Below are 243,793 nucleotides of genomic sequence, written 5' to 3' on the forward strand. Positions count from 1 at the left end.
AACTAGACCATTCTCTTACACCATACACAAATATAGACTCAAAATGGATGAAAGATCTAAATGTGAGACAGAATCCATCAAAATCCTAGAGGAGAACACAGGCAACACCCTTTTTGAACTTGGCCACAGCAACTTCTTGCAAGATACCACCGTGAAGGCAAAGGAAACAAAAGTAAAAATGAACTATTGGGACTTCATCAAGATAAAAAGCTTCTGCACAGCAAAAGAAACAAAACTAAAAGACAACCTACAGAATGGGAGAAGATATTTGCAAATGACCTCTCAGATAAAGGGCTAGTATCCAAGATCCATAAAGAACTTATTAAACTCAACACCTAAGAAACCAAAAATCCAATCATGAAATGGGCAAAAGACATCAACAGAAATTTCACAGAGGAAGACATAGACATGACTAGCAAGCACATGAGAAAATGCTCCACATCACTTGCCGTCAAGGAAATACAAATCCAAACCACAATGAGATACTATCTCACACCAGTGAGAATGGTGAAAATTAACAATGCAGGAAACCACAAATGTTGAAGAGGGTGTGGAGAAGGGCGAACCCTCTTGCACTGTTGGTGAGAGTGCGAGCTGGTGCAGCAATTCTGGAAAACTGTGTGGAGGTACCTCAAAGAGTTAAAAATAGAGCTACCCTATGACCAACAATTACACTACTGGGTATTTACCTGAAAAATATTGATGTAGTGAAATGCCGTAACACCTGCACCCCGATGTTTATAGCAGCAATGGTCACAATAGCCTAACTTTGGAAGGAGCCATGATGTCCTTTGACAGATGAATGGATAAAGAACACGTGATATATATATATATATATATATATATATATATATATATATATATGCAATGGAATGTTCCTTAGCCATCAGAAAGGACAAATATTCACCATTTGCTTTGACATGGGTGAAACTGGAGGGTATTATGCTGAGTGAAGTCAGTCAATTGGAGATCGACAATCTTCAAATAGTTTCACTCATACGGGGAATATAAAAAATAATGAAAGGGATTATAAGGGAAAGCAGAGGAACTGAGTGGAAAAATTAGAGATGGAGACAAACCATGAGAGAATCCTAACTCTGGGAAATGAACAAAGGGTTGCAGAAGGGTAAGTGGGCAGGGGGTTGGGGTAACTGGGTGACAGACACTGAGGAGGGCACTTGATAGGATGAGCACTGGGTGTTATACTATATGTTGGCAAATCGAACCTCCATAAAAACAAAGGAAAAAAAAAGAAGTAAAATAACCCCTATTTTCAGATGATACATTATATGTAGAACCTTCTAAAGACTCCACTAAAAAAAATTGTTAGAAATCACTGAGTTCAGTAAAGTTACAGCAAACAAAATCAATACGCAAAATTAAGTTTTGTAGGGCACCTCTCTGGCTCAATCCATTGAGCATCTAACTCTTGGTTTTGGTTCAGGTTATGATCTCAGTCATGGGATTGAGCTCTGTTTTGCACTTTGTTCATTGGGGAGTCTGCTTGGTGTTCTCTCTCTCTCTCTAACCCTTCCTCAAATAAATAAATAAATCTTAAATAAATAATTTGTGCTTCTATACACTAATAACAATCTACAAGTGGAACTAAGTAGACAATCCCATTTATGACTGCATCTCAAAACTAAAATACTTAGGATGGGACGCCTGGGTGGCTCAGTGGTTGGGCGCTTGCCTTGAGTTCAGGTCATGATCCCGGAATCCGGGATTGATTCCCACTTCGGGCTCCCTGCAAGGAGTCTGCTTCTCCCTCTGCCTATGTCTCTGCCTCTCTCTCTCAATCTGTGTCTCTCATGAATAAATAAATATTTAAAAATAAAATAATAAAATAAAATACTTAGGAATAAATTTAACCAAGGTGAAGGATCTGTTTACTGAAACTTTGAGACATTCTTGAAAGAAACTGAGGAAGACACAAATAAATGGAAAAATATTCTGTGCTCATGGATTAGAAGAATTAACATTAGAATAGCTATAACAATAATGGAATCTATACTAGTAACATTTGTCATATTAATAAAACAAACAATTCTAAAAATTTCTATGGAACCACAAAAGACTCCAAATAACCAAAGATCCTGACAAACAAAAAAGGAGAGACATCACACTTCCACCTTTCAAACTGTATTAAAAGCTATAGTAATCTAAACACTATGGTATTAGCACAGAAACCAATATATAAATCAATAGAACAGAATAAAGATCCCAGAAATAAACAGGACATATGGTCAATTAATTTATATCAAAGGAGCCAAGAATATACAAGAGGAAATAGCTTATCTCTTCTAAATGGTAAACTCGACAGCCATGTGTAAAAGAATGAAACTGAACCACTATCTTACACCATATACAAAAATCAATCAAGAATGAGTTGACTTCAACATAAAAACTGAAACCATAGGGACACCTGGGTGGCTCAGCAGTTGAGCCGTCTGCCTTTGGCTCAGGGCATGATCCCGGAGTCCTGGGATGGAGTCCCAGGATCAAGTCCCACATCGGGCTCCCTGCATGGAGCCTGCTTCTCCCTCTGCCTGTGTCTCTGCCTCTCTCTGTGTGTATCTCTCATGAATAAGTAAATAAAATCTTTTTTAAAAAAACCTGAAACCATAAAAATCCTAGGAGATAACATAGGGGGTAAGCCTCTTGACATCAGTTGTGGCAATATTTTGGATTTGACACCAACAGCAAAGGCACCTAAAGTAAAAATAATTAAGCAGGACTACATCAAACTAAAATCCTTCAGCACAGCAAAGTAAACATTAAAAAAGTTAAAAGGCAGGGCACTTAGGTGGCTCAGTCAGGCGACCAACTCTTGGTTTCAGGTCAGGTAAGGATCTTCCAGTTGTGGGATTGAGCCTTGTGTCAGGATGTGCTCAGTGTGGAGTCAGCTTCACATTATCCCTCTCCCTCTCATTTGCTCTCTCTGTCTTTCAAATAAATAAATAAAATCTTTTTTTAAAAGTTAAAAGGAAACCTATGGAATGGGAGAAAATATTTGCAAATCATGTATCTGATAAAGGGTTAAAATATATGAGGATCTCATTTAATTCAAGAGCAAAATACTAATAATTCAGTTTTAAAATAAGCAGAGTAATTGAATAGTCATATTTCCAAAGAAAACACAAATGTCCAACAGGTACACAAAAAGATGACCAAAAAGACTAAACATCAGAGAAATACAAACCAAAACTACATGAGATATTACTTCACACCTGTCAGAATGGCTCTCATCACACTTTTTTTGTATTTTAATTCCAATATAGCTAAAATAGTGTTACACTGGTGTCAGCTGTACAATATTCAACAATTCCATATATTACCCAGTGCTCATCATGACAAGTGCACTCCTTAAACTCAATCACCTATTTACCTCATTCCCTCACCATCTTTGCATTTGGTAACCAAAAGTTTGTTTTCTATATTTAGAGTCTGTTTCTTGGTTTCTCTCTCTTTTTTGCCTTTCCTCATTTCCTTTGTTTCTTAAATTCTACGTTTAAGTGAAATTGTATGTTATTTGTCTTTCTCTGATTTACTTCACTTAGCATTATATTCTCTAGCTCCATCAATGCTACAAATAGCAAGATTTCATTCTTTTTTATGACTGAATAATATTCTATCATATATATATACCACACCTTTATCCATTCATCCATTGATGGATACTGGGGCTGCTTCCACCATTTAGCTATTGTAAATAATACTGCAATACAAAAAGGGGTGCATTCCCCTTTGAATTAGTGTTTTTGTACTTGGGGGGAGTAAATAGTGTGATTACTAGACTATAGGGGAGTCCCATTTTTAACATTATGAGGAACCTCTATACTACTTTCCACAGTGGCTGCACCAGTTTGCATTCCCACCAACAAAGCAAGAAGTGTCCTTTTTCTCCACATCCTAGCCAATGTTTGTTATTTGCTGTGTTTTTTATTTTAGCCATTCTGACAGGTATGAGGTGATATCTTATTGTAATTTTTTGTTGTTGTTGTTGTTGTTGTTGTTGTTGTTGTTGTTGTTTTTGGTCAGGAAGGCTTATTGTAGTTTTGATTTGCATTTCCCTGATGACTAGTGATGTTGATCATCTTTTCATGTGTCTATAATCCACTTGTATGTCTTTTCTGGAGTAATCAACATAAAGTTCACATCTTATACAAAAATTAACTCAAAATGAAGCATAGAAAACTGAAAATTAAAACACAAAAGTATAAAATTTTTAGAAAAAAAATCACAGAATTCAAGGAAGACTACCTCAGCAACCTCACCTACCAGGCTGCCTCTTACATTCTATTCTTTCCACTTGAAACATCCAGTTGTAGGGTCTCCTTTTCTGGGAAGCCTTCCCTGACCTCTCCAGGGCCAGCTGTCACCTTAATACTCTGTTTCTATATCTCTGTTAACACCTATCACATTATATGCTTACATTTGTGTTATGCACCAGACTGTAAGGAACTAGAGGTCAGAGGTGTTTTGTTTTGTTCTTCTTTGTTTTTGGTTCATCTCTGTTTCCCAATTGCTTGGCACAGTGTCTGGCACAGAAAAAGCCATATACAAGAAAGGGTCCTGATTTATTTTTTTATTTTCTTATTTTTTTAAAGATTTATCTGTTTATTCATGATAGAGAGAGAGGCAGAGACACAGACAGAGGGAGAAGCAGGCTCCACGCAGGGAGCCCGATGCGGAACTCGATCCCGGGACTCCAGGATCGCGCCGCCCGCCAAAGGCAGGCGCCAAACCGCTGAGCCACCCAGGGATCCCCAAGGGTCCTGATTTAGATGACTTCTAGTGTCCTCTAGGGATCCAGCAGTCCCAGGTTAAGTTGGAGCCTGGCAGAGCATAGGCTGTAACCCCATTGCTGTTGCCGGCTGCAGCAAATTGCTCCAAGAGGGCTGGTTGAGCAACACTGGTTAAAAATACTTCAATATGTCAACTATACATCAATAAATACATTTTTTTTAAAGTGCTTTCACTGGGTCACAATGAGCTGTAAGCTGCCTCAGGGGGTGTCTTTAGGAGTCAGCACCGCAGCAGATGTCAAGACACAAATAGAGGACTACCACACTGCCCCCTTGTGACAGCTGCTTTCCCAACCAGAACCAGACCAGGACCTGCCGGCAGGACTACCTAGACTTCCACCGTGGGTGGTGAAGGGGGACCTGGGTCCATGGTGATCCCATCTTGAGATCCTGAATCATAACTGATAAGAAATACTCATTGGAAACGTGTAAGACTTCGAATATGTAAAAGAGCTGGATGATCGGGCAAGAAGCTGGCGTGGAATTAGGACCTTGACCAGTAAGAGGGGCTTCAAGATTTTATTCATTTATTCATGAGAGACACAGAGAGAGAGGCAGCGACATAGGAAGAGGGAAAAGCAAGCTCCCTGTGGGGAGCCGGATATGGGACTCCATTCCAGGACCACGGGGTCACGACCTGAGCCAAACGTAGACACTCAACTGCTGAGCCACCCAGATTTTGTGAGAGAGAGAGAGGCAGAGACGCAGACAGAGGGAGAAGCAGGCTTCAGGCAGGGAGCCCGACGTGAGACTCGATCCCGGAACTCCAGGATCATGCCCGGGGCTGAAGGCAGGTGCTAAACTGCTGAGCCACCCAGGGATTCCCCAGCAATCTTAATCCTACCTATAAATTCCACTCTTAGGCCATTATACCCTAAGAAGAACTCGCACCTATGCTCCAAAGACATGTAAATGAGTACTTATAGTAGCAAACTGCCCCAAACTGAAAATGACTCAAATGTCCATCAATAGTAGAATGGATGAATAAATTATGGCATATTCATAAAGTGGAACACTGACAGCAAAAAGAATGATCTACAAGTACACACAAAATCACATATAAATCTGAAAAACAATGTTGAATAAAGTAAATCTGAGAAAAAAATCACAGAAGATCTTCAGGATCTAATGTAGGCAATGAGTTCTTAAACTTCATATCAAAAGCACAATTCATAAAATGAAAAATTGATAATTTTGATCCCCTCAAATTTAAAAGTTTTACTCTGCATAAGACCCTGTGAGGAAGACAAAAAAGACAAGCATAGACTGGAAGAAAGTGTTTACAAAATATATATCTGACAATGTACTAATATCTAAAATATATAAAGAACTCTCAAAAGTCAACACTTAAAAATCCAAACAACCCAATTACAAAACAGGCAAAAGACATGAACAGACCATTCACAGAAGGGAATATACAAATGGCAAGTAAACACATGAAAGGATCTAGAATATTAGTCATTAGGGAAATGCACAATGAGATAACATGACACATATCAGAATGAGTAATAATAAATAGTAATAACACTAAATCTCGTGGCAAAGATGTAAAGAAATTGGACTAATCATACATTTCTGGTATGAATTACACCCACTCTATAAAATAATATGGGACTTTCTTGGGGTAGAAATCCTGGGTGACTTGTTCAGTTAAGCATCTGCCTTCTAGTCAGGTCATGGTCTGAGGTCCTGGGATGCAGCCCAGAGCTGGGCTCCCTGCTCAGCAGAGAGTCTGCTTCTCCCTCTCCCTCTGCCTCTCCTCCAACTAGTGCTCTCTCTCTCTCTCTCTCTCTCGTTCATCCTCTTTCCCTCTCTTAAATAAAATCTTTAAAAAAAAAAAAAACAGTATGAGTGGGACGTCTGGGTGGCTCAGCGGTTGAGAGTCTGCCTTTGGCTCAGGATGTGATCCCAGAGTTATAGGATCAAGTCCCACATCAGGCTCTTGCATGGAGCCTGCTTCTCCCTCTGCCTGTGTCTCTGCCTCTCTCTGTGTGTCTCTCATGAATAAATAAATAAAATAGTATGGGAGTTTCTTACAAAACTAAACACTCGCTAATATGCCCAGCACTTTGGGCACTTATCCCAGAGAAATGAAAACTTATGTCCACAATAAAAATCTGTACATGGATATGTATAACTCCTTATTTGTGAAAGCCAAAAACTAGAAATGATTCAGATGTCCTTCAACATGTAATTTTAAAAACTGTAGTATATTCATACCATGGTATACTATTTGGGGAAAAAAAGCATCAAACTATTGATTCATACAACTTTGATAGGTCTCAGGGGAATTACGCTGACTGAAAAAAAAGCCATCTGAAAAATTTACATACTGCATTATTCCATTTACGTAATGTTCTTGAAATAGCAAAAATATAGGTTAAAGAATAAATTACTAGTTATCAGGGATTAGAAAAAGAGAGAAGGAAGTTGTTGTGGGTATAAAAGTGTAGTACAAGGGATACTTGCAATGGAATATCTTAACTGTTGTTTGTCACATTAAGTTACTCGTGATAAAACACCACATAATACTATACAAATGAGTGCATGTCAAACTGGTGAAATCTGAATAATGTCAATGGATTTATCAATGTCAATTTTCTGATTGTATCTTGTACCATAGTTATGCAAAATGTTCCTTTTGTGGTAAAGTGTATAAGTTGTACATCAGAATCCACAATTATCTCAAAATTTAAAAATTTTACAAAATCAGGATGCCTGTGTGGCTCAGTGGCTGAGCATCTGCCTTCAGCTCAGGTCATGATCCTGGGGTCCTAGGATTGAGTCCCACATTGGGCTCCCTGCAGGGAGCCTATTTCTCCCTCTGCCTATGTTTCTGCCTCTCTCATGAATAAATAAATAAAATCTTTTTTAAAATGTTATAAAATCAATAAAACATAGTGAATGAACTTCAGGCTACCACCAACAGAGATAGAAACTCGAAAAGAAAGAAACTTTGGTGAGCTAAGTGATGAGTTCAGTTCAGGTATATTTTTCCTTAAGTGTTCATATTATCATTCTTCACTTATCTTCACGTATTTAGACTTTTCACCTTCCTAAATATGCAACCTAAAGATTTTGGTGTTTATGTGAGCATCTTCAAATCATTTTGCTTCATATTGTAATATATAAATGTGTCAAATCAGAGGTGCCTGGATAACTTAGTCAGTTAAGCTTCCAACTCCTGACTTCAGCTCAGGTCAGGATCTTAGAGTCATGAGATCGAGCCCCACATCAGGCTCTGCACTGGGCATGGAGCCTGCTTAAGATTCTCTCTCACTCTCTTCCTATGCCCCTCTCCACCACTTGTTTTCTCTCTCTCTCTCTCTCTCTCTCTCTCTCCCTCCCTCCCTCTCAAAAAAAAAAAAAAACAGAAGAGTATCAAAGCAACATGTTACACACTTTAAACTCAGACAATGTTATAGATCAATTCTATCCCAATTTTTTAAAAAAAATTTCTTAGAATTTGGGGTTTAGGGATCCCTGGGTGGCGCAGCGGTTTGGCGCCTGCCTTTGGCCCAGGGCGCGATCCTGGAGACCCGGGATCGAATCCTTTCTCTATAAAATTTTTCCTAGTTGCCACTCCCGGTGCATGGAGCCTGCTTCTCCCTCTGCCTATGTCTCTGCCTCTCTCTCTGTGTGACTATCATAAATAAATAAAAATTAAAAAAAAATTTTTTTTAAAATAAATAAATAAATAAAATAAAAATTTTGTGTCCATTTGCTTCGACATGGATGGACCTGGAGGGTATTATGCTGAGTGAAATCAGTCAATCGGAGAAGGACAAACATTACATGGTCTCATTCATTTGGGGAATATAAAAATTAGTGAAAGGGAATAAAGGGAAAGGAGAGAAAATGAGTGAAAATATCAATGAGGGTGACAAAACATGAGAGACATCTAACTCTGGGAAATGAACAAGGGGTAGTGTAAAGGTAGGTGGGCAGGGCGTTGGGGTGACTGGGTGATGGGCACCGAGGGGGGCACTTGGCGGGATGAGCACTGGGTGTTATGCTAAATGTTGGCAAATTGAACTCCAATAAAAAAATAAAAATAAAAATAAAAATAAAAATTTTGTGTCATTTTTATACAACAAAATGGTTTATGCACAAAACAAAATAATGAAGCTCTAAGAGAATGTACATTTTCAAGCTGCAAATGTAGTTGGAGTTGGACTATTTGGAGGAACTGGTACAGTAACTACACCAGCAACTGTACCAGCAGTAGTACCAATGCTACATGAAGTTGAAAACAAAGTTCCTGCCAAATTGGCATCATCTTGCATTGCTATTCAATGGGAGGAACCAGACTGTCATGGCTCTCCAATCACTGGATATAACACTGAATATGGAGACAGAAAAATTTTAACTGTTGAAAGAGTAACAGAGTGTCTTCTGAAAAATCTACAGCCTGATACCACATACAAGTAAATTGCTTATATCTTACTTTGGGTAGATGAAGTTTTTTGAGAATTTTGAACTAACCTACATATTTTCTTTTATATAGCCTATACATTTTTGAAAGAGAATTTTACTGTTTTAGAAAAATTTGGCGTTACTATGAGCCAGTTTCTCATTAAAAAATGTCAATACAGATTATGCAAATTCAAGATTTTGGCCTCAAAAATTTGTCTATAATAATTGGTATAATATTATAGTTAATATCCTTTCATAGGATAGGTAGGGACATAGTTTAAATGTAGAAATTTATTTCCCTTTGTAAATCCAAATTAATAGTTTAATTTTTTCTTACCACTAGAATCAGAATTCACGCTATCAATCATTATGGACTAAGCCCTTTTAGCCAATCAATAAGAACCAAAACCAAACCACTACCACTTGATCCTCCACATCTTGATTGTGTGGTCTATGGACACCAGAGCCTCAAACTCAAATGGGGTAGCTCTTCAAGCAAAAGATTACTTTATAACCTTATAAACTACAATCTGTTAATTGGAGATCGATCTGGAAGGTAAACTATCATACTATTTAATATGTATTCTAATAAAAATGTTTTTAAATTTCCTATCTTAAACCATAGTCTAAAGTGGTTTCAATGAACTGATAGATGTGAAAGCAGTACATTATCATGTTAGATATACTTCCTTTAATTCCTACTGATAATGTAGCTATTTTTGCTCTTCTAAAGGACTTCTTCCTTTATATAACACACATTAATACCAAGGAACAGAAGTTACCAAAGTACTATGAAAGACAGCAGCTTGCCATTATGATATTTACAACCTGGTTTTTTTTTCCTTTTGTGTTATACCCACCAGGCTTCAAGTTGATCTATTTAGGCTTTACTGAGGACCCAGTTTCAGGTCAGTTATAGAGAGTTACTTGTACCTAAATAACTGTTGATTAATAATATTGCTTCTTCAATCTTGATTCCCACTCCCAGATTTTCTATCATTTACCACGGACCTTGTCAGACTCACAAAGTGCAGAGACTGAGTGAATATACTCAATACAAATTTAAAATCCAAGTATGTAATGAAGCTGGTGAGGGACCACTGTCTAGTATCTGCACTTTCACCACAACCAAAACTGCACCAGCCATACTTAAAGGTAAGTATTATAAGCTAGATGATGAAGGTTTCATTAATATGAGCTCCAGTAAGTCATATATGAAATTCTGTAGTACAGTTCATTTGAAATGTTGAACAATATAATAGCAAGAGACTCTAGTACTTAATTATTGATTCAAGGTACAATTTAGAATTTAATAAGACTGCAAAAACTATAATGGTTTACTTTTTAATAAGTTTTTATTTAAACTCATTAGTTAATGTACAGTATACTATTAGTTTCGGGTGTATAATATAGTGATTCAACACTTCTATACAGCACCTAGTGCTCATCACAAGAGCACTCCTTAATCCCCATGACCTATTTAATCCATCACTCCACCTACCTTCCCTCTGGTAACCATCAGTTTGTTCTCTATATTTAAGAGTCTTTCTTCATTTATTTATTTTTATAAAGATTTTATTTATTCATGAAAGACACACAGAGAGAGAGAGAGAGAGGAAGAGACAGGCAGAGGGAGAAGCAGGCGTCCCTGTTTCTTCATTTAATTATTACTCTTTTGGAACATGTGGGTGGCTCAGCAGTTGAGCAACTGCCTTCGGCTCAGGGTGTGATCCCGGGGTCCTGGGATCAAATCCCACATCGGGCTCCCTGCATGGAGCCTGCTTCTCCCTCTGCTTATGTCTCTGCCTATGTGTGTGTGTGTGTGTGTATCTCATGAATAAATAAGTAAAATCTTTAAAAAATAATTCTCACTCTTTTTTGTTTTGTTTCTTAAATACCACATATGAGTAAAATATGGTATTTCACTTTCTCTGACTTATTTCACTTAGCATAATACTCTCTAGCTCCATTCATATCCTTGCAAATGGCAAGATGTCATTCTTTTTGTGGCTAAGTAATATTCAACTGAATATATACCACTTTATCCATTCATCAATTGATGGACATCTGGGTTGTTTTCATAATTAGGCTATTGTAGATAATGTTGCTATACACATCAGGATGCATGTATACTTTGAATGTGTATTTTTGTATTCCTTGCGCAAATACTGCAAATGCTGGATCATAATGCAGCTCTTTTTTTTTTCATTTTAAATTTTGTTAGTTGGTAAATGGATAAAGAAGATGTGGTATACATAATGGAATATAAAATATAATATTACCAGTCAATGGACATTTGGACCCTCTCCAAAGTTTGGCTATTGTTGATAATGCTGCTATAAACAGTGGGTTGCATGTACCCCCTTTGAATCTATATTTTTGTATCCTTCGGGTAAATATCTACTAGTACAATTACTGGTTTGTAGGGTAGTTCTATTTTAACTTGTTGAGGAACCTCCAAATTATTCTCCAGAGTGGTTACACCAGCTTTGATTCCTAGCAACAGTGTAAGAGTGTTCCCCTTTCTCCACATCTTCATCAACACCTATTGTTTTTTGTGTTAATTTTAGCCAATCTAAGTTGTTTCTTGTATTATTGATTTTACCCATTATGTCAAATGTGGTATGATACCTCATTGTAGTTTTGATTTGAATTTCCCTGATGATCAGTGATGTTAACAATTTTCATTTGCCTGCCTGTTGGCAATCTGTATGTCTTCTTTGAAAAAAAATGTCTACTCATATCTTCTGGCCATTTTTAATTAGATTGTTTTTATATGTTGAGTTTCATAATGTATTCATTTTAGATATTAACGCTTTATCAAATATGTCATTTGCAGATATCGTCTCCCATTCAGTAAGTTCCCTTTTAGTTTTGTTGATGGCTTCCTATATTCTGCAGTTTTTATCTTGGGACGCCTGGGTGGCTCAGCGGTTGAGCATCTGCCTTCAGGTCAGGATGTGATCCCGGAGTCTGGGGATCAAGTTGCACATTGGGCTCCGTGCATGGGGCCTGCTTTTCCCGCTGCCTGTGTCTAAGCTTCTCTCTCTCTGTGTCTCTCATGAATAAATAAGTAAAATCTTAAGAAAAAGAAGAAGAAGAAGGAGAAGGAGAAGGAGAAGGAGAAGAAGGAAAAGAGAAGAGAGAAGAGAGAAGAAAGAAGAAGAAAGAAGAAGCTTTTTATCTTGATGAAGTCTGAAGTTTCATTTGTCTCAGGACACATGTCTAGAATGAAGTTGCCACAGTTGATATCAAAGAGGATACTGCCTGCTTTTTCCTCGTGGATTTTTATAATCTACTCTCTCACAATTAGGTCTTTAAACCATTTTGAATTTAACATTTTGAATTTAATTTTGTGTATGGTATAAAAAAGTAGCCCAGTTTCATTCTTTTGCATGTTGCTGCCCAACACCATTTGTTGAAGAGACTTTTCCCACTGGATATTATTTCTTGCTTTGTCAAAGATTAATTGACCAAATTTCATTTTGTTATTGACCAATTATCATTTCTGAGTTTTCTCTTCTGTTCCATTGATCTATGTGTTTGTATTTGTGCTAGTACCATATTGTTTTGATCACTACAGCTTTGTGTAATTTCAAATCTGGGATTATGATACCTCTAGCATTGCTTTTCTTTTTCAAAATTGCTTTGGCAATTCAGGGTCTTTTGTGGTTCCATACAAATTTTATTTATTTATTATGGTTTTTGGTGCAATTATAAACGGAACTGATTCCTTAATTTCTCTTTCTCCTACTTCATTATTGGTGTATAGAAATGCAACAGATTTCTGTCAATTGATTTTGTATCCTACAACATTTCTGAATTTGTATATCAGTTCTAGGATAATTTTTTGGTGGATTATTTTGGATTTTCTATATGGAGTATCATGTCATCTGCAAACTGTAGGAGTCTGACTTTTTCCTTGTAGATTTGGATGCCTTTTATTTCTTTTTGTTGTCTGAGTGCTGAGGCTGGGAATTCCAGCACTATGTTAAATAACAATGGTGAGAGTGAACATCCTGTCTTGTTCCTGACCACAGAGGAAAAGCTCTCAGTTTTCCAGATTGAGGATATTAGCTGTGGGTTTTTCATATATAACCTTTATTATGTTGAGGTATGTTCCCTCTAAACCTTTTTTCAGGGCTTTTATCACAAATAGATGTATTTTGTCAAATGCTTCTTATACATCCATTGAAATAATCATAAGGTGCTTATCCTTTCTTTGATTAATGTGGTGTATATCACAATGACTGATTGGGGAATATTGAACCATACTTAGAACCTGGGAATAAATCCAACTTAATCGTACTGAATCATTTTTTTAATGTGTACTTAGACTCAGTTTCCTAATATTTTTTGAGAATTTTTGTATCCATGTTGATGAGGGATATTGGCCTGTAGTTTTTTTAGTGGAGTCCTTCTCTGGTTTTGGTATCAGGATACTGCTGGCTTCACAGAAGGACTATGGAAGTTTTCCTTCCTTCTCTTCTTCTTCTTCTTTTTTTTGGAATAGTTTAAGGAGTATTAACTCTTCTCTAAATGTTTGGTAGAATTCATCTGTGAAGCCATCTGGCCTAGAGGTTGTTTGTTGGGTGTTTTTTGATTACTGATTCAATTTTATTACTGGTTACTGGTCTGCTCAAGTTCTCTATTTCTTCTTCTTTCTCTTTCTGTTTCTAGGAATTTATCCATTTAGTTTATGTTTCTAGGAATTTATTCATTTCATCCAGGTTATCCAATGTGCTGGAATAGTTTTTCATAATATTGTCTTACAGTTTATATTTCAATATTGTTGGTTATTTCTCCTTTCTAGTTTGTGATTTTATGTATTTGGGTCTCTGTCTTTTCTCTTTGATAAGTCTGGATAGGATTTTATCAATTTTATTATTTTTTCAAAAAACCAGCTCCTGGTTTCATTGATGTATTCCATTATTTTTTAGACTCTATATCATTTATTTTTTATCTAAACTTTATTATTTCCTTCTTTTGGCTGTCTCTAGGCTTTGTGTGTTGTTCTTTTTCTAGGTTCTTTAGGTGTAAGGTTGGGTTGCTTATTTGCTTCTTGAGGTAGGCCTTATTGCTATATACTTTCTTCTCACCACCACTTTGCTGGATCCCAAAGGTTTTGGACCATTGTGTTTTCATTTTCATTTGTTTCCATGTATTCTTTTATTTCTTCTTTGATCTCCTGTTTGACCCTTTCTTTGTATGTAGTTTAACCTCTAAAAATTTGTGATCTTTCCAAATATTTTCTTCTGAATGACTTAAAAATACTTAACATTGTGGTCAGAAAATAAGCAGAGGATGATCTCAGTCTTTTTGTGCTTATTGAGACCTGATTTGTGACCTAGTGTCCAATCTTCTGGCTAATGTCCCATGTGGACTTAAAAAGAATGTGTGTTCTGCTGAATTAGGATGGAATGTTCTGAGTATGTCTGTTATGTCCATCTGGTCCAGTGTGTCATTCAAAGCCACTGTTTCCTTGTTGATTTTCTCCTTAAATGATCTGCCCCCTGACATACATGGGTGGTTAAAGTACCCTACGATGAATGTATTATTACCAATTCATTCTTTTTTTTTAACCAATTCATTCTTTATGTTTTCTATTGATTTGTATTTTTGGGTGATCCCATGTTAGGGGCATAAATACTTTCAATTGTTAGAATTCTGTTGGACTAAAATAGCCAAACTGTGGAAGGAGCCTCGGTGTCCATCAACAGATGAATGGATAAAGAAGATGTGGTCTATGTATACAATGGAATATTACTCAGCCATTAGAAAAAACAAATACCCACCATTTGCTTCGACATAGATGGACCTAGAGGGTATTATGCTGAGTAAAATAAGTCAATCAGAAAAGGATAAACATGATATGGTCTCATTTAATTGGGAGATAAAAAAATTAGTGAAAGGGAATAAAGGGAAAGGAGTGAAAATATCAGTGAAGGTGACAAAACATGAGAGACACCAACTCTGGGAAATAATCAAGGGGTAGTGGAAAGGGGTAGTGGAAAGGTAGTGGAACAAGGGGTGGGTGGGGGGTTGGGGTGACTGGGTGATGGGCACTGAGGGGGGCACTTGGTGGGATGAGCACTGGGTGTTATGGTATATGTTGGCAAATTGAACTCCAATTTAAAAAATTAAAAAATAAATAAAAATAAAAGTATATTAAAAAAGAATTCTGTTGGACTATCTCCTTTATTATGAAATACTTCTCTTCTTTCTTTGTATACTTTTTACTGGAGTTCAATTTGCCAACATATATCATCACACCCAGTGCACATCCTGCCGAGGTCCAGCCTCAGTGCACGTCACCAGTCACCCTAACACCTCCCTTTCCACCACCCCTTGTTTGTTTCCCAGAGTTAGGTGTCTCTCATGTTATGTCACCCTCACTGATATTTCAAACTCATTTCCTCTCCTTTCCCCTTTATTCCCTTTCCTTATTTTTTATATTCCTCAAATGAATTAGACCATATAATGTTTGTCTCTCTCCAACTGACTTACTTCACTCAGAATAATACCCTCCAGTTCCATCCACCTTGAAGCAAATGGTGGCTATTTGTCGTTTCTAATGGCTAAGAAATATTCCATTGTATACAGAGTCCACATCTTCTTTACCCATTCATCTTTCGATGGACACTGAGGCTCTTACCACAGTTTGGCTATTGTGGACATCGTTGCTATAAACATTGGGGTTCAGGTGTCCTGACATTTCACTGCATCTGTATCTTTGGGGTAAATCTCCAGCAGTGCAATTGCTGGGTTGTAGGGCAGTTCTATTTCTAACTCTTTGACGAACCTCCACACAGTTTTCCAGAATTGCTGTAACAGTTCACATTCCCACCAAAGTGCAAGAGGGTTCTCTTTTCTCCACATCCTCTCCAACATTTATGGTTTCCTGCCTTGTTAATTTTCCCCATTCTCACTGATGTGAGGTGGTATCACATTGTGGTTTTGATTTGTATTTCCCTGATGGCCAGTGATGTGGAGCATTTTCTTATGTGCTTTTTGGCCATGACTATGTCTTCTTCCGTGAAATTTCTGTTATGTCTTTTGCCCATTTCATGATTGGATTGTTTGTGTCTTTGGTGTTGAGTATAATAAGTTCTTTATAGATCTTGGAAACTAGCCCTTTATCTGATACGTCATTTGCAAATATCTTCTCCCATTCTGTAGGTTGTCTTTTAGTTTTGCTGGCTGTTTCTTTTGCTGTGCAGAAGCTTTTTATCCTGATGAAGTCCCAATAATTCATTTTTTATTTTGTTTCCCTTGCATTCATAGAAATATCTTGCAAGAAGTTGCTGTGGCCAAGTTCAAACAGGGTATTGCCTGTATTCTCCTCTAGGATTTTGATGGAATCTTGTCTCACATTTAGATCCTTCGTCCATTTTGAGTTTATCTTTGTGTATGGTGTAAGAGAATAGTCTAGTTTCATTCTTCTTCATGTGGATGTCCAATTTTCCCAGCACCATTATGAAGAGGCTGTCCCTTTTCCAGTGGATAGTCTTTCCTCCTTTCTCGAATATTAGTTGACCATAAAGTAGAGAGTCCACTTCTGGATTCTCTATTCTGTTCCATTTATCTAATGTGTCTGTTTTTGTGCCAGTACCACACTGTCTTGATGACTACAGCTTTGTAGTACAAACTGAAATTAGGCATTGTGGTGCCCCCAGCTATGGTTTTCTTTTTTAATATTCCCCTGGATATTCGGAGTCTTTTCTGATTCCATACAAAGGCTAAGATGATTTGTTCCAACTCTCTGAAGAAAGTCCATGGTATTTTGATAGGGATTGCATTAAATGTGTACATTGCCCTGGGTAGCATTGACATTTTCACAATATTAATTCTTCCAATCCATGAACATGGAATATTTTTCCATATTTTCCATCTCTTTGTATCTTCCTCAATGTCTTTCAGAAGTGTTCTGTAGTTTTTAGGGTATAGATCCTTTACCTCTTTGCATATGTATATTCCTAGGTATCTAATGCTTTTGGGTGCAATTGTAAATGGGATTGACACCTTCATTTCTCCTTCTTCAGTCTCCTTGTTAGTGTACAGAAATGCCACTGATATCTGGGCATTGATTTTGTATCCTGCCACGTTGCTAAACTGCTGTATGAGTTCTAGCAATCTTAGGGTGGAGTATTTGGAGTTTTCTCGGTACAGTATCATGTCATCTGCAAAGAGGGAGAGATTGACTTCTTCTTTGCCAATTTGAATGCCTTTTATTTCTTTTTATTGTCTGATTGCTGAGGCTAGGAGTTCTAGTACTATGTTGAATAGCAGTGGTGAGAGTGGACATCCCTGTCATGCTCCTGATCTTGGGGAAAGGCTCTCAGTGTTTCCACATTGAGAACTATATTTGCTGTGGGTGGGTTTTTTAGGAGGCTTTTAAAATGTTGAGGAATGTTCCCTCTAGCCCTACATTCTGAATAGTATTGATCAGGAATCGATGCTATAATTTGTCAAATGCTTTCTCTGCATCTATTAAGGGATTATATGGTTCTTTTTTCTTTTTTTTCTTTTTTGAATTTTATGTTAAAAGTGAAAGTTTATTTTTTAAATTTTTTAATGGAGTTCAATTTGCCAAAATATAGCATAACACACAGTGCTGATCCCACCAAGAGCCCCCCTCAGTGCCCATCGCCCAGTGGATCATACGGTTATTGTTTTCTCTTTTTTTTAATAAAATAATTTTTATTGGTGTTCAGTTTACCAACATACAGAATAGGACCCAGTGCTCATCCCGTCAAGTGTCCCCCTCAGTGCCCGTCACCCACTCCCCCCACCCCCTGCCCTCCTCCCCTTCTACCACCCCTAGTTGTTTCCCAGAGTTAGGAGTCTTTATGTTCTGTCTCCCTTTCTGATATTTCCCACACATTTCTTCTCCTTTCCCTTATATTCCCTTTCACTATTATTCATATTCCCCAAATGAATGAGAACATACACTGTTTGTCCTTCTCCTATTGACTTACTTACTTCACTCAGCATAATACCTTTCTTTTTTAAAAATAATTAATTAATTAATTAATTTAATTAATTAATTTTTTTTAATTTAAATTTTAAATTTTTTTAAAATTCCCCTGGCTATTTGGGGTCTTTTCTGATTCTACACAAATCTTAAAATAATTTGTTCTAACTCTCTGAAGAAAGTCCATGGTATTTTGATAGGGATTGCATTAAACGTGTATATTGCCCTGGGTAACATTTTCACAATATTAATTCTGCCAATCCATGAGCATGGAATATTTCTCCATCTCTTTGTGTCTTCCTCAATTTCTCTCACAAGTATTCTATAGTTTTTAGGGTATAGATCCTTTACCTCTTTGGTGAGGTTTATTCCTAGGTATCTTATGCTTTTGGGCGCAATTGTAAATGGGATTGACTCCTTAATTTCTTTTCTTCAGTCTCATTGTTAGTGTATAGAAATGCCACTGATTTCTGGGCATTGATTTTGTATCCTGCCACGATACCAAATTGCTCTGAGTTCTAGCAATCTTGGGGTGGAGGCTTTTGGGTTTTCTATGTAGAGTATCATGTCATCGGCGAAGAGGGAGAGTTTGACTTCTTCTTTGCCAATCTGAATGCCTTTTATGTCTTTTTGTTGTCTGATTGCTGAGGGTAGGACTTCCAATATTATGGTGAATAGCAGTGGTGAGAGTGGACATCCCTGTCTTGTTCCTGATCTTAGGGGAAAGGCTCCCAGTGCTTCCCCATTGAGAATGATATTTGCTGTGGGATTTTAATAGATGGCTTTTAAGATGTCGAGGAAAGTTCCCTTTATCCCTACACTCTGAAGAGTTTGATCAGGAATGGATGCTGTATTTTGTCAAATGCTTTCTCTGCATCTAATGAGAGGATCATATGGTTCTTGGTTTTTCTCTTGCTGATATGATGAATCACATTGATTGTTTTATGACTGTTGAACCAGCCTTGTGTCCCGGGGATAAATCCTACTTGGTCGTGATGAAAATTTTCTCAATGTGCTGTTGATCCTATTGGCTAGTATCTTGTGAGAATTTTTGGTCCTCTTGTTGGATAGATCCCTTAAGTATGATATAGTGTCCCTCTTCATCTCTCACTACAGTTTTTGGGGAAAATTTTAGTTTATCTGATATAAGGATGGCTACCCCTCCTTTCTTTTGAGGACCATTCGAATGGTAAATGGTTCTCCAACCTTTTATTTTCAGGTTGTAGGTGTCCTTCTGTCTAAAATGAGTCTCTTGTAGACAGCAAATAGATGGGTCCTGCTTTTTTATCCAGTCTGAAACCCTGCGCCTTTTAATGGGGTCATTAAGCCCGTTCACGTTCAGAGTTACTATTGACAGATATGAGTTTAGGGTCATCATGATATCTATTCAGTCCTTGTTTATGTGGATTGTTGCACTGAACTTCTTAAAGGTGAATTTTAAAAGTCCCCCTTAAAATTTCTTGCAGAGCTGGTTTGGAGGTCACATATTCTTTCAGTTCCTGCCTGTCTTGGAAGCTCTTTATCTCTCCTTCCATTTTGAATGAGAGCCTTGCTGAATAAAGTATTCTTGGTTGCATGTTCTTCTCATTTAGGACCCTGAATATATCCTGCCAGCCCTTTCTGGCCTGCCAGGTCTCTGTGGAGAGGTCTGCTGTTACCCTAATACTCCTCCCCATAAAAGTCAGGGATTTCTTGTCTCTTGCTGCTTTAAGGATCTTATCCTTATCTTTGGAATTTGCAAGCTTCACTATTAAATGTCGAGGTGTTGAACGGTTTTTATTGATTTTAGGGGTGGATCTCTCTATTTCCTGGATCTGAATGCCTGTTTCCCTTCCCAGATTAGGAAAGTTTTCAGCTAGAATTTGTTCAAATACATATTCTGGCCCTCTGGCCCTTTCGGCGCCCTCGGGAACACCAATTAAACGTAGGTTTTTCTTCCTCAGGCTGTTGTTTATTTCCCTTAATCTATCCTCATGGTCTTTTAATTGTTTGTCTCTTTTTTCCTCAGTTTCCCTCTTTGCCATCAACTTGTCTTCTATGTCACTCACTCGTTCTTCCACCTCATTGACCCTCATTGTTAGGACTTCTAGTTTGGATTGCATCTCATTCAATTGATTTTTAATTTCTGCCTGATTGGATCTAAATTCTGCAGTCATGAAGTCTCTTGAGTCCTTTATGCTTTTTCTAGAGCCACCAGTAGCTGTATAATAGTGCTTCTCAATTGGCTTTCTGACATTGAATTGTAATCCAGATTTTGTAACTCTGTGTGAGAGAGGACTGTTTCTGATTCTTTCTTCTGAGGTGAGGTTTTCCTTCTAGTCATTTTGCTCAGTGCAGAGTGGCCAAAAACAAGTTGTATTGGGAAAAGGAGGAAAAGAGCCAGAGAAAGAAGGAAAGAAAAGAGAAAAAGAAAAGAAAAAGAAAAACATAAAAAAGAAAAGAAAAAGAAAGAAAAATAAAGACAGGAAAAAATAGGTTGGGGGAAGCTAACAGATATCAAAAACCAAAAAAAAAAACAAACAAACAAACAAACAAACAAACAAAAAAACCACGGGGGAGTATCTTCTGTTTCTGTATACTTTAAGTCCCTTGACTTCCCCTGTAACTTGTCCTTCTAGGTGGTCTTCTGGGGGAGGAGCCTGTTGTGCTGATTTTCAGGCGTTACCACTTGGGAGAGCTGCTCTGCCCGCTGCCTAGTGCAGGGCTCCGTGGATGTTGTTTACCCTGTGAGGCCCCAGGAGGAACAACTCCAGTGGTGGCGGCCAGCCCTGGAGCCGTGAATTCAACTCACACATTAACTACAGAGCTCTCAGTCTGCAGGGCCTGGAGGCTCCGGGATGGGGCCCTTGATCTGCTCATTTCAGGGCAGGAATGTCCTTGCTCTCCTGGGCCCTCCTGGCCTCTGCCTGTCCCGGGGGGAGGTCGGGTCCTGGGCTGTGTCCCGGCGCCCTGTGCTCCCGGGCCTGTGCTGTTGGATTCGTGCTCCCATTGGCGCAGCCCCCTCTGCGGAGCTGCCGCCAGAGCCCCTTCAAGCTGCTCTGGGGGCGCTCAGCCCCCTCCGTGGGAAGCCTCTTCCTCTGCCTGAGCCCCTCCAAGCTGCTCCCTGGTCCCTCCATGCGGGCTGAAGCCCTTTAGGGAGCTGGGCGCACTCTCCCCGGGGGCGCAGGCATCTGTTAGTGTCCCAGGGAGCCCGAGAGCATCCCCGCCCTCCTGAGGTCCTGCTCTAACTCCCTGCGGGAGCCTTTGTGTCTGGGAAGATTGGTGAAGCTCCTGCTTCTCTGGGACGGGCCTTTCCTGTCCTGGGGACACTCGCCCCAGCCTTAGCCCGGCTCCTCGCGGGGCCCCTCTCCCTTGGATGCCTTTTGTTTCTTTATTTCTTTTTCCCCCCCGTCTTCCTACCTTGATAGAAGCGCGAACTCTTCTCACTGTAGCATTCCAGATGTTCTCTCTTTAATTCTCAGGCCGAATTCGTAGATTTTCAGGATAATTTGAAGGTTATTTAGGCAATCTGGTGGTGACAGGTGACTTGGGGACCCTACTCTTCCGCCATCTTGCCCCTCCTCCACCTTTTGTTCTTGTATTGTTTTAGTCCCGCTTCATTATCAGATTAGTACCAGCCTCATGGAGTGATTTTGAATATGTTTCTTCTATTCCTTGTAAGATTTTGATAAAGACTGTCACTAATTACAGTTTTTTTAAATGTTTGGTGGGGTTCACCAGTGAAGCCATGTTGTCTTCGGTTTTTCTGCGCTGGGAGATTTTGTATTCCTAATTCAAATTTCATTCTTATTGTTGGTCTAAGAACATCCCCTATTTATTGGATTCAAGATTCATGATTCAATCTTGGTAACTGGTGCATTTCTAGGAATTACCTGTATTTTTTTCTAAGTTAACTGACTTGTTAGTATATAATTGTTTATAGTAATCTTATCATACTATGTATCTGTGGTTATCTGTTGTATTCTTTCCTTTTCCATTTCTCATTTTTTAAAAAATATTTTATTTATTTATTCATGAGAAACAGAGAGAGAGAGGCAGAGACACAGGCACAGAGAGAAGCAGGCTCCATGCAGGGAGCCTGACGTGGGACTCGATCCCCGGGTCTCCAGGATCATGCCCTGGGCTGAAGGCAGATGCTCAACCGCTAAGCCACCCAGGTGTCCTATCCATTTCTCATTTTTTGTTTTCAAGTCATCTCTTAATGTAGTTAAAGCATTTCTAAATTTTATTTATTTCTGGGGGGAGAAAACTGGTCATTAATTTCAGTGTTATATAATTATATATCCTGGTCTCTATTTTATTTATTCCTGATTTTTCTCTATTATTTTCTTCCTCTACTAAATTTCAGCTTTCTTCTTTTTCTAGTTCCTTGTTGTAATGTTGTTTATTTGAAGTTTTTTTCTTAATAGTAGCATTTAAGGCATAAATTTCACTCTGACATCTGCTTTGTTGCATCCCATAGGATTTGGAATATTATGTTTTCTTTTTCTCTTGTTTTGTGATAAATTTTTATTTCTTATTTGGCCCATTGCTTATGCAAGAGTCTGTTTTTAATATTTACATATTAAATATTTAATATTTTTAAAAAGAAATCTATCTTGAAAATTAAAAAGATAATGACTGATTTAAAAAAAAAGACAATTTGAGTCAGAGTATCTCTTATTTGAAGCTGAGGACAATCTAACCAATAAAATTTCCAAACATAGAGGAGGCAATCACATATTTTAATTTGATCCAAAATGTAGTCTTTATAAGCTCATCTACAAAAATCTTCATCATGCTTCTGAAAGTTAAAAAAGAAAAAGTGTATTATTACCTAGAGGTGAGTTAACAGTTTCTGGCAAACCTTGACTTTCATTTGATGTCACAGTTAACAGCTTTGAAGTGACAATGGGGTCTAATTGTATCACAAGCAAATTGAACTATGCCCTAGAGAGCAAAATGAGAGGAATTCTGAGTAAAAGAATATGATTCTATAGTTGATTGATGAGAGGCAATAGCAGGAAAAAGAATAAGAAGTTTGTGTAATCTCATTGTATACTTGCTTTGTTAGTAATATTCTTCAATGCCAAGATTCAACCTAAAAAATTGAATGATCACAAAAGATATTACAATGCTTTGGTGAAGCTCCTTTCTTCTAATGGATTCATAATTTCTTTTAGAAGTCATTAGATACTATCTCATTCATCCTTACTCCATCCCTGTGATTATTTTTGTTGTACAGATTGGTAAACTGAACTTTTTGTGGTCAATGGTAGTACCTTGTTTAAAACTATCCTTTGGCAAGGAAGAAAAATAAGCAAGCAAGGTTGTCTATTGCAGAGTGAAGGTAATGATACTAGCTGCCTGGAGTGGAACTAGAATCAACAAGGTAAAAGTAACAGGAACCACTTTTAATTCACAATAAAAAAGTTATCATAGGGACTCCTGGGTGGCTCTGCGTTTGAGTGTCCGCCTTTGGCTCAGGGCATGATCCTGGAGTCCTGGGATTGAGTCCCACATCGGGCTTCCTGCATGGAGCCTTCTACTCCCTCTGTCTGTGTCTGTGCCTCTCTCTGTGTGTCTCTCATGAATAAATAAATAAAAACTTTAAAAAAAGGTTATCCTAGCAAGTAAAGGCCCAACCATGGAGTTGGCTGCTCCAAAGATTCTTGAATGTAACTTCTCGTCATTATAAGTTTGGGAGCTACATCTATCAGGAATGCAATAGAAAGGATTCTCCCACTGTTGTCATATCCAAAATTCTATGAAAGTTAAGATTATATGATTCTACTCTCAAATACTGTAAGAGAAATGACACTCTAGTGAGTATTGGTATGCATAAAAAGGTAAAATTATTAGAATAGCTAGAAGTTCAAGAAAATAAATTATTATTTCTTTAATAATCATGACTGTAGGCCCAAGAGGGTAATCTGGACACCAGTTCTTCCACATATTATTTATCTACTATGCTACCAATCCCATGAAAGGACCAGAGATGACTCCCTTACTTTCCTGGAAAAATGAAGAGATAGGAAGGTTTAGCACACCACTTATAAGTGCTGCTGACTAATGAGATAAGTGAATGTATTTATTTTTAAGAGTCTGAAATCAGTATTGATTTATTTTACCACTGGAACCCTATTATACTTGTCTCTCTGGACTGTTCACTCACTCTCCCTCTCTGGCTTGTCTGTCAACCTTCTCCCTGTTGAGTGTGTACCCACATACTGTGTTTGGTGATTATATCACTGTTTGGCTGGACAGCAACTAAAAATCACCCTGGGTGGCCTGACTCCAAAAATAGTATCTACTCATTAGGCCAATGGTTTCTTGTCTATCTGGGAACAATCTGGGAACAACTTTTCTCATTAACGTTCTTTATCTACCCTATCCCATTTTTGTTGCCCTGTCTATGTTTGTCTACATCTCCATTCATGTACTCTTCTAAACAAAAGCTATTATAAGGCAGCAAGGGAAATCTCAACATCATGACATGCCAAAAACTCTTTGCATTATCCATTACAGCACTTATCGCATTCTATTTTTTTAGTATTCCTGTCTGGTTTTTTCCATTAAACTGTGAGCTTCAGGGAAAGAACTGTGGCTTCATCTTCATATCCTCACTGTGTAATTCAGCGTTTGGCATAGGGTAAGTTTTCAATGTGTACTTAAATGAACAAAACTACCAAAATGCTTACTATCAATATGTTCATAGTGAGTATACAATAATCTAGACAATATAGTTTTATACTTGATCAAAAGCATTCTGACCAACATAATATGCCTGGAAAAGAACACAATGCCTTTTTTTAAAAAGAAGGATGAAGCGCTTCTCAGTTCTGTTTTATAAACTCGCTTAGATACTTTGTTTTGTCACACTATAAGAGTGAGTTTGTTAAAAATTTCCTAATCACACTGAGTTACTTTACTGTGAAAATCACAAAGGCTAAGGATTACATAGTCATTTATGGTTATAAAATACATGTACTTAGGTAAGTGTGTAAAATTCAAACTTCTAAAGGACTTCAAACTTTGAAAACAAGAGTGTTTGTTGGGCACAGTCTGGAGATAAATTAGGAGTGTTAGCAGATTTAGAATGAAGGCTGGAAACAAAAAGGATTCAAAATAATAATATAGATACAATAAGCAACATGAAGTAATTTTATGTCTTTATTTTTATGATTTTTATTTTTTATTTTTATGATTTTTAAATTAATAGCATTGTGTTTTGTTTTTATATAAGGAGTGTGTGCTTATAGGAAAAATTTAAATTCACCACTATAAAAACAAAAAATCACTTGTAGAACTATCATAAAAAATAATTATAATTAGCAATTTGGTGATGACTTTCTAGTCTTCCTTTGTTGAATATTATGAATAATTATAAAAGTAATGGTATGACTGATTTAATTTAATAGCTGCATTAAGGGGAGGAGCTAAGATGATAGCATAGGTAGACCCTAGGCTCATCTCATCTCTCAAAAATCACTAGATAACTATCCATTCTAAATACCCCAGAAATCAACCTGAAGACTGACAGAATAAACTCTACAACTAGAGGGGCAACGAAGCCACAATGAAGAAGGTTAGGAAGTGTAGAGATGTGGTTTGGGGGAGAAATGGATCATGGGTGCTGTAGAAGGGAGGGAGCCATGGTCATGGAGAAAGGCAAGAAAGAAGAACAAATGGAATGCATAAGGAGAACACTTCCCCAAAGTCATTGGTTGGGAAAAGCACAGGGGCTGATTTTTGTGAGTTCTTGGCAACTACCTGGGCTTAAAGCCTGGAGTTTTATTTTTTTTATTTTTTTTTAATTTATGATAGTCACACAGAGAGAGAGAGGCAGAGACACAGGCAGAGGGAGAAGCAGGCTCCATGCACCAGGAGCCCAACTCGGGTCTCCAGGATCGCGCCCTGGGCCAAAGGCAGGCGCTAAACCGCTGCGCCACCCAGGGATCCCAAAACCTGGAGTTTTAAAAGTCAGTGGGTTTGGTTGAGGCCAAACCCTAAAGGTACTGCTAGGTCATAAATCAGGCCTCAACAATTACAAAAAAACTGAGATGAAAGCATGCATATTTTCTGACCATAACACCATGTAATCTGAAGTCAACCATAAGAAAAAATCTGGAAAGGCTACAAATACATGGAAGTAAAACAACATGCAATCGAACAATGAATGGGTCAAGTTAGGAAGTCAAAAAAGAAAAATACAGGGAAAAAATGAAAATACTATGGTCCAAAACCATCCCATGGGGATGCAGCAAAAGTGGTCCTAAGGGGAAAGTATATAGCAATACAGGCCCACCTCAAACGGCAAGAAAAAAATCTCAAATATACAACCTAACTTTACATCAAAAGGAACTAGAAAAGGAATAACAAAAGAAGCCCAGAGCCAACAGAAGAAGGAAAATAATAAAGATTAGAACAGAAATAAATGATATAAATAAGTAAAATCTTTTGGAAAAAAATAAATAAATGATATAGAAACTAAAAAAAAAAAAAAAAGAACTGGTCAATGAAGCCAAGAGTTGGTTCTTTTTCTTAAAAAAAAATTTTATATATTTATTCATGAGAGAAACAGAAAGAGAGGCAGAGACACAGGCAGAGGGAGGAGAAGCAGGCTCCATGCAAGGAGCCTGATGCAGGACCCGATCCCAGGAATCTGGGATCATACCCTGAGCCAAAGACAAATGCCCAACTGCTGAGCCACCCAGGCATCCCCAAGAGTTGGTTCTTTAAAAAATTTTTGATAAACCTCTAGCCAGACTCATCAAAAAGAAAAGAGAAAAGACAAAATAAACAAAATCACAAAGGAGACTGGGAAGTATCACCACAGAAGAAAAACAATTAAAAGAGAATTATAAGAGAATTATAAGAGAATATCATATAAAGAAAAACTATATGCCAACAAATTGGACAATCTGGAAGAAATGGATAAATTCTTAGAAACATATAAACTACCAAAACTGAAACAAGAAGAAATACAAAACCTGAACAGACTGATCATCAGCAAGAAAACTGAGTCAATAATTAAAAATTTCCCAACATACAAGTCCAGGGCCAGATGGCTTCACTGGTGAATTCTACCAAATATTTAAAGAAGAATACCTGTTCTCCTCAAACTATTCCAAAAATAGAAATGAAAGGAAAACTACCAAATTCATTCTATGAGGGCAACATTACCCTGACACCAAAGCCAGATAAAGACTCCACTACAAAAGAGTACAACAGGAAAATATTTCTAATGAACACGGATCTAAAAATTCTCAACAAAATACTAGCCAATCAAATCCAACAATTATTAAAAGAATCATTCATCACAATCAAATGGGATTTATTCCTGGGCTGCAAGTATAGTTTAATATTCATAAATCCATCAATGTGATATACCACATTAATGAAAGAAAACATAAGAACCATATGATCCTCTCAATAGATGCAGAAAGAGCATTTCACAAAGTACAACATCCATTCATGATAAAAACCCGCAACAAAGTAGGTTTAGAGAGAACAGGCATCAATATAAGAAAGGCCATATATGAAAGGTTCACAGTCAATATCATCCTGAATAAGGAAAAACTGAGAGCTTTTCCTCTACAGTCAGAAATAAGAGAGAGATGTCCACTCTCACCACTGCTATTCAACAGAGTACTAGAAGTCCTAGCCTCAGCAATAACGCAACAAAAAGAAATAAAAGGCATTCAAATTGGCAAAGAAGAAGTCAAATTCTCCCTCTTCACAGATGACATGAAAATGTACGGAGAAAACCCCAAAGACTCCACTCCAAGATTGCTAGAACTCATACAGCAATTCGGCAGTATGGCAGGATACAAAAATCAATGCGCAGAAATCAGTGGCATTTCTATACACTAACAGTGAGACTGAAGAAACAGAAATTAAGGAGTCATTCCCATTTACAATTTCACCCAAAAACATAAGATACCTAGGAATAAACCTAACCAAAGAGGTAAAGGATCTATACCCTAAAAACTACAGAACACTTCTGAAAGGCATTGAGGAAAACATAAAGAGATGGAAAAATATTCCATGCTCATGGACTGGAAGAATTAATATGTTGAAAATGTCAATGCTACCCAGGGCAATTTACACATTTAATGCAATCCCTATCAAAATACCATAGACTTTCTTCAGAGAGTGGGACAAATCATCATAACATCTGTGTCGAATCAGAAAAGACCCCGAATAGCCAGGGGAATATTGAAAAAGAAAACCATAGCTAGGGGCACAACAATGCCAGATTTCAGGTTGTACTACAAACCTGTGGTCATCAAGACAGTGTGGTACTGGCACAAAAACAGACACATAGATCAATGGAACAGAATAGAGAACCCAGAAGTGGACCCTGACCTTTATAGTCAACTAATATTCGATAAAGGAGGAAAAACTATCCACTGGAAGAAAGACAGCCTCTTCAATAAATGGTGCTGGGAAAATTGGACATCCACATGCAGAAGAATGAAACTAGACCACTCTCTTTCACCATACACAAAGATAAACTCAAAATGGATGAAAGATCTAAATGTCAGACAAGATTCCATCAAAATCCTAGAGGAGAACACAGGCCACACCCTTTTTGAACTTGGCCACAGTAACTTCTTGCAAGATACATCCACAAAGGCAAAAGAAACAAAAGCAAAAATGAACTATTGGGACTTCATCAAGATAAGAAGCTTTTGCACAGCAAAGGATACAGTCAACAAAACTAAAAGGCAACCTACAGAATGGGAGAAGATTTTGCAAATGACCTATCAGATAAAGGGCTAGTTTCCAAGATCTATAAAGAACTTACTAAACTCAACACCAAAGAAATAAACAATCCAATCATGAAATGGGCAAAAGACATGAAGAGAAATCTCACAGAGGAAGACATAGACATGACCAACACGCACATGAGAAAATGCTCTGCATCACTTGCCATCAGGGAAATACAAATCAAAACCACAATGAGATACCACCTCACACCAGTGAGAATGGGGAACATTAACAAGGCAGGAAACCACAAATGTTGGAGAGGATGCGGAGAAAAGGGAACCCTCTTACACTGTTGGTGGGAATGTGAACTGGTGCAGCCACTCTGGAAAACTGTGTGGAGGTTCCTCAAAGAGTTAAAAATAGACCTGCCCTACGACCCAGCAATTGCACTGCTGGGGATTTACCCCAAAGATACAGATGCAATGAAACGCCGGGACACCTGCACCCTGATGTTTCTAACAGCAATGTCCACAATAGCCAAACTGTGGAAGGAGGCTCGGTGTCCATCGAAAGATGAATGGATAAAGAAGATGTGGCTCTGTATACAATGGAATATTACTCAGCCATTAGAAATGACAAATACCCACCATTTGCTTCAACGTGGATGGAACTGGAGGGTATTATGCTGAGTGAAATAAGTCAATCGAAGAAGGACAAACATTATATGTTCTCATTCATTTGGGGAATATAAATAATAATGAAAGGGAATAGAAGGGAAGGGAGAAGAAATGGGTAGGAAATATCAGAAAGGGAAACAGAGCATAAAGACTCCTAACTCTGGGAAACAAACTAGGGGTGGTGGAAGGGGAGGAGGGCGGGGGGGGGGGGGTGAATGGGTGACGGGCACTGAGGAGGGCACGTGACAGTATGAGCACTGGGTGTTATTCTGTATGTTGGCAAATTGAACACCAATAAAAAATAAATTTATTATTTAAAAAAATAAAAAATAAAATAAATAAAAGATAAAATAAAAAATAAAAAGATATTAAAAAAAAACAAAGCTGTGGTCATTAAGACAGTGTGGTACTGGCACAAAAACAGACACATAGCTCAATGGAACAGAATAGAGAATCCAGAAGTGGACCCTCAACTTTATGGTCAACTAATATTCGACAAAGCAGGAAAGACTATCCACTGGAAAAAAGACAGTCTCTTCAATCAACAGTGCTGGGGAAATTGGACATCCACATGCAGAAGAATGAAACTAGACCATTCTCTTACACCATACACAAAGATAAATGGATAAAGAAGATGTGGTCTATGTATACAATGGAGTATTACTCAGCCATTAGAAACGACAAATACCCACCATTTGCTTTGACGTGGATGGAACTGGAGGGTATTATGCTGAGTGAAGTAAGTCAATCGGAGAAGGACAACATTATATGGTCTCATTCATTTGGGGAATATAAAAAATAGTGAAAGGGAATAAAGGGAAAACGAGAGAAAATGAGTGAAAAAAAATATCAGGGAGGATGACAGAACATGAGAGACACCTAACGCTGGGAAATGAACAAGGAGTAGTGGAAGGGGAGGTGGGCAGGGTGGCTGGGTGATGGGCACTGAGGGAGGCACTTGATAGGATGAGCCCTGGGTGATATGCTATATGTTGGCAAATTGAACTCTAATAAAAAAAAGATTGAAGCAGAAATAAATTGTACAGAAACTAAGAAAAAAATAGAACAGATCAATGAAGATTACTGAAGTAAATAAAATCAGAAATGAGACAGGAGAAATAAACAATACCACAGAAACACTAATCATAAGAGATTACTGTGAAAAGTATATGGGGCAGCCCCGGTGGCGCAACGGTTTAGTGCCGCCTGCAGCCCAGGGCATGATCCTGGAGACCCTCTCTGCATGGTGCCTGTTTCTCCCTCTGCCTGTGTCTCTGCCTCCCTCTCTCTCTCTATGTGTGTCTCAATGAATAAATAAATAAAGTCTTTAAAAAAAAGAAAAAGTATATGGCAACAAATTGGACAACTTGGAAGAAATGGATAAGCTCCTGTAAACATAAACTACCAAACTGAAACAAGAAATAGAAAATTTGAAAAGATCAGTAACCAGCAAAGAAATTGAATCAGTAATCACAAGACCCCAACAAACAAAAGTCCAGAGCCAGATGGCTTCACAGGCAAATTCTACCACACATTTAAAGAGTTAATACCTATTCTTCTCAAACTATTCCAAAAAAATGAAAAAGGAATGAAAACTGCCAAAATTATTCTATGAGTCCAGCATTGCCCTGACACCATAACCAGATAAAGACATCACTAAAAAATGTACAGGCCAATATTCCTGATGAACATGGATGCATAAATTTTCAACAAAATACTAGCAAGACAAATTCAACAGTATATTCCCTCTGATCAAGTGACTTATTCATGGATTGCAGTGAGGTTCGATATTTGCAAATCAATCAATGTGATACATCACATCACTAAAAGAAAGGATAAGGACCATATGATCATTTCAATAGGTGGAGAAAAAGCATTTAACAAGGTACAACATTGATTCGTGATAAAAAAAAAAAAGCTTCAACAAAGTAAGTTTAAAAAAAAATAAAATAAATAAAAAAAAAACAAAGTAGGTTTAGAGGGAACTTACTTCAACATAATAAAAGCCATATATGAAAAACCCACAGCTAACATCATCCTAATTGGGAAAAAACACAGCCTTTCCCTAAGGTCAGGAGTCAGACAAAGACAACTCTTTAAGGTCAGGAGCCAGACCAGACAACTCTCACCACTTTTATTTAACATAGTACTGGAAGTCCTAATTGCAATCAACAACAGTAAGAAATAAAAAGCAACAAAATCAGTAAGAAAAAAGGTAAACTTTCACTATTTGCAGATGACATACTATATACAGAATACCTGGAAGACTCTATGAAAAACCTGCTAGAAGTGATATACAAATTCAGTAAATCTTCAGGATACAAAATCAATATACAGAAATCTGTTGCATTTCTATATACCAATAGTGAAGCTGCAAAAAGAGAAATTAAGATAATCCCATGTACAATTGTACCCAAAATAATAAGGTACCTAGGAATAAACCTAACCAAAAGAGGTGAAAGATCTATATTCTGAACACTGTAAAACACTGATAAAAGAAATTGATGAAAACACAAAGAAACAGGAAGACATTCCATGTTCATGGATTGGAAGAACCAATATTGTTAAAATGTCCATACTACCAAAAGCAATCTACAGATCTAATGCAATCCCTATCAAAATAGCAAAAGAATTTTTCACAGAACTAGAGAAAATAATCCTGATATTTGTATGGATCTACAAAAGACTCCAAATAGCCAAAGAAATCATGAGAAGGGTGGGTGGGGAACAAAGCTGGATGTATCAAGCTCCCAGATTTCAACCTATACTACAAAGCTATAGTACTCAAAATAGTATGATACTGGCAGAAAAACACATGTATCAATGAAAAAGAATAGGGAACCCAGAAATAAAGTCACAATTATATGGTCAATATTCAATGACAAAGGAGGCAAGAATGCACAATGGGGAAAAGACAATCTCTTTCCAATAAATGGTATTGAAAAAACCAGACAACATGCAAAAGAATAAAAGTAGACCTCTTTCTTACACCATACACAAATATAAACCAACTAGATTAAAGACCTGAAACCAAAAACTCCTAAAAGAAAATATAGGCAGTAAACTCTTGGACATCAGTCTTGGCAATATTCTTCTGGAACTGGCTCCTCAAGCAAAGTAAATAAAAGCAAAAATAAACAATTGGTACTAGATCAAACTAAAAAGCTTTGGCATGGCAAAAGAAGACACCAACAAAACAAAGGCAATCTGCTAAATAGGAAAAGATATTTGCCAATGATATATCTGATAATGGGTTAATATGTAGAATTCATACATCTCGGGGCACCTGGGTGGCACAGTTGGTTAAGCATCTAACTCTTGGTTTCAGCTCAGGTGGTGATCTCACGGTCATGAGATTGAGTCCTGCATCAGGTTCCACACTCAGCAGGGAGTCTGCTTGAGATTCATATTCTCTCTCTTTCTCTCTTAAATAAATAAATCATTAAAAGGTAAGAATTCATACAATTCAATGTCAAAAGACAATCATATTAAAAAATATATACCATGGTGAAAACAGTTTCCAAAAACTTAAAAGATATAAATACCATATGAGCCAGAAATTCCACTTCTGGGTATTTATCCAAAGAAAACAAAAACACTAATTTGATATATGCCACTATGTGTATTGCAGCATTATTTATAGTACCCATGATATGAAAGCAATCAAATGTCCATCAATAGATAAATGGATAAAGAAGATGTAATATATATATAGGGGCAGCCGGGTGGCTCAGCGGTTTAGCGCCGCCTTCGGCCCAGGGCGTGATCCTGGAGACCCGGGGTCGAGTCCCACATCGGGCTCCCTGCATGGAGCCCGCTTCTCCCTCTCCCTGTGTCTCTGCCTCTCTCTCTCTCTCTCTCTCTCTCTCTGTGCCTCTCATGAATAAATAAATACAATCTTAAAAAAAAAATCTTATACACACACACACACACACACACACACAATAGACTATTATTCAGCCATAAACAAGAGTGAAGTCTTGCCATTTGTGAAAACATGGATGGACCTAGAGAGCACTATGCTAAATAAAATAAGACAAAGACAAATACCATATGATTTTACTTATATGTGGAATATTAAACAAAACAAACAAAATAGACTCATAAATACAGAGAACAAACTGGTGGTTTCCAGATGGAAGGGGTTGAGGGGGATGAGCAAAATAGATGTAGATTAAGAGGTACAAAATTCCAGCATAAAATAAATAACTGGGATATAAAGTACACCATAGGGAATATAGCCAACAATATTATAATAACTATGTATGATAACTAGATTTGTCATGTTGATCATTTCATAATGTATATATCTAATCACTATGCTGTATACCTGAAACTAATATAATATCATATGTCAACTATACCTTAGTTTTAAAAATACTATTAAAAAAATAGAAGAATTTTTTAGGTGCAGGGAGGAGCAGAGGGAAAGAAAATCTTAAGCAGACTCCACATCCAGTGCAGAGCCTGATGCAGGGTTTGATCTCATAGCCCTGAGATCACGGCCAAAGCTGAAATCAAGAGTTGGACACTCAACTGACTGAGCCACCCAGATGCCCTAAAACAAAAGAATATTGATATCTTGTCCAAATACATATTTTGTTCATCCATGTTCATATTCAAGCAGAGAATGTAAATATAAATTTTGACATATTCCATTCAGTCTATAAACTTTGAAACACAGAAAATGAAAAGATCTTATCTGCTTAGGGTACATACATCTTACATACAATACTGCTTTAAAAAAAAAGGAATGTGATTTCTTACCTGGGCATTTGAGGCTTTCATAATGAAGTTTTCTTCACTTTTAAGTTTTCTCAAAATGTGTACAAGGGCCTAATGAGATTTTTTTCCTAAACTGTAATGTAAGGAATAATCTCCATAAAACATGTGCCTTACATGATGGCTATTACTGTTACTGGCTGTAGAAAAGGTGTCAAAATGTTGGCCTGCAGGCGCCTGTGTGGCTCAGTGGTTGAGCATTTGCCTTTGGTTCAGGCTGTGGTCCCAGGGTCCTGGAATCAAGTCCCACATCAGGCTCCCCATGGGGAGCCTGCTTCTCCCTCTGCCTGTGTCTCTGCCTCTCTCTCTCTCTCTCTCTCTCTCTCTCTGTCTCTCATGAATAAATGGATAAAATCTTTTTAAAAAATGTTGGCCTGCTGTAAACTTGCTTTCAAAATGTAGGACAAGGAAAATGGCCTTTAATTTATAAATACATTAAGGATGAGAATGGTGAAAGGATTACAGTAAAACAAAGATGTATATGTTGTCTCTCTAAAACTGCTTGATATTTGAAGAGGCCATATGGACACTAGAAAAGAACTGACTGTACCCAAGTTGTCTAATGTTATGTGCAGACTATAACAAAAACTCATACAGAAAAAAAGACTCAGTTTTTGGAAACAAGTCTACCTCAGAACAACAAAAAACTCACCAGAAAGGCACCTAAGTTAAACAAGACTCTCTAATTTCTTTGCCAAAATTTAAACTTATTTGGAATTTAACTTCAATTTCACAAGTTGAAATTCCCTCTGCACTTTAAAATCTTTTTCCCTGAAGGAAAAAAAATTAATTTATGTTGACATCTAAATGCTTTGGAATGTTAAAAAATTATGAATGTTTTAGTCATGGACAGTTTAGTGAATGAATGTATAGCTGCAAAGGACCTAACTGGCTGGTCTACCAAGACAAGCCTCTAGTACTAAGTGAATAGACATTTCTAGAGAACTGAAAACTAACTCCTAAACATCTAAAAACCTGCAATTCCTAATAAGTAATACTTAGGAATATTATTCAAACACCTTTTTTTTGAAAGGACACTTATGTTGATGAAACCATACTGGACTGACACCAAGAATCAGTCTAATGTGGGCTTGATAAGACCAGAGATGCATATCAAGTGAATGTTATGTTAAACTACATTCAGTTTTACCACTACATAAAAGAAAAGAAGGATGTCCTAATGGCTGCAGGCAGTTCAGAAAAACATTACTGGAAAAAAAAGACGAGTAAAAGTATCCTACTGTACCACAGGGCCAAAAGAAACATTTGATTGTTATTTTTTACTAAATATAGGTGATAAATGATATGTCTAATTTGTCATATTGTATTTATATTCTCCTTTTATTATTATTATTTTTTATTTATGATAGTCACAGAGAGAGAGAGAGAGAGAGGCAGAGACACAGGTAGAGGGAGAAGCAGGCTCCATGCTCCGGGAGCCCGACATGGGATTCGATCCCGGGTCTCCAGGATCGCGCCCTGGGCCAAAGGCAGGCGCTAAACTGCTGCGCCACCCAGGGATCCCTATATTCTCCTTTTAAAAAGTCTTATATTTATGTATGTTAAGAATATATACTACAGCCTATAAAATTTAAATATTTAAGAATTAAGATAAATTGCTGTAACAGGGACAGAAATATGAAAAATACTGTCATATTTTCTCACACAAAGTATTTACTTAGTCCTACTATTAATGCTAATTGCCACTGTTAACTAGTCCTATTGTTTTGTTTAAATAATAGCGTGTAAGTACAGAAAAGTAAATAATATGGAAAAACATTATTTTGAATATCTATTTTCATATTTTTATATTAAAGTAAGAACACTTTGTGCAATTATTTATTATATATCATAGGTCTTTTCATCTAATCTAGCTGTGTCCTGTGTTGGCACTCTAGAGGTTGGTCACCCCAACAGTATAGTACCATTTGGACAGGGAATAAAATAATAAATAATAAAATATTTGTAAATTACATAGATAAGAAACTGGTAAACTGTGGTGCCTTCTGTGAAAGATAAATTAGTGTATGGAACATGCCAGAGAGAGTTTCTTTTTTTTATTTTTAAATGTATTTTTAGAACTGTGCAACCTTGTGCCTGTACTACCTAGTCCAAAGGGAGAAAATCATTATTAGCCTTAAACAGTAATTGCACACAGTGAACTGGGAAAGGTGCCGGTGGAAGCAGAGGGATCAGGGTTCCCGCTGGAAACAATGTGTTAAGAACACGTGGCTCTTGGGGGACCAGCCCCAAATTCAAGATGGCTGCCTGGTGGATGACTGATTCAGATGAGCCTGATGAGGTAAACTGGTGCTCAAAACTGAAGGGTCTTCTAACCCCCCAAAATCAGTATGAATTTGTTTTGTGAAGGAAGCCATTAGAGGGTTTTAAAGAAAGGAATATAATTACGTGATTTATGACTCAGAGATCACTTTGGTTGTGAGAAGAACGTGGGGTAGCTCAATCTTGAGGGCCTATTTCTGTATTCTTGGTGAGTACCGCTGTTGGTTTGGACTGTTAGCATGGTAGCACTGAATGAGGATGTGGAGACACAGACATGGTGTGACCTTGGGAGTTAGCCCTGGTAAGACTTTCTATATAGATTGAGTGTGGATTGTGGAGAGAGGGATGCATAAGATGGCTAGCTGCTGTTTCTGACTCGGGTAGCACAGTGTGTCTTTTTGGGATGGAGAACACTAAGGCATTGGTGGATTGTAGAAGAATAAGGAAGAGTTCTCTTTGGGGCACTTTAAGCCAAAGATGGTTAACTAATGCATGGTTTTTTTGGAAGTCACTCAGGTTATTGTGTGGAGACTGGGGAAGGGAGGGCATCTGTGAGGCAAAGTGACAGCCCTGAGTGGGCCTCAGCGGGGACAGAAAGAAAACTACTTGGGGCCAAGGGACAAGGCTAGAGGGGCTCTGGCAGGGATTCTTGCAGGCCTGCAAAGTCTTTAGCTTTTCATCAGTGTGAAATGGGTGAGAATGACAGGGCTTTGAGCTTGATGAGAGTTGACCAAAGGCCTGCTGTGTAGAGGGCAGACTATAGGATAGAGTTGCCAGATTTAGCAAATAAAAATACAGAATGCCAAGTTAAATTTAAATGTGAGATCAACCACAAATAATTTTCCAGATAAGTATAGCCCATGTAGTATTTGGGATATACTTTAGCTAAAAATGTATTCGTTGTTGATCTGAGAAATTTAACTAGGTGTTATTTTACTCAAGGAACCCTATCACAGGGGCAGGTGGAGGGAGCCTCTGCAGGCATTACAGGGAAATGAAAGGGGGCAGAGTAGCAGCAGGGAGGATGTGAGGAGGGGCCACAGAAAAGACAAAGGTGACCCATTTGGTACATTTTACCGGAGAACAACTCTAGGAAGACAAGCTTCTTGGCCCTTCCAAGTGTTGGCCAAGGGCTCCCCAGGGAAGGCTTAACTGTCTCTTCCAAACCTCCTGAGACCGCGGCTTCACAGCTACAGCTAGCCCGGCTCCCCTCAGCCTCCACACAGTTGAGTAGCAGCTGAAAAGCAGCAGGCCTCGGGGCGGGCGCTGTAACCCCGCCTTCCGCACCCCGCAGGGGTGGAGCGTGAGCGAGGAGCCTGCGAGCTGCCCTCTCTCCCCGGATGACGGGTGGCAGGATAACATGGAGTCGGGCAAGATGGCGCCTCCCAAGAACGCTCCGAGAGATGCCTTGGTAAGTGCGAAGGATGAGAGGCGGGGCATGAAGCTCCGCGCTGCTAACATCTTGGGAGGCAGGCCCTGGCGGAGGGCCTCAGGGTGGACGCGTGTGCCCGCTTCAACCCAGTCGGGGCGGCCGGAAGGAGTGGGATTCCGGGGTGCCGTGGACCCCGGGGCGCTTCTCCAGTAGCCCCGCTAGGGGGAGGCTTGCGGCCCGCCAGAGTGCGCGCAGTCCAGCCACCCGGCTTTGTCTCCTGGGCCTTGGGCTCCAGACGCTTTGTCGTCTCACCAGGTCTGTGAGCCCTGACTCTCACGTCCAGTATTCTGATGCTAGCTTCCCCCATCGCCACATCCGAAAATGACAACCAGCTGTAGCCTCCCCTACCTTTTCCGGTGGGAAAGCCAACCCAGGCCTTTTTCTTCTCCTTGCCCCCGCCCCCACCCCCGCTAAAAAAAAGTTTTCAGCAGAGATTAGGACGGGGTTTGGTGTGATCCTGACACTCACTTGAGAGGAAAAGTATATGAGTACAAGTCTGGAGCCCAGAGAACGGGGACCTTTTATCTTAAACATAAATACTACCTTCGGTCTAGTCTTAATTTCTAGTACCTAGATTATGCATCTGGCGTTTTTATTTGAATCCACAGGTGATGGCACAAATCCTGAAGGATATGGGAATTACGGAGTATGAACCAAGGGTTATAAATCAAATGTTGGAATTTGCTTTCCGTAAGTTAAAACACCAAAAATTTGCCTAACTTGTGAATTTGAAAACATTCTTTTATCGTAAGAATATTTTCAACTAAATCGTTTTAACAATCAATATCACAGAATTCAGCCTAAAGCAGTAAAAAGGAGCTCAACCTATGGAAACAGTAGTATTTGTACTGTGATATCGTTTAAAATTAGTCATATTGCTAGGACAATTAGATACTAGAACCAAAATTAATAAATGTTCTAGAAGTTAGAAGAACCTTACATTAAGAAAAGTGACCATAAATATTAAGCTGTTTTCATGTTTAATAATGTTTTGTTCTTAAAGGATATGTGACTACAATTCTGGATGATGCAAAAATTTATTCAAGTCATGCTAAGAAACCTAATGTTGATGCAGATGATGTAAGGCTGGCAATCCAGTGTCGTGCTGATCAATCTTTTACTTCTCCTCCCCCAAGAGATGTGAGCAAATTTATTTGAAGTTCATTTTACTTAAAATTTCCTAAATTGTAGTTCTTTTTTTAATAGTAAATTTTTTATTGGTGTTCAATTTGCCAACATACAGAATAACACCCAGTGCTTATCCCGTCAAGTGCCCCCCTCAGTGCCCATCACCCATTCACCCCCACCCCCCGCCCTCCTCCCCTTCCACCACCCCTAGTTCATTTCCCAGAGTTAGGAGTCTTTATGTTCTGTCTCCCTTTCTGATATTTCCTTTTTTTTAGTTTTTACTAGATATTGCAAGGCAGAAAAATCAAACCCCTTTACCACTGATTAAGCCATATGCAGGACCCAGACTGCCACCTGACAGATACTGCTTAACAGCTCCAAACTATAGACTGAAGTCCTTAATTAAAAAGGTAAGAATTTTTAGTCAACAGTTTTTTTTTTAAGGTGAGATGTGTTAGGGGAATTTGTAAAAAAGCAGAGTCCTGTAGATAGATTATAGATTAAAGACTAGGGATCCCTGGGTGGCGCAGCGGTTTGGCGCCTGCCTTTGGCCCAGGGCGCGATCCTGGAGACCCGGGATCGAATCCCATGTCGGGCTCCTGGAGCATGGAGCCTGCTTCTCCCTCTACCTGTGTCTCTGCCTCTCTCTCTCTCTCTGTGACTATCATAAATAAATAAAAAAATTTTAAAAAAAAACTAAAATAATTTGCTAAGATTTTTTAAATTTATAGCCTTGAAAATACCATGTCTGCAATTAGCTACTATGTTAAAATATAAGATCCAAGATTTTTAGAGCTAAAAGGAACTTTAGTGTTCATCTAATTCAGCAATTAGTGTTCATATCAAGGACTTGATCCTCAATTCATCTATGGAGTTAGTAGCAAAGCTCAGACTGATTCCCAGGTCTCATAACTGCCAGTATTTCCACTATATCAGTTCTTTGTGGCACCTGGTAACAGAGTAAATTATGTACCATCAGGAATTGGACTTGCTTTCTGAAATACAACCTAAGGTTCTCCCACCATTGAAAAAGTTCTCCCCATATATTCAGCTAGCTGCCTTTGTTGTCTGAAATTCTCCTACAAAAGAGTATCTTTCTTTTTAGGTTAAGATATTGACTAGTTAAGATTAAAAGTTGTTGTAAGGATGTTAACTGTTATCCCCAAATAAGACTCTACCCTAAACAAACTACATAGAATTTTATATGTGTGTGTTCATATCCATGTTCATATAGATATGTATTATGTTTATATATGTTTGTGAAGACCCTAGTTTAAAAGTTGAATTTAAAACACTGATGGGAGGGATCCCTGGGTGGCTCAGCGGTTTAGCGCCTGCCTTTGGCCCAGGGCGCAATCCTGGAGTCCCGGGATCGAGTCCCACGTCGGGCTGCCAGCATGGAGGCTGCTTCTCCCTCCTCCTGTGTCTCTGCCTCTCTCTCTCTCTGTCTATAATAAATAATAAATAAATAAACCTTTAAAAAATAAAAATAAAAAAAATAAAACACTGATGGGTTGGGCAGCCCGGGTAGCTCAGCAGTTTAGCGCCGCCTTCGGCCCAGGGCGTGATCCTGGGGACCTGGGATCGAGTCCCACGTCGGGCTCCCTGCATGGGGCCTGCTTCTCCCTCTGCCTGTGTCTCTGCCTCTCTTTCTCTGTGTCTCTCATGAATAAATAAATAAAATCTTTAATAAAAAAAACTCATTTTTTTAATCCCTTAGGGACCTAACCAAGGAAGACTAGTTCCACGGTTAAGTGTTGGTGCTATTAGTAGTAGACCTTCCACTCCTACTGTAGGTGAGTGAGAGAATGAAATGACTTTTCTATCTGGTAAAGAAGTGCCTCGGCACTTGATTTTGAACAATAATCCAAGTCAAAACCTGAGTCAGAAATTCCCAAATATGTGTTGTCATTGATACATTTACTCATCTTCTAATAAAACTATAAACATATATTTGATCAGATTTCAAAATGAGAAAGCCACAAGGAATATCTTGCCCAAATGAGTATAAAATTAGACATTACCCAACGTTGTCATTGGTATAGACTGAGTACCAAAAACAGTTTAAGCTGTGTTCTGCCTCTGTACAAATCAGGCTGCCAGACACTCAGTGCAGTAGCCTACTTGTCAGAAATTGAAGAAATTTGAGTAAACTGGCAAGAGAATGCAACCAAAAGAAAGAACTTTAAAATGTGCAAAAAGCTTAAGTATATCAAATTTTAAAATCAGTATTTTTAATACTAATCTTTTCTAAAGTAGTATTGACCATCCTATATTGCTCCTTCAAGCTGTCTCCTGTGTTCCTTGTGACAGGTCTCCCATCATTCTTAGAGCATTTCTTGCTTTCTGGCACATGTTCTAAGCTTCTTTACCCCAGTCCTGCAACCAGCCACTTTCTCCAAAGAGCCCTGGTTTCTTTTAGTAGAGAATGGTACTTAGAAACCATTGCTTCCTTTTAATGTCATTGTTTAGGTAATAAAACACAAATGGATTTGGATTTCCTGATTTCTTTGTCCTACATTCCTGCTGGATTTCTTTCAAAATTGAAGTATTTTCAGAAATTATCCTTCTCTTTGACCAGTATTGATTTCTTGGAATGCTCTTATAGTTTATAAATTTGAATCCTACAGATGTAATATAGCTCTAACATAGGTAGCATTTGATTTTTGCAATGTGTAGACAATCTCTTCATATTCTCATTTTAACATTTTAAAACCAATCTGGTATATTATACACTTCTAATTTACCTTCATGTGAACTTTGTGGACAGAAATTTACATATATAATTTGTGCAACTTTTTGGTCATATATTATTTGTGGATTCATACTACTTCATTGAATACCAGGTTTAAAAACAAAACTCTAAGCTGTGGTAATCCGTTACACATGTTGGCAAGTTAACCAATTTTATTTTTTTTAAGATTTTATTTATTTATTCATGAGAGACACAGAGAGAGAGGCAGAGACACAGGCTGAGGGAGAAGCAGGCTCCATGCAGGGAGCCCAATGCAGGATTTGATCCTGGGACTCCAGGATCACAATCTGAGCCGAAGGCGGCGCTAAACTGCTGAGCCACCCAGGCTATCCAAGTTAACCAATGTTAGTTATCTGTTGTGATTTTTATCCCACTTAGACATTATACATGTTTTAGAGATTTTTAAATCTAGAATGAGGGAGCCACTAAAACCTAGATGTAAGTTTTAAACTTTAAAAAAATTAATTTTATAAAGCATTCAAGATTTAAGCATCTACTGTGTTCAATTTTAAAGCCCAAATTCCATACTTAAATGTTAACAAATCCTTATGGTAATGGCCAAGAAAACCTCTACCTATTGTGAATTTCCTTGACAAAATAAATACATAACACTGTTTCATTAAAGCTTCACCAAATTCTTTGAACCAATCCTTCATCAGAAAACTTGACTAGGAATGAAGATATGTCAGAGTAAGGCCTCACATTCTGAGTTGGGGAGAGAAAGCACTAGAACCAGATTCCTGGGTACCTTTGAGCTTTCTTCCCCCATTTCCCCATTTAAACTTTCTTCCTCTTTGTCCCTGGGGAGGATAGTTGTAGTTTCTTCAGCAACTCTTCCCTGGGCCGACTGCTGGTTCCAGGGGAAAGGATGATGTATGGAAAGCCTGAATTCCCAAAGGAAAAACTAGGAACAGACATGTTTCTATAAATATATTTTTTAGAGAGCTATATTGTCTTTGAGTCTTGCAAAATTCATTCATTAAGAAAAAATTTGTTGAGTGCCTGTAAGGAGTAAGGCACAAAAACCATATGCTCATAAGGATAAAAAAGTGTCAGCCAAGGCTTATAATCTTGAGAACAAGATAAGATACTAATAAAGGCTCCTATAACAAAGGAATTTCAGAAGCAGGCAATGACTTCTGAGCAAATCAAGGAAATCTTATAAAATAGGGTGGTATTTGAGTTGTACCTGGAATAATGGGTAGAATTAAGATGAGGGGAGTTTGGACTAAATTATCTCCAACATCCCTTTCTGCTTAAAAAAGTACCTGGATGTAGAAAAGGAATAGGACTGGGATGCCCTGGTGGCTCAGCAGTTGAAGGTCTTCCTTTGGCTCAGGGTGTGATTGTGGGGTCCCAGGATGGAGTCCCACATCAGGCTCCCCGCAAGGAGCCTGCTTCTCCCTCCCTCTGCCTATGTCTCTGTCTTTCTCTGTGTCTCTCGCAAATAAATAAAATCTTCATAAAAAAAAAAAAGGAATGACTTTCGTGCTCACCTGGGGACCCTAAGAGGTATATTTGATGGGCTTTTTGTTACTTGCATGTTGATTTAGCTTCACAAGCCTAGTAGACATCTTCTAATTCTCAGTAAGTAACAAATTAAAAATGCCACCTAAGGTAATGAATAGCAAAGTTGGGTCTTTATTCTGCTAGTTTTAGACATCCAATTTCACAACTTCATGTAGCTACAATTCAGTGTCAGATGCTGTTTGAAGAGCTTTAGGTAGATTATTTTAATTTTCACAAGAATTTTATGTAATAGGTACTGTTATCCCATTTAACAGATGAGAAAACTTAAGTACTAAGATTAAATAACTTGCCCAAAGACATTCAGCTAGTAGATGATAAAACCCGGATTCAAACTCAAGTAGGTAGGCTCCAAAGCCTACATTCTTTACCACTATACTATCCTCTGAATTTTTAGCATCTATAAACTATTGAGCTTGTACTTTGCTTATTTTGATGAATTTTCTCACCTTTATTAGTTCCCTGTGCTTTGAAGGTAGTTTCTGATATGCCAAAGAGTACAGAATAATGAAGTTATGTAACTAACATGGTATGTTAATTACAACTACAGCAACCCCACAAACAGCATCTGTCCCAAACAAAGTTGCACCTCCAGTGTCAGTGACAAGCCAAAGATTTACGGTGCAGATTCCGCCTTCTCAGTCTACACCTGTCAAATCAGGTAACATGATGGGCGGCAGGTGGGGGTAGGGGTGTTGATAGTGTTTTTCTTTTTTAAAGTTTTTCTGAATTTTAAAATTTGTGAATAATTTTTGATTATAGAACAGTTTATATTCCTATAGCAAGAGTTGTTTTAATATCATACCAGGAAGGTGGCAGTAATGCTACAAATCAGGGTTCTTCAGAAGGGCCTATATGAGCCTACTAAAATTGTATGAAATTTTACATATATGTAATGTTTTGATAGGAGAGAGTATTCAGAGCAATCATCAGATTCTCAAAGAACAATGAATTAAAATAAGCTAGGGTCCACAAATCTAAGGCATTTTCAGGGAAAAGCACTAGGGTCAAAGCTCAAGAAAATAATATAACTTAGTGTATATCAAAAATTATACCTTTACTTCACGGAAGGATACATATAAAGTTGGAATAATATATAAGTAAAATTCTGCTATAGCATGATTTATTACTGCATATATTTAAATTTTACATCTTCTGAAACCTAGCTGTACATAGTAAACTACTTATATAAAATATTGGCATATAAGGGAAATGTGATTCCTAATCTTGAACATGGGCCTTTAGTATGTTCCATGAGGAGTCCAGTGCACTGCTTCCCATGGCTAAGTACTAACTAAAATTTTAGGTAGTTAAGTTTTAAAAAAAAAAGAACTTTAATGTTGTCCTAGATACTAGTTTAAGTACTTTAAAGTATTAAAAAATTATATCCAACTCTTAATGCAACATAAATACCCATTTCTTCTATGATGTAATTGCAATTCATGTTATTAAAGTTCTAATTAGAATTATATTTTGCCTTGTTGAATACTATTTACCATGTTTCTGATTTGGGGTAATTCAGTTTGAGGGTGTTTTCTCCTGTTTACAGTTCCTGCAACAACTGCAGTTCAAAATGTTCTGATTAATCCTTCAATAATTGGGCCCAAAAATATTCTCATTACCACCAACATGGTTTCATCACAGAACATGGCCAATGAATCAAACCCATTGAAGAGAAAACACGAAGATGATGATGATGATGATAATGACACTATGTAAAGAATACAATCAAGATGCATTTCAAATGTTGGTTTGGAGCCCATTATACTAAACTAGAATATTCTATCTTCTCAAGTTTTATCTTAGAAAACTTAAAAGTAGCTGCAGTATTTTTCATATTAGCTTAAACTGTTAGATTTCTCTTTTTTAAACTGTTAGATATCATAAGTAAGCATACCAATGCTTTTTCATTAGGCTTCAAGTAAAGAAGTATTTGTTTCTTAATATTTTGATTAATGTTGAATTCTATAACAATTTTATATTTGGAAGTTTTCTGCCATGTATTATCATGGACAGTAGCACTCAAGTGTCAGCTTCTACAGCCTTATCAGTGGACATTAGTACAGCATAATTTCTAATTTACATTTAAATACTTTTGTAAGGTAAAATAGTCACAATTTTTGTTTTCACCAACTTTTTTGACCAAACCTCTAAATTTAGGAAATATTTTTTGGAAAGGATAGATTTAAAGGGATTCTAAATTCATTTTGAGTGTATTTGTTTCTTGGTATTCCCTAACTTCCCACCTCCTCAACCCAGTTTCTAGATCCCATTCATTTCTGTATCACCTCTTCCCCATAGGCCTAAGTTTCTACCAATACTCTTAGAAGGCCAGAACTTGAACTGAAAAAGTCTAATTCCTAATAGTACAGTTCAGTGTCATTTTCCTATTTTTAAAACCTGCTTTACATGCCTAAAGGTTTGCTTTGCTGTTTTTCTCTCCATATTAGAGCAGTTGAGTTTTATCCATTGCCTTTTACGCTGCTTGAGCTTTCCTCTGCTTTTAACAGGTAGTTTTGGGTCAGTTAGTTTGTCTTATATTGCAAGTGGATAACACCACATATTTCATATTTCTAATGTTAACAGAGATGCCATAGCTTAAAATCTGCCTTGAAAAGTATATTTACACTGGACCTAGGCAGAAACCACTAAAGAGCAAGTGTTTTTTTCCTACCATACATATATATGCTATGTTCACTACTGCTTGAACCCTTCTATTGGTATAATTCATTTTTCTAGCTTGTTGCTGAGGATATCATACATGAGATGGCATCAGACCTGAAAATCCTCTAGAAGGCCAACAACAAAATCAAATCAGTGTAATGTGACCTGCATTTAGGTGTACTATGCATAGGTTTCCTGGTAATGTTGCTAAACACCTTTCATTATTTTCCACTTATACACATGTAAACATCTTAGGGGAAAACATTGCAAAGCTTTCAAAAATATAAATAGGCTTGTTGTTTTTAAGTAAGTTTGACATATTCAATATAGGAATACTTTTGCAGAGTTTTCTAAAATAAATTTTCATATATCATAATTTAGAACTTACAGCCAAGGATCCTCAAACTTAAAGCACAAAGTTTCATGTTAGGATGGTGCTTGATACATTGAAGAGAAATAGTCCAGTGACAGAGAAGACCTGTCTTATCACAGTTTGAGTGTTTTTAGATACTAGGAAAAAGGTGGTATCAAACTTATAAAAACAGGTCCAATCATGATAGGAGAAAGATGTTCATTATATAGCATAGGATTATCATTACTTGAATGTTCTCAGGGAAGCAGCATGTCAAAAAGCCTAGGTTCTAGTCCTGGCTCCATCATTTACCAACTATGTGACCTTACTTCACCTCTGAACCTAGTTCTCAGTAATAGAAAAATAATACCAACCCTGCCTACCTCACAGGGATGTTGTGAGGGTTTAATTGGTATATGAGAAAATTCTTTCAAAATTGTAAAATGGTTTATAACACCAAGAAAGTGTTAATGTATTTGTTCTAAGATTATTAATAAAAAATTGAACTTACCATTTATCTTTTATTTCTGATTTAAGGGATTCAAAGATGAACAAGATCCAGTAATTCTGAGGTCCAACAGGCAATTAAGATTTAATGGGTGACTTAATCTTAAATCAGGGAATTGCTTGCTTTTATTTGTAATCAGCATGTAACTCATAGTGAAGCAAAATAAAAATGATGAGGCTTAAGTCTGTTAAAAACATAACATGCTGTCATTGGTAGGAATTTGTACATATAATTGAAGCTATAGTCTGAATGTTCATCCATTTGCTAGGTCAGCCAGTCTTCAAATGAAGACAGCTTTATCTTGCATAACTCCCTCATTAGGTCTACCTAATATAGCTTCTAGAAGGACTTAAGGCAGTTCTTGTCCTCCAGCTTCCAGGTAGATTTTTTTTAAAAGACATACTGATGATAAATGTGGTGAGGACATTGTTGTCCTTTTACAAGTTCTTCCTTTTAAAAATAGGAAACAAGTGTTTTTGATCTGAGTATGAATATAGGAATACAGCCAGTAGTGGGTAAAATAGAAAACATAATGCACACTGGTCCTAAGGAGTCCTGAGTGAAAGGAAGTACTCGAGAGTTAGGAAAGACAACACTAATCAGAACAGCAGGTACAAAGCAGTGTGTAATATATTAACTACCATGTTTTAATTCATATGTATACATATACATGGAAATATGCTTTTATATGCATTAAGCAGCTCTAGACCAAAGGAAACCATTCTGAACAGTGGCTATTTCTAAAGAGGAAAACTGGTAGCTAAGGGACTAAGGTAAGAAGGTATCTTTTCATTTTATACCCCTTTTTGACTTTTGTATCATGTGCTAGAGGGGGGTTTGGGACATAAAAAGGAAAACAAGGGAAGCAGGAAACAGTGAGCTTAAGAGCTTGAATTAGTTTCTGACACAAAGATTGTCATTTCTCTGTACAGGCATACACATCTATGCTACACTTATGCCTAAATCCTCACAATATTTTATCAAAAATTCCTAATTCTTTATCAAATCAGGAAGCATATCCTTATACTATTCTAGTTTATGTGCTCATAAGTTAATCTTCCTCAACGAGGTTGTAAATTCCTTCAGGACATAAATGCTATCTTAGATTTCCTCCATTATGTCCTAAGCATATTGCAGGTACTCAAATATTTGGCTATTTATGTTTCTCCATCCATTCTCTGGATTAATGACCCAAATAAATGGGGAATAATCCTGAAAGCAGGGTCTAGTAGAAAGCACTTAAAAGGTACAATCAGGGATTGATGGATGGATGGATGAATTGGCAGTTGTGGAATCTAAGTGCTAAGTTTATTGGTATAAAATTCTTTTAATCCCTCTGTACATATGAAATAATAAAATACTGAGGGAAAGGTGATCAGTAGGGGAGAAAAGTCATCAGTATGCTAGAGTTCTAGCCAGGCTGTGACATTAATTTGCTGGATCTATGGGTAGCACTTCTGGGCCTCCTCTACAAAAATAGATCGAATTCCTGCTTCTCATACTAGGGTATACTGTACCCTGTATGCAGAAACATGGTACATTTTAAAATTAACTACAACTGTGGGGACAATATTAAGATGCAAATGAAGTTTTAAAAATTTCAAGTCTTCAAAATGGTTTTGTGTAAAGCAACCACCAAAATTTTCTTCTGCTATTCTTTCCAGAGTTAAACAAATAATCCTAGGCTAGAAGTATCATTTCAAGGAGTGGGACACCATGAAAAAGCAGCCTTCAGAATCAGACAAACCTGGATCTGAATCCCTGCTGTTGCCTACCATCTCTGTGATCCTCCCAAGAGTTTATTTCTCTTCATAAAGGTGAAATACACATCTACTATGTAAAATACTCAGCAGAGGAATTCTGATTAAACATGGCCTTTTGAAATCCCATGTTTACCTTTGCTCACTCCCAAACCTCTATTAAAATAGCAGAAAGAGAAAGGAAGGGAAAGTTACAAGGACAAACGAATCAGAATGACATTAGAATCACTTCTCAAAGACAATTATCATATGGTGTCACTCATATGTGGAATATAAATAATAGTGAAAGGGACCAAAAGGGAAAGGAGGGAAACTGAGTAGGGAATAATATAGAGAGGAAGACTCCTAACTCTGGGAAACAAAGGGTTGCAGAGGGGAGGTGGGTGAGGGGTTGGGGTAACTGGGTGACGGGCATTAAGGAGGGTGCATGATGAGATGAGCACTGGGTGTTATACTATATGTTGACAAACTGAATTTAAAATAAAAAGAGATGATTATATTTAAAAAATAAAATAAAAAAGAAATCACTTCTCAGCCTTTTAGCTAAGATCAAGTGCAAAATGTCATTAGATTTTAAGCAATGACAATAAAGCAAAGCCTTCAAGTCTGAGAAACTGATATGTAGGTGGACATTCTACATATAGCCAAACAAGCAAGTATTAGGGGGTTGAATAAAGATATGTTCAGACATAGAAGGTCTCAAAAATCTTGCCTCCCAGGTATTCTTTCTCAGGAAGCTAGTAGTCTTGTGTGTCACAAAAAGGAAAATAAACCAAGAGGGTAGGGGAGGGATCCAGGAAAGGGGAGATCCAACACAGGAGGTAAAAGGAATCCCCAACAGGGTTACCCCAAAGTGATTTCTTCAGAAAGGAAATCCCAGAGCAACAGCTATACAGCAAACTTAGAAGGCAGCCAGGGCAAATTGCAGTGGAAGCACAAAGGACTCCAGGAGGGATTATCTCTAATAAAAATGAACAGACTTATAAATTTGAACATACTGGGAATGAAGAAGTACATAGAAAAAAAAGAAAACTTCAAAACTTACTAACACCAAAGAAAATAAAAAGGTACATAACACGATCATATCATACAACATAGCTCAGCTGTGAATACTTTTAATCACAATATACTCTATTGATCTAATCTAAGATTGTAATAAGACTATACTGGGCAAATGAAGAAGGGCAAGTATATGTGGAACAGAGGCTATAAGAGAGCTAAATCTTCCCATGTGTTAAAGTAATAAATAGCTTTTTAGAAAAATCAAGAAATTAAAAGTATGTTACTTAGGAACATGGAGGTAAAAACCCAAAAATGCTAAGAGGTAAAAAGCAGTCATCTCTGGGGAATGGGAATCACAAATGGGAGGAATGGGCTGAAGCCTATATTTTGTTGTTGTAAGCCTGAACTTTTTAAACTATGGTCATGTGTAACAGATAAAAATAAAACCTAAAATAAAGCACATGTCACATTATGTGCCATAAAGTAGGACCTCAGTAAAAGAGTAGACGTTTATCTAATCTCCCCTACCACCCCCACCAATGCTGTCCCATTTTTTGCATTCAGAAAGTAGCTGATTTGACAGATTTCTCGAGATTCTGTTCTCACCCTGACAAAGTATAACAGGAAAAAAAAATCCGTTTCAGTGGATACTTTTATTGATTTAATAGATCACCAACTTTGTCTTCCTACCTACCTACAATTGGAATTTCATCTTATTTCCATACTGAGTAGTGAAACAATGACACAGCTATAATCAGAATAAGCTACTTCAAAAAGAAAAGCCAACACAGCTCATTTTCTTCTAACAGGCAAAATATAAATATATGCACTCTAGAATGCACAATGGTTTAGTCACTAAGAAATTCAAATGGGATCCTGAAGAATGTAGGCAAATCCAGGGTGCAGTAAAGAGGAACTGAGATGCTGTGCGCCTGTTTAAGGGTTCCTGGTACTGCATCTCTTGGCCACTAGCTGAATCTTGACGTGAGGGAAGATTTTAGCTAATGCCAAGGAGAGATGCAGCAAGTGCTAGGTTGACTTAGGGACTGTGCACAGGAACCAAAAGGCAGGAAAGTACTAAACACTGCTGAGAGCATCCACCCCAGGAAGGACTTTACCTGTTTTTGAGAGAGCACACATAGACAGCATTACTGTAAGACCCACTGAGCCAGATACGCCTATCTTCCCAATAATACATCCCTATAATATGTCTGCTCTTCCTTAGAATATATGACCAAGACTTGGGTGACTTTTACATCTTGGGTCCCAGGTCTACTTGAGTATAACCTCTCTGGAATAAGTCTTCCTCTATGCCCCTCCCCACACAAAATTGATGCCAAGAAAATTATCTGAAGTTCCTCCATTTGTACTGCCCAGATAATAATGAACACTAATGATAATACAACGTACGATCTCCACTCCATTCTACCCACCTGTCACTGCATCACCCCAACCTTTCCCCCAACAAGTCAAATAACAGGAAGAATCTCACCTTCCAAGAGTTCTAAACTCGCACCACCCCCAGTGCTCACATGGCTGACTTTATCCTCTGTGTTCCATTTGGCACAGCAAGTGGCAGTGTCTCCACCACCTGTTGAATGAAAGCAAAGTTAAAAGGAGAGAAAAGAAAAAATTAAAAAGGACTGGCACCAAACTATAAGACAGTATGCTCTCTTTTTTAAAGATTGTATTTATTTATTCATGAGAGACAGAGAGGCAGAGACATAGGCAGAAGGAGAAGCAGGCTTCTCAAGGGGACCCCGATGTAGGACTTGATCCTGGGATTCCAGAACCATGCCCTGAGGCTCAACCATTGAACCACCCAAGCATCCCAAGGCAGTATGCTCTTAAGCCCAAAAGGTAGATGATGAATCCCCAACTCCATCTCATTAAGAAGGCCCTCCATGAATTGTACATCCGTTCAGCTCTTAAGATTCATCTGGCACCAAGAAACCCAATAAAAGTTGATTATCTCCCTTCAACTTTCCTCTGATCAGAATTCTGCCAGATTACACTGGCATTAACTTTGTAAAGGACCCTTTACCTATGATGGTGATGCAGCCCCTAGCAGTGGCTTTCACCACCTCATCCATGAGGGCTTTGGTTCCTTGGGCAAAAGCTTCCCATTCAAATACACCCACAGGTCCATTCCACACGATCTGCTTAGCCCGAGCAACTGCCTCAGCATATTTCTTGCTGCTCTCAGGACCACAGTCCAAGCCCTAAGGGGCAGAGTTAAAAAAGAAGATGAGCTACCAAGAAAAGCTTCTTAGAGGAGTAATCACCACGTCCACCAAGACCTGAACTCAAGGTTGAACACTAGAGTTTCTTGTAGAACCAAAAAATACCCCTCAGTCCTTAAAATTATAAACCTGCTCATGTCCGTTATGAACGATAAAATGAAAGGGAAAACCTCAGATTAAAACATTTTTAACCACACTATTTATGACTGTGAAGAACTAAGTCAGTAGTTTTAACCTAGGGTTAATTCTACCCCTCCCCAGGGGTCCCGTAGCAATGTCTGGGGATATGGTGGTTGTCACAATTTGAGGAGGGAGGTCAAGTTCTACTGACATATAGGAGACAGAGTCAGGGATGCTGCTCAACATCCTGCAATGTGGAGGACGGCTCCCCACAACTATCTGAGACATCAACAGTGCCAAGGTTGAGAAACAATTATCTAGACTCAGTGGTTCTCAAACTTTGGCATGTGTCAGAATCACCAGAAGGGCTTGTTATAGCAAAAAATTGCTGGGTCCAACACCCAGTTTCCAATTCAGTAAGACTGGGATAGGGCCCAGAAACCTATGTTTTTTAAGTTCCAAAATGCTGCTGATGCTCTTCTTGGAACCACACTTTGAGAAACACTGAACAAAATAATGCCCACATGCTTAATAAGAGGAAAATAAGCAAACTAGTATATCAACATGACAGTTTTATACAGCTATTAAAACGACAATATGTACATGACATTGCAGCCAAATATTTAGTCTTTATTATACACATACATTTTTTCCCTGTTTATAATCAGCATATTTCTGCTATCTTAAGGTTTTCATTAGAGTTCTTATACAGCTTTCTAGGTAACAACATAATCCAGAACAGCCCAAATCATGAAAGTACATAGCACCAACCCCAGCACATAGTTAAGTATTTAACAAACATTAAATAAAAGAAACAAAAAATGGTTTTGCCCCCACATTACTGATGAAGACAGAGGCAATCATGCTTTTCCCCCTCAGATTCCCTCTTGAAGAAGGCCTCAATGCTACATCTGGAGCCCTCTCTGACCGAGATCTCCCGTAGAGATTCTTTTAAAATCCTTGCTGGTTGGTAGAATGAAAGAATGAATGAAATAAAAATGTTTTTGTTCACTTGTACTACCAACCCACCCAAAGTGACTCACCATCCAGCCAGCAGGTATGCCAGAGGCCACAGTGGCTTGGCCAGTCTTGGCATGCTCATCAAACTTTTCAGCAGTGACAAAGTCAACTGGCAAGGTAATTTTCACACCATTCTTCTCAGCTTTGGACATCAGGTCTTTGACGATCTTGGCTCCCTCTTCATCAAACAGAGAAGTGCCAATCTATACAAGGGAGCCAAGATAAAGATCAGCCTCTATACTAAGAACATGATTACCTCACAAAGGAGACAGGAATAAGATACAACACAGTATAAAGAAAAAATTCCAAGACAAAAGATACCAACTTTCCAAAATAAGTAAGAATAGGAGTTTTGAGGGCTCACATCAGAAGCTGACTTTCTTTTTAAATTTACATAACCTGATATTTCTCATGGAGAGCCATTTCACATCCACTTGGCATCGGTTTCCTACCTCCATGTTGTTGAGCACCTTCAGGAAGGTAAAAGCCATTCCACCACCAATAATCATCTCATTGACTTTGTCCAGCATATTACTGATCAGCTGGATCTTGTCTGCAACTTTAGCTCTAGGAGGGAAAGCAATCAATAATCATCACCAAAAGAACAAATGATGGACTAAGGAAGTGATATTACATAGTGCCTGAGTTTTTATATCAAGGCATAGGAACAGAGAAATGTCCCACAAGTTACAAAAGTATTGGCTAACTACACAGGAAAATAGTATGGAAGTTCCTCAAAAAGTTAAAAATAGAACTACCCTATGATCCAGCAATTGTACTACTAGGTATTTACCCAAAGTACACAAAAATACTGATTCAAAGGGATACATGCACCCCAATATTTATAGCCACATTATCAACAATAGCCAAATTATGGAAAGAGCCCAATGTCCACTGACTGATGAATGGATAAAGTTGTGGAGTATGTATATGTGTGTACACACACAATGGAATATTACTTAGCCATAAAAAGTATGAAATCTTGCCATTTGCAATCATATGGATGGAGCTAGAAAGTACTATGCTAAATGAAATAAATCAGATAAAGATAAATACAATATGATTTCACGTATATGTGGAATTTAAGAAAAACAAATGAACATAGGGGAAAAAAGAGAGACAAACCATAAAACAGACTCTTAACTACAGAGAACAAATGAGGGTTGCTAGAAGGGAAGTGGGTAAGGGGATGGATTGAGTGATGGGTATGAAGGAGGGCACACATGATGAGAACTGGGTGTTGCATGTAAGTGATGAATCATTAAATCCTACACCTGAAACTAATATTACACTGTATGTTAGCTAACTGGAATTTAAATAAAAACTTAGAAGAAAATAATTTTAAATAAAAACTTGGAAGAAAAAAACATACTGGCTAACTTTGCCCCATGTTTCTTCAACCAAAAGGCCCATCTGTTTCTAAGAAAATCTCTTAGAGGTGCAATCCTAGACAAAAAGGACTTAGAAGACCTACTATTGTCTAAAGAAACCATGAGACCCAAATACATCTATTTTGCCCCTACTCTCCACACAGAAACCACAGTCAAGACAGATAATTATACCTGAGCAAGACTGCTAATCATGGGATCCCTGAGCCCACTCAAAACTGTCCCACAACTCAGGGTGCCTGGGTGGCAGTCAGTTAAGTAGTCTTGGTTTTGGCTCAGGTCACGATCTCAGGGTCATGAGATCAAGTCCAGTGTTGGGCTCCACACTCAGCACAGTCTGCTTCAGATCTCTCTCCCTCTCTTTCTGACCCTCTTGCCTGTGAACATACTCATGCTCTAATAAATAAATCTTTAAAAAAATGTGGGATAGACATTCTACAGCTCACATGCCCTGCTTCTTCAACAAATCAATGGAATGAAAATAAGAAAAGGGGGACTATTACAGAATAGAAAATGCCTAACAACCAAATACAATGCATGAACTTCATCTGGATCCTTATTCAACCAAGCCAACTATGAAAAGACATTTCTGAGATGACAAAGAACTTCTGAGTACAGGCTAAATGTTAGATGACACTAACAAAAGTGTTAAATTGTGTTAGATATAACATGATGGTTATTTAAAAAGAATCTCTTTATCAGTTATGAGATACATACAGAACTACTAAGTGAAATTATATGTCTAAGACTTGCTTACAAATACTCCTGATAGGGATCCCTGGGTGGCTCAGCGGTTTAGCGCCTGCCTTTGGCCCAGGGCGTGATCCTGGAGTCCCAGGATCAAGTCCCACACCTGGCTTCCTGCATGGAGCCTGCTTCTACCTCTGCCTATGTCTCTGCCTCTCTCTCTCTCTCTCTCTCTCTCTCTCTCTCTCTCTCTGTGTGTGTGTGTGTGTGTGTGTGTGTCTCATGAATAAATAAAGTACTCCTGACAAAAATGTCAGTAATTATTCAAACAGGGTTTAGGTATCTGGGGGCTTATACTGTTCTCTCAACTTCTATACATGCTTCAGTGTTTCCACAGTAATGACTTAATAAAATGTAAAATTTCCCCCAAAACTGTTAAAGGTCTAAGAAGACTACACTGGAAGAAAGAGTTGGCAAAAATAAAATAAAATAAAATAAAAAATAACCTCTACATCAACTTCTCCAAAACAGCTATTTCAGGCTGAGCCTAAAACCTAATCATAATCACTAAGTGGTACTCACTTCCATACTCCAGATCTACAAGAAAAATGGAAAACAAAAATCAGCTCAAATCCTCATCTCCATAGAAGATGAGTGTGACCTTATTACACAGTACACAAGAGGAGTAATGCTTCTAGAATACAGATAACAACCTGTACCCGCCTGAATTATTTTTAGAACCCTGAAACTGGACTCATGAAGTCTGAAGAATAACTATGCTACCTGAAATTGACACCCAACTCCAGTCAGCTATCATAGGAAAATGCTGAGTGTGTTCAATCCCATGGGAAAAAAAAAACATAATTATAGAAGGGTCAGTGGCATTCAGCCATAAAGAGGGTGCTACCTAGATAGCCAGGCCAAGTGACAAGAAGTTCTCTTATCCAAGCAGTACTAAGGTCCCTGTCCCCACTCTAAAATTTATCTTCCTAGGTTCTTAACCCGCAATTCTCAAAATTTCTACTCTAAGCCATTAGAGTACCATTATCCACATGATACACTTTCCCACAGGAAAAAATATAAAAAGATATATAATCTGGAGAAATAAGCTCTAAATGATATATTAAATACATGTGAGGAAATGTTCATAGTTACTCTTGCCAGACTTTATGTATGTGAAAGGCTCAAGTGCTTCAAAAATTTAGGTAAGCACCTATGGTGAATCTTTCCCATTATTCCTTCCAAAACCACTTACTATCCTTCTTGTCCCTGTTTTGTCCCAGGAGGCTGACCTGCATGGACTGCATCAAGGGACTCTTGTATCCCTGAACCCTACCCACACATTTATAGATAGTCCCTTTATTAAATTCTCCTCATTGGGCACCTGGGTGGCTCAATTGTTGAGCATCTGCCTTTGGCTCAAGACCTGGGATTAAGTCCCACATCAGGTTCCCTGTAGGGAACCTGCTTCTCCCTTTACCTATGTCTCTGCCTATCTGTGTCTCTCAAGAATAAATAAATAAAATCTTAAAAGAAATAAAATCTCACTTACTCAGTTTGATTATGCTTTCTGACTATAATAAACCACCCAAGTCATAGGCTACTACCATGCAAATACACTAAAGCATGATCTTAAGAGTCCTTCATACCCGCCCAGGATGGCCAGGAAGGGTCGCTCTGGGCATTCCAAGGCCTTGGCAAAGTAGTTCAGCTCCTTCTTCATCAAGAAACCTCCGGCCTTCTGTGGCAGACTGACTCCCACCATGGAGCTAGAAAAGACCAGAGACATTTAAATTTTGGTAAATCCTTACCAATTCTCCCAATTCTAGAAGCCATCTCATCACTGAAATACTTTTACTTCTGAGATTCCAGGAGACCACAGTTTTCATCCGTAAACTGCAACAAAAACAGGTATAAGATGAGGTTTTTGACTAAAAGAGTAGGGACAAAAATAATTAAATAAATAAAATAAAAGAGTAGGGACAAGGGGAACAAGTAAAAAGCAACAATCTTAAGTAGAATTTAAGATACCCAATTAATAGTCTTCAAGTCTATATTAAACAATCAGCCAATTGATGACAACAGGAGAAGATTCCTCAACTTGCTTCCTAATGACAAGATTCTGATCCTACAATGTTAACAAAGGGAGGACTCTACCTGACGTATCCTAAGAGCAATCTCTTCCTGAAGCTTGACAAAAAGCTCCACAATTCTCAACACATTTTACTTTTATTTCCTCAAAAAAATAAGGACCAAGCATACTCAAAAAGAATCACAGTCTAACTGGCAGCTCCAATTAGAGAGAGAAGCTGAAAGGATGATGTTTCATATAATTCATCATTCTATATAATACAGAATTCTCCAAAAACAACCCAGAACTTGGGCTGCTTGAGTAAATAGAGGAATACTGCTCCTAGCTCAACATCAAAAGACTCTTGGTACCTGTGGGCTCGGTGAGCAGTGCCAAAAGCATCATTGACATAGACATCTCCTAGCTTGGAAAGTGAAGCTCGGAAGGCTTCTATTTTGGCTGACTCAGCTTTAACCTGCAGGAAAAAAAATGGGGAAAAAAAAACACAGAAAATGTTGATGGCTCCAAAGACAATTGTAAAAACATTTCATACCAAGAGTCCTCTTGAATATCTCTAAAGACCCGGAGTTGGCAGGACAGCAATTTTCACAGCTAACAACAGGATCTATTTCTTCTTCCAAATATTCCAGGTCTTGAGGCGTGTGGGTGCCTCAGTGGTTGAGCGTCTGCCTTCAGCTCAGAGCATGACCCTGGGGGTCCTGGCATAGAGTCCGGCATCAGGTTCCCTGCCTCTGCTTATGTCTCTGCCTCTCTCTCTGTGTCTCTCAGAAAAAAAAATCTTCCAATATTCCAGGTCTTTTGGTCACTTCTGCATTCTGCTCTCCTTCATCTTGCCTCAAATTGCAAATTTAAGATTCCTAAACCATGGCTTAACTGCTAATCACACGAGGCTAATCATATCCCACCCACTGGCCTCTCCCAAACTCCTAAAATAAGATTCTGATTATCTTTTCCTTTCCTTATCTTGACTCATATCCTCATTTTAACATATTCTCCTTGCAAAAGTTGGAATTATACCTGATTCAAGCTTCTAGCTACCAAGGCCTTTCTATGGGAAAGGAAAAGAGGCCCTCACACACCTTCTTCATGAAGCTGGAACAGAGAAGGCAGGAAACATGACACAGAAAAGGACCTCAGAAGCATTTTACATATATTAAAAGAGAGTATTCTATATAACCTTCCCTAGAAGTTAGGCCTCTAAGAAAACAAGAAATACCCTTCTACAAAAAAGAAACAAAAAGTAGAAGTAAAACATTATGGCTTTGACATAAGTTATCAGCTTATTATTCAGGATCCCCCCCAACAAAACATAAAGTAGGATGGCAGGATGAACAAAGAATCTCCAGAAATAAACCAAGCAGAGATGCACAAGGGGACATGGCACAGAAGAATACACAGTTCAGGACAGGTGTTCGTTCATTTTAGTCAACACCCACTCACATCCTCCTGTTTCAAGGTGAAGGAGACTGCCACAAAGAACAGGGGCTTTCCTCTAATGACCCAAAGAATGCAGGGGAACTAATACTAAAAGTAAAACAACTATAGAACCCACAAAGTCTTTCTGGAATGGAGTATCATCTGCCACTAGTGACTGGAAGATAATCTGTGTAGTAATGAAAATACTGTCCAAATGGCAGGACACCTGGATTCTAGGCCCAACTCTAACACTAATTTGCTGTGTAACGTTTGGCAAGTGATCTCTGTCCCCGAAATCTTCCCCATCTATTAAAAAGGCATGATAACCCCTAAGAATTTTCTAAGGAAAAAGGGAGCAAATTGAAGCTCTTTATGAAAAAGGCACTATAGAAAGTAATAATCTGAACCCATTTTTCATTTCATAGCGTTTTTTCATTCAGATCTGTCAATAACTAGAAGAAAATGTTCCTCAAAAACTAACGTGAGCACACTGGGAAAAGGAAAAACATTATGTCCTTTTTTTTTTTTTTAATTTTTGAACTTATTACTGGCTCTTGAAATTTCATGCATCAAAAGTCACTGGACACTAAATGTAAAGTTAATTAACTAAAAAAGTCATAAACTAGCACTGTTAGTTCATCATTTCCTGAATAAGTTTTGCCTCAGTTTGCTACCATTTCTAAGTCCTAGAATCTGTGCGAGTTTCACTCTAAAAGGGCACCAAATTTGAGATCATTACTTGACTCCTTCTACTGTACCAAGACTATGCCAAAGGCAAGATAAGGCAAAACTAGGCCCTGAGGTGCTAAGAAAAGAAACTGCTTGAAAGCAGGTACTCCAATGACCTTAAGAAACACCAGAAGTAGAAAAAAATGAGTGGGAAATATCAGGGAGGGAGACAGAACATGAGAGACTCCTAACTCTGGGAAATGAACTAGGGGAGGTGGGCGGGGGTGGGGGTGACTGGGTGACAGGCACTGAAGAGAGGCACTTGATGGGATGAGCACTGGGTGTTATTCTGTATGTTGGCAAATTGAACAGCAATAAAAAATAAATTTATTTTAAAAATTTAAAAAAAATAAAAAAAAGAAATGTAGATGAACAAATAAACGTGAGGTACTACTTCCAGACCTAGCCTCTGAACCTCACATGCTCCCTTCCGTTCTTTCCTCCCACTCCTTCACACACACACATGCACATGCACACACACACACACACACACAGATATTTCTGTCTATATTAGCAGGTGTGTAAATACTAGATGAAAGAAATGCAAATTAAAACCACAGTGACATACCATTTGGGGGAGTGCTATACATGAAAAATATTAAACACTGGCAATATGAGATATGGGGAAAAGGCCCTCTTATACTGCTAGTGGTAATATAACAGAAACACGTTTTGGGAGGCCTCATTTGTCTGTATTCATCAAAATCAAAATAAAATATACTTTCTCAAAAAAAAAAAAAAAGGAAACACCAGAAGTACAACAGGAGACTGAGATACTAGCCTTAGAGAATCTTCTTCCCCCAAGACACTAAAACCTTAAGAGTGGAAAGTTCTAAAGGATAACTTCAGCTTCACTCTACCAATAGGCTACCAATAGGCAAATTCTAAATCATCCTCAAAGAGCCAGTTTTGTCATTTAATATTTGAATTCTGGTTGTCAGGTCACAGTAATCTATTTTGTAGATTATCTATGGTTGCTCTTTTTTATTTGTTTTGAGTGGTTTTTTCCTATGTTCACTTTTGCAGGACAATAGCAAAAGTTTAGGCGTTCCAACAGAGACCATCTACAGTTTGGACTGTATGGCCTACAAAGCCTAAAATATTTATTGTCTGGCCCATTATAGATAAAATTTGATCTAATGGACTGAGCTATATATAAAGCCAAGCAACAGCACCACTGCCTCTAATTTCAGTAAAATGACTGCCTTTCTGAGACTTACATTTCTTTACGAAATGATGACAATACCTGCACTTCCTTATCCTAAAGAGAATTCAAAAAAATGCTTTACACTTCATAAAAAAATGTCTTAAATCCAAGGCAATACCATCATGACCATCATTTACCCAACTACAATCAATTTTCCCATATAGTCCCTAGTCCCCCTTTCCACTTGACTTCGGAAAGTATGTTTTCTGCTCATATAATTCTTTATTATGAAAATCCCAATTATATCACATTTCATCTACAGTTTTAAGAGTACCAAGGTCAACCATTAAGTTAATTCCCCTTCTAAATAATATTACTGTCCCTCCATAACAGACTAGGGTTTGTTGCTTAGAACAACTGTTCAGCCTTGACAAAACAATCTAACTGGCTCTGCTGGAGGAACACCTGGTATAGCATGGACACACACAACTGCCTGTGAATGTCTGCTCTCAGCACTTGGAAATCATAGCCTACCCTTCAATAGGATTATCACACACTGTCAGGAAAAGAATTCTCATGTATCATAGGCCAAGTGGGTAACAAAGAAACAATTGCAAAGGCATGTCCACTGAATACTCATATCCAAATGGTATTCACTTATTTTTCAAAGATATTACAAAACACTTAAGCATGAGAAGGGCTTCTGGGATCCTAGCCAATATTCTATTCCTTGACCTAATTCATCAAGCTATGCATATATATACAAAAGGGCACCAAATGTGAGAGCAATACTTGATTCCTACCTCTGCATCAAGACTATGCCAAAGGCAAGATAAGGCACATATGTGTGTGTGTGTGTGTGTGTGTGTGTATTTTGTTATACTTTCAGTATAAAGGTGTCTAAGGAAAAACTAAATACAAACTACCTCTATTCTTCAGCCTCTTACAGACTCTGTCCTCCTCACCTCTAATAATGTAAAAGTCACAGGTCCTACCTTATTCCCAGAAGCATCTTTTCCCTTCCCTTCTTCCTCCACATGAAAGCGAAGGTTCTCCAGCAGGATGACAGACCCAGCAGCTGGGTCAGCACAAGCTTTCTCCACTTCTTGGCCCACACAGTCCTTTAAGAATAAAACATCCCTGGGGAAAGCAGTAGATGGAGATACTTGAACAGTCTGAAAGAACCAGTAACAACATGCTTCACAACATCTCCTGTCACAGAGTCCACCAGCTTCAGAATCTGGCACTTACTTGCCCAGCAGAGACTTAAGTTCTACAGCAACTGGCCCCAAAGAATACTTGTCTGGCATGGGGACACCATCAGGCCGGCCCAGATGGCTCATAAGAACAACTGACTTGGCTCCATTGTCCAAGCAGAATTTGATACTTGGGATGGCAGCCTTGATTCTGCAACCAAAAAGAGACAGCAAGTAGATCAAGGTTAGGAATTAGTGGGAACTAATTTTACTTATGGCCTTGTAAAACATAAAGACCCTTTTGTCTCTAAACTCCTTCAAATCTATTGTGGGCAACTCAGTGATGGTCCTCAGGTTCATGTTCAGGGGAAGAAGTCCATTATGATGCCAACCTACCTAGGATTATTCAATCCGATCATGTTTTGCTCCTTATTTTTTTTTAAAGTGAAGGAAGTCCTTCTTTTTATTTTATTTATTCATGAAAGACAGAGAGAGAGAGAGAGAGAGAGAGAAGCAGGCTCCACGCAGGGAGCCCAACGTGGGACTCGATCCCGGGACTCCAGGATCATGCCCTGGGCTAAAGGCAGGTGCTAAACCGCTGAGCCACCCAGGGATTCCCTGTTTTGCTCCTTATAAAGAAAAGAGTTACCCTAGCAGGACTGAAGCTGCTATGTTTAGAAGGACTTGCTTGCAAGGTTGTCCCTTGGCCAGTGTCTGAGAACCTGGCTTCCAAAGTGGTCCCTCAGTTCTCTGACACAGGCCATTCTAACTGACACTGCTCCTAGACTGTACAAACTATGTGATTTACGCTGAACATCTGCTTTCCTCTAATAGTCTGGAATTTTGTTGGTTGCTAGGCAGAGGGTACTCATATGACCCAGTAAAAATCTTGGGAGCCAAATCTCTTATGGGCTTCTCTGGGCAAAAACAATGCATACAACTACTGCAGTGAGAGCACTGGAGCCCATGCATGGATTCCAGATTTTGTGTTGTCTTTTTCCCTTGCTGATCTTGTCAGGCATCCTTTTGCTATAATAATAAACTTTAGCGATGAGAACTATATGCTAAATCCCATGAGTCCTTTTAGTGAATCACCAAATATGTGGGTGTCTTGGGGAATCCCTGAAACATCCTCTTGTAAGACTGAGGAAGAAATTGAAAATTCCCAAATCTTGAGACCATTAAAGGAAATTTAGGAAAAACTTAAAAATATGTAGTAACTTTTTTGTACCTTATTGATCCTAAGGCACATTTTTTGTAGGAAAAATAAATTCATTATATAGAACATAGGTTCTTTTTTATTTTATTTATTTATTCATGAGAGACAGAGAAAGAGAAAGGCAGAGACATAGTCAGAGGGAGAAGCAGGCACCTTGCAGGGTGCCCGATGTGGGACTTGATCCCGGATCCTGGGATCACGCCCTGAGCTGAAGGCAGATGCTCAACTGCTGAGCCACCCAGGCATTCCAAGACTGTTTTATTTTTTATTTTATTTTTTTTAAGACTGTTTTATTTAGCGTTGTATTCTCAGAGTTGGGAAAGGTACCTGGCATAATAAGAAGCAGTCAATAAATATATGTTGAGTAGATGAATGATTTTCCTTATTATCAATTTTAATTTTTTAAAGACCGGCAAAAATGGAAAGTTAGTATCAAGTTCATAACAAAAATTTGACATGTTTAAAGGAAGTTTAATAATTTTTTGGTTAAACTATAATGTAGATAATATGACCTTTAAACTATGTTCTAGGGCAGCCCAGGTGGCTCAGCATGCTCAGGTTTAGTGCCGCCTTCAGCCCAGGGCCTGATCTGGAGACTTGGGATTGAGTCTTTAAAAAAAACTGTCTCTGCTCTCATGGAAGTGAAATTCTAATGGAGGGAGAAACAATAAACATATATATGTGTGTACACATATGAGTATGTGTGTGTGTTTGTGTGTATCAGGTGGTAATAAGGGTATGGAAAAAATAAAGGTAGAGAGAGAAGAATGACTGAGGAATAGTGGTAAAGGGGATTTTAGATAGGGTTGTCAGGAGTCTCTGATAAGGGGACAGATCAGCAGAGAATGGAATAATAAAAAACCAAGTTATCTTTCTAAAGTATCTTATGCTATTTGACATATACAATAACTCACTAATACCAAATAAAGAAGAAACCTTCATCAAGTCTGAAGTTTGCCCAAAGAAACCAAATTATTCTTCAGGCCTATCCCTTTTCAGGAAGTTCTATTATTTCTAATGCTTCCTTTTGTTATGTCCATGGATTTCTGAAAATGGAAAAATGTGCTCAGACCCGCTTCTCTGCTTGTATTTATTTTTTTGCTTCTCTGCTTTTAATTCATAAAACACCTTGATAGGCATATTTCCAATCTTTTCTGCTGTGTGCTGCAGAAAATAATGAAAATCAAGAAGGATCGGCACTGCCTTGTACAAAACAAAGACCTTCCAGTATGTTGCAGCAGGGATGTACTTGGTAAAAATGCCAGACTCTACCCTGGGGCCAATATCTGAAAAAGTTCTGGGCCTAGAAGATTTAATACCAAAAAAGTTAAATGCCCCTTTGATTAATTTTTTATTGATTACATATTGAAATGATTATTTTGATCTTACTGGATTAAGTAAAATATACTACTTAAAATTAAGTTCACTCAGTTCTTTTTATCTTTTTAATTTAACAACTAGAAAATTTTAAATTCTATGTGGCTCATATTATATTTCTATTAGACAACACTGCTCTAGATTATTGGAAAGCATACCTCTCCAGCTCAAACCCCTCATCTGAAATTTAAAGTTAAACCTTCTTTACTAGATTGTAAAAAAGCAAAAGCAAAAGTAGTACTATCACTTAAAATTGTGGCTTCTGGTTTTGAAGCCAAGATATTTAGAACAGCCTTAACTAACAGAAAATATTACTTCTGAAATCTTTTCCCTTACATCAAAATTCTTAAAAACTGATTTTATCTGGGCCATCTTGAATAGGGGCTTGTAAAAATACATGTACGCTTAAAAATTAATAGTATTAAAAAATCCTCTTGCACAGTTCTTCATTTTACAAGGGAAGCAAAGTAACCTTCAGCTTTGATATTCTTTAAAAATGCATGACCCTAAATTCTTCAGATTTTCAAAAAATGGGGAGAAAAAAAATCACTTTAAGATGACTTTTTAAAATTTCTACATTCTCGTAAGAAAGCAGACCAGATAGTGGGTTTGTGGAAAACCAAAAACATACGGCTTAAGTCACCACAGTTCTGCAGTAAGAAAGGAAAACCATTCATCCTATATACCCCCAGACATAGACATCTTAAACGAAACTCAAGGTTTAGCAGAGACCTTACCTCTGGTTGTTTGTTATCTGGTTGTTCTTCATAGGAACGTTGAAGTCCACTCTAAAAAAGAAACAAAGTTTCAGATTCTCTCAAAGATTAGTAGAAGCACTTTTTAAAAAAATTTATTTATTCATGAGAGACACAGAGAGAGGCAGAGACTTAGGCAGAGGGAGGAACAGGCTCCATGCAGGGAGCCCCATGTGGGACTTGATCCCAGGACCGTGGGACCATACCCTGACCCAAAGGCAGACACTCAAACGCTGAGCCACCCAGGCGTCCCAGTAGAAGTACTTTTAATGAACCAGTCAAATAAGGTGGGAGTCCAAAATCCACCTTAAAAATAATCAGTGGTAAAAAAAATAATCAGTGGTATTAGAAGTCAAGATAGTGGTTAGCCATGGGGTGGGGGACTAGTGACTGGGGATAGGACATCATAGAGTCCTTCTGGGGTTGTCGTGTATTTCTTGACCTGGGTGATTACAGAAATGTGTTTGTTTTGTGATAATTCCTTGAGCTTATGATTTGTGTCCTTTTAGGTATGTTTTTCATACTTTAGAGAAAATTTTAAAAATAAAAACAAACCTAACATCATAAGAACTAGCCCTGAAGACCTGGGAAGCTAAAACCAGTTCCATCTAAAAAGATTTTTTTTACTGGAGTTCCATTTGCCAACATACAGCATATCACCCAGTGCTCATCCCACCAAGTGCCTCCCCCTCAGTGCCTGTCACCCAGTCACCCCAACCCCCCACCCACCTCCCTTTCCACTACCCCTCGTTCGTTTCCCAGAGTTAGGAGTCTCTCATGTTCTGTCATCCTCACTGATATTTTCACTCATTTTCTCTCCTTTCCCCTTTATTTCCTTTCATTATTTTTTATATTCTCCAAATGAATGAGACCACAACCAGCAATTGCACTGCTGGGGATTTACCCCAAAATACAGATGCAGTGAAACGTCGGGACACCTGCACCCCAATGTTTATAGCAGCAATGTCCACAATAGCCAAACTGTGGAAGGAGCCTCGGTGTCCATCAAAAGATGAATGGATAAAGAAGATGTGGTTTATGTATACAATGGAATATTACTCAGCCATTAGAAATGGCAAATACCCACCATTTGCTTCGACATGGATAGAGCTGGAGGGTATTATGCTGAGTGAACTAACTCCATTGGAGAAGGACAAACATTATATGGTCTCATTCATTTGGGGAATATAAAAGGATTTTTATGTGGACCTAGCCATGATAGTAACTAATAATGGCAGCTGGATGGATAAGGGGTAATTAAGGAACAAATTTTGATTCTGATTCCTTTGATACTGTTTCTGGATCCTAGTGAAGCTCGCTGAAATCACTCAAAAGAAAAAAAATGACTGGAAAATAAAAAAAAATCAACAGAGCATCATTCCTTCTAGAGAAAGCCTGGAGCCTCATGATCAGAAAAAACTCACCGTCCAAGACCAAGTTCACACAGTACTCTTCAAGCAAAATACAGACAATAAAAATAAGATAGCTTCTTTCATGAAAACTGAGAGGAAAGAGTAGAACACGTGATCCTGCCTACCTAACAAACAGGCAATTAGAAGAGAAGTGATCATGATGGCACAAGCAAATATTTTATTGCTGTCTCTCCTTTTTCACCTACCAGATTACTCCATCATTTTTTAAGAACCAATAATTCTTTCCCTTACTTCTGGTTGAACTTCTGAACTCATTGGAACCTCAGCCTATTTCAATCTGACTGAAAACAACAATGTGTGATAGCTAGTTGTTAGGTCTAAATGTTGCCTGCCAAGATCCTGTTTAAATGCTTTCTTTCTCATCTGCAGAATGGGGATGACATCTATCTCACAGTTATTGTGAGAATTAAATGAGTTAGTGTTGAATTGTAAAGGGCTTAGAAGAGTACCTGCTACACAGTAAGTACCATACAAATGGCAGCTATTATGATATATGTTAATGCTTCTCCAAAATCTAATTTGTGTTTTAAAAGGCAGATCAACCATTACAAAAGCAGCTAGCGTCACATGCTAAGGGACTACAGGGAAGATATGACCTAGTCGAGAAGACTGCTACCATGCTTGAGGCCTAGCAGACACTTAAAAAATCCTTAGGCCTATTAAGAAGACCACCAATGTCCTATATCCCCTAGGACTATACTCCAACCCCTACCTCATCGAAAACCTCACAGCCTTTCCAAATGTGGGTTGAGGAAATAATTCTATATTCAAACATTTTAATTTAATATTCAAAAATAAAAGCAGTATACCTCTGAAGAAATATATTCTATTCAGTTTCAGGTTACTTGATTCTGATTCTAAGCATCTTCTCTAAATATCCCGAGCAAGGCTCCTGCCAGCTTTAAAAGTACATTCTGAAGAGGACAGAGTATCCCATTACCTGTGTCATTTTCCCTCTCGCAGCTTCCCAGAAAGGCCCATGGTCAAAAGGGCTAATGGCAACAGGCTGAACACAAGCCACCCTACTCCCAAGCCAGTACAGGAAGGAAATTCTTTGGGCTGAAATATTCAAGACTCTGTGTCATCTATCCAAGCTGCTATGACATAGCTTACTGATGAGAACTGGATGTCTCTTTGCCTGTGGTTTACTCCCCTTCATCACCTCCTAGACTCTCAAGACAGCTTTGCTTTTTAGCTTCCCCTTTCTGAGGACTCTAACACATTAACTGCTCTTGCCTACACATTCCATTTCTTCCAGTCTATGTAAAATATGCACCCCTTCCTTTTCCACTTTCCAGAAACACTCATAAGCTTAGCTTCAGGCATGAACTCAGGTATCATTACACACCTATCAGAATGGCTGAAATAAAAAATAATGACAACACCAAATACTGCTGAAGATGCAGAAAAACTGATCACTCATACTGCTGGTAGGAATATAAAGTAGTGTACCTGCTTTGGAAACCAGTCTAGGAATTCAATATATGACCCAGTGATTTACTCTCGATGTCTACCTAAGAGAAATGACAGCATATGTCCATAGAAAGAATTGTGCAGGACTATTCAATGTTCACAGCAGCTTTATTTAGAATAGCCCCAAACTGGAAATAAACTAGATGTCTTTCAATGAGTGAATGGCTAAACACACTGTGCAACATCCATACCATAAAGGACTACTCAACAATATAAAGAATGAACTACTGATGCATGCAACAACTTGGATAAGCCAAAGGTATTAAGCTGAATGGAAAAAAAAGCCAATCCCAAAAGATTATATACTGTGATTCTACTTATGTAACATTTTTGGAATGACAAAATTTTAGGGGCAAGAAACAGATCAGTAGTTACCAGGGGCTGGAATGGAGGAGTGAGTTAGGGTGTCATGACTCTGAAGAGGTAGAATGAAGAAGGTCTTTGTAGTAATCAAACAGAACAGTTTTGTAACTTGTGGTGGGAGTTACACAGATCTATACCCATGATAACATAGCACAGAACTATACACATTATTCCAAAGTCAACTTCCTACTTTCAATATTGTACAGTAATTTTGTAAGATGTATCTTTTGGGGGAAATTGGGTGAACAAAGACTTCTCTGTACTAACTTTGCAACTTCCTGTGAATCTATAATTATTTTGAAATAAAATGTAAAAAAAATAGAGTTAGTCAAAATAAGAATATCAAGTCTGTCACCTGACGTCTCAGGGGTCCAGGCCCAGTCCCATTAAAAGCTCTCAAAAGGGATCCCTGGGTGGCGCAGCGGTTTGGCGCCTGCCTTTGGCCCAGGGCGCGATCCGGGAGACCCTGGATCGAATCCCACGTCGGGCTCCCGGTGCATGGAGCCTGCTTCTCCCTCTGCCTGTGTCTCTGCCTCTCTCTCTCTCTCTGTGTGACTACCATAAATAAATTTAAAAAAATTTTTAAAAAATAAAAATAAATAAAAAATAAATAAAAGCTCTCAAAAGTACCATGCCCACCCTTGTGTCGCTGCCCGACTAGAAAATTGGGGAATTATGAGTGTCTTTAAGACTTTTTCTCTGCTCAGTTTTTCCTCTCTATATTTTCCACTACATCAGAGCTGTTGTTTAACAAGTTAGAACAGGTTAGAGAAAAACAGTGAGGTTTAAAACAAAACAGGGGTGGAGGGAGCAAGCAAAAGGGAAGTGCTTCACAAGTCCCCATAAAACTGGCAATCTGTGAGGGGAAGACCGGAAATGATACTGCAAATACAAGCGGGGAGATTACTCAAAAGGCTGTAAAGTCAACTGGAATCCTAAAAAAAAAAAATGGAGGTAGAACCTGGTAATTATCCAGTCAGAGGTTTCTGGCTTTCTAAAGTTCCCTCAGCAAATCAGCCTGTTTCCCTTGGCAATTCAAAGCAGGAGCCACAGACTCAGCTAACAGGCTAACATCAGTTTTCTTTCCTAGGACAGAGAGGAGGCCAGTGAAGCAACCACTACTAGGGAGGCCCCATTTCTGAAACACTGCCAGCAACCACCATGTAAAGGCATTGAAACAAAAAGAAATTTGAGCTGAAAAGGCATAGCTGACTAGGCTCTTCCAAAAAGTCCTGCAAAATGTATTCAAAAGAGATACATTAATAATCAAGGAACAAAGTAACTTCCTGTCCACAGGCAAAATAAGCACAATTTATCCAGATTGGGGGGGGGGTCAGATATTGATCTCAACCTTCAGCAGTCTTTTTTCAGCCTGTCTTTGTTTACAATGTTGCATATTTAGAGGATCTGGTTAGCAACCAAAGAGACCCAAATTCTAGGCCTAGCTAGCCACCAATTTGCTAGTTCAGTGACGTTGGACAGGTAATTTTCTATCAGCAAAACAGGACTAGCCAATCATTTCAAGGTTCAGGGTTAATCTGTGTTAAATGAAACTTTGACCCCTTGGACAGCAAGTCGTTTCATGTCAGGTCCAGAGGGAGGAAAGATAAGCACCTCAAGTCCCACTCCTGGGCAGCCCAGTTAATTACTCAAATCAGTTTCCAGGAGAAGATAAACCCCAAGATGGCAATTGTAGGAAGGTGACCAGCATGATGCTCCACCCCTGGTCTTTTGGCTAGTGTTATGTATTTGGAAAGGTCAGTCAGCCTTGAGCCCAGTGAAGATGGGAGGAAATAAATAAAATCTAGCTGCATGCCAAAGTCCACTGCCAGGACTACTGTTTTTCGTAGAATCTATACTGTCTCTTAAGACCACCTAAAGAATAGGAAGGGCCCTTTTCTAATACTAGGATGGCTTTGAATCCTTTGTCCTAGATTGCAAATGCCTAGGTCATTTGGGAAAATGTAGACAACCAGGTGTTTCTCTTGGCTACTGAGTTCTTCTATTTCCACAAGGCAGAGAAGGCCACTTGCAAACTAATAGTGGCCATAATGAAATTAGAGAAAAGAGTAGAGCTGCATTTACTTTTATGGTACCCAGAGTACTGAAATTCAGCGTGCCCTCCTATGTTTAAGCCTTGGGTAAAGGGAGCTTACCTACTGCTTTATGTGTCTGTTAATATCTAAAAGATGCCCTCACTTGAACCAGCCCAAATTGGAAAAGGGGCTGGATCACACCATTCACATGCCTGTCCATCAATCAATCACGTCCCAAAAAGGACAGGGCTGCAAAGGGCTATCAAGGCAAGCCCTATGACGCGGAACGCACCACCCTTGGATCCTATATCAAGGTATATCAACAGTCATTCCATGAGTTACATACCTTACTGTCCTGCACTTTGCTCCTGAATTGCAAATATACCAGACATTACAAAAAGGATAAATATAAAAGCTCCATACACCATACTACTAATTTTGGCATATAAGGGAGAAGTCATGTGGGTAAGTGACCAGGGATCCACAGGTGCAAAGTAGAAGACCCCAAAGTCCATGGATAGCCATCCTCACTTCTAATATCCTGCTTCTCTAGCCATCTGAGAGGTGAGGTTGGAGAACAGCAAGAATGAGCACCCACACCCTGCTCTACCATTACCCAGCATGTGTCACAATTCTGATGAAAACCCCTGTGGCCTGTAGTCCGACGGTGTCATGCAGAGGCCTGTTACATAAGCTCTGCAGGGCCTCCTTCAGTGTGCCCCACCCTTCCTCATCCTCCCATCCCCAATGTTTTAGGAGGTTCTATTCCTGAACATCTAAGTCAACATCTTCTGGGAAAATTACCCTTTTGTGCAGGGGCCTTTGAAATGTGTGCCTTTTCTCATTTATCTGGGATGATCTAGGGCGGTGGGGGAAGGGAAACCAAATGACCTTTCAAGGTCCCTTCTTTGGGGCCTAGGGATTTGCTAGCTAAGCATTAGGTCCCACCTCGCCTGCTGGGAGCTGGAGGCGACGTAAGTGCATTCAGGAATAGGAAAGAGGGCAAAACTGGTCCCGGAATTGAACCCTTCTTTGGTGGATCCACTTCCAAAGGACAAAAACGGCTCCCTTTCTGCGCTGAGGCAAATGAGATCAGAAACCATAAAACTAGGGCAAAGCCTCAGCCACAATGGTGGGAAGCCTCATTCTGCAGGCCTAGAACCCATGGGGCCGAGCCAACGACTAAAAGCAACTTTGGGCAGGGGAGGAAGCAACTTGGCTCTGGCCGAAGAGGCTGCGGCCAAGCCCTTGAGGGAGCAAGAGCAGATGTGTATAATTACCTCATGACGACCCGCTTGCCCTTCACGTCGAGCTTGTCCAGAGTCAGCTTGTTAGAAAGCGACATCTTGGCAATAGAAGGGTTGCGAGGCTGAGAGCTTAAACAGCGGAGAAGAAAGCCGCCTGCGTGCGCTACAACCTCGTGCGGAATGTAGAGAGCGGCCCGGGCCACCCCGCCCCACCTCCCGCCCCGCCCCTTCCTCAGCGCGCAGCGCTATTGGACGCGGCCGAAAGGCGCCAGCACCCTGCCATTGCTCCGAGGCACTGTCTGTCTGCGAGGACACTGGTGAGACGTGCGGTTTTCATTTGTCACGTCTGGCACGTAGCAAGCTGCCCAAGACCTTTGTGACTTGAGGGCGGGAGCTGGAGTCGGTCCACGGAGTTGGCTGGGGGAGGAGAAGGGAACTGGGTGGTGCCTCCGGGCGGATGAGGAGGGAGTGAGACGCCCAAGGCCTCCGCCTAGGTCCCTGCCGCTGCCAAGCCCAGAGCAGCTGCAACGCCCGGCAAAATCCACAGAAGCGCCGTCTCCCACCCCAGGGAATTCTTGGCAGCCCCACCGGGATAGATGCAAATGGCACTTCCCTTTGGAAAACTAATCTGGTTTCCTGGCTCCCCAAAATTGAATTCTAAAGTAAGGCCGCCAATTGCCCTTGATAACTGAGACCGATCAGAATTCGGGAAAAGCTCAGGTCCCTCCTAGATCCCCCTTTTTTATAATAAAAGTTCAATGTAATTGTTCTGATTTTGACACAATGCTAATTGCAAACAAATAGCATTTTTCATATATTAACTAGTAATGGCCACAAAACTCGGAAGTAGATATTGCCTTCCTCATTTTACAGATGAAGTAAATGATGCAAAAAGAGGTTTAGTGACTTGCTTAAGATTTCAGATTTTTCTAAGTGGTGGACCCAAACCTAGGCAGTCCAAATGTAGAGTCCATACATGTAACTACACTGTAATACAGACACCATTGCCGGGAAATAGTTACTCCACGTCCCACATGTTTGTAGAGTTGGCTGGAATTGTAAGCATGATTTGGGGTCCCCGAGAAAAGAAAGACGAGATATAACGACGCCTACAGACCAGTCCGAGGACCCAGACAGAGTCCTGCAGGACCAACCAAGAGTGTCCTTGGCTTCACTCAGGATAGAAGTCAAATGTGAGCCAGCAGGAAGTGAGAGCAGAGTTTATTGAAGATAAAGACAAAGCAGATTCAGATGAAGCATCTGGAAGACTTGGAAAGGAAAGAAGCATGTCTTCTTTTTGTTTGGGGCCTGGGGGGGTTTACTGAGGATGACTGTCTGGTATACGTGTCCCCTCAGGCATCCAGGAACCTGTTAGAACAAAGACTAGGTGTTATTCCTTGGAGCCAGAGGGCCTTAGCATCTAGATGTCTAGCACCAGTGGTCTGGAATATGCATATGATAGCGTCCTCCTTTCACTCTCCTTTCCTCAGATGTTATCTACTCTAGAGAAATCATTAACTCCCAGTCTTTTACAAGGAGGATATCTGCTATTTGCACTACAGGCCATGTGTAAAGTAGGTGGGAGTGCAGGGCCTAACAAGAATAGAAGCAGGAAAAGGAGCAAGAGCAGATTCTTATGGAGTCCTTCAGTTTACCTGTGTCAATAGCTTTCTTGTCATATATGTAAGTGATGAATCACTGAATTCTACCCCTGAATCCAATATTACACTATATGTTAACAAATTAGAATTTTTTAAAAATCTGGAAAAAAAAATAAAATTATACTGACAAGGTAAGGTAAGCAGGGACCGGATCCTTTGGGCCTTATAACCATGAAAAAGATGCAACTTTTATCTTAAAAGCAATGAGAATCCATTTTTGAAGTCACTGTTTTGCCTACCCAACAGCCATTCCCCAGCCACCATCTTCCTTGCTAACAGAAACCTGATTTGATTATTGGGCCCAAGACAAGTACTCAGGGAAGGTAGGTTTATCTCAAAGCCTCAAGAGATGAATCACAATTTACCTAAACTAAGCTTGGCAATCCCATTCCCCTTTGTCATGAATTGGTCTGGGAATGGGCATTTACTGAATTTAGGCAAATGACATACAAAAAGTCAGGGGTGTTTGGAATGTTCAGTGGTTAGAACACATGACTCTTTTTTTTTTTTTTAATCTGAACACATGACTCTTGATCTCAGGTTGTGAATTCAAGCCCCATGTTGAGCAGTGGAGCCTACTTAAAAAAATAAGTCAGCTGACACTTTCTGGGAAGGACTTTGTTCTCTGATAAAAGAGAGAGGAGCTATAGGAGCAAGGTAGTTTTTTGCCCCTGCTCCCAACTTCTTGCTCAGAATGCTGTCCTATAAGAACATCATGTTTGCAATTCATGGTAGTCTTAAAATATGTCTACAAATTATTTGATACTCATCTTTTCAAAAGGCAGAGCCTGAGACGCTTGAATGGCTCAGCAGTTAACTGTCTACCTTTGGCTCAGGTCATGATCCCAGGGTCCTAGGATGGAGTCCCACATCGGGCTCCCTGCAGGGAACCTGCTTCTCCCTCTGCCTTTTCTCTACCTCTTTCTTTGTCTCTCATGAATAAATAAATAAAATATTTTTTAAAAAGGCAGAGCCTGATTCCTTGTCCTTGAATGTGGGCTATACTTACTGATTAACTTCTGACGACCATGAAAGAGGACTTAAAACCATCTCCCTTTTGACCTCAGTCTGTGCTTTCTAACTGATTGAGTTCTTTCCAGCTTATCTCTCTCTTTTTTTAAATATTTTTTTTATTTATTCATGAGAGACACAAATTGAGAGGCAGAGATATAGGCAGAGGGAGAAGCAGGCTCCCTGCGGGGGGCCTTATGCGGGACTCGATCCCAAGACTGATCACGACCTGAGCCAAAGGCAGATGCTCAATCACTGAGCCACCCAGGTGCCCCCTTCCAGCTTATCTCTTAACTCAGGCAAAAGACCTGTGGACAAAGTATCCCCTGATAGGAACTGAAACTACCCCTTAAGCAATAAGGACTGCCTTGAGACAGCAAGCACCCTTTTGATTGACTGGAAGGCAGTGATTTACCTGACCTTTACTGCCTACCTGCATGTACCCACTGACCTTTGTCCCACATTTCCTTATATAAACCTAAAAGTATTTTCAGCACTTGGGAGGCAGTCTTTGAGATGTTAGTCTTCCCAGCTTTGACCTCACTTAAATAAGTTCCTTTCTTGTTTCACCACCACTTATCTCTCTGCCTTTGAATTTTGTCAGTGGTGAGTGGCCGAACCTGGTCTATTTGGAACCCCCAGAGCCAGGTGCTATTGTACCCCTGCACTCCAATTACAAACAATGTGATAGAAATGACTGTGTGTGACTTCTAAGATAGGTCTTAAAAGACATTGTGGATTTTTCCTTCCTCTTTCTTAGATCGTTCACTCTGGAGAAACCAGCTGCCATGTCATGAGGATATTCAAATAGCCTGTTGGAGAGGCCCCTGTGTTACAAACTGAGGCCTCTTGTCAACAGCCAGCAAAGAACTAGGGCTTCCTTCCAGTAGCCATGCAAATAAGCCATCTTGGAAATGGATCCTGCAGGCCCACTCAAGCCTTCAGATGCCTCAAGTTCTGTCCAACATCCTTACTACCATCTCACAAGAGACCTTGAACCAAAACTGTTTCCACATCATGACACATAAAAATTGCATGACACATAAAAATTGTGAGACAATAAATATTTAGTTTTTTAATTAATTAATTATCTGTTGTTTTAAGGTACTAAGTTTTGAGGTATTTTGTTACTTAGCCTTTAAAAAGCTATTTCTTTTCCTTGCTCCTTTCCTTCCTTTTATTCTTGCTAGAACCTGAACTCCTACCTTACACATGCCTTGATATATATCCTCCTTGTAAAGGTCAAGTAGTTAATGATTTCTTTGGGGTCTTTCAGCACAATAGATAACACCTAAGGAGTGACCAGGCAAAGTCTTCATGAACTTTCTCCAAACACATTGGCACCAAGACTCCTTGCTCCAGGGCATAAGTGACTTATGGAGGACACCTAAACACTGATCTTTGTTCAACTAGTTCCTGGATGCCTGAAAGGACATGTACACAGACCATCATTCCTAGTAGAAAACCCCAGGCCCCAACAAAAACAAGACTCATGCTCTTTTCTTTTCCAAGTCTCCCAGATGTTTCATCTGTATCTGCTCTCTATCTTCAAAAAATTCTGCTCTCACTTCCTGCTGGCTCATATTCAATTTCTATCCTGAGCAAAGCCAAGGACCCTCTTGGCTGGTCCTGTGGTACCCACCCTGCATCTTTGGACCCAGCCTGCCTGCATCACTACTGCCCAATTTCTTACCATTGAGATTAACAAACCTTATAATTTTTTAAAAGATTTTACTTATTTATTCATGAGAGAGACACACAGAGAGAGAGAGAGAGAGGCAGAGACATAGGCAGAGGGAGAATCAGGCTCCATGCAGGGAGCCCGATGTGGGACTCAATCCCAGGACTCCAGGATCACGCCCTGAGCTGAAGGCAGACGGTCAACCGCTGAGCCACCCAGGCATCCCACAAACCTTATAATTTAAGCCACATTTCACTGAGTATACTGTTGCTTGTAGCTGAAAATATCTTTCTACACTATCGAAGGGATTTAAGCAAGAGTGGTATAATCAAGTATACATTTTTAAAAGTTTGTTTCTGGGAGGGTTTCACCTCTGCTACCGGGGTAATCTTGGACTCAGTAATTAGAACTAATCCTCCCACTGAGAAGTAGAAAATCTGGACAATTTTTTTTGGACGAATTTTAAAAGCATCTATTCAAGGTATTAGAGAACTACCAAGGTCAGTAAAGTGTAATAAAGAATTATGAAGCCGTGATTCAAGATTAAAATGAAACCCCGAGAAGTTAAGTCCATATCTGGGGCTCTTTTTCTTTCCCATAAGGACATGTACCAACTCCAGAAGAGGCAGAGGAGAGACCTAGCATAACTTTGGTTAGATTCAGGGAACTAAAGAGGAAAAATTATACTTCGGGGCTACCAAGGAAACGGGGCTTTCATAAACCATCAGACTTGGGGTTGTGACCTTGAAGGCAACACCTTAGGAATAAGGGAGAATAGGAATAGATCAGCTTTCATATGAAGCCCAGCTTCTTATCTCAATCCATATTGAATAAAGTGACCTGGAATTTCCTCTAGCTTAGTGGTCCACCAGAAAGAAACAAATATAAACACTTTCTGGAGGAAGACAACATTATCAAAAAGCCTCAAATTATTACTACATTTTTCATATACAAGCAAAAGTTACAAAGTATAAGGGTGTCTGGGTGGCTTAGTTGGTTAGCAGTCAACTCAGTCTCAGCTCAGGTCTCATTCTCAGGGTTGTGAATTCAAGCCCCATGTTGGACTTCACACTGGGTGTGGAGTCTACCTAAAAAAAATACGGGGATGCCTGGGTGGCTTGGTTAAGCATCTGCCTTCAGCTCAGGTCATGATCCTAGGGTCCTGGGATTAAGCCTTGCATCAGGTTCTCTGCTCAGTGGGGAGACTGCTTCTCCCTCTCCCTCTGCCTGCTTTCCCCCCTGCTTGTTCTCTCTCTCTCTCTCTCTCTCTCTCTCTCTCTCCCTGTTAAATAAATAAATAAATAAATAAATAAATAAATAAATAAATAAAATCCTTTAAAAAAATACAGGGGCACCTGGGTGGCTCACTCCATTAAGCATCCAACTCTTGATTTCGACTCAGGTCATGATCTCATGGATCACAAGACTGAGCCAGGCCTGCATTGGGCTCCATGCTCAGGGAGGAGTTTGCTTGGATTCTCTCCCTCTGCTCCTTCTCTCACTCTCTCTGTCTCTCTCTCTAAAATACATAATAAATCTTTCTTAAAAATTATGAAGGGGGCAGCCCCGGTGGCGTAGCGGTTTAGCGCCGCCTGCAGCCTAGGGCATGATCCTGGAGACCCTGGATCGAGTCCCACATCAGGCTCTCTGCTAGGTGCCTGCTTCTCCCTCTGCCTGTGTCTCTGCCTCTCTCTCTCTCTGTGTCTCTATGAATAAATAAATAAATAATCTTTAAAAAAAAATTATGAAGTATATTACTTATCTATTTCTATTTGTCCCAAAACTCAGCACCTTAAAACAACAACAAAAAATATCTCAGTTTCCGTGGGTCATGAATTCAAGAATAGCTTAGCTGCTTGGCTCTCACTCTGGGTCATTCATGACATTGCAACTATCTGAAGGCTTGACTGGGTCTGAAGGATCTGCTTCCAAGATGGTGCACTCACCTGGTTGTTGGAAAGAAACCTCAGTTTCTCACCATATGGGCCTCTCTGTAGTGCTGTTTGAGTATCCTCATGACGAGGCAACTAGCCTCCTCCAGAATGAATGATTAAAGATAGGATGAGAAAGAATCCATCATGCCTTTTATGACCTAGTCTCAGAAGTCACACACCATCATTTCAGTCATATTCCATTCATTAGAAGTAACCACTGGGACGCCTGGGTGGCTCAGCAGTTGAGCCACCCTTTGGCTCAGGGCATGATCCCAGGATCCAGGATCGAGTCCCATATAGGGCTCCTTGCATGGAGCCTGCTTCTCCCTCTGCCTGTGTCTCTGCCTCTCTCTCTCTCTGTCTCTCATGAATAAATAAATAAAATCTTAAAAAAAGAAGTTACCACTAAATCCAGCCCCACATTTGGGGGTAGGAGTATTGGGTTTCACCTCTTGAAGGGAGAAAAATAGAGGAATTTGTGGACATATATTAAAACCACCACATACATTTTACCTGGGTCCTAATTTTGCTGAGGCCTAGACCTGAAGATATCCTACAGCATATTCTTCAACCCATGAAGAGATGAACATAACAATTCTGAGGAATATTAAAGGCATATTTCAGCCACTGTGGCCACTGCCTACACTTATATCCATGTCTTGCTTATGCTTATATTTTCATGTAATTATAAAAATTTCACAGTTGGTAGCAATTTGAAGATACCACAGGTCCAAACTCTTACCTCCTATATTATAAAAATGCCTTTTAAACTTCTAGCTTCTATTTGAATATTGAACAATGGATATTACATTAAAGGGCATTTAGTTACATTACTGGATATATATACAATTATTAGGATATCACATATACTGTAGTATTAGTTTTAGGGGTAGAATTTAGTAATTCTTCAGTTGCATATAATACCCAGTGCTCATTGCATCAAGTGCCCTCCTTAATGCCCATCATCCAATTACCCCATCTCCACACCCACCTCTCCTACAGCAACGCTGTTTGTTCCCTACTGTTAAGAATCCCTTATGATTTTCCTCTGTCTTTATCTTATTTTATTTTTCCTTCCCTTCCTCTATGTTCATCTGTTTGTTTCTTAAATCCCACATATGAGTGAAATCGTATGGCATTTGTCTTTCTCTGAATGACCTATTTCGCTTAGTGTAATATACTCTAGTTCCATCCACATCATTACAAATGACAGCCCTATTTATCATAGAGAAATAAACATTCAAGATTAGAGAGATTGAATAAATTTTGATACTGCCATGTGATGGAATCTTATACTGATTGCAGCATTTAGCTCATTCACATTCAGAATAACTATTGAAAGATATGAATTTAGTGCCATTGTATTATCTGTAAGGTCCCTGTTTCTGCAGATTGTCTCTGTTTCTTTCTGGTCTGTGTTACTCTTGGGCTCCCTCTTCACTTACAGGATCTCCCTTAATGTTTCTTTGCAGGGTTCTCTTGGTGGTCACATATTCTGTCAATCTCTGTCTGTCCTGGAAGCTCTTTATCTCTCCTTCCATTCTGATGACAGCCTTGCTGGATAAAACATTCTTGGCTGCATATTTCTCTCATTTAGTACCCTGAATATATCTTGCCAGCCCTTTCTGGTCTGCCAGGTCTCTCTGGATAGGTCTGCCATCATTTTCCCACTGTATGTTAGGAATCTCTTGTCTCACATTGCTTTCAGGGTTTTCTCTTTATTTTTGAAATTTTCAAGCTTCACTATTATATGTCGGGGTGTTGATCTATTTTTATTGATTTTGGGAGGGATCCTGTATACTTCTTGGATATGAATGCCTGTTTCCTTCCCCAGATTAGGAAGGTTCTCAGCTATGATTTGCTCAAATATACCTTCTGCCCCCAACACCCTCAGGAATTCCAATAATTCAGATTTTTTTTTCATAGCATCATTTATCTCTCAGAGCGTCTCCTCATGGGCCCTTAGTTGTTCTTCCCTCCTTTCCTCAGCTTCCTTCCTTTCCATCAACTTGTCTTTTAATCCACTTACTCTCTCTTCTGCCTCATTCATCCTAGCTGTTAGAGCATCCAGTTTAGATTGCATCTCAGAGTATTTTTAATTTTGGCCTGATTAGATCTCATTTCTGCACTAAGAAATTCTCTAGAGTCTTTTATGCTTTTTTCAAGCCCAGCTAGTAACTTTATAATTGTTATCCTGAATTCCATCTCTGATATTTTACTTAAATCCATATCCATAGATCTGTGGCAGAGAGCATTACCTCTCTTTCTTTCTCGTGTTAATTCCTCCCTCTAGTCATTTTGTCCAGTAAAGAATGGCTGAATGAGTGAACAGAATCAATATCAATCATGACCCAAGCAAAATACACACTAGACAAATATGTAGAGGTCAGAAACCAGAAAAGAAAAAAGACCAAAGAAAGAAAGAAAGAAAAGAAAAAGAAAAACAAGTGAAGAAAGAAAAAGGATTAAAAGAAGGGGAGAGAGGACATAATCTCACAGAGTGGACAAAACAGGGTGATCCACTTGGACCTGAGTGTATTTTGGTCTGTGTTAGAAGATACTAAATTCCAAAATTATAAAGAGAGCAAAATGTACATATATATGTATATATATATATAATACAAAATGTATATATATCATACAAAAATGTATACAAAATGTATATATATAATACAAAAATAAAATTGAATACAGTGATAGGAAGCCAAAAATTAAGAATATATCTCTAACATGTAATTGTAAAAAATGAAAGTTAAAAAAGACTTAAAGAGGTTTTCTTTTAATAAATTTATTTTTTATTGGTGTTCAATTTGCCAACATACAGAATAACACCCAGTGCTCATCCCGTCAAGTGTCCCCCTCAGTGCCCGTCACCCATTCACCCCCACCCCTCACCCTCCTCCCCTTCCACCATCCCTAGTTCATTTCCCAGAGTTAGGAGTCTTTATGTTCTGTCTCCCTTTCTGATATTTCCCACACATTTCTTCTTCCTTCCCTTATATTCCCTTTCACTATTATTTATATTCCCCAAATGAATGAGAACATATAATGTTTGTCCTTCTCCGATTGACTTACTTCACTCAGCAAAACAAAGAGTTGATAAAATAATAAACAAATTGAAATGGGAAAAAAGAAAAAAATTGGAAAATTTTAAACAGAAAGATAAATGAAACATAAAAAACCCCTAGGGTTCTATACACTATTTTCCCCTAGCACTGTAATTTTACAGTCCTGTTTGGTCCATAAATTTTCTGTTCACCTGTTCTTCTAGGTGATCTTCTGGGGGAGAGGCCTGCTATGCTGATTCTCAGGTGTTTGTGCCTGGTGGGGGGAGCTGCCCCGCCCCTTGCCACGGGGCCAGGCTCTATGTAACTGCTGTGTGTGGCAAGGCTTTCTGTGCCTCTCTGGAGGATGAAAATAAAAATGTCCGTGCCCTAATCTCTGGCCCTGGAGCTGAAAGATCCCAGTGTGTGCCAAGCTCTGCAGATTACTACAGGTATTTTTACATGAAGCCATTGGAACTGTAATTTTTTTAAAAAAAAACATATTTGGAAATGTATGTAGTTAATTTCTCTGTCAACAAATCTGAAATAATAAGAGGTTTTAATTGGAACAGAAAAAAAAAGGATTTAGATGAGGAAAAGAGAAATTTTCCTTTGCCAGTAAAGGTAGAAATAGATTAAGCTTATTTTATTAAAAATATCTGAAATTTTCTTCTTTACAGATACTGAAAAAAATGGATAGAAATCTCTCTGTTTAGAATTATCTATATGGGCCCACCTGGATGATATTCAAGCTCATCTTCCAAACCAGAGTTTCAGTACCAGCTCTTTATTTGTGGGAAAGGGACAATGTCTCCACCTACTTAATATATTTCCTTGTAACCACATACTTGCTCTTAATAATAATATTAGTGATTGGGTTTAAAAGGAAGAGCCAAAATTATTCCTTGTCACTCACAGTGTGGTCTATAGATAAGAAACATGCACACCACTGGGAACTGTCAGAAATGCAGACACTCAGGCCCTGCCCCAGACCTACTGAACCAAAATATGCATCTTAACAAGATCCCTCAGAGATTATTATGGACATTAAACTTTTGAGAAGCACTGGGTTCTGAGAGACAGAGAAAGATAGTGAGGCAGAGACAGAGGCAGAGGGAGAAGCAGGCTCCATGCAGGGAGCCCGAGGCCGGACTCCATCCCGGGACCCCAGGATCAGGCCCTGGACAGAAGGCGGCACTAAACTGCCGAGCCACCCAGGCTGCCCCCAAAATTTAATCATTAAACATTCTTTGGATTTCTCTTCTTGTGATATTTATTTTAAAAATAATAGCAGTAATAATATAACTTAACATGTGTGTAGTTGATTACTGTTTCCAAAGACTTTCATATCTATGATCTCATTTGATATATTTATGATGGGTAACTCACTAAACCAGTGCACCCTAATCATTCTACCAATAAATATGAAGTTAGGGCAATACTGTATTGCTTTTTCCTAAGGACCATTGAAAACTTCAAGAATACTATAGTGCTAATCATTTTGCAATGTATAAGTTTATCAAATCAACACATTGTATACCTTAAACTTTTACAACGTTGTATGTCAGTAATATTTCAGGAAACCTGGAAAAATACTAAGAATGAAATACTGGTACAGTGAGACTCAAATAAATTATGAATTCAAAGTAGACATAAGATATGAGTCATGAGATAAAAAGTAATATAGTGAGGATAAATTTCTTTTTTTTTAAAGATTCCATTCATTCATGAGACAGAGAAAGAGAGGCAGAGGCAGAGACACAGGCAGAGGGAGAAGCAGGCTCCGTGCAGGGAGCCCGATGTGGGTCTCGATCCTGGGACTCCGGAATCATGTCCTGGGCTGAAGGCAGGCGCTCAACCGCTGAGCCACCCAGGGATCCCGTGAGGATAAATTTCTAAGCATAAAATGGTTCATTGAATCCCAGAAGGGATCTGCATGATTGGATAGATTTAATTTTTATGTCTAAAATAACATTCATTCTAATTGTTGAGGTTAAAAAAAGGGGGGTTCTGGAAGCTACATATGTGTTGATTTGAATCAATTGCAACTTAACTTGAGTGAGTTAGAATTAGCCTAAGAAAAGTGAAAACAGCTTAGAGGATCTATTCACTATGAAACTATAAAAACAGGTTTGTTGTAGATGTGTCTGGACACAAATGACTGTAAAGGTTTGTTTGCAGATTAAGAAGGTGACACTGACCCAATGTCACTTACTACAATCATCTTTGATTTTACTATATAATACCTGCAGGAGGAATTTAAGCCTTTGATAAATGGCCTATTGCATCCTACAGCATTTAGGAAGAATAAGGATAAAGCTATTATGGATTATTGTAGTTCTGAATCCAGTCCTAACAATTTTTTGTTTTCAAATAAAGTTCTCAATAGAATCTTTCTAAATTGAAAATTATTAAATAGAGTAACAAGGACAGGATTCTTTTTTCAAAGATTTATTTATGTATTTATGTATTTATTTATTATTCATTCACGAAAGACAGAGAGAGAGAGGCACAGACACAGGCAGAGGGAGAAGCAGGCTTCCCATGGGGAGCTCTATCCAGGACTCCATCCCAGGACCCCGGGATCACACCTTGAGCTGAAGGCAGATGCTCAACCGCTGAGCTACCCAGGTGCCCCTGTAATAGCTTTTTTATGCTGCTTTAAGGGTTAAATATAAAAATGTATAGAAGGACTTAGCAGGATGCTTGGCCCATAGATGTTAGCTAAGAAATTTACCTTCCTTATGATTGAAAGACCTAGGGCAGAAAGAGCAATGGGTGTAAAAGAGAAAGGGCTTTTACTGAAGAGAAGCAGCTAGAAATATAGAGGCCACTAGCTTTGACCACTTCACCATTTGACAAAAGACATTCCTAAAGGGAGACCTGAATTGCTTCCCCCCAAAATTACAGCTTTGTTGATACTTCAAGCTTTGTAGAGTACTGAAAGACAGATTTTCTTTTCTTTTTTTTTTTTAAAGACAGATTTTCATTTCATTGCTTACCACCACTCGATATGCCCAACCTAATATCTATAATCTAAGCTACCTGTGGATATCCAAGGCCAAAGTCTACAGCTCTTCAGATCCAGAGAGAAGATTCCAAGTTAGTGAGATGGAGTCATGAAAGGCAAGTTAATATCCAAAGGGGAGAGGAAGTGAAGTAACTGGAGTTTCCTTGCTCTACCCTGCATAGCACTGCCACCTTTTGGTTATTTAATGAATCATACTATCACACACGCACTTCCCCCCCCCCCCCATCAAGGGTCTTGTCTTAATGTGCAGCCTAGTGCTAAGTAACAAATTACTACAAAAATAGTGGCTTAAAACAACAGAAATTTATTCCCCCATAGTTCTGGAAGCCAGAATTCCAAAAATCAAGGTGTAGGCAGGGCATGATCCCTCCAGAAGCTCTGAGGGAGAATCTGTTTCTTGCCTTCTCCAGATTCCGGTGGCTGATGGCCAACATCCCTGAGCTTGTGGCCACATTGCCTCAGCCTGTGCCTTCCTCTTCACATGGCCTTCTCTTCTGTGTGTCTGATCTTCTCTCTCTCTCTTATAGGGACACTTGTAATGGCATTTAGGTCCCACAGTTTAAGATGCTTAATCCAATTAGCATCTGCAAAGACTCTTCCAATTAGGGTTACATTCATTGGTTCCAGGGATTTGATGTGTATATCTTTTGAGGACCCTTCTTTTGGCCTAACATTCATATCTGATCTTTATTATCTTTTAATTAATTGTTGGTAGTTAATATATAAGATCTATTCACTGGCCAGTGATTAAGGCATCACAGAGGACTCTGGGCAAATGGGTATAGAAGAGATATATCAAGGGCAAGAAAGGGCTGAGAGAATAGAGCCTACTTGGTTGTGGTGAATAATTAAGAATTAAGAATAATTCTTTTAATGTACTGTGGATTTGATTGGCCAATATCTAGTTGAGAATTTTTGCATCCATGTTCATCAGGGATATTGGTCTGTAATTCTCCTTTGTAGTGGGGTGTTTATCTGGTTTTGGAATCAAGGTAATGCTGGCTTCATAGAAGGAATTTGGAAGCTTTCCTTCCATTTCTATTTTTGGAACAGTTTGAGAAGAATCGGTATTAACTCTTCTGTAAATGTCTGGCAGAATTCCCCTGGGAAGCCCATTTGGCCCTGGGCTTTTTTTTTCTGGGTGATTTTTGATGACTGATTCCATTTCTTTGTTGGTTATAGGTCTGTTCAAATTTTCTATTTCTTTCTGTTCCAGTTTGGGTAGTTTGTATGTTTCTAGGAATTTATCCATTTCTTCCAGATTGCCCAGTTTGTAAACATATAATGTTTCATAATATTCTCTTATCATTGTTTATATTTCTATGGTGTTGTGATCTCTCCTCTTTCCTTCATGACTTTCTTTATTTGGGTCCTTTCTCTTTTCTTTTTCATAAGTCTGTGTAGGGGTTTATCAATTTTATTAATTCTTTCAAAGAACCAGCTCCTAGTTTCATTGATCTGTTCTACTGGGTTGTGTGTGTGTGTTAATATATCATTTATTTCTTCTCTGCTCTTTGTTTCCCTTCTCATGCTGGCTTCAGGCTTTATTTGCTCTTCCATTTCTAGCTCTTTTAGGCGTAAGGTGGTTGTGCATTTGAGACTTTTCTTATTTCTTGATACTTTCCTGTGATGCAACATACTTCCCTCTTAGGATAGCCTTTGCCACATGTCAAAGATTTTGGAATGTTGTGTTTAACGTTGTTGTGTAATTATCAGCAAATTGTCATTTGCTTCCATGTATTTTTTATGTCTTCTTTATTTTCCTGGTTAACCCATTCATTTTTCAGTAGGATGTTCTTTAATTTCCATGTATTTGTGGTCTTTCCTAATTTTTTTGTGGTTGACTTGTAGTTGCATATCATTATGGTCTGAATATATGCATGGTATGATCTCAATATTTTGTACTTGAGGCCAGAGTGTTACCCCATATGTGATCTATTCTGGAAACTGTCCTTTATGCAGTCAAAAAGAATGTGTATTCTGCTGCTTTAGGATGAAATGTTCTGAATATATCTGTTAGGCCCATCAGGTTCATGGGAGCCTGAAGTAGCTCAGTTGGTTAAGCGTCCAAATCTTGATTTGGCTCAGTCATGATCTTAGGGTTGTGAGATGGAGTCCTTCATAGGGTCCACTCTGGGCATGGAGCCTGCTTAAGATTATATCTTTCCCTCTTCCTCTGCCCCTCCCCTTTCTCTCTTTCCCTCTCCAAAACAAAACAAAGGAAACTGGATCCTATTTTCCCTAGGGCTGAAGCTTTGCAGCACTCTATGATCAGTAGACTTGTTGCTTGTGAGGGTTTCTTACCGGTTTTCTGTGGGGTGGGACTTGGTACACATTGATTCTCAGGCTGACTTGCCCTAGTGTTAATGCACCTGCAGAGCACAGGAGGGCAGGGTTTGGTGTTAGCGGCTCTGGCCTCCACTTGTGGTGCTATTTTGCTCACTTAAGTTGGTCAGTGCTGAAGGGCAGCAGCGGAGGGGGGCCGGGACTCCAGCAGCAGGAATGGCGTTGTTCCTGCTACTTCCTGGAATGCCGGATGTCTACTTCCTGCAGCCGGATGTTTGCGCCTGCCAGCTTCGGGAAACCCTAACAGAAGAGCAAACAATCACCCGTGTCGTGTCCCCGGCTTCAGCCAGATCCCTGCCTTCACTCTGCCTGTGTCTGAGCAGCACAGTACTCCTGTGTTGTTGCTCAGCCGTGTGGCCAGGTTTCAAAACCCCAAAATTTTATTGATCTGTATGTGGCACAGACCCGCACTGATCCTCTGGGAGAGGGTCTCGCTTCACTGTTGACAGGTGCTGGCACGTCCCAGAAAATGGACACGTGACAGCACAACAAAAGGCAAGCACCACGTCTCTCGCCACCTTCAGCCAGCATCCCAGTGCCTGTTAGTGATCTGAGCAGCTCAAAGGAGCCTGCTGGGTCTTTTGTCCCCAGTGAGGCTGCGCCACCTCTCCCAAACGCACACTAACAAGGGGAACGTTTCTCCCTGAGACACCCAGGGAATCCTCAGACCAGGCTGCCCACTCCTGGAGTCTGCCCTCCTTCCCCCTCAGGGAACCCCCTGAGCTTGCCAGTTGACACCCTGACCATGGCACTGACCTCTAAAACTTCAGACTTTGACTTGTCTAGCCCTATGCTCAGGCCAAGGAAACAGCAGCATTTACCACTGTGGTTTGGGTGTTTGGGAAATATTATCCCCAATACTAGCAAGTCTCACAATTGTGCAAGGTGAGTATTCGTATCCTCATTTTGCACTTGAAGAAACTGAGGTTTGGTTAGATTTAGGCAACTTGTCAGTGGTCACTGTTGTAGGCAGCATAACAGCCTCTCAAAGATGCCCAGGTCCCAACCTCCAGAACCTGTGGAAATGTTACTTTATATGGCAAGAAGAGACTTGGCAATACAATTACAGGCATTGTGATGAAGAAATTATTCTGGATCAGCAGCATAGACCCAATGTAGTGACACAGGTCTTTGTAATATGGAGGCATAAGGATCAAAGGCAATAGAAAATGTGATGATGGAAGGAAGGGGCCCTGAGCCAACAAATGTAGGCAGCCTCTAGAAGCTGAAAAAGGCAAGGAACTGGATTCCTTCTAGAGCCTATAAAAATAATACAGACTTGCTGACACTTTGATTTTAGCCTCGAGACCCATTTCAGACTCTGACCTTCAGAACTCCAGAAAATAATTTTTTTTCAGAAAATAAATTTGTATTAAGACACAAAGTTTGCTGTAATTTGTTACGGCATTAAGAGGAAACTAATAGGGGCACCTGGGTGGCTCAGTGGTTGAGCGTCTGCCTTTGGCTCAGGGTGTGATCCCAGGGCCCTGGGATCGAGTCCCACATCGGGCTCCCCATAGGGAGCCTGCTTCTCCCTCTGCCTCTCTCTTTGCCTCTCTCTCTGTGTCTCTTATGAATAAATTGAATAAATAAGTAAAATCTTTTTAAAAAAGAGGAAACTAATAGTCACCCATGTGGTTATGGCTAAGTGGCAGAACTGGGATTTTGCAAATAGCTCCTGTGGGCTCCAAAATCAGTGTTTTTCCTATCACTATGGGGATGTGATGCTTTTTAAAGAAATGGTGGATAGAAAAGTGGAAGGTAGGGGCACCTGGCTCAGTTAAGTGGCTGCCTTCAGCTCAGGTCATGATCCTGGGGTACTGTGACTGAGTCCCACATTGGGCTTCTTGTTCAACAGGGAGTCTGTCTCCCTCCTTAGTCTCCCTCATCCTCACTCACTCACTCACTCTCAAATAAATAAATATCTTTAAAAAATTGGAAAGTAAAAAGCTGCAAAAAAGAGCCGAGGAGAGTCGATCCTGGGGTCTACTTTCCCCAAAACCTCTTCCACATGGCCAGAGGTTTTTCATTTCAGTAAAGTTATTTGGATAAAAAATAATCTTTCCGAATAACTGCAAATACTTCTGGCCATATTTAAAGGTCATTGGCATTTTTGGATGTGTGAAATTAATCTCAGTTTTTGTCCTATTACCTGGTGATGAAACTGGAATGAAGAAATCAAAGTTTTGTTTGGGTGAGGTAAAGCAAGTAATGTAGACGTAATAGTAGCACTTGAGTTTATTGGCAGGCCTGTGGGCATGGAACAGGCTGCTGACAATGAAGGCCACTTCATTGGGGGCCACTCCAGGGCCATGGGTACATTATGCAAGACTACACAGCTTATTTCAAATTTTTCCGGAGAGAAGGCTGTATGGGAGTTCTCAGATTTCTTAAATTGCAGGAGATCCTATTTATAATAACATCATCACTTAAACCTTGTCCTGGAGGCCAAGGCCTCCATTCCTTTCATTCCTTTGAGGAATAGTTGAACTCTGCTCTTCATGTGTTAAAGCATAAATGTTCACTTTTCCAAAGCATCAAAGCCATTGCCATAGTAAGTGAAAACTTGGACTTCCATTGGATTTTTATTAATTTTCTACATTTTGATTGTGTGCACTACCATTGCTATATCAGTTTGATATCAGTGTTGAAAAACTACCAGTTATATTTGCTGTTTATAATCTATTTGTAGATTAGGATTAAAATGGATTTAATCCATTTTTAAAGCTGTGTGAATTTTTCTAAACAGGAACAACTATTTGCAATATGGGTTTTCATAGTGATTAAATCAGTTATAACTCTTATTAGCAACTGAGAGCACATGTTCATATAGCAATGTAAAATATATTAATGAGTATTTGGTAAATTTCAACAGGCTTTTACCATTAGCATAATTTTGTGTTGTACAATTAAGTTACAATTACATCTATAATTTTGGATAACATTCATTGGTTAACAATAAAGTGACAAAAGCTCAAAAAAATTTTTTTTAGCAGGGATGTCGATGCCTAACATAGGAAGCATTCCCCAATAGGAAGCTTTTCTGGTTTTTTGTTTTTTTGTCTGGAAGGTTTTGAAACCTTCCCAGGATATTGCTATCCTGCACATCCTTCTGAGGTTAGTCAAGACACCAATGGAAGAGAGAGTGACCAGCTCAGTGGATTGAGTTCAGTAAATCCACTGAGGGTCAGTAAACCCTGACCAGTTCAGGGATTTTACTCATGTTCAGATATAAGTAAAACCTATCTCATCAACCTGAATGGTCTCAAGACTAAGGGAGAGAAATGAAAATGAGTTTTTCCTTACAATAAGTTAAAAACCCTTTCCTTAACCCACAAAAGTGTTTGGTATAAGAATATATTTGGGGTGGGATCCGCACTGTATAGGGACCCCCAAATGCAAGAAAACCTCTTGTCTCCATTAAGCTCATTTGGGATAGACAATATCAAGAATGTATTAGAGATTACAGAATTCCTTTTGAGGACAACTATATTCCTCTCATTGTTTCTCATCCTCACTAAATGATATAGCAGGTGGAGTGGAAGTGAAGGAAAACAGTTTTCTTCCCTCCCACTCTTCGTGAATGTGTAGTGCTGCCTCCAATCCTACCCCACCATTGAGTAACAGTCAAAAAAACATAACTTAATCCAGGGTAGTTTGGGACTGCTGGAAGAAGAGTTGGATGGTTTAACAAAAGACACACTGACAAAAAACATTTCTCTGCAATACTATAATTATAAATTTGAAGGCACATCCTTGGCAGAAATATAATCAATTACATGCTTATGGAAAAACAAACTACTAAATATCTTAACTGTAGTAGATGATTATTGCACAACATTGTCCACTGCTCTGTTGGGTACCAAACAATCAATGTTTAACAATGTTTAGTTAAACATTTAACTAAAACCACAAGGTTGAGACACCTGGTTTTGGCTACTGATGGTATCCATTATCAATGCCATTATAGAAGCACTTTAAATTGAAGAACAAGATTTCATACTTTTGTGTTTATTTGGTGATTCATACTAGATAAACTTTCGGAGGGACTATAGCAACTTAGTGTAAAAATAGTAATTTGGCATGAATTTATATTTTTAATTTATATTTATTGTACATTTGTCAAAATAATATTTTTAAGTATAGAAAAGTAAGAAATAAACAAGCAAAAAATCCAAAGGGAGTGATTCCAGGAATGTTTTTATTCTTATTAAAATAACCAATAACCAGATGCCTCACCCAAAGAAAATAACAAAATAGAGTAGAATAAATATTAAGAAAAAATAATTTTAAAGCAAGATTCACCAGAAATGGGAAAAAAGTCTCAAAGAACATACATTTTTGATTTTAAGCTGTGTACATAAAAGATATGCACACTTAAATTTTCGGAAACACTTTGTCTACAGTGCTATTTTAAGCATTCTGAAGAAAGAAAACATTTGAAAAAAGAAAAAACTTGTACAAAGTTAAAGCACAACGTAAAATTTTTTGTTCACAAGGCATCAAATTTAACACCCTAAAATGCTGATACTAAGCTAGGAAAAAGAACATCTCTATTTTCACAACTGATAACATACTTCTTTAGACTACGAAACTAACTATCCTAGTTGTGTTTTAACCTTTGAAATTCAAAAGGCATCTTTGGATATTCAAGATAAAAGGTGCCCCATAGTTGAGTCAGAACCAGAACTGGATATCAAAACATCCTTTTTATCTTCAGACTGAGGGCATGGTTACTGAGTGAATACAGAAGAGTGATAAAGGAACAACAAATAAAGAACTTCAAATATTCAAAAATCAAATTCAGATATAAATCCATTTTCCTTCTATATGGTAAACATGTATGTGTACATACACACATATCTATTTATAACATTTGTTCTCACTAGTCACTAGTTATTTAAAGCTAGTTATTAACTGAAAGCAATGTTTTTGATCCAGATTCATCTTTCTCCCCTGGGAATACAGCTGCTCTATGAAGCTAATGGGAGTTCAGGATTACAAAAGAGACTTGGGGTAGAGAATTCAAACGTGGTTACAGATATTTAAAATAGGATTCTTTCTAAACAACATGTTTTCTGTTCTGATAGTAAGGGTTGAAATTAAATCCTTGATTTTTCCCAGATTATAGGGTGCTCTTCTCACTGTCCTAGGACATGTGGGTCCCTTGGCAAGTGGAGGACAAAAGGACAACTCAAAAACACACATAGAAATAAAAGTAGTAACTGGCTATGTTCAAGTGTTTCAAAGACAGAGAAAGAGTAAGGGAGAAGGAGAGGTGCTTCTTTTTTCAAGAGTCTATTGTACATTTGTCATATTAGCTCTTTCTTCTAGAAGAAATAGGTTGTGGTATGAGGAACCACTAGAGTTAAAATAAAAAACAAATATTAAAATTCAAAGTGGAAGCATGGAAGATGGCGTAAGTGTTTAAAGACCCTAGACATACAAACGCATCCATATTTCATTAAAATGGGTTTGCCTTTCTAGATTAATAGCACCTTCATCAATAGTTTCAATTCTCTAAGATAGTTGAGATAAAAATGAGATTTTTCCCCAAATCTGAAAAGCTAACATAGAATATGTTGTAAACTTTTTTTGTGAGTGTATGAAAGGATAAAAGAAAAAGGAAGTAGGAGAGGAAGAAACCCATCCCCCCACTCCCACCTGATTGTAGACTCTGTCCTAAAAAAATTGATTATTAATATTGATTACAGATCTCAAGGGGAGAAAAGAACTAACATTTACTGAGTACAAGTCCTAGGTGCTAGGCATCATGCTAACAGCTTTACGTATGGCAATGAGAACAAAATATTAGGTATTTATTTATTTTCACTTCCATATTCTATATATGAGATCTATCTGGCAATTAATGAAGAATTTCAATAGTGATACAAATACCAGATCTCTGAGCAGTGTATTAACTCCTAGGCACTCAGGGGGATTATTTCTAACTCTATATGGCACTGAGAACAGCCCCTGAATTTGTGAACTATGCTAACTAGTGAGGGCAAATGCTTTAAACTAGAGAAAAGTATAGATTTGGCTAAAAGGTATCACAACCTAGGGAGATTTTCATTTCTGTAGTACAACTTATTGTATTTTTTTGGTAAATGCGGCTTTGTGTAATAGCAGTATTTTAAAGTCATTTTGAGAAGTAATCTAAAATACTAAAATATAATTAAAATCTATTAAATTATATATACCAGCTAAAGTCTTATATTCTCTCCAAAAAAGGACACATTTAGTGAATCCAGGTAACTACATAGGACCCGTATAGGTTAAAGATGGTACTGTTAATCTTTGAAAAAGTCAACTGCAGAAGAGGCTCAAAATCTTAAGTTTTTGGACTAAGGCTGAAAAGACTAAGAACAATTTATAGTGGAACTCAGCAGGAGCGAATTGAAAGGGTTTTTTTTTAAAGATTTTATTTATTTATTCATGACAGACACAGAAAGAGAGAGGCAGAGACACAGGCAGGGAGGAGCAGGCTCCCTGCAGGGAGCCCAACATGGGACTCTGGGGTCACGACCTGAGCCATAGGCAGATGCTCAGCCACTGAGCCACCCAGGCGTCCCACAAATTGAAAGTCTGTACAGAGCTAGGGAGTCAATGAAAGAAAAATCTGATGTATTTTTTACAGGAATGGAAAGATCGGAAACAGGGAACCCTATGGACCCTCAAGGTTTTTGGGGGCTACAAGACAAAGGAAAAAGATATTGGAAAAGTTGTCAGTTATTTTTATCAATCAAAAATCGCCTACACTTAGCTCACTTGAAAGAACAACAACAACAAAAAACTACTGGTGCATCTAAGAAAGCAACCACAAAGACAAAGATGCGGGGAGAATAAGGGGGGAAAAAGCCACTAATAAATAAGGCACATCTATTTTTAAACAGTTTCTACTGTTTTCCTTCTAAAACCACATGCTTTATACAGTGTTTTAAAAGCCCTTGTTCCCCAACCTGGCAGGGATGAGAGCTCAAGAATGTCCTCAAGATCATGCTCTCAGATCTTCAAACTTTTAAGTATCCTTTTTCTTGAGCCTTTTCTTTTTGGTCAAATAAAAAAGTATCTATCACTTTAGCAGCAATTCAGCAATCTTCAATTGTAGGGCTTGTTGTAAATCTTACTGGCCTACATTCTCTGTTTCTAGTGAAAATAAAAAGAATTGGAAATTCACTTTAAATAAAGCTAGGTTAAGAGCCAATGCTCTGAAAAACAATATTTTTGCCATTAGACAAATGCAAGTCAGATAGATTCCCTAACATAAGGGCATGAGACCAATGGAAAATCCTTCCACAATATTTTGAAAAGTTAAGAAGACATCATTAATGCTGTATCAGTGCATAACATCATCAGCTGGATGGCCTGTTACAATGTGGTGTCATCATCTTCCCTGTAGTCTCCCACCAGAAGTGAATGCTTGTCAGGTTCACTGGTACCAATGCTATTTAGGGACCGTTTATCAGACAGTAGTGAATTTATGGAGGCTCTGCTGTAATTAACAATCCGGTCCAGCAAACCCAGTTTAGGAGAATTTCTTGATGTATCATCTATTCCAACATGAACGCTGATTTCCGAAGGCCTTTTCTGTCCCATCTGGCTTCGCGCATGCAGTTCATAATTCTCATAAGTTGGTTTTCTGTAACTGAACATATACAAAGGTACACTAGTTTGAAATAACCAAATGTGAACTAGAAACTTGTTATATTCAAAACTGGAAATATATTTGCCTGGTATGAAATCTACAAAGGTGGTTCCTGTTAGGAAAGTAGCTCAAAAAAATTTTATGGAGTCACACAATCAGAAATTTTACTTCTCAGAGCCAATGCATTACATTCTTACCACACTCAGAGCTAGGTAGAGACTACATAAGATGATAATTACATAGCTAACATTCATTATTTTTTTAAAGATTTTATTTATTTATTCATGAGAGACACGAGAAAGAGAGAGAGGCAGAGACACAGGCAGAGGAAGAAGCAGGCTCCATGCAGGGAGCCTGACGTGGGACTCGATCCTGGGTCTCCAGGATCACACCCTGGGCTGAAGGTGGCGCTGAGCCACCAGGGCTGCCCACTAACATTCATTATTAAGAACAGTTTGGGCCTATCACACAAGAATAAGACCTACCAAGACCGACTGTGGATGATAAAAGGAATATAAAATGCGAACATGAGCAAGCCATCATACTTACAGTTTAAGGAAGAGAGAAGAAAGTACTACTGAAACAGATGAAGCAGCCATTGCAGCAGATCCCATCCAGGGCTGCAAAACCAAACCAATAGGCATAAAAACTCCTAGGAAACAAGTTTGGATTAGTTAGAGCAGACAGTACTAAACAGATTGTTAATGTTTTTCTAATACATAGATACAAATAATTTCCTTGTTTGATAGTTATTCAGCACTTTATAAGTGAAAAATCAGCAGTCACATAAATCTCCACCAACAGGAGGATAGAGTGTTGCTGTGAACATTTCTTGTACATGTCTCCCTGTGCATGTGTTTGAGAATTTCTCCAGGGTACATACCAGAGGTGAAACTGGATTATAACATGGGCACATCTTCTACTTTAGGTGGATATCTGTCAGTTGTTCTCCAAAGTGCTTTGGACCAGATCATAATCCCACCAATAGTGTATGAATTCATGTTCTACAAACTCATCCACTATTTTTAAAAAGACTTTATTTATTTGAGAGAGCAAGAGTGAGTGCATGAGTGGGGGGAGGAACAAAGGGAGAGAAGCAGACCCCTCATTGAGCGGGGAGCCCAACACAGGGCTTGATCCCAGGACCCTTAGATCATGATCTGAGCCAAAATCATAATTTGGATGCCCAATTGACTGAGCCATCCAGGCGCCCCTCCACACTTGGTTTTGATAGATATTTGAACATTTGGCTTATATGATAGGAATAAGATAGACTTACTGTCTTCTAACTTTTTATGTGCTTATCTATATTTTTCATTTTTCTATAATGATCATATATTACTTGCATAATTTTTTTCTACTCTGCCCCTACTTACATAATTTTTTAAAAAATCATTTGCTACATGAATTAATCTTTCTGGATTTTGACTATTCTTTTATTTTTTGTTCCCTCAGCATTTGTGTCCTTGTTTATAAACAGGTTTGTAATTGTTCTAACATCATTTCACGTCCTTCTTTGGCTCTCAAACCAGAGAGAACATGAGAAAGTGATAACTATTTCTCTTCTGTTATTACTAACTCCTGGGGCGCCTGGGTAGCTCAGTTGGTTAAGCATACGATTCTTGGTTTCAGCTCAGGTCATGATCTCAGGATCTCAGGATCATGAGATCAGTCCCACATCAGGTTCTGCATTGGACATGGAGCCTGCTTAAGATTCTCTCTCTCCCTTTCCTTCTGCCCCTCCCCCTGCATTCTCTTTCTCTTTCTCTCTCTCTCTCTCTCTCTCTCTCTAAAAAATTACAATGGGGATCCCTGGGTGGCGCAGCGGTTTGGCGCCTGCCTTTGGCCCAGGGCGCGATCCTGGAGACCCGGGATCGAATCCCACGTCGGGCTCCCGGTGCATGGAGCCTGCTTCTCCCTCTGCCTGTGTCTCTGCCTCTCTCTCTCTCTGTGACTATCATAAATAAATAAAAATTTTTAAAAAAAATTTAAATAAAAAATTACAATGTATTACTTTTCCTACCAAATCCCTAAGTACAGGACATTTTCAAGTGTTTATTTAAAAATTCTAAATTGTTTTTTCTTGGTCATATTCCTTTATTCGCTCCATCAATCTCCCTCCCTCTCTTTTTCTCCTCCTCTTTTCTCCCCCCCTCCATCTCCCTCCCTCTCTGTCTCTCTCTCTCTCCTGGAACACACATAAAAAACCCTGTTAAAAAAATCCTGTTGGCTATTAGAATATAAAGTGAAGAGCAAACAATTCCCCATATGCTATAACTATGTAAGAAAACAAAAACACTGATGCAAAGTAAAAAAAAAGACTGGAAGCAAATACACTAAAATGCTTACACAGTAAGATTAAAAGTAAATTCTGTTAAGCATTTGACTCTTGATTTCAGCTCAGGTCATGATCTCATTGAGATTGAGCCTCGTTTTGGGCTCTATGCTTAGCGGGAGTCCACTATAGATTCTCTCTCCCTCTCTCTTTGCCCCTCCCCCACTCATGAGCTTTCTCTCTCTCTCTCTCTTTCTAAGTAAATCTATAAAAGTAAATTTGTTCTCTTCATCAAAAGATAAATAAATAAATTAGTGATAGCATATGGAGAAAGAGATGAAATAATGTGGCAAAGTATTAGTAATTGGTGAATCTAAATAAAGACTATACAGATTTTCATTGTACCTTTTTTCCTTGTTATACATAGCTTTGAAATTTCTCAAAATATAAAACTGGAGGGGAAAAGAAAGTAAATTAAAATAAACCTATCAGAATCCTTATACATTTTATGCCATAATGAACATTGCTCAAAATTACAATTATTGATTTTATTTTTTTAAAGACTGTATTTATTTACTTGACAGAGAGACAGCACAAGCAGGGGGAGCAGCAGGCAGAGGGATAGGGAGAAGCAGGCTCCCTGCTGAACAAGGAGTCCAACGTGGGGCTCGATCCCAGGACCCTGGGATCATGACCGGAGCCTAAGGCAGACACTTAACTGGCTGAGCCACCCAGGTACCTGTACAATTTTTGGTCTTTCACCATACCAGCAGACTACATATAAAAACTGAGCTTGAAGCAAATAATAAGATTAAAACTTCCAATATGATAGATCTCTAATGATTTCAGAGGAAAAAGTAATACTAGCCAATAGTCACATACCAGCAGCTATGGGAATTCCAACTAGATTATAAATGAGAGCGAAAACAAAATTTATCCGAATCCTCTTGACTGTCTTCCTTGATAAGTCAATACTTGCCACTACATCCAGAAGATCATTCTGAGAACAGAAAAATTTGTGATATTAGTGAGAGACTCTAACTTAATAAGTACTTTTGTATTTGATACTGTGATTTTGAAGGTGATGTGAACCTGAGGGTGGGTAATATGAATTAACTATAAATCTCAAATATTGCTAAAAATTTCAGTCAGCCTTGGAAAATGTTTTTCAGGAATTTTCTCAGAGGTCTAGAAAACATTTTTGGGGTTATATGCTGGTATGTAGATTACATCACTTAAAATCATCTCAGCAAGTGTTGTTGAAGATGATTTTTTATAAAGTATATTCCAATCTTATTCTATACTTCAGAAGCTTGGAATTCTCATTTGCTTTGCTGGATTGAAAAAGTCTGGAAGTAATTAGAATGACTTCTCATACTCCCACCTTGAATTCTCCTAATATCAAAGGCTGGGAGCATGTGAATTAGAAGGAAAGAACTGTTCTACTCAATATACTTTACAACATTATCTCTGACCATGTGGAGCAGTGTCACAGACCTCAACATTCAGGACACAGGACTTACCCTTATCAAAACCACATCAGCTGCTTCAAGGGCTACATCTGTACCTGTGCCAATGGCAATTCCTACATTAGCCATAGCCAGAGCTGGAGAGTCATTGATTCCATCTCCTACCATTGCAACCCATTTCCCTTCTTCCTGAAGTTGCTTCACCTTAGCTACCTTATGAGAAGGAAGAACTTCAGCAAACACCTTTGTGATGCCAACCTACGTGAGGAAAAATAAATTCATTTCAATAAATATTACTAGGACCTCAAATACAACACAGCAATAATAAGCATCATTTTTCCACCCATCAGATGTCCAAAATTTTAAAAATTGATAATATCCAGTGATAGTAAGGATATGGAGAAATGAGCTCTTATACACTTTCAGTGGACATGTAAACTGTTATTGTCTTTTTGGAGAGCATTTGGCAGGATCTATCAAAGTGCACACATCATTTGATTGAGCAATTCCACTTCCAGCCATATTCTGGACATAATTATACAAGTATAAAAAGATGCATGTTTGACTTCCAGGAAAGATGGCAAAGTGGGGAGATCCTGGGTTCACCTCATCCCATAGATGTAACTGGATGCACCCATGTCAGTATGAATGGCCCAGAGAATGGTCTAAGGACAGGCGGAATAGACTATCTACAGTTAGGTATACAAAAGAGGCCATGTTGAGGAAGGTGTGGAAGGGAAGACACGGTCTGGAGCCAGGTGGACTCATGGGGAAGTCTGTGGGAAGGAAGAATGTGATGGGCCTGGAGAGGGGAGAGGAACAGATCCCTACACTGGGTGCCCCAGGTACAGGGGCCTGCACAGGGAAGGCAAGTCCACATAGAATTTGGCTTTGAGAACCAGAGGGGCCTACTTTGTGAGTTCTTACAATCAATGGGGCTTAACACCTGGAACTTTAAAAATCAGCTGGTTCAGCTCTGGGAGAGCCAGAGGATAATAAGAAATTCAGTCCCTCCTCCTCTCTCCTCACTTAGCACAACAAACAGCTTCTATAGCATAGAAGCAGCAGTTTGAAAAATGCCTGGGGTATACAGGAGGGAGATTTGTTTACTAATTTCAGAGTGTGTTCAGTAGGGGCAGGGATCTTTGGGAGACTTCTCCAAGAACCAAAGAACTGGCAGGTAGCATTTTTCTCCCCTGCCCCCAGCCTACATACACCAATACCTGTGGTAACTAACATAGTTCCAACTCTCTCCACATAGATTACTAACAGTGTGCCCTGCTGCCACGCAATTCTACAGATCCACCCCTTCCAACCCAGCCAGACTCAGCGGTTTTCCCTGATGACTACAGGTCCCCTCCCATAGCAGGCCAGTACAGACCTTGCTGGAACCCCATGCCCTGACCACACTTTCTCCTGTGGACCTGCCCCCTCCCCTTGGACAGAGCCCATCCAAAACGGTGCCACAAGCCTGGCAGTGTACAAGCAGCCCTGACAGGGGTCAGAACCACTACAAAGTGGCTCTAGCCCCATGCAGAGGGAAATATAATCATACACACAAGTCCACCTGGGGCCCCAACAGTGTGGTGGAGGTAGATATTGGGTCTGATGGCACGCTCTACTCACCAAAGAAAGCTTCTCAGGGGACAACACAGGTAGAGTACTCTATAGTTTGGTGCTACTGAATCTCTTGCAAATACCTGGTCTGACTCAATTCATGCTCAAGATGGCCCCAGAATGGTCCACTAACACCACCGGGACCAAACCTTGCTGCCAACAGGCAAAGAGAGACAGTGTAGACAACTGAACTGAAGGCAAAATGTGGCTCAGCCAAAATAGTCCAGTGCATGCAACACACATAGGAGACACCAGTAAACTGCCAGGATCTAGTGAACAGAGGAGACTGTACTACAGGGTAGTAAAGGACTCTCCTTCATAAGGACACTAGTTTCAAGAGCAGGAACTGCAGCTGACTTTTCTAACACATGGAAACAGACACAGAAACTTAGAAAGAGGAGATAAAGGAATATGTCCCAAGTGAAAGAACAGGACAAAATCATAGCAAGAGAGCTGAATGAAACGAAAATAAGTAAATATGTCTGATAGATAATGGTCATAAGGTCATAGTAATGGTCATAAGGATACTCCCTCGACTTAAGAAAAACAATGGAGACTTCAATGTTACCATCAAAAAAGAGACAGAAAGCATAAAAAAGTAGAGATGAAGAACTTGATAGCTGAAATTAAAAATATATTAGAGAGAATAAACAGGAGACTAGAGGAAACAGAAGAATAGATCAACAACCTGGAGGAGAGAGTAATGGAAAGCAATCAACCTGAACCAGAGAGAGAAAAATAATAACAAAAATGAAAGTAGACTAAGGTAACATAGCAACACTATCAAGAGTAATAACATTGACATTATAGGAATCCCAGAAAGACAAGAAAGGGAAAATGGGGCAGAAAATTTATTTGAAGAAATAATAGCTGAAAACTTCTCTAATCAGTGGAAGGAAATAGAAATCCAGATCCAGAAGGCACAAAAACTCCCAACAAAATTGACCCAAAGAGGTTCACACTAAGACACACAGTATTTAAAATGGTAAAAAGAGGTGATAATGAGAAAATTTTAAAAGCAGCAAGAGAGGGGCACCTGGGTGGCTCAGTTGGTTAAGCATCTACTTTCAACTCAGGTCATGATCCCAGGATCCTGGGATCAAGCCCCACATCGGGCTTTCTGCTCAGTGGGAGCCTGCTTCTCCCTCTGCCTCTGCCTGCCACTCCCCCTGCTTGTGTGTGCTCTCTCTCTCTCTATTAAAAAATAATAATAACAAATCTTTTACAAAAAAATTAAAAATAAAAGCAGCAAGAGAGAAAGGGGAGCCTGAGTGGCTCAGTCAAGCATCTGATTCTTTATTTTGGCTCAGGTCATGATCTCAGGGTCATGAGATCAAGCCCCATATAAGGCTCTGCACTCAGCATGGAGCCTGCTTAAGATTCTCTCTCTCTCACTCCCCCTCTGCCCTCCCTCCCTCTACTCATGCTCGCTTTCTCAGAAGAAAGAAAGGAAAAAAAGAAAAGAAAGGCAAGAGAAAAGAAATCAGGTACATGCAAGAGGAACCCCATAAGACTACCCCATACCATAAATACCAGAAGATATTTCAGAAGAAACTTTGCAGGACAGAAGGGACTGGAATGACACAATCAAAGTACTAAAGGAAAAAACCTACAACCAAGAATACTTTCTTCAGCAATGCTATCATTCAGAATAAAAGGAAAAATAAAGAGTTCCCCCCAAAAGTTAAAGGAATTCATCACCACTAATCTAGCTTTACGAGAAATGTTACAGTGGACTCATTGAGTGAAAAAGAAAGACTGCTGTTTAAAAAAAAAAAGGAAAGACTGTAAGTAGAAGTAAGAAGTAGGAAGCACAAAAGCTAAAATTAAATATATCTATAAAAGTCAGCTAAGAGATTCACAAAATCAAAGGACGTAAAGTGTGACACCACATACCTAAAAAAATAGGGGAGAGGAGTAAAAAACTGGCTTCAAACTTAAGTGACCATCAACTTAATACAGATTGCTATAAGATGTTATATATAAACCTAATGGCAATCACAAATCAAAAACTGGTAATAGATACACAAGAAACAAAGGGAAAGGAATCCAAGTATATCATTAAAACAATCCAGCAAACCATAAGAGAAGAGAGCAAGACAAGAAAGAAGAAGGAGAACTACACAAACAACCATAAAACAAGTAACAAAATGGCAAAAAAAAAAAAAACCCATACTATCAGTATGTACTTTGAATGTAAATGGACTAAACATTTCAATCAAAAGATACTGGGTGACTGGATAAAAAAGCAAGACTCATTTCAGACCTAAAGACATATGCAGATCGAAAGTGAAGGTATGGAAACACATTTATCATAAAAAAGGAAATGAAAATAAAGTCGGGGGATCCCTGGGTGGCGCAGTGGTTTGGCGCCTGCCTTTGGCCCAGGGCACGATCCTGGAGACCCGGGATCGAGTCCCACATCGGGCTCCCGGTGCATGGAGCCTGCTTCTCCCTCTGCCTATGTCTCTGCCTCTCTCTCTCTCTCTCTCTCTCTGTGACTATCATAAATAAATAAAAATTAACAAAAAAATTTAAAAAAAAAAAAAGAAAGAAAATAAAGTCGGGATAGCAATACTTATATAGGACAAAATAGACTAAGAGACAAAGAAGGTATAATCACAAAAGGAACAATCCAGCAAGATGTAAGAATTGTAAATATTTATGCACCCAGGGTGGGAACACACAAATACATCAAGCAGCTAAGAATAAACATGAAGAAAGTAATCAATAGTAATACAATTATAGTAGGTGACTTTAACACCCCACTTGCCATCAATGGATAGATCATTCAAACAGAAACTCAACAAGGAAACAGTGGCTTTGGACACAATGGGACACAATGAAACAGATCTTTTTTTAAAATTGTATTTATTTATTCATGAGAGACAGAGAGGCGGAGACATAGGCAGAGGGATAAGCAAGCTCCCTGAAGGAAACTCCATATGGGACTCGGTCCCTGGACCCCGGGATCACGCCCTGAGCCGAAGGCAAACGCTCAACCACTGTGCCATCCAGGCATCCCCACAATGGGCCAGATTTAACAGATATACTCAGAACATTCCAACCTAAGACAGCAAAATACACATTCTTTTCATGTGCACATGGAACTTTCTCCAGAATAGATCACATATTAGGCCACAAAACAAATCTCAACAAATTCAAAAAGACTGAAGTCATACCATGCACCTGTTCTAACCACAATACTATAAAGCTAGAAATCAACCACAACAAAAAAACCTGTAAAGAAAACAAGAACATGAAGGTTAGATGCTAAACAGTGAATGGACTAATCCCAAAATTGAAGAGGAAATCAAAACATACATGGAGACAAATGAAAATGAAAACAAAATGGCTCAAAAACTTTGGGATGCAGCAAAAGCTGTTTTAAGAGGGAATGTTAGGGACGCCTGGGTGGCTCAGGGGTTGAGCATCTGCCTTTGGCTCAGGGCATGATCCTGGAGTCCTGGGATCGAGTCCCACATCAGGCTTCCTGCATGGAGCCTGCTTCTCCCTCTACCTGTGTCTCTGCCTCTCTCTCTCTCTGTGTCTTTCATGAGTAAATAAATAAAATATTTTTTAAAAAATAAGGGAAGGTTATTGCAAACAGGCCTACATCAAGAAGAAAAATCTTGGCTACAGTTAGGATGGTGGAGTAGGAGGGGGGCCCTATGCTTGTCTTGTCCCTCAAACACAGCTAAATAAATATGAAATCATTCTGAACACCCAAGAAATGAATCTGAGGACTGAAAGAATAAACTTCACGTCTAGAGGGGGAAAAGTAGCCACATTGTGGAAGGTAGGAGCTATAGAGAGTTGATTTGGGGGAGAAAAGAGCTGTGGGTACTATGGAGAGGAGGAAGCCCTGATCACACAGAGAGGAAAGAGAAAAAGAGAAAGAGAGAGAGAGAGAGCAGTGTGCAGGGGACTGCACAAGAAAAACTCTTCCCCAACACCACTGACTGAGAAAAGGAGAGAGGCTAATTATTACAAGTTTTTACAAGCATCGGAGCTCAAAGTCTAAAATTTTAGCAGTCTGTGCCTTCACTGGGGTCATGCCTAGCAGGCTTAGTGGCATTCCTATGGGGACAGAGAGCAGACGCCTGGGAGTGGACAGCATGATATTAGGATCTCCTGGATCACAACAAGATAAACAGTTCATCTCCTTGGAGTACATTTGGAAAAGGTGGCACTGCCTCACAGGGGACCAAAGAGATAGCAGACACCACTGAGAGACCCTGTTACTTAGCATAGCAGCAGAGACACCTGCTGAAGGCAACTAACCCGGAAGCCAGCTTTTGGCTCTGCTTTAACGTAAACTCCAAGCCCCTACATGGTCATGTGACTGCTTTTCTGGGACAAACTGGCACCACCTACAGCATAGTGAGACCCTCCCCCAGAATATCAGCATGGGTCCTTGCTGTATTGGATCCCTAAAATTTGGAGTTTTTGAAATCCAGCCACAAGCCTGAGATAAAAACACAGGAGTACTGGCAGGCAGACAGATCAGACACGGACAGGATGAAAACAGGGTTCTGATGGAAGCCTGGGACACAAGAAGGGAGATTGTTCGCTCTTCTGTGGGAGATTCCTGAACAGCAGCGAATGCCAACTCCCCTCTCTAGGGAGGACAGGGCAGGGTGATGCCATCCCCACCTAGCACATCAGCATGTACAGACTTCAGTGAGCAACACAGCACTCCCCAGTGTTGGGTAGAGCCGCTTACAAGTTCTGCCTTCCTGTGCCTGCAGGTACATTTTTACCAGGGCTAGTCAGCCTGATAACCAGCCCAGTAGGGCCCTATCCCTGAAGACCAGCACAAACCCACTGAACACACCAAGTATATTGATCATAGAGTGCTACAAAGCTTCAGCTCTAGTGGAAATAAGATTATGTTATTTTAACAAGCAGACCAAAGCACACCTTGTTAAAATGCCACACACTGGACAATATCCAAACACCTCACATGGCAGGCAAGGACAAATTCTGCAGAGGACTGACTTGAGAGAAAGAGCATCCAAAACACAATAGCAGAGTACACACTTGGAAAACACTTTCTGAAGCCTCAGGCCTCTTAATATAGCCATTATTCTAAGGAACAGAAAATATAACAGGCTTTCCTAACATACACCAAAAAAACAGTGCCCTAGGCAAAATGCCAAGACAGGTATTCACCACAAAAGAAAGAACATGAAGAGGTGACAGCCAGGGATGTAAACAAAACAGATATACATAATATACTTGAGCCAAAATTTAAAACAATAATCATAAGGATACTAGCCGGGCTTGAGAAAAGCATAGAAGACACTAGGGAATCCTTATTGCAGAGATAAAGGAATGAAAAACTAGTCAGGCCAAAATTTAAAAAGCTAATAACTGACATGCAAAACCAACTGGATGCAAAGACAATGAGGATGGATGAAAAAGAGGAATGAATCAGTGATACGGAAGATAAAAACTATGGAAGATAATGAAGCTGAAAAGAAGAGGGAAAGAAAAATACTGGATAAGGAATGTAAACTTAAGGAACTCAGCGACTCTATAAAGAATAATAACATTCATATCATAGCTGTCCCAGAAAAAGAAGAGAAGGAAAAAAGGGTAAAAGGTTTATTTGAGCAAATTACAGCTAAAAACATCCCTAATCTGGGGAAAGGAACAGACATTGAAATCCAAGAGGCACAGAGAACTCCCATCAAACTCAACAAACGCTGGCCAACACCAAGATATATTGTAGTCAAATTCACAAAATACACAGAGACAAGGAAAGAATCCTGAAAGTAGGAAGGGAAAAATGTCCTTAACCTACAAGGGAAGATCAGGTTTGCAGCAGATCTGTCCACAGAGAAGATATCTGCAAATGACATATCTGACAAAGGGTTAGTATCCAAAATATATAAATACATATAAAATATATAAAGAACACACAAAACTCAACATCTATTAAAAATGGGCAGAAGACATGAACAGACATTTCTCCAAAGAAGATATACAGATGGCCAGCAGACATGTGAAAAGATGCCTAACATTTCTCATCAGGGAAATGCAAATCAAAACCATAATGAGATATCACCTCACATCTGTCAGAATGGCTAAAATAAACTCGAGAAACAGGTGCAGGTGAAGATGTAGAAAAAAGGGAACGCTTGTGCACTGTTGGTGGGAATACAAACTGGTACAGCCACTGTGGAAGACAGTATGGAAGTTCCTTAAATAAATAAAAATAGAATTACTATGTGATCCAGTAATTCTACTATTGGGTATTCACACAAAGAATGTGAAAACACTAATTCAAAAAAATATATGCTGAGTGAAATGAGTCAATCGGAGAAGGACAAACATTATATGTTCTCATTCATTTGGGGAATATAAATAATAGTGAAAGGGAATAGAAGGGAAGGGAGAAGAAATGGGTAGGAAATATCAGAAAGGGAGACAGAACATAGACTCCTAACTCTGGGAAACGAACTAGGGGTGGTGGAAGGGGAGAAAGGTGGGGGGTGGGGGTGAATGGGTGACAGGCACTGAGGGGGGCACTTGATGGGATGAGCACTGGGTGTTATTCTGTATGCTGGCAAACTGAACACCAATAAAAAATAAATTTATTATTAAAAAACAAAAAGATATATGCAGTGCTATGTTTATTGTAGCATTATTTATAATAACCAAGATATGGAAGCTGCCCAGTGTCCACTGGTAGATGAATGGATAAAGGATATGTAGTATATATAAATACAATGGAACATTATGCAGCCTTAAAAAAGAATGAACTCTTGCCATTTGCAATGATGTACATGGAGTTAGAGACTATTATGTTAAGTGAAATAAGTCGGTCAGAGAAAAACAAATACCATATGATTTCACTCCTATGTGGAATTTAAGAAACAAAAGCAAATGAACAAGGAAAGACAGAGACAAGCCAAAAACCAGGCTCTTTACTATAGAGAACAAATTGATGGTTACTAGCGGGGAGTTAGGTGGGAGTACGGATAAAATTAGGTGAAGGGGATTAGGAGTATACTTACCATGATGAGTGCTGAGTAATGTATAGAACTATTGAATCACTACATTGTACATTTGAGTCTAATATAACACTGCATGTTAACTATACTGGAACTAAAATAAAATGTTAAAAAATAAAAAATGAAAGCACTGTGAAATCCTCCCCCTTAAAAAAAGATATATGTCCAAGGATGTACATCATTATCTGTTTGTAACAAAATCTTCAAAACCACCTAAATATCCATCATTAGAGGAATGTTTAAGTAAATTATTATATATCCATACTATAGAATTCCATGTAGTAATGTTGAAAGAATAAAATAACTTTGTATGTTCAGGTATGGACAAAGTTCCAAAGCATATATGTTGTTATATAAAAAAAGAAAACTGCTGAGTAAACAATCTATAGAAAAAAGATGTAATTTATGTAGAAAATATCAGAATATACATTTGTATGTGAACACACATGCATACGAAATATTGGAAATAAGACTGGACAGGGAGATTGGGAGAAAGATGACTTAAACTTTTTACTTTATATCCTTCTGCATTTTTTATATAAGAATGTATTCATATATTACTGTGTTATTTAGTTGAGGAGGAAGAAGGCATTTTGAAGTAGAAAAGACTAATATGAGAAAAGTTCTGTAGGTAAGGCAAATGTAGGGGGTCAGTAGCAGAAAAATATGTCAAAGTGGTACATTAGGTGATGGTTCCACCAGTGATGTTCAGGATGGAAAGTGCCTGGAGCTCTTGCTGTAATTTAGGCATGAGAGATTGGGTATCTGAGAGCCTGGCTTAGGCTTGCAGCACTGATAAAGAATATGAGCAACATTTCAAAGGAAGTATCAACAGACACTGGTGTATGGTGTAACTGAAGTATTTCATGAATTAAGTAAATGTTTCTTTAGTTATAATAGTAACACACAAAGTCCAAAGTCCTTCCCATACAGCATGCCTACTGTTCTTCAAAGAACCAGATATCAGTACTCAGTGATACAGGAAAATAATAGGTAACGTGAATCTTTAGCACTTGAAAGCAAGAAAAAAACTGTATATGACAGAAGTAGAAGTTACACATACCCTTCACCCCAACAACTAAGTAAACCAATTACCTGAGAAGCAATAGATCTAGCTGTTCTGCTGTTGTCTCCAGTCATCAGAACTACTTCTAAGCCCATAGATTTCAAAATATGGACAGCCAATTCTGCTTCAGGCTTCACTGTATCAGCAATAGCTATTAAACCACACAGCTCATCTAAACAGGAACACCAGAAAATAAGAGTTTGGAATATGATGGAAGTAGGAATAATATTCTAACTTAAAATTTAAGAAAGAAATTAATTTTGTTAAGCAAAGTTATTCAGGCCTTAGCTTAATTCAAAATGTTTCCAAACCCACACAGGCTGTATTCCACAAAATCTGTGACAACCTCCAAATTTAGTTATGAAACTTTCACAGAATGAGGTACCGATTACTAATGAAAGTAGTAATTAGAAAATGAAAAGAGACCTCATAGGATACTAAAAGACTCATTTTCTTTCCTTTGAGAAGTATTGGTTGATAGCACCTATCAACAGTGATAGTTCCTAGCACTGTAGTTCATTTTAAGGCAAATGACACTGAAAACTAATACTTTCTTTTTCTTTTTAAGGTGAAGGGGGTGGATTGAGACAAAACTGACATTTTATACTGGGGGAAAGAAATCACTGCAAGTAGTTATTTTAAAAACAAAACTAAATGGTAGTTTCTGCTTCTTCCTGGACCTAAAAATGTCATAGTTAAGATACTGCCTTCATACTTAGCAAGGATTTTAAATGTTGACTAATCTCATAGCTAGAAATTTACCCAAGAAATAATTTAACAAAAGAAAACACCTAAAACCTGATATATGTTTATCAGTGTTTTTTATAATAAAGAAATATTACAAATAGCTTAAATTTCCAACAAGGGAATGATTATGTTAGTTACAGTATATGATAAATTATGCAGAATTAAAATAAAATTAGAAAATATTTATGAATATAGTAAATAAATGAATAAAGCAAAATATAAGGGTATGTGTACAAGGGAGTTTATTTTTTTAAAGATTTTATTTATTTATTCAAGAGAGACACAGAGAGAGAGAGGCAGAGACATAAGCAGAGAGAAAAGCAGGCTCCATGCAAGAACCCAATGTGGGACTTGATCCTGGGACTCCAGGATCATGCCCTGGGCTGAAGGCAGGTGCCAAACCCCTGAGCCACCCAGGGATACCTGTACAAGGGATTTTACATTTAAAAATTTAAAATTTTATTCAACTGCATTGAGGTAAAATTTATATGCAAAATACACCCAATTAAAAACAATATGTTTGGGCAGCCCCTTAGCGCCGCTGTCAGCCCGGGGTGTGATCCTGGAGACCCAGGATGGAGTCCCACATCGGGCTACCTGCATGGAGCCTGCTTCTCCCTCTGCCTGTGTCTCTGCCTCTCTCTCTCTCTGTGTCTCTCATGAATAAATATATAAAATCTTTTTAAAAAACCAATATGTATACTGATATTATAATTCTATATATGTATGTATTATATATTGTATATTATACATATACAATATACATATTTGGTACATTACATTTTTGGTATCAAAAAAACTAGAAATGGAATACATGTAATTAAAACTGACATTGAATTAGGAGGATGAGATTATAGACATTATTTTATTTTGCTATTACTTTAATGTTATGTCATTTTTAGATTCTTTTTAAAGATTTTATTTATCCATTTGAGAGAAATTGAGTGAGAGAGAGCATGAGCGGGGGGTGGGGGGCAAGGAGAGGGAGAAACAGGCTCTCAGCTGAGCAGGGAGCCCAACATGGGGCTCAATCCCAGTACCCTGGGATCATGACCTGAGCTGAAGGCAGATGCTTAACTGACTGAGCCACCCAGGTGCCCATGATTTTTAGGTTTTAAAAAAACCCTTGATTAGTTTGTTTATTTGTTTGTTTGTTTGTTTGTTTAAAGAAAACCATAGGCTAGGGAGGAAAATAACAAAGCCAGGCAAATGTAAGAGAATTCTAAGTTAATCAGTAACAATTATGTATTGCTAACATTTTTACTTTGTATTCAGGCTGCTTTTTAAAAGCCCTTAAGTTCAGATGTCTTTCAAAAATATACATAAAATAATAACTGAGAGCACATCATTGAATCATAGCATACTTACCATCAACTGCCACCAATACAGCAGTCCGACCTTTTCTTTCATGTTCAGTCATGGAATCATCTACATCGTTGTTAATAACAAGACCATTTCTAATCATCCACTCCCGGTTACCAATGAGGACTCTGTACTGCTGAGCATTAAGAGTATCTGAAATAAAGTACAGAAACAACATTTAGTGAGATCATTTAATACTTATAAAAACCCTGCGAGGCACGTTCTTCCTGTCTAACCTTACTCAGTCAATATGTTGTATTTTTGGTAGACTGTAGTCCACAACAGTAATTTCCAAATTTTCAAGAAACACACTCTGCTCTTCTATGCCTTTGGGCCTTTGCACATTTTGCTTTGTCTCCACCTGGAATGTCCTTACCTTCCTCTCCAATTATCAAACTCCATCATATTCTTCAACAGCCAGTTCAAATGTTACTTTCTTGGTGAAGCTTTCCCTTTGATCTTCCACACAACTGAATTAAATTAAAAATATTTGCTATGCCTCAGTAGCTGAATATGGTTGGATGAAAACATACAACCATACTGATATCTAATTTTAAACATGTGACCACTAACTTTACACAAGCCCTTAGAGTTGTCTGGCAATTTTACACTTCCCTAGTCCATTCATTCTCCATTCCTTCTAAAGGGCTATTTTATATCTTCCCTTCTCTAACCCTCATATATGGCCAGATAATGAATCGGCTTCCTACTTTAAAAAGAACTAAAAAGCAATCAAGAGAACTTCTGCAAGCTCTCACTGCCACATCTTTTTTTAAAATTTAAATTCAATTTGCCAACATATACTATAACACCCAGTGTTCATCCATCAAGTGCTTGCCTCAGTGCCCGTCACCCAGTTAGGTCATCCCCCCACCCACCTCCCTTTCTGCAACCCTTTGTTTCCCAGAGTTAGGAGTCTCTCATGGTTTGTCTCCATCTCTAATTTTTCCCACTCAGTTCCCCTCCTTTCCCTTACAATCCCTTTCACTATTTCTTCTAATCAACTACCTATGCCTATGTACACACAAATGTAGCTTCCCTTCTGTTATTATAAACTGCCCTTGCTCCTACTTAAGGCCAACTTCTCCACTTATGCACTAGACCTCTTTCCTTTGCTTATTCTAGAACATTTCTCCAATAATTTTCTTTTTCTACTGCATAATCACATGTTCTATCTTTGTTGCACATAGTCCTATCTTAAAAAAAAAAAACTCTCTTGATCTTACTTACCTCTTTACTACTGCCCTAATTTTCTGCTTCTGTACTGCAGAACTTGGAAGTGTTGTCTCTATTGACTATCTCCAATTCATATCTTCCCATTCTCTTGTGAACCCACTCCAATAAAGCTTTTGTCACATAAGGGACTCCTAACTCTGGGAGGCGAACTGGGGGTGGTGGAAGGGGAGGTGGGTGGGGGGTGAGAGTGACTGGGTGACGGGCGCTGAGGTGGGCACTTGACGGGATGAGCACTGGGTGTTGTTCTATATGTTGGCAAATTGAACACCAATAAAAAATAAATTTATAAAAAAATAAATAAAATAAAATCCAAAAAGGCCACCAAAAAAAAAAAGCTTTTGACTCTACTACTCCAAAGAATTGTTCACACAGTGTACCACTGATCTTTACTTTCATAAATCTAATGGCTAATTCCTGTTCCTCATCTTACTTGCCCTATTAGCAGCATTTAACACAGTTGATCACTCCCTCCTTCCTGAAATACTTTCTTTCCTTGGCTTCCAGCACATTCTTATGAGTTACCTTCTCATTCACCACTTCTTCCATCTTCTTTGCTGATCTCCCTGACCTATTAACCTATCATATTGTAGGACTCAATCCTTTTTTTAAAAAGATTTTATTTATTTATTCATGAGAGATACAGAGAGAGAGAGAGAGAGAGAGAAGCAGAGACACAGGCAGAGGGAGAAGCAGGCTCCATGCAGGGAGCCTGATGTGGGACTCGATCCCAGGACTCTAGGATCATACCCTGGGCCAAAGGCAGGCACTAAACCGCTGTGTAGGACTCAATCCTTAAATCATTTTCCCTCCTTCTTCTATCTATCTACTCTCACTCCTTGGTGACCTTATCCAGTCTCATAGCTTTAAATATAAGCTATACCAGCTTTGTCCAACAGAAGAATTTGGAAATGCTCTTTTTCTACTGTTTAATACAGTAGCCATTAACAACATGTGGCTATTGAGCAGTGAAATGTGGCTAGTATGACTGAAGGGCTGAATTTTAAATCAAAAAAATTTTAAGTTTATTTATGTATTTATTTTATGCAATCTGTACACTCAACATGGGACCCAGACTCATGACCCCAAGATCAAGAGTCACATACTCTTCTGACTGAGCCAGCCAGACAACCCTGAATTTTAAATTAAATACAAATAATTTAAGTTTAAATAGTCATATACAATGAATGGCTATCATATTGGATGACACAGATCTATAAGTGGATGACTCCCAAATCTACATCTCCAACCTACTCTGTTTCACTGAACTCCAGACTTGTATACCCAACTGCCTAGTTGTTATTTCCATTTATATGGCACCTCCAATTGAATATCTAGTAGGCACTCAAATTTAACATGTAAAAAACTGATCTCCTGATCAGTTCTCATCAATATTGCCCTTTCTTTTAAAAAAAAGATTTTTAAAATTTATTTATTCATTAGAGACATAGAAAGAGAGAGAGAGGGGCAGAGAGACATAGGCAGAGGGAGAAGCAGGCTGCATGCAGGGAGCCCGATGTTGGACTCGATCCCAGGACTCCAGAATCATGCCCTTAGCCGAAGGCAGGCGCTCAACCACTGAGCCACCCAGAGATCCCCAATATTGCCCTTCCAATGGTCTTCCCCATTTTATTTAAATGGTAACTTCATCCTTCTAAATTGTTAGGCCACAAACCTTGACATAATTCTTTTTTTTTTCTTTTTCCTTGACATAATTCTTGACTCATGTTTCTCACACACCTCATATCCAATGTTAGAAAATCTGTCAGCTAGCTCTCCCTTCAAAACTCATTCATATTTTGATCACTTCTTATGACCTCTACTATTAACACATTGGCCCAAAACACTTATCTTTCACCTGGATTATGGCAACAGCCTACTAACTCATCTCCCTGCTTCTGCCCTTCCCCTTATTCCTCCAACCATGTATTTTTATCAGAGCATCCAGGGTAATACTTTTGAAACATTAAGTTGGATTCTGTCACTCCTATACACAAAACTCTCCAATGACTTCCCATCTCAAGGGCAAAAGCCAAAATTCTTTCAATGTCCTTACATAATCTAGCGCTGTACTGCTCTCTAACCTCATCTCTTACCCACTTCCCACTCATTGACTCTGCTCTAGGCACAGTGTTCTCCTTGTTGTTCCTCAAACTAGTCAAGCACCCTGGACTTTGGTACTTAACATCCCTCCTACCTGGAATGTTCTTGTCACAGATACTCACATAGGTTTCTCCTTCCCCCTTCTCAGGTTTTTGCTCCAGCACCAACATCTCAATGAGGCCTACCCTGATCATCCTATATAAAATGGGACACAATACTCAACAGCATTCCCTATTCCCTACTTTACCTTCCTTTATTTTCCTCTACACTACTATCTCTATCAGACATATTATATTTTCTTATCTATTTGCTCACTGTTTTGTGTTCTCCCACCAGAAATACAAGTTCCAAAAGATAGTCACTTTGTCTATTCTGCTTAGCTGATTCTTTAGTGTCTTGAACAGTGTTTAACAAAAGGTGTCAAATGAACAAAATTACTATGTGTCAGTATACTTGATGCTGGAACTTCACAGACAAATAATAAAATATAGTTGGGTAGAATCAAGCAGGTAAAGTATTATCATGCTAAAAACAGAGAGTACGTACAATTGTGATTTAAAAAGAGGAGCAAATATCTCTACCTATACATGTCAGTCAGCAAAGGCTTCACTGAAGAAAGAGGTGAGCTGAATCTTGAAGGATGAAAATAAGTTCATGAGGTAGATGCCACTGTAGGAAAGGACATTATCCAGAGAAAACAGTGAATTAAATGATCTAATAGGCGTGAAATGACACAATGTAAAAAGGAACTGTAAGTAATTCCATATAAATGGAACACAGAATGCATGGAGGTCAGTGGAAAAAGACAAAATGGTTGGTGCAGGGAGATAGGAGACATAGCATGGGGAACAGACCTAGAACAAAGTCCAGAGAGACTGGTCTTTGTCCCACAGGAGACAACCAGCAAAGCCAGAATCCCTAACAGAACTGCATTGATAGGGTTTAGGATACATACAAATCTCCAAAACAAAAATTTTCTGAGGGGTAGGCATAACTTTCATTACATTCCTCCAAAGGTTCATTATTCAAAAAATAAGTTATAAAACACTATAATAAAAGGTATTAGTCAGAAAGTTATATAATCATATTTGCAGGTTAGCAAAATCACTCAAGCATAAATGGGTAGGGAGGTGCTATAACACTCAGGTGGGTATATTATGTTTGGGGGCAGATGGACAAACCAACCAGAAATTTAGGAAAACAGGTTTTGGCTAGAGATGTGGATTTTGGAGTGGTGGTAAAAGCCTAGAGGTGGCAGAACAAGCAATAGATATGAATGAGATTGTACACAGAGTATATAAAATAAGAAAAAGACAAAGAACAAAACCCTGAGGATACCCAGTATTTGAGAGAAAGAGAAAAGAGGAATTAGAGGAGGATTGGAAGCAACAGCCAGGTAAGTGACAGGATAATTTAGAGAAAGAATGGTCATGAAATTAAGAGAAGAAAGAACTTTAGGAAGAAAGAAATGGTCAATAGTTCTCAAATGCCTTAGGCATTTGAGCTCATGCAAGATGTGGACTTGAGAAGAAACCACTGGAGTAAGTATTGAATAAGGTCATCAATGCTTAGAATGCTACTTAGAAAACGTAGTTTCAGTAGTATGGATGGGACAGAAGACAGGCTGTGCAATGAATAAGTGAATTAAGTAAACCTAGACTACTCCTTCTAATAGCTTAGATATAAAGGAAAATAAGAGACAGGATACAATCTAGACAGGATTACACTGATATTGATGGAAGAAATGTTTATATGTTTAGGAGAAGGAGCCAGCACAGAATTGGAAAACAAAGAAGCAAGGGGAGTAACAGAATAAGGTCCCTGGAGAATCAAGAGAGGGTGGGATCTAGAGCAAAGAGGAGGGATACCTCTTCCCCTGAAAAAGGAATCATTCTGAGCAAAAAGTTCAAAGAACAAATGTCTGAGAACCTTAATTTTCTATGTGAAAAATAAACTTGATAATTTGCTTAGGGAACTAAGGAGAAGGCCACAGTATCTTGTGCAAGATATAAAAGGTTTAGAGTAGCTGTGATGAGAAATAAAAGAAAGATAGCTGAACTAATATGGAAGATCAGCTAAGACTAGCATTTGTCACCCTATGGTACAATCAAGGAGCACAGTTGGGAAATATTCTCGAGTAACTCAAGTGAAGTGATCAGAAGGCCTATGGTAAAATCATTTGAGAGAATGAAACCATGATGCCAATTTTTGTTTCTTATCTAACAGTTCAGGATTATAAAGTTAGACATCTGTTAATATTTGTCCCATAATTGGTACTATGAAGAAAATTAGCTTACTTGAGAGCTGGGCATCAATAATCATGGAAGATGAAGTTGATGACTGTTCATTATTTGCACCAATTTGAACCAGGGATGCATTTTTAATATTATTTTCCTCTATCTTCCAGTTATCCTTATGTAGCAAGCCTTCAATATTGATGACTTTACAGCTAATACCACAGCCTGGCACAACCTGGAAATCTATGCAGGTACCCAAGGTTTCAGTGTCCAGCTCCTAACAAATAGAAACAGAAGGATTTCTTCTGCTGTTCTAATAATCCAAGATCATCAATAGCACACTCAAAGATTACCACTGGTTAATTCTAAATGTTTAGACACATGCCACATGCCCAGTTAATTCTAAATGTTTAGAACAAAATATCAGAATTGTTTATTTAAATCCCACTCTCTAAAATGTATACCAAGTTTAGAGAAAGAAAACAGGTAAGATTTACCAATATTCTCTGCCTTTTCCAGTAGAGAATTACAAGTTAAATTTTTAATTCTATTGTCAAGTCAGATTTTCTATTCAGTACAGGGCAAAGGGTAACAAAGAACAGGGCCTTTAGTTACCAGAATGCCTCTCTAGTATGATTCTGTGTCCTTAGTAAGCCAAAGAATTTTGGTGGCCATCATTGTTTCCTGGCTCTTTATATCTTCATCCTCTCTGTTGTTTGGTTTGGGTGTAAAGAAGCCAGGTCAGTAATAGTAAATTGGTAAAAAGGAAAGAACACCAATGATAGGAATTGCCATATCATAACTGTAAAATTATGAGATAATTTACAAAGAACTTATACAAATCAATGATAAAAAGATAAATAATCCTATGGAAAAAAACAGGCAAAGGATACAAGCAGAAAGAAATTCAAATAGCCATTGAAAAGATGCTCAGCCTATTTACATAATTATGTAAATGCAAAGCAAACCACCAATGAGTAAATATTTTTTATTTATTAAATTGGAAAAAATAAAGTAAGAATGTGGGGAAATGAGCACTAATAACTTTTGGTGAAAGTATAAAATGGTACAACCCTTCATGTGGGTATTGGTAATATTTGCTATGTAGGCATTGGTCGTATTCATCAAAATTTAACTGCATGTATCCTTTGATCTAGCAATTGCACTGATACGCATTTAACATAAAGATAAACTTGCAAAAGCTGACAAGAACATTAACTGTACATTATAAAAGACAAAAAACCAATCATATAGTAGAATACAATATAGCCATTAAACATAATGAGGCAGATCTATATGTCCTAATATGGAAAAATCATTCAATAAAATAAAACAAGGTACCAAAGATTGGTCACAGTGTGACCTTTCTACATAAAGTCTAAAAAGTAATAAATGCATATATTTTCAGATATGCATTAAAAATGGTTAACAAATGCACACTTTTGGGACTATACTAAAATTTACTGAATTATATAATTTACAATGACCTTTATAGTATGTATCTCAATAAAGCTGCATAGTTATGGTCTGGAAGCAGATTATCCTCTTTCTGACATTGTGACAGAAGGTCAATTGTAGCCTAATGCTATGTCACAATGCCTACATCATTCATCTCATTTAAACTCATCACTCAGGCATTTTACCATCTCACATCATCCTAAGAAGGATTAGTATAGTAAAAAAAGTAATTTTGAGGGAGAGAGAGAGAGACTACATTCACATAACTTTTATTACTGTATGTTGTTATAATTATTCTATTTTATTATTAGTTATTCTTATTAATCTCTTACTGTGACTAATTTATAAATTAAACTTTATCATAAGTATGTATGTATAGGAGGAAACACAGTATATTTGGGGTTCAGCACTCTGCAGTTTCAAGCATCCTATTGGGTCCTGGATTCCCTGTAGATAAGGGGAGACCACTGTATTTTATCTTATTTTATTTTTTAAAGATTTTTATTTATTTATTCATGAGAGACAATAGAGAGAGGGAGAGAAGCAGAGACAGAGGCAGAGGGAGAAGCAGGCTCCATGCAAGGAGCCCGATGTGGGACTTGATCCTGGGACTCTAGGCTCACGCCCCAGGCTGAAGGCAGGCGCTAAACTGCTGAGCCACCCAGGGATCCCAAGACCACTGTATTTTAAAAGACTGCTAATGAATTAACACTTGCTAAACTTTGGAAAGAAGAATTATGAAAGAGGGCAGGGAATGAGGCTTTCCTTTTTCATTATGCAACTCTCTGAACTCTGAATTTTCCTACCATAAATAGGCACTATATTTTAATTTTTTAGTCAACAGGGGTCATCTGTGTGATAAAATTATAATTTCCTTTTCCATCTTTATAGTCTTCTGTATGAAGAAACTAACACATATTATAAAATAAAATGAGAAAATAGAAGTCTTTCTAGCCTCCTACCAACTATATATGTAAATCATAGTCAAACACCAGTTTAGATTTGGTCTGTATAATTTTTGTAGAGGACAACTACACTAATAAATAAAGGAAAAATTGTACCTGTTTGCAGTATTTGGTTATGGCTGCTCCTAGAGGGTGTTCACTATTACTTTCAGCAGTCCCCACGATGGCCAGGATCTTATTGCGTGATATTCTGTTACTTTCCACTAGAATCTTTACTTGATTCACTACTGGGGTTCCATGGGTAATGGTTCCAGTCTTATCAAATACGACTACTTTCACCTGTAAGAAAATTAAAATACACTGTACCTATATGACTTAATATCACTTTCCCAAAAATAAGAAAAAGGTTTATTTTACCATATGAATATTTTGTTTCTTAATAAATTGACCTTTCACTTAATTGGAGTTGAACTGTCTTTGAGTGAGCAAAAGTAATGGAGAATAAGGAAAAAATACTCTTATTTATATCTAATAACCCTCCCTTGCAAATGTTTAACCATACTGTGAATATATGTTAAACAACTAGAACTAATTGTTAATTGTTGACTATTAGTAAGTAAAGAAGAGATGACTCTGCCTCCAGGGAAAGAGAAAGGCTTTCAATACTAACCAGTTCCAGAACTGGAGTGGAAATCTGGGCAGTAGGCATATGATTATAAAAGAAAGGTAATTGTGAGCACCAAATAAGACCTGCTGGTTTGCTATGACTTTATTGGGTCTGGATGAGAAGCCTGGTCTGAGAAGAGACAGCTCAGTGAACCCATGAGGGCAACTGAGCCCAGACTTCCTTAAAAGGAAGAATCTGGAATTAGAGAACACAGTCACTCCACAGTAAATTTGGAATATGAACCTTGAAAACTGAATAGCTTGAGGAAGCAGGATGAAAAGAAAAAGAAAAACTAAATACAAAGCATAAATCTGAACATAAGAAGAAATAGCTATAAAGAGTATTATGGAAACAGCTGAGGAAACTGGAATATGGACTAAAGGTTAGATAACAGTATTATAGCAATGTCAACTTCTTGCTTTTGATCTCTATATTATGATTATGTAAGAGAATGTCCTTGTTCTTAGGAAAGGAGCCTGACATCTGCAGTAAACGGAATACAAGAGTTCTTTATACTGTTCTTTCAATTCTTAAGTTTGAAATTATATCAGAGTAAATAAAAAATCACTATAAAAACTAACAGCTTGTATTCACTGGTTATATGAGGTTCCAAGTCTGTTGTAAGCTGTGTTCTGTGTTTACTACATGCATCTGTATATAGTTTATATATATCCTCATAATAAGAACATATTAGAAGGAATACGGTTTTAGTTGAAGTCAAGCAGCCTTGATTGAAATTGTTGTGGAAATCCTAATATGAGAGAGATGAGGAATAAGATTATATTTCTGAAGTCATAGCTGCAAACTGTCAGCTAGTAGCAAAGGCAAAGAAACTACAATGTTACTACTATAAGCACTATCTTACCTTGAAGAACACAAGCAAAGACTTGCATTTTTCCTGGGCAAATATGTCTTCTATCATCCTTATCTAAAGACATTTTTAATCTAAGCTGGAATAGGACTCCCAAGTTTTTCACATCAGGGTCTGCTCTAAGAAAGAAGACCTGTAGTAGTTTTAGAGATCTTACAGAACTAAGACCAATCCAGAACAGAACCAAAAAAAAAACACCTTTCCTACCTCAACCCTCAAGACAGTCCCAGAAGCAGCTCATGGGATCATGAGAAGAAGCTTCTGCACCATGTGGAAATAATTTTAGATTCTGTTTCTCAAAAGGGGTTCTACTGCCAGTTTGGATGGAACAGTTCTGGAGACTATCTTACCTTATGAGCCATCTCCAATGGCTCGCCACCTTTGATTAGTATGCCATTTTGAGCGCCTACTCCTGTACCCACCATCACAGCAGTTGGAGTGGCTAGTCCCAGTGAACAGGGGCATGCAATGCACAGAACTGTGATAGACGCTTGGAAAGCAAAGCGTATTATCGTTTCTGTTCGGGAGATACTTCTGTTATATCCCTTTAGAAGAAAGGCATGAATTTTGGTTATTGATCTAGAGCTGTATAAAACAAAAGGAACAAAGCTTAACTCTATTTAAATAAAACCACATTTTTCAAGTCACACATAACCTACTTAGCTGCCAACATATACATTTCAGTTACTAGTAAGAAAACACTTTTTTTTCTTGTAGGAATATAAGAAATTGTGACATTACTGGTAAACAAGTCATAGTCCTAAAATTAAAAATTCAATTTTGCTGATTCCTAAGTTACAAACTACACAGTTAACCTAAAGAACATGAAAACACCTGGGTGACTCAGTGGTTGAGCGTCTGCCTTCAGCTAGGGGCATGATCCCAGATTCCTGGGATCGAGTCCCGCATTGGACTCCCTGGAGGGAGCCTGCTTCTCCCTTTGTCTGTGTCTATGCCTCTCTGTGTGTGTGTCTCATTAATAAATAAAATATTTTTAAAAAATCTAAAGAACATGGGCAACCCCAGTGGCTCAGTGCCTTCAGCCCAGGGCCTGATCCTGGAGACCTGGGATCGAGTCCCACGTCGGGCTTCCTGCATGGAGCCTGCTTCTCCCTCTGCCTGTGTCTCTGCCTCTCTCTCCCTGTCTCGCTCTGTGTCTCTCATGAATAAATAAATAAAATCTTAAAAAAAAATCTAAAGAACATGAAAGTCACCTTGTTCCCTCTATATTGAGAATAATGGCTTTTATTAGAGATTTTCAAAAATAGCTGCAAACATGGGACCTAATTCTTAACAAATCTGATCCTGAACAAAAAGAATTCTGAATCTCTACATACTAAGACCATAAATCTGCCTTTCACACTATACTTTAAAGACAATGGAAAAATCACCCAGCATGCAAAGGAAGCTTAATCCTATTTCAGTAAAATTTTCTTGAACATAACAGGGTGAACTGAATATATCAGGTAGTACAGCTCTTAGTGACATTGAATATTTGCTTGTGTGAGTAAATACAATTGACAGCATTAGGGGAAATCTCCTAGACCCCCTTGAACTCATGAGAAAAATTCCTAAGGGATACACATTCCAAAATACTCAGCAATCTTCTTGTTCAATGTGTAATTAACCAATATGAATCATTTAAAAAATTATACTAATGAGCATATATCATGAAGTAGACATGTAGTTTTTATTACTCAACCTGTTCTATTTCTTTTTTACATTCAGAACCACAGTAATAGTGTAATAGGAAATCCATTTGGAAATATTCACAATCTGGTCACTGAGAAATGGGAAAAGTTCCACCCTGCATTACAGCCAACCCACTGTGTTTGAGGAGCCAGAAGCACAGGTGAGATTAGAAGTCACCTGTCCCAACAAAGCCCCATTCCATAGCTCTGTGAGTTTTTATCCCAAGCTTCAACAACCAGAGGGAACGGTGAGAACTGGTAACTAAAATACTGGCATAGGTAAGGGTTTGGCTAAAGGCCCTGAAGAGCCTAAGCACCAAGGAGAGAAAGGGAGATCAAGTAACATATGAAAAGGGGAAGAGACAGGAACTATCATGGGGCCCAATTTCCATTTTAAAAAAATAGCAGGAAACTAGATGATTTGTGGAGGTGTCTGTCATCTGTGGCAAGAGTAAATCCCTCCACCTCATCTAACTCTCTGAAATGTTCCAGAGTTAGAAGACTTCAGTTTGTTTTTTATCCCCTTAAAAGAAAGACCTCTTCTCTCCGACCACTCCCCTCCATTGCCCCCAAGAAGCCACATGTCCTGATCTCACACTCTTCTTTCCGATTTCCACTGTCTGAGTCTAGAGTGAGACAGAGTCCCTCCTCCCTGAACCCAAGATTTAAGGAGTTCTTCCCCAATGCACCAAGGAAAAGTAGCCAGATGAGACTGAACACTAAAGTTTTGGAAAAAAGCACAGATGCAATTCCACAAACTAGAGGCAGTATTATTTATACACAGAGACAGGTTTAACACATTCTATCCAAAAAGGGGCTGTAGGAAGCTGTGGTCATCAAAACAAGCTGTGGTCATCAAAACAGTGTGGTACTGGCACAAAAACAGACACATAGATCAATGAAACAGAATACAGAATCCGGAAGTGGACCCTGAACTTTATGGTCAACTAATATTTGATAAAGGAGGAAACTATCCATTGGAAGAAAGACAGTCTCTTCAATAAATGGTGCTGGGAAAATTGGACATCCACATGCAGAAGAATGAAACTGGACCACTCTCTTTCACCATACACAAAGATAAACTCAAAATGGATGAAAGATCTAAATGTGAGACAAGATTCCATCAAAAGACTAGAGGAGAACACAGGCAACACCCTTTTTGAACTTGGCCACAGTAACGTCTTGCAAGATACATCCACGAAGGCAAAAGAAACAAAAGCAAAAATGAACTATTGGGACTTCATCAAGATAAGAAGCTTTTGCACAGCAAAGGATACAGTCAACAAAACTAAAAGACAACCTACAGAATGGGAGAAGATATTTGCAAATGATGTATCAGATAAAGGGCTAGTTTCCAAGATCTATAAAGAACTTCTTAAACTCAACAGCAAAGAAACAAACAATCCAATCATAAAATGGGCAAAAGACATGAATAGAAATCTCACAGAGGAAGATATAGACATGGCCAACACGTACATGAGAAAATGCTCTGCATCACTTGCCATCAGGGAAATACAAATCAAAACCACAATGAGATACCATCTCACACCAGTGAGAATGGTGAACATTAACAAGGCAGGATACCACAAATGTTGGAGAGGATGAGGAGAAAAGGGAACCCTCTTACACTGTTGGTGGGAATGTGAACTGGTGCAGCCACTCTGGAAGACTGTGTGGAGGTTCCTCAAAGAGTTAAAAATAGACCTGCCCTACGACCCAGTAATTGCACTGCTGGGGATTTACCCTAAAGATGCAGATGCAATGAAACGCCGGGACACCTGCACCCCGATGTTTCTAGCAGCAATGTCCACAATAGCCAAACTGTGGAAGGAGCCTCGGCGTCCATCGAAAGATGAATGGATAAAGAAGATGTGGTTTATGTATACAATGGAATATTACTCAGCCATTAGAAATGACAAATACCCACCATTTGCTTCGACGTGGATGGAACTGGAGGGTATTATGTTGAGTGAAGTAAGTCAATCGGAGAAGGACAAACATTGTATGGTCCCATTCATTTGGGGAATATAAATAATAGTGAAAGGGAATAGAAGGGAAGGGAGAAGAAATGGGTAGGAAATATCAGAAAGGGAGACAGAACATGAAGACTCCTAACTCTGGGAAACGAACTAGGGGTGGTGGAAGGGGAGGAGGTTGGGTGGTGGGGGTGAATGGGTGATAGGCACTGAGGAGGGCACTTGACAGGATGAGCACTGGGTGTTATTCTGTATGTTGGCAAACTGAACACCAATAAAAAATAAATTTATTATTTAAAAAATATATTTAAAAAAGGGGCTGTAGGAACATAGAGGAAACAAGCTACTGATAAACTACTTCCTACTAGAGCAAAGTAACAGTGCATATAAATTCATACTCTCTTAAGTGCAGGCTACACTGCACATTTACTCATACTATCTCAAACATATGGACCCCTAAAAGGGTACTTGACCTAATACAGTGGAAGTGTGGTAATAAGGGTAACATGACATGGTAATGGATGAACAAGCATATGGTGATGCTAAAGCAACAACATACATCAACAAGATAATAATTGTTCAGGAAAAATCCTTTTCCATTGCTGAGGTTACAAATTCAAAGTTACCTATGAACATTCTCCTCTGAATTCTTTTTATTTTCTTTAACATTTTTTTCTTAAGATTTTTATTTATTTATTCATGAAAGACACACACACACAGAGAGGCAAGAAACACAGGCAGAGGGAGAAGCAGGCTCCTCGCAAGGAGCCTGATGTGGGACTCGATCCCTCATCTCCAGGATCACACCCTAGGCTGAAGGCGGCACTAAACTGCTGAGCCACCCGGGATGCCCCCTCTGAATTCTTTTAAAGCTATGGCTTAAAACAAAATAAAAATCCATACCAATAAGAGAAAGGATAAAAATCATGCGATCATTTCAATAGATGCAGAAAAAGCATTTGACAAAGTACAACAATCCATTCATGATAAAAACACTCAACAAAGTAGGTTTGAAGAGAATATAGCTAACATAATAAAGGCCATTTATGAAAAACCCATAGTTAACATCATCCTAGAGAAAAACAGAGAGCTTTTCCTCTAAGGTTGGGAACAGAACAAAGATGTCCACCCTAACCATTTTTATTCAACACAGTACTAGAAGTCCTAGCCACAGCAATCAGACAGCAATAATCAAAAATAAATAAAAGGCAAAATCTAAATCAGTAAGAAGTAAAACTTTCACTATTTGTGTATTACATGATATTATATACAGAAAACCTGAAAGGTTCCACCAAAAAAACTAAATTCAGTAATGTAGCAGGATACAAAAATCAATCTACAGAAATATGTTGCATTTGGATACACCAATAATGAAGCAGGAGAAAGAGAAATTAAGAAAATAATCCCATTTATAATTTCACCTTAATAATAAGATGCCTGGGGATCCCTGGGTGGCTCAGTGGTTTAGCGCCTGCCTTTGGCCCAGGGCGCAATCCTGGAGTCCTGGGATCGAGTCCCACGTCAGGCTCCCTGCATGGAGCCTGCTTCTCCCTCTGCCTGTGTCTCTGCCTCTCTCTCTCTCTCTCTCTCTCTCTGTCTATCATGAATAAATAAATAAATAAATTTTAAGAAAAGAACTGCTTTAAAAAAAAATAATAAGAGGATACCTAGGAATAAATCTAACTAAAGAAACGAAAGGCCTGTACTACGAAAACTAAAACACTGATGAAAAAAATTGAAGATGACACAAAGAAATGGAAAAATATGCCATGCTCATGGAATAGAAGAACAAATATTATTAAAATGTCTATACTGCCTTGGGCACCTGGATGGCTCAGTTGGTTGGGTGGCTAACTCTTGATTTCAGCTCAGGTCATGATCTCAGGGTCCTGGGATCAAGCCCTGTGTTGAGCTCCATGTTCAGCAGGGAATTTGCTTGAGGATTCTCTCCCTCTCCCTCTGCCCCTCCTCCAGCTCATGCTTGCTCTCTCTGTCTTGAAAATAAATCTTTTAAAAAAGTCTATACTACCCAAAGCAATATAAACATTTAATGTAATCCTTATCAAAATACCAACAGCAGGGACACCTGGGTGGCTCAGTGGTTGAGCATCTGCCTTTGGCTTAGGGCATGATCCTGAAGACCCAGGATAGAGTCCCGCGTTGGGCTCCCTGCATGAGGTCTGCTTCTCCCTCTGCCTGTGTCTCTGCCTCTCTCTCTCTCTCTCTCTCTCTCATGAATAAATAAATAAAATCTTTTTAAAAATACCAACAGCATTTTTCACAGAACTAGAGCAATCCTAAAATTTATATAGACCCACAAAAGCAATCTTGAAAGAACAAAGCAAAGCTGCAGGTGTCACAATTCCAGACTTCAAGTTATATTACAAAGCTGTAGGAATGAAAACAGTTATAATAATGGCATAAAAATACATAGGCCAATAGAACAGAATAGAAAACCCAGAAATAAACCCACAATTATATGGTCAATCAATCTTCAACAAAGTAGGAAAAAATATCCAATGGGAAAAAGACAGTCTCTTAAGTGGTATTGGGAAAACTGGACAACTACATGCACAATGAGGAAACTAGACCACTTTCTTACACCATACAAATAAATAAATTCAAAATGGGCAAAAGACCTAAATATGAGACAGGAAACTATCAAAATCCTAGATGACAACACCGGCAGCAACCTTTTTGATCTCGGCTGCAGCAACTTCTTGCTAGATATGTCTCCAAAGGCAACGGAAATAAAAGCAAAAATGAACTATTGGGACTCCATCAAGATACAAAGCTTCTGCACAGCACAGGAAACAGTCAACAAAACTAAAAGGCAACCTATGGAATGGAAGAAGATATTTGCAAACAACATACTGATGAAGGGTTAGTATCCAAATTATATAAAGAACTTATACTCAACACCTCAAAAAAATCCGGTCAAGAAATAAGCAGAAGACATGAACAGACATTTCTTCAAAGAAGATATCCAGATGGCCAACAGACACATGAAAAGATGCTCAACATCACTCATCAACAGGGAAATGCAAATCAAAACCACAATGATATATCACCTCATACCTGTCAGAATGGCTAAAATCAACAACACAAGATATAACAGGTATTTGTGAGTTTGTGGAAAAAAAACAACCCCTCTCATACCATTGGTGAGAACTGGTGCAGTGACTCTGGAAAACAGTATGGAAGTTCCTAAAAAGTTGAAAACAGAACTACCCTTCAATCCAGAATACTACTGAGTATTTACACAAAGAATACAAAAACACTAATTCAAAGGAATACATGCACCCCTATGTTTATGGCAGCATTATTTATAATAGCCAAGGTGGAATATTACTCAGCCATAAAAAAGAATAAAATCTTGCCATTTAATTAACAAGGCAGGAAACAACAAATGTTGGAGAGGATGCGGAGAAAAGGGAACCCTCTTACACTGTTGGTGGGAATATGAACTGGTGCAGCCACTCTGGAAAACTGTGTGGAGGTTCCTCAAACAGTTAAAAATATACCTGCCCTACGACCCAGCAATTGCACTGTTGGGGATTTACCCCAAAGATACAAATGCAATGAAACGCCGGGACACCTGCACCCCGATGTTTATAGCAGCAATGGCCACGATAGCCAAACTGTGGAAGGAGCCTCGGTGTCCAACTAAAGATGAATGGATAAAGAAGATGTGGTTTATGTATACAATGGAATATTACTCAGCCATTAGAAATGACAAATACCCACCATTTGCTTCAACGTGGATGGAACTGGAGGGTATTATGCTGAGTGAAGTAAGTCAGTCGGAGAAGGACAAACATTATATGTTCTCATTCATTTGGGGAATATAAATAATAGTGAAAGGGAATATAAGGGAAGGGAGAAGAAATGTGTGGGAAATATCAGAAAGGGAGACAGAACGTAAAGACTGCTAACTCTGGGAAACGAACTAGGGGTGGTAGAAGGGGAGGAGGGCGGGGGGTGGGAGTGAATGGGTGACGGCACTGGGGGTTATTCTGTATGTTAGTAAATTGAACACCAATAAAAAATAAATTTAAAAAAAATCTTGCCATTTGCAACCACATGGATGGAGCTAGACAGTATGATGGTAAGCAAAATAAGTCAGTCAGAAAAAGACAAATACCATATAATTTCACTCATAGGTAGAACTGAAGAACTAAAACAAAGAGTAAAAAAACTAGAGAGAGAGAGAGAGAAAGAGAGAGACAGACAGACAGACAAACCAAGAAACAGACTCTTAACTACGGAGAATAAACTGACAGTTACCAGAGGGGAGGTGATGGAGGGATGAGTTAAATAAGTGATAGGGATTAAGGAGTTAATTTGTCATGATGAGCACTGGGTGATATATGGAATTACTGAAACATTGTATTGTACACCTGAAACTAATACAACACTGTATGTTAACTAGCTGGAATTAAAATTAAAACTTTCAAAAAAATAAAAATCAACAGCTAAAATTTCCTAAAAACCAAAATTTGGTTGCTCATCGGGAAGGCTCCCTCACCAGATGGCTGGTTAGGAGTACTTTTTAAAAAAAGAAGTGAGACTGCTACATGGGGAAAAACTTGTTTGGTTCAGAAAAGGGAGAAAGGATTTCTAGAATTAATCTTCCTTTCTCTGTACTCCATCCAAAATTAGAATCCATCAACTATCATTAATTATGATGCCTATTTTTTTCTTTTGTATATTTTTATTGGAGTTTGATTTACCAACATATAGTATAACACCCAGTGCTCATCCCGTCAAGTGCCCCCTCAGTGCCCATCACCCAGTCACCCCATCCCCCCATCCACCTCCCCTTCCACTACCCCTTGTTCGTTTCCCGGAGTTAGGAGTCTCTCATGTTCTGTCACCTTCTCTGGTATTTCCTACTCATTTTCTCTCCTTTCCCCTTGATTCCCTTTCACTATTTTTTATATTCCCCATATGAATAAAACCACATAATGTTTGTTCTTCTTGGATTGACTTACTTCACTCAGCATAACACCCTGCAGTTCTATCCATGTTGAAGCAAATGGTGGGTATTTGTCATTTCTAATGGTTGAGTAATATTTCATTGTATACATAGACCATATCTTCTTTATCCATTCATCTTTTGATGGACACTGAGGCTCCTTCCACAGTTTGGCCACCGTGGACATTGCTGCTATAAACATTGGGGTGCAGGCGTCTCAGTCTTTCATTGCATCTGTATCTTTGGGGTAAATCCCCAGCAGTGCAATTGCTGGGTCGTAGGGTAGCTCTATTTTTAACTCTTTGAGGAATCTCCACACAGTTTTCCAGAGTTATTGTACCAGTTCACATTCCCACCAACAGTTAAAATGCCTATTTTAGTAATCATCCTATATTTCAAGTAATACTGCATATAATCTTCAACAAAGAAAGAAGTTCCAAAGGAAACCAGCAGCTTCTTAATATAGGCACATGACTTTCTAAGAAGTTAAACTTGAGTTTCCACCTGAAAGAAATTGTTAAGAGGCAACGTGCAAACCTTACACACCACATATGTATGCTTCAATAACATTTTACATTTCTCTTTAAAGTCTTGTCTTCTTATTGCACCTTGACTTTTCCAGTATCAAATCTTCTACCCTATAACCTCTCTTTATGCACTTCCCTCTAACCTCAATTTCCTTATGTTCTCATTATTTGGTAAAACTGCTTTATACTTAAAGAACTATAAATATATAAATATTTATGTAATAAAACCAGAAGATAAAATAAATAAAACTCAAGTTAATTTTCTCTGCAGAGCTGTATGGAAGTGAGGAAGGTGCTCTCATTTAATCCCTCTCTACCCTCCACACTCATGTAGATTTGCTTCCTGTTAAGTCTGTGGTAGGGGAAACTACACCTACTCTTATACTCCTATATGTCCTTGTGAGGTAATATTAGAACCCAAGGGAGGAAAAGCTGGCAAAGCTGTCATATGTCAAGCAATCAATTCTTCTTGAAATGAAGGAATGTTCACTTGGTCTCTCCTAAACAGAAGAGAATGTCCAAGAAATAAAATGTTTAAAAAACCATTGAAGGTCCAACTAACTCCAGTATTGGGTTCCTCTGAGTGCTCATGAAGTGTGTTGAGAGAAAGAAATCAAATAGCAGCATTCAGAAACAGTCCTGGGTAACAATCTGATGAGGTTTCTCTCTCTCTCTCTCTCTCTCTCTCTCATTCATTCAGGGAGAGGTTGCTTTTTTGTGTTGGTTAGGTAGGCAGGAAGGATGCATGGCTTAGACCTTGGTGGTAGTCTCCTTAACAGGTTGGATGCTGTTTATCTCCACAATGGGGCCTTTGTCAGCTCTACTGGCCTCTTTAACCTGCCCTTCAAAGGCTCATGTAATTTCCTCAAAAGTCCTGCTGTGGGTCTCAGGGATGGAAGACCAAGAAGATACCAAGCAAGCCAGTGAAGACAATAAAAATGAAAAATATAGGCTCCTAAACAGAATGCAGCTGAGGGGGAAGAGTTGCCCAGCCAAAAAGTTGGAGGTCCAGTTGGAACAACCAGCCTCTGTCATTGCACCTTGATGGGGTCCCTGGTTAAAGAGTTTGGCCACAATAAACCATGGAATGGAGCCTGGGTCCATTTCAAAAAAGTGCATGAAGACCAAGACAACTGCAATACAGACAAAGCTCTTTCAGTTATACTTGTCCTTTAATAACAATGAAATAGTCATGAAGATGGAATAAAAATCCATCCCTCCAAAACCAATCAGATGTAGAGTCTTCCTCCCTGTTCTTTCCACCAAAAACAAAGAAACTACAGTGAAGACACTATTAACCACACCCACACCAATGGCTTCCCAACACCTGCATCTTTGAAGATTCCTATTGAGTAACAGAACACAGCACTGATTCCAGAGAGCTGCTGGGAGAGCTGGAGCATGGTGAAAATGATGATACGCTGTCAGTAGCTGAGTACTTCTGAAGAGCTCCAGTACAGTGACCTGTTTTTCTTGTGCCATCCTAGCACTCTCATCTTTCATTTCCCCAGTGTCTTGTCTGAGTCACATCCTGGGTGCCCCATGATCACTAGAAGATCTCCTTAGCACTCACCTCTCCCTTTCTGTTAATGGCCAAGAATCTAGGACATTCAGGGCAAAATGGAAGGGCTAATTTGTAGGACAGCTAGAATGATGGTGAAGCCCAATAGCATGGGCCAAAGCTCTTTAGTCACCAAGATGACTTTCAGAACAAAAGTCTGAGCCACCAGAATCCTGGTAACAATACCCAGCTGGTTAGGAATGCCAAAGGGCCCCCACTCCATCTGCTACCATAAAGCATGTAAGAGATACCTTCCCAATGCACATGGACACAAAATCTGTACAGTTATCAGAAGAAGAGGTCAATAATCTATTGGCCCAGGGTCAGCATTTCAACAGACTCTCCTAACTTGGAGGAACCCATAAGGCAGGTACCAGCAACAGCCAATAGGTTGACAATAAGCACTGAATTTCACCTGCCAAAACTATTGACAAAAAGCCCATTGGAAAAGGAGTCAATCAATACTAATGGAGAAGATGGCCCAGACAACGACCAGAGGGCCACAGATAGAGACAAGACAAGGACCCTGAGTTGAGGGAGATTTCTAACCTCTCTTCCAAAGAATTGAGAAACTCCTTTATGACTGTCTCAGGAACACTGATGACTCCAAAGTTGCAGACAAACTAGAAAGAGTCTATTGTATCAATGGAGATAGCAAAGATCAGAAGTGCTATGACCTTCTGTGTCTCCAAGGGCCCTGATTTAATTTTTTTCCAATCTTCAATAAATACCTAGGAATGAGATCCCAGAGACACATCTTCTAGACAATAATCTCTTCAAAATAATAGTGAAAGGGAAAATAAGGGACGGGAGAAGAAATGTGTGGGAAATATCAGAAAGGGAGACAGAACATAAAGACTGCTAACTCTGGGAAACGAACTAGGGGTGGTAGAAGGGGAGGAGGGCGGGGGGTGGGAGTGAATGGGTGACGGGCACTGGGTGTTATTCTGTATGTTAGTAAATTGAACACCAATAAAAAAATAAATTAAAAAAAAAATAAAAAAATAAAAAAAAAAATAAAAAAAAAAACAAAACAAAATGTCCTTCCTGGCAGCAAGTTTTTCTTCAGGTCCCCAGTAAGGCTCTACATCTCACTCTCACTCCCCTGATTCTAATTGTTTTATCTATCTATCTATCTATCTATCTTTTTTTTTTTTTTTTTTTTTTTTTTTTTTTTTTTTTTTTTTTTTTTTTAAATTTTATTTATTTATGATAGTCACAGAGAGAGAGAGAGAGAGAGAGAGGGGCAGAGACACAGGCAGAGGGAGAAGCAGGCTCCATGCACCGGGAGCCTGACGTGGGATTCGATCCTGGGTCTCCAGGACCGCGCCCTGGGCCAAAGGCAGGCGCCAAACCGCTGCGCCACCCAGGGATCCCTCTATCTATCTATCTATCTATCTATCTATATATATATCTGTCTATCTATCTATCTATTTATTTTTCTACTTGTTCTTTAATTAACAAATAACATGAAGCAGTGTATATCACGGCATTTTTAAAAATAAAGAAACACAACAAAGACTTTCTTAGTAGTAATGGCTTTATGATGCTAGATTCTTTTTTTAAGATTTTATTCATTTATTCATGAGACACAGAGAGAGAGAGAGAGACACAGGCAGAGGGAGAAGCAGGCTCCATGCAAGGAGCCCGATGAGGGACTCAATCCTGGGACTCCAGGATCACACTCTGAGCCAAAGGCAGATGCCCAAACACTGAGGCACCCAGGCGTCCCTATGGTGCTAGGTTCTTACAAAGTTCTCAAATACTTGAACTTAATGTTCACCTAAGAGGTATTTATCTGTATAGAAACAGCTGGAAGATACTCTCATAGACATGAAAGCTTATGCTCTTTTTTTAAAGATTCTATCCATTTATTCATGAGAGACACATACAGAGAGAGAGAGACAGAGAGACACAGAGACAGAGAGACAGGCAGAGGGAAAGCAGGCTCCCCACTAGGAGCCCGATGTGGGACTCGATCCTGGATCCCAGGCTCACGTCCTGAGCCCAAGGCAGATGCTCAACCACTGAACCACCCAGGCATCCCACTATGCTTTAATATATGTCATATGTGCATGTTTTCACCTATACTAATTCCAATCTTGCAATTTAGGTATTACAATCTCTATATTACAAGTGACAAAACTGAGGATAACAGAAGTGACTTAAAGGTTCTATCTCTAATATCAGGCACAATCCAGGTCTACTTTAACACTTTATAACACCATACTTTAGAGAGGAACAAGCACTAACATTACATTTATAAAGCATTTAACAAATTACAAAGTGTTTCCAATATATCATCTTATTTAACTTTCACAACAACTGTAAGTTATGCAGGATGGATATTATTAGAATCTCACTTTATAAATGAGGAAACTGAAGCTCAGAGAGAAATTAAGTTGACCAATTCCTTGGGCAAGATGGCGGAGGAGTAGGGTCCCCAAGTCACCTGTCCCCACCAACTTACCTACATAAATTTCAAATCATCCTGAAAACCTATTAATTCAGCCTGAGCTTTAAAGAGAGAACAGCTGGAACACTACAGAGAGAAGACTTAGTGCTTCTAACAAGGTAGGAAGACAGGAAAAAAAAATAAAAAAGAATCAATTGGGGGAGGAGCCCCGCGATGAGCCGGGCTAAGGCTGGGCAGTGAAAGCCTGGTCCCAGAGAAACAGGAACTTTAAAAATCTGCACAGATTCTTCCCAGACGGAAAGGTGCTTAGCAGGGAACTCGGGAAGAACCGCAGAGGGGCAGTGGAGCCTCCAGGTTCCCAGGGTCACTAACAGAGGAAGTGAGCCCGGGGGTACAGTACCACAGACTGTGGGCAGAGCTCAGTAAAGGGCTGGAGCGCACGCTCGGCGGGGACTCAGGAGAAGATCATGCGGCGGCTCCAGATGGAGGGGGCTGCGCCCTGCTGCCGTCAGGAGCCACAGCCACGGGAGCACAATTCCAGCAGCACAGGCCCCAGATCCCAGGACTCCAGGGGACACAGCCCAGGATCCTGCATTCCCCCAGGACAGATGGACACGGGGAGGGCCCAGGACAGCCAGGATGCTCCTGCTGCCAGGCACCCCAAGGTGTGCAGATCAACTCCCCCCACCCCAGGAGCATCTAAGCCAGGGCAGACTGAGAGACTGCGGTAGTTACCACGGAAGCTGACTCCAGAGCTGGAGGGCTGGCCGCCGCCAGTGTTGTTGTTCCTCCTTGTGTCACCCTGTGCCTGGGATGGAGCGGGGCCCACCAGGGAACAGGGGCCTCACAGGATAAACAGCTACCACTGAGCACTGAACCTGGCGGGGGCGGGGCAGGTACCCCAGGTACACACACATGAGAATCAGCACAGCAGGCCTCTTCCCCAGTAGACCAGCTGGAATGACAGGGGAGAGCTGGAAAGTTCCAGGGGAAGTCAAGGGATTTACAGTATATAGAACCAGAAGATACCCCTCCCCTTTTTTTCCTTCCTTTCTCCGGTACAATTCGCTTTTAGCCACTCTGCACTAAGCAAAATGACTAGAAATAACTCACCACAAACGAAAGAATCAGAAACAGTACTCTTTCCCACAGAGTTACAGAATTTGGATTACAACTGGATGCCAGAAAGCCAATTCAGAAGCACAATTATAAAGCTACTGGTGGCTCTGGAAAAAGGCATAAAAGATTCAAGAGACTTCATGACTGCAGAACTTAGATCTAATCAGGGTGAAATTAAAAATCAATTAAATGAGATGCAATCCAAACTGGAATTCTTAACGACAAGGATTAATGAGGTAGAAGAACGAGTGAGTGACATAGAAGAAAAGTTGATGGCAAGGAAAGAATCTGAAGAAAAAAGAGAAAAGCAAAAGACCATGAGGAAAAAGTTAAGGGAAACAAATGACAGCCTAAGATGGAAAAATCTACGTTTAAATGGGGTTCCAGAGGGCGCTGAGAGGGAGAGAGAAACAGAAAGCATATTTGAACAAATCATAGCTGAGAACTTCCCTAACGTAGGGAGGGAAACAGGCATTCAAATCCAGGAGATAGAGAGATTCCCCCCCCCCAAAATCAATAAAAACTGCTCAACACCTCGATATTTAATAGTGAAACTTGCAAATTCCAAAGATAAAGAGAAGATCCTTAAAGCAGCAAGAGACAAGAGATCCCTAACCTTTATGAGGAAAACTATTATATTAACAGCAAACCTATCCACAAAGAACTAGAAGTCCAGGAAGGGCTGGCAGGATATATTTAGGGTTCTCATTTAGGAAATGAGAAGAACATTCGGCCAAGAATACTTTATCCAGCAAGGCTCTCATTTAGATTATGAGAGATAAAGAGCTTCCAAGATACGCAGAAACTGAAAGAATACGTGACCACTAAACCAGCTCTACAAGAAATATTAACGGGGACTCTGTAAAAGAAAGAGAACACCCAAAGAAATAATCCACAAAAACAAGGACTGAATAGGTATTATGATGACACTAAATTCATATCTTTCAATAGTAACTCTGAACGTGAAAGGGCTTAATGATCCCATCAAAAGAGGCAGGGTTTCAGACAGGATAAAAAAGAAAGACCCGGGGATCCCTGGGTGGCTCAGCAGTTTAGTGTCTGCCGTTGGCCCAGGGCATGATCCTGGAGTCCCAGATCGAGTCCCATATCAGGCACCTTGCATGGAGCCTGCATCTCCCTCTGCCTGTGTCTCTGCCTATCTCTCTCTCTCTCTCTCTCTCTCTCTCTCGCTCTCTCTCTACATATCTCATGAAAAAATAAATAAAATCTTAAAGAAAAAGAAAAAGCAAGACCCATCTATTTGTTGTCTACAAGAGACTCATATTAGACCTAAGGACACCTACAGCCTGAAAATGAAAGGGTGGAGAACCATTTACCATTCAAATGGTCCTCAAAAGAAAGCAGGGGTAGCAATCTTGCTATTTATCAGATAAATTAAACTTTATCCCAAAGACGGTAGTAAGAGATGAAGAGGGACACTATATCATACTTAAAGGATCTATCCAACAAAAGGAAGTAACAACCATGAATATTTATGCCCCTAATGTGGCAGCTGCCAAGTCTATCAATCAATTAATAGCCAAAGTTAAGGGGGATCCCTGGGTGGCACAGCGGTTTGGCGCCTGCCTTTGGCCCAGGGCGCGATCCTGGAGACCCAGGATCGAATCCCACGTCGGGGTCCCTGTGCATGGAGCCTGCTTCTCCCTCTGCCTGTGTCTCTGCCTCTCTCTCTCTGTATGACTATCATAAATAAATTAAAAAATTAAAAAAAAATAACCAAAGTTAAGACATACCTATATAATAATACACTAATACTGGGAGACCAACACTGCGCTATCTGTAATTGACAGATCTTCTAAGCACAACATATCCAAAGAAACAAGAGCTTTAAATGATACACTGGACCAGATGGATTTCATAGATAATTACAGAACTTAACATCCAAACACAACTGAATACACATTCTTCTCAAGTGCACATGGAACTTTCTCCAGAATAGACCACATAGTGGGTCACAAATCAGATCTTAACCAAAACCAAAAGATTGGGATTGTCCCCTGCATATTTTCAGACCATAATGCTTTGAAACTAGAACTCAATCATGAGAAGAAATTTGGAAGAAATTCAATAACGTGGAGGTTAAAGACCATCCTGCTAAAAGATGAAAGGGTCAACCAGGAAATTAGGGTAAAAGTAAAAAGATTCATGGAAACTAATGAGAACGAACATACAACCATTCAAAATCTTTGGGATACAGGAAAAGCAGTCCTGAGAGGGAAATACATCGCAATACAACCATCCATCCAAAAACTGGAAAGAACTCAAATACAAAAGCTAACCTTGCACTTAAAGGAACTGGAGAAAGAACAGCAAATAAAACCTACACCCAGCAGAAGAGGAGAGTAAATAAAGATTCGAGCAGAAATCAATGAAATAGAGAGCAGAAGAACTGTGGAACAGATCAACAAAATGAGCAGTTTGTTCTTTGAAAGAATTAATAAGATAGATAAACGATTAGCCAGCCTTATTAAAAAGAAAAAAGACTCAAATTAATAAAATCACGAATAAAAAGGAGAGATCACAACCAATACCAAGGAAATACAAACAATTTTTAAAAACCTATTAGGAGCGGCTATACACCAATAAATTAGGCAATCTAGAAGAAATGGATGCGTTTCTGGAAAGCCAAAAAACTACCAAAAGTGGAACAGGAAGAAATAGAAAACCTGAACAGGCCAATAACCAGGGTGGAAATTTAAGCAGTCAACAAATCCTCCCAAGACAAAAAAGTCCAGGGCCAGATGGCTTCCCAGCGGAATTCTGTCAAAAGTTTGAAGAAGAAATAATACCTATTCTACTAAAGATGTTCCAAAAGATAGAAAAGGATGGAATACTTCCAAACTTGTTTTATGAAGCCAGCATAGCATAGCCTTGATTCCAAAACCAGACAAAGACCCCACCAAAAATTAAAATTATACACCAATATCCCTGATGAACACAGATGTAAAATTTTTCAACAAGATACTAGCCAAGACAAGAGAAACAAAAGCAAAAATGAATTATTGGGACTTCATCAAGATAAGAAGCTTTTGCACAACAAAACTAAAAGACAACCTACAGAATGGGAGAAGATATTTGCAAATGACGCATCAGATAAAGGGCTAGTATCCAAGATTTCTAAAGAACTTATTAAACTCAACACCAAAGAAACAATCCAATCATGAAACGGGCAAAAGATATGAACAGAAATCTCAGAGGAAGACATAGACGTGGCCAAGAAGCACATGAGGAAATGCTCCACATCACTGGTTCAGGGAAATACAAATCAAAACCACAATGAGATACCACCTCACACCAGTGAGAATGGGGAAAATTAACCAGACAGGAAATAACAAATGTTAGAGAGGATGTGGAGAAAGGGGAACCCTCTTGCACTGTTGGTGGGAATGTGAACTGGTGCAGCCACTCTGGAAAACTGTGTGGAGGTTCCTCAAACAGTTAAAAATAGATCTGCCCTACGACCCAGCAATTGCACTGCTGGGGATTTACCCCAAAATACAGATGCAGTGAATCGCCGGGACACCTGCACCTCGATGTTTATAGCAGAAATGTCCACAAAAGCCAAACTGTGGAAGGAGCTTTGGTGTCCATCGAAAGATGAATGGATAAAGAATATGTGGTCTATGTATACAATGGAATATTACTCAGCGATTAGAAACGATAAATACCCACCATTTGCTTCGATGTGGATGGAACTGGAGGGTATTATGCTGAGTGAAAAAAGTAAATCAGAGAAGGACAAACATTATATGGTCTCATTCATTTGGGGAATATAAAAAATAGTGAAAGGGAATAAAGGGGAAAGGAGAAAAAATGAGTGGGAAATATCAGAAAGGGAGACAGAGCATGAGAGACTCCTAACTCTGGGAAACGAACGAGGGGTGGTAGAAACGGAGGTGGGCGGGGGGTTGGGGTCACTGGGTGACGGTCACTGAGCGGGGCACTTGATGGTATGAGCACTGGGTGTTATTCTATATGTTGGCAAACTGAACACCAATAAAAAATGAATTTATAAAAAAAAAGATACTAGCCAATAGGATCCAACAGTACATAAAAAATATTATTCACCATGACCAAGTGGGATTTATCCCCGGGATGCAAGGCTGGTTCAACACTTGTAAAACAATCAATGTGATTGATCATATCAGCAAGAGAGAAAACAAGAACCATAGGATCCTCTCAATAGATGCAGAGAAAGCATTTGACAAAATATAGCATCCATTCCTGATCAAAACTCTTGAGAGTGTAGGGATAGAGGGAACATTCCTCAGCATCTTAAAAACCATCTACAAAAAGCCCACAGCAAATATCATTCTCAATGGGGAAACACTGGGAGCCTTTCCCCTAAGATCAGGAACACAACAGGGATGTCCACTCTCACCACTGCTATTCAACAGAGTACTAGAAGTCCTAGCCTCAGCAATCAAACAACAGAAAGAAATAAAAGGCATTCAAATTGGCAAAGAAGTCAAACTCTCCCTCTTTTCAGATGACATGATACTGTACATAGAAAACCCAAAAGACTCCACCCCAAGATTGCTAGAACTCAGACAGCATTTTGGCGTGTGGCAGGATATAAAATCAATGCCCAGAAATCAGTGGCACTTCTATACACTAACAATGAGACTGAAGAAAGAGAAATGAAGGAGTCAATCCCATTGACAATTTCACCCAAAAGCATAAGATACCTAGGAATAAGCCTAACCAAAGAGGTAAAGGATCTATACCCTAAAAACTACAGAACACCTCTAAAAGAAATTGAGGAAGACATAAAGAGATGGAAAAATATTCCATGCTCATGGAATGGAAGAATTAATATGTTGAAAATGTCAATGCTACCCAGGGAAATTTACACATTTAATGCAATCCCTATCAAGTACCATGGACTTTCTTCAGAGAGTTGGTACAAATCATCTTAAGATTTGTGTCGAATCAGAAAAGATCCCGAATAGCCAGGGGAATATTGAAAAAGAAAACCAGACCCGGGGGCATCACAATGCTGGATTTCAAGTTGTACTACAAAGCTGTGATCATCAAGACAGTATGGTATTGGCACAAAACAGACACATAGATCAATGGAACATAATACAGAACCCAGAAATGGGCCCTCAACTCTATGGTCAACTAATATTCGACAAAGCAGGAAAGACTATCCACTGGAAAAAGGACAGTCTCTTTAATGAATGGTGCTGGGAAAATTGGGACAGCCACGTGCAGAAGAATGAAACTAGACCATTCTCTTACACCTTACACAAAGACAAACTCAAAATGGATGAAAGATCTCAATGTGAGACAAGAATCCGTCAAAATCCTAGAGAAGAACACAGGCAACACCCTTTTTAAACCTGGCCTCAGCAACTTTTTGCAAGATACATCCATGAAGGCAAGAGAAACAAAAGCCAAAATGAACTATTGGGACTTACTCAGGATAAAAAGCTTCTGCACAGCAAAAGAAACAGTCAACAAAACTCAAAGACAACCTACAGAATGGGAGAAGATATTTGCAAATGACGTATCAGATAAAGGGCTAGTTTCCAAGATCTATAAAGAACTTCTTAAACTCAACACCAAAGAAACAAACAATCCAATCATAAAATGGACAGAAGACATGAACAGAAATCTCACAGAGGAAGACAAAGACATGGCCAACACCACATGAGAAAATGCTCCACATCACTGGTTCAGGGAAATACAAATCAAAACCACAATGAGATACCACCTCACACCCGTGAGAATGGGGAAAATTAACCAGACAGGAAATAAAAAATGTTGAAGAGGATGTGGAGAAAGGGGAACCCTCTTGCACTATTGGTGGGAATGTGAACTGGTGCAGCCACTCTGGAAGACTGTGTGGAGGTTCCTCAAAGAGTTAAAAATAGATCTGCCCTACGACCCAGCAATTGCACTGCTGGGGATTTACCCCAAAGATACAGATGCAATGAAACACCGGGACACCTGCACCCCGATGTTTATAGCAGCAATATCCACAATAGCCAAACTGTGGTAGGAGCCTCGGTGTCCATCAAAAGATGAATGGTAAAGAAGATGTGGTTTATATATACAATGGAATATTACTCAGCCATTAGAAACGACAAATACCCATCATTTGCTTCGACGTGGATGGAACTGGAGGGTACTATGCTGAGTGAAGTAAGCCAATTGGAGAAGGACAGACATTATATGGTCTCATTCATTTGGGGAATATAAAAAACAGTGAATGGGAATCAAGGGGAAAGGAGAGAAAATGATTGGGAAATATCAGTGGGGGTGACAGAACATGAGAGACACCTATGTCTGGGAAACGAAGAAGGGGTAGTGGAAGGGAGGTGGGCTGGGCATTGGGGTGACTGGGTGATAGGCACTGAGAGGGGGCACTTGACGGGATGAGCACTGGTGTTATGCTATATATGTTGGCAAATCAAACTCCAATAAAAAAATATCCAGAAAAAAAAATTAAGTTGACCTAAGGTCACACTGATGGCATATGACAGAGCTGAGATCCCATGGTTTTTTTCAATATTATCTACAGCCCTGTTAGAAAGCAAAGTCATGTTGGGAATGAGACTAGGTATAAAATATAAAAGTTCAGTACTTGCTTTGGGAAAATCATAATGAAAATAAGTTTAAAAATTAAAGAAAAAATTCCTTTCCTGAAGGAAATTTTTATATTTATAGAAATGCAAATGTTATTCTTATTACACTTCCATTCTAGGCCCTTAAAGATAATAGTAATTACTAAAATTATTTTCCAACTAATAGTTTATACAAAAGATTCACAAACTGTTTTGCATATGGTAAAGAGTTGTTACAAGTCACTTACAGGAAAGTAGGTTTCCACAATTTCAAAATTCAGGAATCCAATTATAATCCAAACCAAAAGGGTAGCAATGGAAATAATAACAATAAAGGGAACAAAGTAGCCACTGAGTTTGTCTGCAAACTGCTGGATAGGAGCCTAGAATAATAACAACAACAATAATAATAATACATGTATAAAAGTTTCCTTTTTTGATAATGAATACAGAGTATATTTGGTATTATACACAAATATTTTAATAATCTCCATATTAATGCAACTAGAGTTAAAGGAAAATATAAAAGCTAGGTCAAGATTTATACTGAGTAGTCTTTTAAAAAATACTTTGTTTTTTCTAGGGAATTAAGTTACCTTTGATGTTTGTGCCTCTTCCACAAGTTTAACTATTTGAGATAGTGTTGTTTCAGCTCCAACATGGGTTGCACGGATAAGTAGTGACCCATTCTGGTTAATGGAACCAGCAATTACTGTGCTGCCAGATTTCTTAGCCACAGGCATTGCCTCCCCTGCATAAGGAGTAAAGATAGATTTAGGGAACATAAATAAATACTATCTTGAAACATGTTGTTATTTATTAATTGTCAAAGATATGTGGAAAGTATATTCTTACTTCATGAAATAGAATCTGGATAAATGCCTAGGTCAAAGTTTTCCTCCCTTTTTTCTTATGTCAGTTCTGGGCCAAACCCAGGTATACATACCTTAAACTAGAAAAATCTATTAATTCAGCTCTTATATGCAGACACCTTTAAAGCTGCATCCTAGTCTTAGATCATTGGTTTTAAATATGTTCCCAAGGAGCATTTAGAAATGTGGGAGTTCTTATTTATAATAACTATTGGAGCATGGGGTACTGCTACTCCAATTTAGTGGGCCAGTGTCAGGGATACTAAATGTATTACAATGTGCAAGCAGTCTCCCAGAAGAACTGTCCCACCTGAACTGGCAATAGAACCCTATTGAGAAACACAGATTCCTAAATCATTTCCTCATAATCCATAAACTGAGCCTTTTCTGGGACTATCCTGAGGGTTAAGGCAGGAAAGGTATTACGTTGGTTCTGTTCCAGATTGGCCTTAGTTATCTAAGATCTCCAAAACTACTCTAAAGCTTAATCTCTTAGAGCAGACCCTGATGTGGAAAACCTGGCGTCATATTCCAGCTCAGACCAGACCATTTTTTTTTAATTTTTTATTTATTTATGATAGTCACACACAGAGAGAGAGAGAGGCAGAGACATAGGCAGAGGGAGAAGCAGGCTCCATGCACCGGGAGCCCGATGTGGGACTCGATCCCGGGTCTCCAGGATCGCGCCCTGGGCCAAAGGCAGGCGCCAAACCGCTGCGCCACCCAGAGATCCCCCAGACCAGTCTTTAGGGCAGGAAAACAAAATAGGTATTTGCTCAGGAAAATCTGCCAAAGTCTCTTGGACAACACATTAGAATGAGACAACTTCCTTGGGTTACACATTGTAGTAATTAACAATCTTCAGTGAAAAGAGCTTTCAGTAGCATCATGGAAAACACAAAGTAAATCTACAGAAATTGAAATAATACAGTCTTAAACAGAATTCATATTCTCTTTACTCATCATTTACTCATTCCATAGTTTCTACAAAAAGCTCTCTACCTTTTGTTCCTATTTTTTTTATTAACACTGTGGATTCACTTTACTTTCATGTCATGATCCTCTGAAAGAACATACCTGTGATGAGGGACTCATCTACCATAGAATGTCCTTCAATAACACGGCCATCCACCGGAAATTTGCCTCCTGGAACCACTTTAATGATGTCTCCACGTTGTACAAGTTCTACATCCACTTGTTCTTCACTGGATAGGAATTAACATAAAAAGTATTGGGAAAATATGCTTTTCAGCCTGATCTTTCTGTGCCAACTTATTGGTTCAGGTCAAGCTTGTGGCAGCATAATTGCTATCAATGGAAACTAGAACTAACATGTAAGCTGGAGCTGCAATGTCAGTTCTGTTTACTATTGGGGAACAGCTCAGTACCCGGCACACAGTGGGTGCCCTGTATTTTTGTTGAATAGTGACTGAATGAATAAGTTAAATCTTTAGAAAATAATGTGAGAGGTTGTATTTAACTAAACTATTTATTTATTGTGTAAATTTGCCTATATAATTGTATGAGTATACAAATAAGAAATAAAAAAGAATGAAATTTTTAAAAACAGAATGAAATCTTCTCACGTCTTTAGCTCTAACTTCCAGTTTACAGGTAACACAGGAGTTATAGAACAAGTTAGGTGACACCACAAGGAAGCAGAGTTTGATTCAGACTGCGTGATATTCTACAGGACAAATGATGCATGGTTCTTTAACAAGACACCTGCAAAGGGCGGCAGTGAGAGGGTGTGAATAGGAGGGAAGAGCTGTTCTAGATTAAAAGAAACATGTCAGTCAAATGCTTGACACATGGACCTTGTTTGATTTCAATTTCAAAGAAACAAAACTTTTGGAGACAGAGGCACCTGGATAGTTCAGTCAGTTAAGCATCCGACTCTTGTTCTGCTCAGGTCATGATCTCAGGATGAGATCAAGCCCCACCTTGGGCTCTGTGCTCAGCAGAGTCTGCTTGAGATTCTTTCCCCCTCCCTTGCCCTCCTCATCTGCTCTTCCCTGTCTGCTCCTCCCCCAACTCACACATGTGCTGACTCATGCTCTCTCTTTCACCCCTCTCTAAATAAACAAATAAATAACTTTTTGGAGATAAAAGGAAAAATGAGAATATAGACTACATATTAGATGATACTAAAGTATTGTTAATCTTCTTAAATGCAATATGGTATTATAGTTACATAAGAATGTCCTATTTTAATAGAGGTACTATAGGAATATTTAGCAATAAACCAATATGACTGTAATTTAAAATACTACTGCAACAATGTAAAGATAGGATGTATAAATGAAGTTTGATGAAATGTGAATAACTGTTAAATCTGGGAGATAGATTATGTGGGTTCATTATATTCTTCTCTCTACCTCTGGGTATATTCGACATTTTTCATAAGAAGTTAAAATGAGAAGGGGGAAGAATGAAAATAAATACCTTAGGAGAATATTATCAGAGTCAAGAGTTACAATAGTTGCTTCTGTAGCTTGTAGTGAAATTAGCTTGGCAAGTGCCTCTGATGTTTTTCCCTATAAATGAAAATAAACATGCTAACAATGCTAAGGCAAAAAAAAAAAAAGCTCAGGTTTTACCTAAAATAAAGATATAATACTTAACATTTGCCAAAAAGGTAGCTTTAGGAATATTAATTAGTTCAAATTAGAATATGCTTCACTTCAAAAATATGAAGTATACAAAATATAAAATGTATTATTAGGCATAGTTTATAAGTAAGTAATGTAAATTAACAGGAAAAACTTCAAGAACTCAGGTATATGAGCAAAGGACATCATCAGGCAATTCATTTAAGAAGAAATAAAATAACTGATGTGTAGAAACAGATTTGTTCCTGCTATTAATAGAAGAAATGCAAACAAAAGCAACTCTATGATACCATTTAATGCCTACTAACTAGCAAGAATTTATACAGGAGTTAATCCTGATGAAGTTGTAAAACTACTTCACTAACATATTCTTACTGACAAAAAATTGTTACAACTCGTAGCATGAGCCAAAAAAAGATTTATGCCCTTTACTCATATACTTTGTAATTTATCCTAAGATACTAATTCAATAGAAATTACTATTAAACATGAATATGTTTAATGCAGGATTATCTAAAATTTAAAACTGGGAACAATCTAATTGAGAACAAAACTGAAATGGTTTAATGAGTCACAGCACAATGATTTGACAGAATACTTAGAAAATACCAAATAATTATCTGGAATGCAAAAATAGGGAAAAAACTTTCTAGTGTTAAGGATAAACTAGTATATATACTAGGTTTGCCACTTTCTAAAATATAAAGGTATACAGAACAGAATTAGAAAGTAATTTCCATTATAGCATGGGATTACAGGTGAATTTTTTTTAAAGATTTTATTTATTTATTTATTTATTTATTTATTTATTTATTTATTTATTTATTTATTTATTTATTTATTTATGAGAGACACAGAGAGAGAGGCAGAGACACAGGCAGAGGGAGAAGCAGGCTCCATGCAGGGAGCCCGACATGGGACTCCATCCCAGGCCTCCAGGATCACACTGTGGGCCAAAGCGGGCGCTAAACCGCTGAGCCACCCAGGCTGCCCACAGCTGAATATTTTTTTCCATCATTATTTTAAATCTTGTGGTTACATCAATTTTTCCATTAGAAACGTGATATAAATAAGTACTTAGGAAATCTCTCTCTCTTAAAATAAATATGGATATACTGTACTATTTACAGTATTAATTCCATAAATTTGGTAAATCTTCTAAAGGAATATTTAACTTAAAATATTACCCAAATGAAAAAAAAAATTACCCAAATGGAAGTACTTCTTTTGTTAACTATATAAATCAATGTATATTTCCAATAACTGGTCTAGAAAATATGATCTCTTATCCACTCAAGATGTTAACAAATGTCATCCTTTCTTACTTTACCTTTGCTATATGTTCCAGCCACCGGCCTAGTGCAATAAACACAAATAGCATAGGAGGTGTATCAAAGAAAGTAATAGGGTTTACTTTTGCTCTTTCATACATTGCAACCAGAAGAATAACCAAAGAGTAGGCAAATGCAATGGTGGTTGCCAGCACAATCAGTACATCCATATTTGCTGTTTTATGCTTCAGTGCTTTGTAGGCCTGAATGTAGAAGTACCAGCCTCCAAAAAACTGTAATATAAACACAATAATTATTGCCTTTTAAAAAATGCTGAGATTCACATGTAGCTCAACAACAAAGGTACAGTCTCAATGTTAATTTCCTTTTGCTTTGATCTAATCCATAAACACTACAGAAAGATTTTAAGCTGAAACAATAATGTTTGTATTTTAGCAGGTATGTGTGTATTGAGATTCAAATTGCTATAGAAGTCCTTGGCAGCTGTCCTCTACAACCCAATGGATATTCCAAAATACAAAGAAAGTTAAATGATTCATGGATTTTTCTTTTAGATGCTAGCAAAAACAAGAACTAAGAAAATAATTACATTCTTTTGACAAGGGTTTTTTTATATAAAACTCAGCTCCCCTGCCTGAAATTCAACCTAAGTAGTATATCACAAGCTACTGGAACTGCTGGCTGTTTTCACTGGTAAACATAACTGAAAAGCTTATTTTTTCATTAGGACAGAGAAACATACTAAGTTGTTCTTAAAATCATCATTGCCTTTTATAAGGATCAGAAAAAGGAATAAATTAATTAGATGGAAGTGTTCCACAGTAAAAGTTTATCTAAAAAGAAGAGTTGAAAAAAAATTAAAACATAAAAAATAAATAAACAAATAAAAAGAAGAGTTGAAAACATACAAAAGTAATGTACTTCAGTACCAGGGAGAAATAATAAAAATAATAACATGGTATTATAATTATCACCATAATTTTATATAATAAATTACTAATTAATTAAATATATATTTATAACATACTAATATGAATATAATTAATTTTAATATATTTAATATAGAATATAAAATACAAATGTAACTAAAATATAATCTATTTTATTATTATAACTTTAAAGATGAAGTTATATACAACAGCAGATATGAATTGAACTATTTCTCTGCTTTGTTGTTAAACAATATCCTTAGGAATTAAATGGAATTCATTATCTATTCTAACCACTCAGTTTAAGATTGTTTTTATGAGACATCCAGCATAAAATGATCAAACTTCTGGCTAATATCTGTTTTGCAATTGAAAATAGCCTTGCCTGTCACATTTTGCTATTTTTCATTATTAACATATATACTTATTAACATTTCACTTGCCTGTACAGGTACACACAATAAAAAGGATAGCAAATTCATAATGGACAATCCTGGCAGGATCTGGCGCTCCAGGAACATAGAAGAATGAATGTTGATCATTTCTTCTTGACTCATGTTCTGATTATGGTGAAGAATTGCTAGATGGTGATCCATAACCATCATATATATCATCAGCCCCATCACAGGAATACAGAAAAAGAGGCTCACAAGGAAGGATCGTCTCCACCTTACATAGAAAAGAAAACTCATTTTAGTTAAGTAGCTAATGGTTAAAGATTCTATCTACTATAGGGAAACACAAATTGTGACCACTTCAACCAATATAAGGATGACATTGTAAAAACTGACATGTCAACAGAATGTTAAATTTGTAACAAAGAGGGCACCTGGGTGGCTCAGTCCGTTAAGCCTCCAACTTTTGATTTCAGCTCAGATCATGATTTCAGGGTCATGAGATCAAGCCCCATGTCAGGCTCTGTGCTGAGTGTGGAACCTACTTAAGATTCTCTCTTCCTCTTCCTCTCCCTCATTCTTTCCCTCTTAAAACAAATTTGCAACAAAGAGTCAAAATCTGTTTTTCACTGACACACCAAAAGTACTTACTGTCTTATTTCTCGTTTATGGTCCAAGTGGCTTGCTGACCGATCCTTCTTGACCAAAGAAGCTTCAAAACCTAAGCTCTAAGGAAAGTCACAAGAAAACAATTACTTTACTGAATGTAAAAATATTATAGAGAAATTCTAAGCCACTGTATTGTCATTAAGAACAACTCAGTTATTGAGTGTAAGTCAATAATTGTGAATTAAGTCACTCCGGTGAATGCACAGATGAAGATGTGCTCCCTTTTCTTAAATAAAACAAAGTATTAAAGAAAACTACACATAAGTAAGATTCATATCCATATAGACAGTAACATATACTATATTTTCAACTGCTAGGGAAAATGCTGCCATCTTATATTTGTTGGCAGTGTAGCCCAGTGAAAAAAGAAAGGATGAGCTTTAGAGTCAGAAAGAATAGGCTCAAATCCCAGCTATGACACTTTCTAGCTATGTGATTTTGGGTAAGTAACTTAACTTCTATTAACCTGAGTTTCATCACCTCCAAAATGAAGAGGACAACACTGTTGTGAGAATAAAATTAAGAGGTGAAGCTTTGCAATCTTGGTAACTGGTTCTAATAAATACTGGATAATGCTAGCTTCACAAAGATGTTAATATTATTATCTATACCAATAGGATCTTATTTGAACTATTAATATGCTCCAATTATTATAATACCAAGGCTATACCGCATTAAATCTTTTATTTTTTTTTTATTTTTTTCGCATTAAATCTTTTAAAGCATTTTCACATGTACTACCACTTCAGATTAATTGAAGAACACAAGATAAGTTTCTGACAAAAGGGTTTGTTCCTTTAAATTTCATACTTTTTTTTATTTCATACTTAAAAACACATCTTTTTAAAGCAGCATCAGACCCATAAATACAAAGAACGATCTGATTACTGGCAGAGAGGAGGTAGATGGGAGATGGGTAAAATGGGTGAAGAGGAACAGGAGATACAGGCTTCCAGGTATGGAATGAATAAGTCATGGAAAAAAACATACAACATAGGGAATGCAGTCAATGGTACTGTAATAGTGTGTATGGTGATAGATGTGGTGTCACTACACTTGTGGTGAGCACAGCATAACTACTGAGTTGTTGAATCACTATACTGTATACCTGAAACTAATATAACATTGCTGTGTTAACTATACACAAATTTAAAAAATTACATAATTTGCTTTGACCTAACAATAAAGGATCTAACATGATGCTGCTTGCTTTCTTAATGATTAAATAATCTTATAACAAATTATACTTTATTGCCATTTTCTAAATATTTTTAAAGGATTTGTGGTTCTACCTGCAGTCTGCTCCTGATTAATAGTGCCAGTATGGCTTTGCCTAACTCTTCCTGACAAAGACCAAGAAAAAAAACCATATTATGTTGTAAACATATTTATGTTAAATTGGAGACATGTTAATTGAGAGTAATCAAAGGGACCAGATCTTTTTCATCATATCTGATACAAACCAGAAATGATTCAACGGAGTGCTGACTGAACAAGCAAGAACACAGAAATGCAAAATCTTACCACTTACTTCAACCATATGGATAATATCCCTGGGACCAATAATTTCTGGGTCATATTTAATATGTGCTTTGTTGGTTGCCAGGGCCACAGAGCAGTAGAAGATCCCTCTGTGTTTTGTGAGGATAGACTCTATTTTATGTACACAGGAGGCACACGTCATTCCTCTCACCTGTTAAAGACAAAGGTTTTGTTACTCAGAAATCTACTCTTACCTCCATTAAACATTGATTGTAACATGGGATTAACACACAAGACCTTATCTGCACTATTAATATCCTTCAGATATGTTCATTAGAATGCTGTTTTCATATAAAATTAAATGGAACAAAGATATGGTCCCAGCTGCAATAGGTTAAACAGAAGAGGATCTCACTAAGTCAGTATCCCTCTTCCTGTCATTACTCTGTGATAGAGGATTTGACATCTATTGTTTCCTGTATTTTTAAAAAGATTTTATTTATTTCTTCATGAGAGACACAGAGAGAGGCAGAGGGAGAAGCAGGCTTTATGCAGGGAGCCTGATGTGGGACTCGATTCCGGGACTCCAGGATTATGCCCTGCCAAAGGCAGATGCTCAACCGCTGAGCCACTCATGCATCCCTTGTTTCTTGTATTTAATGTCTTGTTTCTGTCCAGAATTTTTAGTCTTTTTTTATTACTTTTAATAAAAGTTAATGGGTGACAAAAGTATCATACTTTTGTCTAAAAATGCATTTTGCCTTATGTCTTGGGTGAGGTTATAGTTCAGCTTGGTATTAAATTCTAAAATAGAATAGCAGAACTTCTGGAATGACTGTGTGTGAAACTCAGCAAATCCTTTCCCCAAAAAGCAATGATAAAATTGAACAAAAGTTTTAGGGCACCTGGATGGTTCAGTCTGTTAAACATCTGCCTTTGGCTCAGGGTCATGATCCCAGGGTCCTGGGATGCAGCCCTGAGTCGGGCTCCCTGCTCAGTGGGGAGACTGTTTCTCTCCCTCCTCCCCGCTCATGCTTTCTCTCACTTTCTCTCTTTCTCTCTCTCTCAAATAAATAAAATCATTTTTAAAAATTGGACAAAAGTTTCAAAAAACAACCATTTAAAGACTCTGGGAAGTGACTAACAAGTATACAACAAATTACAAAGCTTCTATTCAAGAATATCTACTGAGATGGGATGAGCACTGGGTGTTACATGTTGGCAAATTGAACTTCAATAAAAACAAGTAAACAAAAATATCTACTGAAAGATTATCAGTAATGGTGTAGTAAAGGCCTTTGAAAATTATTTCCTCCATAAAAGCAATGAGAAAACTGGCAAAAACTGTCAGAACCAACTTTTTTTTTGAAATTTGGAAATTAAACAGAAGCTTTCAGCAATCCAGGAAGCATTTATTCAAGAAAATCAGAGGGGGCACCTAGGTGGCTCAGGTGGTTAAGGAGCCAACTCTTGATTTCAGCTCTTGTCATGACCTTGAGGTCCTGGGATTGAGCCCCATGTCTGGCTACGTGCTTAGTAGGGAGTCTACTTGAGGATTCTTTCTTCCTCTCTCTCTCTGCCCCTCCCCCCACTCACACCCTCTCTAAAATAAATGAGTCATTTTTAAAAAAGAATTAAAGGAAAATATGAGAATAATATCTCATCAAATAAATAATATTGATAAAGAGAGATCATTAAAAAGGCCCAATGGACAGTCTGGAATTGAAAAGTACAATAACTGAAATAAAAGCAGTACTTGGAAATGTGTAGCTGTAAATGTCAATATTAAAAAATAAGAAAGATCTCAAATAAATAACCTAACCTTCCATGTTGAGCTACTAGAAAAGAAAAGCAAACTAAACATAAAGTGAGCAAAAGGAAGGAAATTAGATTAGAATGGAAATTAATAAAAGAAAGAATAGAGAAAATCAATAAAACCAAAAATTATTTTTCTGAAAAAACTGACAAAATTGACAAACTTGGTAGACTGACCAAGGGAAAAAGAAAGAAGACACGAATGCTTAATATTAAGAATAAGGAGTAACTGCTAACAGGCAAGGCATTTCTTTCTTGGGTTAATGAAAATCTCCTAAAATTAGATATGGTGAAGGCACCTGGGTGGCTCAGCAGGTGAGCGTCTGCCTCTGGCTCAGGTTGTGATCCCGGGGTCCTAAAATTAAGTCCCGCATCAGGCTCCCTCCCTCTGCCTATATCTCTGCCTCCCTGTGTGTCTCTCGTGAATAAATAAACATCTTTTTAAAAAAATTAGATATTGGAGGCAGGGGAAGATGGCAGAAGAGTAGGGTCCCCAAGTCACCTGTCCCCACCAACTTACCTAGATAACTTTCAAATCATCCTGAAAACCTACTAAGTCGGTCTGAGATTTAAAGAGAGAACAGCTGGAATGCTACAGTGAGAAGAGTTCACGCTTCTATCAAGGTAGGAAGACGGAAAAAAAATAAATAAAAAAGCATCCAAGGGGGAGGGGCCCCGCGAGGAGCCGGGCTAAGGCCGGTCGGCGAGAGCCCCCAGGACAGGAGAGCCCAGTATCGGAGAAGCAGAAACTTTACCAATCTTCAGGAAGGAAAGGCGCTAGCAGGGAGCTTGGGCAGGATCCCAGGAGGGCAGGGATGCCCTCAGGCTCCCAGGGGCACTAACAGAGGAACTGCGCCCCAGGGGAGAACGCGCCCCACACCGCGGGCCGAGCTCCCTAAAGGGCTAGAGCGCGCGCCTGGCGTGCCCTGGAGCAGCCCAGGCGGCGGATGTGGATGGACCTGGAGGGTATTATGCTGAGTGAAGTAAGTCAATCGGAGAAGGACAAACATTATATGGTCTCATTCATTTGGGGAATATAAAACTTAGTGAAAGGGAATAAAGGGGAAAGGAGAGAAAATGAGTGAAAATATCAGTGAGGGTGACAAAACATGAGAGACACCTAACTCTGGGAGATGAACAAGGGATAGTGGAAGGGGAGGTGGGCGGGGGGTGGGGGGGTTGGGGTGACTGGGTGATGGGCATTGAGGGGGGCACTTGGCGGGATGAGCCCTGGGTGTTATGCTATATGTTGGCAAATTGAACTCCAATAAAAAAATTGTTTTTAAAAATTAGATATGGTGATACTTGCACAACTCTGAAGATATAAAAAAAACAAACACTGAATTGTACACTTTAAAAGGGTGAGTTTTGTGGTATGTGAATTATATTTCAATAAAGCTATTATGTTTAGAAGTCTTTAAAAATAGGGGCGCCTGGGTGGTGCAGTCAGTTTGGCATCCCACTCTTGATTTTGGCTCAGGTAGTGATCTCCAGGTAGTGAGACTGAGCCCTGCATTAGGCTTTACACTAAGCATGGCATCTGCTTAAGATTTTCTCTTCCTCTCCTGCTGCCCCTCTCCCTACTTTCCCTTTCTCTAAAATAATGTCTTTTTAAAATTTTTTAAATAAATAATAAAAAATAAACACCCATCCATTCTTTTTAATAGCTGCTTAGTATCCCACTATACGAATGTACTGTAATTTATGTAACTAGTCCCCAGTGATTCATTTAGGTTTTTTTCCTATCTTTTGCTATAATAAAAAATATTATAATGAATATATTTGCACTCATGTCATTTCATACATTTGCAACGATTTCTGTTGGATAACTTCCTGTGAGTGGAACTTCCAAAGCAAAGGGTATGTGCAATTTTATTTTTAATAGACATTGACAAATTCCCTGAGAGCCTGTATCAATTAACTCTCCACCAGCAATACATGAGAGATCACAAACATAGTGTTACCAAAATTGTGTATGATCTTTACCAACCTAATAGGTGAAAAAGCATTTCAATGCAGTTTTTATTTGCTTTATTCTTATTACAAGTGAGGGTGAACATCTTTTCATATATTTAAAATGGTAATATTTTGGATTTTCTGTGAACTGTCAGTTCATATCCTTTACTATCTCCCTTTTGGGTTGTTGGTTCTTTATTATTATTATTGATACCTCTTTATATAATTAAGAAAATTAATCTTTATCTATGATAAGAAATAAATTCAATTTACTTGTCTTGACTTTGTTTATGGTGTTTTCCTTCCAAAACGAAATTTTTATGTACATGAATTTATCAATCCTTCCTTTTATAGGTTTTGTATGATATTTAGAAAGGCCATTTCCACTCTAATATTATTTTTTAAGCGACAGATTAGATATTGTTATTGTGGCAAAGCTGGGTGGAAGCTTCATAGAAATTCTCTACTAGTTTTGCAACTTTGTGAGTCTAAAATTATTTACACAATGGATTAACAGACTTGCATATAGTAAAACAAATACACTAAAATGTTATTGGGGAATCTAGGTGGAGTGTATAAAGGTGTCTGCTGTACAATGCTTTTGACTTTTCTGATGTGTCAAGTTTTTATAATAAAATACTGGGAAGGGCAGCCCCGGTGGCGCAGCGGTTTGGCGCCGCCTGCAGCCTGGGGTGTGATCCAGGAGGCCCGGGATCAAGTCCCTCGTCGGGCTCCCTGCATGGAGCCTGCTTCTCCCTCTCCCTCTGCCTGTGTCTCTGCCTCTCTCTCTCTGTGTGTGTGTCTATGAATAAATAAATAAGATCTTTAAAAAAATAAATAAAAATAAAAAAATAAAAAAAGATTAAAAATAAAATAAAATACTGGGAAAAGAGCTCTAAATATTTCTTCTAGTAATTTCATGTTTGTTTTTTTGCATTCAAATTTCTGACTGAGCTGGAACTAATCTTGGTACAGTGTTAAGTGTTTTGTTTTAATTGTTTAAGTTATACAAATAAAATGCAACTCGTTGGATTGGAGAAAATGATCATTTTAAACCATTTTAAGCCTTAAACCTGGTTCTATGACTTCATTTATAAAATTTCAGTCTTCGGTGCATCTGAAATTTATTCTTTTCTATTCCTACTTGGTAGGAATCATACTATATTTAAAAGTTGATTTTTGGGATGCCTGGGCGGCTCAGTGGTTTAGCACCTGCCTTCCGCCCAGGGCATGATCCTGGAGTCCTGAGATCAAGTCCCACATCAGGCTCCCTGTGTGGAGCCTGCTTCTCCCTCTGCCTATGCCTCTGCCTCTCCCTCTCTCTGTGTCTCTCATGAAAAAAATAAATAAAATCTTTTAAAAAATAAAATAAAAGTTGATTTTCATTTCTTTATTCAAACCTAAATCTTCTTTTTTTGGTTCTTAATAGAGTTATGAGTATCTTTTACATTCCATGCTCAAAGGCCACCATTCCATTAAGTTATATCTTATCCTTCTATTTTCCATTTTCCTTAACTTTTCTTTTATGTCTTATTTTCCCAACCCTTAAATACCTTTGGAACTATTTTCTGAATCCTCCCTAAGTTTTCCTAGAAATTGTATTAATCACATAAAAATAATTACTTACAACAAGTTCTAAAACACCATCTACTTCATCAGCATTTTCTATCATAGTGGCTCCAAATCCAAGCTCTCGGATGAACTCAGCTATCATTGGAGGTTGTATAACAACAGGATTGTATCTTACTTCTGCCTTGCCAGCCATCAGAGCCACAAGTACAGAATATATTCCTAGAAGCATTGATAAGAAAAACAATTGAGATAATATCCTTATAAAAAGAGTAATACTATTAGTTTTTTTCACTTGTAAAAGGATTAAAGTGAACCTAGAGACATTTATTACTTAATTTTTATATAGTCTTGAACCCAAACAAAACTACTTTGAAAGGGGGCCACGACTTTTTATTATGGAAATTTTCAATTACATATACCCAAAACAGAGAATAACATAATAAACTTAATACAACCATTGCCCAGTTTCAACAATTATCAATAATACTAGGGCTAGGGACACCTGGATGGCTTAGTCAGTTTTGTAGCTAACTTGATTTCAGCTCAAGTCAGGATCTCAGAGGTCCTGGGATCAAGCCCTACATTAGGCTCTGTGCTCAGTGGGGAGTCTGCTTGAGGATTCTCTCTCTCTCTCCCTCTCTCTCTGCCTCTCCCACAATTCTCTCTCTCAAATAAATAAATATATCTTTTTAAAAATTACAATTGTGGCTAATCTTGTTTCATCTATATTCCTATCCTTTTACTTCCTGCACTCTACCTCCAATTATTTTGAAGCAAAACCCAGATAACATTTCACATGTAAAAATCTAAATACATATCTCTAAAAGACTCTTCTCTTAAAAAATACCTATAATACCATTATCACATCTAGAATAATTCCTCAATATCACAAAATATCCAGGCAGAATTTATATTTCCAGAATTGTCTTGTAATTATTAGTTTATCTAACACAGTTTGTCTTTTTAAATTGGGATCCAAATAAGATCCATGAATTGTAATAGATTGAGACTTTATCATATAAATGTAAAGCATTTGTAGAAACTAACTTAGAGACCTACAGAAAGGATCTCAGGCACTTAAGGAAATCACTGCAGTTACAGCAAAGAATCCAAGAATGTACCAACATGCACATTATAACATAAATAATAGTCATTTCTTACAATTATCAAATATGACTGACACACACTAATATAAAGTATTCTTATTTATAGGGGTAAAAAGTGCCATACTACTTGTCAATAAAACAAAGGAGTTCATTTTATCACAGTTATCCTGTTCTGTAGCACAAGCCTTTTATTAACAACCATCCTACTTCTCTAGGCCAGCTATTGCTGTCATTGCCAGGAAGAAAATTAATTCTGCATAGCAGAAATGTCATCTCTTTCCAGTAATCTATGGCACTTGGTGACTGACAGGGGATCCCCTAATGGGGATCAATAGTCCATAGGTCAACTCTGCAGTTTGATAAAAAGAAAAAATAATAACTTAATAACTTAATATTAACTTAATAGTTTTAATAAGAAAACAAAGTACCTATATAATCTAAGTTTTCTATATAAAATGCTTGCATTCTGGGCTCTGTGGATACCAAATAATTCAGAGGATCAGTTCATAGGAAACCATCAGTAATAAGAGTAGGTTATAGAGAAAGTAGGAAAAATCTTTTTTGCTCCAATTGCATGTAATCTATAGCCTAACAGAAAGAAAAGGGAAAATCTGACTCTCAAAGATAGGTTTCATAAGTACATAAATTATGGATAATTTTTAAAACTCTTACTTCAAACTATAATTAGAATTCTATTCATTTTTAGAAATATAATGCAAATTAAACTGAGACAACCAGTGTTACTTAGTTTTTAAAAAAGTAAATATAGTGACCCTAGCTAGGCCAATGGTATTCCTAACTGGGTAAAGAGGTGGTAAAGGGGATAATAAGGAGCAACTGGAAGAATCAATCAGCACAATGGATTTTTTTAAGGGATTCATGATTGGCATAGGCATTGCTTATCTCATGAAAAGGGCTATTTCTGGATTGCCAAAAAAATAGTTGGTCCTAAAATTAGACAGGAACCTTACAAACTTCCTTTGCTTTCATTTGTTTGTAACCTCCCAGCCTTCCTCTTTTAATCATTCAAAGGGCACCTGGGTGGCTCAGTGGTTGAATGTCTGCCTTTGGCTCAGGTCGTGATCCCGGGGTCCTGGGATCAAGTCCCACATCGGGCTCCCATGGGAAGCCTGCTTCTCCCTCTGCCTATGTCTCTGCCTCTCTCTCTCTCTCTCTCTCTCTCTCTCTCTCTCTCTCTCTGTCTCTCATGAATAAATAAATAAAATCTTTTTTAAAAAAGCATGATACAAGCTTCAGCCTCAAATGCATTTTAATTAGATAAAACGGAGACTGAAATGACAGGCAAAAATGACACAATGCAGATAAAGTAATAACTGTATAACATACACTTTGTTATAATTTTCTGGCCTTTATATATAAAGTAAGGTATGTGTGTATATGTGTGTATATATACACACATACATATATATATATATATATATGGAATATATAAGGCCTTTATATATAAGGCCTGTGGACCACAAGCTTGTATTACTATTACACACTTTGAGTTATCTTCCCACAATAGAAGGGATAAGCTGATATTAATCTTACTTATTTGGCCCTTGTGACTAAGGGCACGTATTAAGACACTGGGGCTAGGGCTGCCAAAGTACCAACTTCAGTCTCATTAAACATAACTGTATATCTCTATCTATAGTTAACAAATCTTTTTTTTAAAGATTTTATGTATTCATGAAAGACACACAGAGAGAGGCAGAGACATAGGCAGAGAGAGAAGCAGGCTCTATACAGGGAGCCGGGACGCGGGACGTGATCCCAAAACTCTGGGATCACACCCTGGACCAAAGGCAGAGGCTCAACCGCTGAGCCACCCAGGCATCCCTAACAAATCTATTATGTCACAGTGTGAAGCCAATTAATATGAGTGCAAACTTATAACACAAAACATTTGAGTTTGATTGAATAAAAAAAAAGGTTTGCTGTAAATTTTCTAAGATTTTGTAACCTAGAGTTAAAATTTGTAGAGAATATTAAGTAACTTTTTAAACATTTTTACTGCAAGCAATGATCAGTGATCAAACTGTTGGAAGAGAATAACATAATTCTAAACAAACTTGGTTCTGGTCTGGTTTTTGGTCCAAGTACATTAATATTGAAACTAATGGACTGTGGTTATTAGGTTTAAGTGTAGTTTTATCAGAAAATTGGTATGTTTCTTAAAATCCATTGCAACCAAGGTCCATAGAGAATAGTAACCTTATATCTTTCCTTCTGCTGTTTTCCTACAAATTTCATTGATATTAAAATGTGATCATGAGGTAAACAAGATAGGAACTTGGGAACTAAGGGAACAAAACACAAAAACTGGCTGTCAGAAAGTCAAAGTTGTCCTGCACATCACTCATATGCAGGACTTCATAAGGCCTTTTGTGGCAAGAACCACAAAAATGGTTACAAAACACCTAAGAGAACAAAAAGGACAGAGTCCTCAAATCAATACACAAAATGAGAGGCTTCAAGAGTGTCTCACCTTCTTCTCGTCTTAAATTCCGTTCAATGTTTGCTACACAGGAAGCACAAGTCATACCAGTGACCTGTATGTAACACTTAGATGAAGTCTTTGTCTCCACATCGTGAATTGGTGTCATCATCTTAGTATAAAATTCATTAGTTGAGGTCAAAAGCGGCATTTCCGATGAGGTCTGACCTATTATTACCAATGGCTCATTTATATCTGGTGGACAGGGAAAGATTCTTTTCATTTGAGGTACTCTTCAGTTGCATCCTTGTCATTCATCACAATCCACACCTCTAGACACTGTCAATCCATTCCTTTAAAACCAGCATGGACCTAGAGCTCTCAGCACTGTTAACTTTTATACTTTCCAGAAAGTGACTTTGAATTCCAGTACTGCCCATCCCAGTTCTCTAGAAAACCTGAACCAACTGAATAAACAAAACATTGGTTATACCAAGTTCTTTGGGGCACCTGGGTGGCTCAGTGGATTGAGCGTCTGCCATCAGTTTGGGTCATGATCCCAGGGTCCTGGGATCGAGCCCCACATCAGTCTTCCTGGTCAGGGGGGAGTCTGCTTCACTCCTTCTCCCTGCCCCTCCTCTCTTATGCTGGCTCTCTCTCTCTCAAATAAATAAATAAAATCTTAAAAAATGAACCCAAGTTCTTCTAGCTATTATCTCTACTGCAAACCCCAGGTAGAGAGTAGTTTGTTGATGGATAGCTCTTATTTTTATAATGAATTTTTATTATCATGTTAATGATTTGCATACTGACATTAAAGTAACTCATGATATAGTAAGTAGAACGAAAAGCAATTTATAAAACAGCACTGCAGTATGATGTAATTTTAAAACTTTTTGTGTATATGTATATATGAGACCATACATAAGAAAGTCAAAATATTAATGGTGGCTATTTCTGAGAAATGGGGTTAAGGCAGGAATAGAATGGACAGATGAGGGGCACCCGGGTGGCTCACTGGTTGGGCGTCTGCCTTTGGCTCAAGGCATGATCCCGGGGTCCTGGATCAAGTCCTGCATCGGGTTCCCCACAGGGAGCCTGCTTCTCCCTCTGCCTGTGTCTCTGCCTGTGTGTCTTTCATGAGCAAATAAATAAAATATTTTTAAAAAGAATGACAGATGAACACATTTTCTCTATAGACACTTCTGTATTGTTTGAATTTTAAACACTAATATATAGTATTTTTTTACATTAAAATGTCTTTGTGGACAATAGAAGAAAAGGCAAGGAGTAAGTCTGCAGTAATCTTTGTTCTGTGCAAAGGAATATTTGGGGGGTGCCTTTGTGACTTAGTCGGTTAAGTGTCCGACTCTTGATTTTGGCTCAGGTCATGATATCAGGGTCGTGAGACTGAGCCCCATGTCAGACTCTGTATTGGATGTGGAGCCTGCTTAAGATTCTCTTTTCCCCTCTCCCTTCACCCCCCCCCCACAGTGTGTGCAGGCACGCACACGCTCTCTCTCTCTAAAAAAAATATAAAGTATAATAAAATAAAAGTAATATTTGGAAAATCCCTCCATACAATGTTTATGCACTGTGGAACAATGGAAGCTCCTATCATCCAGAAGATACCCCGCAGTCTCAGAAAATCTACCATTCTGTTTGAATTTATCCACAGCAGTATTAATCACCTCCAAGAAGGGAGAAGTTATTCTCTCTAGCACATCCATGCACTTCCAAAGCTAAAGATTTTATACTCTCTTGCAGAGACAAAGAGTAAAAGAGATGACGTGGAAATTTTCAGGCACCTAACTTGTTCTTTCTTCCCCTTGGGCAAAAAAACTGGTTCAGGTCTATTTGGCTAGCCCATAGAGGAATCCCTGCATCAGGGCTGGTTTTCAGGACGTTAAAGAAGGCATATTTTGCAAAAACTTTAACCTAACCATTTAACTCATAAATAATGATATAGATTTCCCAAATCAGTATAGTAATAGCTCTTAAATTTTAATGCACATATAATAACCTGGGGGTTTTGTTAAAATGCAGATTCTGGTTCAGTACATTTAAGATGGAACCTCAGATCCTGCATTTCCACCACTCTTCCAGGTGATGGCACTACAGCCAGTTGGGTTACAGCAAAGGACACTAATCACAATGGACTAGATACTCACAATCCCAAAACTAGTCAGTCTCTGGTCTTAAGAAAATCAATTTAGAAAACTATACTAATTCATTCAGATTATGAGAGCATTATTTAGAAGACAGAAAAAGTTACCAAATACTATTGTTATCTTAAAGAATTCAAATTTTTAAAATTTTTAAAAATTTTTTAAAAATTTTTATTGATTTATGATAGTCACAGAGAGAGAGAGAGAGACAGAGAGAGAGACAGAGAGGCAGAGGGAGAAGCAGGCTCCATGCACCGGGCACCGGGAGCCCGATGTGGGATTCAATCCCGGGTCTCCAGGATCGCACCCTGGGCCAAAGGCAGGCGCCAAACCGCTGCGCCACCCAGGGATCCCTATCTTAATTCAAAAAGGAAGTTCATTTGCTCAAAGAAAATAGCTGTGGCTTTGAAAAAATACATGATTTTAATCCATCCAAGAGCTTACTTCATTCTCTCATAATTACTATAAAGACTTAATTTTGAACTTAGATACTGGAAAAAAAAGTTTATACTGCTAATTACTTTAGGTCCTGTTCCAGAGTAATTCAGGTATTTCAGGTACCAGAGATAACCCATAATACAATCTGCAATTTTCATACTCTGGTAGTATAGTATTAAAATAAGTCATAGAGGTAGTTCCTTTTAGCTACCTTGGCATGACCTCTCAACAAAGATCCATAAAATTGTGCCCTTTACCCCAGTGAGTGTGGCAACCAGAAATGCAAAAGTTTTCATCTTCCACAGAAGCAGTGCAGGTGTTAAAAAGCCACACTGAATTAAAGGACTACTTTTCTTCAATTAGATTTTCTATAGGCTCTAGCAACATGGCGTATGCTTAAGTGAATTCAAAAGGAAGGAAGGTTGACTTTCCTGCACTTGAGGCAACAATCAGAAAAGATTCCAAATATTTCAAGAAAGAGTTTCCAATCTCATCCTCAAAACTGGTGGGATCAGTGTCTGAAGTAATATGAAAATCAAATAATAGATTAAAAAGAATTAAGAACATCATTTCTGCAACATACTCTCAAATGATTCAGAAAAAGTGTGTGTGTCTATGTGTCTGTCAACAGATAATTATAAAACAAATGTGGTAAAATATTAAAAATGAGGGAATCTGAGAGAAATTGGTAAACAGGAATTTTTTTGTATTACTTTTGCAGCTCTTCTGTAAGTTTGAAATTAGAAATAAAAAGTCACAAAACAGGAAAAGAATTTGAGTATTTTTATGCTTTAATTGGTTAGTGAAGACTTAACTTCATATATTATATATCTTTTTAAGAGAATGATGAGATTAATGATCATGATAAAAAGAACTTCCCATGCAAGGGTGGTGCAGTATTTGCAAGTCAATCAATGTGATACATCACATCAACAAAAAAAGGAAAAAAAACCCATATGATCATTTCAACAGATGCAGAAAAAGCATGACAAATTACAATATCCATTTATTATAATATACTCTAAAAAATGTAAGTCTAGAGGGAACAAACACACTGCAATGTAATAAATGCTTTATATGAAAAACCCACAGCTAACATCATACTCTATGGTGAAAAACTGAGTTTGTCCCCCTAAGATCAGGAACAAGGATGTCTGTTCTCACTACTTTTATTCAACATAGTACTGGAAGTCCTAGCCACAGCAATCAAACAATAAAAAGAAATAAAGGCATCCAAATTGTCAAGGAAGAAATAAAACTTTCACTTTTTGCAGATGACATGATATTACATAGAAAACCTAGAGTCCACCAAAAAACTACTCATAAATGAATTCAGTAAGGTCGCAGGATACAAAATCAAGGTACAGAAATCTGTTGTATTTCTATGGAAAAAAACCCATATGATCATTTCAACAGATGCAGAAAAAGCATGACAAATTACAATATTCATTTATTATAAAATGAAGCAGCAGAAAAAGAAATTAAGAAAGCAATTCCATTTACAATTGCATCAAAAATAATAAAATACCTAGGAATACACTTAGCCAAAGAGGTAAAAGATCTGTACTCTGAAAACTATAAAACATTGATACTGATGAAAGATATTGAAGACAACACAAAAAAATGGAAAGACATTGCATGCTCATTGATTAAAAGGAAAAATAAGGGCAGCCCAGGTGGCTCAGAGGTTTAGCGCCACCTTCAGCCCAGGGTGTGATCCTGGAGACCAGGAATCGAGTCCCAAGTCAGGCTCCCTGCATGGAGCCTGCTTTTCCCTCTGCCTGTGTCTCTGCTTCTGTGTGTGTGTGTGTGTCTCTCATGAATAAACAAATAAAATATTTTTAAAAAGGAAAAATAATATTAAAATGTCTATTCTACACATCTAATCTAAGCAGTCTACACATTTAATGCAATCCCTACCAAAATGCCAATAGCATTTTTCACACTAGAACGAACAATCCTAAAGTTTGTATAGAACCACAAAAGACCCTGAATAGCCAAAGCAATCTTAAAAAAGAAAAACAAAACTGGAGGTATCACAGTACCAGACATCAAGTTATATTACAAAGTTGTAGAAATCAAAATATTATAGTACTGACACAAAAATAGACACATAGATCAATAGAACAAAATAGAAAGCCCAAAAACAAATCCAGAATTTATGGTCAATTAATCTTTGACAAAGGCAGCAAGAATATGTAATGGAAAAAGTCTCTTCAACAAATGCTGTTGGGAAAACTGGATAGCTACATGCAAAATGAGGAAACTGGACCACTTTGTTACACCATACACAAAAATAAATTCAAAATGGATTAAAGACCTAAAAAGATCTAAATGTGAGACAGGAAACCATCACAATCCTAGAAGAGAATACAGGCAGTAACTTCTTCGACACTGGCCATAGCAACTTTTTTCTAGATATGCCTCCTGAGGCAAGGGAAACAAAAGGAACAATAACTATTGGAAGGACGTCAAAAGAAAAGCTTCTGCACAGCGAAGGAAATAACCAACAAAACTAAAAGGCAAAAAAAATAAAAAATAAAAAAATAAAAAAAACAAAAACTAAAAGGCAACCTACTGAATGGGAGAAGATATTTGCAAATGGCATATCCAATAAAGGATTAGTATCCAAAATATATAAAGAACTTATCAAATTCAACACCCAAAAACAAATAAGCCAATTTAAAAATGGGCATAAGACATGAACAGATATTTCTCCAAAGAAAACATACAGATGGCCAACAGACACATGAAAAGATGCTTAATATCTGTGATTATCAGGGAAATACAAATCCAAACTACAATGAGATATAACCTCACACCTGTCAGCAAGTGTTGGCAAGGAGATAGGAGAAAAGGAACGCTCTTGCATTGCTGGTGAGAAGGCAAACTAGTGCAGCCACTGTGGAAAATATTATGGAGGTTCTTCAAAAAGTTAAATCTAGAACTACCCTATGATCCAGCAATCACACTACTGGTTATTTACCCAAAGAATATAAAAACACTAATTCAAAGGGATACATGCACCCCAATGTTTACAGCAGTATTATTTACAATAGCCAAATTATGGAAGCAGCCCAAGTGTCTATCGATTGATGGACAGAGAAAGTGTCATACACACACACACGTATATATACACATATATGTATATATACACATATACATATGCATACACACATGAACACACAGAGGAATATTATTTAGCCACAAAAAATGAAATATTGCCATTTGCAATAACACAGATGGAGCAAGAGAATATAATGATAAGGGAAATAAGTCAGAGAAAGACAAATACTGTATGATTTCACTAATATATGGAATTTAAGAAACAAATGAGCAAAGGGGCAAAAAAGAGAAATAAATTAAGAAAGATTCTTAATTATAAAGGATAAACAGATGGTTACTAGAAGGAGGGTTGGGAGGATGGGTTAAACAGGTGATGGGGATTAAGGAGTGCACTTGTGATGAGCACCCAGTGATGTATGGAATTGTTGAATCACTATGTTGTACACCTGAAACTATTGTAACATTGTATGATAACTAAACCTGAATTAAAATTTTTAAAAATAAAATTAAAAAAATAATTCACCAATGAAGAAAAAAAACACCTCATATTTCTCTATCTCCTTTAACTTTTACAGCCCACCCAGGATTAGTGTGTCATAAAGACAAATCATGCAGGCCCCTCTCTGTCTGGAAAAGGATTATGGTGATAGGTTGTGAGGCCAGGATCAGCATTGACACTGATATTCAGAAAATGGACAGCCACCATTCTGATGGCATCTTAAACTCTGAATGATCTCTAGCAGAAATACAGAATGCAATCACTTGATATCAACATTTTATCTCAATAATATGGGTCACTGTAGTCACAACTCTATCAGTTCTTTTATGATGACATTCACTGTGCCAAGTTTTTTGTTTGTTTGTTTGTTTGTTTTTACTTATTCATCATGACCATTAATGTGTTTGTTATGACCCCTAATGGATGTAGGGCACATAACAGGCTCCTGGTAATTATTTGTCAAACAATTAATTCCTGGGGCCCTTGGCAATAGTTGGTTAAGGTAAAAGCCATTGTTAATGTTACTGAACATGTTGCACTCATGGATCCTGAGGACTAAGTAGATGATAGACATGGTACAAGAGACTATCAAATACTCCTGAATTCCACTTACTAGTCTGACCAAAATTTCTCCTATTGCTAAAATATTACATATTTGAAGCCATAGGAGGTAGCTGGAAATTTACTTTTACTCAGCTCACATCTGCTATATAGAAACTCTTAAATGCCATCTTATATTATTTAATATTATGATATATATAATTATATAATATAATATAGATTTAATTCAGAGAGTTTATTTATGGAGGTCACTGTGGAAAATTATTTATGCCAGTGCTTCTCAAACTTTAATGTGCACATGAATTACCTGGAGAGCTTATTAAAAAAAATAAAATGTAGATTTTTAGTTAATGGGTATGCAGTGAGTCAGAGAGTATAGTTCTAAGAAGCTCCCAGTGATGGTGCTGCTACTGCTGATCTGTGAACAATACTTTAAGCTGCAAAAATACAGACTCAGATGAATAGGATAAATCCCTTTTTTTAAGATTTTATTTATTTATTCATGAGAGACACAGAGAGAGAGAGGCAGAGACATAGGCAGAAAGAGAAGCAGGCTCCTCCATGCAGGGAGTCCGATGTGAGACTTGATCCCAGGACTCCAGGATCACGCCCTGGGCCGAGGGCAGGCGCTCAACTGCTGATCCACCCAGGCATCCCAATAGGATAAATTCTAATTTGGGGGTCCAATCTGAAAGTCTGTAAGGTTCCTACTTACAATAATGCCAGATATTAGATTTTACTTTTAAAAAGTATATCACTTTTATACTATATGTGTTATAAGTTGATATGATTTGAGTTCCTAATTTAAGAAGCACAGGAATATCACAGTATAAGTAACTTGTCTGATTATTAAGGTAAACTAATTTATGTGGTGTCCATTATGCATCATATATGCCAAATTATTTTAATATAAACTCTGAAGAATAATTCAACATTATGAGTTAGCAAAATGTGAATCAGTTTCAAATATTGTCATTTTGAAAATTTTAAAAATTATAAGCAATGGGGGCACCTGGGTGGCTCATTTGCTTAAGCACCTGACTCTTGATTTCCACTCAGGTCATAATCTCAGGGTTGTGAGACTGAGCCCCGTGTTAAGCTCCACTCCAACTTCTCCCTCTCCTTCTGCCTCTCCTCTGTGCTCAAGCTCTCTAAATAAATAAAGTATTAAAAATTGTAAGGAATGATAGATACAACTAAATTTTGCTGAAACCAATTTTATTCATTTTTTATGGCTTCCTGATACAGTTTTACTTCAGTATTTCCAACTAAAAATTTTCTTCTGGTTTCATAATTATTTTCTTTTGCAATTATGGATCTCCCAGGTACTTTGTTCAGACTTTTAGTACCGAAGGCTCTTTAACATTTCAGTATTCTATTTGAATTTTCTAATAAGGAATTATGTGTCTCCTTTTTAGAGCACAAAAACTTTGGTCTTTTGAGATTTTTCTTTATTAAAGTCAGAATTCTAGGTGACAGTGTGAAGTGGTTCAGCCACTTTGGAAATGTATGGAAATTCCTGAAAAAGTTAAACATTCACCCTTTGACCCAGAAATTACAACCCTAGGTATACACTCAAGAGAAAAAAATATATATTCATGTAAAAACTCATACACAAATGTCCTTAGCGGCATTATTCATTAAAAAAGAAGTAGAAACAACCCAAATTTCCATGAACTGATGGGGAAACAAAACAAGGTATATAAATACACATATTTATATATTTATATATATACGTATATATTAACTGTAGTTTTATTTTTTAACTGTAGTTTTAAATTTAGACATTCATATATATATTATATATACTATTTAGCAATAAAAAGAAATGAAATATTGATATATGTTACAAACATAAGATAAACATTTGTGTACCTTGAAAACAATATACTAAATGAAAGAAGTTAGACACAAATGGACAAATATCCTATGGCTCCACTTATATGGTACCTAGAATTGTCAAATTCATAAAGATAAAAAATTGAACAGTAGGGGGATCCCTGGGTGACTCAAGTGGTTTAGCTCCCGCCTTTGGCCCAGGGCATGATCCTGGAGTCCCAGGATCGAGTCCCACATAGGGCTCCCTGCATGGAGCCTGCTCCCTCTACCTGTCTCTCTCTCTCTCTCTCTCTCTCTCTCTCTGTGTGTGTGTGTGTGTGTGTGTGTCTCATGAATAAATAAATAAAATCTTTAAAAAGTTGAACAGTAAATAACAAGGGCTAGGGGAGGAGTGAGGGAAATGAGGAGTGACTGCTAATGAGTATAGGTTTCTTCTGGGGTGATGAAAACGTCATAAAATTAGATAGTGGTAACGGCTGCAAAACTCTGAATATACTAAGAACTACTGGATTGTATACTTTAAAAGGGTAAATTTTATGGAATGTAAACTACATGTTTACATTAAAAAGTGAGAATTCTATGATTTCCACCATTTGTCATGAATATGAAAAGTAAGAATATTTAGTATGTTTCTGGGTCCTCTTCCAGTGACATTTATCTACCACAATAATTTGAGCATGTGTTTGATATAATTTTTTATGCTTCTCAGTTTTAGTGAGCTTGAAAAAAGAATATAGCTATTTAATATCCTTCATTCTGATCAGAATAGCAAAAGTTAATAACATTATCTGGAAATTAGTTATATTGTTTTTCTATTTTATTTACAGCAGGAAATTTCATTAGAGCATTTCCAATTTAATTCAAGCCTAGGTTCAGTTCTAGTTCAAAATAACAAGTTCACATAGGCAAATTCATTGAATATTCGTTTTTGGTTTCAGTTCAAGAGCTATCAGGAAATAGACTTTTAGGCAGTTCTAGAGTCAGTTTCATTTGAATGTCTAAATTTAAAACTAAGTTTAAATTCTATTATTTATATCTACCTTTTTTCTTTTCAAAATAGCATTTGCTTCTCTAATAATACATGTATACATATATCCTTGTCACAAAAAACAAAACACATAGGAAAGAAAGTACAATGGAAACAAATATCACCTTTATCCTACTACTCATATAATAACCACTGTTAAAATTTTAGTTCATGTCCTGCCAGGAATTTTATTCACTTATATACATAAACAATATACACATGGCATAAATCCTTATATATGTGTTTATAAAATTTCGATCATACTGAATATAAAGATTTTTAGCTTTTTTTCATTTAACAAAATATCTCAGACACTTTCCTGTGACATTAAGTATCAGTATTAAAATACTGTCATTTTTTATAGTTTTATAACATTTCATCATATGGACATATCATGATTTAATGTTTCTAGTTTTTAAATATTACAGATAATTATGCAAACATCCTTATGCATCTTTGTATACGTTGCTGACTACCTCTAGAGGACTTACTTCGAAAAACTTGAATTGCAGTGCCTATTACTCACTTATTATTGATGAAAGCCAAAGAATCCAAAATAGGAAATACAAAACATTAGAGGAATCTGAGAAAAAAGTGATAATTACCTGACAAGGCAGCATCAAATCCCATGTCTTCTATTGCTTCTCTCAAGGTTTCTGGAGAGGTTAGTAGAGGATCATACTCAACAGTCCCATTGCCATTTGCAAGAGATACTCGTATGGATTTTACACCTTCCTTTTTTGATATGACACCCTCAATAGACTGCACACAAGAATTACAAGTCATGCCATCAATGTTTATTACAGTTTCTTGAGTCAGAGGATGGCTAACTATGTTCAAAGGAATCTTTTGAAGAGGTGAGCTGGAGGGAGAGTTTGAGGTACTCTCAACTTCACTAGCAATACTAACTCTGTATTGTCCTGGTGATATGGCCTCTATTGCTTTTCTCAGGGTTTCTGGAGTGACTAAGCTTGCATTGTACTTTACTATGGCAGATCTATTCTCTAAAGAAACTACTATGCTGCTTACATATTGGAGTGTAGATAAAGCACTTTCAATATTTAACACACATGATTTACAATGCATGCCATCTATAATGAAAGTGACTGTTGAATCACTGGTATAAGATGGACTCCTTTGCTGAGATCCTTCTGAGGATTTGACTGGTGTATTCTTTAGGCGTTCTATATCAATAGCTCCCAATTTCAGGTACTTGGGCTGTTTTTTGATGAAGGCTGGAAAGCCCACAGCTTCAATCTGCTTTTTTATTTCCTCTATTGTTATAAGATGAGGTTGATAACCAATAGTAGCTTCTTGGTTGTCCAGGGAGACTAGTTAATAAAAAGAGAAATATTATATCAATATTATATCAATACCACACACAATTGTTTCTCTGTCTTTGTTATCATCATCCTTTAAGATATTTCAGTTCTTTTCAGAAAATGTTATTGACAACAGACTGGAAAAAAAGCAAAAAATATGACCACTATATCTACAGTCTCCAAGTTTCCACATGCCTGAATAGAAACGCATTAGAGGTAGAGAGGACCACATGCATGTTGCAATAAAAACCCTGAAATCCAGGGATGCCTGGGTGGCTCAGTGGTTTAGTGCCTGCCCAGGGCGTGATCCTTGGAGTCCCGGAATCAAGTCCCATGTTGGGCTCCCTACATGGAGCCTGCTTCTCCCTCTGCCTGTGTCTCTGCCTCTCTCTCTCTCTCTCTCTCTCTCTCTCTCTCATGAATAAATAAATAAAATCTTTAAAAAAAAACCTGAACTCCATGAACTGCCACTCAAGCTACCTTTTTTACTTGTTTAATACTCATGTAATTTTTCATTATAATCATTAACTTTACCCACATCAACCCTGTGAATACCCACATTGTACCCAGACTTCAATGAAACAGTAAGTATTCTAGTCCACTGGGGCCAAAATCCATGCTTAGGTAAAGTAAAAACCTCAAAGACCAAAACAGAAAACTAAGCTCACAAGACAATTAAAAAAATAACACAAGATATATTACCTTTAATTCGCTGAACACCTTGCAGCTTCCCAATTTTTCCTTCAATGGTGCTGGTGCATGAATGGCAGGTCATCCCTTCAATTTTCATCTTCAGCATGACTTCACCTGCTTGAGCCATACTGTAATCTTCACAGGTTCCTGATTTTTTCTCCAGAGTTCTAATATCTAAACTGAGATCTGGAAGCAGCTCTATTATCTGATTGGCATTCACTATAGAAGGGATTAATGTCACCACTATAGTTCTTTGCTGAGGGGAAATTTTAATGTCTGTCACACCCTTGGTCTTGAGCAATGTGTTTTGGATATGATCCCATGGCAGAGCCAGTGAACCAGCAACAGTCAGAAACACAGTATCAGTTAAAACAGGGAGAGGATTAGGATTGTGGAGAACAGCATCAAAGCCCATGTCATCAATAGCTTCCAGTAGGGTCTTTGGAGTCTGTAGTTTAGGGTCATAAATAATAGTTGCATTTTTTTCTTCCAGTGAAACCTTTTGGAAGAAAATTTCAAAAGTCCGTTTAATTACATTTCATGGCCTAGAACTTAAAAAATTGCAATCATCATATCACATTCAAGAAGAATGCAACAAATAATTCAACCTGGGAGTTTCTCTATTAGTTCTCTTCTTTATTATTCTCTTTGGAAAGAAACAGACTACCAGTCAAACAGTACAATGTCTCCTGTACTTATAGGAATGATAAAATTATATGTAGGTGTATGTGACTCAAGTACTAATTGTGCACTTGAAATATACACATCGACAAACACACCCTAGAATTTCACAACAGAGTATAAACTCCTTCTTACTATCTCCTTTCACAAATTATTCCAATACTTTACACTCTACCAATTCAAAAGATAATAAAAAAACAGGATCAGTTGCAGAAAATAAAAGGTGATATGAAGTTTAAATTTTAAGATGTTCAATTAAGATAACTTTGGAAGAAAAGATATAAACATGCTAGTTTATGATTAAAGGTAGTACTGTAAGATTTTGTAGCATATATTCCTATAACTTTCTAAGTTACTACAGCCTAATATTACTTTTATTCAAAATAAGAACGTGTTTATTGTTTTGCCTGATTCAATGATAAAAACAATGACTGGATTCCTAAAGCTGAGCTACTATATAATTTTACTACTACCATGACTGCATTGTATATATTTGGCTGACAGCTTACAAAAGTTAATGATACAGTCATACACACAAACACATATGTACAAACACACAACTACTGGGCTGGGAGTCAGAAGATTTGAGTTCCATAAAAAATTCTCCACTTCGGGCACCTGGGTGGCTCAGTTGGTAGAGCATCTGCCTTTGGCTCAGGTCATGATCACAGGGTCCTGGGATCGAGCCCCATGTCAGGCTCCCTGCTCAGTGGGGAGTCTGCTTCACCCTCTCCCTCTGCCTCTCCTCCTGCTTGTGCTCTCTCTCACTCTCTGACTCCCTCAAATAAATAAATAAAAATCTTTTTAAAAATTCTCCACTTATTAGCCAACCACACTCATTAATTCTGACATCTGAAAAATGGGGAAATATGCCCTATAGTCTTCTAGGGTTGTTATAAGGATCATATGAGTAAATAAAAAGTAGTTCTTTGCAGCAGTGAGTTAAAGGTAAACACTGAACAACTAATATTTACCGAGCACTTATTATATGTGCCAGGAATCAGGATTCTCAAGACACAAAGCTGAGCGTGACACAGTCACAGGGAACAAAACTAGAAAAGAAAATACAGAAAACAGACATGTATTCATCCCGGGAATATGGTTCAGAAAAGGCTCCTTAGGGGAGCCTTTTATTATCTCCCTTAGGGGAGATAATATCTTCATGTAAAAGGACAAACAGAAATCAGCAAGGATGCATGAGGGAGGAATTCTAGACAAATGGAAAAAGTAGATAAAGATCATAAGCAAAAGAATTAGGCAACTAATTTATTATGGGGCCCCTTTTCTGCCAATAATGGTTTGTAATAGGGAGCTATGAAAAAGTTAAACAAGGGAATGACATGATTGTTTTAGCATTTTAGAGAAGAATCATTTTGGAGACACTATAGAAGATGTGTGTGGGTGGAATGGAGTGACAGGATGGAAGATCAGTTAAGAGACTACTGCAATTGTAATACTGATACAGAGAAGATAGATATTAAGGCATGAACACTGGGGACAAAGAAAAAGGGGGCATTTCCAACATATATTTGGTGCATTTGCAAGGGCAAGAACTAGTAAGGAGATTATAGAGAATAAAGGAGATGATTACGATGACTTATATGTTTATGGTTTGGGCCAATAGATGGTGTTGTCATTAACTATTATGAGAGAGAGAGGAGGAAAACTGGAGGAAGTTAAAAGTGGAGGGAAAAGAAAGATGACAAATTTAGTTTTGGATTCATTGATTTTGAGAGGCAAGAGGGTATTAATGTTCTAAAAGCAGTCAAAATATGGGCATTATTATTATTAATACTATCATTTTGGATTCCTGGTAAAAACCTTTGTTCTATAAATAAAAGCAACCCCAAAATATAATTAAAAGTAATTAAGAGTCAGGGCGCCTGGGTGGCTCAGTCAGTTAAGTGTCCGACTCTTGATCTTGGCTTGGGTCTTCATCTCAGGATCATGAGTTGAAGCCCCGTATTAGGCTCCATGCTGGGTGTGGAGTCTACTTTTTTAAAAAAAAGTAACTGAGAGTAGGAAATCTCACTTTAAACTCAAAAATAGGGATGCCTGGGTGGCTCAGTGGTTGAGCATCTGCCTTTGGCTCAGGCTGTGATCCCAGGGTCCAGGGATCAAGTCCCGCATCAGGCTCCCTGCAGTACCACAACAGTCTGCCTATGTCTCTGCTTCTCTCTCTGTGTCTCATGAATAAATACATAAATAAAAATGTAAACATTCAGGGGCACCTGGGTAGCTCAGTTGGTTAAGCACCTGCCTTTTGCTCAGGTCATGATCTCAGGGTCCTGGGATTGAGCCCCAAGTTGGGCTTCCTGCTCAGCGGGAAGTCTGCTTTTCCCTCTCCCTTTACCCCTCCTCCCAACTCATGCCTGCTCTCTCTCTCTCTCTCAAATAAATAAAGTCTTTAAAAAAAATTTAAACATTTGGGACACCTGGGTGGCTGAGCGGTTGGGCATCTGCCTTTGGCTCGGGATGTGATCCCGGAACAAGATCAAGTCCCACATCAGGCTCCTACATGGAGCCTGCTTTTCCTCCCTCTGCCTGTGTCTCTGCCTCTCTGTGTCTCTCATGAATAAATAAATAAAATCTTTAAAAAATTTAAACTTTCAAGCTAAGGAAGAAGATGGTGAACAGATGAGGGGTAGGGAAGGAGGGGCAGCACAGGGGACTATAGTGTCATGGTTGTGGTGATAGTTAAATGAATCTATGTACATGTGTTAAAATTCACCCAACTAAAAAAAAAATAATAGAACTGTATACCAAAGAAGTCAATTTTACTGTATGAATGGTTTTAAACAAAAAAATTAAGATTAAAAAACTCATTAGTTGTATTAGCTAAATTTCAAGTGTTCAATGGCCAATGTAGCTAAGTGGCTGCCATATGGTACTGGGTCTATATAGAACGTTTCCATCATTGCAGTACATTGCATTGGACCATACTGCTTCAGGCTCTAGTGTATTTTATGATAAAGTACCAAACTTTTTTAAAAGGGTGGGAATTTTTCTCTTTATGTTTAAATACACATTATATGGTATTTTTTAAGATTTTATTTATTTATTCATGAGAGAGAGAGAGGGAGAAAGAGAAAGAGAGGCAGAGACACAAGCAGGCTCCATGGAGGGAGCCCAATGTGGGACTCAATCCCGGGACTCCAGGATAATGCCCTGGGCCAAAGGCAGGCGCTAAACCGCTGAGCCACCCAGGAAACCCTATATCATATCTTTTTAAAAAGATCTGGTTTCGAATAATTTCCACCCCCTCAAAAAATGCTAATTTACCAACATGCCCAATGAGAAACTATTCTTAAAACTGACTATATAAGCAAACCCACTTTCTCACTACATGGTTTGCTGTAATTTCTACTGCATTAGCTTATATTCTAATTATAATAGGCATAAGGAGATAAGGAAACTAAGTATATAAAATACTTTATTAAAAAGTTATATTACCTTATGTTGTTTTCATGCTGTAGACTAAAAACATTTCCTCATTTAGTAACTTCTATTTGTGTGTTTTAAAGCTGGCCAACCACCCTTAGCACAAACAAAAATGTTCCCCTTTTGAGTAACGTCACTTAACTTTTCCTCTGAATGTTAGATATCTAAAGGTATCTAAGAGTTAGATATCAAAAAGTCATATAAGAGTTAGATATCAAAAAGACTTTTCAAGCCTAAAGTCTCAAAGGAAACAAAAACAAGCAGCACCTCTGTTTCTTTTAAGAGGAAATTCATATAGTGATTATCACAATACTGTTCTAGATACCAAATCCTTAGGCAGGAAGCTTAAAATAACATTTATTTATTCAACAAATATTTACTAGGTGCTTATTATGTGCCTGGCACTGTGCTAGCTGCTAGGATACAATGGTGAGCCCGGAAACTGCTGGTAGCAATATGATTCTGGGTCAGCTTAACCCTTTCACATTAACCCTACCAACAATTATCACCTCCACCTATTCACCACGTTATTCCAAAGTTTCATCAGCCTGTCTTGTTCTCTCAATCTTTCATTAAGAGCCAATGCTGTTAATCACACTAATAGGAATTTACCCCAAATATACAAATGTAGTGATCCAAAGGGGCACCTGCACCCCAATGTTTATAGCAGCAATGTCCACAATAGCCAAACTTTGGAAAGAACGGAGATGTCCATTAACAGATGAGTGGAAAAAAAAACAGATGAGTGGATAAAGATGTGACATATATACACACATACAATGGAGTATTACTCAACCATCAGAAAGGATAAGATCTTACCACTTACATCAACATGGATGGAACTGAGTATTATGCTGAGAAATTAAATAAGTCAATCAGAGAAAGACAATTATATAGTTTCTCTCATATGAAGAATATAAGAAACAGTGCAGAGGATGATAGGGAAAGGAAGGGAAAAACGGAATGGAAAGAAATCAGACAGGGAGACAAACCATGAGACTCTTAACTATGGGAAAGAAATTGAAGGTTGCTGGAGGGGAGGTCACTGGGGAGATGGGGTAACTGGGTGATGGGCATTAAGGAGGGCATGTGATGTGATAAGCACTGGGTGTTATATGCAACTGATGAATACTGAACTCTATATCTGAAACTAATGATGTTCTATATGTTGGCTAACTGAATTTAAATAAAACAAAAAAAGAACCAATGCTGTTTTTTCTATTTTCATAAGAACTATTCTTCCATTAAATCAACAGTTCCTCTAAAAATAAACATGTAACAGGCTACAAATTATGAATGTGACTTGTAGGAAGGACAAAAAGAGGAAGACTATTCGCTGTATTTAGATGAAGGCAGAAGTGGAAGAGAAGAAAAGAAAAGAAATCAAAAATACTCTGTGGCCTCATAGCATTAACAGTGGAGTAAAGGGGTGCTAAATGCCCACAGGAATTGTAAAGATCCATTATTTTAATGAGTATGGTATTCTTTACTGAAATGTTTAAAACATGAAATTCAAGCACAGTATACTTTATCTGCATGTGATTTCTATATAATTTGCTCTCAAGTAGGATGAAAGCTAGAACTTTGGACAAGTTACCCTAACTTAAAGGACTTCATTTTCCTAAGAGACCAGTTTAAAGTTTACTTTCTTACATTTTCATAACAACTCAACATAAAAGTAATCAGAGGTTTTTCAGACCTTGAAAGGATTCGGTCATTTTATATAGACCAAAGTCATTAAAGTGAAATGATTCATCAGTTATCTTGAATTTCTAATATATTTGATTCACCAACCACAAATAGTTTTGACTCAACTAAAAACTATTTAAAATACATAGGAGACACTGGTCATGCATGGTGTCCTCCATCATGAGTCCCCGTAGTGTGGCCTGACATATCCATAGCCCTGAGGGGAAACTTCTTCTGCCCTGCCCCAAGCCTGGCTCCCCATGGGCTCCGCGATTGCCCACCACCTCCCCACCTCACAGAAGCAGGTTATACAGACTCCTCTCCTCTCATGACCATTTGCAACTCTTCACCAGGGGTCTTCAGCTGACAGTAATGAAACCTGAAGGCCCATGCAAGAAAGGGTAACATTTTTATTTTGAAAGTGAGGTTTCCACCATTTGCTTCGACGTGGATGAAACTGGAGGGTTTTATGCTGAGTGAAGTAAGTCAATCAGAGAAGGACAAACATTATATGGTTTCACTCATATGGGAAATATAAAAAATAGTGAAAAGGATTATAGGGGAAAGGAGAGAAAATGAGTGGGAAAAATTAGAGAGGGCGACAAAACATGAAAGACTCCTAACTCTGGGAAATGAACAAGGGGTAGTGGAAGGGGAGGTGGGCGGGGGGATGGGGTGACTGGGTGACAGGGAATGGGGGGGTACTTGGCGGGATGTGCATTGGGTGTTATACTATATGTGGCAAATCGAACTCCAATAAATAAATAAATGAATAAATAAAACATAGGAGACACTGGGTGTTCTGTATGTTGGCAAATTTAATTTAAATAAAATATTTAAAAATGAATGAATGAATAAATAAACATAAAATATATAGGAGGAACCTGATATAAATTACACATTTTATAATACAAATTCTATTATTATTTGTTGAAAACAATAATATTAATCAAGCGATACTCTACTTTGATGCTTCAATACAGAGTACTGAAAACTAAAAGTCATTAATATAAACTGTTCAGTACTAGCACAAAAATAGACACAAAGATCAATGGAACAGAATAGAAAACCCATAAATAAACCTATGCTTATATGGTCACTGAGTCTATGACAAAGGAGGCAAGAATATACAATGAGAAAGAGACAGTCTCTTCAATAAATGGTGCCAGGAAAACTGGACAACAGCATATAAAAGAATGAAACTGGATCACTTTCTAACACCATACAGAAAAATAAGCTCAAAATGGATTAAAGACCTAAATGTGTGACCTGAAATCATAAAAATCTTAGAAAAGAACACAGGCAGTAATTTCTCTGACATCAGCCATTGCAACATTTTTCTAGATATGTCTCATAAGGCAAGGGAAAGAAAAGCGAAAATCAACTATTGGGATTACACCAGAATGAGAAGCTTTTACATAGCAAAGGAAATAAACCAACAAAACAGAAAGGCAACCTACCAAACGGGAGAAGATCTTTGCAGATAATATATCCAATAAAGGGTTAGGATGCAAAATATATAAAGAACTTATCAAACTCAACACCAAAAAAAAAAAAATCCAAATGAAAAATGGGCAGAAGACATGAATAGACATTTTTCCAAAGAAGACATACAAATGGCCAATAGACACATGAAACGATGCTTCAAGATCAGTGATCATCAGAAAAATGCAAATCAAAACTACAGTGAGATATCACCTTACACCTGTCAGAATGGCTAAAATCAATAATACAAGAAACAACAGCTGTTGGCGAGGATGTGGAGAAAGGGGAAATCTCCTGTATTGTTGGTGGGAATCCAAACTGGTGCAGCCACTCAGAAAAATAGTACAGAGATTCCTCAAAAAGTTAAAAATAGAATTACCCTATGACCCAGCAATTGCACTAAGTATTTACCCAAACAATACAAAAATATTAATTCAAAGGGATTCATGTACCCTGATGCTTACAGCAGCATAATCTGTACTAACTAAATTACAGAAATAGCCAAAGTGTCCACTATCTGATGAATAGATAAAAAAAATATGGAACAATGGAATTATCACTCAGCCATAAAAAATGAAATCTTGCCATTTACAACAATATGGATGGAGCTAGAGAGTATTATGCTAAGTGAAATAAGTCAGTCAGAAAATGATAAAAACCATATGATTTTACTCATATGTGGAATTTCAGAAACAAAACAAATGAGCAAAGAGGAAAAAAAGAGACAGAGACAGAGAGAGGGCAGCCCCAGTGGCTCAATGCTTTAGCGCCGCCTTCAGCCCAGGGCCTGATCCTGAAGATCCGGGATCGAGTCCCATGTCGGGCTCCCTGCATGGAGCCTGCTTCTCCCTCTGCCTGTGTCTGTGTCTCTCATGAATAAATAAATAAAGTTTAAAAAAAAAAGAGACAGAGAGAGAGGCAAACCAGGAAACAGAGTCTTAACTATGAAAAATAAACATAATGGCTACCAGAGGGAGGTGGGTGGGAGGATAGTTTACATAGTTGATGATGATTAAGGAGTGGACTTGTTGGGATTAGCACCAAATGTTGTATGGAAGTGCTGAATCACTATATTGTACACCTGAAAGTAATAATACACCGTATGTTAACTAACCAGAATTTACATAAAAAGCAGGAAAAAAAGAATATTGGACAGTACAGATTTCCCATAGAACTCTTCCTTTACAATATCCCCTATTATTGCTTAATGTATTACATTAGGTGTGATACATTTGTTAAAATTGATTAAAGTTTCTATTTTATGAAAAAAATTCAAAAACCAAATTTTATAATTTTTTAAGTTGTAGCATTGTTTTTTCATACACTAATCTGTAAACTGAGTGCATTAGCAAAATTTTCATTGCTAATATATTATCATTTTGTTCAAAAATATAACTAATGCATAGTTATTCATTATGAAATATTTAAATATAAAACCATACAAGGAAATAATGAAACTCTCCATCCATACCATTCCTCCACTGCTAGTTTTTTATATTGAATTTGACCTTTTTTTGAAATTTGGGATAAAGTTCAACTAAATCAGAAACCTAACCCTCTTCGAATAATCGAATAATTGACTCTACATCTTCATGGATGGATGATTATCACCTAGGAATTATATTAAGCAAAATGCCGGTTTTACTCTAATACAGTGTTTGAAAAACACAATGTTCAAAGCTCTATCATTTGTCATAGCAAAAGTTAGCAAATGAAGAAAGTTCCAAATTGAAATAAAGATTCAGCTCTATATGCTGATATGGCACAATCTTTAAGATGTATTTGCTAAGTGAAAAAAGCAGGGCAGCCTCTGTGGCATAGCGGTTTGGCACCTGCCTTCAGCCCAAGGCGTGATCCTGGAGTCCTGGGATCAAGTCTCGCGTTGGGCTCCCTGCATGGAGTCTGCTTCTCCCTCTGCCTGTGTCTCTGCCTCTCTCTCTCTCTCTCTCTGTGTGTGTGTGTGTGTCTCATGAATAAATAAATGAAAATCTTTTAAAAAAGAAAAAGAAAAAAGCAGGGCACAGATAATACATATGGTATATGTGAAAAGTGAAAGAAAATGGAGTCATTTATGTCAAGGGGTTTTAGAATGGAGCCAGAAGGCCATTAAGGAGATGGGCCTTATACATATCCTCACCTGGTGGAACCATGAACTTCTAAACCGGGACAAACAACAAATATTCCAAGGACTCTCCACAAACATCAACAACTTACCATATTAACAGACTTTTGCTTAGTGATAGCCTTAGCAATCAATTATGTTTAGCTAAAATAAGTTTTCTGCCACCAATACCAATCAAAATTCTTTGTAAACAATGTGTACAAGCATTCCTCTTTGCCTTTAAAAACCACTGACTTGGGCAGCCCTGGTGGCTTGGCGGTTTAGCACAGCCTTCAGTCCAGGGTCTGATCCTGGAGACCCCAGATCGAGTCCCATGTCGGGCTCCCTGCATGGAGCCTGCTTCTCCTTCTGCCTGTGTCTCTGCCTCTCTCTCTCTCTCTCTCTCTCTCTCTCTGTGTGTGTGTCTCTAATAAATAAATAAAATCTTTTAAAAAAACTAAAAATAAAAATAAAAAATAAAAAAATAAAAACTACTGACTTTTGTTCCCTAGAGGAACACAATTTGTGTTGCTATCTAAATCTGTGCTTCATGAATTGTAATCCTGAGACCCCAAATAAATGCTTTTATTTTAGTTCTTCCTCTTTTCTCAGTGGACATATGCTTTCATTTATATAAAAGGATATATGTAGATAGATATAGATAGATACACATATATACATATAAACCATTTTACATTCATAATCTATTTCCGGAAGGATACATACATTAGCAAACTAATAACTGGTTTCCATTGGGAGGGGGATTTTACTCTGTGTTACTTTTTCAATTAAAAAAAAAACTGTTGGCAAATCGAACTCCAATAAAAAATATACAAAAATTTAAAAATAATAAAAAAATTAAAAACCTGTTATATCAACTATACTTAAATTTTTAAAAACCAGTTAATTTTAAAGGGGGGCAAGGAATGTATTGGTCCACAGGATGAATTTGGTAACTGCTAGCATCTAGGTGGCCATTTTTTAAAGGATAATCTAAATTAGGTGTATGGACTGCAGCCTTTACCTCAGTAAAGGGAAAAAGCACTCAAAATGTTACCAGTATCAATTTCAAGGACAAAAGTAATTTGGTAATAAGGCATTAATCTTTGGAGTCATCCAGTACTTATATCTAATTAAATTTGTTTTTACATTTCCACTTTCAAAAATGCCAAATGATTCCAGAGAAAGACCTTCATATCATCTGCCCATTTTTACCCTGAACAGACCACTAGAGTGATTAAGTTAAACTTTGGGTTAATCTCTTTAAAGTCTCCAGTCTTCACACTGACAAGACAAACAAGAGTATTATACTCATTTATAAACTTCACAAGATAAGACCATTTCCCAAAATGTATTTAAATGCTGATGCTGCAAAGAGAAATAATCACATTACTTCTACTTATTACAAAATTAGAGACATCTTGACTATTCAGTTCTCCTTGAATTCTGTTAAAGCTCTAATCTGTTCCACTGTAGCATTTTTTCAATAAAACAACCCCACTCAATTTAAGATCACAATTACATTACCTCATATCGGGGTTTTATTCCAAACACAAGAGCTCCTTGATTTAGTTGAAAAAATGTCCTCTTTAAATCTGTTTTCTTTCTTTTTAAAAAGATTTTATTTATTTATTTTAGAGAGAACATAAGTGCATGTTCCCGTGCCCACCAGCCAGGAAAGGAGCAGAGGGGGAGGAAGGGGGGTAGAGGAGAAAAAATTTCAAGCAGACTCCCCACCGAGTGGGAGCCTGAGACAGGGCTCTATCTCATGACCCTGAGATCATGACCTGAGCCAAAATCAAGAGTTGGACGCTTAACCAACTGAGCCACCCAGGTGCCCCATCAAATCTGTCTTCTAAAGTGACTGCACATTAGTCTTAATGGTAATCTCAGCTATAACTATGATCCAGAAATTTTCAACCTTGAGTTCTTAAAAAGTAACCAATAGGGGCACCTGGGGGGGCTCAGTGGTTAAGTGATCCTGGGGTCCTGGGATTGAGTCCCTGTGGGTAGCCTCCATGCTCAGCAGGGAATCTGCTTCTCCCTCTGCCTCTCTCTGCCACTCTGTGTTTCTCATGAATAAAAAATAAATAAAATATTTTAAAAAGTGACCAATATTTATGTATTAACATGTTGAGTTGCATTCTGACTATAAATTATGTTTGCACATGAAAATTTTCTATGTAATGCCTAGAAAGAAGTGAATCCACCTTTTTAAAAAAACTTTTATTTTTTAAAAGATTTTACTTATTTCTTCATGAGAGATACAGAGAGAGGCAGTGACATAGGAGCCTGATGGGGGACTTGATCCCAGGACCCCAGGATCAGAACCTGAGCCAAAGGCAGACACTTAACCACTGAGCCACCCAGGTGCCCCATAAATCCACCGTTTATGGCCTCTGAAATGCAAACATTTTAAGGGCTTTCCTTAAGAAAAATAACACAAAACTATAAATAACAAAATTCAGTACAAAAGTAAATATTTCAAATGAGTAACAAAATCACAAGTTACAAAGTTTAGAAAGCTGCTAAATACCATAAAATCCTGATATACCTATTTTCTTTTCCTATATTTTCATGTATATTCTCCTATTTCATTTCTTTTTTTAAAAAATTATTTATTTGAGAAAGAGAAAAAGAGAGAGCATGAGCTGGGGGAGAGGCAGATGCAGAGGGAGAAGCAGATTCCCTGCTGAGCATGGAGCCCAATGCAAGGCTGCATCCCAGGACCCTGGAATCATGACCTAAGCCAAAGGCTGGCACTTAACCAACTTAGCCACCCAGGCACCCCTCTCCTGCTTCATTTAACAATAACTTTTTAAAGGCATTTTCAAAAAGAGAAAAGAAAGATAATTTAGCTATCCCTGTATGTCAAAATATTTTTTATTAATGATAGCTTAGTAAAGTTCCTTTCAATATCACAACTAGGTATTAATAAATTTTTAGAGCTGTTGTCAAGTTTGGGAAAACTATCAAGTTTCTTTCATATGTGTACTAGAAAAGTTCAGAGAATTTCAGAGAAGTTTACTTGTGTACTGATTAGTATTAAATACTCTTTGAATTGATAACAATCATTTACCATTTTTACACTGGACCCTACATTTTTAAAAGATTTATTTATTTATTTATTTATTTATTTATTTATTTATTTATTTTTTATGAGAGAGAGAGAGAAAGAGAAAGAGAGAGGCAGAGACATAGGCAGAGGGAGAAGCAGGCTCCATGCAGGAAGCCTGATGTGGGATTCGATCCCAGGACTCCAGGATCACACCTTGGGCCAAAGGCAGACGCTAAACCGCTAAGCCACCCAGGTGTCCCGGCCCTACATTTCTGTGTCATGATACTGAGTGAGTTGGTAATATGGGTGGTAGGAGCATTATTGGAAGACATTCCTACATTAGAATTCCTAGCAAAAATTTCACGATACACAGAAGTGACTACCACATTTGGCCAAATATTCTACTAATCCCAAACCAAACATCCCCATCTCAACCTTTCCTTAGTCAGATCCCCAAAATACCCATGGCAAATCTAATATCACTCAACACAAAGGGAAAGTCTAACAGAGGACAAGTTTAAGTGGAAATAGACAATGGACTTAAATGCTTGTGCTTAAAATATTTTACTTTTGCAAAAACACATAACCATGTGAACAAACTGCTAAGACTCCCTCCAGAGTCTCAGAAGGGGTCAATACAAGTGAAAGGCTATGAAACTTAAACTTCACAATAAATCTGTCTCTTGGCCTAGAATACTAGGCATTTAGTAAAATATTTTTAAAGGAAAGAAAAAAGAAGAAAGGTTACTAATAATATATACTATATCATCTGGGCTTTTGACTGAAGGAGGAGAGGCAGAGCTAGGAAAAAAAGGTTTGTGTCTTTTTATTTTCAGCAAATTATGAATGTGCCCTGGAAAGTATAGCTTATCTATCACTGGACTCCATATAAATCACTGTTGATAACACAAAGTGCTTTCATATTATATTACTGCTACTTTTCCAAGTTAATCCAATTCAATTGTATTTTTCTGACCTTAAACAGACTTTATTAAGTACAGGGGAATTCTAGGAAGATGCAGGAAAAATAGCAGTCTTAAATATGAATGGGGTGCAACAGACTTTTTTGGAAAATCTATATAGGAATGTACTTGCAAATGTCAAGCAGAATCCCTTCCTTTAGGGATCCCTGGGTGGCGCAGCGGTTTGGCGCCTGCCTTTGGCCCAGGGCACGATCCCGGAGACCCGGGATCGAATCCCACATCGGGTTCCCAGTGCATGGAGCCTGCTTCTCCTTCTGCCTGTGTCTCTGCCTCTCTCTCTCTGTGACTATCATAAATAAATAAAAATTAAAAAAAAAGAATCCCTTCCTTTAGTTATACATGAATATGTGGGAAAAACATATTAATCTAAAATAGTTGGCCATGCAAAGAGTTGGAGATTCTAGAAAATACACTAGCTGTTAGTGGACAATAAGCACCTAAGTCATCTGAAAAAAAATTATGTGAACTAGTTTTTGGATGGTTAAAATAGCTTTACTGCAGTTAGCACAGACAATTAGTTAGATTCAGCTTCTATTTTGGCCCTCCAAGATCAGCTACCTTGGATCAAGTAGAGGAGGTTTAACTGCTTTCATTTGAAGATAAATCAAATGTAGGTGTCATACTTATTACTCAATGAAATTAAACAACTAATTTTTAAAGATATGGGACTGAAGGGTGCAGAGCTACTTTTATCATCATTTTTTCTAATCAACAAACTGGAAAATATCCATCTAATTGTTGGATAGTTACGATCAGTGAAAAAATTACAAAATGTAATTGGGTAAAATCAATGTAGATGGGTAAAACTTAATGTTTTAGATTAATTAAAAGGCAAAGCTCTCATAAGTATCTAGCTGATCTGGGGATACATCAGATATTCTAGTCCAAATTTAATGACTCATGTACTTAAAAATATAATGATCTTCTGATTATTAGAAGAATCCATTGATCTCTGAATTTAAATGTTGTGCTAAATCTGATTGTGCTAGGGCAGCTCAGGTGGCTCAGCAGTTTAGCGCCGCCTTCAGCCCACGGCCTGATCCTGGAGACCCAGGATTGATCCCATGTCAGACTCCCTGCATGGAGCCTGCTTCCCCTCTGCCTGTGTCTCTGCCTCTCTCTCTCTCTCTCTTTCTCTCTGTGTGTGTCTCTCATGAATGAATGAATAAAATCTTTTTAAAAATCTGTGCTAAATGCAGCTGGACAAAATTCCTTTTAAAATATTAATATATACTCTGGGTAGTGTGTCTAAAAATGTACCTTTTGTATGTAGATCTGAACTACTCATAGGAAAACCACTTTAAGATTGATGCAATTGATCAAATTTCAAGGTTGCATTAATTTCCACCATCACTGTAACAAATATTGTATAAAAGCAAAATTATAGAAAACCTCCAGTAAATAGAACCACCACCAATACAAAGTTGTTTAATGATGTGAAAAACTCAAATAACACATTGAAATAATCAGTACATTACACAAATGAGGAAACAACTCAGTTAAAATGACATATCTGGGGATTGACTCATTAAGCTGCGATTGTGAAATAAGTTCAAGAGGCAGTAATTCATAGTATAATATTTAAGATAAAGCAGCCATATGTTACTGTCATGATAGTAGAAATTCCTAAACTTCTGGCAAGAAAGCAATATTGTTTCATTCCTTTGGACTCTTAGATACAAACTGGAGAGAAACGGGAGAACAGGAAAGGAACCAAACTGAATGAAGCATGAAAGAGTGCTGATATTAGCTACACTCCAAACAGTGCTGAGAATCCTGAAGAGTAACAAGGAAAGAGGCAGGGGTGGGCAGCAAAAAGGTTTGGAAATGGTATTGAGATATACTAGGAAATTCCATGCACTAGTCAGGGACTTCTACCTTAACAAAGTACAACAGGCAGAAAGGCCTATATTAACTCTTAGAAGCATCAGCAAAATACATTACCAAACACAAATGATGAAAATAAACAGCAAGGATTCTCCTGGGGGTAGGTAGAGGGAGGTTCCTTGTACTAGGCTCTCCACTTTTGTGTATGTTTGAAATTTCTCATTAAAAGTTAAGTACTCAAAAAAAATAAAATAAAAAATAAAAAAATAAAAGTTAAGTACTCACACACAAAAAAATAAAGTTAAGTACTCAGGGTGTCTGGATGGCTCAGTTGGTCAAGCATCTGACTCTTGATTTCAGTTAAGGTCATGATTTCAGAGTTGTGAGATTAAGCCCTACATGTGGATCTCTGCTCAGTGGGGAGTATGCCGCCCTCCTCACTCACCCCCACCCTTCCCCTACTTATATACACTCTCTCCCTAAAATAAATAAATATACCTTTAAATAAATAAGTAAAAGTTAAGAACTCAGTTGATGGACATTTGGGTTGCTTCCACAATTTGGCTATTATAGATATTGCTACTATGAACACTGGGGTGCATGTATTCCCCTAAATTAGTATTTTTGTATTTTTTGAGTAAATAGAGATAGTAGTGTAACTGACTAATGAATGGATAAAGATGTGATATATATATACATATTTTATATATATATATATCTCACGTGTGTGTGTGTGTGTGTGTGTGTATACATAGACACACTATGGAATATTACTCGTCACCAAAAAGAATGAAATCTGGCCATTTGCAATGACATGGATGGAGCTAGAATGTATTATGCTAAGTGAAATAACTCAGAGAAAGACAAATACCATATGATTTCACTCATGTGGAATTTAAGAAACAAAACAAATGAGCAAAAGGACAAAAAAAAAAAAGAGAAGTAGAGGCAAACCAAGGAACAAACTCTTAACTACAGAGAACAAACAGATGGTTACTAGAAGGGAGGTGGGTGGGGAATGGGTTAATACTAGATGGAGATTAAGGGATATGTTAGTTGTGATGAGCACCAAGTATTGTATGGAAGTGTTGTATATTGTACAACTGAAATTAATATTACATTGTATATTAACTAACTGGAATTTAAATAAAAACTTTTTTAGGGATACTTGGGGAGCTCAGTGGTTGAGTGTCTGCCTTAGGCTCAGGTCATGATAATCCTGGGGTCCTGGGATCGAGTCCTACATCAGGCTCCCCAAAGGGAGCCTGAGTCTCCTACTGCCTATGTCTCTGCCTCTCTCTCTGTCTCTCATGAATAAATCATAAAATCTTTATTTTTTTAAAGATTTATTTATTTATTTATTTATGATAGACAGAGAGAGAGAGAGAGGCAGAGACACAGGCAGAGGGAGAAGCAGGCTCCATGCCCGGAGCCTGATGTGGGACTCGATCCCGGGACTCCAGGATCGTGCCCTGGGCCAAAGGCAGGTGCCAAACCACTGAGCCACCCAGGAATCCCCCATAAATCATAAAATCTTTAAAAAAAAAACTTTTTTTAAAAAAAGTATGTACTCTGTGACCAAGTAGGCTTTACCATGTGAATGCATGGCTGGTATAACATTTGAAAATGAATCAATGTAATTCACCATATTAATACCCTAAAGAAGAAAAATAATATGGTCATCTCTACATGAAAAAAAGGAACTTGAAAAATTTCACCATCAGGGATCCCTGGGTGGCTCAGCGGTTTGGCGCCTGCCTTTGGCCCAGGACGTGATCCTGGAGTCCCGGGATCGAGTCCCACGTCAGGCTCCGGGCATTGAGCCTGCTTCTCCCTCCTCCTATGTCTCTGCCTCTCTCTCTCTATGTCTATCATAAATAAATAAATAAATCTTTAAAAAAAAAGAAAAATTTCACCATCCATCCATTCATAATTAAAAACAAAAGCTCTTGGGACACCTGGGTGGCTCAGCAGTTGAGCATCTGCCTTCTGCTAAGGTCGTGATCCCTAGATCCGGGATCGAGTCCCACATCAGGCTCCTGCGAAGAGCCTACTTCTCCCTCTGCCTGTGTCTCTGCCTCTCTCTCTTTCTCTGTGTCTCTAATGAATAAATAAATAAATCTTTATAAACAAACAAACAAAAACAAAAAGTTCTCAGAAAACTAGGAATGAAAGAAACTTCCTTAACCTGATATACGGCATCTGCAAAAAACCCTACAACTAACGTAATACTTAACGATGAATGACTGAATGCTTCTCCCCACCCCTGCCATGATCAGGAAAAAGACAAAGATGTTCATTCTTATCACTTTTTTTTTAAAGAAAGGCAGACTGCCAAATGCAGCACCCCGTTTGGATGTAAGGAGTCTTGGAAGCTTGACTATCCTACATTCTTCTATAAATGGACCTTGAGAGCTTGTTTGGAAGTTCAAGCTGGGGAGCACAGCTACTTGTATATCCTTGACCAAAGAACTGTCTTCCTTTATCAGGGAAGGTCATACTCTTCAACCAAGCATGCAGCTTTGGGAAGGATGCACATGGAGTAGTGAGGCAGGAAGGTGATACCCGCCTAGCCAGCCAGATCAGCTGAATCAACCTTTGCAGTCAATGGGGTGACAGATGTTGCAGCCCGATCACCCTCACATTCCATTCTTACCACTTCTATTCAAAATTGTAATGGAGGGATCCCTGGGTGGTGCAGCAGTTTGGCGCCTGCCTTTGGCCCAGGGCGTGATCCTGGAGACCCGGGATCGAATCCCACATCGGGCTCCCGGTGCATGGAGCCTGCTTCTCCCTCTGCCTGTGTCTCTGCCGCCCCCCCCCCTCTCTGTGACTATCATAAATAAATAAAAATTAAAAAAAAAAAACTCAAATGTTCCTTCACCTTAAAAAAAAAAAAAAAATTGTAATGGAGGGCAGCCCGGTGGCTCGTCGGTTTAGTGCAGCCTTCGGCCCAGGGCGTGATCCTGGAGACCTGGGATAGAGTCCCATGTCAGGCTCCCTGTATGGAGCCGGCTTCTCCCTCTGCCTGTGTCTCTGCCTTTCTCTCTATGTGTTTCTCATGAATAAATAAATAAATAAAATCTTAACAAAATTGTAATGGAGATTCTATCCAGTTCAATAAAGCAAGAAAAAGAAGTCATACAGACTAGAAGAAAATAAAATTCTTTATGCCCTGATGACATAATTACTTATGTAGAAAAATCCCAAGGAATCTACAAAAAAGCTAATTATTATGACAATTTAGCAAAGTTCAGAATACAAAGTCACCATACAAAAATGAATTGCAGGGAACCCTGGGTGGCGCAGCAGTTTAGCGCCTGCGTTTGGCCCAGGGCGGGATCCTAGAGACCCGGGATCGAATCCCACGTCAGGCTCCCGGTGCATGGAGCCTGCTTCTCCCTCTGCCTATGTCTCTGCCTCTCTCTCTCTCTCTGACTATCATAAATAAATAAAAATTTTAAAAAATGAATTGCATTTCTATATGCTTATAATGAACAAATGAAACTAAAATTTAAGAAACAGTACCATTTAAATATCATTAAAAAACATGAATTACTTAAATATATACCTAAAAAATATATTCAAGATCTATATGCTGAAAACTATAGATCTCTGATAAAAGAAACCAAGGAATACCTAAATAAATGGAGATATATATCATATGTAGATTAGAAAATTCAATATTGTTAAGATATTAATCCCAGGGCAGCTGGGTGGCTCAGTTGGTTAAGCATCTGCCTTTGTCTCAGGTCATGATCCCAGGGTCCTGGGATGAAACCCCACATCAGTCTCCCTGCTCAGCAGGGAGTCTCTTTCTCCCTCTCCCTCTACTCCTCTTCCTTGTTTGTGCTGGCTATCTCTCAATTAAATAAATAAATAAAATCTTTATAAAATTTTTTTAAAAGATGTTAATACTATCCAAACAGATCTACCGAATCAACACAATCCCAATCAAAATCCTAGCAGATATTTTTATAGAAATGTATAAGCTGATTCAAAAACTTATATGGAAATGAAAAGGAACTTGCATAGTCAAAACAATTTTCAAAAGAAAAAAAAAGTTGAGGAAACACAATATCTGATTGTAAGATTTATTATAAAGCTACAATAACCAAAACTTTGTGGTATTTATTGGCAAAAGGAGAGAAACACAGATCAATGGAACAGAACTGAGCATACAAAAATATACCCATAAATATGTGGTCAACTGATATTCAAAAAAGGTACAAAGGCAATTCAATGCATAAAGGATAGATTTTTCAACAAATGGTGTGTGTTGGAAAAACTGGACATTTGTATTAAAAAATTAACCTCAACCCATATATCAAATGTGTACACATTAATTCAAAATGAGGGGCACCCGGGTGGCTCAGTCAGTTAAGCATCTGACTCCTGATTTCAGCGCAGGTCATGATCTCAGGGTGGTGAGGTCAAGCCCCACATCAGGCTCCACAGTGAGCATGGAGGCTGCTTAAAATTCTCTCTTCCTCTGCCTCTGAACCCCCTTGTGTGCACTCATTTTCTCTCTCAAACAAAAACGAATCATAGACCTAAAATGATAGAATTTTAGATAACATAGAAGAAAATCTTTGTGACCTTGGGTGAGACTAAGATTTCTTACACACGACACCAGAAACCTGACTCATAAAGGAAAAAAGTAGATAAATTAGAATTCATCAAAAGTAAAAACATCTGCTCTGGGAAAGATACTTTTAAGAGAATGAAGACAGGGGGAGCTAAGATGGTGGTTTAGTAGGAGGACCCTAGGCTCATCTCATTCCTCAAACACTAGATATCTATCAAATTATTCTGAATACCCAAGAAATTAACCCAAGGACTGAAAAAACAAATTCCACAAGTAGAGGGAGAGAAGAGACCACATCAAGGAAAGCGGGAAGTGTGGAGATGTGGTTTGGGGGAGAAATGGATTGCAGGTGCCACAGAGGTGCGGGAGCCCTGGTCAATGGAGAAAGGCAAAAGAGAGAGGAACACACAGGGAAATGCACAAGGAGAACACTTCCCCAAAGCCATTGGCTGGGAAAATGAGAGGGGCTTATTTTCATTAATTCTTAGAACCAGCAGGGCTTAAAAGACTGGAGTTTTAAAGGTCACTGGTTTGGCTGGGATAGAGCTCTGAGGGCATTGTGCTGCTCCTGGAGAAATGGCAAGCAAACAACCCAGGGGCAGACACCATGATCTGAGGAACACCTGGGGCACACATGGGGGGAGATTATCCACTCTTCTTGGAGCACATCTGTGAGAGGTAGTATTCATAGAGACATCTCTCCAAAAACAAAGGAGCTGGTGGGTCACTTTTCCATCCCCTGCCCCTCAGCATAAACACACAGCCACCCAAGCAGGGCTGTTTGGTCCCAACGCTGGCTGCCTAACCTGCTCGATCCCAGTCCCATGCCCCTGTGCTCTGGCACAACTGCCCCTCTCAGTCAAACCTCCTTCAGTCCCAGCACAGCAAAACCCTCTCCCAGAAGAACACTGCAGGCCCCTGCCCCCATCATATCCCTAAAGCCTGGAGTTTTAAAAGTTAGCAAGCATGGCTGACATAGTAGAGCCCAGAGGCTACTGTGCTGTTCCTGGAGAGAAGGCAGGCAAACAATCCATAGGCAGATAGCATGAAAACAGTGACTGAAAATGCCTAGGGCAACACAAGGGGGAGATTATTGGCTCTTCCCGGAGTGATTCCTTAGAGTAATAACCACAGAGACCCCTCTCCAGGGGAAAAAGGACCTGTCTGGCACGATTTCCCTACCCAACCCCAATAGCATAAACACACAGCCACCTGCAGCAAATAGCACAGTGCTGACCCTGGCTGCCTAACCTGCTTACACCAGGTCTCATACTGCTGTGCTCTGCCAGTACTGCCTTTCTCAGTCAAGTCTGCCTCAGTCCCAGCACAGCAAGCCCCTTCCCCAGAAGACCAGTGGAAGCCCCTGCCCACTGCATGTCTCCTGACCAGACAGTTCTGCAAGGCTTCTATGCTAGTGTAAGTAGTATCAAGTCTCATTTAACAGCAGACCAGAAACTAATTAAAACTCTCCACACTCTGACCAAGGACCAAACACTGCCCACTGCAGGCAAGGAGACCCTCTCCAGACAATTGGCCTGAAGGACAGAGCAGCCAAAACACAGCAGCAGAGTGTACACAGCACACACCAGAGACATTTCCTAAAGTGCCAGGCCCTGACAGTAAATGATCTCTTCCTCATAAAGCCATTATCTCAAGAGCACAAAACATAAAAGGTTTTCTAACACAAAAAAAGAAGACAGAGACTTAGACAAAATGCCAAGATAGAGGAATTCATCCTAAATGAAACAGCAAGATAAGGTCATGGCCAGAAATCTAAGCAAAACAGATATAAGTAATATGTCTGGTGGAGAATTTAAAGCAACAATCAGGGATCCCTGGGTGGCGCAGCGGTTTAGCGCCTGCCTTTGGCCCAGGGCGCGATCCTGGAGACCCAGGATCGAATCCCACGTCGGGCTCCCGGTGCATGGAGCCTGCTTCTCCCTCTGCCTGTGTCTCTGCCTCTCTCTCTCTCTGTGACTATCATAAGTAAATAAATAAAAAAAAAATAAAGAAAAAAAAAAAAAGCAACAATCATAAGGATACTTGCTGGGCTTGAGGAAAAAATGGAAGAATTCAGAAAGGTCCTTGCTACCAGATAAGAGTTAAAAAAGAATCACTCAGAAATGAAAAATGTAGGGTGCCTGGGTGGCAGCGTTGGCTGAGTGTCCAACTCTTGGTTTCAGCTCAGGTCATGATCCTAGGGTCCTGGGATCAAGCCCCATATTGGGCTCCCTGCTCAGCAGGGAGCCTGCTTCTCCCTCTCCCTCTCCCTGACACTCCCCCATTTTGTGCATGTGTGCATGTGTGCTCTCTCTCTCTCTGTCAAATAAATAAAATCTTAAAAAAGAAGAATTAATAAAATTGATAAACCTCTATCTGGACTTATCAAAAATAAAAGAGGACTCAAATAAACAAAATCACAAATAGGAGAGGAGAAATAACAACCAACACCACAGAAATACAATTAAAAGAGAGTATTACGAAAAACTAGATGCCAACAAATTGGACAACCTGGAAGAAATGGATAAATTCCTAGAAAAAATATAAACTACCAAAACTGAAACAGGAAGAAATAGAAAATTTAGTAGACTGGTAATCAGCAAAGAAATTTGAATCAGTTATCAAAAATCTCACAAAAATACAAAAGTCCAGGGCTAGATGGTTTTATGGGGAATTCTACCAAATGTTTAAAGAAGAGTTAATACCTTCTTCTCAAACTATTCCAGAAAAAATAGAAACGAAAGGAAAACTTCCCAATTCCTTTTATGAGGACCACAATACTTTGATACCAAACCCAGATAATGACACTACAATTGGGATCCCTGGGTGGCGCAGCGGTTTGGCGCCTGCCTTTGGCCCAGGGCGCGATCCTGGAGACCCAGGATCGAATCCCACGTCGGGCTCCCAGTGCATGGAGCCTGCTTCTCCCTCTGCCTGCGTCTCTGCCTTCTCTCTCTCTCTCTCTCTCTCTCTGTGACTATCATAAATAAATAAAAAAAAATTTTAAAAAAATGACACTACAATTAAAGAGAACTATAGGTCAAAATCTCTGATGAACACAGATGTAAAAGTCCTCAACAATATATTAGTAAATCAAATCCAAGAATATATTTTAAAAAATCATTTACCACAATCAAGTGGAATTTATTCCTGGGATGCAATGTGGTTCAATATTTGTAAATCAATCAATGTGATACATCACATCAACAGAAGAAAAGATAAGAACCATATGATCCTTTCAATAGATGCAGAAAAAGCATTTAACAAAGTACAACATCCATTTATGATAAGACCTCTCAACAAGTAGGGTTAAAAGGAACATACCTCAACATAATAAAGGTCATTTATGAAATACCCACAGGTAATACAATTCTCAATAGGGAAAAAACTGAGAGCGTTTTCTCTATGGTCAGGAACAAGACAGGGATGTCCACTCTTACCACTATTTAGCATAGTACTAGAAGTCCTAGCCTCAGCAATCAGACAACACAAACAAATAAAAGGTATCCAAATTGGCAAGGAAGAAGTAAAACCTTCACTATTTACAGATGACATGATACACCATATAGAAAACCTGAAAGACTAGACCAAAAAAAAATGCCATAATTGATACATGAATTCAGTGAAGTTGCAGGATACAAAATCAACATACAGAAATCTTTGCATTTATATACACCAATAATGAAGCAGCTGAAAGATAAATCAAGGAATCAATCCCATTTGCAATTGCACCAAAAACCATGAAATACCTAGGAATAAGCCTAACCAAAGAGGTAAAAGATCTGTACTCTGAAAACTATAGAACACTTAGGAAAAAAATTGAACAGGACACAAAAAAATGGAAAAATATTCCATGCTCTTGGATTGGAAGAACAAGTACTGTTAAAATGTCTATATGACTCAAGCAATCGAAACATTAAATGCAATGACTATATCAAAATACCACCAGCATTTTTCAGAGCTGGAATCAACAATCCTAAAATGTGTATGGAACCAAGAAAGACCCCAAATAGCCAAAGCAATCTTGAAAAAGAAAAGCTAAGCTGGAGGCATCACAATTCCAGATCTCTAGTTATATTACAAAGCTGTAGTGATCAAAACAGTATGGATCTGGCACAAAAATAAACACATAGATAAGTAGAATAGAATAGAAAACCCAAAAATGAAAAATATATATATAAGTAAATAAATTAAAAAATAAATTAAAAAAAAAGAAAACCCAAAAATGAACCCACAATTATATGGTCACTTAATCTTTGACAAAGCAAGAAAGAATATCCAACAGGAAAAAGTCTCTTTGACAAATGATGTTGGGAAAGCTGGACAGCAACATGTAAAAGAATGAAACTGGACCACTTTCTTACACCATATATAAAAATAAATTCAAAATGGATTAAAGACCTAAATGTGAGACAGGACCATTAAAATCCTAGAGAAGAACACAGGTATAACCTCTTTGACACCAGTCATAGCAACTTCTTACTAGATACGTCTCCTGATGCAAGGGGAAAAAAGGCAAAAATGAACTAATGGGACTTCATCAAGATAAAAAGCTTCTGAAAAGCAAAGGAAACTTTCCATCAACAAAATTAAAAGGCAATCTCTGGAATAGGAAAAGATATTTGCAAGGGACATAACTGCCAAAGGGTTAGTATCCAAAATATATAAAAAAGTTAAAAACTCAACACACACACAAAAGAAATCCAGTTAAGAAATAGGCAGAAGATATAAACAGACATTTTTCCAAAGGCTTACAGATGGCTAATAGATACATGGAAAGATGCTCAACATCAGTAATCATCAGGGAAATATAAATCACAATTACAATGAGCTATCACCTCACACCTGTCAGAATGGCTATAATGAACAACACAGGAAACGTGTGAGCAAGGATGCAAAGAAAGGGAAACCCTCTTATACTGTTGGTGGGAATGTAAGCTGGTGCAGCCACTATGGAAAAGAGTACAGAGATTCCTCAAAAATGTAAAAACAGAACTACCCTGAGGCACCAGGGTGGCTCAGGTCATGATCCTGGGGTTCTGAGACTGAGCCTCACATTGGGCTCCCTGCTTAGCGGGGAGCTTGCTTCTCCCTCCCCATCCACTTGTGGAATCTCTAAAATAAATAAATAAAATCTTTCAAAAAATAGAACTACCCTACAATCCAGCAATTGCACTATTAGGTATTTACCCAAAGAATACAAAAATACTATTTCGAAGGGATACATGCTCCCCGATGTTTACGGCAGGATTATCAACAATAGCCAAATTTTGGAAAGAGCCCAAATGTCCATCCATTGATGAATGGATAAAGCAGATATAGTATACATATATATACAATGGAATATTACTAAGCCAAAAAAGAATGAAATCTTGCCATTTGTGATAACACAGAGCTAGAAAGTATTATGCTAAACAAAATAAGTCAAAGATAAATATCATGATTTCACTCACATGCGGAATTTAAGAAACAGACAAATATGAGGAAAAAGAGAGGAAAACCAAGAAACAGATTCTTAATTATAGAGAACAAATTGATGGTTACCAGAGGGGGATGGGGTAAATATGTGACAGGGATTAAGGAGAGCACTTGTGATGAGTACCAGGTGTTTGTTGTATGTAAATGTTGAATCACTAAATTGTACCCCTGAAACTAATATTATACTGTATGTTAACTAAATGGAATTTAAATAAAAACTTAATTTAAAAAAAAACAGAAGGAGGGGTGCTTGGATGGTTCAGTCAGTTAAGCGCCAACTCCTGGTTTTTGGCTCAGCTCATGGTCTCATGTACCATGGGATCAAGCCCAGTGCTGGGCTCCATGCTCAGCAGGAAGTCTACTTGAAGATTCTGTGCCTCTGCCCCTCCCTACTGCTCATGTGCACACTGTCTCTCTAAAATAAGTAAATAAATCTGTTTTAAAAATAGAATGAAAAGACAAGCCATAGACTGAAAAGATATTTGCAAAAAAATCACATATCTAAAAGAAGATTTATTTGGAATAAATAAAGAACAATCAAAATTGAATAAGGAAACAAAAGAAAAACAGCAAAAAATTTTGAGAAAAGTTTTTACAGCCATTTGACCAAAGAAGGCATACAAATGCCTAACAAACACACGAAATGCTCAACAGCATTAGCCATTAAGGAAATGACAGTTAGTGTGATACCACTACACACCGACTAAAATGTCTATAACTAAAAAGACTGATAATACAAAGTGTTGGAGAGAATCTGAAAAAGCAGAACTCACAAACATTGCTGGTGAAGATAAAATAGTACAGCCACTGTGGTTAATCATTTGCCAGTACCTCAACAAATGAAACACACACTTACCATACAATGGAATAAATCCAATCCTAGGAATTTTCCCAAGAGAAAACATATGTCCAAACAAAGACTTGTGTGAACACTCAGAGCATTGTTTTATATAATCACAAAAAAGTTGCAACAATCCGTATGTCTTTCAATGAATGAATGGGCAAACAAATTTTGGCACATCCACAAAATGGAATACCACTCAGCAAGAAAAAGAAAAGAACCAGTGATACAAAAAATAATATAAGTAGATCTCAAATGCAAGATGTTACATGAAGGAGGCTAGATTCAAAAGGCCATATGATTCCATTTATATGACAGTTTTTAAAAAGTAAAATTTGGGGCATCTGGGTGGCTCAGTTGGTTAAGCATCTGCCATCAGCCTAGGTCAAGATCCCAGGGTCCTGGGATCAAAAGAGCCCTGCATCGAGCTCCCTGCTCAGCAGGAGCCTGCTTCTCCCTCTCCTCTCCATTTGTGTTCTCTGTCACTATCTCTGTCTGTCTGTCTCTCTCTCTAATAAATAAATAAAATCTTTTTTAAAAAGTAAAATTTATAGAGACAAAAAAACAAATCAGTGGTTATGAGGGGCTGAAAGTAAGGAGGAGGAATAACTTCAAAGTAGGGTTACCAGATTTAGCAAATAAAAATACAAGATACCCATGGACACGTAACTCTTGATCTTGGGGTCATGAGTTCAAGCCCCATGTTGAACATAGAACTTACTTTTAAAAAATTAGAATAAAATAAAACATATAAATAAATTTTTTTATTAAAAAACACAAGACACCAAGTTAAATTTAAGTTTCAAATAACAAATAATTTTTAGTGTAGGTATATCTCATGCAATATAATCATCCTAAATTGTGGTTCCAGGGCCAGCACCACTAGAATTAATTGACTATTTGTTAGAAATGCAAACTCTCAGGCCCCATCGGACCTACTAAAACAGAAACTCTGAGAGTAGGACCCAGCACTGCATGTTTTACCAAGTCTTCTAGGTGATTCTCACAACTAACCAGGTTATGGTTTGAGGACCACTACTCACTGTATCTGTCACTGGCAATAAAGAACCATAAGAAGTGATTATGAAGAGAAGGTGGCACATGAACCTATTTAATAAATCAATTCATCATCATAAAATACTAACTAAACAGCCAAAATGTGTATAGTAGGTTCTCTGAGAAGGGACCACAGCAGTGAATCCCAACTGAGGGCAACTCTGCCCACAGAGGATATTTGGCAATGCCTAGAGACACTTCTGGTTGTCATAAGTGCAAGCAGGAAAAGGCTATTGGCATCCAGCGGGTAAGGCCAGGGGTGCTGCTAAACATTCTACAACGCACAGAGCAGCCCTCAGACAATAAAGAATTATCCAACCCAAGATGTCAACAGTGCTGAGATTGAGAAAGCTGGATGATAAAGATTAATCAAAACATTTTTTACCCCAAAAGCTTTAATTTCAAAGACATTTTTATGAACATGGAAATAGAAAGTTTAAAAAAGTAATGACAAAACATAATTTGAGGTTTCTCATACTAAAAATACTAGAATTAAAAAAATAAATAAAAATAAAAATAAAAATACTAGAATTATTCTGAGAAGAATTTATAGAGACTAGCAATACATAGCTAATACATCAATTGGTGGTAAGAGGCACCTTCATGATTAACTTTTTCAGAATTTATGTGATAAAATAATTCAGAGACAACCAGTTTGAGAACATATGCAAATTAAAATGCATCTGTAGACACTGTATGACCAGAAAACACTGGCCCAGGAATCACAGAACTTGAGTTCTAGTTTTGCTTTCGTAATAGGTAACTGTAATTTAGCACAGGTCACCTCATTAATCTCAGCTTCCATTTGCTAATCTGTAAAATGAAGAGGTTACGCTCTGGTTTCTCTTCAGATCGCATGAAGAGGTTAGATTATTGAATTCATTATGTAAGAGCCTTTGTAGCTTTAACATATGTCTATGTCAAAAAAATGAACATGGGAAACATTCCAAATTTTTTTTTTAAGATATGAGGGGGGATGGCATCATTATATTCCTTGTAGGGTAGTTTTATATTGACTTTTGGACTTTGGTTCTTGTGTTTATAAGGTGTAAAACAAAGCCATTTAGCTTATCTATTTATAATGGTTACAATTCAGGTTCATTATAGACAAATTAGAATATATAGTATTAAGATGGTTTGACGAGGTCAATTTTATTTTTGCAATTAAAAATTGAAATGAAGAGGTGCCTGGGTGGTGCAGTCAGTTAAGCATCTAACTCTTGGTTTCGGCTCAGGTTATGATCTCAGGGTCACAAAATGGAGCCCTGCATGTGGCTCCACATTCAGCATGGAGTCTGCTTGGGTTTCTCTCTCACTCTCTCTCTACCCATCCTCCCAACCCCTACCCACTCTCTAAAATAAATAAATCTTTTTTAAAAAACTGAGTGAACTGGGCACCTGGCTGACTCAGTTAGTAGAGCATGTAACTATTAATCTTGGGGTTGTGAGTTCAAGTCCCATGTTGGGTGTATAGGTTACTTAAATAAATATATATACATATTTTTTAAAAACTAGAAACATTTAAAAAATTGAAGTAAAAAAGCTTAGAAAATTGCTGTTACACCTTGTATGCATGTACTTAAGGAAGACTACATTATTATTTCACATAATTGTCACACTATATAAGAGAAGAAAGCCTACAACCCTTTACCTGAAAACATATATTTTAGTTCAGTATGAAATTAAGAGTAATAAAGAGTATATTAGCATCTATACACTTAGAAAAAAAATCTATAAATATACAACCATAATAATGTCAAGATTCCATTTTCAGATGTTTTAAGTTGAAAAAAATATATAATTTTGTATTTTTTTATAAAAAAAGTTAAAGGGGCAAAGAAAATATATTAATCTTCTCAGTTTTTATTATCAAACATGTCAGTGTGTCTGCTTCAATCTCAGTGTTAGAAGCAATTTTCTAGAATTCCAGTCAACAACATTTGACTTCACTGATTTCCAAAGACAAACTTACTTTAATATGATATACACCATTCAGATTTCCAATCTGCTGCTCAATGGTCCAAACACAGGAATCACATGTTATCCCCTCCACAGAGATGGTGACCGAATCCACACTCATACTTCGATCCATCTTGATTTCTTCTTTACATTCCTATTAGAAAAAATGAACTCACTAATTTCAGCCATGGAAATAATCCTTCCTCAACTTTTCCCCCACCTTCTCAACTGAAAATATTCTACTAATAAAATGTTGTCAGCATTCTTGTCTCTCATCTCATTTTACTCTCCCCTCAAGACCACTGATTTAGCTATTCCCTTGGAATAGACTTTCTTCCAGATACCTGCTTAGTTAACTTCCTCATCTCTTTCAAGTCTTTACTCAAATCTAATCCCCTTAATGAGTTTTACACCGACGCCCTGCTTAAAATTGCAATACACATCCCTTCTACACAAATACACTCTGATTCCCCTTACATCTGCTATATTTTGTCTTTTTATAGAACTTATTATCTTCTAATACAGTCTATAATTTAGTTACCATTTGTTGCTTATTATCTGTTTTCCTGTGGCAGTTTTAAAAGATGCTCACAAAGTCTTCATTACTCCTTTCAAGAGGTGGAATTTAAATCCTTTCCCCTTGAATGTGGCCTGTGTTCAGTAACTTGTTTCCAAACAGAATATGGTGGAATAGACAAGGTATGACTTCCAAGAGTAGATTATGAAAGGCACTGGGGGAGGAGGGAGTCACTGTGGATTCCTCCTTGTCCTCTTCCCTGAATGACCCGATCTAGAGGAAGCCATCTTCTACATCATAAGGACACTCAAGTAGCCTTAGGGAGATGTTCATGTGGCAAGAAATTGAGGCCTCCTGCCAACAACCAGATGAGTGAACCATTTTAGAAGCTGATACTTCAGACTTAATTAAGCCTTTAGATGCCTGAAGCTCCAGTCCACATACTTACTACAATTTCATGAGATATCCTAAGCCAGAACCACTCAGCAAAACCACTCCCAAACTTATGACTCACAAAAACTATAAGATAATAAGTGTTTGTTCTTTCAAGCCATTACATTTTTAGGTAATTTGTTACACTGCAATAATTAACTAATATATGTCCCACTAGAATGAAAATTCCATGAATGCAGCAATCTTTTTTTTCCCACTGATGTTAGTTTGAACCATGTGAAGTTGCCATTGTTGTGTATCAAAATAGTCAAATACTGCCAATTTCATATAGATGAACCTAATATATCCCATGAAAACAGTGTTTTCCTCTGGTGAGGGGAACTAAGTGGTTAGGGGATAAGAATGGGAGAAAAAATTTCAGTATATGACCTTTTGCATCTCTTTTTAAAGTTGAGACATAATTGACAAAACATTGTGTAAGTTTAAGGTGTACAATGTGTTGGTTTGTAGGATTGTTGGTTTGTAGGATTAAAACCATTAGCTAACACCTCTATCCTATCACTTAATCATTTCATTTTTTGTGGTGAGAACAATTAAGATCTAGTTTCTTCTGTATCTTCTAAATTTTGTACCATGAAGATGTATTATCTATTCAAACACACACACACACACACACACAAAGGAACAATGTACCTGAAATAATAAAAAACAATAATAGGGATGGGCGTTTATAGCTCAGGCATTCTGAGATCCCTGGTCTTGTTTGGAATGTATAAAAAGAAATAAACCTTAGATTTTGTTAACAATACATGTTAAAAATTTAAAGGTACTTAGTAGGAGACTAGAAATAGAATATATAGCTTCCAAAATAGTAGAGGGAGAAAGAGAATAAAGAAAATTAAATTATGCCAATAGAGAGCAAGGAAGATAAATGAAAATTACAAGAAAAGAAAAAAAACTAAGAACATATTTCTTTAAAACTATTTTCTTTAATGGATTATATAAAATGATTATGATAAAAGCAGCTAGAATCAGGCTTAAGAAATTATTCAGGAATAAAACCAGAGACTTCCCAATATAGATCTAGGGGCCGGGATCCCTGGGTGGCGCAGCGGTTTGGCACCTGCCTTTGGCCCACGGCGCGATCCTGGAGACCCGGGATCGAATCCCATGTCGGGCTCCCGGTGCATGGAGCCTGCTTCTCCCTCTGCCTGTGTCTCTGCCTCTCTCTCTCTCTCTCTGTGTGTGACTATCATAAATAAATAAAAATTTAAAAAAAAAGATCTAGGGGCCTCTCTTAGAGCACTAGAAATTATTCATGTTTAGGTAAATTAGAGGGTTTAATTAGAAAATGTTTAATTACAGGACGCTTGGGTGGCTGAGCAGTTGGGTGTCTGCCTTTGGCTCAGGTCATGATCCAGGGTCCAGGGATTGAGTCCCACATCAGGCTCCCTGTGAGGAGTCTGCCTCTCCCTCTATCTATGTCTCTGCCTCTCTCTCTGTGTCTCTCATGAATAAATAAATAAAATAAAATCTTTTTTAAAAAAGAAAGTGTTTAATTATGGAAGAAAAATTTTATTTGGAAGAATATATTAGCTCAATGTACAGAACTTGCAAATTATATAGATTTGCAACAAAAAGTTTTGCAAAGATTATAAATTATGTAGAAAGGACCATTTTGTCTAAGAGGGAAAAGAGTGGCACAGCGGTTTAGCGCCGCCTGCAGCCCAGGGTGTGATCCTGGAGACCCGGGATGGAGTCCCACATAGGCTGCATGGTGCCTGCTTCTCCCTCTGCCTGTGTCTCTGCCTCTCTCTCTCTAGCTGTGTCTCTATGAATAAATAAATAAAATCTTAAAAAAAATAAGAGGGAGAAGAGAAATACTGAAGTAAAACTTACCCAAACCAGTGATGAGGGAAAAGAAGAACAGGAAATAACCAGTTATCATGAGATGCTATCACCTGAAATTGAAGTACAAATAAAAAAAAAAGTCTTAGGTCCAATAAAATTAATCCAATATTCATTAGGGTCTCCATGACCTGGGATAAAGATCTTGTTGTGTGACCATAATAAAAAATTAGAGACAAAGTATTTCTCTTAGACTTATTTGTCAAAATTAACAATGGCCAACTACAGAACTCAAAAGGTATTATACAAATACCATGATTTACATTGACTCTATTTTGCCCCAAAAGTAGTTTCTTTAAAAACACCAAACTACAAGAGGGCAGTAATTTTAAAAATCAAAACACTATGTAAAAGGATCTTTGGAAGGACTCATAAATATTATATCAGTAACATTAGTTAACTCCAGAGAGGGAAAGAGACTGGGTGGTTGGGGAAGCTTTTGCATTTTGTATATTTATTAATGAGAGAGACAGAGAGAGAGGCAGAGACATAGGCAGAGAGAGAAGCAGGCTCCCTGTGGGGAGCCTGATGCAGGACTCGATCCCAGGTCTCCGGGATCACGACCTGAGCCAAAGGCAGACGCTCAACCACCGAGCCACCCCAGGTGCCCCTAGGAAAAACTATTTAAACTGAAACATCTCTTGGAATAAATTTATTCTGAGTGGTATAAAAACAATTACTACATCATCCTAGCTTTGCTAAGTTCAGAGAAACAAACAGAAACTGCTGCTGACCCACATCCTCTGCTCCTAACAAAGCAAGTTAAATGGACTCTTCTTATTTCTTTGATTTCGTTGGAGCTTTGAACAACTGGACCAATATAATTTCCAAATATCCAAAACCACAGAAGTCCTTTGGGGATAATTTTTTTCAAATGTTAATTCATTTTCAGCACATATTTTTCATTATACATGTTCTTTTTTTGAGATATAATTCGAACACTATAAAATTCACCCTAAGATGTACAAATCAGTGCTTTTTAGTAATTTCACAAGGATATGCAACAATAATGACTATGTAATTGCAGAACATTTTCATTACCTTCAAAAAAAACTCCATACCCATCAGCAGTCACTCCTTGGTCCCTTTACAGCTACTGGCAAAAATGAATCTACTTCCTATCTCTATGGATTTGTCCATCCTGACAATTTCATAAAAAGGGATTAATTCAATATGTGGCTTTCTGTGTCTGGAACTCTTTCCCTTAGCATAATATTTTTAAGGTTTAACAATGTGTGGAATGTATCTGTACTTCATTGTTTTCACTTGCTTGATGGCATCTTTTGAAGCAAAAAATACTTATTTTTTGTGAAGCCAAATTTATCAATTTTGTCTTTTGTTGCTTGTGCTTTTGGTGTCCTATGTAAGAAACGACTGCTACACTGAAAGCCATGAATATTTACTTCTATGTTCTAAGAGTTTGGTAGTTTCAGCTCCTATATTTAAGTCTTTAAATCAACTTTGAAAAAAAAATAAATAAATAAATCAACTTTGAGTTAATTGTTGTACATGATGTATAGTAGGGATCCAAGTTACATTCTTTTACGTGTGATGTCAAGTTCTCCCAGCACCATTTTTTTAAACGGCTTTACTGAAATAAAGTTCGCATATAATTCACACACTTAATGTGTAGAATTCAGTAGGTGTTACATTCACAGATATTTGCAACCATTACTACAATCAATTTTACAATATTTCTTTCACCTTAAAAAGCCTGATACCCTTTAATTATCACCCTCCCATTTCCTAAGCCTCTAACCCACTGCCAGGCAACAATTAATCTTTGTGTCTGTATAGATTTTTCTCTTTTGGACATTTCATATGAATGAAATCATACAATATGTGACTGGCTTCTTTCACTTAGCATAATGTTTTCAAGGTTCATTCATGTCGTAGCATGTATCAGTACTTCATTCCTTTTCATGACTGAATTATATAAGGATATATCACATTTTGTTTATCCATTCACCAACTGATGGGAATTTAAGTTGTCCCTATCTTTTGGTTACCGAGAATAAGGCTGCTATAAATATTTATGTACAAATTTTTGTGTTTTCATTTCTCTTGGGTAAGAGTGGAATTGCTGGGTCCTATAACTATGTTTCAACTGAGGAACTGCCATATTGCTCTCCAAAGCAGCTGTACCATTTTACATTCCTACTAGCAGCATATAAGGGTCCTAATTTCTCTAGCTCCTCATATAAACACTTGTTATTATCTGGTTTTTTATTTTAGCCATTCTAGTAAATGTTAAGTGATATCTCATTGTGGTTTTGATTTGCATTTCCCTGATACTTAATATCTTTTCATGTGCTTATTGGCTATTTGTATATCTTTTTTGGAGAAATCTCTACATGAGTCCTTTACCCAAATTTTTTAATTGGGCTTTTTGTTTTTTTTTTGTTGTTGAGTTGCAGGATTTCTTTATATATTCTAGATATTAATCTCTAATCACATATATGATTTCCAAATATTTTCCCCTATTCTGTGGGTTATCTTTTCACCTTCTTGATAGAGTCCTTTGGTGCCCAAAAGTTTTTAATTTTGATGAAGTCCAATGTATCTATTTTGTTGTTGTTGTTGTTGTTGCCTCTAATCATTTTTTAACTGAGATATAGCTTATATATAGCATTATATTAGTTTTAGGTGTACAACAAAATGATTTGATATATATGTATACTGTGAAATGATTACCACCGTAAGTTTATTTAGCACTTATCACCATGTGGTTAAATTTTTCTTCTTATGATAAAAACCTTTAAGATCTCTCTTAGCAACTTTCAAATACACAATGTAGTACTGTTAACTATAGTTACCATGTTGTACATCATATACCCAGAACTTATTTATCTTATAACTGAACATTTATATCTTTCGACCACCTTCACCCATTTCACCCATCTCCAACACTCACCTCTGAAAACTCAACAATCTGTTCTGTAGGAGTTTGCTTTTTTCAGATTATACATATAAATGAGTTTACATACTAATTTGCCTTTCTCTGACATACTTCATTTAGCATAATGCCCTCAATCCATATTGTTACAAGTGACAGAATTTCCTTCTTTTTAATGGCTGAATAATGTATGTACATATACACCACATTTTCTTTGACCGTTTATCCATCGAAAGACACTTAGGTTGTTTCCATGCCTTAGCTATTGTAAATAGTGCTGCAATGAATATGGGTGCAGACATCTTTCAGACAGTGATTTCATTTTTTTTATAAATACCCAGAAATGGAAATGCTGGATACAAAACTAAAAGACAACCTACAGAATGGGAGAAGATATTTGCAAATTACCTATCAGATAAAGGGCTAGTTTCCAAGATGTATAAAGAACTTCTTAAACTCAACACCAAAGAAACAAACAATCCAATCATGAAATGGGCAAAAGACATGAAGAGAAATCTCACAGAGGAAGACATAGACATGGCCAACATGCACATGAGAAAATGCTCTGCATCACTTGCCATCAGGGAAATACAAATCAAAACCACAATGAGATACCACCTCACGCCAGTGAGAATAGTGAACATTAACAAGGCAGGAAACCACAAATGATGGAGAGGATGCCGAGAAAAGGGAACCCTCTTACACTGTTGGTGGGAATGTGAACTGGTGCAGCCACTCTGGAAGACTGTGTGGAGGTTTCTCAAAGAGTTAAGAATAGACCTGCCCTACGACCCAGCAATTGCACTGCTGGGGATTTACCCCAAAGATGCAGATGCAAAGAAACGCCGGGACACCTGCACCCTGATGTTTATAGCAGCAATGTCCACAATAGCCAAACTGTGGAAGGAGCCTCAGTGTCCATCGAAAGATGAATGGATAAAGAAGATGTGGTTTATGTATACAATGGAATATTACTCAGCCATTAGAAACGACAAATACCCACCATTTGCTTCGATGTGGATGGAACTGGAGGGTATTATGCTAAGTGAAATAAGTCAATCGGAGGACAAACATTATATGGTCTCATTCATTTGGGGAATACAAATAATAGTGAAAGAGAATAGAAGGGAAGGGAGAAGAAATGGGTAGGAAATATCAGAAAGGGAGACAGAACACGAAGACTCCTAACTCTGGGAAACGAACTAGGGGTGGTGGAAGGGGAGGTGGGCGGGAGGTAGGGGTGAATGGGTGACAGGCACTGAGGGGGGCACTTGATGTGATGAGCACTGGGTGTTATTCTGTATGTTGGCAAATTGAACACCAATAAAAAATAAATTTATTATTTAAAAAAAAGGAAATGCTGGATAACATGGTAGTCCCATTTTTAATTTTTTGAGGAACCTTCATTCATACTATTTTCTATATATTCATTTTTAAAATGTAAAAACTTAGAAAAGCTGAAAGAGGGGTACCTGGGTGGCTCAGTTCGTTAAGCAACTGACTGTTGATTCAGCTCAGGTCATGATCTCAGGGTCATGAGATCAAGCCCTGCTTCGGGCTCCACACTCAGCAAGGAGTCTGCTTGAGATTCTCTTACCTTCCCTGTCCCTCTCTCCATCCCCCCACTTGTATGCTTTCCCTCTAAAGATAAATAAATAAATCTGTTTTCTAAAAAAGAAAAGCTGAAAGAAAAATTCATCACTAAGCTCACCATTCTGTCTTAATTTCATTCAACTAGCATTAATTATGGAATAATTATATGGTATGACTTATCGGAAATTGATTCATAAATTAGTCTACTTGTGTTATTTTATTCTTTATATTTATTTTTATTGAAGTATAGTTAACATACAATGTTACATTAACTTCCGGTATACAATATAGTGATTCAACAGGTCTATGTATTATGCTATGCTCACCACAAGTGCAGCTACCATCTGTCACCATACAACACTATTCAATACCATCGACTGTATTCCCTATACTATATCTTTCATCACTATCACTTACTCATTCCACAACTGGAAGCCTTGTGTTATTTACTTTTATTTTTTTAAGTTTATTTTTCTTTTTGTAATCTCTACACCCAATGTGGGGCTCAAACTCAACCCTGATCAAGAGTCACATGCTCTACTGACTAAGCCAGCCAGGCACCCCCATGTTATTCACTTTTAAAGTTATGGCTAGGGATCCCTGGGTGGCGCAGCAGTTTGGCGCCTGCCTTTGGCCCAGGGCGCAATCCTGGAGACCTGGGATCGAATCCCACATTGGGCTCCCAGTGCATGGAGCCTGCTTCTCCCTCTGCCTATGTCTCTGCCTCTCTCTCTCTCTCTCTGTGACTATCATAAAATAAATAAATAAATAAATAAATAAATAAATAAATAAATAAATAAATAAAGTAAGTTATGGCTAAAGCTATTACAAATGTGATAGGTAACAATTCAGTTGTGTCCACTACTACTTCTTATGAAACCAGTATTAAATTATTATCTATTTTTACATGGACTTACAATATTTATTCAATATAAAGGAATACATTTTGCCTAATTTTTAATGACCTGAAGAAGCCTGTATTCAAGGTAAAAAAAAAAATCAAAACCACAATGAGATACCACCTCACACCAGTGAGAATGAGGAAAATTAACAAGACCAAAAACAACAAATGTTGGAGAGGATGTGGAGAAAGGGGAACCCTCCTGCACTGTTGGTGTGAATGTGAACTGGTGCAGCCACTCTGGAAAACTGTGTGGAAGTTCCTCAAAGAGTTAAAAATAGATCTGCCCTACGACCCAGCAATTGCACTGTTGGGGATTTACCCCAAAGATGCAGATGCAATGAAACGCCGGGACACCTGCACCCTGATGTTTATAGCAGCAATGTCCACAATAGCCAAACTGTGGAAGGAGCCTCAGTGTCCATCAAAAGATGAATGGATAAAGAAGATGTGGTTTATGGATACAATGGAATATTACTCAGCCATTAGAAACGATAAATACCCACCATTTGCTTCGATGTGGATGGAACTGGAGGGTATTATGCTGAGTGAAATAAGTCAATAGGGGAAGGACAAACATTATATGGTCTCACTCATTTTGGGAATATAAAAAATAGTGAAAAGGAATAAAGGGGAAAGGAGAAAAAATGAGTGGGAAATATCAGAAAGGGAGACAGAACATGAGAGACTTGGGATCCCTGGGTGGCGCAGCGGTTTGGCGCCTGCCTTTGGCCCAGGGCGCCGATCCTGGAGACCCGGGATCGAATCCCACGTCGGGCTCCCGGTGCATGGAGCCTGCTTCTCCCTCTGCCTGTGTCTCTGCCTCTCTCTCTCTCTCTCACTGTATGCCTATCATAAATAAATAAATAAAACATGAGAGACTCCTAACTCTGGGAAACAAACTAGGGGTGGTGGAAGGGGAGGTGGGCGGGGGGTGGGGGTGACTGGGTGACGTGCACTGAGGGGGGCACTTGATGGGATGAGCACTGGATGTTATTCTATATGATGGCAAATTGAACACCAATAAAAAAATAAATTTATAAAAATATAAAACAACAATACACATTAAAAAAAAGAAAAAAATAAGAAAAATCATGATCTCTAATGAAGCACACTGCCAAAGATTTTCACATTCTGATATCTATGATTTACAAATCTACATGTAAATATAAGTTGTCACTGCCTTATGAAACTCTGTCTGCCTTTCTCTAGCCAGAGCAGCTGCTGCCAATAAGATAAAATCTGAACCTTTGAATAAATGATAAGTGAAATAAGGGAAGTAGGAGATCTGAATTAGTTTAGAGGAGCTATAACTAGCTACTGTAGATGAAAAAAATTTTCCACATTGCCTGAATTTACTATTATGATTATTCAAGATTTAAAAGTTATATTAATGCATATATTCCCTTTTCCCCAAACTTTTATTATAAAAAATTTCAACCATACAAAAAAGCTGTAATAGTACAATGAACATCTACCTGCATATCCTCTGCATAAATTCAACAATGGTTAACATTTTGCTATATTTGTCTTATTTTTCTAAACTATTTGAATGTAAATTTCAGAAATCATAATACTCCAGCATGCATTTCCAAAGAAAAAGAACTCTCGCATAACCACAATACTTTATCAAAGCTAAGAAAATTAATGATTGTACATCATTGAATACAAATTCTCTATTTATGTTTTCCCAAATGTCCCAAGAGCATCTTTTATAACTTTTATTTTTCCCAAATCAAGATCCAGACAAAGTTCACACACTGAATTTGGTTGTGTTTGTTTTAGTCTCATTTAATCTAAAACTGCCCCTCTCCTATCCCTAGTCCCCCATGGACTGACTTTTTAAAGAATCCAGGTCACTTATCTTAAGAGACACTCTATCCTCTTTTTAAAACACAAACTCCACGGATGCCTGGACGCTCATCGGTTGGGCATCTGCCTTCAGCCCAGGGCCTGATTCTGGAGTCCCAGGATCGAGTCCCACATTGGGCTCCATGCATGGAACCTACTTCTCTCTCTGCCTATGTCTCTCTCTCTGTGTGTGTCTCTCATGAATAAATAAATAAAATCTTAAAAAATAAAATAAAATACAAACTCCTCTTTGATAGTTTAAGAGACTCATAGCTAGAATTATATCCCCTAATAACTATGAAGCCCAGATGGGACAGGAAAAGCAGGTAATTGTGAACAAATGATACCTCAGATGAAGGGAATTCATGGGCCCAGGTGAAACGTCCAAAGGTGAGGTACTTAAGGCCAACATAAAGGCATCAGGGGCTAGGGAGAGGGTCACTCTCCCTAGCAGTAATGGGTATAAAAAGGGAAGCAGAGTAACATCTAAAACAAATGATCCTATCAAAATGTTGTCTAGTGTCAGTCCTCTGCCTTATAAAGGAGACCCTTTCTCTTTCCTCTTGTAGCACATGGATGCCTGCCTCTAGGACAGAACACTTAGACTTAGTACTATGTAACTCAGATATGTTATGGGTCAAATGGGGCTTTTGAAGGTTGATCTAGGCATACTACCAAAACTAAATTGTTTTATGGGAAAATGTCAAGTTCAAACAGAATTGGTAACAAACTTTTAGACTATAATACATTCATCAGATGAAAGCTAGTTTATCTGGTTATTTAGAAATGTAATACTGAAATACGGTTTTCTAATAGGGTATGTCCCAGACCAAAGTACTGGAGCATCTCTCAGGCTTACTGAGGAACTGAGAGAAACTTAAATAGAAAGGCACTTTTAACGTAACTGGATAGGGACACCTGGGTGGCTCAGTGGTTGGGTGTTTGCCTTTGGTTCAGGTCGTGATCCTGGGGCCCTAGGGTCCTGGAGTCAAGTCCCACCTCGGGCTCCGTGCAGGGAGCCTGCTTCTCCCTCTGCCTATGTCTCTGCCTCTCTCTCTGTGTCTCTCATGAATAAATAACTAAAATCTTAAAAAAAATAAAGTAACTGGATAATTCACCTGGAAGTATGTATTGAAGAGAGAATTTCTGAGCACAAATGAAAATTACATTAATATAGCCACATTTCTGCCTAAATCCTAATTCAAACATGTTAAATCATCTATGAAAATATGTATTTCCTCCTGCCTTCATAATTCACCTGCATTTTCTCTTCAAAATTCTACTCAAATTGTCCTTTACACACAAAAGCTCAGAAGAATTCCATCTCCCTCATACTACTCCTATATGTATAACTAATTGATTTTGTCACATATGCTACGTCCCCCTTTTGAATTTTAAATGTCTCAATGATAGGTACAAAGTCAGGAACATATTTTATAACCTCCTACTGTACTTAGCAAAATGACTCAGAAAACAGAGTAGGAACATAAACAATTTCATATGGTATGGAAAAACACGTAGGCTTCTGGGAGATCACAATATCAAAGAACAAATCTGACATGCGGCTATTAGGAATGAAGTAACTCTTAGAACAACAGCATCCAACAACACTGAGGGAAATAACTTCTGGTTATTAAAATATTTTGAGCCACTCCCTAAACACACATGGTAATCACCATTAGAAACATTTTCTAAGAGGAAGAACAGCATTATGACTAGATCATCATCTCTGGTTTTAGAAACAGAAACTGAATGAGTTGAATACAAACATGATACATATATATGGAGTCTGCTCAAAACCACTTCTTAAAGCTGATCACAGAAGCTCAAATATCATTTTTAAGCCCCCTAAAATAATTAGCCTTCATAATTTTGGAATGGTTTCTGCATTAATAAATTGTAATTAAGTAAATGCAAATTAAAACCACAATGAATATCATTTACATCCATCACGTAGATAAAAATTTCAAAATCTGGCAATACCAAGTGTCAGTGAGGATGTGAAGCAACAAGATCTTTCCTATTCAGCTGCTGGAGAATGTAAATTAGTACAACCATTAGGGAACCTGTTTGGTGATATCTGGTAGAGTTGAAGATATGCATATACTACAACTTAACATTTTCACTCCTAAGCATATCACCCCACACATGTGCAGAGGAAACATGAACAAGAATGCTCATTGCAATAGTGTTCCTAATAGTTAAAACTTTGGAAATGTCTGTCAACTAGAAAATGGAAAAATAGGTGGTGGAAAATATATATATAATGGAGAATGATACAGTAGTTAAAATAATGAACTAAAACATGGTTCTTGCTGGGAGAAGGGGAGATTTTACCACGAAAAGGACATCTGGCAAAGTCTGGAGACACTTTTGGTTATCACAACTGGGGAATAGGAGGAGATGCTACTGGCATCTAGTGGGCAGTGGCCAGGGATACCACTAAACATCCTTAAAAAACAAGAAATCCATTCACAGGGGTGTCTGGGTGGCTCAGTCAGTTGGGTATCTGACTTGATCTCTGCTCAAGTCATGATCTCCGGGTCTTGAAACAGAGCTCTGCATGGGGCTCTGTACTCAACAGGGAGTCTGCCTGAAATTATTTCTCCCTCTCCCCCTGCCCCTAACCCCGCTCACACCTGCTCGCTCTCAAAAATAAATAAATCTTTAAAAAAAAGAAATCCACTCTTGAGCTTGAGAAACTAGAAGTATAAGCAGCAGCGTGGATAAATCTAATTAACATAGTTGAGGCAATAAAAATTTTCACAAGGACACAAAAGTCTAGAAACATAAAACAATACCATATATTGTTTCTGTATGCATACATATGTAGTAATGTTAGTCAAAATATAAAAATGTGCATGGGAATAACAAATGTCAAATTCAGAAGTTTGGGGAGGGAGGAAGGGATGCAACTAGAGCACAAAGAGGAATTTCAACTATATATGTAATGTTTAACTTCTTAGGCTGTGTAGTAGACACACACTTATCTTACAGGGCTTTCTATACTCTGTTGACCTAAATTCTTTTATTGTAAGAATTTTTAAAAGGAAAATAAATGAATGAACTTGGTAGGCATTATGCTAAGTAAAATAAGCCAGACACAGAGAAAAACTGCATGATCTCACTTATATGTGGAATCTAAAAAATGTCAAACTCATAAGTAGAGACTAGAAGGGTGATGACCAGGGCCTGGAGGGGGGTGCAGTGGAGGAGATGAAGAAGTGTTGATCAACGGTACAAAGTTTCTCACTCATTATCAGGGAAATAGAAATCAAAACTACAATTTGATATCACCTCACACCAGTCAGAATGGCTAAAATTAACACAAGAAACAACAGGAGTTGGCAAGGATGTGGAGAAACTTTTGGCGGAAATGCAAACAATGCAGCCAATCTGGAAAACAGTATGGAGGTTTCTCAAAAACTTAAAAATAGGGACGCCTGGGTGGCTGAGTGGTTGAGCTTCTGCCTTCGGCTCAGGGCGTGATCCTGGAGACCTGGGTTTGAGTACCACATCAGGCTCCCTGATATTATTCAGCCATAAAAAAATGAAATCTTGCCATTTGCAATGACATGGATGGAGCTAGAGAGTATTATTCTAAGTGAAATAAGTCAGATAAAGACAAATGATTTCACTCATATGTGAATTTAAGAAACAAAAAAAGAGGGGCAGTCTGGGTGGCTCAGCGGTTTAGCGCTGCCTTCAGCCCAGGGCGTGATCCTGGAGACCCGGGATTGAGTCCAGCGTCGGGGTCTCTGCATGGAGCCTGCTTCTCCCTCTGCCTATGTCTCTGCCTCTCTCTCTGTGTGTCTCTCATGAATAAATAAATAAAATCTTTAAAAAAAGGAACAGACTTTTTTTGTATATATTTTTTATTGGAGTTCTATTTACCAACATATAGTATAACACCCAGTGCTCATCCCATCAAGTGCCCCCCCTCAGTGCCCCTCACCTAGTCACCCCAACCCCACCTCCCCTTCCACTACCCCTTGTTCGTTTCCCAGAGTTAGGAGTCTCTCATGGTCTGTCTCCCTTTCTGATATTTCCCACTCTAAATGAATAAATCTTTTTTTAAAAAGGGCACTTTACATAAAAGGGCAACATTTCTTTAAACAAAATTTAAAATAGTGGGTACTAGAGAAAAACTGATGCTTACCAGAGCGGAACTAGGTGAAGGGATGGGTTAAACAGGTGACAGGGATTAAGAAGGGCACTTTTTGTAATGAGCGCTGGGTGTTATATATAAGTGTTGAATCTATATTGTACAGCTGAAATTAATATTACACTGTATGTTAACCAACTGGAATTTGAATAAAAACTCTTTTTAAAAGGTAGAAAGTTTCAGTTATATAGGATTAATATCTGGAGATTTACAGCATGGTAACTATGACTAAAAATATTGTATACTTGAAATTTGCTAAGAGAGATCTTAATTGTTCTCAAAAAACAAAAAAGGTAACTGTGGGGTGATGATTAATTAGCTTGACTGTGGTAATCACAATGTATAGGTATATCAAAACATCATATTACACACTTTAAATATATATAATTCTTATTTGTCAATCATACCTCAATAAAGCTGAGGAAAAAACATTTCTAAAAAGCCAGCTTATTTTAGGGGGAAATAAAGAAGAAAAATAAAGGGAATGTGCAGAAATTAAGAGAAGTGTTACTAAATTTGAAATAATTCAATGTGAGACTAATGATAAACATATAAACAGCCCAAATCCCCCTATTATACCATTTTATAAAAACAATCTCGATGTTGTTAAACAAACTGATGATTTCTAGCTGTGCAAACATTAAACCAGCTGCCTTCAAGGTATCTATATAATATTTCCAAATCTATTTAATTGTTTCCTACCCATTTGCTTTTATTTAAAATCACTATCACCTCTAGGGGCACTTGGTTGCTTAGTCTACAGAGCATGCAACTGTTGATCCTGAGGTCATGAGTTCAAGCCTACAGCTTACTTACAACAAAAAAACAGCAAGATAAAATTACTACCAACTCTAAATTGCAAACAAAAAGGGAAAACATTAACTTCTCTATTGTCTTATATAATGGCACCTCTTTCTTTTTTTTCTTTTTTTTTTTTTAAATTTTTTTTTATTTATTTACGATAGTCACACACAGATTGAGAGAGAGAGAGAGAGAGAGGCAGAGACACAGGCAGAGGGAGAAGCAGGCTCCATGCACCGGGAGCCCCACGTGGGATTCGATCCCGGGTCTCCAGGATCGCGCCCTGAGCCAAAGGCAGGCGCCAAACCGCTGCGCCACCCAGGGCACCTCTTTCGTTTAAATTGTGTAAGCCTTTATGGGACACCTGGGTGGCTCAGTGGTTGAGCGTCTGCCTTTGGCTAAGGGCGTGATCCTGGAGTTCTGGGATCAAGTCCCACATCGGGTTCCCTGCAAGGAGCCTGCTTCTCCCTCCGCCTATGTCTCTGCCTCTGTGTCCCTCATGAATAAATAAATAAATCTTTAAAAAATTGTGTAAGCCTTTAAAATGAAAATTGATCTCACACTTTAACCTATTTTCAAAATACCAAGTACCTAATCTCTTCCATCAGACAATTGTCATTATATAAATAGAGGATAAATATTCTAGATGAAACTGCTGGAGTAGACAAGCACGTTTTCAAAACATAAGTTGACCATTCCCAAAAGATTAGGAGTCAATACTTAAGACATATTAATAAGGTCAAATAAAGAACAAAATAGAACATTCAAATTGAGAAAAGTTAATGTGTCTTGTTGGTCATTTTTGTGACTCCTGGGCTAATTATTGCCTTGCTACAAAAGAGCTGTCCTTATAATAACAATATAGATGTTTCAATTTCTTGTAACACTGAATAGTTGACAAAACCATCATATACATGAATTTCTCAATTCTTCCATAAAATAGAGTGATAGTCTCCTTTTAAAATTAAGGGAGCTAACACTCAGGCTTATTCACCCTTATATAGACAATTCAGGCTGAAGTCCAGACCTAACAATAGCCTCAAATGAATAAATAAGGCAGTGTTTGCAAAATGCATAAAATAAAACCAGCCAAAGGTTTGGGGGTAGGGTGGGGAAAATGCTTGAGAAGTACTGATATCTTTCAATGTACACAGGTAAGGACAGGTTCTAACCAAACTGAGAAATAGTCCTCAAGTTACTAGGTGCCTTTCCACCAGGGGCTGAGCATCTGCTGCAATGTCAATAACAGACTAGAGGGAAAAACATGTTTTTAGTACAGATAAAAATTTTCATTGCCTCAGACAACACCATTGTTATCCCAGAAAAGTAGAGGGTAGTAGGATTCAACTATCTGACAATGAAATGTGTCAGATACTTTTCAACCATATTATAGTATAATATGGTATTGCTGTAGCACTCACTCAGATTCTAAGAAGACTGTTTGGTATGATTTTCCCCCCTGTCAAAATAATGATCTAACTCAAGCTTGTCAGATACAATCTGTAGGTAAATAACAGACTGCTTGCAATGACATCACTTTCTTCATAAGGAAAAATCCACCTTACAATTTTAGTTCTAAGACAAAACAGGGACACGTGGGTGGCTCAGCGGCTTAGCGCCTGCCTTTGGTCCAGGGCGTGATCCTGGAGTCCCGGGATCGAGTCCCACATCGGGCTTCCTGCATGTAGCCTGCATCTCTATCTATGTCTCTGCCTCTCTTTCTCTCTCTCTCTCTCTCTTTCTCTCTCTTTTTCTCTCTCTCTCATGAATAAATAAATAAAACCTGCAAAAAAAAGCAAGTGTTTTTAAAAAAATAAGACAAAACAGTGCTACAAACCATGATGAAGAAACATCAAATATCTATGAAAAATAAAAGCAACTGTCGGTATTTAATCATTATAGAGAGTAAGTAGAAAAAGCATTTATTTTATATTCGCTATAACTGATTAAGAATAAGAAAACTGTAAATAATAAAAGTTTGGTGAGGCTGAAAATAACAACTCGGTTTGACCAAACTTTTCAAGTGTATTATTAATTTTATAAAAAAACATTACTAGGGGCACCTGGGTGGCTCAGTGGTTGAGCATCTGCCTTTGGCTCAGGTCGTGATCCCCAGGTTCTGCTCAGCGGGGAGCCTGCTTCTCCCTCTCCCTCTCCTCCTCCCTCCCACTCATGCACTCTCGCTCTTTCTCAAGTAAATAAATAAAATAAAATAAAAAAAGAAAGACCAATGTATCTATTCAATATGGTCAAGGGTGCAGAAAAATATTCTACCATACTGTCAGTGAAGTGCAAATCATTATGGCCTTTTTTGGAGGGCAATTTTGCAATACCTATCAAGATATGACCCAGCAATTGTACACAAAAGAATCTAAACTACAAAATATACAGATGTAGAAGGCTATAGGATAAGTAGTTAAAACGGTCAAAACTTGGAGACTCTCTAAATGTCTGTCAATACAGAAATAGATAAACTGTGATGCATTCATACTATAGAAGACTACACAGCTGTTAAAGAATGAGCTAAATCTGTCTTGATTCAACTGAAAATGATGAAAGCGTATCAATGAATAGAAAAAAGTTTAGAAAGATACAAACTATTAAAAATAATTACCCTTTGAAGGGGTGACTTTTTTTTACTTTATATACTTCCATATTATTATTATAATTTCATGAAAATAAGCATGTAATACTTTAGTATTCAGAAAAATATAATAAATAAAAGACTAAAATTTCCAAACATATTTTCTTTGCTGGAAATGGATGCATATATTTTTTTTCCTAGAGCTTAGACATTTGCAGATAGCTTTTTTTTCAAATACAAAAGAGGAAGAAAGTCACATACAGTTCTTATTTTTAAAAACAAGCAAAGGTTAAGGATGACCAAAAAAAAGAGATTGCAAAAAATAAAGGAAATGAGGAAAAGAGGAATATGAGCAGACTGATAGAAAACCTACAGAAAGGAATTCTTTTAGTGCTGGGCATGAAAACAATGAGCAGAATATGATTCTGTAATCTTAAATTGGAAAGAGAAGTGAAAAGAAAAACTGAGATATAATTTCCTTAGTCACAGAAGGGGAGTTTAAAATAAACAGCAGCAATAAAAAAAATCTCACTACAATTAGTTTTAAAAACCTAGGAAAATCCACCTGTAATCAGGAAATTATACAAAGCCTCAAGAGAAAGATGAACAAACCAGTTTCTAAACTGCCTGATTGGAATCTTTGGAATAACTAGGAAAACACACAGCATCTCCTAATAATCTGACTTTAGGAATAAATTTGGGACAAAGGAATTTGCAAAATTTCTATAACCAAATTAATTGAATCTTCTCCAAAATTAGTAATATAGAAAGTCTATCAAATTAGGAATAAGACACATAAGTTACACTAAACCCTATGAATAGGGACACCTGGGTGGCTTAGCGGTTGAGTATCTGCCTTCGGCTCAGGGCATGATCCTGGGGTCCTGGGATCCAGTCCCGCATCAGGCTCCCCACAGGGAGCCTGCTTCTCCTTCTGCCTATGTCTCTGCCTCTCTCTGTGTGTCTTTCATGAATAAATAAAATCTTTAAAAAAAAAAAAGCTCTGAATAAGCAATTATAGAGTCTTGCATGTTAAACGAAGATTTTGACATTAGGAGATAATACGGTGGTTTGGAGTTCAGAGAATCTCTTTTTCAGACTCAAGAACAAGCAACAGCAATAAATCTGCCTTGGGCAAAATAACTTTAGAGTTATGCTGCCTTGATAATCAAGATATTATGCTCATTTCAACTTCCCTAAAAACAGTAAAACTGATAAATCACTTTTCTGACCATTCTTCCTACTCAAAAGGCTGAATGAAAGACCTGGATTGCTACCTTGTCACATCATTTCCAATCCTTGGACTTATAAATTGACATTGTTCTCAGAGAAACAAATTCTCTTAATAAAATAAGCTTAATTAATAAGCAGAGAAATATAATAATTTATTCTCATAATCTTTAAGGTATCTCATATAAAGATATTTTATATTTAGTTTAAAATAGCATGTAGGGCAGCCCGGGTTGCTCAGTGGTTTAGGGCTGCCTTCAGCCCAGGGTGTAATCCTGGAGACCCGGGATTGAGTCCCACATCGGGCTCCCTGCATGGAGCCTGCTTTTCCCTCTGCCTGTGTCTCTGCCTCTCTCTGTCTCTCATGAATGAATAAATAAAATCCTTTAAAAAAATCCTATTCATATAGCACCTCAATATCTCCCTGAAAAAAAATTTAAGACTTAGTAATAAACTTAATGCGTATGAAGATATTGTGAAAACAAGTTAATTCTACCCAAATTAATCTATACATTTAAGAGAATCAGTGGGATTTTGAGGTAAGTAAAATCTGACACAATGATCCTAAGGTTGATATGAAAGAATAAAGAATAAACATCTAAGAACGCACAAATTGTGAAAGAATGGTAAGGGGAAAGTATGTATATGTATATATTTACACACTAAAATATGACTTTCCATATATCACTATATATAAAATAGAGACAGCATTTCCTTTTTTTATTAGGATTTTATTTTTTAAGTAATCTCTACACCCAATATAGGGTTCAAACTCACAACTCTGAGATCAAGAGTCCCATGCTCCATGGACTGAGTCAGCCAGGTACCCCAACACAGCATTTCAAGTAGGTGAAGAAACAGTGGCTCACTTAACAAATAGCATTGGGACAAGTGGTTAATCATTTTAGAAAAAAATAAAGTTAGTTTCCTGTTATATATCTAAACTAAATTTTAGATGCATTGCAAATTTAAATGTGAAATACAAAAGCTACTGAAAGAAATTATAAGCAAAAATTAGTATAATGTTGTGATAGAGAAAGCCTTTTTTAAGCATGATACCAAAGGCAAGGACATAAAAAATAAAACCTTCTGCATAGGGAAAAAAGCACAGATAAAAGATAAATAACAAATTATAAAAATGGACTAGCAATATATATGATAGGCAAGTGATTAATATCTTTAGTATACAAATATCTCTTACACATCTATAACAAAAAGATGAGCACCCAAAAGAAAAAATGCACAGTGGAAATAAGCAGGCAACTCATAAATGAAAAAATACAAATGGTCATAAAGTCTCACTCATCATGGAAGATAAAAATAAGCAGATAATCATTTTTCACATAACAGACTGACAAAGCTTAAAAAGAATTTTAATAACATCTGGTGTAAGTGTGGTTAAATGGACACACTCCTACACTGTTAGTGGGAGCATGAAATGGTAGCTTTCTATTTTTTTTTAAAGATTTTATTTATTTATTCATGAGAGACACAGAGAGAGACGCAGAAACACAGGCAGAGGGAGAAGCAGGCTCCATGCAGGGAGCCCAACGTGGGACTCGATCCTCCTGGGTCTCCAGGATAATGCCCTGGGCTGAAGGCAGCATTAAACCGCTGAGCCACCTGGGCTGCCCAAATGGTAGCTTTCTGAACAAAAGTTGGCAGTATGTTATCAAAAGTCTTAAAAACTATTAACCACTTTTATATATGTTACTGGAAGTATATATTTGTACAACTTTTCTGGGGGCCATTTTGGCACTATTTATCAAAATATTTAATGTATATGCCCTATAACCTAGCAACTCCACTTCTAGTAATTTTATATAAAAGATATGCTCATAAAGATATATATACAAGAAGGGAAACCTGGGTGGCTCAGTGGTTGACCATCGGCCTTTGGCTCAGGTTGTGATCCTGGGGTCTTGGGATCGAGTCCCGCATTAGGCTCCCTGCAGAGAGCCTGCTCTCCCTCTGCCTATGTCTCTGCCTCTCTCTGTGTCTCTCATGAATAAATAAATAAAATCTTTCTAAAAAAAGATATAGGGACGCCTGGGTGGCTCAGCAGTTGAGCATCTGCCTTTGGTTCAGATTGTGATCCCGGGATCCTGGGATCAATTCCCGCATCGGGCTCCTTGCACGGATCCTCCTTCTCTCTCTGCCTCTCTCTGTGTGTCTCTCATGAATAAATAAATCAAATATTTTTAAAAAGATATATACACGTATATGTATACATATATATATACACACAAGAATATTCATTGAAGCAGTTTATTATTATAACACAGAACCGAAAACCTAAATATTAATCAAAAAGGAATTAATTTAAATAAAATACAGCATATTCACACAATGAAATATCATACAACCATTTAAAAAATAAGGTAGGTCAATATTTCTTGATATAAGATGTACAAGATATGTTAAATGGAAGATGGAAACTGCAAAATAGTGTGTACATACATATATAGTAATATACATATTATATATGCATATATATTATATTATGATCATACAGAGTATGATCCCATGTGCAAAAGAGAAAAAAAAAGAGGCATTACATAGGCTTGAAAATGCACTGAAAATTTTTGAGGAGTATACAAGAATCTGCTAACAGTTTCTTAGAGAAGGGGGCTGGGAAGTCAGAAAATTTTACTTTTCACTTTTGTATTGTAACATTTTATCACTATGAACATACATATTACCTTTGATTTAAAAAATGAGCTTAGGGATGCCTGGGTGGCTTGCCAGTTGGGTGTCTGCCTTCGGCTCAGCGCGTGATCCTGGAGTCCCAGGATCGAGTCCCACATCGGGCTCTCTGCATGGGGCCTGCTTCTCCCTCCACCTGTGTCTGTTTCTCTCTGTGTCTCTCATGAATAAATAAATAAAATCTTTTTTTAAAAAAAATGAACTTAGAAAAAGTGCCACTCTCTGATCTGGAAGAGTTAGTTGTATGATACCTGATGTTTATGAGAAGATTTAAATTTATTTTTAAAACGATATTAAAATAGGGGCACTTGGCTGGCTCAGTAGGAAGAGAGTGCAACTCTTGTCCTTGGGGTTGTGATTTCCAGCCTCATGTTGGATGTAGAGATTACTTAAATTTTTTTTAATATTTTTTAAAAGGCACTAAAAATGAATGAGCCTTTTGAAAATTTCAATGACATGGATGGAGCCAGAGAGTATTATGCTAAGCAAAATAAGAAAAACAAATACCATAGGATTTCACTTATACGTGGAATTTAAGAAACAAAACAGATGAACATATGGGAAAGAAAGAGAGCCAAACCAGAAAACAGACTCAACTACAGAGAACAAACTGAGGGTTAGTGGAGGGGGAGGTGAGTGGGAGCATGAGTTAAATGGGTTATGGGTATTAAGGAGGGTATTTGTGATGAGCACTGGCTGTTGTATTTAAGTGATGAATAACTAAACCCCCTACACCTGAAACTAATATTACAAAGTATGTTAACTGGAATTTAAATAAACTTGAAAAAAAGAAAACATTCTCTGGAAAAATATCTTGTTCCCTCTAACATTTAAACTTTAAGATACTTACAAAAGGAAAGCATTTACCTTATTTTAGCACCTTCCATCCTGGGCTGCCTGTACTGCAAGATAAAAGCTTTTCTGTAACAATCTGAGGAGCTCAAGTAGTTTGCTTATAACATTTATCATTAACTTACCCATATGGTTTACTGAATGATCAAGCAGTAGTAAAAGTTCATCTGATATGATCAGCAAATTCCAATGAAATGAGAAGGCTTTTGGTTTTAACATAGAATTCCCCATTTTTTAAATGAAAAAGGCACTTCTATGACTTTCCATATGACATTACAGTTAATAAAGTTGCATTTACTTTCATTAGGTGAATTGCACTTTATATGCTACCAAGTTGATAATACAGATTTCGGGGGAGGGGAATAATTAGTTGCCTTTATTTCTACTTATGAGAGTTGACAGACCAGAATGTATTTAACCCTCACTACATGCCTGTTACTTTGGTGAGAGTTGGCAACAGAGGTTGGGGGTGGGAAGGATGTGAGAACCACTTCCAAAATTCCCTCATGCTATCCCTTTATAGCCAACACTTCCCTGAATCCTGGCACCCACTGATCTGTTTTCTTCTTTATACTTTGGCTTTTTCAGATTGTCATATAAGTGGAATCACATAAGGCTACATAAGCCTTTTGAATCTGGCTTCTTTCACTTAAATACATACTAAGATTCACCTGATATTGCATGAATCAACAGGCAGTTCCTCTTTTGTCATGGGGTAGTATTTCACAGTATAGGTATAGAACAACCTGTTTATCCATCAGTTGAAATAACTGGGTTGCTTCTAGATTTTAGTGATTAATACTTAATAATGCTGCTCTAAATATTCAGATATAGGTTTTTACATGAACATAGGTTTCATTTCACTTAGAAAGCTAGAAGAATTGCTGAATCATATGGCAAATATATGTTTAATTTCATTAAAAAACTAGCAAACTCTCTTCTAAAGTAGCTGTACTATTTTTCATTCCCACTAGCAATATCTGAAAGTTCCAGTTGTTCTGTCTTGCTAACACTTGGTATTGCAGCTTTGTTTTGTTTTGACATAGGTGTATAATGGTATCTCACTATAATGTTTTAAAGTATTTTTTAAAGCACTGTTAGGTTCACAGCAAAATTGAACAGAAAGTATAAGATTTCCCATATACTCTTCCCCTCCCATGTACAATCAACCTTCTCCACTATCAACATCCTGAATCAGATTGTACATGTTACAATCATCACTGTGGATTTAATTTACATTTCTCTAACGGTTTTCATTTGCATCAGCCTAATTTGCATTTACTTTATTTGCTTATTTGTATGTCTTCTAGATGAAGTGTCTATTCAGAGCTTTTGCCCATTTTATTATCGGGTTATTTTCTAATTGTTGAATTTTGAAATTTGAGGGTTTTAAATTTTAAAACCTACAATTTTTCATCAGAAATGTTATTTGCAAATATTTTCTCCCCATCTGTGACTTGTCTTTGCATTTTCTTTCATATGACAAAAAATTTTAATTTTAATAAAGTCCAAATAACCATTTTTTCATGTATGGATTGTGCTTTTAGGATAATATAGATTTCTAATCACATTTCTTTGTTCATGTCTTTTTGTATGGAGTAACAGTTCTCCTAATTAGCAGCCTCAGTCACAAAGGCTGAGAACAAATAAACAAAAACTGCCACTAATATTGTTTAATGGGTACAGAGTTTCAGTCTGGGAATACTAGAAAAGTTCAAGAGACAGATGGTGATGATGGTTGCATAACAACATGAATTTACTTAATGCCACTAACCTGACACTTAGAAAATGGTTAAAATGGTAAAATTTTGTTACCATAATAATATAACTTTACCATAATAAAAAGGAAAAACTGCAACCAAGCAACAATATGTCAGGGATGTCTATGTTCCAAAGCTCATACATATTTGTTAAAACACTTCAAGCAGTACTGAAACCAATGCAACAGAGCCAAAGGTTCACTTTGGATCCATGAAAGATGAATGAAGATTCTTTTCCAAGATGAAAAATAGCCAGACAAAATGAGCCATGTAGAAAAGTTGTCTCTTTTAGTCCTCATACTCATAAGGCAGATAGTATACTACGCTTCTTTCTTTTAAAAAAAAAAGATTTTATTTATTCATTCATGAGAGACACAGGGAGAGAGAGAGGCAGAGACACAGGCAGAGGGAGAGGCAGGCTCCTCGCAGGGAGACCAATGTGGGACTCGATCCTGGAACTCCGGGATCACGCCCTGAGCCTGAGCCTGAGCCAAAGGCAGATGCTCAACCACCCGGGCATCCCCGCTTCCTTCACAATAAAAAGAGCTGAGGCTTGGAGGGCAAAGTTGCCTGTTCAAGGTCATACTTGAGTCAGTAAATCAAGGAGTGAAGATGAGTAGAAGCTACCAGACAATCCAATCCCAGAGCTCTAACTGTAGACCATTCCCCTGTACTACCTCTAAATCTCTGAAGAATAACTCTCTCTTCAGCTTTTATGTTTAAAATTTTTTAAGTTTTAAGAATTACAAATAATTTAACAAACATTCCTTGGGGATTGTTGAATGTAATTTCACTACATTGGTTTCCCACAATACATTGAACAAAGATAAGCTACATGTAATTTTACTTTGCAATGGAGTAGATAACAGCTCTAATCTAAAATCAAATGACCTCATGTCAAATCCTGGCTCTGGCTTTGTGCTGAAGTAACTTACGCATTTTAGTTCATATGAATGAAATTTCCAACTTGGGGTGATAAAATCATAGCACTAGAAACTTGTTCACTCAAATGTGCTGCTTTTCTCATCTTGAGGTTTCATGATATAGGTAAGTTCACTGATACTGTGAAGACCTAGTAATGCTTAGAATACTTTGAATCTCTATAAAAGTTAGCTATTAATTGTAGGGTGGTTTTTTTTTGCTATTATTGTTTATAAAAAAGAGTTACCTTGGACAAATCTATAAAATATAAGTATTTAAGAGCACGTGTTCCAGAATCAGTCTACCTTGGTTTGAATCCTGGCTCTGTCATTTGCTGAATTTAAAGCCCTGGACCTGTTAATTTGTCTCTTTAAGCTTCAGTTTTCCACAGCTGAAAAATAAAAATTATTAAAACATTGCTGTAAGAATAAAATGAAACAATCTATGCAAATTGCTTAGTACAGTCCTTCATATACAGTAAGCCATCAGTGCACATGAACTGGGTTTTGGGGTTTTTTTAAGATTTCATTTATTTATTCATGAGAGACACAGAGAGAAAGGCAGAGACATAGGCAGAGGGAGAAGCAGGCTCCCTGTGGGGAGCCAGATGTGGGACTCGATCCCAGGACCCCGGGATCACGCCCTGAGCAGAAGGCAGATGCTCAACCCCTGAGCCACCCAGGCATCCCGAACTGCTATTGTTTTTTTATTAGCAATGTCAAAATGTGCCTATAGCATTAGGAATCAAATCATAAAAAGGGCATTTTGCAAATCTGCAGAGACAGCAATACTCTAATCAATTCTTAGAGAACTGTCACATCTCTTATTTGATACTCATAAACATTGACCTCTCCATTAAAAGCTACCCTCTGCCAGTCTCTTAATATCACAATCTTCTTGTTTTACACTTTACCATACTGTGTATCACTACTTGATATCTATGTACTTTAATTATCTACTATCTGTCTTCCCCTTCCAAAACGTAAGCTCCATAAAAGTAGGGAGGCATAATGTTTAAAAACAGACTTGAGAGCCAGACTGTTTGATTCCTATCTCTGCCACTTGCTATGTGTCCTTGGGCATGTTACTTAAGTTCTGTGCCTCAGTTTCCTTATCTATAAAACAGAGATAACAACATCTGTTCCCACAGGGTTGTAATGAGAATTATAAGACTTTATATATATAAAGCACTTAGCAAAACAGTAAGCACTCAATAAATGCTATTATTATTGACCTGTCATTCCAGTAGCCTGAGTAGTCCTCAGCACAGAGCAGGCACCCAATAAATATTAACCGAGTAAAATAATAATAAGAGCTTAATGATCCAATTGGAGCCAGTCTTACAGCTCAAGACATCCCTAAAAGAGTTGGAAGCAAAGGAGAGGGACTGGGAAAGGTGCTTTCTGCAGGGTCAAAACCTCTGTTCTGACCCCATCTTCCACCCTAAGTATTAAAGCCTGCTAATCACCATGGGGCATGATGTAAATTCTTTTTTTTTTTAATTTTTAATTTTTTTTTATTTATGATAGTCACAGAGAGAGAGAGAGAGAGAGGCAGAGACATAGGCAGAGGGAGAAGCAGGCTCCATACACCGGGAGCCCGACATGGGATTCGATCCCGGGTCTCCAGGATCGCGCCCTGGGCCAAAGGCAGGCGCCAAACCGCTGCGCCACCCAGGGTTCCCCATGATGTAAATTCTAGAGCTGCCTTTGGCAACTAGTAAGTCCCTGGGCACCACATCTCCTTTCTCAACATTCATCAAGAGGTTACCATGAACAGTATTTTGCACATATTACCTCATTTAATCCTTACAACAATCTTGAGGTAAATACTATAATTGCCTCCATCTTACAGATGGGAAAACTAAGGTAGAAATAGGTTAAATAACTTGTTCACAGCCACATTATTCCCCAGGGTAGGATGGGGAAACAAGCAAGAGGATCACCTTAGTGTAGCAGGAAACAGAAGAGACCTGAGGGGTCCAACCCTGTTCTATCAGTTATTTTTTTTAAAGATTTTATTTATTTATTCATGAGAGGCAGAGATACAGGCAGAGAAAGAAGCAGGCTCCCTGCAGGGAGCCCGATGTGGAACTCAATCCTGGGATCCCAGGATCTTGCCTTGAGCCAAAGGCAGGCGCTCAACCACTGAGCCACCTAGGTGTCCCTGTTCTGTCAATTTTTAAAACATTTCCTTTATTTTCAGCCATGGGTCTCCTCCTCACCTTTCAGTAATAAATACTTACCTCCAAATTCTGAACCTCTCATGGGTAATATGATAAAAGACCTCACTTTCATTGATATCTCCCTTTGCAGGCAAGATTCCCCCTCTTCTGTTCCCTATGTTCCACTTATGTGTTTAAACCTTTCGTCTGCTGATGTTACTCTTCTGTTCTCTTTGTCCTTGTGGGTTTAAGCCTTTTAAAATGTCTTTACTATCGGGATGCCTGGGTAGCTCAGTGGTTGAGCATCTGCCTTTGGCTCAAGGCATGATCCCAGAGTCCCGGGATCGAGTACATCGGGCTCTCTGCGTGGAGCCTGCTTCTCCTCCCTCTTCTTATGTCTCTGCCTCTCTCTGTGTGTCTCTCATGAATAAATAAAATATTTTTTAAAATTTGTTTACTATATCATATTAGTGGAGTTTGAGACAGACAAGAGCTAAACATGTGTGGTTGGGTGGCCATATTTAACTCCATATACTACTTTTATGATTTTTTTTCAAATAAAGATTTAAAAACTGGAAGATGATGCTGATAGTAGGTAGAAATATGGGTAAAGGGGAAGATAATAAAAGGGAAAAGTAATTAAAAGTTACTGAGTTACTATTATATGCCAAGGATTTTAAAATACTATAATCCTAACAACCATGTTAAACTGTCCTCCTTGGGCACTTGATGGGATGAGCACTGGGTATTATACTATATGTTGGCAAATCAAACTTCAATAAAAACAAATGGAAAAAAATAAACTGCTCTCCTTTTGAATATGAAATTCAAGTTCAGAATAATGAGAGCTTCTTTGCCTAATGCCAAGAAGCTAATGAATGATAGAGTCTGATTCTAAGTCACATCTCTTAGACTCCCCAAAAGTATGTTCTTTCCTCTAGAAACAACAGTTTCTTTGTCTAGAAACAACAGTTCAGGCAAAAGATGAGGGCCTGAACTAAGATAACAGTCATTAAAGTTGAAATAGGGAGTGGGTTCAAGAGATTCTTTGCATATACTATAGCAGCAGTATAGCACTGCTCTCAAGTACTCAACTATAAACAGAACACTAGTGATCAGCTTTGTACAGGTATTTGCAAATACTAATATTCACACATGGCATTTTGGTGACAAATACAATTTAACATGAATGTCCAACTTCACTCATTCTGAAAAGACACACAAACAGTATCCCCCCCTCCCCAAACAAACATTAAACTTTCCAATTCTTTCCATTTCTCCTACTTCCTTATCATTCCCTAGCTGTTTTTTCCTTCTGTTTCTTCTGAGTAGCTATTCTTTTGATTCTGGTCCCCAAAGTTCTATAGAATCCCCTCCCTCTGGTCCCCTACCTGGTGCAAACACATACATTCTAGCAACGTTTCCTCCCCAAGTTAAAACTGCAACTGGTTATACTGTCCTGAAAGTAAGTGTTGACTAGGTGCCTTAACAGTGAATCAAGAAAAAAAATATCCTTTGAGTGCCTATTTCTCTGAAACATATGACAGGTCTCAATAAGTATTTACTGAATTTAAAATGGGTTATTTATTTATTATTTTTCAATTTAAAAATGGGTTCCTTGAGTGCAACTTACAGAACATGGAAACAGTGGGTTTTCTGTGTTTGGTAGCAGCAGTCCTAGCAAGGGGCTTCGTATGGGTTTGGGACTCCAGGGAACAAATGAAAAGTCAGGAGCTGACTGGCATGCTAGGAGATGGAAGCAGGACCTTCCTGGTGATCCCGCACCTCAATGATAAAGCCATGTTCTTTGCTCCCACTGTGCTATGCCCGGCCTGCCTAAAATACTGGCTGTCCTTGCTCTGCTTCTGTGCAGGGTTCTCTGTTGTAGGGCACTAAGTGAATATACCAAAGGCCCCTTCTCTGGGTGCTTCACTGAGAATCAGTGGCCCTAGCTTGTAGACTGTAGCAGCCAGCTTCCTAGGTGGATTGGGAGATGTCACCAGCTTGCGTACTTCATTGCCAGCAGGATTGGGGAGCATAAGAGAACTACTCACATTTTGTTCCATTTAATACCTACGTTTCTGTTGGGAACTATGACTGTACTCATTCTGTGGAACTTTTTTATGTGAAAGGACCAAGAATAATGATCTTGGGACGCCTGGGTGGCTCAGCAGTTAGGCGTATCTGCTTTCGCCCCAGGATGTGATCCTGGAGTACCAGGATTGGATCCTGCATCGGGCTCCCTGCATGGAGCCTGCTTGTGTCTCCCTCTGCCTTTGCCTATGTCTCTGCCTCTCTCTTTCTGTATGTCTCATGAACAAATAAATAAAAATCCTTAAAAAAAAGACTAATGATCTTACTATGGGACACCAAACAGAATCTAGGCTGTATCATGCCTGCCTAACCCTTAAAATTTTACTACTAAAGATAGCAAAGGACCTTCCTGCTGCTTTTAAAATCCATTTTGTGGGGTGCCTGGGTGGCTCAGTTGGTTAAGCATCTGACTTCAGTTCAGGTCATGATCTCACAGTCCTGAGATGAAACTTCATATCCAGCTCCCTGCTTGTGGGGAGTTTGCTTCTCCCTCTCCCTCTGCTACTACCCTATCTCTCCTGCATGCTTACATGCATGCACATGTGCACTCTCTCAAAATCTAAAAAAAGAAAAAAAAGAAAAAGAAAAAAATCAATTAAAATAAAATCATTTTGTGCTATTAAGATGCATATGTCAAATTGAAGAGAGAGACTCAGATCATTAGATTAGAAAATAATTTTAGAATCCAACATCCACCATCTTTCAATGAAGAGGCCTTTCATTTTTTTTTTGAAAAGGCCTTTTTTTTTAAAGATTTCATTTATTTATTCATGAGAGACACACACAGAGAGAGAGAGAGAGAGGCAGAGATGCAGGCAGTGAGAGAACCAGGCTCCATGCAGGGAGCCTGATGTGGTACTCAATCCCGGGTCTCCAGGATCACACCCTGCACCGAAGGCAGGTGCTAAACCACTGAGCCACCCAGGGATCCCTGAAGAGGCCTTTCAAAGATGACTTTACCATACAGAAAAGATGGACTGAGAAAACAAAAATTGACCCTGACGCTGAATTACAATAATAATTGCACAACTGCATAAATGAACTATTAATAGACAATGGGTGAATTTTATGGTATGTAAAATTATACCTCAATAAGCTACTTTTAACCAAGAAATGGGTTCCTTGAATAGTTGTTTCTCAGTTGATTTTGAAGATGAACCATGTTTTCTCATAGAAAGAACATTATACATGATGGCTAGGTTCACATATTGATCTTCAGAAGTTTCTTGGCTAGGTTCACAGATTGATCTTCAGAAGTTTCTTGGCAATAATGAAGCTAGATTATATATTAATAGTATTTTAGCACTGACTTTTATGAAGAAATGCACAGTGAGTTCCAATTAGGAAATCAAGATGCCAACAGACACTTATCTCCTATTTACATTTTCAGCTCTAGAAAAGATGTCTTTGCCCCATGCAGGCAGTGATAGGGGTAAGTGATGCCTATCTTCAACAACAATAACAAGTGAACTCATGCCAGGTCTTTCATAGATAATTAAGTCAGGTCCTGGTATTCTGCTTAGGAAAGCAATATATTACTGAATGAAATACTTGATATATTTTACAAGGTCTTTTACACAAAATCTGCAATATAAAAATAGTTTTGGGGCACCTGGGTGGCTCAGTCAGTTAAGCATTGGACTCTTGATTTCAGCTCAGGTCCTAATCTCAGGGTCCTGGGATCGAGCCCCGTGTCAGCCTCCTCACTCAGTAGAGTCGGCTTGTCTCCCTCTCCCTCTCCTCCTGCTCATGTGCTCCCTTGAATGCTCTATCCCTTGCTCTTAAATAAAACAATCTTAAAAAAATAGTTTTGAGTGAATTAATTCTGATGCACTGCTGATGGGAACACAAACTAAAACCCTGTAGGGTTTCTAAAAGATAATTTGGCAATATTTATCAAAGCCTGAAAATATGCATGCCCTTTTAACACAGAAATGCCAATTTTTTAATTTATTTATTTTACAGAGAAGGAGAGAGAGAGAGAGAAAGAACAAGTAGGAGGAGTGGCAGGCAGAAGGAGAGGGAAAAGCAGACTCCCCACTGAGCAGGGAGCCCAATGCAGTGCTCGATCCCAGGACCCTGGGATCAAGACCTGGGCCAAAGGCAGATGCTTACCTGAGTAAGCCACCCAGGTGCCCCACTTTTGGAAGAATTTATATCATAATCTTAACAACAGCTACTACTTAGATGATAGAATTAGGGTAATAATCACTTTCTTCATTCATTCAGTCACCAAATATTTATTAAATTCCTACTATATTTCAAGTACTATTCTAGATGCTGGTGATAAAGCAAGTGAAGAACATAGACACAGTTTACACCATCATGGAGTTTACATTCTCATGTGGGAGATGGACAGTAAGCCAACAAAGTAATATATAAAATCAAGTAGTGATGTTATAAAGAAAAAAACAAAACCCTGTAAAGACAGATATCAAAATATTGCCTAGATTTTGTTTTTACATTGACCATTTACTAATTTTCTTTTTTTTAAATTTATTTATTTATGATAGTCACAGAGAGAGAGAAAGAGAGGCAGAGACACAGGCAGAGGGAGAAGCAGGCTCCATGCATCGGGAGCCCGATGTGGGATTCGATCCCGGGTCTCCAGGATCGGCACCCTGGGCCAAAGGCAGGCGCCAAACCGCCGCGCCACCCAGGGATCCCTACTAATTTTCTAATAAGAAAAAAAAGTATTTCTACTTATAAAAAAGTTAACGTATTTCAGTGATACATTTGGAGGATTCATACAATAAGGGACTGGACCAAGACACATTTAAGACCTCTGAATGACTAAAATTTAAAGGGTAGACTTCAGTTATCTGGAAAATTCACTTCTGTGAAATTCCTCATTCCTCACCAATGCTTAGTAAAAGGTACTACAGATCACAAAGACCCTGGACTGCACTGGAGGCTCAATTTCATGGGATCTTCAGAGGCTCACTTAAAACTTCTCTACAGATGAGCCTATTAAACCCCCAAAAAGCTATTTACTTTCAATTCCAAAACTGTAGATCTACAACTTCAGAGACATTTGTTGAGATCACTTTATGGAGATGAAAAAAAAAACTATTGCTTTTTACAAATGTATATAGTGAGCCAAGGCTTTCCTTGGTTCTCTGAAACCATGAAAGGTTTTGTTGTTGTTGTTGTTGTTGTTGTTGTTGTTGTTGTTGCTTTAAAAAGATTTTACTGGGATGCTTGGGTGGCTCAGCGGTTGAGCTTCTGCCTGTGGCTTGGGTTGATCCTGGGTCTGGGGATGAGTCAGGGAGCCTGCTTCTCCCTCTGCCTATGGCTCTGCCTCTCTCTGTGTGTCTCTCATGAATAAATGGATAAAATCTTTAGAAATAAAAAATAAGAAGATTTTACTTATTTGTTTGAGAGATGGAGAGCGAGAGCATATGAACGAGGGCGGGGGGCAGAGGGAGAGGGAGACTCCACACTGAGCAGGGAGCCCAAGATGTGTCTTGATCCCAGGATACCAAGATCATGACCCAAACTCTAAGGCAGACGCTCAACGACTGAGCCACCCAAGGGTTCTTTTAAGGCAAAAGAGTCTAGAATAAAGGCAAAAGGGACCTAGAGTTGAAAGCACAGAGACATGAGCAGAATATTCTGGAAGTCCAAAGGAGTAAGTTTCTAAGTGCAGCCTCCATTGATAAGTAAAAATATGTATAAAGTGTTTGAAATTACAAATACATCTAGGTATCATAGACCCTCCTATCAAGAGAAAAAAAAAAAGCATGGGAATTGATGATGACTATTTTAGTGACCTATCTCTCCTCTGGACAAGTCTGCCTCTTAACTAACAAACTACACTCAGAAAACTGTGAAGCAGAGTTAGAGGTATAGCTAATGACACCAGGAGACAAGTACACACAGGGATGAGATCTATAATTTTGGCTTCATTAATACTGTTAAATCAGCCAAACCATAAACGCATCAGGTAGATTTATATCACCAACACCATGCACACTAACATTGAACTTGTGTTGAAGGAAACTGTAATACTCAGTACATGTGGTATACCTTGGTGACTCATCTTGCTGATTATGCAAAAATATCTCCCCTATCAGGTAAGAATATAATTAATCTTTCCAGGACTTGAAAAAAAAAGTAGTTAAAATATTGGTAGAAAAACTATTTTGTCTTGGGGCACCTGGGTGGCTCAGTCAGTTAAGCATCTGCCTTCAGTTCAGGTCATGATCTCAGGGTCCTGGGATCGAGCTCCACAGGGAGCCTACTTCTCCCTCTCCCTCTGCCACTCGCCCTGCTTGTGCTCTCCCTCTCTTTTACTCTCTCCCTCAAATAAATAAAAAAAAATTTTTTAACTGTTTTGTCAGGGATCCCTGGGTGGCTCAGCAGTTTAGCGCCTGCCTTTGGCCCAGGGCGTGATCCTGGAGTCCCAGATCCTGGAGGATCTAGTCCTGCGTCAGGCTCCTGGTATGGAGCCTGCTTCTCCCTCTGCCTGTGTCTCTGCCCACCCACCCTACTCTATGTCTATCATAAATAAATGAATAAGATCTTTAAAAATAAATAAATAAAAATAAAAGGTTTTTTTAAAAAACTGTTTTGTCTTCTTAGAGATGGAATATTTGTATGCTATGACTAAAACATAAAAATATGTATCTATTTTTCAAAATAGTTTGACTACTCCTAACATGCATATTTTTCATATTTTTTTATCAAACCAAGGTTCAAAGAACAATTTTCAGTATGAAGCAAGCAGACACCCTGTAAATATAGTCCAGATCTATATCCCCACCCACACCCAACCCCTTAATTCCTTTAATGACCTGTTTAATACACTTCAGTTAACGAAGGTGAAAATCTGATAACATTCTCTCCTGTTCAAAGTTCAATCACCATCAGAACATATAAGGATGAAAAACTATGTACTAGGAATGTACGGGGAGTTCAGCTTTTAAAAAGAGACTAGAAGTTCCAAATTGTCAAAAGCAACTGTTTAGCTGGGTATTTTTTGATACACATAAATGAGAATGAATTCAGAAAAGGCCTATATCATTCCATACCCTTTAGAGTTTTTAACTGGGAAGTTTCAACTGCTTTGTTTTTTTGTTTTTTAAGTAGGCTCCACACCCAACATGGGGCTTGAACTCATGAAACCTGAGCCAGCCAGGCACCCCTCAAGTGCTTTGTTATCACAAGCAAGCAGAAGCCATAATAATACACAATAATGAGTTTGATGGAAATGCATGGATTAACCTGAAAAGCTTCACATCATTATTAGAAACCAAGTTCATAAAAAGTGGATAGAGCATGAGCAATATAAAAAGACAAAAGGAAATAAAATGCCAGTTGAACAGAGAAGAAAAATTGTGTGTGGGAACAGGAAAACAGGTTTGCCTAGTCAAAATTGAGGGTGTAGGTGAAAATAGAATATCACAAAAGAAACAACAACAACATATCCTTACATTCACACAGCACATTTCTGTTTACAAAGAAGTGCTTCATAAATTATTTCATTAGAAACAGCAAGGATATTCATTAAGCAATTCATTAATTTGATATACATTAAAAAGAAAATCTTTGGCACCAGACAGAGTTGGACTTGAATCTAAATTTTGCACCTTAGTAGCCATATGACTTTCAGCAAATTGTTTGAGCTGTTTGATACACAATTTTCTCATTTAAAAACATAGATAACAAAAAAAAAAAACATAGATAACTTACTCATGGGACTGTTGAGAGAAACATTATGAGGTAATACATGTAAAGTGCCAGGCTCATACATAATTCCATTTCTTCTTCACCTTACTGATACTGCCAAGTTCCTAGTATCTTCTAGATTCTATACTAGGCCCAGCTGGGAATAAAAAAAGTGAATGAATACAACATAGGCTCTGCCTTCAAGGAGTTTAGCAATGCATGCTACACTGGTGATCTAAAGGATGAAGGAAGGGAGTTCAGTGAAGACTTCATAGAAGAGATATTTTGTGTCTTTTTTTCCTTTAAAATATAACGAATAATCAAAAAAAATATATATAAGGAATAAACATCAACTAGAGAAAAATATAAAACATAGATAAGCAAATATAAAAATAAACAACAAATCAATCTACGACCAAGAGATAACTACATTAACATTTTGAGGTAGGGGTGTGTGTGTGTGTTGTGTTAGTTTAGGAGATAAACACACACAGTTTTAATAAAAATTATGTACTGTGTTTTATGACATGCTTCTTTTTATTCAAACTAAAATTTTTGTCAGTGAATAATAATAAATAATAGTACTTAATATTTTTGTCAGTGAATAATAATAAATAATAGTACTTAATATTTTTTACTATTTTAATCTTCACAACTTAATGGGATAGGTACTAATATTATCTCCATTTACAGATGATGAAATTGAGACAGAGAGGTTAAGGAACTTTCCCAAGGTCACACAGCTAGTAAGTGACAACCAAAATCTGAACCCAGTAAGTTTGATCCAGAGTCTGTGCTTTTATTTTTGAGAGAGAGAAGAGAGCAGGAGGAGCAGAGGGAGAGGGACAAGCAGACTCCCCCAATAAGCGTGGAGCCAAAGCAGGGTTAGATCTCACAACCCTGAGATCAGGACCTGAGCTGAAACCAAGAGTCTGACACTTAACCCACTGTGCCACCCAGGTACCCCTACCATAAACTTTTAAAAGAGTATAGCCCAGAAAGGAAATGATTAGGGACTAAATGGAGATACAGAAGAGGGAGAAATGTTGATAAATATCAAGAACTAGACAACAGGGGGGCCTGGCTAGCTCAGTTGGCTTAGCATGTGACTCTTCATCAATGGGGGTTGTAAATTCAAGCCCCATATTGAGCATAGGGCTTACTTAAAAGAAAAAAGGTAACTAGACAACAGACTTGGTAACCTGACTCAATGTCGGGGCAAGGAAAAAAATAACTCTTGGGTTTCTAGGTAGAGAGGAGTGGCATTATTAGTTTCCTTTTATAGACAGAAACAAAGGCCCAGAAACACTAATTTGTCCAAGGTACAGTTTGTTAATAGCAGAAATGGAACTTAAACTCTAGACTATCTCCAAAGTCAGTACTCTTTTTTTTAAGATTTCATTTATTTATTCATGAGAGATACAGAGAGAGAGGTAGAGACACAGGCATAGGGAGAAGTAGGCTCCATGCAGGGAGCCTGATGTCGGACTCTATCAAGATCACACCCTGAGCCGAGGGCAGACGCCCAACCACTAAGCCACTCAGGCATCCCTCAAAGTCAGTACTCTCCACTACAAGACAACACATCAAGAAAGAATATTATGCTACATTTTATATAGCACTCTATAATCTATAAAGTGATTTCAACATTATTTCACTTGATACTCTTAACAACCTATGAGTGAGGGCAGGTATCACCATTTTACTGATGAGTACACTTAAATAGAGTAAGAAACATGATGTAACCCTTAAAATCCTCAAAGATCTAAATTTCATCTGTTGGATTACAGAAGAGCCTCAAGGTGGGAAGTGAGATTCAAGTGATGAGCTTGGGACTACCTGGGCTGCTGAATGTTGTAGGTATTGAGAAGAGAAAGGGGCTAGAAATAGAAATGGTTTGGGTAGGTTTCAACACAGCCTATTGTATAAGTCCACATCATAATATTTATAGACTTACATATATTTATAATATTTATGTACTAACAATGTGATTGCTGCCCCCAGAGTTGTGTAAGACAATAGCCCTAGATGAACAAAAGAAGTCTCCAACCTGCAGATCAGGATCTACTGGTAGGTCTAGGAGTCTTGCTTCATGGAGCCCCAAGGTGGCTTCCAATAATGTTTTCTCCACTCTGCTACAACCCCTTTCTGCCACACATCCCAGCTAACATTCCCAGAGTGAAAGGGAGAACAGTACAGCCAGCAACTACTTCTCAGGAACTACAATGATTGTATCTGCCCTAATCTCAAGACTCAGATTAAAAGAAGGTCCACCAGGAGCACTGGCTGGCTCACTCAGTAGAGCACATGACTCTTGATCTCAAGGTTGTGAGTTCAAGCCTCATTTTGGGCGTGGAACCTACTTTAAAGAGAGAGAGAGAGAAATAAAAAGAAGGCCTTCCATATAATAAGGTTGGAGATCACCTTGATAAAGGATTGGGAAGAGATGAAAATGGTCTGATGTAATCAATCATTTCTACTTATCTGGCAGGAAAAAATTCTAGAAAGTGCCAGAATAACAGTATTCTGTTAAACCTCCTTAGAATATGATCACACTTACATTAAAGTCAAAGGTAACAAGAAACAAAAGGCAGATCATAACAAGCATTCATTTGGTAATCCACTCATGCCTTAAACCAACTGAGAGAACACTAACACAGATTATAGACAAAACTTACTATATCAGCTTCTGACCAAGTTATGTTTAGGTAAAATACAAAACTTGGACAGAATAATCTAGTCGGATGCTTCAAATATAGAAGATAATCTGAAACTGACCAGATGACTCAAATGTAGAATAAAACCTAAAATAACATTGGTAGTCCTCAAGTGGTCATGTCAAGTAACTGCAGTTAAGTTTCTTTTCCTCATATCTGGACAAAGAAAACACACTATTCTTAAAAGAACACAACTGAAAACAAAGGCGAAGCAAGTGTACTCTGTAGTGCTTGAAGATACAGAATGTATTTCTTTCTCTTGCCTAACCTCCTTCTTGCACTTCCACTGACACATTGCTCTCTAGTGCTACTTGGTGCTACTAGGGTTACTAATCCCAGCTGCTCTGTGTAAATATCATTTTATTGCTTACATAGTCCTGTCACTAAGAAAACTTAATACAAAATTCTAAACTCAGGGGGCACTTGAGTGACTCAGTTAAGCATCTGACTCTTGATTTTGGCTCAGGTCATGATCTCAGGGTCATGAGCTGAGGCCTGCATGGGGCTCCAAGCTGAGCATGGAGCCTGCTTAAGATTCTTTCTCTCTCCCTCTCCCTCTCCCTCTGTCCTGCCCCTCACATGCGCTTTCTCTCTCTCTCAAAAAAAAAAAAATTCTAAACCCAGGTAACAATTAGAATGAAAATGGGATCAAATTGAGGCCTATGACTCCAAAGCCCATGCATGCTAACCCTCTCCAAAACACCCTATCCAAGGAATTTACCACAGATTAAATAGCTGCTCAAAGCATTCAAAAGATGGCTGTATTAGAAAATCCTAGTCTTCCAGGCAGCCCGGGTGGCTCAGCGGTTTAGCGCCTGCCTTCAGCCCAGGGTGTGATCCTGGAATCCTGGGATCGAGTCCCATGCCAGGCTCCCTGCGTGGAGCCTGCTTTTCCCTCTGCCTGTGTCTTTGCCTCTCTCTCTCTCTCTCTGTCTCTCATGAATAAATGAATAAAATCTTTAAAAAAAAAAAAAGAAAATCCTAGTCTTACTTCTCATGTTTCTCCTAAACTCTCATACTAGTACCACATTCACAACACTTCTGACACCAGATGTTTGGCAGTTTTCCCCTACCAAGTAATTCTCTGTAACACCAGCAGGGTATCCTACAATTTAACTCAATTCTTAGGCTATCCACCTGGAGATAGAGTTAGAGATAGAGTCAGATCCCCCAGGAGATAGAGTCAGATCCCCCAGGTTAAGGGCTTAATCCCACAAGACTGCTCCCACCCCACTTTCCACAGACTTAAATAGCTATTCAAAGCATTCAAAAGATGGCTCTCACCTATCCCTTTCAAAACTCTTCCCCAACATAAAATCTCTACTACAATCAGGAAGTACCCTCACAGCCATATAGTCCATGCTTGCCATTTCTTTCTATGATTTTGTTTAGCTTGGTTCCCTCACCTGGAATGCTCTCTTCCATATATTTAAATCCTATCACCTCACTCATCTGTAAACTCCAGAAAAGCAGGACCATATCTGCTGTACTGACAAGCATATCCCCAGTACCTTGCAAATCATAGCTACCCAAGTAACTGCTGAGTTAATCAATGAACCCAAGTCCCACCTCCTCCATGAAAAACATGTCAAATACTCATACCCACTTACTTTTTAAATTCTGAAGACCCTTGGAATCAGCATCATAGTTTAGTACCTAATTACTCTGTAATTGTTTGGTATTAGATTTCTTTTTCTGGCTAGACATTGGAGCATATGCCTTATGCTTCTTTGCATATCTTACAGAACCCACATAAACACTAGATATACAACAAGCACACAATAAACACGTATTCATTGGAGTGCTGACATAGGATCAGCACTATTTTGCAGAGTAGGTTAGACATACATAAAGCCTTCTCTTCTGCCTATATTTTGTATTTAATAAATCATTCAGAAGTATGTTTCAGCATTCAGCAATTAGAGAAATAATCCAGAAAAGTTCAATGGCCCAGGGTCTGTAGCTCACTAATTATACAAGTAGATCATCATGAGTTTTCTCAGTAGAGAAGCAGGAAAAGTACATCAGGGTGATTTGACTTGATAAGTGTCATAACTAGTTTTGAGATATGATGTTAGCTTACTGTAGGTGTACGTAGACTACTGTGCCCTCCTAATCTGAGTTTTCCATATTTCTGTGGTGTCATTTGGAAACTAAATATTGCCTGCAAATACTGATTGATCAATATATTTCTCCTACAGTCCACTCAATTTGTATTACTGCAAAACTATAATTTACAATTTTATTATATAGGTAGGTTGCTAACATTACTTTAACAGTAAATAATTTTTTTAAAGATTTTATTTATTTGTTCATGAAAGACACAGGGAGAGAGAGAGAAACTGGAGGGTATTATGCTGAGTGAAGTAAGTCAACCGGAGAAGGACCAACATTATATGGTCTCATTCATTTGAGGAATATAAAAAATAGTGAAAGGGATTATAGAGGAAAGGAGAGAAAATGAGTGGGAAATATCAGTGAGGGTGACAGAACATGAGAGACTCCTAACTCTGGGAAATGAACAAGCGGTAGTGGAAAGGGAGGTGGGCGGGGGGATGGGGTGACTGGGTGACAGGCACTGAGGGGGGCACTGATGAGCACTGGATGTTATGCTATATAGTTGGCAAACTGAACACCAATAAAAAATATACAAAAAATAAATAAAAGAAAGTTTTTTAAAAAGAGCAAATCCTAAGACTGATTCTGAAATTTCTGAAATCTATTCATGACTTTCTAACATTGCTATAGAGCATTCCAATAAAAATACAAAAACAAAGAGAAAAAAACATAAAAAAAGATTTTATTTATTTATTCATGAGAAACACAGAGAGTGGCAGAGACACAGGTGGAGGGAGAGGTAGGCTCCTCGAGGGGAGCCAGATAAGGGACTCAAATCTTTAATCTCGGGACTCTAGGACCACGCCCTGAGCGGAAGGCAGACAATCAACCACTGAGCCACTCAGGCGTCCCTTTTTTTTTTTTTTTTTTGAATAAACATTCTTTCTTTTACAAAAAAGATAAAAATAAACACACAGACCATTTCTCTTTTCTTCATGGGAGACTTAGAAAATACAAAAAAAAAAGACTAACCATTTTAAACGTTAGGTCTTTTAGCATATCTTTTTTTTTATTTTATTTATTTATTCATGAGAGACCCAGAGAGAGAGAGAGAGAGAGAGAGAGAGAGAGAGGCAGAGAGAGAACAGGCTCCATGCAGGGAGCCCGATGTGGGACCCGATCCCCAGATCCCGGGACTCCTGGACCATGCCCTGCGCCGAAGGCAGTCACTAAACCTCTGAGCCATCCAGGGATCCCCCTTTTTGGATATCTTTAAATAATGTAATTAGCTAAAAACAAAACTATGAGTCCTTACTTACGAATTTAGTTTGAATATATCAAGGAAATTCTGAGCCACCAATACTTTATTTTTTTTTATCATCAAATCTATTTGCTCATTCATACTTTCAAAGAAGATAAATGAGTTATTTCTCCCTTTAGGACAAACAAGGAACTTAATTCCAATAGAGTTAATTTTGCACAAATGTCTACTTTAAAAAAAATACAGTTCCATTATGTAAGGTAAGAACACAGGTTCTGGGCAGCCCGGGTGGCTCAGCGGTTTAGCGCCTCCTTCGGCCCAGGTCATGATCCTGGAGACCCGGGATAGAGTCCCACGTCGGGCTCCCTGAATGGAGCCTGCTTCTCCCTCTGCCCGTGTCTCTGCCTCTCTCTGTGTGTGTCTCTCATGAATAAATAAATAAAATCTTAAAAAAAAAAAAAAAAAGAACACAGGTTCTAAGACCAGACTGACTGGCTTTAAATCTCAGCCTAGCCACTTGCCAGGTCTAGAAATAAAATTTGGCCCTATGAAAGAATATGTCAACTCGTACCAAAGCGCAAACTATAGACAAAATACCAGATTCATTTTATCACACCAGAGGAATGATCAGTTCTAGTCTCCTTCATTTCCGTGCACAAAAAAAAAGTTTCAAGATCCCATGACTTAATACTTCCCCCAAAGTTAAGAAACAGGCACTTGTGCGTTATTTTTGTAATAAACACAGTGGACACACTCTTATGCAATCCTAATCATACCTTAAATTCAAGGTCAAATAATATACTGCACTAAATAAATTATTATTTTTTCTGTCATCATATAGTGAATTTAACACTTTAAAACTATATGAAGGGATGCCTGGGTGGCTCAGTGGTTGAGCATCTGCCTTGAGCCCAGGGCGTGATACCAGGATCCCAAGATGGAGTTCCACATAGGGCTCCCTGCAGGGAACCTGCTTCTTCCTCTGCCTACGTCTCTGCCTCTTTCTCTCTGTGTCTCTCAATAAATAAATAAAACCTTTAAAAAAAACTATATGAAGACTACAAAGGTTTTTTATGACTAAAAGTCATCCAATTACCACCTAGCTAGAAACAGAGAAGCCAGATAAAACACTTTGCTTTTGACAAACAATACTTGAAGACATGACACCAATTTGATTGCTAATACATAAAAACCCACTTACAGCTGTGATTAGAAATTAATACCAAGATACTGCGGCTGTAAGTCTGAACTAAAAACTGATACTTAGAATTAATGGTGAAATGGCATAGTAAAAGAACAGAAAGCATTTGTTGGCCAAAATGAAATTGGTCGTATATAAATAATATTAATAGTAATGTTTTAATAATATATTTATTAATAATCAATACAATATACTTTATATTGATAGCATTATTTTTTTTCCATTTTTCTGATAGGTTGTTAGCCTTTTTTTTTTTTTTAAGTAGGCTCCATGCCCAGCATAGAGCCCAATGCAGGGCTTGAATTCACAACCTTGAGATCAAGACCTGAGTTGGGATTGTATCAGATGCTTAACCGAGTGAGCCACCCAGGCACCCCTTAATAGCATTATTACTAATTGATTTAATAATTCAATTAGGGATCCCTGCGTGGCGCAGCGGTTTGGCGCCTGCCTTTGGCCCAGGGCGTGATCCTGGAGACCCGGAATCGAATCCCACGTCGGGCTCCCGGTGCATGGAGCCTGCTTCTCCCTCTGCCTGTGTCTCTGCCTCTCTCTCTCTCTCTCTGTGTGTGACTATCATAAATATATTTTAAAAAAATAATTCAGGGATCCCTGGGTGGCGCAGCGGTTTGGCGCCTGCCTTTGGCCCGGGGCGCGATCCTGGAGACCCGGGATCGAATCCCACGTCGGGCTCCCGGTGCGTGGAGCCTGCTTCTCCCTCTGCCTGTGTCTCTGCCTCTCTCTCTCTCTTTCTCTGTGTGACTATCAGAAATAAATAAAAATTAAAAAAAAAATAATAATTCAATTAGATTTCTTAGAGCAAATAATCTTATTATCACAAAAAAAGATACCTTTTTTCCTTACCAATATAAGTGCAAAGATCAACAAAGGAGATAACACTTGGAACTACTTTACAACCAAGCTTTGTAACCTTTTGTTAGCTCAAGGATCAATTCTTAAGTATTCTCATGACACTAGAAGTCAGCTACAAATTAAATAGTCCTGAGAATTTTCTTTAAAGGGCTCTGCACTATGGAATTCTTTTTCTCTGTCCTTATATCTCTGTTGACAGTTTTTCAGGTCTTAACAGAAGCCCTCTTAATGCTCTCCTCTCCTAAATGGCAGGTAGCACACTTAAATGAACACTCAAGAGAGTGGAAACCATCTTCTTCACAACTCCAAGAATATACAATGCCCTGCAAACTCTCAGATCAGAGTAGAGGAGGGAAGTGATTCCAGTATTTTTCCCTCCCAATCTTTGGGACATCAATGCCCAAGCAGAATCATCAACAATTACAAGAGCATAAAACAAAACATTTCTTAAAAACAAAATGGCCAAGTTAAAACAATTCCCCTAAGATGTAAAATAACCCATTAAATTTCAATTAGTATATTATGAAAATGTACTCCTGAGTATAGGTCTGGAAAATTGGATTTCTGCACTAGAGAATTAGAGTAAAAATAGGTTTAAAAAACATAGCTGTACAATTCTAAATGTGGACAGAAAACATGAGACAAAGTACAATTAACTGGCTCAAAATGGGGATATTTTATCTTCATTTTCTTTAAGGAAAGAAATATTTGTGAAAACTAATGTAATCTACCAATATCCCACACATTTAATTCAACAAAGATATGGAAATCATTTCGATTTTCTAACAGTGCTGAAGAAGCTAGGAACATATTTATTAAACAAGAAACATCCTACCCTTACACTTTAATGAAACACATTCTTAAAGTATTCTGATAGTTTTCTTGCCATACTGCTTCAGCAAGTAACCAAGCAAGTTATATCACATTAAATTGACCTGAAGACTAAGATTTATAAGTAAAAAACATGATTGCTGGGATGGTAAATTGAACCAAAATAGGCTTGTTGCCTCTCTCTCCTGCCCACCACCCACCTCCACCCACACTTTGATTTATGTTTTAAGAAAGATCACAACTTAGAAACAAAACTCTGTAAAACCTTTAACAAAGATGAGTAGAGGGAATTTTAAAATTCCCAAATATTATTCTCACCTGTGCCAGTGCCTGTATCACCTCAGACAAATCTCTTTTCACAGTTTAATTTCCCAGCTGGCAAATAAACATTATTTTCAGTCATTGGAATGTATCAAAATTCTTGATTAAAGTTAGTCAATATTGGGGCACCTGGGCAGCTCAGTCAGTTGAGCATCTGCCTTGGGCTCAGGTCATGATTTCTGGGTCCCGGGACCCAAACCCTGCCTCAGGCTCCCTACTCTGAGGGGAGTGTGCCCCTCCCCTTGCTCCCACTCCACCCTACCCCCGCTCCTGCAATTTTCTCACTCTCACACTCTCTCAAATAAATAAATAAAATCTTTTTAAAAAAATAATAAATAAGGATGAGATACGCAAAGTATTCAATCAGTGGGGCTGCTAGAACCCACTGTCTTCATAACTGAACTAAACCAACTTGATTGCATACTCATTTGAGGCCAGGGACTCCATCCTATTTCTTGTGTATACCTCCTACCACCCCTACACCTTAATATCACCCAATTCAACGTTCTGCACACATTAAGACTCAATGTGTCTTAATTGAGACCATATTTCTGTAGATGAACAGACTCTAAAACAAAAATCAGATGCTGAAAATACGAACTTGTGAACAACAAAAAGAGTTGTTGGTGCTTAGAATAACCTCAACGTCTACAACAAAAAGTGTCAAAGATAAAGATGCCACAGAGATGGAGAATAACTTTACTGGGAAAGGGGCGGAATGAACAAAATGAAATGGAAATAAGAGTGTTCTCTCAGTTTAGCTTATGCTCCCAGAGCGAGACAAGAAGAAAAATAATTTTTTTACATTATTAATCGTCATCAGTCCATACGACTTCCAATACCGGCCACGGACCTTCTTGTACCTTCAACTAATTAGGTAACATAGGCCACTGGATAATCAAGACAGTTCCCCAGGAGGGTACAAGGAAAGTGACTTGGGTCTGGATTCAATCTCCCCTCGATTATCCCCTACTAGGAAGATAAAACGTGAGGGTGGTAAATACGAGAGTCGTGGAGAAGTGAGAGTTTGGAGACTGCCCCTGATTAAAATGACCCCACTACACTCCGTAGTAAAGACTGACAATACAGAACACCTCTCCAGTAGAAGGGGACTACAGGAAGACAATATAGGACTTACCTGGTTTTTCTTTACTATGGTTAAACCTCGCGAGCTATGCAGCCCGTGGCAGCCGCAAATCCACGCACAGGCTCCGATCTCACACACCGGGAGAAGAAACAGTAGTGGTGGCGTGGAAGGGGGGTTGCGGGGAGGGGGGCGGCGGCGTCTGAGCCGCGGCGGCTGCGGCAGCAGTGGCGGCACTCCCACGGTTTCTCTTCCTCCACCCACCGCCGCCAGGGCCTGTGGCCTTTACTCGTCCTTTCCTCACTCCCCCCACTTCCGGGTGACGCCCAGGCCGGAAGCAAGGCCTGAGACGCAGAGTGAGGGACGCGTCACGTGAAGAGGGACAGGAGCCCCAGAGTTGAGCTTCTCCCGCCCCCTACTGCCCCTGGGTTGACACGCAGCCTGGGGCGGAAGTCTTTTTGGCGCGGCAGAGACCTCTCCTTCCCCCATCACCAAAAACAAAACAAAACAAAATCCCACCAAAACCTGTATCGTCTGTAGTAGCC

The 243,793-nt window shown here is 38.2% G+C and overlaps 3 protein-coding genes and 1 pseudogene across 14 annotated transcripts; 1 reads left to right on the forward strand and 3 right to left on the reverse strand.

Moving 5' to 3' along the window:
* Positions 1-36,636: 36,636 nt before the first annotated feature.
* Positions 36,637-47,003, forward strand: TAF9B (TATA-box binding protein associated factor 9b). The gene is made up of 8 exons (XM_072815879.1): positions 36,637-36,654; positions 37,930-38,046; positions 38,676-38,757; positions 39,071-39,207; positions 39,471-39,605; positions 40,916-40,991; positions 44,028-44,138; positions 45,027-47,003. Exons 2-8 carry the CDS (start codon positions 37,996-37,998, stop codon positions 45,194-45,196), a joined length of 762 nt encoding a protein of 253 aa, XP_072671980.1. The 5' UTR covers positions 36,637-36,654; positions 37,930-37,995; the 3' UTR covers positions 45,197-47,003.
* A 3,394-nt stretch (positions 47,004-50,397) lies between these two features.
* Positions 50,398-72,011, reverse strand: PGK1 (phosphoglycerate kinase 1). The gene is made up of 11 exons (XM_072815878.1): positions 71,738-72,011; positions 65,135-65,185; positions 61,857-62,012; positions 61,601-61,745; positions 57,664-57,767; positions 56,871-56,990; positions 53,599-53,713; positions 53,170-53,349; positions 51,808-51,985; positions 51,256-51,354; positions 50,398-50,881 (listed from the first exon to the last, which is right to left on the reverse strand). Exons 1-11 carry the CDS (start codon positions 71,800-71,802, stop codon positions 50,841-50,843), a joined length of 1,254 nt encoding a protein of 417 aa, XP_072671979.1. The 5' UTR covers positions 71,803-72,011; the 3' UTR covers positions 50,398-50,840.
* An 18,116-nt stretch (positions 72,012-90,127) lies between these two features.
* ATP7A (ATPase copper transporting alpha) lies at positions 90,128-243,587 on the reverse strand. 12 transcript variants are annotated; one of them, XM_072816020.1, is made up of 26 exons: positions 243,303-243,565; positions 223,280-223,365; positions 220,309-220,338; positions 200,706-200,767; positions 197,910-198,050; positions 168,719-169,208; positions 167,300-168,025; positions 157,148-157,351; positions 153,603-153,766; positions 148,254-148,415; positions 146,705-146,781; positions 146,102-146,327; positions 144,768-145,001; positions 143,271-143,362; positions 141,903-142,030; positions 140,550-140,704; positions 140,202-140,336; positions 119,443-119,637; positions 117,711-117,893; positions 115,252-115,468; positions 109,625-109,771; positions 107,539-107,681; positions 97,859-98,062; positions 97,218-97,335; positions 94,610-94,712; positions 90,128-94,060 (listed from the first exon to the last, which is right to left on the reverse strand). In XM_072816020.1, exons 5-26 carry the CDS (start codon positions 198,027-198,029, stop codon positions 93,784-93,786), a joined length of 4,500 nt encoding a protein of 1,499 aa, XP_072672121.1. In that variant the 5' UTR covers positions 198,030-198,050; positions 200,706-200,767; positions 220,309-220,338; positions 223,280-223,365; positions 243,303-243,565; the 3' UTR covers positions 90,128-93,783. The 12 variants fall into 12 exon arrangements, with proteins under 12 accessions (XP_072672121.1, XP_072672120.1, XP_072672122.1 ...); XM_072816019.1 differs by having other exon boundaries at positions 220,309-220,343; positions 243,303-243,441; XM_072816021.1 differs by lacking the exon at positions 220,309-220,338 and having other exon boundaries at positions 243,303-243,562.
* LOC140627815 (solute carrier family 2, facilitated glucose transporter member 3 pseudogene) lies at positions 129,015-131,660 on the reverse strand (annotated as a pseudogene).
* Positions 243,588-243,793: the final 206 nt, after the last annotated feature.

The sequence above is a fragment of the Canis lupus genome, chromosome X (assembly GCF_048164855.1).
Source record: "Canis lupus baileyi chromosome X, mCanLup2.hap1, whole genome shotgun sequence".
NCBI classification, from domain to species: domain Eukaryota; kingdom Metazoa; phylum Chordata; class Mammalia; order Carnivora; family Canidae; genus Canis; species Canis lupus.

What these genes read in the sequence shown, in the direction of transcription:
- TAF9B (XM_072815879.1), top strand. Translation starts at nt 37,996, where the DNA reads ATGGAGTCGGGCAAGATGGCGCCTCCCAAGAACGCTCCGAGAGATGCC. An exon ending in CTTCTCCTCCCCCAAGAGAT is followed by an intron (nt 39,208 to 39,470) that starts GTGAGCAAATTT and finishes CCTTTTTTTTAG; the next exon opens with TTTTTACTAGATATTGCAAG. An exon ending in GTCTACACCTGTCAAATCAG is followed by an intron (nt 44,139 to 45,026) that starts GTAACATGATGG and finishes TCCTGTTTACAG; the next exon opens with TTCCTGCAACAACTGCAGTT.
- PGK1 (XM_072815878.1), bottom strand. Translation starts at nt 71,802, where the DNA reads ATGTCGCTTTCTAACAAGCTGACTCTGGACAAGCTCGACGTGAAGGGC. An exon ending in GGCAAGCGGGTCGTCATGAG is followed by an intron (nt 65,186 to 71,737) that starts GTAATTATACAC and finishes TTTCTTTTTTAG; the next exon opens with AGTGGACTTCAACGTTCCTA. An exon ending in TTCCTGGCCATCCTGGGCGG is followed by an intron (nt 53,714 to 56,870) that starts GTATGAAGGACT and finishes TTTCCCTCCTAG; the next exon opens with AGCTAAAGTTGCAGACAAGA.
- ATP7A (XM_072816018.1), bottom strand. Translation starts at nt 198,029, where the DNA reads ATGGATCGAAGTATGAGTGTGGATTCGGTCACCATCTCTGTGGAGGGG. An exon ending in AGGTGTTCAGCGAATTAAAG is followed by an intron (nt 168,026 to 168,718) that starts GTAATATATCTT and finishes TTTATTAACTAG; the next exon opens with TCTCCCTGGACAACCAAGAA. An exon ending in TGTATTGGTGGCAGTTGATG is followed by an intron (nt 107,682 to 109,624) that starts GTAAGTATGCTA and finishes GTTCCTGTTTAG; the next exon opens with ATGAGCTGTGTGGTTTAATA.